This window comes from Microchirus variegatus (assembly GCF_963457635.1).
Source record: "Microchirus variegatus genome assembly, chromosome: 19".
Taxonomy (NCBI): domain Eukaryota; kingdom Metazoa; phylum Chordata; class Actinopteri; order Pleuronectiformes; family Soleidae; genus Microchirus; species Microchirus variegatus.
The window spans coordinates 9748473-10036830 of record NC_139820.1 but is presented as its reverse complement, the minus strand read 5'-3'; the positions used below and the strand labels follow the sequence as shown (position 1 = coordinate 10036830).

Sequence of the window (288358 nt, the reverse complement as noted above, 5' to 3'; positions counted from 1 at the left end):
AAAACAGTTTCGGCCTGACATACATGCAACTACACTCTTAGAAATAAGGGTTCCAAAGAGGTTCTTCTACAAGGGCTGAGGTTCTACCTGGAAACATTTGCTTCTGAAAAACCCTTTCCCGAAGAAACGTTTTTTCAAGGGTTCTTGGTAACACTAATGGTTCCAGTAAGAACCATTTTGATCCAGAGAATCCTTTAAAATCCCTTTCCTGAATAAAGGGTACCAGTTGGAACCTTTATAAAAAGGTTATACCTGGAGCCAAAAAGGGTTCTCCTATGAGGACAAGCCGAAGAACCTTATATGGTTCTACTTAGCACTTTTATTTCTAAGAGTGTATAGGGACCACGCTGTCTTAAGTGAACTATTTATATGATTTCCTGCATATTTTTTGTCATCATTAAATAGCGAAGTGACATATACTTGAATGTTCTCGTCACAAACTATCGATTTGTTGATTATATAACAGTCAAATGTTGTTATGCAGCTTCTCTGAAGCCAGTTTAGAGTATGGTTTCATCAATAATAATCCTTGCCATTTTTAAAAGTACTCTCACAGTCTCTACATCCTGCTTTAAAGGTGCCATATGTAAGAATGTGGCCAAAAACGGTTACTACATTGAAATTCAAAATACCGAGGTCTTTTAGGTTTCGTTTTCTGACGTAACTGGCAACCCGTGGTTGCTCGGGCAGCTGAGACTCTACTGACTGCAATGATTGGTAGACGGCGGTAGGTGGCGCCACATGCCAAAACATGATTTCAAAACATAAACATGATTTGCAGTCTGCAAAATATTTGTTTTAATGCAAATATTTTGGCTGTACTGCTGTTGTTGGTGAGTTCAGTTTGTTATATGAACATTATTCCTGAGTCTCTGTGACATATTAAGAGGATTTTATGGCCAGTTGCTTTAGATTTATTACATAATGCACCTTTAATTAATGTGCATTCCATTTTAAAACAGTACTATGATTACTGTAGTTTCACCAACCTGCAATTATTTTATGGTGAAATTTGCATTGTATCTAATGGAAAAGTCAATTTATTTTCAATAGATTTTTTTGGTAGTAGTTCTAAAACAATACATATTTATTTTCAGAAGCTATCACATGGTTAAAATAATTATATTTAATTTTGTGGTAAAAAAAAAATAAAAAAATAAGGTTATCCTGGTGCCAGGGCCTGCCTGGATGATGCAGAAGAAGAAAGTGTGTGATGTGATGTGGAAAAAAACATGATAAACAAGTTGCATCATACAGAAAGTAGAAAGTATGTGTTTTTTTTAAATCTAATAAAGCGTTTTTTAACTAGTTAGAACAAATTGACCTGCTGTACTTACAGCACGCTGGTGGCCAGCGGGATGTCCGCCGCAGCTGGGGCCCTCTCCAGGCCGACGTTGGAGCAGTTGACGACGCAGGACGACGACGGTGACGACGGCGGCGGCTGCTGCGGTTGTCCTGCCGCCAGCGCGCAGCTGCAGTTAACGGGACAGGGGCTGCAGCTCCTGCCGCCGTCCCCCCGCGGCCCGGAGCCCCATACCTCCAGGCAGCAGAGCGCCACAAGCAGGCCGGAGAAGAAGCTGAACCTCGGTGCGCAGACGCCATGTTTTCGCTTGGATAAAGTCTGTCCATTTCCACAAGGCATAGCTCACTCACATCTCATCGCCCCTGATGGTGTAAGTCCTCTCTGGCTGGGAAGGAAACAAAACAGTGAAGACGCGTCCTTTTTATTCTTTCTTTCTTTCTTTTTTAGACAAAAACAGGAGAAAGGGGGTCGAGGTTTAATGTCCCCCTGCGTTTTCCTCGCTCTTGAGCTCAAATCCCCTTTCTCTGAAAATCTAACGGAGCTTCTCCAAAACTCTTTCAAGGGAGAGAAGAAAAAAAAAAGTTTGGGAGAACTTCCTCTCTCCTCCTCCTTCTCCTACTGCATGCAGTCCCCTGAACCGCCGCTAGGACGTGGCACACAGCTGTATGTCAGTCAATGTCAAAGATGTAGAAGTTTGGGATTAGAGCTGCAACTGAATTTACAATTATTTTCATAATCGATTAATTTCGATTAACCGAGTAATCGTTTGATCCATAAAAAGTAAAAAAAAAAGAAAAAAAAAAAAAGAAGTTGATCAGTGTTTTGTCCACAAACAGAAATTATTCACTTTTAATAATTTTCAAAATTATTCACATTTAAGAAACTGAAAACAAATCTGAAATCTTGTTTTAATAACGAATTTTTTTTTGATCAAAAATAGTTGACGATTCATTTAGTAATCGATTAGTAATGCTTCAGCTCTATTTTGGATTTTACATTGGGTTTTTTTTTTCCGATTGGATTATAGATTAGATATCAGATTATAGAGCGGGTTTGCTAGTTTTTGCATTAGTTGTAATTTTTTTTTGTACATGCTTAGTTTTTTGTGATAGGGAGTATTCGCCCGGTGCAACATTCAAAACGGGCAAAAACAATAAGTATTGTGTCAGAAAAACCCAGCAAAAGATGCCATTTTAAAAGTTAATAGGACAAAATGAACAATCATGGAATCAAATCAAACAGTCTAAACAAGAAAATGTGCATCTTACTGCTAACATTGGATGCAGTTAGTGTGTAAGGTAAAAAGACACATGTGAACATGACAAGATAAATGATAATACTAATACATTTTAATTTCAGTCTGAAACAGCGCGGCTGAAGAGAGCTTCAGTGAGGAGAGATTTTTATCGGCTGGTTTGCAGCAACTAGGAGGTTTTTGACCATAAAAACAAGTTAATGTTAATTTACATATTTTTATTTAAACGTCCAGTGTGTAACATTAAGGTTTATTATCAGAATTTATTTTCAAAAAAAGTCCTGTAAATATGTTTGCAGAAATGGTTTTAAAATGAAAACCTTTTGTTTGTGTCGCCTCAGAAAAAAAAAAGTCTTTCATATGACACTTCACAGAATGCAGCCGTCTTCTGACAAAGCAGCAGAAGAAGCAGAAGCTTATGACTCAAACGCACACAGAGAAAGTTCTTCCTTGTTTGCATAGGCCATCACAGACACTTCTTGATGTGCTTGGCAAAGGAAAGGATGAGAGGAGAAATCCTCAGTCTGGATTGGGTCACCACCACCAGACTCTCATTAAATCGTTTGTACAATCCACGCTGAAAAGACTATGGAAAGCAGAATACTAAGTCCTAAAAAACTGCACTTAAGTAAATGCATTATTGATGTTGTTATTTCTTTGACCGACGATACAAATACATTTAACTTTAAGATATTACATATTGGTAAATATAGGATAAACACACAGATAAATGTATTAAACTTTATAAATAAAGACTTTGAACTGACCTTGACAATGTCAAAACATGTCAACATGCGTCCTTTACGGCATTTAGGGAGTTTATAATGTGATATTGTGCCACATATCAATCCACACAATCCATTTGAGTGAATATAAAATCTAGGCCATCCTTCTTTTCTTCACCAACAAACACCAACAGCAATCATATGCATACATATATATGTATGTATGTATATAGTAATGGTAGCAATTGTCCATCACTTGTTGTCCTTGAAAGACCACAGAGAATTTGTTTTCAAAGGGACAAGTGGAGGAGAAAATAATCTATATTTCTTACATCCTTTGGGGCAAGCAAACATTCTTTTTTTTCTTCTTTTTTACCTCAGTAATGATGAACATTCTTCAGAATTGTAACATGAAATCAATAACTCACACACACACCTCGCCTCACTGTGCAATAATGGAATATTCCACCCCCGTGCTATATTCAGCTCTACTCTATCCTCATTCCATTTGTGAATATATTACACATAGTTTTCTTTCGTGTATATTCTCAAAGGTGCTGAAGAGGATTATGGCCACGCAGGAAAACAATGTTTGAGTTCTGAGTTTTAAAAGAATTCTGATTTTAATCTGAGAACTCTGACTTTAAAACTCAGAATTCTGACTTTATTCTCTGAATTCTGACTAAACTCTGAATTCTGACTTTAAACTCAGAATTCTGACTTTATTCTGAAAATTTTGACTTTAAACCCATAGTTCTGACTTTATTCTCAGAATTCTTAATTTAAACTCTGAATTCTGACTACTAACCTCCTAGTTTCTGTAAACGAGCCGATAGAAATCCTCTTTTCTGACTGTGTTTTTCTGCTGCGAGATTTCAGAGTGAACTTTCACCCCCAGAAGACAGAGTCTTGTGATTGGCCAGTACTATCCAGCACATCCGTTCTCAGAATCGCAGCGCCCCCCTCTGGAACGGCGGATGCACTGCTTCTCATTATCAAAACATTGTTTTAACAGTGTTTAAAAATAGCTTCTTCACGACTCTCCGCCGCAGTCCCTTTTATGACTTTAAACCGGAGTCAGACCCAGAGTCAGAAGACACTGTTCCTCGTGAAACACCTCCACAACGGACGTTATTCTTCTTCTGCGGTTCAATGTACGTAACCGGATGTGCCCGGACTAGTGCCCGGAGCAGGACGATCGGCTGTTCAGGAGAACCGCTGCTTACGTAACTATTACAGGATTTTCAGTGATCTCGTTGAGCCCCGAGATTACAATAAAACACAACGTTCTCAGCAGTGGCTGAACTGTTTGTTTCGAACCGTCAGGGCTTCATAAACAAGGTAATGACGCAGATACACACCAAAAAAACAGCGATAATAGGAACTTCCTGTCTAGTTCCGCTTTAAACTCAGAATTCTGACTTTATTCTCAGAATTCTGACTTTATTCTCTGAATTCTGACTAAACTCTGAATTCTGACTTTAAACTAAGAATTCTGACTTTGAACTAAGAAGAATAAAGTCAGAATTCTGATTTTAAAGTCAGAACTCAAATATTTTTTTCCTGTGCCCTAATCCTCTTTTGTACAAAGGTGATATACTGATATACTAATACAACACTGCTGCTCTAAAGCATACACACTTTTTATGCCTGTTATTGACACTTGGAAATGAACCACGTAAGCCCAGGATAAGGCTTCTCTATCAAGAATATTCATTCTAATATTGGCATATGGATTTTACCTGGCAATATGTTCTCGTATCTGCTCGAACCTTAGTAATTGGGTTTAAAAGTACATTTCTGACTTCTGGGGCTAATATGTTTGCCTGTAATAATGCATTAAATGTAGCGCTGTCTGGCCTGGACTGGTCCAGTCTGGCTGCATGAACATAAAACGAGCTTGGCTTCTGTTTGGTTATGGGGAGGGTCCTCCAGCCCCGGCCAGGAAAACAGCACTTAGTAAGGCCTCTGTCTGTGTTATTGTAGGGCTACAGGAAGAGAGGGAGGTGGGGTGGGGGGAGAGGGGTTGATGAAGGAGGGAGAGGTCTGGACAGAGGTGCAGGAGATGGAAGCACAAGACAAGAGAGTTGTTGTCAAAGACTGAGGGATATGGATTTGTTTGATGGAAAAAAAACAAAGATGAATCCAGAAACCAGGAAAGAGTGAAAGAGGATGGAAACAGGAAATCATCATGGATCATAATATACTGATAATAAAGACATTTGCTGCACACGAGTGAAAGGAGGAGTTCTTGTAGTAATGATCTGCTCTCATTTGAAGACTGTCACCGGTCAGTGACTACAAATGCAATGTATTTATTATGATAAACCACTCATCTGACTGCGCTTTATGTCAGAATTCCAACTCTACACAGACACAAACATTTAGTCACTGGTACCTGGAACTGAAAAATATAGTATTTGACGTATTTGTTTGATTTTTACAAATTCCTCCTGCGGGCCAGATTGGACCCTCTGTTTGACACCCCTGATACCGGCAAATGTACCTAATAATAGATCATTTCAGTCTTATTCAGGATGTAATAAAAGGAAGCTGTCATGTATACACTCTTAGAAATAAAAGTGCCAAGTAGAACATTATATAAGGTTCTTCGGCTTGGCCTCATAGGAGAACCCTTTTTGGTTCCAGGTAGAACCATTTACAAAGGTTCCACCTGGAACCCTTGGTGTTACCAAGAACCCTCTTAAAACCCTTTATTCAGGAAAGGGCTTCCAAAGGTTCATCTGAAACAAAATGGTTCTTACTGGAACCATCAGTGTTACCAAGAACCATTGAAAAACAAATGGTTCCAGGTAGAACCTCAGCCCTCGTAGAAGAACACTTTTGGAGCCCTTATTTTCTAAGAGTGTAGTAGAGCTGCAACTAATAATTAATCGTAATTCATTTTCGATTAATCTGTCGATTATTTTCTCGATTACTTGATTGGTCCATAAAATGTCACAAAACGTTAAAAAACGTTAATCAGTGTTTGTCAAACCTGGAAATGACGCAGTCTCGAATGTCTTGTTTGTCCAGAAACCAAAATTATTCCGTTTTCACATTTAAGAAGCTAAAACAATCAGAAATCTTGTTTTAATCATGAAAAAAGCTTGAAACCTTTTATCAATTATCAAAATGGTTGACAATTAATTTAGTAATCGTTTAATAATCGATTAATTAATTAATTGTTTCAGCCCTAGTTTTTTTTAAATATATACATAGACCACAGTGGAAGAAAATATATTGAGAAAAGGATAGGACCCTGTGAGCTAAACACTACTCACTGGGGTTCAGGAAGGACAACAAGATCGGTTTGAGTGAGTACAGTCCGGTTTATTGCAACAGAAATAATCACACGAACAAAGGAAGCCAGCTGTTGCTGTGGTGTCAACCTCTCTCTTTCTCTGTCTCTTTCTCCGTCTCTTTCTGCGTGCGTGTGGACCCAGCCTACTGCAAGAAGCCCAGAACCAGGTTACAAACATGCTTATATAGCTGACTAATTACCTGATTCTGTCCAGCTGTTTGATCACCGGCTGAGCCACTCCTCCCTTCCCTCCAGCAGCCGCCGCTCTAACCAAGCCCCACTGCCACATACCCCCACCGCCCGACTTAGGCCGGGACCCCGCCGGCCGCAAGCCCACTCCCCCCCCCCTCCGCAGAGCGGGAGAGGAAGTCAGCCACGGCCATGCGGTTCCCCGGCCTATGGATCACCTTGAACCGGAAAGGCTGTAAAGCCAGATACCAGCGAGTGATCCGCGCGTTGGCATCTTTCATGCGGTGGAGCCATTGGAGCGGGGCATGGTCCGACCAGAGGGTGAATGGGCGCCCCAGGAGATAATAGCGGAGGGCACCGACCGCCCACCGTATGGCGAGGCACTCCTTCTCCACCGTACTGTAGCTCACCTCCCGCTGAGCTAGCTTCCGGCTAATGTACAGTACGGGGCGGTCGACCCCCTCCACCTCCTGGGACAAAACGGCCCCCAGCCCGCTGTTCGAGGCGTCGGTCTGCAGGATGAAAGGGAGAGAAAAGTTAGGTGTATACAAAAGTGGCTCCCCACAGAGGGCTTGTTTTACCCTCTCAAACGCCAGCTGACACGGCTCCGTCCACTGGACCGGATCTGAGGCACCTTTTCGGGTCAGGTCGGTTAGGGGGCTGGTCAGCTCCGAGAAGGCCGGAATGAACCTCCTATAGTAACCGGCCAGCCCCAGAAACCTCCTAACCTCTTTTTTGGTCTTGGGTCTTGGGCAGGCTGCAACCGCTGCGGTCTTTTGTATCTGTGGCCGCACCTGCCCTCCACCCAAGTGGTACCCCAAATACCGTACCTCCCTCCGTCCAACTGCACACTTCCCTGGATTGGCCGTGAGCCCCGCCTTCCTCAGGGACTCAAGCACTGCTCCCACCTGCTGCATATGCTGCTCCCAGGTCTCACTATGAATGATTACATCATCCAAGTAGGCCGCAGCATATGCAGAGTGAGGCCGCAGCACCCGGTCCATGAGGCGCTGGAACGTAGCTGGGGCCCCGAACAATCCAAACGGAAGCGTGACGAATTGGTACAAACCATACGGAGTGGAGAAGGCCGTTTTCTCCCTGGACTCTGGCGACAAGGGAATCTGCCAGTAGCCCTTGGTCAAATCCAGTGTCGTAAAAAAGCGAGCCGTGCCCAGCCGATCCAGGAGTTCGTCGACCCGGGGCATTGGATAGGCATCAAATTTGGACACCTCGTTGACGCGACGGTAGTCCACACAGAACCGTATTGACCCATCAGACTTGCGAACCAGTACAATGGGGCAACACCAGTCGCTGTTGGACTCTTCTATTACCCCCATCTCTAACATGGCCTGAAGTTCTGCCTGAACAGTTTTCCTCTTGTGTTCTGGCAGCCGATAGGGTCGTGAACGCACTGTCACACCCGGGGAAGTTTCTATGTGGTGGTGTATGAGGTTTGTGCGCCCTGGCAGGGGAGAGAACACGTCAGCAAACTGCCGCTGCAACGAGGCCACGTCTGCTCTCTGGCCCGGCGAGAGATGGTCGTCCACGGGGACCGGCGGCGACCTGTTTGATTTAGTCACCTCCGGTCCCAGCTCATCTCTCTCAATCACCGTGGTGGCCAGAGAAACAGACGCCACCTCCCTCCAGGCTTTGAGGAGGTTGAGGTGGTAAATCTGTGTTGCTCCGCCCCTGTCAGAACGCACAACCTCATAGTCAACATCCCCCACTCGCCGTGTGACCACAAAGGGCCCTTGCCACTTGGCGAGTAATTTGGAGCTAGACGATGGTAGCAATAGAAGCACTTTATCTCCCGGTGAAAATTGTCTGAGTTTAGCCCCTCTGTTGTACAGCCGCTGTTGACGTTCCTGGGCCTGGAGCAAATTCTCCCGTGATAATTTACCCAGTGAATGGAGCTTTGCTCGCAGGTCCAGTACATGCTGTACCTCGTTTTTACTGGTGCTTGGACCCGCCTCCCAGTTTTCCTTAACCAGGTCCAAGACACCCCGAGGTTTTCTGCCGAACAGGAGTTCAAACGGTGAAAAACCTGTGGAGGCCTGGGGCACCTCCCGTACTGCAAACAACAGAGGGTCCAACCATTTATCCCAATTACGGCTATCCTCGTGCACGAACTTACGAATCATGTTCTTTAGTGTTTTGTTAAACCGCTCCACCAGGCCATCTGTCTGGGGATGGTACACGCTAGTCCGAATTGAGCGGACGCCCAGTAATTCGTATAGTTCGCGTAGTGTACGTGACATAAATGATGTGCCCTGGTCAGTCAGGATCTCTTTCGGGATCCCAACTCGGGAGATGACCTGAAACAGTGCCTGTGCAACACTCTTTGCTGAGATGCTGCGCAGGGGTACTGCCTCGGGATAGCGCGTTGCATAGTCCACTAGAACTAATACAAAGCGATATCCCCGTGCGCTCCGGTCTAATGGCCCGATGAGGTCCATGGCAAGTCTATCAAAAGGGACCTCCATTAATGGTAATGGGCGCAAAGGCGCTTTTGGGGTGGCCGGAGGGTTGACTAATTGACATTCGCGGCAGGATGCACACCACCGACTAACATCCGCCCGAATGCCCGGCCAGTAAAATCGGGCCATGATCCGGTTAAGTGTTTTGTCATATCCTAGGTGACCCGCCATGGGGTTGTGGTGAGCCGCCTGGAAAATCGTTTCTCGGCGGCTTTTTGGGACTAATAACTGGGAGAGCTCTTCCCCTGTTTGAGCGTCACGACTCGCTCTGTATAATCGGTCTTTAACGACTCTAAAGTAGGGGTGAGTGAGTGCTGCGTTAGGGTGAACCGGACAACCATCAATTTCCATCACTTGGTCAAAGGCGTGGCGGAGGGTCTCATCCCGAGACTGTGCGAGCGGAAAATCTTCCATGGGGGCTGTCCATGCCCCCCCCTCAGCAGCGTCGGGATGAGGCACCTCCGCCTCACCACTAAGGACAGCACATAACTCACATTTCCCTGACTTACGTGACCGCACCCTCATAGTTTGCCCCGCTAAGCTCGTAAACCCCGGCCAATTTGTTCCCAAAATTAGAGGGTGCGTGAGGCGAGTACTAACTCCAGCCTTTACTCTATGTTTTTTCCCTTTAAAATAAATTTCCAAAGCCACCACAGGATAATCGTGAATATCCCCATGCACACACCTCACCCTCACCCACGATGCCTCCAACAATGCCCCCGGTCGAACCAAGCGCTGATGGATCATGGTCTGTTCACAACCAGAATCCAGCAGAGCTTGGTGTGTACCCCCTTGTATACATACCGGTATACGGTACGTCACTTCCGAACCGGGGGAGGGGGCCGGCGGGCCAGCAACCCGAACCACTTGTCCCACTTCCATGAGAGGGCAGTCCACCCTGATGTGGCCGGGCTGCCCACACCGCCAGCACACCTGCCCTGGCGTCTGAGGAGCCCCCCGGGGTGCCAGGTGATCAGACACGTAGGCTGGGCCCTGTGAAAAAGACGGCAGAGGGTGATTAGCGGACCGGAGCGATGCATGCTCCGGCGGTGTGTGTGTGTGTGTGTGTGTGGGTGGGTGTGGGTGTGTGTGTGGTGCAGGAGTCGATGCCGCTGCCGCTGGGAACCTCCTCCTTGGGGCTGGGGTAGGACGGCCTGCAGGGATCGTCGCTGGCCTGGACTCCTCCCTCATGCTCCGCCGGGGAAGAGAGAGATGGTCCTCCGCGAGGACGATCGCTGCCTCGATGTTGGCGGGGCGGTGGCACTGGACCCAATTGGCTGTAGCTGACGGCAATCCAGCGATGAACTGCTCCAGCGCCACCTGTCCAACGACGTCCTCAGCGGAGTGTGTCCCCGGCTGGAGCCAGCGCCTCGCTGCGTCCAGGAGCTGCTGCGCGTATGCAAAGGGGCGCCCGGCTTCCTCAAAGGAGAGCCCCCTGAACCGCCGCCGGTGTCCCTCCGACGTACTGCCCAGCCGGTCCAGGATGGCTCTCCTCAGCTGCGTGTAGTCGTGGCGCGCGGCCGCCGGCAGGCTGTGCGCGGCCAGCTGCGCCACGCCGGTGAGCAGGGGAAGAAGCCGAACAGCTCTCTCCTCCTCCGGCCACCCACACGCCTCCGCCGTGCCCTCAAATATGTCCAGGTACGCCTCCGGATCATCTTCCGCGGTCATCCGCTGCAGGGCGACAGGCGGAGATCGGCCCCGACCGGGCTCCGGGTCGGCGCCGTGGGCAGCCGGGCGTTGCAGCAGCTCCCGCAGGAGAGCACGATCGTCCCGCTGTGACGCCGCAATGTCCGCGAGGAGCTGCGACTGCTGCTGCTGCAGCGTGGTGGTGCTCTCCTGCATCGCAGCGAGGTGCTGAAGGGCCAGCGACAGCGGAGATTGTCCTTCCATGAGCGGTCCCTGCTCAGGTGCCAATGTGAGCTAAACACTACTCACTGGGGTTCAGGAAGGACAACAAGATCGGTTTGAGTGAGTACAGTCCGGTTTATTGCAACAGAAATAATCACACGAACAAAGGAAGCCAGCTGTTGCTGTGGTGTCAACCTCTCTCTTTCTCTGTCTCTTTCTCCGTCTCTTTCTGCGTGCGTGTGGACCCAGCCTACTGCAAGAAGCCCAGAACCAGGTTACAAACATGCTTATATAGCTGACTAATTACCTGATTCTGTCCAGCTGTTTGATCACCGGCTGAGCCACTCCTCCCTTCCCTCCAGCAGCCGCCGCTCTAACCAAGCCCCACTGCCACAGACCCCTAGATGGAGCCCTGGGGCACTCCACAGCTAATAATCGAAGAATCGTTTCAGCTCTAGTGTATAGTAATTGTACTACAGCAATAATTATGAAATGAATTTGATCCCCATTGACACCATCTAACAATTTGTCATCAGACTATTTTATTTTACTGTCAAAACGTTGAATTTTACAATAAGGGCATTTATTTCTTAGATAGTGGCAGTGGAATTATTGCCAGTCACTGCTCCACAATAGTGAACGTTACAGAGAGAGGACACTGCAGTTGGAGCTTATTTCCAAACTCAAAAGTCTGTCGTGAACGTACCGAGGCCAAACTGACAAAAATGTTCCCCGTCAGAATTCACTTTACCTCCAATTTTCAGCGACCGTGGGCCGAGTCAGCGACAAACCCCCCCCCCCCCGAGAAATATGGAGACTCAAATGCACAATTAGCTTGAGAGCATTCAGAGAACGCACATGCCTTCTGGACAATCATCTCAATGAGGGACTTTAATAATAAAAAATGATTTAGGGAAATGCATGTGGATCGAGATATCTTTGTCTGAGCGAGGATAAACGGGATAAAAGGTGCATTACAGCACTAAGCTTATCTCCGTATTGAACTTTAATAAAGAAAAAAGGCAGCGCTGAGAGTTTGTAAAGCAGCGCATGTGACCTGGTGGTTTCTCTGACGCATGAACACTTATTCTCTTAGTGTTTGAATGACGACACTTTTCTGTCATTCACTCAATCCTGTCTGAGTCAATGACAGTCAGCGCTCTGTCACCAGATGCTCAGTCACTAATATTTCACACACTAACACCTTTTTAAATATCAGCTCATATAGGCGCAGGGTCGCCTATATATGACAGCACATGTCACGCATGATACCTGCTGCCTGGAAACTGAATTCCTGTTTGAAGCCTCTGGGATTCGCTGTTTGGCTGTTTTTTTTGCAAATAGGGGTTCACAGACAACTCGACTCCTATTGGACAATGTCAGCTGTCAATCACAAATGTACTGTGTTACAACCTACAGGCGATCTGATGAAAACTCTGCATTCTGAGAATAAAGTCAGAATTCTGAGTTTTAAAATGAGAATTCTGTGAATAGTCAGACTTCTGAGTTTAAAATTAGAGTTCTGAGAATAAAGTGAGAATTCTGAATTGAAAGTCAGATTTTCGAGAATAAAGTAAAAATTCTGAATTTAAAGTCAGAATTATGCTAATAAAGTCGGAATTCTGAGTTTAAAGTCAAAATTCTGAGTTTAAAGTCAGAATTCTGTGACTAAAGTCAGAAATTCTGAGTTTAAAGTCAGAATTTCGAGAATTAAGTCAAAATTCTGAATTTAAAGTCAGAATTATACTAATAAAGTTTTTTTGCAAACACCGTCTATTTTTATACTATACATTGTCTATGTTTTTTTTTTTTTTTTTTTCTTTTTAAACAACAACGACGGGTGCCATGCCAATGTCACGGTGGGTTTCCACTTGATTGTAATCCATGCTCTCGGTTCTTTGGGCAGCTCTGTTTCTGTGTTTTCCCTCTAACGCGTCTCGCACGCACATTGCCCACGGAACAATAACTACCTCTGACAGGCGGTAAGGTCAACCCTCAACCTGTGTGAAAGCTTCACACCGGGGTGTTGCGACGGACGTGGACATAGATTATCCTCGCTTTAGCCTTCGCCCTGACGCAGGAATAAAGATCGCTATCTTCGGTCAGAACGCTCGGATACTGTATGCACACGCTACAGTCGCCGTTGCAGTGTGTGCACTACATGGCAGTGTTGTCTCAAACACAGCAGGTGTGCACTCATTGGAAATGATTATATTAACATGTAAACACGAGTGCTGAAAATTCTGCCAGCTGCTTTGTTTATCCGACCTAAAAATAAACGCGCCCGCCTCTAAGTGAAATGGAAATTGGTGCATTTTTTGTCCTCGAGTGTCAAATTTTGTTTGTTTGTTTTGAAGTGAGAGGTACGCCAGTGTGGGTAAATTGACACACAAACACGTACATATTATGTGTGTGTGTTCACTCTCTCTCTCTCTCTGTTTGAGTGTGTGTGTGTGTAAAAAGAAATGAGATAGCGGGGTTGGGTTAACCACATTCCCTGCAGAGAAGAAAGAAGTACACGGAAAAAGAGCTCACGTAAGATTGTTCATGATAAATAAATGTCATTATAATGATCGGGGGAAACATCGTGATTCATCTCACTCTGTTTTACCTCCTTTAACAAGTTCCACATTTGGATATCAGCTCATGCAGATGCAGGACAGTCAAAGTCCTGATGAAACATCCTCATGCAAAGACACTGACTCCACCGACTGCTGCACGGGTTCGAAAAAGAGACCGACATTTTAGTGATGCACGCGGAAAAAATGCACCACATAACAAGAACGGCATCATTTAAATATATAATTCAAAAGCAGAAAACCCTTTTAAAGCGTTTCACAGTTTCACCACTCTCAAGAAGTGATGTCAAATTGTGGGCATCATCTTATAAATAAATAAAACAAGCTCTTATGCGAACTCCTGTGCGCACGTCAATGAATATATAATGCAATTATAGATGAATACATCACAAATAGGAAGTTTTGGAATTTAAAAAAACCACACAATTTAATTACAACGCTGCTTTGTGCTTCTACGCCCGTGCTTGTGGAAGCTATTTCCCTGACAGGCTCGTGCACTGGAAATGTTGTTCATTGCGAGTTAGTTATCATTCAAAGCCATTCAAAGTCCAGCTGCGTGCATTCGATCGCGAAGACAAATTCACATTCTTCATCTTTTGGATGCAGGCAGACAGCGAGAGCGAGAGAGAGAGAGAGAGAGAGAGAGAGAGAGAGAGAGAGAGAGAGAGAGAGAGAGAGAGAGAGAGAGAGAGAGAGAGAGAGAGAGAGATGAAGCTTCTCCAGCTGACAAACGCTAGTCGTCGCGCTGAAGAAACAGAGCGGGACAATGGAAGGTAAAACAAGGGTCATTTCAAATAACTCTCCGTCACGGTGAGCGACTTTGACAAGCGCAAACGAGGGTATTATTGTATCATCAGCAGCAAAGTATCTTCAAGGTGATTCGTAGTCTCTACAGGTTTGAGCATTTTCATTTTCATTTTCCTTTCTTTTCTTTCTTTTTGCTTTAACAAGGACACCCACAGGAGTAATAAAAGGGGTCATATTCTGCAAAATTAACTTTTTAATCATTTTAATACTTATATTTGGGACTCTGGAGGCCCTATGAGTTGGCAAAGTGTGAAAAAAGATGACTCAGTCATGTTTTTGTGGTCCACCTCAGTCTAAGTACAGGAGATAAAACACGCAATGTTGACTTCCACACTCATTGCTACGTCACAATGAGACATTCCTGGAATTGTTGTCTCACAGAGCTCCGCTTTGTCTCTAAAAACACAAGAGTGCAGGCGAGGGCAATAGTATCCGGAAGAGCGGAAGCCTGAGAAGTGTTCTATTCTTGTCTGCACAGTGCAGCACAGAGTTCTACACAAACCTTCAGCCTTTATATTGACGGCAATGTGCCGGCTGGAGTCGTCAAATTTTCCAAATGCTAACTGCTGTTAGCTGCCGGATCCTAAGTGACGTAGTTTCCAGTGTCTCATTTGCATTTAAAGAGACAGGCACTCAAAAGCGAGCGTTCTGAACAGGGCTGTTTTGGGAGAGGGATTGAACTGCTGTGGTGCTTCATCCTTAAGGTATTTTGGCCAAAGCATGTCACAGACATGATCTGCATCCTTCTCACTCACATTGTGGCACACATGTATTGAATGAGTTGAGATTTCCACTTGATTTCAACATATATTTTACAGTGTGTGATGGATTCAATGCTAAAAAAGAAAAAGAAAAATTGAATTACTGCAAGATTACTGTTGCTTCCATCGAAAATGGAAACTGTGTGAGCCCGTCTGTGGACCCTGTAACCAGAAAAATAACTCTTATCTAATCTTTTGTGGACGGCTAATGTCACTCTGTGCTCTTTCACCAGTGCAGCAGCTGCAGAAAGATATTTCCTGAATAGACCAGGCTCTCTCGTGCAGCTAAACACATACAAATGCTCAGCGTCATTTGATCTGATAACATCTCAGTTGTTTTCCACATGTTTCCTCTTGGATGTGCAGATTATTGTGAGTTTTTCCTCACACACCTTTATACCACTGATATATTAAATTGGTATTAATGGCGTGAAATGAATGGTATGACTTCTTCTTCTGAAGGGTCGCCACAGCGGATCATCTGCCTCCCTCTTGTCCACATTGACTGTATTGACGTCTAAATAAATTTTTGACCTCTAACATTCAGACTGATATATAATGCAGCTCTTGAATCATATATGTCACATACAATCTCTTTTCTCAAAGGCTCTCCATCTATAGCGTTCTTTAAAGCACATGCATCCTCTTTGACCGTGTGCTTGAAATACAAATCAATGGAAGTCATCCGGCTCAAGCACAAGATCCAACCTCTTCATATCAACTGTGTATCTGCGCCTCATCGAACCACAACAGTATCGACAACACAGGGCCAGAGTGCTGGATTTTTCATTCCTTAAAGGGAACAGTAAATAATCCTCTGCTTTCAAATTAAAAGAGGGAAAACTGATTTTAAACTGCTTCAAAATGAGGCACTGAGTGAGTACATATATGGTCATCAACTGGTCAAAGAAAGAAATAATCAAAAGAAACTTCCTACAGCTCAGGTTCCATTTGGGGTTCAGGTCACTTAGATGTGGAGTGCCTCAGGGCTCCATCTGGGGGTCCTATCCTTTTCTCAATATATTTGCTTCCATTGGAGTCTATTAAAGAAAAAAAATCTCATCGTTTTGCAAACGATTTACAGCTCAGCTTTGTCTCTGACGTGCAGACATGGATAGTTTAGAGGAATTTCCTAAACCTTAACAAAAAGAAAAAGCGAGGGCGTATAAATATATAGTCATCAACTGGTCAAAAAGTATATCAAAGAGACTATCAAACTATCAAAAGACACTTACAAAAATGTGACTTTTTTCTCACACCATCATTGCCTCTCACACTTCCTGTGGGCAGAAGTGAAAAACTGGCTCTGTGAACATTGCAGTTAACGAATATAGAATAAAGTGTGTCACATTAACTCAAACTGAACTGTGCGGTTAATTAATTAAATGTGTAAAAATGTGAACAAAAGAAATGCTGACACTAGCGAGGAGCTGTAACTGGCTAAAGGATTTCCTTTCTTATTTTTTGCACCTCAGTATTTTCTGATGTGAAATATGGAGACGCCGAAGGCTCTGCTCTTAATCCTGAGTTCCTTTTTTCTTTAAACTTCAATTCCCTAGCATTCATTTCCCATGTAACAGCTCAGAGCAGACGTGTTAAAAGTTAGATGTCTTGAAACATGGCGGTAACAGCTACCATTAACAAAAGTAAAAATATTTCCCGTCTGCGGTTGTGTTGTTGAAATCCGAGTTCATTCATGTGTTATCGTGCATGAAGGAAGGACGCTTTCTCCCACTGGAACTGGTTCCGTGCTGAAACCCGACTGTTTGATTGTGGGCGACCTATTTAAATCAAAACTTTTTAACTCAGTCTTTGATAAATTCAGGCCTGATACCATCTCCCGTCAGCAGGTTCGGTCTCCGTCTCATAGCTATGGTATGGTCCATGTCGTCCTTCCACTGAGATTACTGGGAGCTCCCTGAAACTACTGCAGCTCTCTAATCCGATGTTTGTTTATTCCCTCAAGCGCATGAGTGTCCAGGCTCTTTGCCCATCTTGCTCTCTCTCACTGTCGCTCTCTTCCTTTCTACTCAGGATCCCTGTGCTGGATGATTAGATATACACTTACAGATGCTTTTAGATCTTGATTTACATCTTCTAGAAGTAACAGCCTCCCTCCTCGTCACCCCCGATGTCTCTTTTTCTGAACGATGTGCGTGGATTAGCGTCTTGCGCATCGGTATAATCAGTTCCGTCCTCGTGCTCCCTTAAGTGTAAACACCTGGGTGTTGTGCAGTGTTCCCGGATCAGATGGCAGCACCCCTGCCAACATCTGACAGATCACTCTGGTGGCCTCGGGGGGGGGGGGGCGTCATGTCAAATGTGTGATGGGAGACTGTTAGAAGAGATCTGCATCATATGTGGGAAAATATAATAGTCTTATTCATCTTATTCAGGATGAATTCCCCCCCCCCCCCTTCATGCTTAATCTGTCCTGACAAAAAAATCTATCCTGTAAAATAATTTTATGCCTATTTCACAGCGTTAACTACTAATTATCGAATTATTCACGAATCAAAGGGGGCCCAAAATCCTTCTTTTTGAGGGTCAAAATGGAATCTATACTGGGATCTTCATGAAATATCTTAAAGTAGGCATATTTCTCCAAGTTAACCTAGTTACCTGGTGGCCTAATGAACATGTCTGTGACATGCTTTGGTCTAAATCCCTTAAGGATGAAGCACCACAGCAGTTCAATCAACCTGCCAAAACAGCACTGTTCAGAACGCTCTGTTTCGAGTGCCTGTGTCTTTAAATGCAAATGAGACACAGGAAGCTACATCACTACACTGAGGCTCCGGCAGCTAACAGCAGTTAGCATTTGGAAAAGCCATCATTTGCCGACTCTAGCGGGCACATTGCCGTCATATATAATATGTATCTGGACACATAAATCCTCTGAAGAAGGAAGTTTGTGTAGAACTCTGTGCTGCACTGTGCAACACTTCGCGGACTACCACTCTTCCGGATACTTTTGCCCTCGCCTGCACTCTCAACCTGTTTTTTAAGCTGTTTAACTCTCCAAAACAACACCTGGATCGTGCCCTCACCTTCCCTTAGCGAGAACTTTCTCACATTTTCTTAAAGAGACAAAGTCTCTGCTCTCTCAGGTCGCCACTTTCCACCTCTCCCTCCGTTCCAGACCCGCTATGCCCTGCTGTTTTTAAGGATTTTTGGAGCAGGTGCCTCCCCCCCCGCCTCTCTCATTTGTTACTGAAATAGTTCAGCACTTCTCACTGCCCGCTAGACAGCATCGCTCCAGGATGTTTTTGATACTGATCGGGGCCTTGTGTTGTTGACTTGATAAATTCTTCTCTGGTGTCTGGCTGTGCAGCTGCCTTCAAACATGCTGTGGTACAGAAGAAAAAAATCTTGGATCCAACTGAATTAAATTGCGCCAGCGCATAGACACAGCCCCTTTAAATCATTTTGAATGACCTGCTTTTTAATTGTTGATTCTGGTGTTTTGATGCTCATGCGCCCGACTGCTGCTTTTGATACAGTAGATCATATAATGTTCTTTCATCTCACTTTGAATTGTGTGTGTGTGCATTGCTCTTAACTGGTTCAGGTCTTGTTGAGCTGTGGGGGATCAGGGCTCCATTTTGGGTCCTATCCTTTTCTCAGTATGTCTACTTCCATTGGGATTCTGGGAGGCTAACTGTGCCGCTTCATCTTTGTCTCTGTGTTATTTCTAGTGCAATTTTCAGGGTTTTTGCTAGCTTAGCGTTGGATCTTTTGATTTTATTATTTTGCCTATAAACTCCTTTGGATGTGTTGGCCTGTATTTTTGGACTGCTTCCTGGTGAGCTGATTTTTTTTGGCATTAAAAGCTAGGATTTTATGTTTAGAGCTTAAATGATTAATCGACTATTAATCGACTACTAATTAATTAATTAATTAAAACATTCGATAAACGATTTGAAGCGTTTTTCAAGATTTCTGAACACACCAACAACAACAGTACAGCCAAAATATTTGCATTTCAAAATATATTTTGCAGACTGCAAATCATGTTTATGTTTTGAAATCATGTTTTGGCATGTGGCGCCACCTATCGCCATCTACAAATCATTGCAGTCAGTAGGGTCTCAGCTACCGAGCAACCACGGGTTGCCAGATACGTCAGAAAACGAAACCTATAAGACCTCGGTATTTTGCATTTGAATGTTGTATCCGTTTTTGGCCACATTCTTACATATGGCACCCTTTAAAACTGAATCATTTTGGTTTGTGGACAAAACGAGACATTCAAGAACAACGTCATTTCCAGGTTTGACAAACACCGATCAACGTTTTTTAACATTCATCTATTATCATCTATCGAGAAAATAATCGAAAGATTAATCGATTATGAAAATAATCGATTAATCTGCCAAGGAGGTTTTTTTTTGACAGCAATGTCTGTCTGTTTTGATTGAAGCAGTTTAACCCAAAAAAAAAAGAAAAAAAAGGTAGGTCTCAATTACATTTTTTTTCTAGGGATGAAGATTATGGCTGAAAGAAGAATTGTTTAGGGTTTGGTATTGATCCAGATATGGATTATCTTTTGAGTGGTGAACTGTGCTCTCTCAGTGAGTTCTCTTGGTACGCACATTTCGATCACATAGGAGTATGTAGTTTGTCAGACCTCTGAAGCCGACAGAAGTAAGTAAATATATATAATCCAGCAGCCTGTATTATTAAAGTCGCGATCCTTAATTTCTGCCGTCTGTACCATACATGTCAAGATTAAGTGTCATTTACTCTCTCGCGCTCTCCTTTGCTCGCGCGCGCTCTCGTTCTCTCTGCAGCTCTCTCTTAACAAATCACATCAGAGGAGCAGCGCAACTGTGTGGGCACAAAGTTGAGAGGAGACACCGCTGGAGCCGCTCCCGAAACGCTCAGCACCACGGACAGCGAAGGATTGGGAGCGCGGGCGCAAATGATCCGCGATTATTGGAGAAACGTCTGGAAATAACGGGACCGGGACTGTGTTTTACTGTTTGTGTTCTTAAAAATCAACACATTTTTAAGTCGAACGAGACTCTTCCGCTGCGCTCGCCAAAGTAAGACTGTTCATGATCTTTGAGTATATCATCAGTGTACTAAGTACGTGCTTTTAAAATGTCCTAATGACCTAATAATATACGTTATTAAAAAAAAAACGAAACCATATCGCTGAGCGGAGCGGATCTATCGTGCGTAAAAGCCGTGGCACTATTCCAAACGATACTCTCCTTGTGTATGAGATGAGAAATTTGTGTGCGTACGGTATCCAGGGATAATAAAAGAACATATTTTAGGTCTGTTTATAAACCCACCGACACAAGAGAAGTGACGAAATAATGGTATAACTGTTATAATAACCGTGGGTCGGCGTTCATTCCGTGCGTAATTATGGACGCGATTCATTGCGAAAAGAGTTCTGTTAGAATGCAGTTTGCGTAGCGCATGTCTCTATTTTTTATTTATTTATTTATTTAATTTACTTTGCTTATGAAGCACAGCGCGCAGGAGGACATCAATTATTTCCAGGTAAATGAACTCCCCATGTTCTCAGCCATGGTCAGGGCGCACGGTGCCACGTTATGAGTCACTGTCTCCTACGCAGCAGATCAGATTTGTTGTAATCTGGAAGTTTGGTGACAAGTGACTATCATCTTCAGAGATGTTCCAAAGCGAGCATAGACACTAACAGGTTTGAAACAAAAACTTTCTAAATCAGTGAAAACAATCATTTCCTTTCTGCCATGGAGACCCAGTGGATTCCCCTCTCTCCAGACTTTAATTCCTCTGCCACGGCAGGAACTCCCTCTCCCTTCCTCTCCTCTTACCCCCATCTCTTCAACATCTCCTCCAACCTGTCCACCCAGAGTGTCCCTTTTGAGGGCAGCAGCACTCTGATGACAGCAGTCATCTCCCTGACGGTGTTCATGGTGGGCCTGACCGGCAACACTCTGGCCATCTATGTGGTGCTGCGCTATGCCAAGATGAAGACGGTCACCAACATCTACATCCTGAACCTGGCCGTGGCCGATGAGCTCTACATAATCGGACTCCCCTTCCTCACCACGCAGAATGTGCTCTCCTATTGGCCGTTTGGTTCCTTCCTCTGCCGCGTGGTCATGACCGTAGACTCCATGAACCAATTCACGTCCATTTTCTGCCTGACAGTCATGTCTATAGATCGCTACCTGGCTGTGGTTCATCCAATCCGCAGCACCAAGTGGAGACACCCCCGTGTGGCCAAGGCGGTGAGCGCTGCACTCTGGGCCTTATCCTTTGTGGTGGTCCTGCCCGTGGTCATCTTCTCTGACGTCCAGGTATGAAACCGTCATGTCTTAAATGTGGACTATTAGTCCATGAGACTAGGAGATCGCTCTCCTCGAAATCTGTTTTAAAGGTGCCATATGTAAGAATGTGGCCAAAAACGGTTACTACATTCAAATTGAAAATACCGAGGTCTTTAAGGTTTCGTTTCCTGACGTAACTGGCAACCCATGGAACATTATTCCTGAGTCACTGTGACATATCAGGAGGATTTTATGGCCAGTTGCTTTAGATTTATTACATAATGCACCTTTAATTAATGATCTCATTACTATTCTTTGTAGTCGACATCACCCTCTCATACTAATACTCATTTTCCAAGAAGCTCAGGGAGAAGGAGTCCCAGCCATTTTTCATAGAAGTCTATAATCAACCCCAAGTCCAAACCTGGATTTATATCTTTTGAAAGCCGTCTTTTTAATCCTGATAGTCACGGCTTATCGTCCACCTGCACCTTATTCAGAGTTTCTATCGGAGTTCTCTGAATTCTTATCTGAGTTAGTACTAAAAACAGATAAAATCATAATTGTGGTGACTGTCAACGTCCAAGTAAACCTGCATTTTGGGACCGAAGTGATCTGTTAGGGTGATAAGGCAAAACTAGTTATTTCAGGTTCATGAAGGGGCCTGATCATTGAGTGCTTTGTTCCTGTCAGAACGCGTGCTGCAGCATTTTGGAGGGTTTTAACAGACTTGTTGGAACATCCTGATAATAAGGAGTTACAGCAATCTAAGCAAGAGTAACAAAAGCATGACCTGGTTTTTCAGCATCCTTTAAGGACAGAATGTTTCTTATTTTCGTAATGTTCCGCAGGTGGAAGAAAAAGGCTGTACTTTGCTTTATGTGTGAACCAAATTTCCTGGTCAAAAAATAACTCCAAGGTTCCTCACAGTGGAACTGGAAGCTATAATTAAAGTTGATATCAGTGAACTCCAAATTAAAAAGTCAAAAAATATGATTTTCAAGCTGCAGTGTGCCTTATTAACAGACATGATGTGACAAAAATACTTGTGAGCAAAAGTGTGTTGAATGCCAACATTCGCATCCGATGGCGTCAAATACTATCAGACCTGACTGAGGGAGTGTTTGTGTGCATACAGCGCTAGTGCAGGGACAGGCGGAGACACTTCATTTAAAAGTTATGTGCCACTGTTTTTAATTAAATTAGACATATTGAACCCTATTTTTATGCTTTGGTTTTTTGCTTTGGTCAAAATACCTTAAGGATGAAGCACCATAGTAGTTCATTCAATCACTCTGCCAAAACAGCCCTGTACAGAATGCTCGCTTTTGAGTGCCTGTCTCTTTAAATGCAAATGAGACACAGGAAACTACGTTAGCGTCACTGAGGCTCCGGCAGCTAACAGCAGTTAGCATTTGGAAAATTTGCCGACCTCAGCCGGCACATTGCCGTCATATATAAAATGTATCCACTGGACACGTAAATCCTCTGAGGCTGAACGTTTGTGTAGAACTCTGTGCTGCACTGTGCAGCCAAAAATAGAACACTTTGCAGACTTCTGATCTTCCGGATACTATCGCCCTCGTCTGCACTCTCGCGTTTTTTTTAGGGACAAAGCGGAGCTCCGCGAGACATAAATTCCAGGAATGTCTCATTGTGATGTAGCAATGAGTGCGGAAGTTAACATCGCGTGTTTTATCTCCTGTACTTAGACTGAGGCGGACCACAAAAACATGAGTGAGTCATCTTTTTCACAAATTCTTAGAGCCTCCAGAGTCCCAAATATAAGTGATTAAAAAGTTGATTTTGCATAATATGTCTCCTTTAAGATAGGGAAAAACTAAAAGAAGTAACAGCATGAGAAAAAAAATCCACTGCCCACATGTTTACATGCTAAACGTGAAGCCGGATAGCTTAGCTTAATCCAAGAATAGAAACACAGGAAATAATAAAGATGGTTTGGCTTTGAATAACACATGCAAAATGTTCACAAAAAATGAAGTGTGACTTCAGCTCCAGTTCCCTGGCAACCAACAAGACACGGAAAGGTCAAGAAAAGCACTGGTAGACAATGTTTGTGTTAAACTAAGCTTATCTTCTCCTGCTGGTAAACGTCATATGAAACAAACTCTGAAGAAGAAATCAAATATATAATAAAAGTTTTTCCATTACTTAGATAAGAGTTGGCATTTGGCTATTGAGTATCTCAATCCTATATCATTTCAATAGAGAATATTTATAATAATACATACGCGGAAGAAAAACGTTGCGTAACAGCGAGAGAAGAACATAAAAGCTTTTGAAGAGGACAAGTTTATGACGGGAATGTGTAATTTTTTCATAAAGTTGCCATGATACATGCCAGTTCTGAAGGACATCGGTTTAACAAAAGGACTTAATGACTCCGTCAAGTTTAAAAAAAAGTTACATTCAGTTCTCTGTCCACAGATGTTCTGTATTATGTAAACGTCTCTCACGGTGCAAATATGCTTCTTTAAAACCACCAATCTTCTGGTTTCCTTGGTGAAGTCAAGGATTAAGAATATATTGACTAACCACCAAGGGGGGCTCTGCTGATTTCTAAATGATCCATGGGGAAATTAGACTATTTCTCACTTTTAAAATTTACAACGTGGCTTGGGATTTTTCAAAAGAATGACCCAAGAGGTACCATTTACGTCCCCGTTAATTCAGTCCCACCAAGAACCCCTTAAAAGCCTTTATTCAGGAAAGGGGTTTTAAAGGGTTCTCTGGATCAAAATGGTTCTTACTGGAACCATTAGTGTTACCAAGAACCATTGAAAACCCTTCAGAAGCAAATGTTTCCAGGTAGAACCTCAGCCCTTGTAGAAGGACCCTTTTTGAACCCTTATTTCTTAGTCTGAAGTTTTAGTTTTTTTTCATGTTCAGATTTCACTCACTCAATTTCCTTTCATTTCAGGAAGTATTTAACTCTTGCAACATGATCTGGCCAGAGCCAAAGGCCGTATGGTCAACAGCCTTCATTCTCTACACTGCCACATTGGGTTTCTTTGGACCGCTGCTCATTATTTGCCTCTGCTATTTACTTATCGTCATCAAGGTGTGTCCATGTGTTGCCGATATTTAAAAGTCGCATCGTCATTATCACCCTTATTAATAATAACAATCAAACTGACCTTGTCGCAGGTGAAGTCTTCGAGGGCGCGCGTGGGTTTCGCCAAGCGTCGGCGCTCGGAGCGCAAGGTGACGCGGATGGTGGTGGTGATCGTGGTGGTGTTCGTTCTCTGCTGGCTGCCGTTCTACATCATCAACATGGTCAACCAGGTGGTCATCATCCCGGAGTCCAGCGTCACCGCCGGCATCTACTTCTTCGCGGTCATCCTGTCGTACGCCAACTCCTGCGCCAACCCTGTGCTCTACGGCTTCCTGTCGGACAATTTCAAACAGTGTTTCAAGAAAGTAGGTTGAATTTTTTTCCCGGTATATCGGCTGCGTCTCGGCAAGATATTAAAACGGTAACAGTGTTCAGCTGCAGCGAAGAGGTGGCTAGCTTTGCGTAAAGATTGGCGAATAGAAAAATGATCTGGCCCGACTTTCTCCAATGTATCCTTTTAAAAACCAACTAGCAACTAAATTTTTTTTCCCAAATGTATTTAAATTTAACATTTAGGGGTGGGAATCATTTACTATCTCACGATTGGATTCGATTCCGATTTTTGAGGCTACGATTTGATTCATAACCATACAAAATGATCTGCTTTAATCTATAGGTGTGCAAAGGATGATCTACTCCAGTCTGCTTTTAAACATTTATCCATGCTTAGATGGAATTGTTGCCACCGTCGCTTAAAAGCATAATCACATATTGCACAAGTAACAAAAATAAAAGTGCCTCTTTATTAGAGCTTAACGGCGTCAATGCTAACGCAAGTTAACGCATGGCACGTTTCCATGAGTAGTAACGCTAAACTTTAAAAACAGAGGCACACATACGCAGCACACAGGTAAGCTGGCTATTTGTAGCGCTGCTCTTTTCATTTAATAAACGGACCGCTCCAGTTCAACTGTAGGCACGCTAACGTCGCTAAAGGAGCTAATGGAGCTAAACTGGTAAACGGTGCCTGGACTCCGGTGCCACGGCACGTAAACATGACGCCGTTAACATTAAAAAATTATTCTGGGAATAATACCCATTGTACCCATTGTAGTTCCGGGGGTCAAGGGACATGGTATAGGGGTGAAAATGAGAAATGGAACTGGGCCTTGAACTTGCATGGCCTGATTCACTAAGTTTCCCACTTCTCACGGTATTCCTACCTACTCACTGTATTTAGAAAGCCCTAGTACGACAGGTCAAATAAAGTGCAGGCATGAAAGATTCTCCCTATTCAGCCAGTGAGCTGTCAGGTGTAAAGAAAAAACATCACTGGAGGTGAGGACAGTATTGCGTGACATAATTGCATAGGGCAAACAAAGAATCCTCTACGTGCTGCTGAGAGCAGTCAATTGCATTTCTAAGCTCACAACTCATCTCAGAGTGTTTACAATATTCCGTCTCTCAAAAACACCATCTTAAGGTGAGTGGTAATAAGTAAACATGAGCTAATGCTGAACACATGAGGATAAAGGCAGTTTTAGCTCGGGTCTGTTTTTACTTCATTCTTAGTCTTTCTGCCAGTACGTCTGCCAGTATTGCCTGGATGAGGCATAATTTGCTCTGCTCAAATATTATAAAACAATACTCAAATACTAATTCACGGACATATCCTGCTGGATATTAGTGCAAATAACCATGGAGGAATGTATTTCTTCGTCGAGTATGTAGGCAAACAGTTTGGTTAGCCCTGATGTTTGACAAATCAATCCACCCTGCAACATGGATGTCTGTAATATTAACATCAAGCAGGACTTGTAGGATTCATCGCACATAACAAGCCTTTCCAAATCTCTCCTCACTGAAGCTCTCATCGGCCGCGCTGTTTCAGACTGAAATCTCACCCCCAGAAGACAGGCTGTGTTGTGATTGGCCAGCCAACGAGAGCTTTCTCAACGGTCTTGTGATTGGCCAGGTACCTGGAAGTGAAGTAATTAGCAACGTCTGCTCTCAGAAGCACAGCTCCCCCCTCTGGAACGGTGGATGCACTGCTACTCATTATCAAAACATTGTTTTAACAATGTTTAAAAATAGCTTCTTCACGACTCCCTGCCGCAGTCCCTTTTATGACTTTGACCCGGTGTCAGACCCAGAGTCAGAAGACACTGTTGCAAGTGAAACACCTCCACAACGGACGCTCTTCTTCTTCTGTAGTTCAATGTACGCAACCAGATGTGCCCGGACTAGTGCCCGGAGCAGGATTATCTGCTGTTCAGGAGACTGATCCTTACGTCATGATTCCAGGCTTTTTCAGAGCGCTTGCAGAGCCAGAGAATACAATAAAACCCAGCGTTCTCAGCAGTGGCTGAACTGTTTGTTTCAAAAAATGTAGGGCTTCATAAACGAGGTAATGGCGCAGATACACACCAAAAAACAGCGTTAATTGGAACTTCAGGTCTATGGGAGCTTTAAAAAAATGTTTCTACAGTAAAACGTCTTTAGCCACAATTGATCTCCAAGGGATTCAGCTGTTTACCCTCGTTTGTTTAAACTGAGCGAAAGAGGGAAAACAAAGCATGACTGTCTCACAATCTTGAAAAAAAAAAAATCACGAAAATCAACACTTATATCTTTTATATCCTATTGGCATATAACTTCTTAGCACTGTTGTCTCACAGCAAGAGGGTACTGGGTTCAATTCCCAGTGTGGGACCCTTTCACCGTCAAAACATGTATTTAATGTTAGACACATTCACTCTCCATCTGACCTCGCAATTTTGGTTGTATAATGACAATAAAGATCCTTTCCTTTCCTTAAAATAAGACCACAGCAGGACACAGAACACCAAGGTGTTTGTGCTTTTTCTAGCCTAGGTTATTAGAAACTGTTGTCTCATGACAATATTGTGTTTTTTCTAGTGCTTAATATTTTGCATGACCGCCATTATTTTATACGACAGCAAGATCCGAGATCGACCTCTTTTCAAGCCTGGGTGCCGGATGATGCTCAACTTGTGTTGAAGGTGTTCGATTGGGTTCAGAGCCGGAGACGCTTGGCCACTGAATCACTGTGAATTTTTCTTTGTAATCCTCACCTTTACGACACCATACAGCTGTTGAATTGGTCTCATCACTCCAGAGAATAGAATCCCAGCGGCCGTCATCTTTTTCCACATGGGCGATGGCAAATTCGAGGCAATTTTCCTCTGCATTGTATGACGTGTTTGTAGTTTGGTTCTCTACTTCTTTGGAATGAAACATGAATTTTTCTCTGTTAAGTAACTCCCATATATAATCAACAGTCTGCTGTACACCTGTTTAATGAATATTTAGACTCACCTGTGAGTGCAAATCAACAAATCTTGTTCGTGGGAGTATTTTGTTCTATCGTGCCCCATAGAAAATGTGGATTCTGAAAGGAAAGCAAAGGTTTTCTGTCAAATTCTGTTGTACTCATTTATGCCTCTTTCTCTTGACGCCACTTTAAAAAATCCCAAAAATATGTGTGTGCTGCAGGTGCTGTGCATGAAGAGTATGAGATGCAAGGCCAATGGTGTCGATGATGGCGACCCCAGTGCGCCGCGCACTGAGAGAACGACAGGGCACGATTGCATCCTGCTCTCGCCGCAAAACCAGGTCCGCAATGATACCCAGACCAGCCAGGTACTCTGTGTGTGTGTGTGCCTGTACATGGCCTCTTTAGGAAACTCCATCCATCCATTATCTAATGCTTTATCCTCCACTGGAGGGTCGTGTTTGGGTGCTGTGTCTATCTCAGCTGACATAGGGCGATACACTCTTAGAAATAAAAGTAAAACCATATAAGATTCTTTGGCTTGTCCTCATAGGAGAACCCTTTTTGGCTAAAGGTTCCACCTGGATCCCCTTTGGGTGATTCCACCAAGAACCCTTTTAAAACCCTTTATTCAGGAAAGGGGTTTTAAAGGGTTCTCTGGATCAAAATGGTTCTTACTGGTTAGTGTTACCAAGAACCGGGAAAGGGTTTTTTCCAGAAGCAAATGGTTCCAGGTAGAAGCTCAGCCCTTGTAGAAGGACTCTTTTGGAACCCTTATTTCTAAGAGTGTAGGCGTAGTACACCCTGGACAGTTCGCCAGTCCATCGCAGGGCCAAACATACTCTAACAACCATTCAAACTCACACTCACATTCACACCTACAGTCAATTTAGAGCATCCAATTTAACTCATCCCCAAATCTGCATGTATTTCGACTGTGGAAAGAAGTTGGCGAACCCGGAGAAAACCCACTCACACACCGGGAGAACATCCATGCGGAAAGGCCCTTGTTCCAACTGGAGCTCGAACCCAGGTCTTCTTGCTGCAAAGGCAAGAGTGTGAACCACTACACCAACCGTGTATTTAGGAGCTTTTCTGCCATAAATACTGATCTTGTGAGACCAAAATCTGGTCCTAATGAGGCAGAACCACATTTCTGAGGAAGTGGTTATGTTTGGGCCTAAGATTTAGTCAGATTTAGTCAAATTTAGGTCTAGGTGATAACTGGTAAAGGTTAAGGATTTGTTTACTAAGTCCAAATGAATAAAAGTCAATGCAGTGCACTCAGAAGAATAGCTGCGAAAAAACCTGTGTGTGTGTGTGTGTGTGTGTGTGTGTGGAGAGCAGCCAGTGAATGAAAAATCTTGCTGCTTAATGCAGCGTGGGGCTTCGTAACGTCAGGTTGAATAACTTTTAGAAGCACAGTGAAGTGCATTAGACTGACAAAGCGGCCCTGATGAGACTCTCTAACAGCTTCTTCAGCTGGATCAAGGTTATTAGAAACTACAACTTCCTTGTCAAGTCACAAAGTTAGAGATATGGAAAACTGCTCCATTATTCATGCGCGGATTGACGGTTATATGTTCATGTAATTGAGGGATATGATTTTAGCTCTGGCTTATAACATAAAAACATTCAATCTTGCACACAGGCAACCTGGACTCCAGCAAAGCATTAAAGCTGCTTTATTATATTAAAACGTATAGAGGCTCTAAGAATATATAGAGCGTCTTATGGCCTTCTTATCAGCACAACCTATAGTCAATCTGATGACATGATTTTTGAGCTAAATTCTTTATTTTTATTTAATTTTTTTATTATTATTATTATTATTATTATTATTATCACTACTAACCCCAACACAACAGTAAAGCCTGAAGATGTGACCTATAAAAGCACACCCCTAGGATGCCCATATAAGGAGTTGTGTATTATTTACAGAGGATCCGTGCCGCGTGAGAACTAAGGGTGAAACCTGTTCCGAGTTTCTAGGTTTTAAAGCTGATGATCAAAGTGGAAATGATCCGGTATCAGGTGCTGAAAATCTAAAAGCTTAGTTTAAAGTTCAGCAACATGTTTCCATTTTGATTTCCACTCATTTTGAGACACATAAATAGTTTCTGGTGTTGCTGTTGTCGATGAGATCAAATTGGTTGGATTGCGCAGTGAATGTGTGACAACACGACAGTACTGGAACAATAATTTGGTATTGTTGTGGTTTTTGGAAAAGGGAAGCAGGATTACGGCAATACTGTCTTATTTCTAAGAGAATATTGATTCACAAACATTTTTACGTGACGGTATTACACTTCTCATTACTGAGATATTACCTGGATGGTGTTACTGTAATATTATCAAGTATAAGAGGATATTACCAAAATATTACAAAATTATAATCATACAAAAACAACGTTATAACCACTTTTTGCTTGTATCATATACATGAATTAATGCTCTACTTTTTGTTTCATCATTCTCTTTCTGTTCCCTTCATCATCATCATAACTCCTACTTCCTTTTTACCCCAAATCTGTTGCTTTTGATGCTCCCCCCTGTGCTTGCCTTGATTCTGGCTCTTCCTCTTTGAAGATCTCTCCTCACCTTCCAGCCTCGCCTACCTCACACACAGCAGCAGACCTGCACTGCTCCAGCACTACCTGCCAGTCACCCTACACTTACCCAGCAGAGACCAGACCCACCACCACCACCTGCGCCGCAGTCTCCATGGTAAACGCCGGCGAGCCTCCCACCATCACTGCCCTGACGGCGCCCGCATTCTCTGCCGCCTTAGCCCCGCAGCAACAGTAACTTGTTGACTTTGAGTGTCAGGTGTTTTAGAGGAAAAAATACGACGTGAGGATCATCGACAGGGAATGAGATACATCTGCTTAAGTAATGGCAAATGTAAAACTATGAGCGTAACAGTCATTCTCTGTCAATTTCCGCAACACATTTAGACTCATTCTCAATGCATTGCATTTCAGATAGCCTGTATTTGTGAGAGCGCCTCATGAATATCTTTTTTCCTGGCTTGATTTGTACCCGCACATGCATCACCAAGCTGTTTACCAAGCCCCCAGGTTCCCTTGCATCCAGTCATCTGACATAAGTGCCTTTTCAGCCTCGCTCAGCAATCATCATGACTCCTCGGTGAAGACCTAAACATCGACACCTTCCATCCCCCACTTCCTGTTGCGCTGACACATAACATGTAAGGATGTACTCACTTTTAAGAACCAAAAATGCCATGACAGACCTAACTCAGAAGAGCTTTGTCCTAACATATGTATCTTGTAAGCTCCGACTAACCTTTTATTGGACTGCAGATTATAACTGCAAGACATGCAAGTAAAAGGGAACTATGGTGGCCTTTGCGTATACCGTTTTTCTTTGTTTGCGCTTCAAAATGTGTGCTCTGGCTGGCTCTTGTCCTTTTAGGCTAATGTAGAAACATAATACAGCAAAGATGGCAGCCTCGAGAGGACAACAAACGACAAAATCGAACGCAACAAAACAGACAACAAAGGAGGACACCCAGCAGCTCGTTTTTGTTCCTGCTCAGTTTGTGGCCCCAACAAGACGTCAAGCTGTGTGAGGGAGTTATGTTTTTCTCTCATGGGCGGAGCCAGTCGAGCTCCATCCTGACCATACTGTACCGTTTTAATCTGGGAACTTGCAACGGGAAGGCTGCCAACAATGGAACGGCTGCGGCTGCTTGTTTTGGTAGATTTTCTAATGGAAACGCACGAAAAAATACGTACGGTACCAAACCGGACTTATTCTGTAAGCGATTATACGCTTATACAAACATGCTTGCGGGTAGTATGTCAAAGTAAACCCTCCTTAATGTTACACACATTCAAAAAGAGTATATTGTGATTGTTGATTGATCTTGACCGTGTTTTAGAGCTTTGGTGGAAAAGTCTGCTGTATCGATTTTGTACTGTATTTCCACAGAAATGCTACTCGTGAGCTTTGCAGTCTAAGTAAGTGTGACCCATTTGCCTGTGCACGTCTTTATGCAAATGGAGACACTTCACCCTTTCAGAACACTTAACCTCTGACCTCTCTGTATATACTGTATACTCTGTGTCTTTGTGCACTTGTGTATGTGTGTACATTTGTGGCTGTACTGCACATTACAGGTTCTCTCTACCCCCTGCAGGAGCTGTGACAATGGTAATTACAGGGTTTTTATCAGCATATAATGTATTGTTTGCTTGTGTTAGTACGAGAGTGTTTACTGTACATTCAAAATGGAGGAGCACATTCCCTCTAAGCTTTGACCCTTGAAGTACATGTCTTGCAACCAAGTGCATTTTCCCTCACCACTGTACAAATATGAAACACAAAAGATACTAAAGATACTGGCTGATGCATCGGGTGTTCGCGGTGCAATTTGGAGTGAGAACTAGCACATTAGTGTGGAGGAGTGGAGGAACTCCATGGTGTCAAGGTCCTGCTGACAAACCTACCTAACCAATTATGTTTATCACAGCATCAAGTGACTACTACTGCGATTCAGGCCAAAATTTAGCAAATATCCATGTGTCCAATGAATGACTACAACTGCAGCCACTGTCACCATGGTTTACATTTAGGAATGTTGTCAGTCACTGATTGCAGCCCTTTCTAGCACATACTGGAGATGTTTGGAAACTACTCTTTAAAGGTCACTGTGCAAGGATTGGTGGCTTCTAATGGTGAGGCTGCATGGTGAGTCCAACAAACAACAGACTCCTCCGTTCAGCTCAGGTGACGCCTATGTTTGTGTCAGTAAGCTTAAGCTCTGAGTAGTTTTGTCACTGCACAGTACAAAGACGGTGGTGGGAAGAATGGTGACCTTCATACAGCAACAAAGAAAACCACCTTAGGTTCACACTAGTTAGATAAAAGCACGAACACATTGTCGTAGCGCTGATAATTCTCCAGCCACTTCCTGTGCAAAAATGACAAGGAAGAAAATCGCTCATTATAATAAGTGGAGGTGATGACAGTGAAACTAATGGAAGCTGAAACTGCGAGAATTATGCAAATGCATTGCGGTGTATATTTTACCCCATTATGTATAAAGTTGTGCAGATGATTCAGTGCTCTGTTCGTCAGGAAATAAAAAATGGTGTGATCAGAAACCAAACGTTCCCGTTTACTGTGCTGTCCCACAAACACAACACACTGACTGACTGACAACATGTCTACAAACACAGCTAATTTGCGAGTTGTGAGCCCCAGGTGAAGGATACCTTCCCAAAAAAAGCTGTGGTCGCATGCCGCCCCCTCATGCTTCTATTTACGGTGACATCTGCCGCTGCCAGCTGAAAAAAATCCTCAGAAATCACAGACGGAACACGGATCAGTGCAGTCCGACGTTTTCTACGCTGACGCTTACGTGTTAACGTCGCGTGTCAACAATCCTGTCATGTACGGAGCATGAATACGCAACATGTGTGTGTGTGTGTGACACACTGACAAAGTGTGAACGCTTGACTCACACATGCACGTACACTGTGGGGTTATTATTATGCACGGAAAAACACAACAGATTATTTCGATTAATTATTCCCCCCCCACATGTGAATGTCTGAACCTGCAATGCTGCTTTAAAAGGTCTGAACTGTCATTCATAGTGAAGTGAAGTGGTTTTACTATTATTGCATTTCCCCCCCCCCCCTCTGTGTGCTTACTTAGCTTCAGGTCTATTTTTGTCTCCCTCACCTGTCTCTCTCTCTCTCTCTCTCTCTCTCTCTCTCTCTCTCTCTCTCTCTCTCTCTCTCTCTCTCTCTCTCTCTCTCTCTCTCTCTCTCTCTCTCTCTCTCTCTCTCTCTCTCTCTCTCTCTCTCTCTCTCTCTCTCACACACACACACACAGAAAGAGAGAGAGTGAGAGAGACAGAAGAGAAAAGAAGCAATTCAATAATCAGTCTGATGTTTCTATATGCGTCGCAATATCTGTCTTTTAACATAGTTTTACTACTGCATTGGGAGCTGCGTGGCAAAAGAAACAGCAGAAGCTTGAGCATTTGATTGCCGCTGTTGGAGCATGCATTTTCGACACTGTGCTAATCACATTTGCAAAAACAACAAACTCACAATCGAGATTAAAATATTGTGATTAAAATGAGTGTGCTGCTGGATGAAGGCGTTTGGCTTTACTCGCACTGCGTGCTTCTGCCACCTCCACCTGCTCAGTGGTGAGATAGATAGATAGATAGATAGATAGATAGATAGATAGATAGATAGATAGATAGATAGATAGATAGATAGATAGATAGATAGATAGATAGATAGATAGATAGATAGATAGATAGATAGATCGATAGATCGATAGATAGATAGAAGCCTTTATAGTTAATGTATACTTATACTATACTAAGCTGCAGAGGATCGAAAAAAAGACTGTCAGTGAATGAAAGATGTGATTATTCAAACTATGCACATTTTTTTTTTTTTTAAACCAAATAACTCTCTTAACTCCAGTACTTTATGCCATCGAATATTCTGAACTCAACATAGGTCTATACTGGGCATGCTGCTCTCTTTTTGCCAGAGAGGAAAATCTCTGAGGGCATCTAGATAGTTAGTTAGATAGTTTTTATTATTATTATTTCAATCTTGTCACGTTTGAAATGAAGTAGACAGAAGTATAAACGTATATGTATCTACCGAAAAGTTCTTAATAGTCACAGTAAAACAAGGTGGAAATTTGTGTGGTCTCTATATCCTGCGTTTTTTTTTTATCAATGTAATCGCCCTTTTCTGCATTATATAGCACACTTACTGTACATGTGAGTCCCGTTGGTCACAGGACATGAGTAACAGAACTAGTCAGAACCCTGAGAATCACGGACATGTACCCAACATTAAGAGTGAATTTCCAGTCCTATATCCATCAGTAGCATGTTGCATCACCATTAACTGAACGCATTAATGATTTAACTTTAAGAGAGAGCGAAATGACAGAAATCATATGCTTATGCTGTGTCATGATCTAGTCCTCCGTGCCCTTGTGAGCCGTCTGCTTCCCCCCCTTGAGAGTCTTTGGAGACAGCTCGTCCTGGAAATGACCACAGACTGGAGTCGACTCTGCCTCGCTACGTACGCAGCCTCTGTATAGTGTGAGCACTCTTACAGTAATGGCATGATGTCATAAATCATACATCATCACATGGAATAATTCATATTATCAGTCCAGAATGACTGTAATCATAAACATAATGTATGTGTGTGTGTAGAGAGAGAATCTTTAACACAACATTAGCAAAGTATATTTACATTAATGTTTCTGGACAGTTTTTAAGTCACATTTTGGCGATGTACTGTGTCCAGTGAGGGTAAACTATTTGAAAGTGATGCAGAATGTCTTTCTTTGTTTATGTTCGTGCATGAGGCAACCATTAACCCTTTCACAACTAACCCTCAAAATGTGCATAAAAAGGCCAGGAAATGTCTTAGTGAGTGTTTTTCGCCCATTTTTTCCAGAATAACTTTCAATATCTGACAGTAATTTACAGTTGACTGTATGTTAAAGTAGTTTTTAGAAAAACAAAAGGTTTTATTGAGGAAAAAAACACTGAAGTTGAAAAGTATAAAATGTTGAAAACCAGGGCCAAAAAAAATGAAAATATGTTCACTAACATTCAAAAGTTTGGGGTCACTTAGAAATGTCCTTATTTCTGAAGGAAAAGCACTTTTTTCAATGAATATAACATTAAATGAACCAGAAATACACTCTATACATTGTTAATGTGGTAAACGACTATTCTAGCTGCAAACGTCTGGTTTTTAATGGAATATGTACATAGGTGTATAGAGGCCCATTTCCAGTGTTCTAATGGTACATTGTGTTTGCTAATCGCGTTAGAAGGCTATTTGATGATTAGAAAACCCTTGTGCAATGATGTTAGCACAGCTGAAAACAGTTTTGCTGGTTCTTTGACGAAAGGGCAAAATTATTATTTCTAATCTTGTCAATGTCATGACCATATTTTCTATTCATTTTGCAACTCTTTTGAGGAATAAAAGTGTGACTTTTAATGGAAAACACCAAAAAATTGTATAGGTGACCCCAAACTTTTCAATGGCAGTGCACATAAAGGCGTTTTTCCAACTCTCTCCTCGCTGGTAACAAAGACGCGGATTCGTCCGCTATTCGTCCGTTATTAAGATAATTGAAATTATCTTAATAACCACAACATGTTGGCTTTGACGTGCAACTCTTCAGCTTCCAGAAACTGTTGGAGTTCTCCTGATAGCACAAACTGTTGCGTAATTGCGGTAATGCAAAAATGTGCTCGCACAAAAATGTCTTCGCCGATACGCTCGGTGTTAAAGATGTTAAAGAATAGAACACTTTGCGGACTTCGGCTCTTCCTGATACTATTGCCCTCGCCTGCATGCTCACGTTTTTTAGGGACAAAGTGGAGCTCTGCAAGACAACAATTCCAGGAATGTCTGATTGTGACGCAGAAATGAGTGCGGAAGTCAACATCATATGTTTTATCTCCTGTACTTAGACTGAGGCGGACCACAAAAACATGACTGAGTCATCTTTTTTCACACTTTGCCTACTCATAGGGCCTCCAAAGTCCCAAATATAAGGATTAAAATGATTAAAAAGTTGATTTTGCATAATGTCCACTTTAAAAAATACTGTGTGTATTCCATACTAATCATTGCTGAGAGTAGTTTACGTTTGAACGGACAAAATAGATCACAACGTAGCGCCCACCATGCATTTTCAAGTCGGAATCCTGCATGAACGACGACACCTTAACACACTCACCAGACATTAATTTATGCACATCATTTCCACTGCTTTTTAATGCAAATATAATTAGCAACAGGGCAGCGTCTGGACGCATTCATGCATGTAGATGTTATCGACGACCCACTGATGTTCATCAGAATGATGAAGAAACGCTTGGCGCATTTTAGCATAAATGAATCCGTGTAGGTGAGGATCTTTTGTGTTTCTTCCCGGTTGCTGTACGGCGAATACATGTCTAATAATAACCTTCTTCTGCTTATCACTGACAACATTTACACTTCAGAAGAGATTGTAATTATTATTTTTTTCTTATGTCATCTGCATTAATAAGCGTCTGTCTCGCACACGTGCAAAGAAAAGCATCCGTCATCACATGTTCATATATTTACATCATGGTCAGCGATGATCTGACGATCTCTCTTTTATGTCTTCCTTTCTTCTCCTCAAGACGATGATTGACATTAAAGATATGTCAGTCAAGTGACCATCTGAGCTTGTTATATGCTCCCACGCAGAGAGTGCTCTCGCTGCAATAAGATGTGACGTTGATCACCAGGGGTTTGGCTGTCACTCAGTGTATCTGTCTACAGACTCAGTGGGTGACTGACTGTTTGCCTCGTGGAGGAAAACCTCAATGATGCCCTTTTATCCGTGAGGAGCAGAGGGAAAAGAGTGCGAGGTAAAAGCCCGGGAACAGGAAATGTACGGTATAAAATATGGCAAAAATGCAAATTCAAACTTTAAAGCTCTATAATGCAAAATTAGTAATTTGTCATAACTGTGAGTGCAGTGCAGGCAAAAATACTCATGAATCATAGACCAGCGGTGCAGATAGTAAAGAGATTATATCTACGGATCTAAACATCCGCCATTTCCACCCACCGGTTAATCAGGTGCAATCAGTCAAAGATTACAGAGTGTTGCTTTAGCGTCCTCATAAGTGTAAGTAAATATAGCGGTTGTCACTCGTGGCTGTCCTCCCCTCGTGAGCATAGCAATGAAGGCTGCAGTTGCAGTTATGGCCAGTTATGTCATTAGAGAGCACTGGTTTAGTCCTCTTTAAAATCAGTGCGCGGCCCAATTACAATCACACAAGGCACAATCATTACGTTACATGTCAAGACACGGGACGCGACAGACAGAGGTTGGTGAAGAGAAAGCAGAGATGCTTCAGCGTTTGGCTCAAATTCTCATCCCATCCAACGACCTTGACCTTTGATGAATTAAAAGCCGAGCCTACGCCACTGCATGACCTTCCCCTCACTATCACCTGAGCCATCTTTTTCTGTTTTTTTTCCATTTTTTTCCATTTGTCCATCATACATACAACATATTTTGTATTATCAAATATCACATACATATTTTATTTTATTAAAGATAGATTTCTATATGTGTCACAATATCTGTCTTTTAACATAGTTTTACGACTGCATTGGGAGCTGCGTGGCAAAAGAAACAGCAGCAGCTTGAGCATTTGATTGATTGATTTTCAACATTGTGCTAATCACATTTGCAAAAAACCAAACTCACGAACGGGATTAAAATATTGTGTAAAATCAGTGTGCTGCTGGATGAACTATGAAGCACACTGGTTCCGTAAACAAAATTCAGGAGCTACAATGCAGAGGAAAGAAAATGCAAAGAGGCAGGTTGAGTTATGGCCTTTGAAATTAAAATAGCAGAATTAAATGACTCAGCCATTCTTCTGAGATAAACAGAAATCCTGTTCATGTTTGCAGCTACAGTATGTGTGCACGTATGTTCAGGCTGCATCACCGCCTCTCTCTCCTGTTAAAAGCTGAGGGCCCTCCCAGTGAAACGATGAGACTTTTGAGCCAGACTGTGAGATTTGCCGGGGTACAAAGTGAAGAGCAGGGATGCTGAAATATTAAAAGGCCACGCTGTCGGTGGTCTGCATTTATCACAGCTTCACAGCACCAGGTTTTCTCTTAACACTCTCTGCTGGTCCTTTCTCATCTCCTCACCACATCTCTTTGACTCCTTCTCTACATCCAGCAACAGGCCTTTCCACCCTCCCCCTCCTCTTTTACCAAAACCACGTCATTGTAAAAGCCCAGATTGATACGAGAACGATCACTTTATTTCCATTCATGTTCACTCCATGAACAATAAGAAGCCTTTTTAGTATAGAAAGGTAATGATTAAATCACTGATACTGGTAATGACAAATGAAAAAAAGAAAAAGGTAAAACAAAGTACAAATTATGAGATAAAAAGTCAAACTTATTAGATAAAGTCGAAATTATCATATAGGAAAAGTCGAAATCATTAGATAAAAAGTCATAATTATGAGATAAAAAGTCATAATTATGAGATAAAAGTCGAAATTATGAGATAAAAAAATCTAAATTATGAGATAAAGTCAAAATTATTAGACAAAAGAAGAAATTATGAGATAAAAAGTCAAAATTATGAGATAAAAATTTCAAAATTATGAGATTAAAAAATCTAAATTATGAGATAAAAATGTGAAATTATCAGATGAGAAAAAGTTAAAATTATTACATAAGAAAATGTCGAAATTATGAGATAAAAAGTCAAAATTATGAGATAAAAAAGTCATAATTATGAGAGAAAAAAGTCATAATTATGAGATAAAAAGTAGAAATTATGCAACGTACAATTATGAAACCGCTGTGAAATGAGACTGAAGACCTAATTAAGATAGCGTATTTAAATCTGGCATACGGCGTGGTGAAGCGATTAACACTAATGCTGTAAAAGTACATCTGTAATTAGCTGAGAGCACTCAACAGAGGAAGCCACTCAATCAGCATACATTAAATCTGTAAGAGGCAAATAACAGGTTTCAGGTTTAAGAATGCCAAACAATCAATTCATTTTAGTTTTTTTAAAGACCATCAGCACCTTTTGTTCCTGGGATTTCCATGAAGACACAAGTTCAGGTTTGAGGTAAAAATAACATAAAGCCCTGACAATATCTGCCAAGATTGATGAGGATTGGACAAATCTTGCCTGTTGGCTTTGCCTCGTCTGCTTCTGTCCCTAATAACACGAGAGGTTTCTCACCATCTCAGCTCAACATCTGTGTCACATTCATCAAATAGACTTCCACTGAAGCGGCGCCCGAGGGCCCCGATCTAAAGCCACGACCACTGTTCTCTGTGAAACGCTCTTGTTCTGTCATTTCTACCGCGGTGATTCACACCTTCGCCCCTCACGCTCGCGTATTCCAGAATCCCATAAGCTGCAAATGGTGGGTTTAAAATAGTCTCCTTTGCTGTGCCTGTCTGAAATAGATTCTCATTATCTGTCAACCTCAGTCCCAGATCGCAGCGTCGCTTGTTGTCACACTGCGTCATATCTGCATTCACTGCTGATTACATGGCTTGAATAAAAGCCCTTCGAGCTGGGGGTGCACTTGGCTCCACTTAACCTGTGTGTAGACCTATGTTATATACATGTGTATGTACCTGTCAATTATGTCATATCTATAGCCGGCATTTTTGTTTTCTACTTGAGGGTGCGATGGATGGGAGTGCATCGGTCAGCAGCGGGGAAACAAAGATGAAGGCAATGCCGAAAGAAAGGAATTTGAATGTCAGGCCAAGTGTTACCATAACAATCCGCTCAAGTGCTCTTTCTTTGAGCGCTTAATTACTTTTTACATTATGATAATTCATCACTGATGAGGACTCTTCGTGTATCTCCTGACATTTGGGAGCAATCTCCCATGAGGGGAGAGTCTGTGAGTCTGATTTCTTGACTCTCTGAGGGAACAACTGCTCTGCTTAGGACAGGTGATTTATTAGCCTGCGTGTAGTTCACTGAGAAACAGTTCACACCATTGACTTACGATTATGAAGAGAGGAACACAAGTGCACTTATGCTCTTTTTGACGTAAATCACTGAATGCATGTCAAGCTTATTATTTTATTTATTTTCTTTTACCTTTTTTGTTCTGCAATTATGTTTTTGTCAAACTAATTCAGTGAAGCAGCACAAGAGGAACTCACGGGAGTCAAATAGATGAATACGAAACTTGTTTGTAGGTAAATGAGGTTGAGCGCTTCAAAATTATAATGTAACGATGGCGTATGGGGTGTGTAAGTCCACACTTTTCCATGCGATCCTCTCAGAATTCTAAAAAAAATAGGTAAAACTTAGCCTTTATAATATCCTCAAAGTCAAAATGATGAGATAAAAAGTCAAAATGATGAGATAAAGTCATAATTTTGAGATAAAAAGTCAATATGCCGGCGAGAGTCGCCAAACGATGGCTTTTCCAAATGCTAACTGCTGTTAGCTGCCGGAGGCTCAGCAACGCTGATGTAGTTTCCTGTGTCTCATTTGCATTTAAAGAGCATTTAAACATGCGATGTTGACTTCCATGTTCATTAGGACACCAGGGAACTTGGAGAAATAGGGTATAATATGTCTATTTTAATGATGCAGTCCTGTTTGCCTCATAGGGCTGTGATCTCCAGCTCTCACTGGAGCGATTCGCAGCTGAGTGTGATGCGGCCGGGATGAGAATCAGCACCTCCAAATCCGAGGCCATGGTCCTCAACCGGAAAAGGGTGGAGTGCTCTCTTCCGGTTGGGGATGAGATCCTGCCCCAAGTGGAGGAGTTTAAGTATCTTGGGGTCTTGGGTTCACGAGTGACGGGAAAATGGAGCGAGAGATCGACAGACGGATTGGTGCGGCGTCGGTGAAGATTTACCGGTCGATCTACACTCCTATCCTCACCTATGGTCACGAGCTGTGGGTAGTGACTGAAAGAACCAGATTGCGGATACAAGCGGCCGAAATGGATTTCTTCCGCAGGGTGTCTGGGCTCTCCCTTAGAGATAGGGTGAGAAGCTCGGTCATCTGGGAGAGGCTCAGAGTAGAACTGCTGCTCCTCCGCATTGAGAGAAGCCAGATGAGGTTGCTCGGGCACCTGGTTAGGATGCCTACTGGACGCCTCCATGGTGAGATGTTCCGGGCACGTCCCACTGGGAGGGAGACCCCGGGGAAGATCCAGGACTCTCTGGAGAGACTCTGTCCCTCGTTTGGCCTGGGAACGCCTCGGGATTCCCCCGGAAGAGCTGGACGAAGTGGCCGGGGAGAGGGAAGTCTGGGCTTCTCTGCTCAAGCTACTACCCCCATGACCCAACTTCGGATAAGCGGTAGAAGATGGATGGATGGATGGCGTCTGGGCTCTCCCTTAGAGATAGGGTGAGAAGCTCGGTCATCCTGGAGAGGCTCAGAGTAGAACCGCTGCTCCTCCGCATTGAGAGAAGCCAGATGAGGTGGCTCGGGCACCTGGTTAGGATGCCTACTGGACACCTCCATGGTGAGGTGTTCCAGGCACGTCCCACTGGGAGGATGCCCCGGGGAAGATCCAGGACTCTCTGGAGAGACACTGTCCCTCTGTTGGCCTGGAAACGCCTCGGGATTCCCCCGGACGAAGTGGCCAGGGAGAGGGAAGTCTGGGCTTCTCTGCTCAAGCTACTACCCCCCGCGACCCGACCTCGGATAAGCGGTAGAAGATGTATGGATGGACTTCAAGTTCAACCAAAGTCATTTTCTGGTGAAGATACTTGTACTTTTACTCAAGTCTCCCTTTAAGGTATTTTATACGAGACTGTTACAGCTGTAGCTCTTGATGTGCATCTCCCCATTATCTCTCAGTGGAAGCCAACAGAAGAGGAGGATTTTAACTTGATGTAGGAGGTTTTCTAAGCCTCTCTGATGCTCCTGCCACATGTGAGTGGCAACAGTTGCCATTAAACATACATACATTTCCTCTCATGAGTAACACAAGAAAAGAGCCGTACATAGTATAATCTGTGTCGCTGGGATTAATTAAAACTGAGGGTTTATCTTTGTTGAAACTTGCTCTCCCAACAACTGTTCATGCATAGGTTCAGAGAGGAAACAGAAAATATATTATAATAGAGTTGAGCTCTGCAGCTCTCGGAGAATTTGAGGGAAACCTTTGAAGCTGCGTTACAGCCTCACACACAATAATAATTTAGCCTCACTTTGTAACCAAGCAGCAACGCATCAAGAGGACACGGGAGCCGGGGTAAACATCCACAGTAGTGCAATTTACTCGCAGAAAGAATGACATAAACACAGATTAAACAAAAATAAGAACGCCAGAAAGAACAAAGGCTGTAAAGAGTCCAGGTCAGTCAATAGCTGTCAGACGTGCAAAAAATTTCTGGGTCTTCGTGACTCTCAATCATTCTCAAATGTCCTGCCTCTCATGCACACACACACTAAGCTGCATGGGGACACACAAAAATCAAGATTTCCTACTCGATTTGACTCACATTTCACAGCTGGGCAGAGTCTGCACCGGTCAGCACTGGTTGGAGAACATCGGCATGGCTAGTTGGCACAGAGTTCTGTCGGTGTGTGAGGGGAACAGATTACTGATTACTGACCCAACTGTAAACACGTTTGCCAACGATGAAAAAGAGAAGGTGCACGAGACAGGAAATAGTGTCAGAAGACAACAGGAAGTAGCAGGAATATCAATCATGCACCGGTCAGCACTGGTTGGGGAACGTCGGCATGGCTAGTTGGCACAGAACTCCGTGTGTGGAAGGAACTGATTACTGATTACTGATTACTGATTACTGACCCAACTGCAAATGCATGTTGCCAACGATGAAAGCGAGAAGGTGGGACAAAGGAAATAGTGTCAGAAGACAACAGGAAGTAGCGGGAATATCAAAGCAACGACGGCGACGGAACTGTTAAATGGCGTCCTAAGAATGTTTTGTTGAAACTAGAGCTGAAACAGTTAACAATTAAATTTTTGAAGCTTTTTTCATGATTAAAACAAGATTTCCGGATTGTTTTAGCACAGGGGTGTCAAACTCATTTTCACTGAGGGCCACATCAGCATAATGGTTACCCTCAAAGGACCAGATGTAACTGTCATACAGAATAAATGGAACTAAATGGAACCAAATATAATGCAAAATAAAGGTAACTACTCCGTAACATATTGCTAAATAACTTTCTGTATTTATTACTTATTCAGTTTCACTCGTCGCATGATGCATATACAATGATACACTCCGATCTAGTGGTGGTGCAATTAATCACTCGTGGGCCGCACAAAATGATGTGGCGGGCCACATCAGGCCCCCGGGCCTTGAGTTTGACACATGTGTTTTAGCTTCTTAAATGTGAATATTTTCTGGTTTCTTTCCTCCATATACCAAAGAAATCAGTAAAAACTGAATCATTTTGGACAAAACGTCGTCATTTCCAGGTTTGACAAACACTGATCAACGTTTTTTTTTTTTAGCATTTTCTGAGATTTTATGGACCAAACGATTAATAGTGAAAATTACAGATTAATCCATTATGAAAAGAATTGTTAGTTGCAGCTCTCCACGAAACCAGACCATCAGTGTATTCGTCTTTTTCAAAATCGGTAACAACTGTGAAAGTTGTGTAGTAGCGTTCCACTACATCACATAAGTCAGATAAGTCCTTCAGGAAGTATCCGAGAAAAATAAAAAGCAGATTTATCCACTATATTGCGTGGTTGCCTCATTTTCTGCACTTATACCTGGCGTTACACTGCGTTCATTCACATACACATGCACATGGATACTTGGCACACTGTCTGTCTCATTGGCCCTATTTGGTTAATTTTCTTGCTCGTCAGCCACTGGCTGAGATTAGAAGTGAAAGCGCGTCGCGGAGTCACAGCAAAACAGAGAATTATCACCTGATGAGAGGAGATAACAAGGCCACAATGACGGCCGTGAAAAAAAACAACAATCAGTCAGGAACAATCTCGTCATAATTAAACAAATGCAAGAACGAAACCCAAGCAAGGCACTGAAAACATTTCAAAAATGTTGAGACTGATCTCGACAGCAAAGCTTTGGCACAGGCAGCAGTGTGACACAGCATCGGTGCAGCAACATTGAAAAATGATCCACACGGGCATATCTGTCTTCAACAGACTCGTTGCTTTCAGCCGTCCATGTTTTGTTTTGGCCAAGAAATAGCTCGAGGAGGGTCATGAGGCTTTTCAAGTTTGGTAATGTACTTTTTTTTTTTTTTGATGCATAGCAGCAGCTTCTTGTGTTCAAAGTGATCCGAGTTGGGTGCATGTCCTTAGAGACTCTGATGGAACATCACTTCACATACATGGAGAAGATTTCAAGTATTAAAGGGGACATCTTATGCAAAATCAACTTTTTAATCATTTTAATACTTATATTTGAGGCCCTATGAGTAGGCAACGTGTGAAAAAAGATGACTCTGTCATGTTTTTGTGGTCCACCTCAGTCTAAGTACAGGAGATAAAACACACAATGTTGACTTCCGCACTCATTGCTACGTCACAGTGACACATTCCTGGAATTGTTGTCTCGTGGAGCTCCTTTGTCCCTATAAAACACGAGAGTGCAGGTGAGGGCAATAGTATCCGGAAGAGTGGAAGTCCGCGAAGTGTTCTGTTCTTGGCTGCACAGTGCAGCACAGAGTTCTACACAAACTTCCAGCATCAGAGGATTTACGTGTCCAGTGGATACATTTTATATATCACGGCAAATGATGGCTTTTCCAAATGCTAACTGCTGTTAGCTGCCGGAGCTTCAGTGACGCTGACCTAGTTTCCTGTGTCTCATTTGCATTTAAAGAGACAGGCACTCAAAACAGAGCGTTCTGAACAGGGCTGTTTTGGCAGAGTGATTGAACTGCTGTGGTGCTTCAATCTTAAGGTATTTTGACCAAAGCATGTCACAGACATGTTCATTAAGACACCAGGGAACTAGGTTAACTTGGAAATAGGGTATAATATGTCTCCTTTAAAGGTTTGAGCTTAAATAATAGAGTTTTGACATGTAAATATGAATGATGGGTGTAAATGTTTACTCCTTTTTTTAATGACATTGCCTCTTCCCTGCATTCGTTTTGTTTAGTTTGTGCCATCTCGTATTCTTGTGTATTGTTGTTGCCTCTAACAGGTGTTGCTGATGTTTTGGGATCGCAGTTTACTTCATGTCCCCTTATATAAACCTGCAAAAGTGTAATGACGTCCTCATAAATGCGTCCCTTTCACTGTGAAGTCTTGACATTCGTTGTATTTAGGTCAGTTTCTTTGTCACGCCGTGATGTAACAAGGCCTTTGTCGCTCACTGGCCTTGTGTTCAAAAGCCGATGCCAAATGAAATCACACGGCGACAAGCAGTTCCAACAATGACCTTAGAAATTTCGGTTGAATATGTGAACTACTCTTTGAGTGGTGACGTGAAAACAGTCTCTACTCTCCAGATTTTGTAATATGACAAAAAGCTGCTATCGTCACCGTTGAGGAAGAAACAGAGCGCGGAAAAAAGAAAAAGACACCGTTTATTTTTGTGTAAAAGAACGGAATAGGGTCACCGTCTCCTCTGAGCCATCATCTCCACGTCAGGATGACGAGATACAGATACTGACGGAGGAGAATTGCATCGACTTCACAGAAACGGAAGCCCCCGCAGCTGCTGGTTCACCGTTTGAAGTGGATTCTGTGTCTATTCTCGGCAATAGCGACTCAGTTTTAGTAAAAAAAATAGAACAGAAGAAGTGAACTTTAAAGGACCAGTATGTAAGATTTACATCTCGATGAAAGCCAACATGTAAACACCTTTTGAGTTTAAATGAAAGCTGCCATAGATTCTCCCACACTTTTGGAAGGGAAGGACGAGGTAAGAGAGATGAGTGATTTACCAATAGAGCCAGCGAAACCCCACATGTTGTACCTTTAAATATGTCATTCTTCCTACAGTCTCTTTCATAATATGTATTTGTATGCATACTGTAATAAAAAAAACAACAACTATACGACAAATAAGAGAACAATTAACTACGTGATATATTTATCATTCAATAAGCATTGTCAAGCAAAAGTATACTTATACTTGTACAAAATGTCACTTTGTTGGAAATGTGTTGGGGAAAAACTTACAGTTTCTCCTCGTCAGCATTCCTGGTTGACTGCTTCCACCCAGTGGACACTACGCAGCATTACATGTAAAAAAAAATAAAAATAAAATAAAATATGTGCAATTATAATGACGACCTGACAAGATTTCACAAAAGGTCACTGAACTCTCCGAAATATATTAAAATGAGTTGTTCATCACAGTGTCAACAATTAGTAATTCACTGTGCGCTACCAACATTTTTCAGAACATTCATGTTCCTGTTTGCATGTCGTGTAGAACTGCAAGTCACGATTATTTTTCGTAATCGATTTAATCTTTTGGTCAATAAAATGTCAAGCAAATGCTGATCAGTGTTTGTCAGATGTGGAAATGACGACGTTCTCGAATGTCTAGTTTTGTCTATATTGTTAATATTCACATTTAAGAAGCTCAAACAATCAGAAATGTTGTTTTAATGGTGAAAAAAGCTTCAAACCGATGAATCGATTATCAAAATAGTTGTCTGAGTTGCCGTCATGTGATTGGCCCATTAGATATTTATACTAATATTAGATAGGTTCCAAAAGGATTCCTTCTACAAGGGCTGATGTTTGCTTCTGAAAAACCCTTTCCCGAAAAGGGTTTCAAGGGTTCTTGGTAACACTAATGGTTCCAGTAAGAACCATTTTGATCCAGGGAACCCTTTAAAACCCCTTTCCTGAATAAAGGGTTTTAAAGGGGTTCTTGGTGGAACCCTCCAAAAGGGCCAAAAAGGGTTCTCGTATGAGGACAAGCCGAAGAACCTTATATGGTTCTACTGAGCACTTTTATTTCTAAGGGTGTATTCTCCCTTGCAAAAAAAAGCACATTTATTTACATTTGCAGCATTTCCATACCATAATTCCCACATGAACCCTGACTGAATTTTCACTAGTAAAGTAAATTCATTTCATATCTTCTGCAGGAAAAAGAGCGATGTGTATAAATGCCGGTGACCTACACGTAAGATAACTTTTCACGGTGTTGCTCCACCTCCTCTCTGACACATCACCGTGAATGTTTGTCTTTAAAGGAAAGCAGGTGCAGCCTCTGACAAAAACGACTGCTCCATCTGCAAGGTAAGATGTAATACGCTAGAATTAGAAACAGAAACTTAAGAGTTACTGTCTGTTGATTTTGTTCATTTAAAAAAATAAAGAAAAATAAAAAACTTCTGTACAGAAACTACACAACATTAGAAGAAGGTTGAGGTTCATACGAGCTATTTTTGAAGACTTACTACTGAATGCCAGGAAAGTGTAAAAAAAAAAAAACCTTTGCTCAATGCAAAGTAAAGATGATTAACGTGTATGTTTTGTCTTTTGTGTCAAGGGTGATGCTATAGTGAATCTCACCTGTTGTTGGAATCAACGTGCGTGTTGCTTGGTTTTTCATGTCCCGGATTTCATTACATTTTATTCAATGACATGACGGGAAATCTGAAAGCAAACAGAGGTCATTAATTATGTAAATGAACTCATACAACAGGTTTAACAAGAGCTTCCGCTCATTCTAATCCCATTTTAACTTTTGGTAAACCTGATTCGATGTAACTTGACATTGATATGTAATAATCAAAGTTCATCTTTATTGTCACAATAAAGAAAAAAAAGACACACCTGCAAATGAAGAAAACGTTATTTGGCAACAAAAAAAACAAAAGGCCACAAATAAATTGCAGAACCCTTTAAAACCCCTTTCCTGAATCAAGGGTTTTAAAGGGTTTTTGGGGGAACCCTCAAAAAAGGGTACGGGTTATAAAAGGTGGAACCTGGAATCAAAAAGGGTTCTCCTATGAGGACAAGCCAAAGAACCTTATATGGTTGTAGTTAACACTTTTATTTCTAAGAGTGTAGAAACAACACAAGCCAAAAAAAAAAAAAAGGATCATGCACAAGAAAACTTTGACTTCTTTTGACTGTTTTGGATCTCCTCCTGCTCACTGACCCCTCACAGACACGCAGACAATGGGAGGCGTTATGTCAGAGACACAGACGCTAAGCTGCAACTCAAAAGTGAAACCAGTAAACAACTTGTTTATTATTGTTAAAATGTAATGCCACCAAACCTGCTCGTTTGCAAAGCACACCATCGAATGAAGTGTTGACAATGGACATTAAATACAAGTTTTCATGCTTTGGAAAGAAAGAGAGAGATATTTTAAACATTTCACTCTCTCCATTGTCATTAATTATAAGGAGTTGTGTATTATTTCCTGAAGGTCTTTCCCACTCTGCCACCCAAAAAAAAGTCCATCCCACATTCTTATATCAGTCACAGTGTTGAGTTCTGAAACCATCGTGCAGAGGTTCTTCTGTCCCTTTTTAAACCTGCCCTTACCGGATATTTTCCCCCATTTTAGTCCATCAAACAGACATCATGGGTAAAAAGGATCGTCACAATCCTCCTCCAAGGATGCACACACCAGCACCCCCCGCAAACTACAACATTGGAGTCTACCCGGGATATCCTGCTCAGCCTGGTACATTCATCCGTTTCATTTTATCACTCGATTTTACTGAGATATAGTGTGTGATGTATGTGTTACAGAGGCTGTTAGGCATCATGTGCTGGATTCTGTCCTTTAGACCTTTCTTAAGCTAACTGTGCTCTTCTCATATGCAGCTCAACAGCCCGCTTACAGTGCGCAACAACCTCAGCTCGTACAGACCAGTGAGTGACTCTAACGGCAGTTATTTAAATATTGTATTGTACATGAGTTTATCCAAATTGAAATCATTGATTTGTCTTTTAAATTAAACTCAAGAGGTAAATGTTCTATTTTTTTTTACAATGTTATTCGTGAACAGATTTTTACAGTAGAAAAATGGCATCAATTTTTTTCCCCCAAATTAAAGTCGCAGTGTGTAACATACAACTAAAACAACTACAACCAAAACTACCAGTAAAAGTACTACTAAAACTATTACCACTAAAACAACTACTACTAAAACTAGCACCATTAAAACAACTACTAGTAAACTACTACCAAAACCACAAAACTACCAATAAAAGTACTACTAAAACAAGCACTACTTAACTACTACCGAAACTACCAGTAAAACAACTACTAAAACTACAAAACTAAAATGACTGCTAAAACTACTACCACTAAAACAACTACTGCCAAAACTACCAGTAAAAGTACTACTAAAACTACTACCACTAAAACAAGTACTACTAAAGTACTACCACTAAAACAACTACTAAAACTGCTAAACTACCAGTAAAACTATTACTAAAATTAGTACCATTAAAACAACTACTCGTAAACTACTACTAAAACCACAAACTACCAGTAAAAGTACGACTAAAACTACTACCACTAAAACAACTACTACTAAAGTACTACCAAAACTACCAGTAAAACTACTACTAAAACTAGTACCATTAAACAACTACTAATAAACTGCTACTAAAACCACAAAACCACTTCTAAAACTACTACCAGTAAAACAAGCACTACTACACTACCACCAAAACTACTACTAAAACCACAAAATTAAAAGTCCTACTAAAACTACTACCACTAAACTATTACCAAAACTACCAGTAAAAGTACTATTAAAACAACTACTACTAAAACCATTACCAAAACTAGTAAACTGCAACTAAAGTAACTACTACTATTAAAAAAAACTAAACTATCAGTAAAACAACTTCTGAAACTAGTTTTTTAATTTTCTAGATGCCACAAACGGTGTAGGAGTTACGGTAATGAGAAGTACACATGTCAGATCCTGTCTGTGACCACAGGATGGTAACAGATTCACAGTTATGCCAAAGGCAGGGTTTGTGGGACTATGTGAGTTGTAATTGTCATGGTCAACAACAATAATAAAAGTGTTGTTTCTTCTCACAGTGCAACCGGTAGTGGTCGTACAGCAGATGCCAACTGAGGGTCCTGGACGGTTGACGTGTCCTCGCTGCCAGGTCTCGGTTCTCACTAAAATCAAGTACAGAAATGGTCACCTCAACTGGGCAGTCTGCATGATACTTGGAATGTTCTTGTGAGTGGAACAACACACAAACACATACACAAGTGGTATATACACCAAATAACACTGGTCAGCACCAAATGTATTAAGTTTTTTTTAGCTGACAGAATAATTTTGATGTGCTGAATCAAAATCACATTGGTTTTGCTCAATCAGGTCAACTTTCTGAACAAAGCTACATATTTGTTTACATGTACAGGTATTTTTACATCATATGATGCAAAATGATTTTATGTTTCTTGCTATAAACACATTCTGAAGATTTTGCATGACTAATTGTTTTATTCATATTACAAGTGAATGAAATGGCTTCGACTAGAAGATCTTACAAAAATAAGTCTGACATATTCTGCTACATCTGCGGTGAATAACACCATTGTTCCTAACAAGAATCTAGTCACAAGTTTCATAAAGTGTGCTTACCATGATTATTTTGGTATTAAATGTGGTATAATGTCACAAAAATGTCATCAATTTAGTCAGAAGATCTGATTTTTCAAAATCTAATTAGCATAAAAACCTGACCTGATTGAGAAAAATTGATGATTTTTGGATTCAGCGGTGCAAAATGGTCCTAATTCGGTTGAAAAAACATTCACAATGTGAAAAAACTCACATTGTTTTTTGTTTTGTAACCCAGTGTAATCAAGCATTTTTCCTAACGTTGACACAGGTGCTGGCCTTTCTGTTTTATTCCCTTCTGCGTGAATCGTTGCAAAGATGTGGTGCATTGCTGCCCCATGTGTGACACCATCCTGCACGTCTATCAACGCAAGTGAATCATCACCTTACTATAAATACAATTGTGACAAACAGAAGGATGAAAAAGCAGTCGTGATCAGACATCAGAGGCACCAGCATCAATCCGTTCATTTAACTACAGAGCTATCGTTTCTTCTTTTCTTGTATCTTGTGATTTATAATGAAGTCATGTGACGTGAACGTGTAAAAAAAAAAATAGTTATGCATTATAATGATTTCATTTTAATGGCGTACTGAATGTCTATTTGATATTATATATATAAAATTAAATATTTGAGCATAAGAATATCAATACTATGAAGCACTGATATATTACAATGATTAAAATGAGTATATGGACTAATCACTGAAATATAATTTCTGACATACTAATAACTGCTTGGCAATAAACTGATTATAACTTTCATTCTTCATCAGAATTCATTATAAAGACCTCTCCATACCTTTACAGTCATGAGCCAAATGACAACAGACATTATCCCCACCTGTGGCACAGCAAGTCGACTTGAAACATATCCGAGCTCACAAGCTCGTAAAGCTTTCCTAACGTTAGTTTTTGCTTCCCAGAACGTTACTTTGTTTTTTGACTTCATAAAACTTTTAGAGAGCGTTCTCTAAAGCTTCCCCCTAATCTTACCTTTATGCAACCTTTATACATTAACATGACGGGTCACTTTCATATGTGACGAGATGCAGCTCCACACTACTGTCAATTCAACACACCACAGACAGTCAGGTGGATTTACAGGTCCCCTTTATTGAATTACACTCCTGCAACACAGCACCACAGTGGAATGACGACTGGGAAATAGCATTGGTCTCATAGCTCTGTGTATCATTAAACAAAATCAAACAAAAAAATATACATATAATTTATTATAACTTGGTGTGATCGTATAGTGTATATTATTATCTATTATCCATCCTGATACAAAGTTTTAAGTCGTGTTACTTTCACATTTACATTCACACAATACATATTTGCATGTAATGACCTTAATGCAAGCGGAAATCCTTCTCAGTAATCCATTGTAGAATAATTAAATAGAAACTAAAGTGAAGGACACATTAACACAGTTTTACGAGGGGACCCTGAACGCAACACCGAATGCTGCCTAGCACCCATATCGTCTGCGGGTGCTAGGCTGCGGGCTAATTAAGTTAGCGCGAGCCTCTTGAACGAACAGGCAAAGAAAAAAGTAAAATAAAAAAATAAAAAGTAACCCACACATGCTAACAAATAAACCATAAAACTGACATATGGGGTTCAGAAGTATTACCTGCACTACAGCACCACAGTGGAATGACGCTTGGGAAGTAGCATTGGTCTCAAGATAAACCTGGATTAACACATGGAACAGGTGCAATTAATTATGCTAGCCTAACACCTGCCACCAACGCACATTTTAATCTGTAAAATGTCATATACAAACAAGACAGACATTGACGAGGCTCATAACAATAAGCAAAGTTATTTGAAATACATAGCACGGTAAATAACAAACTATTTTTGAAATAAAACACAAAGTTGGAGAGTTGCTTCACCAGGACCATAATTAAAACACAACTTACCACACTGCATTCCTCTTAGCTCTGTGTGCTGAGGCAGCTTGCACATACCATCATGTGCCAGTAGAGGGTGCTGTTGCGCCACTTTTGCCATAATAATGCTATATTGTACTCTGTTACATAATAACTATAACTCATTTAATTTATTTAAAACTGCGCACATTAGTACACATTCTTGCAGTACTAGATAAATGAATAGGCAAGTGTATACGAAAATTTACACACATATATATATACAGCAAACATTAACTCAATCTTATATTGAATGTCTTTAAAGTGTTTTAACGTCAGTGAATTTTAACGTCTTACAAATCACAACCAGCAAAGAAAGTCTGGTAAACGCTGTATCCAACTTTTCTATTCTAATCTAAAGTAGATACTAATTCATGCTGTGATGCTCTCAACATGAACATATTATACTGTAAGCGACGCCTGTACATTTAAAACTACTTAAACCACAAAACTACCAGTAAAAGTACTATTAAAACAACTACTACTAAAACCACAAAACTGTCAGTAAAAGTACTACTAAAATGACCAAAACTACCAGTAAAAGTACTACTAAAACCACAACACTACCAGTAAAAGTAGTATTAAAACAACTAATACTAACACCACAAAACTACCAGTAAAAGTACTACTAAAAGCACAAAACTACCTGTAAAAGAACTAATAAAACAACTACTATTAACACCACAAAACTACCTGTAAAAGTACAACTAAAACCACAAAACTACCATTAAAATACTTCTAAAACAATTAAAAGCACAAAACTACCAGTAAAAGTACTAATAAAACAGCTACTACTAACACCACAACACTACCTGTAAAAGTACTACTTAAACCAGAAAACTACCAGTTAAAGTACTACTAAATCCACAAAACTACCAGTTAAAGTACTGCTAAAACCACAAAACTACCAGTAAAAGTACAACTAAAACTACTAAAACCACAAAACTACCAGTTAAAGTACTACTAAAACTATTACCAAAACTAGTAAACTACAACTCAAATAACTACTACTATTAAAACCTTTAAAACTACTACCACCAAAATTACGAATCTATTATCAAAAGAGTTGACGATGAATTGAGTCATTGTTTCAGCTCTAATGTGGTTGTCATTTGCAAACTGTCCTGTGTGCTGCTAGCGCTTGTAAGTTGCTGGAACTCTAATTTCCCTGAGGGAGTCATCCCAAGGGATCAATAAAGTCTAGTGTTAAATCTAAGTCATTCTCTGTCTCTCTTGTCTGAGTTGCCGTCATCTGATTGGCCCATTAGATGATTTGCATCAAAGTACCAACGTGGCTGGTGAGCGTATTCTCCCTTGCAAAAGAGCACATGTATTTACATTTGCAGCATTTCCATATCGTATTTCCCACATGATCCCTGAATGAATGTTGAGTGTCAAAGTAAAAACTGTATGTAAATCTATTTCACATCTTCTGCAGGAAATGTTACATTTCATGGTGAGAAACAAAGTGCTGTGGTCAGAGAGCGATGTGTGTAAATGCAGGCGACAGCTTTTCACGGTGTTGCTCCACCTTCTTCTCTGACACATCACCGTGACATTTAGTCATAAAGGAAGCAGGTGCAGCCTCTCACAAAGACTCCGACTCCCCTCAGCAAGGTAAGCAGCAACAGGTCGGCACTCGATTGTCTGAAGGAAACATGATATAGATGTAATACGAGAGAATCAGACAAGCAGAACCGAAAGAGTTACTGTCTGATTGTGTTAATTAAGGATAAAAAAAACTTCCGTACAGTACACAACCTTTTAAGACCATGAAAGAGAAGTTAAAAAATAACCTCTACTGAATGCAAAGTATTAACGTTTATGTTTCGTGTTTGTGTGGAGACCTCACCTGTTGTTGGAATTTATATGTGTGTTGCTTGGTCTTTCCATGTTCCAGGGGCTATTTCATAACGTACCAATGACGTAACAGGAACTCTGAAGGCAAACAGTGGTCATGATGAATGAATGTGAATGAACTCATACAACAGGTCGAACAAGAGCCTCCTTTTATTCATTGACGATTGGTTTCACCGTAAAAATTGATATTGACATGTTAAGTTAATCAAAAGTTCATCTTTATTGTCCCCAGTGTTGAAATGTGTCTAGGGGCATCAGTGCATCATCAGTGCTAGTGGACTGTGTATATGTCGTGACTTGGTGCTTTACAGGGAATTGATCTGAGCTGAATTCAACTCACAGTCACAGATTGGTGTGAGAGGCGAGTGCGGCTTAAGAAAACACGTGCAAATGAAGAAAAATGTCCAACAAACAAATTGCAGTAAGAAACACGCGACGCAAGCAAATGTTCCCGCGAGTAGAAACAACACGAGCGAAGAGAAACACATTTGACTTCTTTCAGATCTCCTCCTGTACACTGACCCCTCACAGACATGCAGACGATGGGAGGCTAGATGCTAAGCTGCAACTCAAAAGTGAAACCAGTAAACAACTCCTTTATTATGGTAAAATTTAATGCCACCAAACCTGTTGGATTGCATAGCATACCATTTGATCAGTGTTGACATAGTGACATGAAATACAAGTTTTCATCTTTTGAAACGGAAGAGAGATACATTTTAAACACTTCACTCTCCCTATTGTTATTAATAGCAATTTAATAACACAACAAAGTAAAATAAAAAACAGATTGTATGTGTAAAATAAGCTGCAGAGGGGTCTTGGTTTTAACCCTGAGAACACAGAGCATTACAATGTTTAAATATACAGTATATACAGAGGCTATAAGAATGTGCAATATAAAGTGTCTCATATCCTTTTTTTCAGCACAACCTAAAGGCAATCTGATGAATTAAAGCGGACCTAGACCGGAAGTTCCAATTAACGCTGTTTTTTTGGTGTGGATCTGCGACATTACCTCGTTTATGAAGCCCTGAAGGTTCGAAACGCACAGTTCAGCCACTGCTGAGAACCCTTTGATGTATTGTAATCTGGGGCTCAGCGAGATCTCTTAAAAAAACCTTCTGATTACGTAAACAGCATTTCTCCTGAACAGCGGATCCTCCTGGTCCGGGCACTAGTCCGGGTACATCCAGGTGGTACATTGAACCACAGAAGAAGAATAACATCCGTTGTGGAGGTGTTATACGAGCAACAGTGTCTTCTGACTCTGGGTCTGACTCCGGGTCAAAGTCACAAAAGGGACTGCGGCGGGGAGTCATTTTTAAACATTGTTAAAACAATGTTTTGATAATGAGGAGCAGTGCATCCACCATTCCAAAGGGGGTAGCTGCGCTTCTGAGAGCTGGTGTGCTGAATATGTCACTTCCGGGTACTGGCGAATCACAAGACAGTTGGGAAGGCTCTAAGCTGGCTGGCCAATCACAACACAATCTGTCTTCTGAGGGTGAGATTTCAGTCTGAAATATCGCGGCTGAGGAGAGTGTCAGTAAGGAGAGATTTCTATCGGCTCATTTACAGCAACTAGGAGACCATGAAAAACAAGTTAATGTGTGTAGACCTCCATAACTCACATATATGTGCAGCAGGACCACTCTATGTGAGCTTTAAAAAAAAATATATATACCTATATAAACGACCTGAGCAAAAAGTACTAAAAATGTTGAAAATTAGATTGAATTTATGAAATTTGGAAACAGGTTCAAGGTTCGCTTAGCTCGTTTTTAATGAACAAAAAACCTCTTTAAACCACTTTGTATTGCGATTAAACATGTGACATAAAATGAATCAAAACTTTGTCTCAACAACACATAAGAAGACCGGAAAAAATACCATGGTTTTTTAAAGCCTGACTATATGACCTATAAACTCACAGCCCCAGGATGTCCTTATAAGGAGTTGTGTATTAATCCCATGGCAATTTACCACGGGTGCACCAGTGGAGTTTCAAATGTGTCTTTCCCCCTCTGCCACCCAGAAAAGTCACAGTGATGACTTCTGACACCATCGCTTGAAATGAAATGAACAGAAGTATCGTACAAAGGTCGAGAGGTTCCTCAGTTCCTTTTTAAACCTGCCCTTACCCTATATTTTCCCCCCTTTTAGTCCATCAAAGAGACATCATGGATAATAAGGGTCAGGAACCTCCTCCTCCAATGATAAACACATCAGCGCCGCCATACCCAGGCCCCCCCGCAAACTACAACACTGGAGTCTACGCTGGATATCCTGCTCAGCCTGGTAACAATTCATTTTACTGAGATATAGTGTGTGATATATGTGTAGGCATCATGTACTGGATTCTGTCCTTTAGACCTTTCTTAAGCAAACTGTGCTCTTCTCATATGCAGCTCAACAGCCCGCTTATGCTTACAGTCCGCAGCAGCCTCAGTTCGTACAGCCCGGTGAGTGACTCTCTACAGCGTCAGCTATATGCTGAACAAACATAAAGCATCTTCATCTCAAAACAGGTCAGCTGACATTGGGGCGAAATGTGGGGTCATACCATGGACAGATCGCCAGGGCCAACATGAAAATTATGTAAAACTGAAATGCAATAAGAGTGTTTTTATTTACAGTGTATACTGTATGTACAAATGAAAATGCTCCATATCATAAAATCCACACAGGACTGAGGCAGAAAAGACTGTCAATCAAAAACCTGCTCTAACTTTTAGACACTTCCTCCTATCATCAAGAAGCCCTGTGTCCACGCCCGCCTACTGCTCTATTGACTCCAAAAACTACTAAACTACCAGTAAAATGACTACTGAACTACTACCATTAAAACAACTACTACTAAAACCACAAAACTACTAGTAAACGTATGACTAAACTACTATCGAAACTACCAGTTAAAGTACTACTAAAAATACTTAGACTAACTACTGAAACTACCAGTAAAAGTACTACTAAAATTACTACCACTAAAACAAATATCACTAAAATTATAAAACTACTAGTACAACTACGATCATTAAAACCACAAAAGTACCAGTAAAAATACTACTAAAACTACTACCACTAAAACAATTATGACTAAACTACTACCGAAAACTACCAGTGAAAGTACTACTAAAACTACTACCACTAAAACAACTAAGACAGTAAATCATATTATATGATCAGTAAAACTACTACCAAAACAACCAGTAAAAGTACTACTAAACTACTACTAAAAACACAAAACTACCAGTAACACTACTACTAAAACTACAACCATTAAAACAGCTACTACTAAAACCACAAAAGTACCAGTAAAATTACTACTAAAACTACAACCAAAACCACTAATAGTAAAACTACGACCACTAAAACAACTATTATTAAAACTAGTAAACTACAACTCAAATAACTACTACTACAACTAATAAACTACCAGTAAAACTACTCCCCCCCCAGACAGATCTCCAGTTCATAGTTTTTGGTCTAGGAGTTACGGTAATGAGATGTACACAGGTCAAATCCGGTCTGCGACTACAGGACGGTAAAAGATTCACATTTATGCCAAAGGCAGGGTTTGTGGGACTATGTGAGTTGTAATTGTCATCGACAACAATAATAAAAAGTGTTGTTGTTGTTTCTTCTCACAGTGCAATCAGTCGTGGTCATACAGCACATGCCAACTGATGGTCCTGGACAGATGACGTGTCCCCGCTGCCAAACCTCAGTTCTCACTAAAACAGAGTACAAAAGTGGTATGCTCACCTGGCTGATCTGTGGCATACTTGCAGTTTTCTTGTGAGTGGAACCACACACACACACACACACATACACAAAAGTGGTATATACACTAAATAATCAAGCATTTTTCCTGACGTTGACACAGGTGCTGGCCTTGCTGTTTTATTCCCTTCTGCGTGGATTCTTGCAAAGATGTGGTGCATTCCTGTCCCATATGTGACACAGTCCTGCACGTCTATAAATGCAGGTGAATCATCACCATACTGTAAATTGAATTGTAACAAACCGATGGATGAAAAAGTAGTCGTGATCAGACATCAGGGGCTCGAGCAGTAATCCGTCAATATGTGTCGCCTTAATTTAACTAAAGAGCTATCATTTCTTTTCTTGTATCTTGTATCTTGTGATTTAAAATGTACAGTCATGTGACGTGAACGTGTAAAAAAAATACAGTTACGATGAACGTATTTTGTGATCTGAGAAATGTCTCCATATAATGTGCACCAATGTTAAATGCCATTATATCTTTTTCTGATTATTTCACGACAAAATTATGTACCTGTTTGTTTTACCTATTTTATACATATACAAATAAAGTATATGTGCAGCTGTGGCCTAGTGGTTAGGGCTTCGAGCTCGAGACCGGAAGGTAGCCGGTTCAATCCCCGACCAATCCGCAGCTGAAGTGCTGTTGAGCAAGGCACCTAACCCCCTCACTGCTCCCCGAGCGCCGCTCACTGGCATGGCTGCTCACTGCGCTGGGTTAGCATGTTCTCCACCTCGCTGTGTGTGTTCACTAACTCACTGCAGAATTGAATTTCCCCTTGCGGGACTTAAAGGGTTCTTAATCTTAATCTTAAAGACCATTTATATAAATAAACATTTGAGCATAATAATATGAATACTATGAAGCACTGACATATTACAATTATTAAAATGAGTATATTGACTAATCACTGAAATGTAATTTCTGACATTCTAATAACTGCTTGGCAATAAACTGATTATGATAACTTTCATTCTTCATCTGAATTCATTATCAAGAGCTCTCCATACCTTTTTCAGTAATTAGCCAAATGACAACAGACATTATTCCGAAGTGTGGCACAGCAAGTCGTTCCCCTAACGTTCGATTCAACACACCACAGACAATCGGGTGGATTACAGGTCCCCTTTATTGAGTTACACTCCTGCAACACAGCATCACAGTGGAATGACGACTTGGAAATAGCATTGGTCTCAAGATAAGACACAGTGCATTCCTCACAGCTCTGTGTCATTAAACAAAATAATTTACATATAAATGATTATAATTATATAATTAAATTATTATTATTATCCCTCCTGATACATTACAAAGCTTTAAGTAACGTTAATTTCACATTTACATTCACACAATACATATTTGCATGTAGTGGCTTTAATGCAAGTGGAAATCCCTCTCAGTTACATTTCATAATAACTAAATAGAAACGAAACTGAAGCACACATTAACGAGGGGACCCTGAACGCAACACTGAATGCTGCGGCGCTAGCGTCCATGGGTGCTAGGCTGCGGGCTAATTAACTTAGCGCGAGCCGGAAAAAACAATAGTACACACATGCTAACAAATAAAATATAAAACTGACATATGGGGTTCAGAAGTATTACCTGCACCACAGCACCACAGTGGAATGACGCGCGGGAAGTAGCATTGGTCTCAAGATAAACCTGGAAAACACATAGAACAGGTGCACGTATTATTAAACACCGGCGACAACGCACATTTTAATCTGTAAAATGTCACATACAAACAAGACAGACATTGACCAGGCTCATAACAATAAGCAAAGTTATTTAAAATACATAACACGGTAAATAACAAACTATTTATGAAATAAAACACAAAGTTGGAGAGTTGCCATGCCGAAAACACAACTTACCACACTGCATTCCTCATAGCTCTGTGTGATGCTGAGGCAGCTTGCACATACCACCCCGTGCCAGTAGGGGGGCGCTGTTGCGCCACTTTTGCCATAATAATGCTATATTGTACTCTGTTACATAATAACTATAATTTAATGTATTGAAAACTGTGCACATTAGTAGACATACTTATGTATTAGATACATGAATAGGCAAGTGTATACAAATACATCCAGCTCAAATATGTGTGTTTGATGTGTCTGTTAGAGTAGGATTTGAGGTGGTATGAAGGTGGGATTATGGGATGGCCCTGTGAGAGTGCAACCAAAGTAAGTACCTGATTATCCAGATTAGGGACTGATGATTTGAGTCAGCACTTCTCTGCTCGATTGTTCCTCCCTGCAGTCTTCCTTTGTCTGTGTCAAACGCACATGGAAAAGCAGAAAACGACACAGCAAACATGAGCTCAATCTTATATTAAAGGTCTTTAATCCTTTAAGGTACTACTCAACCATTTGGTCGACCACACTTTGTCACTATATCTCATTGAAAAATGCATCAAGCTGAACTCACTAACACTTAATACTTAATACGACTTGCTCTGAATGTTGTACTTTATGAAGTATGCAAAGCAGGTTTATTATGAACAGACGTCTCAACCGTTTGGTAGAGGCCTGTATCTGAAATACTGTAGGGTCTAATTTAAAATATACATATATTGATTGTCATTATAGTTATCATAAGTAAATAAAATAAAATAATAAAAAATGCAAAGAAATATTTTTTCCTTTGCTTTTTTCGTGGTGCGTACCTTAAAGGGTTAAAGTGTCTTAACGTCAGTGAATTTAATGTCTTACAAATACAGTACATTTGGTTGTGTATGGGTTGTCTTCAGTGAATCGTGGTGATGCAAATGCAATGGAGTCATAATGTTGTTGTTTTAAAAAAAAAAAAAAAAAAACCCCATTCACCCTTTATTTTTTAAATAAATAGTTAAATTATGTTGTCAAAGGGAAAAAAAATTAAATAAAATGTAATTTTATAATAATGCTTATCATGTCTATGTACTACTAGAAGCCACCTTAGCATCTTATTAGCATAAAGACTGGAAATAACTCGGTGGGCTTGAAACTTCCTGAAGTATCCACTGGTTACCTAGCAACCAGCAGAGAAAGTCTGGTAAACGTTGCATCCAAGTATTCTCATTCCAATTTACTAATCTAAAGTAGATACCATCAATTACTATTTCTATAAGTTAGTTTTTTTAATTTTTAACCCAGGTTTGGGGTTACCCAGGGTGCAACAGTGTTCACCTTGTGTACAGTTTTGGCTTCTGCCAGCATCAGTCATGGACTATTGTTGCTGTGGGTCATGTTTTCTTTGGCTGAATCATCTCTTCAAGGGCATGATGTAACGCCCTCTCGTAGGAAGGACCACGTGGCCCGAAAAGGCTCACCTGTGTTTTGCCGTGACCATCTGCCGCGCTCTGTCTAAATCCCATCTTCATTACACCCCATTCACGAGAGAGGGAACTTCTTCAGCCAGATGTAATCCTCATGACCTATACAGCTCTGGGTGTGAGGAAGACTTTGCATAAGCAGCGCGAGGAAGACGTGGGAGCGTGAAGGCAGGAAGCAACACTGAGATGTGAAAACGGATGTGACTAATATGGGAATATGGGATTTTCAGTGCATTGCTACAATTATATACTCTACCTATTTCCCTTTTTTTTCTTCTCGTTAGACAGGTGACGCCTCCACAGATTGAGCGTGAAGCAGCAGCGAGAGGAACACAGCCATGAAGACAGGATGAATAGAAAGAGGAGGACAGAGGGAGTGAGAGAGGGCAGAGACCAGAGTGAAACAGAGACAGAAGATATATTTGACCATGTGGGTGTGAGAAGTATCATCATTGTGGATTCTTCTCAGAGCAGCAGGACATCACTGGGCTCTTCTCTTAGTGTGTGATGTTTTTCTCTCGTGAGCACAAAGGGCTTTCATATAATTCCGAAGACAAAATGGACTCTGTTTTGTTTCTGCTCTCCGGGGAATTCACTCGCTGGATTAACGACAGCACTTTGACAACTTGAAGTGATGGAGACTGGGAAATGATGCCTCTCTCCTAATAACCCGAAGAATTAAGTTCAAAGAATCTGTGCGAGGTAAGTTTGAAATTGTTGCGTTACACGAATATTTGTGTTTGTGTGAGGACATTTAAAAAAAAATAAAAAAAAAATAAAAAAATTGGGGTCACAGATTCACACACTTACTTGTTTACTTTGCTAATATTAGATTTTGTTCATCTTCGGGCTGGGGGGATAAATGACGTCAATATGTGCGCGTGCATGTGTGCGCGTGCACTCTTGTGTTTGTCTGTGCTCTCGGGGACTGAAACTCGTCTTCTCAAAAGCCCGGTATGCAATGCAGTCGGCCCACGCTGTTTCCCGTTGCCGTGGAAACCGTTGGCCAGTGCTAAAAGCAGTTGTGCTCTGCGCTGTGAGCACATTCGTGCGTGTGTGAGTATTTTTAAAGCGAGAGAAACATTCGAATGTTTGATTCATACATCAGGTTCATTTGATAGTTTTGATATTGTGCATCAAGCACAGCCTGCCTCCCTCCTCTGTGGATGTTTTCACTCCTCCTCTCTACCTTTGCCTCTCTTTATCTGCTTCACTCCTCTCTGAGTCTGTGCGTCTCATGTTTTCCTCTCTTTTTTTTTCCCCTAAGATGGCCGTGACTCCTATAATCATCTGCCTCCTGTCACTGATTGGCGGCGGTTTATCGCATCCTTCTCCTCCTCCTCCTCCTCCTCGGGGATGCAGCGTGGACGTGGACCCTCCGTACAGAGTGCTGTGTGACCTGGAGTCAGTGTGGGGTGTGGTTCTGGAGGCCGTGGCCTGCAGCGGCGGGCTCACCTCTCTGGTCCTCGCTGGGCTCCTGCTCGCCAAGCTTCGCTCCATGTCTGACCCGGCCAGGCGCTCCAGCGTAGGCCCTCTTCTCCTGCTCCTTGGCACGCTCCTCGGCCTTTTCTCCGTTTCCTTGGCTTTCCTGGTAGGGAAGACCCAGGCACTCTGTGTGGTCCGCAGGGCCTTCTGGGGGCCTCTCTTTGCCCTTTGCTTCTCCAGCTTGCTCGTGCAGGGTGTGAGGCTCAGGAGGCTGGTGGCTGGTAAGACGAGCCCATCGGGCAGCTCTCTGGCTGCACTTGGCCTGGCCTTGGCCTTGGTTCAGGGCATCATCTCTGCTGAATGGGTCCTGCTGACTGTGGTCAGGGAGGGTCACCCAGCCTGTGAATATCCACCTTTGGACTTTGCGCTGACTTGCAGCTACACCCTTGGGCTCCTCCTCATAGCCATGGGGCTCTCCCTGGGCGTGGTGCTCTGTGGGGGGGAACTGGTGGCACAAGGAGGAGGAGGAAGTGAGGAAGACAGAGAAGGAGAGAGCGACAAACGGAAATGGAAGTGCAATGCTGTCTGGCTTTTCCTGTCCAGTCTGGCATCGGCGCTGCTGTGGGTGGCCTGGCTCGGGTTTTATCTGTACGGCAGCCAAATGATGAAGGCAAGGGGGAAAGGAGACAGGTTCGGAGGAGACGGAAAGAAGGATCTAAAAGTTTTGGATGAGCCTGCGCTGGCGGTGGCCTTGGTTATTCAGGGCTGGATCCTGCTGCTGTTCCACGCTATTCCAGAGACGCACCTGTGTCTTCGAAACGCTCCGCAGTCCGACAACGCTCAAGATTTCTTCAACTCGAGCCACGCGCCGCCTGCGACGCCGTTTGGGGAGGAGCTCCCTGCACACGCCCACCGACCCTTCCCTGAAAATCAAACCTTTTCTATGGAGGATCACAGCGCAAGTAGGTCTATGTGTTGTGGGTGTTATTAGTTACCTCTTTAGGACCTTTTCTGGCATAAACACTGTCCTCATGGAGACCAAAACCTGGTCTGGATCGTTTCTGAGGAGCTGGTTATGGTTAAAGGTGCATTAAGTAATAAATCTAAAGCAACTGGCCATAAAATCCTCCTAATGTGTCACAGAGACTCAGGAATAATGTTCATATAACAAACTGAACTCACCAACAACAACAGTACAGCCAAAATATTTGCATAAAAATAAATATTTTCCAGACTGCAAATCATGTTTATGTTTTGAAATCATGTTTTGGCATGTGGCGCCACCTACCGCCGTCTACCAATCATTGCAGTCAGTAGAGTCTCAGCTGCAGAGCAACAATGGGTTGCCAGTTACATCAGAAAACGAAACCTAAAAGACCTTGGTGTTTTGAATTTGAATGTAGTAACCGTTTTTGGCCACAGTCTTACATATGGCACCTTTAAGGTGAGGGATAATGCTGTCCAAATGAATGGAAGTCAATGCAGTGTCCTAAATAGAATAGCTGTGTGTGTGTGTGTGGTAGGAAGATATTGTCAGCTCGGAATTAATATTGGTGTTTTGAGTGTTAGAGAAAGTCATAAGAGCAACATTGCTAGGCAACTGACTAAAATGGACGTCACAGTGACTCCTTACTGAAAATCTGTGCATGACTGTGTTGTGTGCACTCAGTGTCAAGCTGCAGGAAGAAAGGAAGGTATAAAGTATAGATGAGAAAATGACAGTATTAGGATTTTCATGGTTTTCACGGTCATTTCAATTTGACTCCAGATGTCCAGATTTACTTGAGGCCAAGATGCTAAACTATGAGCAACTGGGACAAACAAAGAGTAATGGCAGCAAAAAGGGAACATGTATATATAATAACATATCGTACCATCAAAATAAGACGTACTGTGATTTTCATTTTCCTTGAAAGGACTAGTACTATTTCTGTATCGTGCCATCGCCTCAAAATGAGAATGTTTCCTTACCTGGGAAGAAGCTTTTCCGAATCTTAACTGGGAGCAAGGTTTGCAATGCCTCCATAGACGCCATTTAGCTGTAAAAAAAAAAAAAAAATGTAGTAGTCATATTATGGTAACATCATATAATTTCCAGCCTGGTATTAAAATATTAGTATTTTTAAGACATTCATCCTTCCTTTTGTCTCTCTCTCACACACACACACATATATGTTCTGTTGTTATTAACCAGCAGTCTTGTATAACATACCTAAAATGGAAACTATAGTATATACAATATAAAAGTATCTTACCAGAAAATGACTCTGGTAGAAGTTGAAGTCACTTTTTATAATATGAAGTGTCAAATTTTCTGATATGAAATGTAAAAGTAAAAGTATTCTTTATAAAAAAAAAGTGAGAAGTTAGTATTGAGCCATGCTAGCTTAGTGGTAGGGTTGCGGGCTCAATTGCTAGCTCATAGGCTATAAACTATATGCAAATACAGACCATGACCAACTCTTATTATTATTATTATTATTATTTTATTTGGTAGTAACAAAGATAGTTAGCGGAAATGGAAGTGGAGTAAAAGTAAAAGCTAAAAGTACAGATACGTACATTTTGTAAATATAGTAACATTACAACACCGTTACCAAGCTATTACTTGGTGATTACTAAAGTAGTCAGATGGTATAATAACTATAAGTACACTCTATCTACATTCCCAGATATTGATATGTTATTCAGCGACTCATGTTGTGAATTTGTGAATTATTCAGTAGTGTTTCGTGTTAATTCAGGCTGTAGTCATTGTCCAAAGTAATGTGCTTTTGTTCAGTTGGCGAGCTAACGGCGAGCTAACGGCGAGCTAACGAGGACAACCAAGAGTCTAAAGGGGGGGTTGTACCTATGTTCCCCGGGTCCTTTGTTCCCCGTTTTTCCCAAGAAAGGTCCTATGTTCCCCTGTCACATACAAAGTGGGGAACATAGGAACGGCCCCGTCTAAAGGATATCAAAAGTCCAGCAGCAACCCAAAATAAATAAAAAATAAAAATAGACACAAACAACAATTGCAACGGCAGTGAAAAGACACAAATGACTCATTCAGAGCTATAATGGCAGCAACGACAGAAGAATTATTAAGTCTGTTGGTTTCTTCATAAAAAAAATCAAAGGTCAGTTCGTCATCAAGGATGGTATTTATACTAGTGTATGCGCTACTACTTGGTCATTTAAATGATATTTTCCTGGAATATAATCCAATTTCTTTGATACTTTGAAACTCTTCCAGCTCTTCGGACTGGAACGTACCACAGCAGCCAGGGGAGCATGCGTCCAGGCATCGCATTCAGAGGTCACGTCTACCAACCCACTGAGATGGCTCTGGTCATGAATGGTGGCACAGTCAGTGTACCAATAATACTCTTTGTTTGTTTGTTTTTTAATTATCACTCGTTGACAATCCATCGACTAATACTGTACTTCTGTTTCTCTCCCCTGTAGATGCCCACGGCCCCAATTAACTACACCGGACGTCGGTTATGGTAAAATGGGACTAGACTTCAAGAGGTTACATTTGTGATAAAATTGAATTTTAATGTTTTCTAACACAAACAAAGACAGAAATGTTACAATCTGCGAAATCCCTCTGACGGGATTTGACGGTGGTTATATTAAATATATTCAGTGTAAAAGTATGTAACAGTATTATTTTTGCTGACATTTCTTAAATGCCTCTTTATCAACAGACTGGACATGAAATCACAAGCGAGGTGAAGAGAAGGCGATGCACAACCACATTTTGACAGCCTTTAGTGACAGAGAGCGACCGCATTTTGGATCATTTTAATGCGTGTAAATACGCCGGGAACAAGTGTATGAGGAGAGAGCGACAGCAATATATCAATGCTGCCCGATCACCATCACTGATGTTTGTTCTGTATAAACTGAACACTTTCTGTTTGGTATATCAATACACAAGTGAACCCTTCGGCTGTTTATATAAATTACACACCCACAACGCTCGCTTGGCCTCGGTTTTTCTGGCTAAAAAAAGCCCCAGAGGACTCACACGGTGGTGTTTTTCTCTCCACGTCTCATTTCATTATCAATACTATTGCGCTGCCTGGCAGATTCTACTGTGTTTTGATAAATGCAATGTATTTGACAGAGCTTGTGTCCAGTTAAGTACATTAAAACGGCGAGTTTACACGACAATGTTTTTTAAATACGCGTATAATTATAAAAAGCCATTAAATACTACAATAGCGTCTCTGCAGTATGTGGTCTACTGTCGGGGATTGTAATTTTGCACTTTATGATCGCTGGTCTTCATTGTGATATTTGGGGTTTAAAGGTGCAGTGTGTAAGAATTAGTGACAGCAGATGGTTCGTCAGTCTGTCGCCATTTTGCAGCAAGGGTCTGCTTCACAATGCAAAACGCACAATGTGGCTGGTTTAAAGCAGGAGTGCATATCAACGGCTTATTCGAAAAACACTTATATCACTATACACTACCGTGCAAAGGTTTGGGGTCACTGAGAAATGTACTTGTATTTGAAGGAAAAGCACTTTTTTCAATGAATATAACATTATATGAATCAGAAATACTCTCTATACATTGTTAATGTGGTAAACGCTATTCTAGCTGCAAACGTCTGGTTTTTAATAGAATATGTACAAAGGTGTATAGAGGCCCATTTCCAGTGTTCTAATGGTACATTGTGTGTTAGAAGGTTATTGGATGACTAGAAAACCCTTGAAACCCCTTAATTATGTTAGCACAGCTGAAAACAGTTTTGCTGGTTCTTTGACGAAGGGCAAAATTATTATTTTGAATAAAAATGAGTGCTGGGCGTATTAAAGTTAAAGGTGCATTATGTAACAAATCTAAAGCAACTGGCCATAAAATCCTCCTAATATGTCACAGAGACTCAGGAATAATGTTCATATAACAAACTGAACTCACCAACAACAACAGTACAGACAAAATATTTGCCTTAAAAAAAATATTTTAATGTTTTGAATTCATGTTTTGGCATGTGGCGCCACCTACCGCTGTCTACCAATCATTGCAGTCAGTAGAGTCTCAGCTGCCAGGCAACCACGGGTTGCCAGTTACGTCAGAAAAAGAAACCTAACAGATGTCGGTATTTTGAATTTTGATTGTAGTAACCGTTTTTGGCCACAATCTTACATATGGCGCCTTTAACGGTGTCAAACCGGAGTCTGACTGGTAAAAAACGTGCGTGACTTTAACGTATTGTTAAAACGAGTCTCTAAAGTAATGCTAAACTTTGAAAACAGAGGCACACATACGCAGTTACACAGGTACGCTGTACATTTGTAGCGCTGCTCTTTCCATTAAATAAACAGACCGCTCCAGTTCGACTGTAGGCGAGCTAACGGCGCTAAAGGAGCTAATGCAGCTAACAGAGCTAACTGGTAAACGGTGCCTGGTCTCCGGGGTCGCGGCACTGTCAACATGACATCATACGCGTCTTTTTCCGGTCAGTCGTCATGGAAACGCCATGTCAAAGTCTTGACTATATATTTTCTATTCATTTTGCAACTCTTTTGTTGAGTTTTAATGGAAAACACAACAAAATTGTATAGGTTACCCCAAACTTTTGAACGATAATGTGTATATAATATACTTACAATAAGCCCTGCCACATTACACACTGGATCTTTAAGGTGCATGTACAAGTACAGTTTAAAGGCAATATATTTTGTCAAACTATGAATGTTTTTTAAGTGTTTTATAGAATTTTGATACGCACACTGAAGGAAATCAACATTGTGGTGTTGATTCTCGACACTGGAAACAACAAGTTGACAAAACAATCTCCAGCAAATGGCAAATTTGAAGTGACCACATTTACTGGTCATTTTCAGGGATCATTGTTTTAATTTGAGGGATTAAATATAATTTGGACTCCTCAGGTCTTCCTTTTTTCCACAGAGGAAGCTCATGGAACGTGACATGTTCGGTAACATCTATTATATGGACTGAATTAGTGTTTGGTTTAATATGGTGAGTTGTTTTGTCAACCAGAGTGTTTTCATTCATATTTCATTGCTAATATCTCATGTGTTCTGGGATTCAGTTTAAAAAGCTCAATTTAAACATTTCACGTGTGCTGTTTTTCTGATGAACCTGCAAAGTTGCCGTCGTCAAACACCCCTTATATTACTAAATATCTAAGTTGTTGGCATCCTTGTGTACTGTATGTGTACAGGTGTGTTGCTCTGATATTGTACGATAAAAAGATATTTTAGTCACATCATGCTATAAAATCGGATTTTACTCATGTAAATGTGAAGAAGCACTCGCGATTTTCCTTTTTTTTTGAGAGGCTCATTATGATGATGCACTGTCTGTGATGTGATTTGCACAAAGTGGTTAATACATCAGTGCACAAGTTATTGTTATCTATTGTCTGGTCATTGATTTAAGCTTCCTTTTCTTTGTCATGACACAAGTGAACGCACTTATTATTATTATCTTAGGGATTAGGGGTGGGGATCACAGGGTAGCCCACGTTACGATACATGGTCCATGATACCAATAATATCATGATATAACAAAGTCTATGTATTGAAAATGGATGGGGCATCTCTTAATGTAGCCTTTTCCGCCATTATCCCACTATGAAGCCAGGTGACATCCACCAAATGTTCCCTCATTCATTTGAGCAGCGCCACCGCAAGGAGACATGAAGTAACAACACCCGGTGAGTGAAACTGGCAAGGTCTGTTTACGTACTTTGATTTTTTTACATTTATTAATTAAAATAATCCATATTTACCCTTGTGTATCGTTTATCGTATCGCACAAGGGAGGATGACGATGTATCACCGAATTGATATTTCGGGGCCCATCCCTAATAGATATGAGAGAAAATACAAGCAAATGAAGGAAACACTGATATGGTCGTACCTTTGGCAGATATAAAACATGTGCTGCTGTTGAATAAAACAGAGGTAAATTATGACAGACAAAGACAAAACTTAAACTTATAGGGAGCAAAGAACAAATCAGGGAGCACGAAGAACAAGAAACAAGTGAGAGAGTGCCAAGAACAAATCAGGGAGTGTAAATAACAAGTGAGCGAGCGCTAATAACAAATCAGGGAGTGTAAAAAACAAGTGAGGGCGCACAAAGAACAAATCAGGGAGTGCAAAGAACAAATCAGGGAGCGTAAAGAACAAGTGTATTTTTCAAACAATAAAATACAATATTGCCCTGTTTTAAAGAGGAAATGAGTGCTGTATAGAAAATGCCCATCATAGTGATAGAAAGTGATGCTGTGCAGTGAAGGATGTCCCTGTATGACTCTGTATGAGAATGTGGGGAAATGTATAATAGTGGCGCCTGCCCTATCTGTGGGTAGGTGCCCGTTTACTTTTCGCCCCTGCCATTCCAAATGTCTGTGCACGCCACTGTTGAAGATTCAAACCGAGTAAACATAACTGTGGCTACCTGCACGCGCACCGGAAAACGTTCACGAGAACGCGCTTGTTGCTACTGACGCCATGCTCCAGGAACGAACTACTTCCGGGTCGAGATTGTATCACGGTTCCATGTGAGTTATCAAAACGTGCCAAGTTAATAAGCCACCCAATTCTATTACAGTTACATAACAACTGCTGATGCGCTAGGAAATAGTCACATAATGTGGTTCAGTGAGTTATTTGTTTCTTTAACGTGTTAGCTGCTATGTAGCAACTGTTGGCTAGCTAGCTAGTCTTTGCACGCGAGTCGAACGAGTCTCGTTCGGCACTCAAAGTGTAGTTCTCCCCTTTCAGTCGCGTGTATATATATTATTTTTTTAAACACGTCAGCTTTTATTAAATCCCCAAATCACATCACAAATATTAGATATGCTCAAGGCGTTGACTAAATCTCGGCGTGTTTTGATTTAAGTGTCGTGGAAGTGAGCTTACCCATGAGCGCATGTCCATTTAAATTGTACCTGCAGGACACTGTACTCGTTTTATTGTTTCAGGCGTATTCTGACAACTTTTCTGATGCAATAAATGTGAAATATCACCAGTAATGATTGATAGTTTTGTATAAAACATTCAAAACAAATATGCTGCTGTGTTTGCCACTCTTGTCCATACTTGTATTGCACTTTAAAGAAAGGTATTAATATGCAGTAATTGAAACTTCTCTCACCAGAAAAGCCAGCGTTTTGTCGCTGAGGAAAGGCCAGTGAAGATGAAGGAAGATAAGAGTGAGGAGAAACGTGCAAAGAAGAAGAAACTCCAGAAGGGACAAACCTCCGACTCAGACAACCAAAACTGCTCCGTCACACAAACAGAGGTGAAAAAAGTGAAGAAAAACAAGAGATCGATGACATTTGTTGTGGAAGTGGAGTTCGAGGATCAAAGTTGTGAAAAGGAGACGAAGAAAGGAAAAAGTGTCAACGAATCGCCAAAGGATGCTTGTATCTCTGATGCCACAGGGGTCAAACCCAAGAAGAAGAAGAAGCACATTGATGATAGGAAACCAGTGGACTTTTCACAGAGTTCAGTAAAAGAGGACACAGAAAACCAGCAAATAAGAGAAAAGAAAGGAAAGAAAAAGCACAAAGGACAAACTCAAGCTAAAGATGTGACGATAAAAAAAGAAGAGGAAGAAGAACAGCAACCTCAAAAGAAAGGAAAGAAAAGGCACAAAGAAAAAGCTCAAAATGTGATGATAAAAAAAGAAGAGGAAGAAGAACAGCAACCTGAAAAGAAAGGAAAGAAAAGGCACAAAGAACAAGCTGGAAATGTGACGATAAAGAAAGAAGAGGAGGAAGAACAGCAACCTGAAAATAATAAAGTGCCAAAGAAATCCAAGAAAGCAAAAAAACATATTTTATCTGTAAGCACAGAGGAGACTGTGGAGCAAAGTAAAGAAAAGAAAATGTCCGTGGAAGAAACGGCTATCGCTGTTGTTGAACCAAGTAAAAGGAAAAAGAAACCTAAAATGGGAGAACATGAATTTAACTTAGAAATAGTTGCAGGAGAGAGAGAAGAAATAACAAAAACGAAGATAAAGAAAAAGAAAAAAGCCCAAACTCAAGATGATGAGAATGGAGTAGAAACGCCCGACAACAAAGGCAACAACAAAAAGTGCAAAGCAAAAAAGAGAGAAAAAGAAAATGTGCTGGGTGAGAGTGAGACCATCACAGAGGACGGGAAGACGGAGAAAAGGAAAAAAGGGAAGAAGGAAAAGGCCAGAAAAGTGACAGAGGAGGTCAGTGAAGACGAAGAGCTGGAACCAAAGAAAAAGAAGAGGAAAAATGAAAGGTCACGGGATAAAGAGCAACCGTGTGAGGAAAATGAAGAGGATGTGCAGAATGGAGTCACTGATGTCAGCAAGAAAACCAGAAAGAAGAAGCGGAAACAAGTGGAGAATGATGTCGGAGTTAAAACTAGTGTAAAAAAGGAGATAAATGAGGACAGCAACAGAGACGAGGTGAACGAGGGAAAACGGAGGTCACGCTGATGTTTGGTGTTTTCTGTGCATGGAGTGAACCATGTTTGTGTTTCAGGAATCCCAACACGGGGAGGTGGTGTTTCTGTCGGCGAAGAGGGGAAGCGTCGATGAAGTCACCATCAACAAGGTAAAGATAATTATTGATGATATTTCCTTGCAAACGACACAGTAAATTGCACTGTAACACGTTTTGTTTTTTCACAGGAGAGGAGACGGGCACTACAAATGGAGATTGACAAGGCTTCTCAGCCTGAAAAACCAGCTTTGGTCAGTAATTTTCCTTTGAAAATGTACAGAGTGTTATACAGAATTAGTTATAAAAAAAAATAACTGGTCTCTAATGTGTGTCCAGCAGGGTTTGGGTCAGTGGAGCACGGCGGAGTTCGACAGCTCCGAGCAACAGCACAAGTTCCTCCGCCTTATGGGCGGCTTCAAAAAGGGTCTGCAACCGACTGCTGCTGCTGCTGCTGCTGCTGCAGGCACTGGTGGAGCAAATATGGCAATGGGGAGAGACGCGCAGCAGAATTTAAAGCAGGGGCTTCTGGGACAATTTGAGCTCGCTCAATCACGCAGAATGGACTTCAGTGGCAGAGGGGCAGGACTCGGGTTTAGCGCGCCGTCCAATAAGAAGTTCTCCATTGACGTCAATGCGAGTCGATCGGTCCGCTTCGATGACTGATTGTCCATTCATACATCATTCAGACTTTTGTGTGGAAGCTTAAAATGTGTTGATAAACTAAATCAATCACAAAAATGACATTTGTACATGTACATACTGTATATTTAACATCAAAACTGAAAACAAGTCACCTGTTGATAACGTGAAGGAGTATCAGTGGGTTGTTTTGATCAGATTGTGTGAAATGTTCCTTTAACAAAGATATTTTGAGTCATGTTTTGACTTTAAAATTGTATTTTAGTTCATCTTTAATGGTAATATGTGCTGCTGGTTGTGTTTGAGGTGATTTTCCTACTTGTTGCAAAGTAGATGCGTGTACATGTCTTTATTCTAAAACAATGTCTTTGTCTTAATTTCAAGAAAAAAAACACCACTTGCCTTAAGAGTTTCTGATGGTCATTTTATTTCTAGCCTGCACAACATCTTTTGGTAAAGTGAAGAGAAAAATCAGGAAAGAATAAAGTTCACTTTGCTTCAAAGGCAAAGCGGGCTCATAAGTGTGCTGTGAAACAAAATCTGACTATCACGCGGTATATACTTCAGTATTCCATGAACGGTACGTAGCTGCATTGGAAGTCGGTTTGAATCGTAGGCTCTCTCGGACACTTTACAGTGTCCTGTAAAACTACTGAGTGGACGTTTGTCCACCTGAAAATGAAAAGGCTGGAGAAGTGTAAGCACAAAAGTGAGCCTCAGGAGACAAAGATGGCACTGACACTTGTCTATGGTCAAGATATTGAGGCGGGTAAATCGCATCATCATGCCAAAAAGAGTGCAGTGCTCAGTATGCAGCTAGCAAATACAACCTCTGCCTTGTGTAATGATTCCTCTCTTTACAGCTGCACTGTAACACCCTGGGATTATTAAGTCTCATTATTAAGAATACTGTATGTCCTGTATGACAGAGGTCTCATGCTGCTTAACCCGGCACAATCCACTGATGACACAGTGTGCATAGGGAAAGCTATTTAATAACACTTAAGAAAGAAAGACATGAAGCGAGGGAGTAGCCAACAAATCGCACGTTGTTCAGTCTCTTAAATAAACATCTGAACAATATCTTGAAAATTGACTGAAGGAAGAGGGGTTGGGGGGGGGGGAGCTGTGTGTTCCATGTGGGCGGGGGGGGGGGATAAGTTTCAGGACTCATGCCTGTAAATATTCCGGCTGCACACGCGCCACTTTGCGGAACTCTTTGCTGTGCGTCCTTGGGCACTGCATCTCACACCAGCTGATGGGAACCATCTGGACACCTGGGAAACAAAAAAAAAAAGACTTCATTTTGCAACTCTTGTTGAATAAAAGTGTGACTTGATGGAAAACACCAAACAAATTGTACAGGTGAGCCCAAACTTTTGAACGGTAGTGGTTTAAGAGCAGTTTGGACACATCAAGATCATGGAAATGTTCCAGAAAGAGAATGCATAAAGAGATTTGAGTCTAAGAAAACCTGGACTAGAGCTTCTATTGTCACTTTTTACTGATGCATAACTTAAACCAGATGTAAATAAATCCAAGGGCTTACCTGCTTCACTGTGTGCCACTACGACTCCCAACTCATTCTCTGCGGTTGTTAACAGGTAGTTAGACTGAACGTCGCCGAGGGAAATCTGACATCATGTGTCAAGGGTCAACTCGACAAAAATACACACCACACTGCAGGACAACACAACAGATGCATCCCTTTTAGGAAGAAGTCAATGTATGAGCTGAATAGTTTCATGGCTGGTGAATATTTCTTAGGGTCGGTAAAGGATACCACTTTTGCAAGGACAATGTCGCCAGGTCTGAAGCTTTTGTATGTTTCAACCTGGAAAAACAAAAAAGAAAAGATAAGATTCACGTGAAACTTTTTATTTCAGATTTAGGATGTCACGTTTGTTGAGCACATTCATTCAAACGCACCTTGTCTTTTTCTGTTGCGCGTACATCTTCTTTCCTGCAGTCAGAGGAGAGTGAGCTCAGTTTTAAGAGAGCAAAAATAATAATAATTTAAAAAAAAACACCATTTCTGCTGAACGATAGATTCAATTATGATGGTTACCTGATGGTCCCTCTAAAGCGGTCCTTCAGCGGCGTGGAACCTACATAAAGAATATGGACCTTGGCGAATCTGGAGTTGATGCTGGTCACCTGTCCAATCAAATAACAGCAAGGCTCAAGACAAAACACCACTCGTAGACATATTATACCCTATTTCTCAAAGTTAACCTAGTTCCCTTTGGTCAAAATACCTTAAGGATGAAGCACCACAGCAGTTCAATCACCCTACCAAAACAGCCCTGTTCAGAATGCTCGCTTTTGAGTGCCTGTCTCTTTAAATGCAAATGAGACACAGGAAACTACATCAGCGTCACTGAGTCTCCAGCAGCTAACTTCTAGCTGTAAGCATTTGGAAAAAGCCATCATTTGCCGACTCTAGCCGGCACATTGTTGTTATATATAAAATGTATCCACTGGACACGTAAATCCTCTGAGGCTGGAAGTTTGTGTAGAACTCTTCCGCTCTTCCGGGTACTATTGCTCGTCTGCACTCTTGCATGTTTTTTAGGGACAAAGCGACGCACCGCGAGACAACAAATGTCTCATTGTTACGTAGCAATGAGTGTGGAAGTAAACATCGCGTGTTTTACCTCCTGTACTGAGACTGAGGCGGACCACAAAAACATAATTTCTCACTCTTTGCCTACTCATAGGGCCTCCAGAGTCCCAAATATAAGTATTAAAATGATTAAAAAGTAGATTTTGCATAATATGTCTCTGTTAAGACTGTGCAAGAACAGAGCAAACTATGATAGAAATAGTATCTGATTCCAATGCATACCTTACAGGTGACTATTGCTCCTACATCTGGCAGCAGCTGTGTTTCCGTTTCCCTCACGACTGAGATCACAGGTAACTAGACAAAGATAAAAAAAATCACATGCATTAATACAGAAAGCAGTTTTCATTACTCCAGTAAAAAGAAAACACTCAAGAAAAGACACGCCATACTACATGTCATGCATATTTCATTACAGCTGGGTGAACCCACCCATTTCACTACAGTCACATTGGTAGATGTTGTGCAACATCTCTACTTGGACACACCCATCACATGCCTGACTGACTGACTGCTCCCACACCAGCCACCACACCCCTCACCTCCTCTCCTTCGTTTTTCCTCAGCACATAGCCTGCTAGCGAGGAGTATATGTAGCCGTGCCGTAGATACACTCCTGTGCCGGGAATACAGTCTTCTGTGCTGCATAGTTTGTCACCTGGGTGCAAAGAAGAGGAGGAAGACATGGTTAGGGTTAGGGCTGTAAGGATTACTTGATTATTAATCGATTATTAAATTAATCGTCAACTATTTTGAGAATTTCAGTTTGAGTGTTTATGTGATTTTCAGCTTGTTAATATGACTTTTGTCTGTTTTTTCTGCTCCACATAACAAAGAAATCAATAAAACTGAATCATTTTGGTTTGTGGACAAAACAAGACATTCGAGAACATCATCATATCCAGGTTTGACAAACACTGATCGACGTTTTTTAACATTTACTGACATTTTATGGACCAAACGATTCATCAATTAACCGGGAAAATAATCGACAGATTAATCGATTATGAAAACAATGGTTAGTTGCATCCCTAGATCGTGTCAATGCAGGTAACAGACCAATATAGTGTATGTTGATGTGTTCTTGAATTGCAGAAACACATTGATATAATAACGCATAACTAGTTTGCACTTTTTGCCTCAGATGTGTGACAAAGTTCTCTCTTTTCTGTTATTTATATAAAGAACTTTAAAGCCACTTTTTTCCATTCATCACAATATTTGCTCACATTAGGGTTGCATGATGATCTCGGTAAAGGCTGGTATCTCCCAAACATGCTAATACTTCCTTACATAACTAATGACTAAAACACCTCGACTTCCACGCATGGCATCTCTTCAACTTTTGCTTTTAAGTTTCTTTATGTTGCACAAGTGATAAAGAATGAAACCGAAAGTCATTATAAGTTAATGTTATCATACAAGACATTAAAGGGGTTTCCTTCTTAAATAAACTCCTGCAATAACAAACATGCTAACAGTACACAGCACATTTTTGGCCATAACATCCAGCCCAATTCCTATATAAAAAAATACATACAATGCAATGAGAGAAAAGCACCACTCTTTTGAGTTAGTAAAACAATGTAGTAAACACATTTGTGTGTTTTCAGATACAATGATTTCCCACTGAAGGTAAACAAGTGAGACTAGGAATGCTGCCGTGCTGTCCTGAGGCGATGGGCACGGCTGCAGATGAAAACTACCGTGGAAAGTAAAAGTCCTCAACTCGCGGTCCTGCACACGTACAGTGTTTTATCTCATTTACCGTAAAACACCGGGCACAAGAAAACGGTAATAACAGTGTGGCAATGAGAGGAGGTTGATTTTAAGGGAAAGGGAAGGTAGGAAAAGCGGACATGTTAGGAAAGGGAAAGAGGCAGCTTGTGTGGTAGCATTGCGAATACAAAATTGTGTCAAAAACATCTTTGTATCACTCCACCTCCGTTTCAGGTCCAAAAAACTACAGCGAAATAATAAAATAAGTTACGACAACAGCGTGTGTAGCTAGAGCACACACCCCACATACACATGGTGAGAAGTTATTATTACACAGCAGCTAAACTCCACTTGACGCGGCGACACAGCGACAAACACACAAAAAGCCAACATAAAGTGACAACGAATTAACTCGTGTCGTCTCGGAAAGACAACATTTACGGAGCTTACCTGGAACACACAGCTTCATGGGCGACATGTTTTCGAGAAGAGCAGAGTGAGCGGTGATTGGCTGAGGCGTAGGAGCGAGCGTCGACTCTGATTGGCTGCTACGCGGAGAGGGGATTCCTGTTAGTTAGCTGAACAGGTCACATGTTCTTAACCATGCCTCAACAAACATGGCGGAACTGAATAGAGCACACCGCCCCTTTAGTTCCGTTCATTCCTATGGAGCTGCTCACCCAGCGCATATCAACTGCAGACCACAGTTAGACTATTCTCGCACATATGCTTTAAAAATAAAAGTTTCTCACTTCCTGGTTAATTTCCGGGTTGTGGGTACCCCGAGAGCACGCGCAGTAGTGTTACTCCCATAATGCCTCTCGGCTATGTGAACGAGCCTTGTTCGGCGCTTCCAAAGGCATGATGGGAATACGCTACTGACGTGCGCTGGAGGATCCCATGAATACCGATGGCACGTTTGCTTTGGCCTTTAAACCATGGATTTGTAAATAAATTGTAAAATCAACGGTAGTGAATACAGCAAGGTGAAAACCACATTAAAGGTTAAAATTATCAATTGTATGGTTTATTTAATTGACCGTGGCTATTAGTTTACATGTGTTTTTACAGGAATCATGTTGTTTTGCCTGATTTCCCTTATATTCCCTTATTATAATAATTTTGACCTCTTGCCACTCCTTCGCCACCCCATGTAAAATTCTCTAGATCCGCCACTGGATCTGACCCTGACAACATGTGTAACCAGGCAACAGTAAACAAGCAAACATAGCTGCTGAAGACTGTGCATCACCGGTGACACTTTCAGCCTGTTTTAATCAGCTGACTGTCTTTTATATCTCTTTTATTCCTTGTGATTTAATTTGCCCAAAGCATGAGCTCTGAGGTTTTAGTGTCACGGCCACACTGTGACAGCAGAGCTGTGGCGGTGAGGGTCCCGGAGCACAATCCTCCCGTGGAGCCCGAGGTCCCGCAGCTGTCCTCGGGCTCAGCCACCGCCGGGTACCGCTCGGCTAAGTACACCCCGCCCGAGTGGTTCTCCAACTGCCACGCCATCCTCCAACAGGCCGGTGCGGACTGCCGCGAAGCCCAGAGCGTGCAGCGACTGTCCAAGACCCTGCACCGGGACACCGAGGCTGCCACCCAGAAGACGCAGGCGGAGGGGACGCGTCTGCTGGGAGACAGGCTGCAGGACATCCACCACTGGAGGTCTGAGCTGCAGCGGCACATCGAAAGGCTGCAAGCCGACATCGCCTCGCTGTTGGCGCTGAAGACGCGGCTGGAGAAGGCGCTGGACGCCACCGAGACTCCGTATGCAATAAGCGTGGATAATCTGAACTGCAGGACGAGAAGACTGGGACCAGACCTGGTCAGGGATTCTGTGGAGGAGGAGCTGTTAAAGGTGACTGTGTTTTCAAAACTATATCAAAACTATAGTTGGTGTAAAAAAATAAATAAAGCAACACCAACAGAACTCAACATACCTGATTGTTTTGCAGGAAGTGGAATTAATCAGAAATGTCCAGGCTCTTTTGAAGAAAACAAGGGCCGAGGTTGTCACTCAGATCAAGTAAGTTTGTGGTTAACTTATGAAATAAAAATCATCGTTGATCATCGATTAATCGGTTTGAAGCTTTTTTTGATGATTAAAACAAGATTTCTTGTCTTTTTTTCACATTTTCTCACATTATCTGGACCAAACGACTAATCGAGAAAGTAATCGACAGATTAATCGCTTACGAAGATGATAATTAGTTGACACTCTAATGTGTATGTGTGTTCACATCAGGAGGAACAGAGAGGCCAAGCAGACATTAGAGTTGGACTGGTCCGATAAGTACGAGGCCTACAATTTGGACGACCGCTGTGGACGATACAGTAACATGAGTCAAGACACACAGCACCATCCCAGCTCAGCCTCCATGCAAGATCAGTGAGTCTTTCTCTGTGTGCGAATGCTCGAGGACCCAAGTCATAGATATCCAAATGTGTTATTAAAGAGACGGTATGTGATACCTGCCACTATCTCTCAATCAAAAATATAACAAAAGACCTAATTTGATGATGTGGGGAAGCAGCATTGACTACTACAATGAGTAGTCGTGAATCATTAGTGACAAAAATACACACAAAGAGACAAAGTTCACATATCTGCCAATTAACGATCCTAAAATGTTACACACCGGACCTTTGTATGTTTCTGGTCTGCCGCAGAATGTGTAACCCTGCGTCGTGGACAAAGTTCACTCAGGACAACCTGAGCGTGGCTATGCAGGAGGAACAGGCCACCAGCAATCTCAGGTCAGACTTTTCATAATTAAATGCCGCGACAGTCGATGTGAAAATGACATTATTTATCCCTGACTGCCGATGCTGTTTTTGTGTGTCAGAATGCTGGTGGAGCAAGTTCTCCAGGACACCACAGAGGATCTGAGAGCTCAGTGCTCCAGTGTGGACCACGCCTTTAGCCAGCGCTGTGTAGAGCTGATTGAGGCCAAAGCCCAGCTGGAGATGAGGCTCACTGAGGTAGACAGACAGACAGACATAGAGGGAAAATTATCAGCTGGTTGATTGATCCACTGTGTGTGTATGTGCAGGTTCTGGAGCAGATTGGGGCCCAGGAGAGGAACATTGTAGCTCTTCAGCAGGCCATCCACAGTAAAGAGGCTCCACTGAGAGTTGCTCAGTCCAGGCTTTATGTTCGCTCCCTCAGACCCCACATGGAACTCTGCCGGGATGAGCCTCAACTCAGGTGTGCGCACAAACACACACACACACAGGTTCACATACACTACCGTCCAAAAGTTTGGGGTCACCTATACATCGTCACATTTTATTCATCAAAACAATTGCAAAACAAATAGAAAATATGGTCAGTGATGATTTTTATTAAAAATAATAATTTTGCCCTTTCGTCAGCTGTGCTAACATCATTGCATAAGGTTTTTAAAGGGTTTTCTAATCATCCAATAGCCTTCTAACGCGATTAGCAAACACAATGTACCATTAGAACACTGGAAGTGGGCCTCTATACACCTATGTACATATTCTATTAAAAACCAGAATTTTGCAGCTAGATTAGTCGTTTACCACATTAACAATGTATAGAGTGTATTTCTGATTCATTTAATGTTATATTCATTGAGAAAAAGAGCTTTTCCTTTAAAAAAACATTTCTAAGTGACCCCAAACTTTTGAACAGTAGTGTGGCTGTCAACTTGTTTCATATGTAAAATAAGAGCTTCTTCATCCTGTTTATTTGCTGCCCGTGTGTGTCTGCAGTTTGGAAGGGGAGGTGAGGCAGATTGACGCCACTCTGGCGTCTCTGCAGCAGCAGCTGAGTGACGCCAGAGGCTCTTTGTCCCACCTGGAGGAGTCACGCATGGCCCTGGAGAAGGACGTAAACTGTAAGACCCACTCTCTGTTCGTCGACAGAGACAAGTGCATGACTCGCCGTGAACGATTCCCGACAGTCTCTACTCTGTCAGGATACTGAAGACAGCGGTGCTTCAAGTGTTGTTGTGGAAAATCTTAAATTAGATTAGATAGATAGATAAATTAGAATTCTTTGTTGTGCTGTGTTGTGTTAATAAATACTCTGACTTGGAGATGTATTCGTATAATTCTTACCACAGATGTGGAACATCAAAAATGCTATATCAATAGTATAATGCAGAAAACTCAACTCATGTGATGAAAAAACACTAACTTTGTTCTGTATGCTGTAGTTGTTGTTGTTTTAATCAAAATGTAACCAGGTGAAGTATCTCAAAATTCTGACTTTAAACTGAGAATTCTGACTTTAATCTCAAAATTCTGACTTTATTCTCATAATTCTGACTTTAAAACTCAGAATTTTGACTTTAAAAAATTCTGACTTTAAAGGGGAAATAAGTAGTTCATAGTGCCATCTAGAGGAGAGGCTGAAATTTACAACAAAGACCTGCTGCTCTGCTCACCCCCTCCCTTCCCTGAGCGCTACGGTATCCGCAGCTGGTCAAATGTCGTCCTCGTCGTCTTTCTCCGTGTCAGCAGATGAGGTTCGTGAGGTGAGGGAGAGGGCGAACTACCGCGGCTGTAGCAGACGAAGCGGAGAGAGAGGAGGCGGGACTTCCGCTACAAGTAAAGAGACGCTTGTTTTGTTCTCTCGCGTTTGTCCTTACAGGCTCAGGTAGAAACAAGGCGTCTCGCTGCTAACAGTGGCTATGTAACCGCGGTCCGCGGTCATGTTATTTAACATTACTTTTTGAAACACTACGAAAATGAAACAAAAACTATTATACAGCGACTAGACAATGCAGGAGCACATAGTATGTATAAAAAAGTGGATTTTGGGTTATATAAACCCATAAATACTACATATTGTACCTTTAAACTCAAAATTCTGACTTTAAAACTCAGAAATCTGACTTTATTCTAAGAATTTTTACTTTAAACTCTACGAACTAAAGTTAGAATTCTGAGTTTTAAGTCAGAATCATTTTCAACCAGATTATTTTCAACTGTATCAAATTGAAAGGAGGGTTATGAAGAGATCGAACTGCACAAAAACAGTTTATTCCAGCAGTCGCTGTGAAATGAAGCATAAAGCATACATACAGTACGTGCGTGTTCAGTAGTCCAGTGCACATATGAGTGCCACCCCCCGTTTGATCCAGTGTCTCTGACTGTGATCAGTCGGCAGCTCCACTGACATCACATAGTTGGTGGAATGACCGGTGGTGGAGAGTGTCCCTACAAAAGCACACAGGACACTTCACTGACATGAAGGAGACACTTAACACTCTTTTCCATGCAGTCTAATGTGTGTCAGTGGACTCTTTGGGAAATAAACTGGAGTCTATTTTTGGGTAAATAGTAAAACCAGTAATCATGCACAGATACTGTGTGTGTTTACCAGCACGTGTCAGGGTCTTGTAGACGGGACAGACGTAGACCCCAGAGGTCGACGGCTTGTGGTTGGGTTTGGGGATCAGCCTGATGACGGCCATTTTGGTGTGGAGCTCCTTGGGCCTGGACTCTGCGAGCTGAACTGCGCGACTGTCCCAGTGCGCGCCCTCCAGGAACAGACCGTGGATGTAGCAGCCCACGTTTGGTTTCTCTGTTATCTCTGACACAGATGCCACTATTATCTATGGGGTGAGTAATTACAACAGAGACCGTGTGACACTGGTGAAACAATACCAACGTCGACAAAGTGAGACACACAGCTTACTGTCTGACCTCAAAGTCAATACCGATGGTGTCGATGGAGGCGCTGTAGCGGCGGGCGTAATTCTGAAGGGTCCCAGTGAGAAAAGCCTGTGGGAAAAAGAAGCCACTGATCCAGAAGACCGGCGGAATGCCATCAGAGATCCATCTTTGCAGGAAAGTGATCCTCTGAAGCAGGTCTGACACCCAGGAGGCCAAAGGCTTCAGAGAGGGGTAAGCCTGGAGGGAGACAAGGTTGAAGGTAGAAAGCAGGGTAACACTTTATAATAAGTACAACCTATTAGCATTAGTTAAGCATGAATAAATATTGAATTCATCATTTATAAACGTATGAATACTCATTAGTATGCAGTTTATAAACACAGTTATACATGTTTTACTCATGTGCTGAAGTGTTAGCATGTACTGAGCGACTGCTGGACACACAGAGAGAGGTGAGAGAGCAGTGCTTTGTTTGTTGGAGGTGGATGCTGATTGGCTGCTTGAATACAGCAGCTATTAAGTAAAACAACAGACAGGCAACGTCTTGTCATGAGTCGGTGTGTCTTGCCTTGGCTTTCCACGCATCAGGTACTGTGTTGCTGAACAGGCTGTGGGCCATGAGCTCCAGTTCTGATGACATCACCACTAAACCCTTCAGAGCCTTCACAATGTCACCGAGACTCTGAGAGATGACCAGCAGCAACTTGTTATATCTGAAAGACGTCAAACACACAGAGGGCCGGTCAATGACGTACCAATGATGAATGAATGAAGTTACAGCACTTTTGCTGTGTGTGTGATGTTACCTGATGACCTCCTGGATGAGCACGGTGTTCATGGACTCCTCGTAGAGGACTGGGTATTTTTCCATCACTTCGTGGACATTGAAAGGCTGAGGGATCTTTCCAGAGATGCCTGCCACTTTCTCTTCCACGATCTGCCAACACAGGAGATCACAAATGCAACATGACAAGTCTTAGCCACAGTCCAGATACTCAGGAAAGGCCCTGTATCTTGACAAAGGTGTGCTGGAAAACATTTTCCTGAAAATCCAGAGACCACTTCTTGACAAACGGTCAGCAGTCCACCAATAATGAGCAGGTTTTTAACTGCTTTTTATCTTGTTATTAATGATTAAACTATACACCACTACTATTAGTACTCATGAGGGCAACACAGCAAGACAAACAATATATTTACCTCTTCTTGAGTTTTACCCCCAGCGGACATGGCCCGAGGCTGCAGGCGAACCACAGTCTCCAGCAGGGTGAAGGTCTCGTTTTGAGCAAAGCTGATGTTCGCATTGTCATGAAGACCAAAGATCTCTGGTGGATCGTTGATGGGCAAACCACGAATGTACATCAGGTAACCCTAGGATTCAGGATTACCACAACAACACGTCACTCGCCGACTTCATCTGGTCAACATTTGTTTGACATTCAAGATTTTCGAAGCCCGGAATTTGTTTGTGAGACAAGACGTTTTTCAGAAGTTCCACTTCCTGTTGGGAGGTCATCTTTTGCAGAGATGTTCAGAACGGTTCCCTGATTTTGAGTTTATTCTCAAAATTCTGGGCACCTGTAGTTCAGAATTCGGAGAGAATAAAGTCAAAATTCTGAGCTTAAAGTCAGAATTCTGTGTTCAAAGTCAGAAATTCTGAGTTTAAAGTCAAAAATTTAGAGTTTAGAGTCAGAGTTCTGAGAATAAAGTCAGAAATTCTGAGTTTAAAGTCAGAATTATGAGAATAAAGTCAGAATTCTGACTTTATTCTCTGAATTCTGAACTACGGGTGCCCAGAATTTTTAGAATAAACTCCGAATTCTGTGTTCAAAGTCAGAAATTTTAAGTTTAAATTCAGAATTGTGGGTTTAAAGTCAGAATTCTGAGAATAAAGTCAGAATTGCGATTGTAAAGTCAGAATTCTGAGCATAAAGTCAGAACTCAAATATTTTTTACCTGTGTGGCCCTAATCCTCTTCCATACATAATGAACCATGCAGGAGATCAGTTGAGTCGTGATCCAGTGAATTCATCGGTTCAGTACTTTTTTTTTAAACCAGACACCATTATTTATCGATGGCTACCAGAATGTAAAGAATGAGAACCAGAAATCAAATATGAACTGTAGCTCTAAAATCGGTGAGTACAGACTACAGATGTTTATTTGTTGTTGTTCCCAACATGACAATCAGAATACTTACAGTCTCACTCCTTTCACCTCCTTGTTTGCAAATGGTAGCAAGAACAGATAAAATGCTTTCTGTTACTGTGAACTCCTTACAAAAGAAACACACACAAACTCTCAAAAGTTTTTTTTTTTTAACTGAACATTTCTAATGTATTTGTTACCTCTTTAGGACCTTTTCTGGCATTAACACTGACATTGTCAGTACCAGTAGCCGTCATGGAGACCAAAACTGGGTCTTATGAAGCAGAACCTCATTTCTGGGGAACTGGTTAAGTTTAGAGCTAAGATTTGAATCTTGGCTATGTTAAGGTTAGGGTAAGGGTTGGGCACAGACTGGTTATGGTTAAGGCTCAGAATAATGCTTTGCTTCGGCTTTCGAAATAAGTGCTGTTTTCTTTTTCCCGGTGACCAACCTTGATATCCAGATCTGTGTCTATCTGCCGGTAGACTCCAGATGTAGAGTAGACATGATCATCAGAAAGAACTGCAGGACAATAGAAGTCTTTCAGCACACTGAGCAGACATCTTCTGTCCCAATCATCGGTCACACGGCCGCCATAATTGATCTCCCCTGCTGTGTATTTTAGCACCTGGAGACAAATGAACACAAATGTTGACTGAAAAAAACACGATAACCCAAAGAAATATTGAGATCTTGAACAGCAAAACAACAAAGAGCCTCCTCTCCACCACCTTGTACGGGATGTCCTGGTACTCGTCCAGGAACATTTTGAGCTGGCTGATGCAGATGTTCAGGTCTCCGTCTGTGAATTCGTAGGGAATGTTGAAGCCCAAAGGGCCAAACTTCCTTCGCTCCAGAACGATTCCGTGGAAGAGACAGAGAGACAGGAGCAAAGACTTGAAGTTTGTTATCTGTGGAGGAGAAGAGTACAGTGAGCAGAGGAAAAAGTTGAAAATACGGCAACAAAAAATCTGTCCGAAAACAAGACAAGACAAAAACAACATTGATCCAAAGAAGCTGATTTTCTCGTAAAAAGATAGAGAGCATGATTAGACTGAAAGGGAGGGATGAGACAGACCTTGGTGGAGGAGGAGATGAAATCATTATTTAGCCTCAGGTAGGTTTTCTGCAGGTTGGCCTTGATGCCTCTTGGAGGCTCAATGGTCATCTTGGAGCCATTTTGTAGAATGGACACTGGGAACTTGTTGCTGGGGAGACTTGTGAGCCACAGACGGAAATCCCTGTGAACCTGTAAAGAAGGTTAGACATGCAATGACCATGAGGAATAAAAAAGTGTTTGGTTAGTCAGACATGCAGTAGTTTATTCTGTTGTGTGTGTATTTTCTGACCTTTGCTGGACGAATGTTTTCGATGAGTCTCTCCATTGATGGCATCCAGCTGGGGGCCAGGTGACAGTTTTGGAAAAAGACCCACTGACCTCTCTCCATGGCAGCATGCATCATAGTTTCAGCCAAGGGACCCTGAATCACACAAGCAAGAGGAGTAAGTGAGATGTAAGTTGATGGAACAGAACAACACCAGCCTTAATTCTAATATACACTACAAGACCACGATGGTGGCATGGTTCTATAAAAAGATGGCTTGTGGCTTTTTCCCCAAAGTCAAAGACAGTGCACAAAGAGAATACAGAAAGTATCCCACAGGGCCTTACCTGGCCCTGGCCCAGAGAGATAGCATTCATTTTCTTGGAGAACTGCATGACGTCAGCAAACTTGTAGAGGTCTGCAGCGGGGTCAGTGCCAGGGGAAAGGACAAATATAAGGGGAGTGGAAGGGGACGACTCTTTAAATACCACCGACAGGTCTGATGTCTGTAAAAAAAAGACGGAGAGAAAAGGACTCATAAGCCACAAATACCACTGATATATACATGGGAAACGGTCAAATACATGATCAGAACCCAACAGGAAGTTGGCCATTTTAAACAGGAAGTGCCCACTAACTTTGCTGTACATTGACCGATCTGTGTGTGAGATCAGGGACCTCCCAACAGGAAGTGGAACTCCTGAAACAGGAAGTTAAGTATAACATTGTCCCATCTACACAAAACTTGATAAGTGTGACAAGGGAACTTCCATGAACACGTTTACGGATTTTGCCCCAAAAAATCGTCAGCAAGATTCAGGCATGATCGAAATTTCACCACAGAAGTCTTTTCTTTGCTCCTGTCTAATAGCGTTGAATTATTCAAAGGACTCGCTCCAAAAAAGATATGATATATTGTATTTCAAGGGGTTATTCCTAAAGAAATTCATATCCACCTGAGGTTCTATGAAGTGCTGTCCCAGCTGAGCTGAGACAAAGTCCTGCAGGCCTTGAATGACGCAGTCAGGCCTCAGACAGCGCAGGATCAACAGCTTCTGGAAGGAGTCCAGCTCTGTGTCCCACTGCTCTGGAAGCATCTCCCTGGAGGTAAGTGAACATTCATTGCACAAAATGTTAAACACTGACGGCTTCTCCTGCAGGAACGACGTTGTATTTTTCAGTGTGGACAGACCTGTGAGGCTGATTGCTGTCAAACATTCTCTTGAAAGCCTGCAGATGTTCGGTGAAGCTCTCTGCCAGGTTGTGGAAGTTGTCCAGAGCACTGATGCCCACTATGTCCTGCCATGCCCGCTCTGAAAGCCAGCTCACCGCCGGGTTGGTTATCTCGTCGGAAGGCGTTCCTCCAGATAGCAGGAATCGCCACTCCGCCTGACACAGATTCATTAAGTGTATTTATGTTCTCTTGTATGCGCTCCTAGAGAAGATTAGCAACAACGGAAAAGAAACTCACCATGTCAATATTGTTCTCGTTCATCATGATGCGAGTGCAGAGAAGGAAGGCAAACATGAGTTTATGCTTCTCGAACAAACTGCGGCACACGTTGCTGTACAGGCTGAAGGTGAAAAACTCATTGATGTTGTTGATTCTCTCCGTCACTGTATCTGTGAGGAACAGGAGAAAAGGTCAGCTGATCAGGTTTCTGTGTCATAAACCAATTCTTGAGTATATTAATCTGCACATGCATAACAATCTGTATAAAACCAGAGCGAGAGAGCATCATTTACTGTATACATCCCTTCTACCTGCTCTCTCAGAGTTGGCAATGCTTGCCATGAAGATACCAAGGAACCACTCAAGAGAGTACTGGTACATGGGGTCAACGCCAGACAGGTCAGATACACAGAAGAAGAGGATTTGTGCACGGATAGCCACGGTGACATACTCCAGACGGGTGGCATCAATGTCCTGTTCGGTCTTTTCAGCCACCATCACTTTAGCCTAACAATAAAACCCACTGTTATTAGAAAAGAATCTGTGTGTAATGAAGTTGTATATGACATAATAGAGATGGAAGCTCTCCAGTTTCCGACCTTGATCTCTCCAGCTTTGACCTTGGAGGCCTCCAGCACTTGGATGAGCTCCTCATTGTCCACTGGGTTTCCCTCTGTGGAGCTGAGCCTGTACAAGATCTCGTCCTCAATTTCTTTCAGCTCCTGTTTCATCTTGGCGTTGCTGATGATCAGCTGGTTTTTAGCCTCCTCCAGATCTGGACGCTCCTCAGCGACCACCTGGCCCAGCAGCTGATCCTCGAGACCACTGAATGTACACAAATACAGTTGAATACAAATACTAAAAGACTGAGAGCAAATTAGTTATATTTTAATTATTATGGTGCACCCCGCCTATCGCCCTATGTCAGCTGAGATAGGCACATCACCCCACCCGACCCTCCAATGGAGGATAAAGCAGTAGATAATGGATGGATGGATGTATAAGGTGTGTGTTACCTGGGTGACAGGGTGAAGTTGATCAGTGTGACTTTGGTCGAGACCTCAGGAGAATAGTGTGGGTTCGGCAGCTTGGTCGTGATGTACATCCTGAAGTCTTCATGGTAGGGGACGACTGACTCACCCAGTTTCAGCACCGTGGCCCCTTGCTGCTTAAATGTCTAAGAGCCATGAATGCGAGTTCAGGAGAGAGGTGTGTGGCGGATATTTGGCAATACACACAAGTCCTTTTCATGTGTATTAGAATAAATGATGTGTATTCACCTGCTGCAACAGGACAGGCTCCAGAGCAGGATCCAGCTCCTCTCCTACGTTCTCCAAAAGGCAGGGTTTGCCAAAGCGAATGGTGTTCTCAAGACTGCGTAGGAAATCTTGGTCACTGAGCTTCATAACCTCTAACCCATTGTCCCGCTCCTGGATGGCACAAAGAACATTTTCCTCATCGGTTCCCCTTAACAGCATTGATCAGATCAGACCATAAAAGGAAGTGTCCTTGCCTTGTTTTTGATCCACTTGTTGGCTTGTCCCTGTGGATCAATGAAAAGAGCCCAGCGCAGAGAGTACAAGGCAATCACACCATTCTCCACTGAAAGGTTATCCTTGGGCAAACCTGATATCTACGCACATAGAAATGATAAAACATCATGATAATGAAGGGCAGTGAGTTCAATGAAAGTATGCATGAAAAATAAACTCTGCTTTTCTGACAGTAGCAATTAAACGTCCAGTGTGTAATAATTGGTGACATCTGTGACATGTAACGGGGAGACTCCTCCGCTACAGTGGCTTTTGCTCTTTCATATTTCTCTTCACTCCTCCACTTTCTTACTCTATCTATTCCACTACAAAACATGAACAACACACTTCCTTTCTGGCTGCCGTAGAAACATGACAGTATGGGCTTACAACATCTAAAGCTACAAAACAAAATAATTTTTATTTTAGACTGGTGAGCTGCCACCTAAATGTTACACACTGGACCTTTAAGATGTCTTGACGGGTTAGGTCTGACCTGCCAGGAGCGGATCTTGACTGGATCTCCGAGGGTGCTAATGAGGTTGGGTGCATCAGTGTGTGGCACACTTAGCTCTTTGAAACAATTCAGCCATTCATCTGCCATGGCTGTTCTGTATTCTCCCTAAACATAGAAAAACAATGGGTGATTAATGTAAAGAAGAGGATTAGGGCCACACAAGAAAAAAATATTTGAGTTCTGACTTTACTCTCAGAATTCTGAGAGTAAAGTCAGAATCCTGAGAATAAAGTCAGAATTTCTGTGTTTAAAGTCAGAATTTCTGAGTTTAAAGGCAGAAATACAGTTGATAAACTCAGATACAGTTGATTGTCATGGTAGATATGTATGAAATATACACATTAGGGCTAACGTAGCTGTTAATATGCTTTCACATACACACAGAGTCACAAACCCACTTACAGTGAAGGGTCCCAGGTATGCTATGTATGCTGCAGACAGCAGCACGTCGCCCGTTACATTATTAATCATGTAATCCAGTTGTTGTACCGTTTCCTTCCAGCGCACTTTTTCATCTGCCAGTCCGCCTATAAGCTGGAGAAAAGCAATACATTAGCATGAATCAATTGAATCAATCAACCAGCAAATGATTGTTGACTACCGGTGTTACAGCAGCTAAATAAAGCATAATAATACACTACTCGTTTGGACACAGGGTAACATTTGTTTTATGAGCTGCTGTAATGCTAAACGTCTCTCGTCTTCGACTGTGTCTCCTTCGAACCTTGTCTGCTCGGACGAGTCGGGCCTCACACAGTTGATACTTGTGGTCCAGCTCATCTTTCTTGGCTTTACAGTCCAGGTACTTGGCCTGTAAAGTGGCAACTCCACCCTCCACCTCAGCCAACTTTGCTTTGGCAACATCCAGGATACGCTGGGTTTCTGCTAAATCATCCTGAGCCTCCTGGAGAGCTTGCTGTACAGATAAAGTTTGAATTACACTTCTATGTTGAAAGTGGACAAAAATGTGTCTTTAAATTCATTGGTTTCACAATGATATTTTTTCAGTTTACCCTTTTAGGTTCCACACCCTTGGCCACAAAGTGATACACATGCATAGCTCGCACCCACTGGCAAATGGATGTACAAGCCTTGGAGACCTTGGCAATGGAGGCTGGTTGGAACTCCTCATTATCTATGTAGGGCTGGATTAAACTGATCACATTGTCAGGGATATTGTCCTGCAGAAATGATTTGTGTCACAGAAAGCTCTAATACACCAAATCAGCATCGAAAACAGAAACAGAGCGACCTGACTATTCACAAATAAAACTGGAGAGAGGCAATAATATTGTTCTGGAAAAACTATGATAACACATACAGTACATAAGACACTAAATATAATATCACAGCAATAAATTAGATATGTTACCTTATCATAATTGAATAGGCTGTCAATAAACTTGCCAGGATCCTGTAACAGAGCCTTTCCAGAATCCCAGTAGTCATCAATCTTGGTGCCAGGCTTCTCTCCAGGTATCTTTTTGGGTTTGATGCCCTTCATGATACACACTGCTTCAATAACCAGTTTCACTCCCTGAGGAGGACGCTGCATTGCTCGCACCTATGGATATAAAACAAGCCATCAGGAACTTATGTTGTAACACAACACATAACAGTAGTGGAAGATTATCTTGACCAAATCCCTGACCTCAGTGACATCATTCTTATTAAGTGACTTGAGGCTGGTGAGGGCAGCATCCAGGGCTGGAAGAGCCTCATCCAAGTCTCTCTTAGCATCTGCCGCAATGGACCCCGCAAAACTGGCTTTCTCTGACGCTTTGGCTTCTTCTGCTTTCACTGACTTTCGGGTCTCCTCTGCGACCACCGTGTCTTTCTGTCAATGTTAAATATAAAGCTCATTCAAGATAGACATTTCAGTGATCTCAATGTTTCAGTGGGGATTGTAGAGTAAAACCTAGTTATTCACTTTAGTTTACCAAAACAACAAATCAAAACTTTTGTATTTGCACAGAATAATACAACTTTAAAATGATTTCTTTACTTTGATGGTCTCCATGGTGACTTCAGTTTCTTGAGCAGCCTCCTCCAACAGCGGTCGCATTGTTTCCAGTTCCTCTTGCATTTTACTCACATCCTCCGCTGTGCTTAGGAGCTATAGGACAACAAGGACAAGTGCAGTGTTAAAATGTATACATTCATTTATAATTCATTTAAGAGCAAATTATCATCATTCTTGTTTTGGTTTTTTTGTCTGTGGCCTGCCTTGTCCAGGCCAGTCTTCATGCGCTGACGAGCACTGCACAATTCCTTCTTCTTGCGTCCAGTGAGAGCTGAGAATATTTTGAGCAGCTCCAGGTAGCTCTTTGGTGTGACGTAGTTGTGGCGGGAAAGCTCCGCCAGGTACTGTTCACACTTTTTGGCGACCATCTGGTGGATTTTCACACACATCATTGTCTAGAAAATGGGAATAAAATAAGGGAGAATATGTTAAGTTATTTCAGTAATTGTGGTTTTTATTAAGTCTCATTCACATGTATATATCAACTTAGCTACATTTGTCCACATGTATGCTAGCTCACTTCATGTCAGATTTCCAAGCCAGGCGTGGCTTTTAGACCAAAGTTTTATAATAGAAGATAAATTATTGTTTTCATCACTTTTTATAGGTATTTGTATTTTCCTCCTTGGTTTGGTCATTTTATTTTGAGACCTTATCGAACACACACTATTATGGGGAAATTATTTGGCAGAAGAACGTCCGTTGTGGAGGTGTTTCACTTGCTACAGTGTCTTCTGACTCTGGCTCCGACTCAAAGTCGTAAAGGAGTGCGGCGGGGAGTCTTGACAAAGCCATTTTTAAACATTGTTAAAACAATGTTTTGATAATGAGTAGCAGTGCATCTACTGTTCCAGAGGGGGAGCTGCGCTTCTGAGAGCTGATTTGCTAATTACGTCACTTCCAGGTACCTGGCCAATCACAAGACAGTTGGGAAAGCTCTCGTTGGCTGGCCAATCACAGCCAATGAAGAGAGCCTCAGTGAGGAGAGATTTCTATCGGCAACTAGGAGGTTTTTGACCATAAAAACAAGTTCAAGTATGTAAGTAGACCTCCATGATTCACATATACAGTATGTGCGATAGGACCACTCTACGGGAGCTTTAAAAAGTTGGGGACCTGCTAAAAATGTATTCATAACATCAAATGCCCTCACAAGGATGGGTTTGAACTTATATTTGTCCCCACAGACCAGGAAAATGTAACAAATACTGTACAAGTATACACACAAACATTTTCTCACCAGTCCCTCCATGGCTGTGGGGCTGGCTTCAAGCTCAGGCAGTTCATTAAGAAAAGTTGTGGCCACAGCCAGTAGAGCCTCCTCTGGCCAAGCGCTAAACCAGTCAATGGTGCAGCATGTCACCAGTGAGGGAAACTGCCTCAACCGAGCACGAAAAACCTCACCAATGGGACTGCAAGAGTAAAAATGGAGAGACTAATGAGCAAGGTGGAAAGGGGAGAAGGAGGAGGAATGGTATGAAAACACAAGAGTTGCAGAGTTATGAACCTCATGCAGAGCACAGTGTGGATGTTGTTGCGGACCCTCCTGATGTAAGCAGCCATGAGGTTGGCTTTCGTTGGCTGCTGTCCCAGATCCAGCACGACTGGCTTCATTGCTGTCAGGATGCGTTCCTGCTCATCTGCTGCATACAGGTTGGGAACATCCCCAGAGTTCAAAAGGTTGTTGATGTCCTCCAGGAAAGACTCGCTTTTAATCTGGCAGATTAACACAAGATAAGAATGAGTCAAAAGGTACCATGACTTGTAGAGATACAAATACTTAGGTCACATATGTATGATCATGATGCAGTTATTCCCACAAATCCATACTACGGGTGCTAAGAAAGTAATACTGTATACCTGTGTGTCTACAAAGAGGAAGGTGATCTGCTGATTCTGAAGACCAGCTTTCAGCATGATGCTTTTGATATCCTCCCTCCACTCTGTTTGACCATAGTTTTTCGACAGCTCAATCTGGAAACACTCGTATTCTGACCTGAATATAGACAAACGCACTATAAACACCGGGCACATGACATCACTTAATACTCACACACTGAAGTTTGTTGAATATTTTACATCATTTTTCACTCGTATACATTATGGAAGAGGATTAGGGAACTAGGAACTAGGAACTTTAAACTCAGAATTCTGACTTTAAACTCAGAATTCTGACTTTTAGAATTCTGAGAAAAATCTGAATTATGTTTAAAGTCAGATTTCTGTGATTTAAAGTCAGAATTATGAGTTTAAAGTCAGAATTATGATTTTTAAAGTCAAAATTCTGTGTTTTAAAGTCAGAATTATGAGTTTAAAGTCAGAACTCAAATATTTTTTCCTGTGTGGCTTGTGGTTTGACACAAAATACTGACTATAATGAGCATATAATCACATACTAAATGATATTTTCAAAAAAGACACTTTAATACCACTGTCATATGCGCTTCATGGTCTTAAAAGTAGAGGATTGAAGTCTTACATGTGTGACGCGAGCTTGGTGAGCGACTGGCGTCCACTGCCACCCACTCCGAGCAACAGGGCGTTGCCCAGGGGCTGACGCAGGATGCGACTGATGCGGCACACATGCTCAATGGCATCCATGAAGAGCACCAGCTTCATTTTGGTGGTGCTAGTCTGGTTGTAGTCTTCCACATATTCTTCCATCACTTTTAGCACCTAAAAGAGAATTACAATGTAAATGAGGCATACAATACGATATCAACATTTATTTTGTGTACAGGAAAAGTGTAAGTTGAAGCGCCAGTTTGTTAGCTGTTATGGTGCCAATGACAAAACACAACACAGGCCATGGTTCAACTCACCTTTTCCTTGTCTTCTATGATTGTGTAGACTTTGTGGTCAGCTCCGAGAATCATGAAATCCCCATAGAGAACAGGTTGGCAAGACACAACCTCTTCGAACCTGCAATCGAACTCCTGAATGCACTCTGTCAGGAGCCTGTTGAACCAGTCCCTGTCCTCAGCACACACCAAGCGGTCCTGGAAAACTCGGCAGCTCTCGTGGTACCAAAGCCGCAGCAGCAGCAATTTGTCCTAAAAAAAAAACAAAAAAAAAACATAATTTACCCATCCTCCTTTCATTAAAAAACACTTCAAATAGTGATTATTATCACCTCTGTATTATTAGTTTGATTCTTTTGGATTCAGTTACCTGTATCATCCCAGCCTCAGCCATGAGGATGCCCTGGAAGACCTTGGACAAGTCTCTCAGATTGAAGGTGTAATGGGACTTGGACGGCGTTGGTAGAAGTTGGGAGGTAATGGTCGAGTAGACTTGGATAGTGGCAGCTACAAGGGCATCATTCAGCGGCTGGATGGCTGGCACGGGTCCTGATGAAAAACAACAGGATAGATGAGAAAAGTGATTACGAAAATAGTTAGTTGCAGCTCTAGATGCAACTCTTATATAGAGGCCATAAAGTTCTTCAATCCTGCATTTGTCCCACCATTTATATTTGGCCTTACGGTTAAACATCTCAGCAGTACTGACTCACCCATCCAACTGCCGAGGATGGTGGAGAAAATCCTCTTCTTGCTGGCGTCCTCCATTTCAGTGAAGGACAGTAAGTTGAAGTGGCGCGTGAAGCGCCGTGTGATGGGATTTCGGCCTCCACCTGGAGGTCCCATGGCACAAGCAAAACTCATGTCCACCAAGTGCTTGAAAGTACCTTTGGATTTGGGACAGGAACAACAAAACAGAGTCTAATCAAACAGTCATCTCGCAGGAATAGTAGAGCAGATTAGCAAACAAAATCATTCACAACTGGAAAGAAACACCAAAATTTGACTAAATGTACCTCTTGGGTCAGTCTTTTGAAAAATTCCATTAGTACAAAAGAGACAAAATCCTTAACAAATAAACAACATATACTGCAATTTTCTCACCAATCTGCTTCCTGTCATACCAGCCCCCGTGGTCGATGCACTGACGCAGCAGTTCAATAGGAGGCTGGGCACCATAGGTTTCCAACAATGGCATGTTGAGATCATCGATAAAGAAGATAAAGTGCTTTCCAATTGGAGGCCCAAACACACCTTTCCGTCTGGCATGCAGAGACAAGCATCATTCAAATGGTGAGTTACAAATATTGAATATGCACTGTTGCAATCAACGAGCAGGCGAACCTTTTGTCGAGTTTACTGTCGACGTAGTCTTGCGTTTGGTTGGCTGAGGTGCGAGCGGAGAAGACAAGGAAGTGTGTGATGTATTGAGCAGGCATGTTCTTCAGCAGCTTGTCTGACATGGTGAGGGTCTTTCCGGTTCCAGTTGGCCCGATACAGAGCACCTGAATCGCGAACACATTAAACGCATTAAACGACTGGATTCTGAGTGTTGCATCATTTTGCCTGTCAAACTTTGCTTTCTTCAAAGAACCAGTAAAACTGTTTTCAGCTGTGCCAACATCATTGCACAAGGGTTTTCAAGGGTTTTCTAATCATCCAATAGCCTTGTAACGCGATTAGCAAACACAATGTACCATTAGAACACTGGAGAGATGGTTGCTGGAAATGGGCCTCTATACACCTATGTACATATTCCATTAAAAACCAGACGTTTGCAGCTAGAATAGTCGTTTACCACATTAACAATATATAGAGTGTATTTCTGATTTATTTAATGTTATATTCATTGAAAAAAAAGTGCTTTTCCTTAAAAAATAAGGACATTTCTAAGTGAACAGTAGTGTATAGTCCAAACAAATGTTTTTAAGATTTTTAAAAAGTACTCACAGGTTTCTTATTGGTTAAAAGCATATCAATAAGGAAAGACATCCTCACTGTGTCAACAGTGGGAATGAGGATGTCAGCATAATTTGTCTCTGGAGTGATTACAATAGTGTTAGTGTATTTCATCCAGGTGATCCACTGGACCTGGAATGCAGAAAAAAGATGAACGGGTCAGTGGAGCTTATGAAATCCCATAGTGGCATCTGCCTTCCATACATAATCTGTATTTTTAAACCACATCTATTTACTTGTCTTTCCTCATCTTCATCATCATAATCCTCCAAGGTACTAATCCCTGCATCATCAAGTCTGTAGTCATATACTAGGCCTTCATGTGGAAAAGATAATTGAATCTGACGGGGACAAAAAAATACATTTGTGTTATTTGACACAAATAATCCAGTAAAATCTTACATGAAACGAGCTAAAGCAGGAACTTTGATCTGACCTTCTCCTCTGCCATCTTGTTTCTGAGCCAGGCACTGAAGTGATGGCGGCTGGCTGTGTCTCCTGTGGCGCCGACACTCCACACCAGAGAGAAAATGAACCAGGGCTCTATCAGCTCCTTCACATGCTCAAGTTTCTTTTGAGGTGGTGGCCTTTGATCCTATAAGGCAATAAAGAAATGATTAAGTGAGCACAATGAATACAAAATGGTCAAATGCATACTGTACAACAGGAGACAGTGTTGTATTATTGTCAGTATACAACAGAATACCAATTAAGCAAAACTCACACCTGTTTAATATCAAAAGGTTTGAAGAAGCAGTCCAATAGTTTAAGCAGACTACAGGCAAGGTTACTGTCGAGAGATGTGATGACTTCCTTCACTGATGTGTGGACAAATGTGATAGAATCCTGTTTCAAAGAAATACAGAAAAAAAGAAGCAGTAGCAGTGGATTGTTTTTAATATCATGCTCTAAATGGCTTAAGCTTGCTGGTCTTTTTTTATTTTCACTAAGTTCAAAAGTTTGGGGTCACTTATAAATGTCCTTATTTTTGAAGGAAAAGCACTCTGGTTTTTAATGGAATATGTACATAGGTGTATAGAGGCCCATTTCCAGCAACCATCACTCCAGTGTTCTAATGGTACTTTGTGTTTGCTAATCGCGTTAGAAGGCTATTGGATGATTAGAAAACCCTTGTCCAATTATGTTAGCACAGCTAAAAGAGTTTTGCTGGTTCTTTGACGAAAGGGCAAAATTATTATTTTGAATAAAAATCATTATTTCTAATCTTTTCAATGTCTTGACTATGTTTTCTATTCACTTTGCAACTCTTTTGATGAATAAAAGTGTGACTTTTAATGGAAAACACAAAAAAATTGTATAGGTGACCCCAAACGTTTGAACAGTAGTGTATGTCTTCCTTCTCACCTGCAGGAATCGACCAAACAGGGAGTTGAGCTGCTCTGTGTATGGTTTCAAGAGTTTAGGGAGGCGTCTCAGCCAGCATTCTGTAAAAGAGATGAGGCCCAAAATACTGGGTTCCAGGTAAACCATACCACAGCGAGACACCGTGGCTGGGGAAGCCACCGCCAAATCCTGCACCTCAAACATCATGGTCATCTCCTGCGTGAGAGGACATCACAAAATACTTGTACGCACATGGGACAGACAGTAACACATCAACGAACAATGCAAGACTTTGAAAAGTGTTACATCGGTGAGTTTGATGATTTCCCCAGAACTGAGGCACAGTTTTTTGTTATCATCCAGCACAGTGTTCATGTTCTCGATCCACACAGCATCCACCGGTCCATCGAACATGTACCACTTTTTATCTTTGTCTATAGATGCTACCCCTCCACGTATGAGAGATGAAAGGATGCCATCTGTCCTACAAGAGGGGAAAAAAGACAACGTGGATCTGTTCAGTAAGTATAATGTTCATATTGTTAGTTTGTAGAGCAGCAACTAACGATTATAATCGTCCATAAAATGTCATAAAATGTTAAAAAAACGTTGATCAGTGTTTGTCACACCTGGAAATGACGATGTTCTCAAATGTCTTGTTTTGTCCACAAACCAAAATGATTAAATTTTAATGAATTCTTTGTTATGTGGAGCAAAGAAACGAAGAAAATATTCACATTAAGAAGCAAAAACAGTCAAAAATCTTGTTTTAATCATGAAATAAGCTTCAAACTGATTATCGATTATCAAAATAGTTGACAATTAATTTAGTAATCGATTCATAATCGATGAATTGTCTCAGCTCTATTTGTTTGTACTATAATTTTTACAGTTGCAGTATTTCTTACCACTCGTGTGTGAGCAAGTCGTACTCCCCATACAGCTGTCCCATGGTGATAGATTTGGGGTTGAGGACGTACATCTGAACTTGCTCATACGTACCACCACTCACAGAGGGCTGGCCCTTCAAAGCGGTCATTGCTTCAGCCAATATCTTGTAACACTAAAACACACAATAGTATACACATAAAGATAGGACACTACACTGCAAGACAAAAACCATAATGAAGCTGGACATAAAACTGAAGCAACACCTTGGTTTTACCGGATCCAGACGGTCCCACCAACATGAGACCATGTCTCACCACAGTCGTCTCATACAGCTGAATACACTTACTTATAAACCCTGCAATCATCACAATACATCTTTTAATTCCGTTAGAAAAATCAGTAGCATATCTGAAAATAAAAACACTGAACACACTAACCGTCCACATCTTCGAGGTTCCTCTTGGTGCACACATTGCGCATGGATTCTTCAAGTGCACCATAGTTGATTGGCTCCTGTTTTGTGTTGGGGAAAAGATCTGACACTATACCGTTGAAGAGCTTCAGATCATCTTGTAAGAACTTTGGAACATTGACGTCTTGTATGGCTCGCAGGCAGATCAACTCCTGGGACAATGTGTAAAAAGATTTTCTTTATTGCTTGACAGGGAAAGTCGTATTTCATTATAAAGATAGAAAACATTTCTGACCTCGTTCATGTCAGAATTTTCTCTCTTGAGGTTTCCAGCAGCTGAAATCACGGTCTTCACAGCTCTCATACCAAAATCATAATGATCCTTCACACAGTCAAGAACAAATGTTAACACATGCACTATCGTTCAAAAGTTTGGGGTCACCTATACAATTTTGCTGTTTCACTTGTTTCACTAAACTGTTACACTTTTATTCATCAAAAGTTGCAAAATGAATAGAAAATGTAGTCAAGACATTAACAAGATTAGAAATAATGATTTTTATTCAAAATAATCACGTTGCCCTTTGTTACAGTGAACACTAGAAAGATTCTGACCTGACAACAAGGTAAGCTGCTGTTAGCATTAGTTTAGCTTGTTGTCAGGTCAGAATTTTTCTAACTGAATCGTTTTATTTTTAACACTAATTTATGTGTTAAACCCAGAACCAGCAAAACTGTCTTAAGCTGTGCTAACATAATTACATAAGGGTTTAAGGGAGCCTCTATGCACCTATGTACACATCGCATTAAAAACCAGACGTTTCTGATTCATTTAATGTTATATTCATTGAAAAAAGTGATTTTCCTTCAAAAATAAGGACATTTCTAAGTGACCCCAAACTTTTGAACAGTAGTGTTTTAGATTTCATCTTTAATGCCTGGATTTAACCCAAAAATACTGTGGGTGAGAAATGAGTGGGATAAGAGAGATGATGATTAAACACATCATAATTCTGCCAATCTTTAAATCCTCATTGTACCTGAGAGCTGAGCTGTTCAGAAGAGAGCTTGAAAGTGGCGGTGATCTTCTTCGAGAGGACTTTGGCGTCGCTGAAGCCAAACGAGTACAAGGAAATCTCAGCTATCATAGCATAGTCAGGAACCATCATGGCCACAGGACGAAACAGAGCCTGCAAAAGACATCGGCTCTTATTTGCTGAATACTATTTACTTGACTCTTGAGGCATAAAGCAACCAAAAGAAGAAGAAGAATTTTACTTTCGAACCTTGAGATTGTCAGGTAGTTCTGTGCGGCCAGCATATCCAGGATTCATAGTAATGAACACAGCACACGAGGGGACAAGAGGGATCTCTGTCCCCTCAAACTCAAACCGCTCCACCTAAAAATCATGGATATAGTTTTAGTGTGAGAGTGAGAATAAAACATCCTGAATAAATGTGAATATTTTCTTCTTTTCTTTGCTTTACATAACAAAGAAATCATTAAACTGCATCATTTTGGTTTGTGGACAAAACAAGACATTCAAGAACATCGTCATTTCCAAGTTTGACAAACACTGATCAACATTTTCTGATATTTATGGACCAAACGATTAAGTTGCAGCTCTATAATTATGCACAACGCTAAAGTCAAGAAATAGGGGATACATTTTCTCCTCAATAAGCTTCTCACCCTTTGCTGTTGGGCCTTTTGTATCGTGGTGATCTGTTGTGCCACCACAGACAGCACCTCTACATCGATACGATTAAATTCATCAAAGCATGCCCAGGCACCAGAACTGTAGAATGGAAGACACAACATTATTAACATTTTGGGGCATTTAATTGACACGTATTACACTAAACGTTGCTTACCTGGCCAGGCCTTTCAGAAACTTGCCCATAGCAATGAAGTCGAGCTGATCGGAGCAATTGAAAACCACAGTTTGAATGGCAAGAGCCTTTCCGAGGTCTTTGGTGGTTTCTGTCTTTCCTGTTCCTGCTGGGCCTGCAGGAGCTCCTCCAAACTTGAGGTGTAGAGCTCCTGTCAGGGTCAGGTAACATCTGAAAGAGCCAGGAGGAGGTGTGTTCAAAAAGGTGTATTCGTACCCATTTAATCAAGCCCACTTCAAATCTGTGTCTACCTGTCGGTGAGAGGGGTAATGACCAGGCGTCCAGAGTTACCAAGATACTCGTATCCATACAAGAACTCTGCATTCACCGCACGGATGTACAAATTATCTTTTGCCCAGTAATACCTGCAAACAAGCAGCACATTTTCTCACTTCTAAACATATATAATTAACAGGGACAGGAGTAAAAAGACAAAAAAAGAATGAATTTTGTAACCTTAGCTGACTGATCCACTCAAAGTCATTGACACTTGAAACATTTTGCTCCACTAGCTTGGCTGCTACCTCCTTAGCATGGACCTCTATGACGATAAGGGCAGAAAGCACGGCTCGTTGCATCTTCGAGAGACCTCCTCTCACCAACTGCACCAAGTCATCCAGCTTCAAACAAACAAACAGCAAAATGATGAATACGTCAACATACGAGAAAGTAATAAATAGATCAGTGTGATTTTACAAAATAAATGGTTGGTACCGTTGAAAAATTTGGAGTCACCTATACAATTTTTGTGTGTTTTCCATTAAAACTCACACTTTTTTTCATCAAAAGAGTTGCAAAACGAATAGAAAATATAGTCAAGACATTGACAAGATTAGAAATAATGATTTTTATTCAAAATAATAATTTTTATGTACATAGTACATTAAAAACCAGATGTTTGCAGCTAGAATAGTCGTTTACCACATTAACAATGTATAGAGTGTATTTCTGATTCATTTAATGTTATATTCAATGACAAAAGTACTTTTCCTCCAAAACTAAGGAAATTTCTAAGTGACCCCAAACTTTTGAACGGCAGTGTAGATTTGGGATATGTAATTTGTCCACACCTGTCTTTGTAGCTGGGGGTAAAGGCGGTTGGCCATGTCTCCCTTCTCCAAAGCCTCGGACACCTCGGAGGTCCAGAACACCTGACACCCAGCTATCACCACTTGACCAGGCCACGATAACACCCACTCTTCACGCGATTGCTGAGGGGTCAAGAGAACACACAAAAATCCTTACAAGAGCTGGACACGGGGTATCTGCAGGTTTCAGCAAGTCAAATTGAAGACTTTTAAAGGCCTTTTTAATGCCACCTTGAATGAAATTTAAGACAGAAAACATATATAAATATAAATATATAAGAGATAGTTGGGGGAATCCCGCTGTACTGTCTTGGTTGGCAACAGACGTGAGTCAACTTTGGAAAACGGACGTCCAGCCAACTCTCAATAAATTTGCTGTTACCCATAGTTGCAGAATGAAGGAAGAGGATTAGGGCCACACTGAATTTAAACTCAGAATTTCTGACTTCCTGTCCCAAAAAATTTAAGACCTTTGAGTAATATATTTAAGACCAGCATATACATTTTATAAGGAATTTAAGACATTTTAAGGCCCTAATTTTAGAAATGAATATGATGAATACCCTGTGGACAACTTAAAATCAGCCTGACAAAAAGAAAAATAAACTTTGCAAGAGTAATAAATGTCAATATGGAAGACCTCGGGGTAGACTTTGAGTGAGCGTTCGATGTTATCCCTCAGTGTGGCTTTCATGGACTTCTCCACATCCCTCAGCCAGTCTTCCACATTTCCACCAGGCCACACTGGCAGGAACAGCTTGACCTCCTCCCGTTCTCCGGACAACATATGGGTGATCTGTAGCTCGGACTGGAATTTAAGCTGACAGATATAGCAGTATTTTAGTCGTGGAATAAACCTAGTAATCTGTAAGAAGAGTGAGAAAACCACCCAGAGAAAAACAAACCTGAGCAATGTTCTCAAAGCATTTGCGCAGGTGTGGTTGAACAGCAGTGGGATCTTTTGTCTGGGAAAGAATCTCCAGGAGCTCATCGTCAGACAGGAAGTAAAACCTAAGAACACATAGTCACTGTGTATTACATTATACAGTGTGTATGATTCATTCAGTGGAGCGATAAGGACTGATTCACTGTGGCTTGCCTGGGGAAGGAGCGTCGTTTTGTCTCCAAATACTCGGTGAGACCCTTCTGTACTTGTTCCAGAAGTGTGTTGCACTTCTTCAGTTTGTCTAGTAGACGCGCGTCTGGACACAGCACAATCACCTGCAAGTAAACGCAGAGTAGTGTCACTATTATCTGCTCAAAGCCCTGTCCTCTTCTTTTTCATCTTTTGTGTTATGGCAGATGGCGTCTGTGATGCTGCATTACAGCCTCCTTCTCATTCCTTATTCCTTCATCAACACATTAAAATGATGCCCTGTCCCCATGAAGCTCTGACCTTTGGATTATTAAAGGCAGTTTTCATGACTGTTCTCCACATTTGCTCCATTTGCTGGTATCGTTGTCCTTCCACAGGAAGCTGCTGGTTGATGTCGTCAGAGCTAAAGATGGGCTCCAGGTAGAGCCAGGTTCGCTGGCAGATCAGCCACTCCTCGAGTACATCCTGGAAGCAACACAGAAGGGCAGTGGTAACACACTGAACAACAAGAGACATTACATTAGTATGTGTGTGTGTGTGTGTGTACTTGAGTCATTCTGAGCTTGCTCTCCCACGTGGTGATGCGGCCCTCAAAAGCTTTCTTGAAGGGAGAGAAGGACATGCTCTGTGTCATGACAATTTGGTCATCCAGCAACTGGGACACGTCATCTGTACTCTTCAGGATGTAGGTGCCCGTCTCCTTGTAAGGCACAACATCAAAAAGTACTGTCGCCCAATCTTGTTCCATCTTCTCCAGGGCCTGTTGGTGGGAGGAAGGTGTGGGAGAAAAGGTTGCAGCAAAGTGGACATATTATACCCCATTTCTCCAAGTTAACCTAGTTCCCTGGTGTCCTAATGAACATGTCTGTGACATGCTTTGGTCAAAATACCTTAAGGATGAAGCACCACAGCAGTTCAATCACCCTGCTAAAACAGCCCTGTTCAGAACGCTCGCTTTTGAGTGCCTGTCTCTTTAAATGCAAATGAGACACAGGAAACTACGTCAGCGTCACTGAGGCTCCGGCAGCTAACAGCAGTTAGCATTTGGAAAAGCCATCATTTGCCGAGTCTAGCTGTCACATTGCCGTCTAATTTAAAATGTATCCACTGGACACGTAAATCCTCTGCGACTGGATGTTGCCCTCGCCTGCACTATCGAGTTTTTTAGGGACAAAGCGGAGCTCTGTGAGACAACAATTCTAGGAATGTCTCATTGTGACATAGCAATGAGTGCGGAAGTCAACATTGCATGTTTTATCTCCTGTACTTAGACTGAGGTGGACCACAAAAACACGACTGAGTCATCTTTTTTCACACTTTGCCTACTCATAGGGCCTCCAGAGTCCCAAATATAAGTATTATAATGATTAAAAAGTTGATTTTGAACAATATGTCTCCTTTAAAGGTTGAGTTCGTAACTTGTGTCGGAAACAAGTTACTACTACTAGCTACAATGCAACCATTGCTTGAATCCTAGTTGAAAAGTTACAAAATAAAAACTGTAAAACAACAGACAATACACTGGCTCCTCGCTCTGACTCACTCTATGAGGTTTGCCCTGGATGTTGTAGCAGGTAAAATGAATTGACATCATGAATAGGTGACAAAAATTAAACAGTCCATTACTTTGACTAGGCAAAAATGGATTTCCATGGACTTTAAGACAATAACTTGAACAATTTCATTACACGTCACATTAAGTGCATCCCTTTTGGTTGAACGGTACCTGCTCAATGGTGTACTCTTTTGCAGCCACTTCAGCAACGTGAGTTATATCCTCCACGTGGTTCTGCAGGCCAAGCTCCAGGCAGCGGGAGAAAGTCAGGTTGGCTTTCAGCTTGACTGTCATCTTAATGCGTTCAGACAACATCTCCCAGTGGCGGCTTCTCATTCCCGGGTTCCTCAGACCCTGAAGCAGAGGGACATGAGGACGGAAGTCCTCGATCTTGCTGCAGATAGTATTTGCCACCATCTGGCAGTCTGGGGTCATGTAGGAAAAAAGAGGGCAGATTCAGAAAAAGAAACAGGTTCAACCCACAGCACACAAATTTTGAGCAGTGATCACCTACCAGGAATGTCCTTGAACTGTTTAATACACTTTTGCATGGTCCTGTGGGCATCTGAGACATTGCGCTCAAGCTGCTCAGGGTCAATGGAAGACAGTGGGTCATTGAGCCAGCTCTCGTGCCAACGTAGCCAGTCAGAGGTGGTGGTCCAGAGGTCTTTTAAAGGTTGGAAGTCTTTTATCAGCTTCTGTACGTGGTCATACTGTAATACACATTTTAAAGTGTCGGGAAAAACCCATGCTGAATGGATAGTGTATTCTTGTTATTTTTAAAGCCATCTGGAATGACACATTTTTTTCAATTGATTGGCTTTCTTTCACTTACGTTCGTGGCAGGAAGTCCAAACAGACGTTCTCTGGTATTGTAGGTTTGGGCCATTGTCTGGCACTCCATAAGCTGCTTGCTTGTACGCTTCACCTTGTTGGCCATCTCATGAGCATGATCAATGTCTCCATGGCCCGCTAACCCAGCAACCAACATCTGCATACACAGTTGGGATCATTTCTAATAGTTACGCAAACAACTTTTTTTAGAGTAATGCCATACATAACCCAATTCCAGGTGCATCCAAATTCCTGTGCCGTCAGAAATAATTTGAATTATCTAATCAGATTAATCTAAAACTCATGGCAGGCTCGATAAGGCAGTAGTTCTGCCTCATAGAGGGTGCCTAGCCATAGCTAGCATTGTATGTGCTTCAAGCTCCAGTGTGTCGCTTTTGGTGATTTTTGTTGTTGTTTATGATGTTGTTCAGTCTCTGTTTCTGTCTCTGACTCTTTGTGAACAGAACCAATGTAACCTAATTTGGATGCTTCGTCGTTCAACTTGAAAACGGGCTATGTCAAGCAATACTATCAGACATGACAGAGGGATTTGTGTCTCTATTTGTGTTTTAATGATTTCTTTGTTATGTGGAGCAAAGAAACAAACAAACTATTCACATTTAAGAAGGTAAAACAATCAGAAATCTTGTTTTAATCATGAAAAAAACTTCATACCAATGATTATCAAAATAGTTGACGATTAATTTATTAATCGAATAATAATCGATTAATCGTTTCAGCTCTAATCACTGTACAACATGAGGTATAAAGACAGCTGTGCTGTACTGAGAAATGCAGAGTTGGTTTAGCTGACCTGTAGAGAGTATAGGTGTTCCTCAAAGCTGTTCTGATTGACTTGCTGGATCTTTCGAAAGCGTTCCTCATCCTCCATATGCTGGACGGCTACTGCTTCCATCTGTCTGATTATCTTTCGAGGCCATCCGATAGCTGCCCACCTACAAAAATATAAATTCAATATCTCCTCACTCTGCTCATGGCTCTTTATCTCACTTGAGAATAACTTTATACTGACTTTTTATTGGCGTCCTCATTTGAAACAGAGTAGAAAAAGTCTTCTAGTTGCTCATATTCTGACAGGATCTTCCCAATACTTTCCTGAATGAGAGAATAAGAGTTCATGGAAAAGTAAACGTTCATATGATATGAATGGCAGAAATATACACATCACTATTTCAGTCCTGTACCTTATAAGTCCTGAGCTGCTCCGGGATTTGTTCCATCAAGTCCCTCTTCTCAGTCAGCTCCTCAATGCCATTGGGCTTCTCTTGCAACTTCCTGCTCAAAATGTTCCAATCTTCACATGCCTTAAACACAAGATAACAACATCTCCACTTAGAAGTACCTACCTCATTGACACACAGTACATATAATGAAATCATACTTACATCATCGACCTTCTTGCGTAGCTTCAGAGCGAGGTGATCCAGCAGTGCCTTGGCAAAAGCTTTCCTTTTGTTCGAGAGAGCCTGACGTACAGCTTCGACTCGCACAACAAATGGACCAATCACAATGGAAGATGGCAACAAGTGTTCGATCCTTTCTTTTTCTTTGAGCTGTTGTTCCACCACTTTCTTTACTTCCTGGGATGTCTGTTCTGCATTCGTATGGCAACTGGCACAAGACATACGCAAAAAGAAAAAAAAAACACAAATCAGAAATCATTCCGAAAGACAAAAATGCTCTTATAAAAAAGAAAGAAATAAAGAATTCTTCCTCAATCAACCATACACTCCCGATCAAAAGTTTGGGGTCACCTATACAATTTTTTGGTGTTTTCCATTAAAACTCACACTTTTATTAATCAAAAGAGTTGAAAAATGAATAGAAAATATATTTAAAAAAAACCTACTTGAGAAATGTTCCTATGTCCATGTTGTGCAGTTCTACATGGTCCTCATATTGAGCAGCATAAGCCCTGAGAGGTATGGCCGCTTGTATCAGAGCATTGCAGACCTTCTCTCTCAGCTCAGTTACTTCTGGTTCCCACAAATGAACTGACATGAGTAGGTCACCGCCGATGAACAACTTCTGCATCACAAACTTGCACGGACAAGAGAGGAACAGTTAAATGTCTGTTTCGCTTAAATGACGATGGATGCTGATTTCAACATACCTTGTCGAGCAGTGGAACATTGTGCGTGGCCAGGATTCCTTTATCAAACAGGTTAACAGCACATGTCTCAAAATTCTGCAGTGGCGTGCTGTAATGGACCCCGGTCTGGTCCAGAACCATGTCCACCAAGAACAAAGGAGTCCTTTTTGGCCTGGATATGAAAAATTGAGAAATATTATCAACACAACAACCATTATTCTATCAATCTGTCAAACACATCAAAACTGAATTTAGTATAATATCCATAAACAAACGTACACTACCGTTTAAAAGTTTGGGGTCACTTAGAAACACTTTTTTTCAATGAATATTTAATAGAATATGTACATAGGTGTATAGAGGCCCATTTCCAGCAACCATCTCTCCAGTGTTCTAATGCTACATTGTATTAGAAGGCTATTGGATGATTAGAAAACCCTTGAAAACCCTTGTGCAATTATGTTAGCACAGTGGAAAACAGTTTTGCTGGTTATTATTTTGAATAAAAATCATTATTTCTAATGTCTTGGAATGGAAAACACAAAAAAAGTGTATAGGTGACCCCAAACTTTTGGACGGTAGTGTACAAATGCTTAATGATACATGTGCACATGCATGCTGTCCTACTTGTACAGGCTTGTGAGGAGGTCGTTCCCCCAGACCAGGTCCTGAGGACACGCAAGCACACTTTGACAGGCATCCGTCAGAAGGCGAGTCAGGCTGAGCAGTGAATCCTGCACAAGGTACCGCAGCGAGTCCTGCATGTGCAGCTGCACCACCGCCATCAGTTTGTAAAGCTTGGAGGATTTGTAAACGTCCCAGACGCTTTCATTCATGTTGTACGTGCCGCGGCCGACATTCGCCAGGTTGGCGCGGATGCTGTTGCTCAGTGTGGCGATCCACGTTTCCCGAAGATACAAGCTTATCTGAAGAAGGACAGAAAGATGTGGTGTTGGTTTAATGTTACGCTAGCATGGTTTGTTTCTCTAGATTTTCAAGTTTTTATCCACTTTTCAAAGTCTAGTGATCGTAAAAGTAAAGCTACCTGAGTGTGCATACGAGACTGTATGACTTCGAACTCGTCCAGACGCCGCGGTTTGTTTGCGGTGACGTTGAACAGCCTCATGGCCGCCACTTTGTCGCACTCAGACTTCACGCTAGATAATGCACCGATCGCCTCGGCTTTTGTCAAGAGAAATCGAGAGACAAATCGGAAAAAGCTCCTCTTGTAGTCAAAGTGAGGAACTGAAACGCACCCTGTAGGCAGAAACAAACCAGTGTTTAGATTCAAATGTCTATTTATTTCTTTAATCTCCACTTCAAACTAATGTATTCAAGGCTCACCTTTTTGTGGCACATAATCAGTGTCCTTCTTTGGTAAAGTGATGTGTGAAAATTCCGCTTGGTGACTCATCACAACTTTGTCAAAGATCATGCTGTTCATAGTACGGTCATATTCCCGTTTGACTCCTTCCTCCAGGTCTTTTATAGACTTCTCCACTCTACACACAGATTATTAATTTTATTTACACCTTGCAGTTGCCAGTCAACACATTCAACTCTGTAAGCTCTAAATCCAGTAATATGACACTGAGATTACTCACATGTTCAGCCTGAGCCCAGGAGTTGAAAGGACGTGTTTTTTCATAAGCTTTAGACTGTGGGTGTCAAGCGATGGCGTCCCCTGCCAAATGGGCATGCAGTCGAGAGCCAAGTTGTAGAATAGGTCAGACTCTCTTTTCTCCCTCTCGCGCAGAGCAAACTGAAGCCGTTCAATAAAGACCCATGGGTCTTCAGCACTGAATAAGAGTCTGATTCTGGGTACCCAGTATTTAGCACCAGGTAGCAAAGACATCGCTCCTATGCAACAAAGGGAGGAAGAATATAGTCGCTTACCACATTAACAATGTATTTCTGATTCATTTAATCTTATATTCATTGAAAAATATGCTTTTTCTTCAAAAATAAGGCCATTTCTAAGTGACCCCAAACATTTGAACGGTAGTGTATGTCAAGGAAACTATCAGAAAACAGGATTACCATGTTCATCTGTCTGTTCTCTGTTTCGATGAACCTTCTGCACCAGGTACTGGCACTTATCTTCACTATAGTCGAGAACCCCCACTAAATACCAGCTGTAGGTGCTTCTGTTACTCTCTTCAAAAGAGAAAGAAGAAAGGACCAATGAATGATCAGAAAATAGTGCCATATTTCACCTTAAAAGTCTTGTTACCTGTGGGCAGCAAGGCCTTTCCAGGTATAGGTTTTTGATCAGATGATCCTTCAGCTTTGCCCAGGGCAAGCCAGTCATCTGGAGTCCGGCAATCATAGTCCTCGTTGTCAAACATCTAAAGCAGAAGTTAAAAGAATAAGAGTGGCAATGCACACAGTGTAAGATGTAGTGGTAATGAAATATACAGACGGCTCACAGTAACACACTCACCTCCAGTGGGAGATAGGGTGACACAGGGTTGCTTGGCATGACATCGTCACCTTTACTGCTCAGATGTCTTGGCATTATAAGATTAGAGTCTACCTGTTTTTCTTTAAGAAGCTGTTCAAAGTCTAACTTCAAGAATTCCCTTCGGCGTCTGTGAGAAAACAAGACGACAGAACATACACTGGGGTCACTTAGAAGGAAAAGCACTTTTTTCCCAATGAATATAACATTAAATAAATCAGAAATACACTCTATACATTGTTAATGTGGTAAGCGACTATTCTAGCTGCAAAAATCTGGTTTTTAATGGAATAATGTACATAGGTGTATAGAGGCCCATTTCAAGCAACCATCTCTCCAGTGCTCTAATGGTACATTGTGTTTGCTAATGGCTATTGGATGATTAGAAAACCCTTGTGCTATTATGTTAGCACAGCTGAAAACAGTTTTGAAAGCAAAGTTTGAAGGGCAAAATTATTATTTTTAATAAAAATCATTATTTCTAATCTTGTCAATGTCTTCACTGTATTTTCTATCATTTTGCAAGTCTTTTTATGAATAAAAGTGTGGTAGGTGACTCCAAACTTTTGAACGGTGGTGTATCTACTTGATCCAAAATGTCTTACACACTCCTATGTGACTGGTAAAACTTGACCTGCAGCTGTTAAATATGCCAATTTATTCCATTACCTCGTTTATCACAGAATGGTAAACACAAACACAACAACAAACCTCTCTATCGCTAACTTGCGGGGTATCTGGCCAGGAATGGTTTGGTAGGGTATCTGGACTTTGGGTGTATCGCCCCCCAGGCAGAAGTAAGGATTCTGTGTTAGCTGTGAAACTGGTCCATGGTACAGTGCTTCAACCATCTCGCACTGGTCAGACGGAGTCTGGGCAGAAGTTGACACTACACAAAATGCACAGCAAAGGTCCATCAGCACAAAGTTTTTGAGAATTCAAAAGAATCAAAATGTGTAGAAGAGACGTCACGTGTCGGTGTGTCGTACTCACTCGTCTGACGGCTGGATTGTCCCTGTCCTTTGGGTTCTGGAGGTTTGTCGGGAGGACGTGGCAAATATTTGCGCTTCATCTTCTTGGAGAAGAAAAATAATTTAAAGTGAAAACAATGACGCTTTAAAAAATATATATATTTTAGCACATAATAGTGATATTACAGTCGTAATGCTTCAGAGAGAAAGAACTTGAGGCAGATTCCCTGAGATGTGACTGCTTTTAGCTCTGAGCTAGATAAAAAAAAATATATATATATTTTATTATGTTTTCAATTGTCTTCTATGGTCTTAGAAGATTTGTGCTGCTGCCTGTCTTGCCAGGCTTCGCTTACCTCACTGTGGAATTTAACCTGGTTGAATAAAAGTTGGTTTTTTTTTTAAATGCCTCCATGTCAGGTAATAATTTTGTCTCAGTGACTTCAATATTCAGTCATTATTCAGTATATAAATATATATATGTGTATATATACATATACATGTACATATATATATACGTATATATGCATATATGTATATATATTATGTACAACTGCAACTAAGAATACTTAATGACAGAAATAACATCTTGTAAACAGAGAACAGGGTGAACATACAGGACATTAGCAGTAGCATCGCGTCTGATATAGCCTTTATGCTAATTTAAGCTAGAAAAGTTTGCCGAGTCATTTTTATCTGAACTCGTTCCAAATAAAAAACCAAACAACAGCCTTTGTACAGTTTTGGTTTCGTTGAACACAGCCATATATGACACATAATGACGTCTGAAATACCTCGTTTGTGCGCAGTTGCTCCTTTTTAAAAAAAAAAATCCAGTCTGTGGCGTTAGCTGAGATTTAGCTCAGCACAAGTGTTTTAGAGTTAACCCCAGTGCGTGTGTATGTGGGTTGGAGGCGGCAACGGTTGTCATGGAGATAAAGATGAACAAAGTCGCCACCAGCAGAGGGCGCCAGAGGGACACTAGAGAAAGAACGAAGAAGACCTCAGAGCTGATATTTTTGATATCTTATGGTAATTATATGTTTTATTATTTTTTTAACCATTAAAATGTATGGATATTTCTAATGTAATGTGTTACATTTTAATAAATCCCCCCAGGACCCTTTTTTTTTTTTTCAATTTCAATGAGACTTTCCTAAAGGTTCTGATCAGTGAGACAAATTCATAATATAACATTGGTATATTTATGGAGGAAATGGATTTACTTGTTTATTTACCTATTCGTTTGAACCGTGGTGTACATAAATGTTAATTAAGTACTGTACCACAACATTGAAAAGTAAAAGACATGAAATGACTTAATGGTGAATAGATTTATGTATATATTTTCACTTAAAAGTGTAATACTCACTAGGGAGTAAAAGTCATGATATATTTACATCAACACATGCTACATATGCTCTCTATAGCATTTGCTTCTTGTTCATTTGGGCCACGTAATGTGCTTGCTGTCAAATTGTAAATAGTTTTTTGATTGGGTAATAATTTTCAAATTTATAAAAGATTTGGAAAGACATTAATGTAATTTCCAAAGGAAAATGTCAATAAAAGAACTGGATTTCCTCCACTAGGGTGAGCTCTTGAGCCTCCTTTTTTCTTTGCTCCCTTCACATTTCATCAAAATATAAAAACTGCCCATAATATGGGCAGTTTTTTATTACTGTAACTGTGTTATAAAGTTAGTTCTGAAGACCATTATGTCTTCTTGTCCTCAATAATATATTATTATATACATATATTATTATACCATATTAATTATAACATCCACACAATATAAAGTATCACTGTATAGGCATCATTTTCTTAATATTTGGCTTCACAAGCATTAAAAACTAATCTAAAGGGAATATCCTTTGAGCTACCTCTGAGTGATGAGGTGCCACGACTGAACAGGTGAACTTCATGCAAACTCACATCAGCTGCGTTCTTACTGCGAAGCAAGCAAGTGTTTATTTAGAGCGTGGGTTGTGTGTTTTCGAGGTATTACTCCTGTTGTGGGGACACAGTCACATTATGGGCACTTGTCTTTCTTATGGGGACAAAAACTGTCCCCCATAATTCAAATTTCAAGGATGGGACGAGGTTAGGGTTAGGGTTCGCCCAGTGGTAGGTCAGAGTAAGTCGTAATGTCCTCTGAAGTCATGGAAACCAGACTCCAGCTCGCTCTGTGTGTGTGTGTGTGTGTGTGTGTGTGTGTGTGTGTGTGTGTGTGTGTGTGTGTGTGTGTGTGTGTGTGTGTGTGTGTGTGTGTGTGTGTGCATTTGTTACATCTTTAGAACCTTTTCTGAGATCAACCAACCTTATCAGGACCAGTATAGTCCTCATGGAGACCAAAACCTTTACCGGATGATGAGGAACTAGTTGGGTTTAGGACTAAGATTTGAACTGTAGGTTACAATTAAAGGTGCCATATGAAGAATGTGGCCAAAAATGGTTACTACATTCAAATTCAAAATACTGAGGTCTTTTAGGATTCATTTTCTGACATAACTGGCAACCCGTGGTTGCTCGGCAGCTGAGACTCTACTGACTGCAGTGATTGGTAGACGGCGGTAGGTGGCGCCACATGATTTCAAAACATAAACATGATTTACAGTCTGCAAAATATTTTTTTTAATGCAAATATTTTTGTCTGTACTGTTGTTGTTGGTGAGTTCAGTTTGTTATATGAACATTATTCCTGAGTCTCTGTGACATATTAGGAGGGTTTTATGGCCAGTTGCTTTAGATTTATTACATAATGCACCTTTAAGGTGAGGGATAACACTTGATCATGTGACCAGCCTGCAGGAAAGTACAATTCTTTTGCAGACGTGTGTCGATGCATTCTCATGAACAAGTTGGTGCACTATTGAGAGCAAAATAACTTTTGTCTTATTTGTGCCTATTTATTTGATGTCCATGGTTCCAGATTTTGTCTTTTGATGGCTAATGGGTGACGGAGAGGACGAACGTGACCAGATGAAATTGTAAATAAAACATTTTTTAAAAAGGGAGGGAGGGATGGGTAAAGCACCAGATCTGAGGGAGTGACAGAGGAAGAAAGAGGGAGGGAAAAGAGGAGAATAGAGAGACAGCAGGACCAAACATGCTGCCTTCTTTTCGACCCAGCACTTCTTTCTTCCAGTGACTCCAGGCTGAGATCAAGGATAGGTGAGTTCTACTTCAGCATTTTCTTTTCCTCTTTACTTCTTCACTTCCATCCTAATTTTTTTACTATTTGTTTAGGTCTGTCTTATCTCTTAAATCTTATTTCTCCTTCACTAAGATCAATTTGTCTCATTTATTACTTCCATTTATCCATATTTGTTGTAGTAATGTGTGAAACGCAATTTCCCAGTTTATTGACAGTGAATTTACTGTAAATTATTGGTTTTTTGCATCCTTCGTTTTAAAGGACGGACAAAGGATGAATTAATCATTTCCCATTAACCACAACGTGCCTGGCACACACAGACCTGCCGCTTTATTTATGTGTGAGAACAGTTTTATGACTGTGTTTATTTGCTCATGTGTCTGTTGGCTAAATACATGCAGCTAAGTTTGAGGGCTTTGTGGAAAGCCAAAGTTTCCGCTGGCTGGATGGCGAGGCTACTTTTAGCCTCACTTATTACTCCCTTCACCCTGACTGGTTCACACTGTGGGCGCCGCTTTCACAAGTGTTTCTCAAACCTCTGGCAAACATTTAAATCAGTCGCGACTTGTGTAAAAGAATAAAAACATCTATCAATCTTTAATTTTAGCATGAAATGCCCCCATTAAGGTTTGAAGTGACCTATGTAATTATATGTTTCATCTGAATATGGGTTTTGTGTGATTTTTCTTTGTGTGGTAACATCTCTTCTTTCACATGCTGATTTCTGCACTTCTCTTCCACCTCATGTCACACAGCTTCCATTTAGTTCCCATCATCCTCTGTTCGCTCTTTATTCTGTATTCGTTTCCTCTCTCCAGGATGCTGTGCCTCAGCTCCCTGTCCACGCTCCTCCTCCTGCTCCTCCTCTATCCTGCTCCTCTGTCGGCCCAGGAGGTGCTCGTGCGACTCGCAGGTGTAGGTCGACGCAGTGCTAATGAGGGCCGCGTCGAGGTGTTCTATAACGGAGCGTGGGGGACGGTGTGCGATGATGAAGTGGATCTAAACCTAGCCAATGTGCTGTGCCGACAGCTGGGCTTTAAACGCAGCTTTACTTGGGCGCACAGTGCCAAGTTTGGTGAAGGACAAGGTAACGGCACGACTATTTAGTTCACTTCCTCATTAGTAAAAATTAGTTGATTGATTATGTGTTTTGAGATTGAGTTTCTGTTGTGTTTAGGTCTCATCTGGTTGGACAATGTGCGCTGCAAGGGCACAGAAAAATCTGTTGCAGAGTGTCGCTCCAATGGTTGGGGAGTCAACGACTGCACCCATGCCGAGGACCTTGGGGTCGTCTGCAGCCCAGAAAGAAGACCTGGGTCTCCCCCTGTTTCCTTGGAAGAGGCCCCTTCATCCTCCAGGAACCAGCCAAGACAGAGAAACCCACCACCCCCGCCTCACTCTGAGTCCCCTCCAGCTCCACCTGCAGCTCCTACCCACATCTCCTCTTCTTCTAGTCGAGGCCACGTGATCGCGCTCCATCGCAACCCGATGGCGACGCGTCGCAGCAGCGTCTCGCCTCAGGAAAACGGCCACGAGATCCAGATCTTGCAGCGGAACCGAGCCAGCTCCAGGGTGAGCCAGCAAGTGGCCCCGGGCATGCCACAGGGGCACCAGCTCCCTTCACATCTTGCAAACAGCGCCACCTACAGGCAGAGGCAGGAGGCGATGAGGAACAGTCCGCAAGCGGTGAGGCGCGAGGCGGACGGGCAGGTGAACAGGCAGACGTCGCCTCATTCCCAACTCCAGTCTGAGCGCAGGAGTGACAGGAATCGGCAGCAGCTCAGTGGGAACCATGTTGAACCAGACACTGATGTGCATTACACACAGGTAAAAACACACACACACACACACACAGACACTTGCATACACAACTTTACACCAATGAAGAAGCCTACTCTAGTATTATCCAGAGTCCCATACAAAAATGTCACTTGTGGCCATGTATAATTAGAGACTTACTTAAAACCAAACCTTCTACAAATTTGGTTCATATGCAGTGGCAGCGCCTGAAGTATAGTTTAACCACCGATAGCTCATTATGCTTTGCCAGTGGAAATAGCAAGACATTTATCACTTTGTGTTTGGCTTTCTTTGTTTTCAATTTGCAGAGTTTACACATTCTTGACACGTTCGCAGTCATCGAGGCACGTGAAACACAACACAGGGCTCAACCTCGCTGCTTTCTGTTCGTTTCCTTCCTTCTCTGCCCATGCGACTGACGCAGATGATTAGAGAGCGTGATGATTAGAAGCATTGCACCGCACCAACCGTGTGGTGTCGGCAGCTCAAACAAACAATGTCTCGTTTGGGGAAAGATTCGTTTTTGTTTATGAAAGACAAAAAGATTCAGTCAGCTTGATTTGTCGTTTGCGCTTTTATCTTGTGGACAGGGATCAGAAACGGTTCACTTGGAGGAGGCCCGTCTACGGCCTGTGCTGTCCAGTAACCACGGCGGTCTGGTGACGGAGGGAGTGCTGGAAGTGAAGCACGCCGGGAAGTGGCGTCACGTGTGCAACCACGGATGGGACATGAGCAGCAGTCGCGTCGTCTGCGGCATGTTAGGGTTTCCCGCCGCGGAGGCATTTGACCCAATCACCTACAGGTGAGTATGTGAGCAGGAGGGCGTGTGCGCGCACGGAGGCTTATGCTTATGAAAGGGATGGAAAAGAGTGGTTGATTACACATCCTATCATAGATAGAAGGCCTTATTACTTTTCCATCCCCCTGTAGTAGAGGGTAACCACAGCTGCTGTCATTAGCATGACCACACTTGGCACGGCATGTCCACTGTGGCGTTAGCTAAGCCCGGCTGTCCGCCAGGCCTGTCTGAGAGGGCTGAGAGGGCCTTAACATAGGCCTTAAAAATAGTCCAAGAGAGTATGTTATTAATGTCAGAACCAGACTAGACTACAAGATTATCATCATTACCACGGCGTGGGTCATTAAATGAATCATCCCTTACATGGTTTCTAATCTCATATAATTAAGTGACTCGGGACAACTGAGTGCAGCGGCTCGATCTACTGCACAGTGGCACTGAGACAAGTTAAAAAGAAAAAAATAATTGCAGGAATCCAATTCATTAAGTCCTACCGCCGTATCTTCCTCATGAGGGTTGCGTAGCCACTGGAGCCAATCGAGCACACTCTGGATAGGCCAAGGCCACCTTCGCAAGGCCAAAAGTGGACATTTACTCACTCGCACATTCAAGTATCTTACTAGAAAATGACTTTGATAGACATTAAAGTCTTCTTTTAGAATATAACTTGAGTAATAATCTTAAAGTACCTGACAGGAAGCCGGAGAACCCAGGGAGAACATGCAAACTCCATGCAGAAAGGCCCTTGTTCCTCGAACCCAGGTCTTCTTGCTGCAAAAGCAAGAGTGCAAACCTGTACTTAGGTATCAAAAGTAATTTTGTGATATAAAATGTACTTAAGTATTAGAAGTAAAAGTATTGGTTGGCCGCTCAGCTGGGTTTGGGACGGGGGGTAATCCGCTTAGGGTCCCAGTCAGCCCTGCTTCGAACAGACCTTCCGGGCCCCCTCTCTGAGGGTCGCTTTCAATCGGCATTTCTAGATACAGCAAGCAGCAACACATTTAGTTTAGTTTGTGGATATTTTCAGCTATTTTCTTCCAGACAACAGAAATACTGTGAGAAGACATGGAAATTGAGGTGTGTGGGGTTTTTTTTGCTTGTATTTCATTGTCCCATCAACAAATACAAATAATCCACCATGCAAATAGTGTCAGGTATGATTATGTTGACTTTGTCACCATTAATCCAACTCATCTGTCTAACTTTAGCCATAAACACACACTGGAGCACCTACACAAACCTTCAAAGAACCATCCACACTTACCATCAGAACCCAAATTACACAGACACGCTAACACATCCCTGCCTCCACCCTCATCACAGAGCATCTTTAGAAGACCGTACATTACAAATAAACAAGCAAACACACTCACACACACATACACTTGTGCACATGGCAAACACAACCCTCCTTGTGTCTGCCTGTCTGCCCACAGAGGTCTTTTTATGGCTTGGCTAACAGGACGACTGCTCTGACCGCTGGCCTGCCTTTCACCATCTGTCTCTCCATGTCGGCAATAATTACCCCCTGTGTTCTGCCCATGCTCCACAGCAGGACACAGGTTGCTTCTCCTCAGGTGCCCTGTTCACCTCTACAGCTACATCCTCCAAATACCCTACTAACACTCTCTGTCATTACCTATTATGGTTTCCTCAAAGCTATGTGTTACCTGCCAAAGCCTTGGTGACCTCACACTACTACTTGTTATCTTGTCAAAACGCTTCTTGGCGTTTTTTAAGACACACTTGTTTTACCTCGATCAATGTCGCTGTTGTGCTCGTCTCTGTTAGTTTTGACTTAGTTTGGTCTGGAGAAACATCACGCATCCGTGCCAAGAACCCAGCCAGCATCTTGTGTAAAGACCCAGCAGGCCAGAGATTGTTGTTTGTTTTTTTGTTAACCTCCACCCAGCTACATTGGAGATGACTCAAACAGCCATTTTTGTCCCGACGGTAAACAGCTCAGGGTGGGTCGGAAGGGTTTTCTAAAAGGAGAGAACATCTCTGTTGATCTCTGACATCTGCAACTAGGTGTCTAGAGTAAGATGATAATGCCATTTTTGCTTTTCAAAACGAGTCCATTTCAATACAAGGGTACTTCAAAAAGTTCTCAAAAAACGCAAACGTTTGTCGTCACTTACACATGAGGTCCTTCTGTAGGTGAGAGGGAAACCAAATATTGGACATTTTCAGAGCGATGATGATGATGATGTCGTCATCGAGGCTCGAGATGTGACCTTCAGCAAAGGAAAAACAAAGAAAGCTTGAACATTTGTGGACCAACTTTTTCCAATTTTTCTCTTGTGACGTTTTCTGCGCAAGACTTTTGGGGAACTTTTTGAAGTACCCATCCATTCTCGAGTCCACAGAGAGTACAAACTCTCTTCTCACACTATCATGATGCCAATTTGTTGACTAGATGACAAGATGTCGGTACACTCTTAGAAACAAGGGTTCCAAAAGGGTCCTTCTCCAAGGGCTGGGGTTCTACCTGGAACCACTTGCTTCTGAAAAACCCTTTCCTGAAGGATTTCAAGGGTTCTTGGTAACACTAATGGTTCTAGTAAGTACCATTTGATCCAGAGAACCCTTTAAAACCCCTTTCCTGAATAAAGGGTTTTAAAGGGGTTCTTGGTGGAACCCTCCTTAAGGGTTCCTGGTGGAACTGGAGCCAAAAAGGGTTCTCCTATGAGGACAAGCCGAAGAACCTTATATGGTTCTACTTTTATTTCTAAGAGTGTAGATGCCCAATATTCAGGTCAGGTAATTTGAACGATTTGTTGACTTTTGTGTTCAAACTGTAACAATCCTAACCCTATCTCATGCACAATATCAACAAAAGTGAAAGTACAGAGTAGTTTTATCATGACGACGTTCAGTTGCTACCCACTCGGCAGGCAGTGGCCCATGCCCACTCTTCTTTTGGGATTCATGTCCTCTTGAGCAGATGTAATTATGGTCTGAAAGATCCTCTAATCTACAATATTCTTTTGGCTGAACCTGCTGCACCCGCCTTTGCTGTGTCAGCATTTCCCTTTTCTTGCCATGTGGTTGTTTTTCTGGTGTGACTGCCTTTGTCTCTGCCTGTTAAGTTGTTCAGTTTTTTTTTTAACAGATGTTTAAATACTCCCCCACTTTGAAATGCTTACAAAAGGCAAGCGCTAAAACCATTTTCCAGCTCCCTTATTTCATCACATCCACACTCTCTTTGAGGCTCACAGTAACTTCTTAAGCTCTCCTAATTTACTTTCACTCCCTGCTCCTTGCCCCTCCCGTCCTCATTTGCAGCCTTTCTTAATTCCTTTGCAGCAATTATACTAAATCCCATATTTCATGGAAAAGTACATCATTATGACCCCTTTGAGTTTTCTCCCAGTGAGGTTGACGGGACTGTCTAGAGGCGGTTGTGGAGCCCGTGTGGCAACCTGCTGTCTCCTTAGTGAGCCGATTGTTCCAGTCAGGCAGCTTTGCATTCATACCGTATAATAACAGGTTATCTCTGCTGCTTTCCTCACAGTCAGCTCCTCTCTACAGTGCAGCTCAAGGTATTGTGTGGTCAGCACTGAGCGGAGGATCCTGAGAAGTACGAAAGTCTTCTTTGGGTTGAAGTGATTCAGCGGCAGCGCTGTGGTTGCAACCTGTTTGTTGTGTTGAGGCTTGGTGTTGCGGGTTCACTTCCCTTTCTTTAACATTTCATAAGACGGCGAAAGCCACAAAATGAGTTCATGCTGTTTTTTTCCTGAAGGAAAACGTCGCAGCGGGGAGCTTTTAGCTCAACTGAAATGTGTCCGAAAATCATAAAGAACATGTTTTCCGTCTTCCTGTGAAGTTAGGTAATGGTCATAAAAGAAGTCACAGATGTCAGTCTTACATCACTCAGCATGCAGTCATAGTGTCGGTCCTTTAAAGACTTTTGTTTTTACAGAGCTAAGGAAAGTTGATATGTACGTGCATATTTCCATGTCTGGTGTGTGTGTGAACCAACATGCTACTGCTCGACCGCACAGCAGACACTGCCAAGCAGAGCAGGCAATTATATGGGTAGCACTTGTCTCCCCCTAGCAACCCCCTCCCACCACCACCACCACCTCTGTCCTCCGCCCTCCAAACCATGAACTAACACCCCCTTATAGTCTGTCTTTCTCACTTTGATTTACCACCAAGTTATGAAACAGACGCACGCAAGCAAGCAGATAGACTGAGGCAGACACACGCTATCATACACAGCTCACTCACACTTTCATTGCACTGACAAAGTCGGGCAAGATACAGCTACCCTGGAATGTGATTGGCCAAAAGCATTTTGCGTTTCCATGGTTTTGGAACGGTGACTTTTGCTGACTGTTTGCACGGTCTCTTTTCGGCTAATTCCGGTAAGCCGTCGTCAGCCAAGGATGCAGAACAAGGATGTTCTACGGCCACTAGTTGTGTTACAGTTTTACGCAAAAATCAATGCGATATTTCTAAAATTTCGACCAAGTACAATTGCTACTCGCACGTGTTTCCTTTGAAGGTTGTTTTGCGTACTAGCCGCAATTCTAGACTCGCGACATCCCATTTTTATCGTGAAATCTTGTCCCACGAGACTCCACGTTTTGCAATAAACTTATATCGTCTGAAAAACCACTTAATGAGAGCGTACATTTTTTTAGTAATATTTGAGAGGTTTTTCGAAATTTTGTAGGTGCTTCCATTACCACCTTTTTATTGCAATATTTAGGTTTTGCACATTTCTAAGGGTAACAGAAATCCTACTTGTGTCTACAGATGTTGCCAAGAGATGTTGGCGACCGGCAGTTTCAGAGCTGATTTATATTTTAGAAGAAGTTGTGAGATACTACTGGATCACTTCTACAGAGGCCACCATTTTGGAGCGCCATGTTTTTTGCAATAGTCCACAATGGACAATCTAAATACATTTTTGCATATCTATATATCTTGCATATCTAACCACAATGCAGAGATGACTGAGAATTTAGCACTTGTTTGCAAAATGTCACGACTTTGAGTCTGCACATTGTTAAAGACACATTTATCCACTAGAGGAGGCCTGCTGTCTAGACCAGACTGGTTGTTTCATCACTGTGGGACGGCAGTAGAAGTCATAAAATAACAATTTGCGCCAGTTTATAACTTATATGCGAGTGGAAATGTACTACGAGGAAGAAAAAACGTTGGCCTTCCCTGGCCAAGTGTAGGATTATAAATGATTTGCGGTTCACATGTTTCATATATCGTCTCTCACTCTGCCTCAGGTTCAAGCCTCGAGCCCTGGGGTTCTCTTGCAGAGGGAACATCTACCATTTTAAACATTTAATTGCATCATGAATCTGGTACCGACAGTAAACTCACCTCTTGTCTATACTTGGTATCCTGACTCAAATTTATTCAGGCACATTCATGAAGGGCGTCAGTCACACTGCACCTGTCTGTGGTCACACTGGTTGGTCAGCTCGGTGTGTGTGTGTGCGTGTGCGTGTGTGTGAGACACTGCCTGGTTTGTGAATCATTCTCTTTATTGAATTCTCCTTTTATTCTTCCCAGTTTTGTGGTTTTGGCTCAGTGCGTGTGTGTGTGTGTGTGTGTGTGTGTGCACAGTAGTAGGGGGCCTCATGTGTGTATACACAGTTTCCCTTTAGGATTTGACTCAAGTTTAAGTTTAATACCCATGAAACTAGACACAGTTTAGAAACCCCTGTTGAAGTTGGCAGACCTCAATAAGGATTCTTGCATGGATTAATGTATCGTGGTTTATATATATATATATGTATAGGTTGTTTTCCATCCATTCTAGACATATAGACAAATACTAAAAAAAGAAACACCCATAAACATAGGAAGGGAAGAGAGGGGAAAAATGGGGGGACTCAGGGTGAGATCTATTATTTCAATGTATGTCTCTTTGTACTTCCTTGTTAGAAATTAAATGTTCTCTGTCTTTCAGGAAACAGTGGGATTCCAAGTTAGCCGACCCATCATCCAGGTAAGGCTAACATCTGGTCATTGAGTATTTTCTATAATAATAATCACTAACAACACAGTATGTCTCTTACCCAGACTGAGGACCCAGATTACCAAAAAAGCCTACTGGGTGGAGAAAGTGCAGTGTCAGGGTACGGAGGTCTCCCTGTCGCAGTGCCAGTCTCAGCTGTCCCTCCCCAGGACTGATGTCCCATGCAGTGGGGGTATGCATGTGGTGGTCCGCTGTACCCCAGGATACCAGTTTGCACGACAAGGGAGAGCACCTGCACCACCTGCAGTGCCGGTCAGTGTGAGGAACAAGTACTGTGAAAGAAAATAGTTTTTGAGATCTCAGGAAATACATGTTTTTGTTTTAGACTTGTATTACATCTTGTCTTTGTGGTGAAGATGAATCTACAACCACTTAGCTTAGCTATTTGACAGGAAGCATGTGGAGACAGATGTTGGTTGGTTGGTTGGTTGGTGGTGATGGTGATTTACATCAGTTGGTGTCGGTAGTGTTGTATCACTGCCTTCTTCTGTATTTAACCATCCATTACACCCAATCACACAATGGGTGTCCATCTTTTCGTAGCATTGGGTCTGGTTCCCAGCACCTTTGCAATCATAACACAGTGCATCTATAATCTCCACAAAGAGTTTGTTTAGTTTTTAAAAGTTAAAGGTAGGGTTGGTCATTGAGCAGCCTTAATTTTGAATTCAAAAGTCAAAGCGCAACGAACACAGATTCACGAGCGCTGTGCAGCATCGGTAAACTTTGGGTACTTTTCAGGTGATGCTAACATTTTCGGATACTTGTTCAAAAATGACAACGTGATGCCGAAAAACAACAAATACTCTCAAAAGATCACAAAGACATAAAGATGACCCACCTGTCCACTAGAAACAGCGCCACCACAGCAGCATCACTTTGCAGACCTTTCTGGGCTTTCAGTTGTCAGGTTAGGGTTCTGCATCAGTCTTTTTCTTGGCAGTAGCTTTCCCAAAAAACGTCTTTCACTTGTGACAAACACCTGTTGTTGGCACCTTTACTGCCATAGCGTCGTGTCTCATTGAATTTTTAGCAAGCTAGCATAAGCTCTGGTGAAAGGTAAATGTGCATAAGGGTTGCGATCTATGACTGGATGGTGTTTTTTACAGGACTGTCCATTCCTCGGATGACTGACAGTTTAAGTTTTTGTCACATACTTTATTTAATTAGGTACAATCAGGACGTGAAGAGGATTTTAAGCAATACAGTAAAAAATGCTCCCAAACATTTAATCTAGCAACCTCCCTCTGAGTGTTTCATAGTGGGCCTTTAGTAGTTTTATGCTAACATAACCTTAAATGCAGGTTTTTAGGTTAGCTGAAATTTTTTATTAAAATGTACAATATTTGACAAAAGACAGAAATGGTGATGTTTTGATGTAATTGGTTACAATCAGGATGTGAAGAGGATTTTAAGCAATACAGTAAAAAATGCTCCCACCCCACATTTAAGCTAGCAACCTCCCTTCGACTGTTTCATAGTGGGCCTTTAGTAGTTTTATGCTAACATAAACTTGAATGCAGGTTTTTACGTTAGCTGAACTTTTTATTAAAATGTACAATATTTGACAAAAGACAGAAATGATGATGTTGTAATTGGTTGAAATCAAGATGTGAAGAGGATTTTAAGCAATACAGTAAAAAATGCTCCCACCCCACATTTAAGCTAGCAACCTCCCTTCGACTGTTTCATAGTGGGCCTTTAGGAGTTTTATGCTAACATAGTCTTGAATGCAGGTATTTAGGTTAGCTGAGGTTTTTATTAAAATGTAATATATTTGACAAAAGACAGAAATGGTGATGTGATGGTAGTTAAGCCATTATTGCTCACAGCTTCTTCCACTTTTGAGCCCTTCACTATCAGATGTTCAGGATCCGAATGTCTAAAGCAGTCAATGTTAATGTTTTAGATCTTCTTCTTTTTTTTTTTTTTAAGGTTTTAAACAATAAGATCAAACCATTTCTTACCCACACTCCTCTTTTTTTTCCAAACAGCTTGTCGTGCGCCTGAAGGCAGGATCCCGTCTTGGAGAGGGCCGTGTCGAGGTGCTGCAAGAGGGCAAGTGGGGCACCGTGTGTGACCACCTGTGGGACGTGACTGCAGCCAGCGTGGTCTGCAGAGAGCTTGGCTTTGGGACAGCAAAAGAAGCCCTGACTAAGGCTCAACTGGGACAGGGTAGGATAGGACACACATAAACATAGAAACACATATACAGCGTTGTATATAAAGTCTGCATAAGCTGCACTTTGAAGATTTGCTTTATGTGACACGCGAGACGTTTGTGTATGACATCCTTCAACACCGCTATCGCTGAGTCATTATTATGTCTATTGAACAAAATCACAGAGTATGTATGGCTGCTGATCTGATCATCCGATTAAATGTCACTGACTTTGAATCAGCGCCTGGGTTCAAGCATGCACCCTGAGCTTGCTCAGTTTAACTGAGTGATTCAGTCAGACTAAACACTTTTCAGTCTAAATGCGTGTTCCTAAACGCAGCACACCAAGAACTATGGGCCCGGCAGACAAATAAACGCTGAAAACTGTTTACAGCCTCACATCTACTTCTACAAGCTGATTGCTGAGGAACTCTACCCGAGACCAATTATATGAGTGTAAACTATGTTTGGAGGTTCCAACGACCGTGTGTTGTTTTCAAAATAAACCTGTTGTATGTAAAAAGTTAGTAGAGCTTTGAAGGCCAGGATGTCGGGCAATCAGTGCCGAGCACAACCAAACATTCACAAAGGCGTGATTATTTTGGCCCTGCTTTTGTTGCGGCGCGGGAAAATATAGCTGCTAAATTGTCAAGCAATAATAGAGTCAAACATTTTCCTCAGAAATGGCACAGATGCCACTTTTCCTCACACTCAGTTATTGTCCTTTTTTTCTGCAGTAGTTCTGCAATCACGTTTATTTCCTTCCATTATCTTTCTGCTCAAATGAGCACATAGCATGTCATATAATTCCCTCTATTTTTTAATGAAGTACTGATGGAAACCATTTATGTTTATGGCCTTATTAAACTAGGTGCTATGGTGTGTTTCACCCAATAACGAGCTTGGTAAAAATGCGTTCTGCATGTTAACGCCTCAGGTCTGTTGTTTCTACAGTGAGTTGCGTGAACATAGAAGCTGCTGACCGTGCATTGCAGTCTAATGCAATGCATCTAATGACATCTTTAGCTATTTAAGGCCAAATTATAGGGCTTTATTGCGCATTAGCCTCGTGGGCCTAACACACCTACGCAAACATAAATGTGTTCAAAGATTTTCCTCCATTTTGCCATTTCGGTATCTATTTTGGTTTATTATAAAGCATGGCCCTGGTGTTCTCTGGCTAAGCTCAGTCTCAGAGCCACATCACAGGTCCCGGTCATGTCTGGGCTTTCTCTGTGGACCTCTATGGCTGCACAGCCGTCAGGTTCAAGAGCCTTTCATGTAGTGTGTGTGTGTGTGTGTGTGTGTGTGTGTGTGTGTGTGTATGTGTCTTTTCGCATGTGGCCTATGGTTAGTAAAACACACATGAATCATAACACTTTTAGCAAGTACACACTATTAGCATTAGTTTAAATAGCATTAATAAATATTGAATGAATCATTTATAACTAGTGTGACATCATGTTTACGTGCCGCAGCACCGTAATCCAGGCAACTTTACCAGTTAGCTCCGTTAGCTAAGCATTAAGAAATATTGAATTAATCATTTATGACTAGTGCTGGGCACGTTAACGGTTAATGGCGGTTAACGTTAGCGCATGTTAACATACGTGTTTTCTATGACGACTGACCACAGCACCAGAGTCCAGTTTACCAGTTAGCTCCGTTAGCTGCGCTAGCTCCTTTAGCGCCATTAGCGCGCCTACAGTCGAACTGGAGCAGTCTGTTTATTAAACGGAAAGAGCAGCGCTACAAATAACCAGCGTACCTGTGTCCTCCGTATGTGTGCCCCTGTTTTTAAAGTTTAGCGTTACTTTAGAGACTCATTTGAACAATCGGGATTCACGTAAACGTGACGTCGCGTACGTCTTTTTCCGGTCAGGTGCCATGCGTTAACATGCATTAACGTTGACGCTGTTTATAACTGTGTTTATAAACTATATACGAATGAGTATTCATGCATTAAAAAAGATGAATTCAATATTTTTTGATGCTTAACGAATGCTAATAGTGTGTACCCATGAATCAATCTGCGTCCTGTTCTGTAGGTACCGGTCCTATTCACATGAACAGTGTACAGTGCACAGGCCGGGAGAAGTCGATTAAAGAGTGTACCTACAGACAGGTGCCACTTTACAGCTGCAAACATAACCAGGACGTTTCAGTTCGCTGCAACGTACCCTACACTGGCATACAGACTACGGTGAGAATAATAAAAAACAATATATATATATATATATACAGACAGGAATTATACTGCAGCGGTCACACTTTTCCTTTCCCGTCGTCATTAGGTGCGTCTAGCAGGAGGCAGAGAGCCGTCAGAGGGCCGCGTGGAGGTGCTAATAGAGGTCGGAGGAGCGAAGCGTTGGGGCTCCGTCTGCAGCGAGAACTGGGGCATCAACGAAGCCATGGTTGTCTGCCGACAGCTCGGCTTGGGCTTTGCCTCGACGGCTCATCAGGTAACTTGACCAAGAGGCGACCAAGACTCTGAGCCGCTATTTTTAAGCCTCGATGTGGCCAGCACTGTGATGAGCAAGAAGCTCATTTTCCCAGTTGCCCCCTAGTGGCTATTCATTATATTCTAACTTCATGGTTGTCTTCATCCAGACAACTGGAAGACGACGTCCACTTTTTATATACGGTCTATTTAAGTCAGACTGCAGTATGTCTGTAAACTTTGTCTTCTTTGCAAAGCTCTTTACTTTCCTCTTTTCCAAACTTTTGCGCTCCTGTATTTCCTCCTCTTCTCTCTCTCCCTCTCTCCGTCCTGCTGTTTGTGCATCTGTGCTGTGTTATTACCGAGGCCTGAGATAATTACAGGCTTCTCAAGCGTCCACTTCCAGCACAACGAAAATAAAAGAGGGAAAGTGAGGTGAAGAGCGATGGGGAGAAATTCACAGAGCAAACAGTCTGAAAATAGAAGTGTGCATGGAAAGGGCAGTGTGAGTGTGTTTTCAGGGGGGCTGCTTGGAACATTTAACAGGCAGCTGTTTTAAAATAATGTGAAAAAGTGTGGAAAATGTTATAATGTGCACTGATAGTTCCTCTAAAAAAAGTAGCAGGCTGCTATTTGCCTTCAGCTCTAGGACTATTTTTCACTTCTTGCCATCTTTCCAGAGGTGTTTAAAACAACAGCACAATGAGCTCTTGATTGGAAGCTGAACGATTTTGAATGTAAATAATACTCTCCTCGTCCACCTCTGGTGCAGGAGACCTGGTATTGGCCTAGTTCTTTGGATGCAGTGGAGGTGGTTCTGAGTGGCACTCACTGTGCCGGCACTGAGATGTCCATCCAGCAATGTCGCAGAAACACACACGTCTATTGTCCCAGAGGAGGAGACGGCAGAGCCGCAGGAGTGACGTGCGTCGAGGGTGAGTCCCAAAAAAAACCAGCAATTCATATTTGTTATGCGATGACTGTAATGTACACTACTGTTCAAAAGTTTGGGGTCACTTAGAAATGTCCTTATTAAGCACTTTTTTTTCAAACATTGAATGAATCAGAAATACACTCTATACATTGTTAATGTGGTAAAAGACTATTCTAGCTGCAAACGTCTGTTTTTTAATGGAATATGTACATAGATGTATGGAGGCCAATTTCCAGCAACCATCTCTCCAGTGTTCTAATGGTACATTATGTTTGCTATTCGCGTTAGAAGGCTATTGCATTGATTAGAAAACCCTTGAAAACCCTTGTGCTATCATGTTAGCACAGCTGACTAGTCTTTCTTATCTTGTCAATGTCTAGACTATATTTTCTATTCATTTTGCAACTCTTTTGATGAATAAAAGTGTGAGTTTTAATGGAAAAAAACACAAAAAAAATTGTATAGTGGACCCCAAACTTTTCAATGGTAGTAACCTGGGAGTCTTTGACCCCTGCAGCTGCTCCTGACCTCGTCCTGGATGCGCAGCTCGTCCAGGAGACGGCGTACCTGGAGGATCGGCCGCTCCACCTGCTGACCTGTGCTAACGAGGAGAACTGCCTGTCCTCTTCCGCTGCCAGGATGAACTGGCCCTATGGTCACCGACGCCTGCTGCGCTTTTCCTCCCGAATCATGAACCTGGGCCGCGCCGACTTCCGACCCCGTGCCACCAGAGAAAGCTGGGTATGGCACCAGTGCCACAGGTAAGATCTGAAAGAACACCATCCATCCATTATCTACCGCTGTGTCCTCCACCGGAGGGTCGCGGAGGGTGCTGTGCCTATCTCAGCTGATGTAGGGCGATGGCAGGGTCCACCCTGGACTGGAACTTAGGGCCACATATATAGACAACCATTCACTCTAACACCTACGGTTAATTTAGAGTGACCAATTTATCTAATCCCCAAATCTGCATGTTTTTGGGAGGAAGCCGGAGAAAACCCACGCACACACAGGGAGAACATGCAAACACCATGCAGAAAGGCCCTTGTTCCGACCGGGGCTCCAACCCGGGTCTTCTTGCTGCAAAGGCAAGAGCGCTAACCGCTACGCCATCCGTGTGGCCCACCAGAGGGGATTTAAGGTTTTTATTTTGACTAACAGCTGCTCGTTCTATCAACCAGATAGGGAGTAACTATGTGGTGACTTTAGCTGCAGCGGGGGTTTGGTTGGAAAAGAGGAGCTGCCCTATCCTCCCCTGTGGCACAGGAATGGGCATCATTATGAGTTGGCACAAGCAAAGTTAGCCAAAAAAAAAACACTCTTGCTACCAGAGGTCAGAAAAATGAAATGTCTACGGCAAGAAATGAACGGAAATGTAAGAATTGGTGAGTGAAATTTGAACACTGGGTGGAGCGCGCTACAGCGATATTTTAGTTGAGTTGGACTATAAATAACTAAAAATTGTGTTTACAATAAACATCCTCCTCACCGGTCACCCAGTTGTTACAGTCAGAGCCATGACTGCAGTCGCAGCATCCTGGCTTCTTATCTCAGCGGTTGTGGTCCAGTGTCCTTAAACGAGAGGCACAGCGCGTTGTGTCTTTGTGAAGCCACAACCCAATCACTACCTCCCCGAGCAGCAAACACATGGCTCAACCTTCAGTTTTATAAGAGTCTGCATAGGGACTGGCTTTGTCTTGAGAGAAAGAGCAACAATAAACTAATATCTATCTGCTATTATTTTGGCTTTTACAATTGTTGCGTGTTCCAAAACAAAATGCAGCATAATCAATGCAGCTCTTTCCTTTTCTGTTCTTTATTTACATACCTTTTGCAGGCACTACCACAGCATTGAGGTCTTCACCAACTACGATCTGCTCACTCTCAATGGGACCAAGGTGGCTGAAGGTCACAAAGCCAGTTTCTGCCTGGAGGACACGTACTGCCCTGAAGGTGAGACAGACAAGGCAAGGCAAGGCAAGGCAAGGCAAGGCAAGGCAAGGCAAGGCAAGGCAAGGCATATATTTGAGTTCTGAGTTTAAAGTCCGAATTGTGAGAATAAAGAATTCTGAGTTTTAAAGTCAGAATTCTGAGAATAAAGACAGAATTCCGAGTTTTAAAGGCAGAAATTCTGAGAATTAAGTCAGAATTCTGATTCTGGAATAAAGCCAACATTTTGAGAATAAAGTCAGAATTCTGAGAATGAAGCCAGAAATTCTGAGTTTAAAGTCAGATTTCTGATTTTAGTTTAAAGTCAGAATTTTGAGAATAAAGTCAGAATTCTGACAATATAGTCATAAAGTCCGAGTTCTGAGTTTAAAGTCAGAAATTCTGAGTTTAAAGTCAGAATTCGACAATATAGTCATAAAGTCAGAATTTGGAGATCAGTCAGAACTCAAATATTTGTTTCCTGTGTGGCCCTAATCCTCTTCCGTACATCTGTGATGTGATGTGAAGGAAAATCTGGGTGAAAAAAAACAAGTGCTGAATCAAAAATACACAAACGTGCAAAGCTGAAATCCCACAATGAGCATCTAAAGTCAGCTGTAAGATCAGAAGCCAAGCCCAAATTCATCTTGGCTTCAGAGAGCCCAGACAGCTTTATGCTGCTCAGCCTCTCCATTCATTTTAAAGTCCCCAAAAAAGATTGGGTTTTTAAATCATTTTGTCATAATTTCAGCTTGTTGGTGGAAATTGAAATCCACAGAGACCAACACCAAAATTCATTTTACACACCATAGTCATCCCGTTTTATCTCTCCTCTGATGTTTCCCCCCCCCCTAGGACTCCATAAGCGGTATGCCTGCTATAACATGGGACAGCAGGGTATATCAGTCGGCTGCTGGGACACTTACCGCCACGACATTGACTGCCAGTGGGTCGACATCACAGACGTGCGACCTGGTGAATACATCTTTCAGGTCAGGAGGCTCATATTCACATTATTTTAAAAAGCATGTTTTCATTAAAAATATAAGAAGAGAAAAGAAGTAGGGCGGATGTCAGCCACCAGGGGGAGACTGCTTGGTTGCAAAAAGAACCTAATTTATGGAAGTCTCTGGGAATCTGAGGCTACTTCCCGTAAAACACTTTCCTGGGGAGTTAATGGTCTCAATCACTAGTTTCAGGTCTTCTTCAAGCGCACCTGATTCGAAATTTTTTAATTTTGTGTGATTGACAGCCGGTATCATCCACTGGGTGCGTGGTTGTCTTCTGGGTTTCAATAACAGACAACGGCGAGAGTCCAGTCCTCCCAAAATCTTGAGGCTTCACAATGGGAGGAGTTTTAAAGTCCGAGTTTAAACTCTGAGTTTAAAGTCAGCATTCTGAGTTTAAAGTCAGAGTTCTGAGTATAAAGAGTTTTAAAGTCAGAATTCAGAAGTTTAAAGTCAGAATTTTGAGTTTAGAGTTAGTATTATGAGTTTTAAAGTCAGAAATTCTGAGAATTAAGTCAGAATTCTGAGTTTTAAAGTCAGAGTTATGAGAATAAAGTCAGAATTCTGAGAGTAAAGACAGAATTCCAAGCTTTAAAGGCAGAAATCCTGAGAATTAAGTCAGAATTCTGAGAATAAAGTCAGAACTATGTGTTTTAAAGTCTGAGTTTAAACTCAAAATTCTGAGAATAAAGTTAGAATTCTAAGAATAAAGGCAGAATTCTGAGTTCTAAAGTCAGAAATCCTGAGTTTAAAGTCAGAATTCTGAGTTTAAAGTCAGAACTCAAATATTTTTTTTTTCCTGTGTGGCCCTTCCTCTTCCGTAGTTTTGCAACCACAAGACTAAATCCATTTTTATATGTAGTCTATAAACTGAACTCAGGGGAACAAGCACAGGAAAGAAAACACTAGTGTTGGTGTTCCGACATCTGAAGGTGCACATAAGATAAGTGACCATAATTTCAGCTAAATTGTTCTTGGCTGTGCTTCCAACCATTCAGGTGTAGAGTTTGTACGTATGTAGTCTCAAAGGGTGTGTGCGTATTTAAATAGTTGTGAATTTAGTCTGGGTTTATATAGAAAGTAGACCTAGCTATTAGAACACCCTCTCCGGGAGCACGGGCAGTGGAAAAGCTCCCTCAGCACTTTGCATTTGCACAGAGCTGTGAGTTTTTTTGTGTTTTAAAAGCGACGTTTGTTCACAAATGTCGCGTCTGTTTCATCCAATCTGTTGCGGTGACCTTCTCATCTGTCCTTGCTCTGTCATTTGTTCTATTTTTTCCACCCCAGACAGTTTCTAATTATTTTCCCGAGAGTTTACATAAAAAACATGACGCTTAAAAGCTTGAATTGCATTAAAAAAAAAAAAAAAAAACGTGACGCTTAAAAGCTTTGAGCTGTGGACTGGTTAAAGGCTAGAGCCGTACAAGTCCGTGCACATGCGACAAGCCACGTCCTCAGAGATAAAACCACAAACATGTCATAAAGCCCAGGATCCACCGTTGCCATAGACGATGTGAATCAGCAGCACTTTGTGGCCCGCGATTGTGGTTCGTCAGTAGTTGAGCTGCTCGTAAAATTTGCGTCAGGAGCGAGAGATTGGGGGAGGGCGCGAACGCACGTCTTTCATGGCGCTGGGTGTTTCTTTGGAGTGGCAGCCATTTTTAGTACCATACATTTAAACCGATGAGTCATGTTCTCAGTGACTCCTGACTGCACCATCATTTAAAAAAAAATCAGCTGCACTATGTCACAGCCTTTTACATGACAGTGACAGACTTTCATAGTTCACATTATCACAAGAGTATTTAAAGGTCCATTTAAACGACAATGCTGGCGGTATGATACCCTTAAGTGAAAATATCACAGTATCACAGCATTGTGCCCTGAAATATCATCTCCTTCGTGCCATCCATCCATCCATTATGTACCACGTCATACTCCACCGGAGGGTCACGGGGGGTGCTGTGCTCAGCTGACATAGGGTGATAGGCGGGGTACACCCTGGACAGTTCGCCAGTCCATCGCAGGGCCACAATGCAGAGACAAACAACGCAAACAAAGGGGCAAACGACTCTCGTCCGGCTCCCTAATTTAACGGTAAATCGCGCCAAGTTGCGTCCGAGGGCTCTGTATGACGTTGGTCCGAGCGTCCACCCACAAAAATAATACATTTTCCCCCTAAGTGGAGTCTGGCCGCTGCCAAATATGCAACGTCAGGGGGAGAATCTTAGCATTGATTGGCCGTTCACGTCGTCTCACGCTAGCACGTTTTCTTGGCGATGGGCCAAGGTTGTACCTTAGCAGGGCTGTCGTATATATATATAATATATATGGCAGGCAGGCAGGCAGGCAGACAGAGAGGGTGGAAAACAACAAACCATGGCAACCAACCGTGGCTACAGCCTAATGATAGGCTGCAACGTAATCCAAACCCAAAACTGTCATCGCTGAATCCCTTCTTTTTTTCTTCCCCTGCACAGAGATAACAGTGGAAAGTGATGTCATCCATCACTTTCAAACCCCCCAATTTATATACCATGAGCCCTATAGAGAAGGAGAGAACAATAATCCTGTGGTTGTGCGTGGAAAAACTGTTGTTTCCAACGGCCCAAAATAGAGTTTCCTTTACTTTTTTTTTTTTGTCTGGTAATGTTCTTATTCTAGACTTTGAAAAAACGGAGAATCCTCACATCAGCAAAAACAAAACAAAAATGGGCTGGATGGATGTCACATCCTGACATACATATTCTGCACACATGAGAGTCTATTTGTATTATCAGAGTTTTAAAATAAGACTTTCTTTGAAGCCATGAGTTCCAATTCTCAGACTTGCAACCAGGCTCTTGTTGGAAGACACCGGTGAGTTTCCTCTAAAAGTAAATAAATAAATAATTTATAAAATTGACATCGTGCTCTATTGAAGAAGACCTGAAACTGTCAATCGAGAGCATTAGCTACTCTGGGAAATATTTACGGACATTATAAATCAAGTAAGAAGTTGGCTAATTTTCCCATAGACTTCCATTTGCCAACAGTGTATGGACCCAAGAGCATAAAACTAGAGGATAATTATTAGGACAGTCCATTACAACAGATGGAAAACTTCAGGTTACATAGGATGGAATAAACTACAACATAAAATAGGAGAACAAGTTATATACAAGCAATTTAACTAAAAAAAAATAGATCCGCCGATTTAATAGATCCGCTGATTATGAAAAATGACTAAAATAGTCAGCTGAAAAACCTCTTTGACTTCTATGCTAGCGCCCCCTACAGCTGTTATATTTTTGATGCTTATTTATTTTTTCCCACAATAAAGATATTTTATATCCACTTCATATCTGCTGCGACATATGTTCGACCGAAAGAAAAGACGTATAGATACACTACCGTTCAATACCCCGTTTGGGGTCACCTATACAATATTTTGGTGTTTTCCATTAAAAGTCTCACTTTTATACATCAAACGAGTTGTGAAATTAATAGAAAATAGTAGTCAAGACATTGACAAGTTAGAAATTATGATTTTAATGCTGTTTTCAGCCGTGCTAACATAATTACACAAGGGTTTTCAAATCATCCAATAGCGTTAGCAAGCAGCTAAGCTAAACGCGATTAGCAAACGCAATGTAGCATTAGAACACTGGAGAGACCATGTAAAATAAAATAAAATAGTGCATGTCAAACAAACAATAAAAAGATAACTCTACTAAACTATAGAGAACATGACTGTCTTAAGCATCTTCTTATCTTATTTCTTCATTTCCCGCCTTTTACAGGTCGAGGTCAACCCTTCCTTAGACATGGCTGAGTCTGATTTCCAAAACAACATGATGCGTTGTCGCTGCAAGTATGACGGAGCGCGAGTTTACATGTCTGGATGCCACGCAGGTACAGTGCTACCACTTCCCCTTACTGCACGAATGGCCTCCTTTTTTTTCCCCAGCGCGCCGTTCATTTGAATTGTCTTCTGCTTCTGTCAGGTGACGCCTACAGCGCAGAGGTGGAGGACCTGTTCGACCACCAGCGCCACCTTTCCAACAACTTCCTGTGAAAACCAAGGAACACGCAGCTGTAAGGACAGAGCAACTGTACAACTCCTCACAACACCTCAACACGTCAGGGCGAAGCAGGGTTAACGACAATGCCAGTAAACAGAAGGCCGAGGGGAGGGGAGGGAGTTAACGTGGGGTGGCATGAACGGAACTTAACGCTAAACTGACTAATTAGGATCCTGTGACTGAAGAGGGGGAATTGTAGGAAGAGGCCGTCGCAAGTGTCAATGCCACCGTGATAAAACGGAGAGTTCAATTTTTGCCAATTTTTTAACAAATTTAATCCCATTGATCAAAACATAACCACAGTTAACAAGGTAATGACATGAAGGCACACGAGTGCGACACATGCTGTCCTGTCACGCTACGTCACCACGGTGTCATAATAATATCAACACAGGTAACAGAATTACAAAATGCAGTATTTACTGCTACAACTGTGTGGCTTCTTGGTGTTTAATGAGATTTTTCTTATTTTATTTTTTTTGTTTTTTGTTTTTTTTTTTACTTCATGGTGCTATTTTGCCTTTTACGAATAAATTTTGTAATGTATTGCAAATGTATTGTCATGTACAGTTTTATATTACGTCTCTGGAATATTGTTCTTATAAGGTCTCTAATTTATGCAGAATTTTAATGTACTTTTGAGTTGAAAACGTGTCCCTGTGTGGCTGTGTTTGTTATTGTTAATTTTATTTTGATTTCATATTTTTAATATTATGTCTGTGCTTCACTTGTTAAACACCGGTACCATCAGATGAGATTTGCTTGTACCACAGTATTTGCGCCTTTAACAGGATTTGCTAATGGTAGAGAAAGAATAAACGTCAGTGACAAACTTTATGGTTATTTGAGGCATTTTTTTGTTGTTGTTTTTAGAGCAAAAACAATGATAATGGTCTCTTTCAAACCCTGGGGAAATCTGCTAACTTGATTAAAGAGATTCCCATATTTAACCATGTAGTAAAGATTAATAACTAGTGCTGCGCAGTTAACGCATGACGTGTTTCCACGACGACTGACCGGAAAAAGACGTGCACGACGTCATGTTTACGGGCTGCGGCACTTGAGTCCAGTTTAGCAGTTAGCTCCTATAGCGCCGTTAGCGCGCCAACAGTCAAACTGGAGCGGTCTGTTTATTAAACGAAAGGAGCAGCACTACAACCGCTACAAAAGTACACAGGTACTTATGAATGCCTCCGTTTTTAGCGTTTATCGTCTGGCATTAGCTTGACACGTTTCCATGACGACTGACAGGAAAAAGACTCGAGTGATGTCATGTTTACATGCCACGGCACCGGAGTCCAGGCACCGTTTACCACTTAGCTCTGTTAGCTCATTTAGCGTCGTTAGTTCACCTACAGTCGAACTGGAGCCGTCTGTTTATCAAACGAAAAGAGCAGCGCTACAAATAACCAGCGTACCTCTGTACTGCGTATGTGTGCCTCTGTTTTTAAACTTTAGCATTATTTTAGAGACTCATTTTACCATCTGCATTTGCTTGACACGTTTCCATGACGACTGACAGGAAAAAGACGCAAGTGACGTCATGTTTACGTGCCGCGGCACGGGAGTTCAGGCACCATTTACCAGTTAGCTCTGTTAGCTCTTTTAGCGCCGTTAGTTCACCTACAGTCGAACTGGAGCGGTCTGTTTATTAAACGAAAAGAGCAGCGCTACAAATAACCAGCGAACCTGTGCACTGCTTATGAATGCCTCCGTTTTTAAAGTTTAGCATTACTTTAGAGACTCATTTTTACAATTGGTATTAACTTGACACATTTCCATGACAACTAACCTGTAAAAAGACGAGCGTGACGTCATGTTTACGTGCTGCGGCACCGGAGTCCAGGCACCGTTTACCAGTTAGCTCCGTTAGCTCCTTTAGCGCCGTTAGCTCACCTACAGTCAAACTGGAGCAGTTTGTTTATTAAATGAAAAGAGCAGCACTACAAATAAGCAGCGTACCTGTGTAGTACGTATGTGTTTTAAAGCGTTACAGTCGTCATGGAAATGCGTCAAGCTAGTGCCGATGCATTAGTGTGCCCATCACTATGAATAACACAATAACATTTCATTTTGAACAGCAGTTTACGTACACTAAACTCAGCATCTACACTTTTCATCGGCATCTACACTTTTCATCGGCATCTAAAAAAATTATTTAAAAAAACACAGACAATAACATTTCGACAGTGACTGATTTTCCCAGAGAGCTTGAAATATACTTTTTTATGTTGTTTCCAACCTCATTCCCACTGATGAACACATACAAACAATGGAAAGTGTCACAGCTCCCGACCGTCACATTACACAGCGTCTAGAGTGCAACGCAATGCATCTTCACGTTTGGCCATTTTTAGTGCCATTTACGCATTAAAAGTGACAACAAGGTTCAAACTGTTGCTCTAAATGTCTTATTATTAATGATTCCACTTCACACATCAGCTCACATTCCTTTCCAGGATTAATTGTGTTGGGAATAAGATGGACCATGCCTCACATTTCATTCACTCCATGACATAACCGCGCTACTGTGCAGCACGTATAGGGCAACAAACTGGCACGTGGACGCCACCGCTTGCCCAGCAGCGAGCGGTTTGTGTTTGTGTAGTTAATCTAATAATTGTCTGTGAGGCCGTGGCAGTAGGGCTGCTCTGTGGTACTTTGCCTCCTTGCGTAGCCACAGCAAAGCAGAGATTTATAGGCATGGGGCTCAGATCTCACACGATGATGGTGGAGAACAGTTACAGGCTTTTTTATATGGGGCTAAGCTGCAAAAACAACAGTGCACACGGAGGTCCACTACTGTTCTGGCACATCCAGGAAGATTATTTGTCCACATTTTGCGTTTATTCCAAAGTGAAATAAATGCCCCGTGTGAGACCAGCCAGGGTCTGGCAGTGCTTCACTTTATCCTCCACATGTGGGTCACGGAGGGACGCTGGTGCCAATACCAGCTGACATAGAGTGAAAGGTGGGACACCCTGGACAGGTCGCCAGTCCATCACAGGGGACAAATAGAGACAAACGACCATTCACTCTCACAACTAAGGTCAATTTAAAATGTCTGGATTTGCCTGATCCTGAAAAATCGGCATGTTTTTTGACTGTTGCAAACTCCACGCAAAAAAAAACAAAGCATAATGCAGCAAAACTGTTTCCAAACTCGTTTCATTGTTTAAATCAATTGACAATAAACAGCTCAATAAATGGATCCACTTAAACAATTTTTAAGTGTTTATTTAAAGCTCCACTATGTGACTTCTGTCACCAAACTACTGCTCCTAGCTCTAGGAAGGTTCTTGGTGGAGGATGGGTGAATATGGACAAATCACAAGGAGCACAGAGGAGGAGCAGAGCGGTGCATTAAAGATACTAAAGTTGTTATTTTAGTTTCTCAGAAGTCACAATCTAAAGCTCACAAACAAGCATGAAAACAGACATAAACTGAGCAACTGCAGCGATCGATGGAGACTGCGAGGTAGTCGCGTCTTCTTCTGCTGCAACTTTGTTACTCACTCACACACAAAGGCCGTCTTACATGAGTCGGGAATATCAGGAATAGGGGTCCTTCAGGTCCTTTTTCTAACCGTTTGCTGCTGTATCACTGTGTTGCTTTACTAGCGCAGCTGCTGTGCCTCCGCCCTCTCTTGATGTTTTTCCACTATACAGGTCCAGCATGAATCGACTCAACTGTACTCATTTGTACGAGTGATAGTACCTGGCAACTGGTGCTTTTTTTAGTACCTGGTTCCAAGCGAGAATGTGATGTTAACAGACTGCCGGGCCACTGATTGGTCAGTCGCCATGAGCCTGACGTGAAATGGGAAAAAGTGCTTTTCCTTCAAAAATAAGGACATTTCTAAGTGACACCAAACTTTTGAGCGGTAGTGTATGCCACCTCTCAACTGAGAGGGTTCTTCAGTTCTGCACAGGACCAAATATGTCTTCAAGAAAACCGTACATTCAAGAAAGTCCAGTTGCTTTTATGAGGACTCAGATGACCCAAAACCTTCACATATCGCCAGCATTCCCCTAATCAATGCTGGACTCACTCAGTTCTACTGCACAAAGACATCAAGGAGTCTTTGAACTGCATATACAAGTTTGTGCGTGCTCACCGCAAACGACACAAATACTGAACATGTAATAGTTTTTCCTCTGAGGAGCAGCGCTTTAATTAGCCCACAATGAGCCACGTGGCACTGCGTCTCCGTTCAGGCACGGTTAACGTACTGTACATTCTCAGTACTGGAGGAGCCGATTATTTCAGTTTCATTAAGAATTCACACCGTTTTTCCCCCGACCCTGCGTGCACCCAGGCAGTCTGCTTTTAACATACTGTGCGCTAACTCACCCGTTAACAAGTAGGTGCTCGCGAGTCGACGGCAAATCTTCAGAAAAAAAGTTCACCGAGAGCAAATGACACATTTACAGCTCTTTTCTCTAAAGCTGGGATAATGAGATATAATTAGTGGCTGAGGAGGTGAAGGAGACGCAGTGCCACATGGTCTGTGGTCAGCTGGGTGAAGCTGACCAAAAACAGGCTCCTAAGCCTGAAGCTGATCGGGGATTAGGGAACTGAATTAGAGGACGTTGATTAAATCAAATATTATTGCATTCAGGGGAAATCTGTGCACCACATTTATTTCATCTGAGGCAGTTAGAAAGTTGTGGTAAACCGCCGTATGTCATGAAATTTGATGAAAAATGATTTGCACATATACATAATGCATTAAAGACGTAATTTGTGGACACATCAGTTTCATCATTCAAGTTTAGCTGCACCAGGATCAGTGAGCGTGCAGCCCCTTTAACGACACCTGTGCGATCTAGTTCTTTAACACGTTATCTACATGCAGTACATTTCAATAATGATGATGCTGCTTTTCAAAATAATAATAATAATAATAATTAAAAAATAAAGCTCCTAAATGCCTAAAAATAGGATTGGAAATAAGAAAAGGAAGGAAAAACGACATAGCAAATGTGCGATTACTGTTGCTGTGGGTGATAGTGGGTTATACAGTGATACAGTTATAAGAGTATTTACATTAATAATGTGCATTACATATTGTACACCATATTTCCCTGTGACTAGAAATACTTACAGTTTTCTGACCTTCATCATGATCATTTCCCCTTTCTTTAGACAAAGGAATCATCTTACTGAAAATGCACAAAGACAGACACACAAACACTGTTCAAACAACGCAAACTGAGCTGAAAAAGCAAGGTTTAGGTTTAATAAAGCTATCCTTAAACTGTGAGCAACGCATGTCGGAATATAAAAGATAAAAATGTGCAGCACCACAATGACTGGATTTAAATGACAGGAAAACAAACATGATTCTTTAAATCTATACAGAAAAATCATCCCTAAATAAAGTGTTTGAAATATTTGAAGCAACAGTCACTGAACCAAATAAAACAAAGATTAAGGACGGGGAACAGTAGTGGGACATTTTCCTCTGAGGTAACACTGCAGGAGAGAAGGAAAAAAAAATTGATGGCAATCCATTTCTGGGACATGTGGTGGCAGGAAGGAGGAGCCCGTTGACAAAAACAGAGCCCGAAGATGAAACGAAACGTTTTGCTTTTGCTGAATAACAGAAAAAGAAACATACAGGGAAGCATTGTTGTTTTCTTTTTCCAGTCAGTTCCCCTCCCAGGCATCATCCCTCTGTTTGGCCGCCAGTCGCTTTTGTTCTGTAAGATAAATCACAAAACGAACCCTTCAACATATCAATCAGCGAAAGCGGCACCCGACATAAACAACACTGTGGTCATCTGTTGCTCTAAATTTATATCAGCATCTTTTTGGGGAGCGAGGGACTGAGGCAGACTGAAGACGTCAACGGCACATTAATACGTGGCGTCCGCGCCGAGGACACGAAGTTCAGCACGTGACGCACTGACATTTACGGCGAGTGTTGTGATTTTAAATAAAGAGCGCAAAAAGTGCACCCTTGCTAAGAACAAAGGTGCTTTTTTTAGTAGTTTGCTGCACTCAAGGCCCGGACTTCCTTCTCACTGGACGGCCCTTTGTGGTTTCCTGTGCCTATATACTTATGTTCCATCTGTGAAGGGGAAATGGCTGCTGCTGTGCTGATTATAGACCTGTTACGATCTGTGCAGGAACGGACAAAGAGCAACTTCTCTTGACATCAACTTGCAACTGCACTGTCCACTTTTTGGAAATTGTAAGTATGAAAACAGCTCCCCCTTGTGGTGAAAACAGTGTGATGCAAAAACTCAAGTCAAATGAAAACTGTTGATTATGAAGGATTATACACCCGTTTTGTGCTAATTCAAATGTTAGCCAGTCCAGTGACAGCAACTACATTCAGGCATGTAGACATGGTCGGGCCAGCTTTCTAAAACTAAATCTAAATATGTCGTCAACTATTTTGACAATCGTTTTGAAGCTTTTTTTCATGATTAAAACAAGATTTTTGATTGTTTTAGCTTATTAAATGTGAATATTTTCTTAGTTTCTTTGCTGTACTTGCTCCACTTGTTAAATATGTTAAATATGTCTTTCAATGTAGCGTTACTTGTCCAGGCTGCATCCCGGAAACATATTTGGAGCTACACGCTGAAGGTAACAGCAGCAGCTGTGACTGAACATGCAGACATATCTGCTTGAACGTCCGGATTTATTTTTAACAGTAGAGTAGACTCCACCTCTGAAACCTTTCATGGGTGCCGCTCGATGTTTTCAGGAAGGTGTCGAGCTTTACCTGCACGGTGCGCTTCTTCTGTCGTTGTGTCACCACAGACACGAAAAGAGAAAGCAATGCTATACTGAGAAGCACAGAGGTCGTCTTGTGGAGTTCAAAACAAGATCTCTGATTGTTTTAGCTTCTTAAATGTGAATATTTTCTTTGTTTCTTTGCGCCACATAGCAAAGAAATCATCCAAACTGAATAATTTTGGTTGTTTGACGTTCGAGAACATCGCCATTTCCAGGTTTGACAAACACTGATCGATGTTTTTTCTAACCTTTTCTGACATTTTATGGACCAAGCGATAAATACGAAAAGAAACGTTAAATCGCAGTCGATTTAAGTGACTTTGAATGCAGCATGGTTGTCGGTGCCAGACTGGCTGCTTCCAAGTATTTCAGACACTGCTGATCTGCTGGAATTTTAACATACAATCATCTCCAGGGTTTACAGAGAAAATGCCAACTGAGCAGCAGCTGTCTCAGTGAAAATGCCTGAAATAGGAAAGGAATTACCAATCTGGTTTAAAATGATGGATATTATATTCCCCTCCTACATCCACACACACAGCGCATTCAGATAAAGAAGAGTTTCTTCTAATCCCATCATGGCTCTGTGTATTAAAACCCAATCATAAACTGTACATTAGTGTATCCCTGTATAAGTCACCTCTTGCTTCCTGGAGTTTCTTGCGCTCTGCCTCGCGCTGCTCCTTCGTCAGGTTGCTTTTCATGCCGAGGGCACCGATCACAAGCTTTCGCGCCAGCGCTGCACTCGTCTGAGGTCTCTCTTTTGCCGGCAGGAGGTCGTCTGATGACGAGTGGGAAAAAGAGAATGAAGACTGACGCAAATAATGTTTTGTCTTGTGAGTTTTAAAAGAAACTGAGGGAGACGGAGGACTGTATTTGTACCTGAGCAGCTACGGGCTTTGGCTTTTATGGCAGGGGAGGATTTGGAGAGTGGCCGTACCTTCATCAGTTGATGTTTGGATCTTAGAACTTCGCGAGCTGACACAGACAAAGACAGACAGCACATATTTCACACAGATCAGTGCAATTGTTTCAAAGAGAACTGCAGATCATGTATTTCAACATATTTTCCAACCCAAACAACCTCATCAGTGCTTAACTAACCTGCTATAGGGCTTGAAAAGAGGCCCAACGCGTGTTTGTCATCGATCCATTTAATGTCAAAGCCTCTCTGTCTGAAATCACACAGAAGCAATAAAGAATTTGTTTAAAAGAGAGAAAAAGAGAGAGAAACAAACAGTTGAATTCCACTGTATTAGTGGTGCTTCAGTCCCTGAGATATCACATTTAGACTCTTGAGCATAGCTTATCTCCTGTTGTTCTAAATCATGCTCTTGCAGGGACAAACATGCAAAGTTTCAGGCAAAACATACATCATAGTCAAATATTCATATATATTCATATTCATATTCATATGTGCATATTTTTCAAGTCAACTGTATCACTACACTTCTAATATACCTACTGGTAGCATTGAAATAACTTCAGAAGATCCTCCGTCTTAAATTCTGCAGGAAAGTCATAGATCTCTACGATGTGAGAGAGTTCATCCTCTCTTAGATCTACATCTTCGTCGTCATCGTCGTCGTCGTCGTCGTCATCTCGGTCCATGTTATAATAATCGAATCTTGCCTCCTGGATTGACTCTTTTTTTCTACCTTCTTTTATAGCAAGCTGGAGCGGTGGAAGAAGACAAGAGCAGGTGGAAGAAAAATGAATGAACGCTTTTATGTTTTAGCTAAATAAACTGGCAGGTATATGTGGATGTTGGGAAGTGGTACGCTGGTTATCAGATCTTGACTTTGAACCACGCTTACCTCTTCAAGCAGATGTGGATCCAAACAATCCCCATCATCATTAAACAGCGTGTCCCAACTCTCCTCTTCCCCCTTTTCCTCCTGAAGGGATGTAGCTTCCAGCCATGAGCAACCATCTGCCTCCACACCGGAGGTCTGTAGCCGCTCTTCATTCTCATCAGGCTTAGTGTCGCTGTTCTGTGTCTGATCTTCTCCTACAACAGGTGCAGACGTCTCTTCCCCTCCAGCCTTGTCTTTCTTGTTCTTGGCGTTCTTTCGCGCCTTGTCTGTATAGCGAGGCCTGGGTCTCGGCTTGACTTCTCCCTGAGTCTGAGCTTTGTCTTTTGAGCCATGAAGTCGCTGTTTGGGGACGTACAGGGCCTGACTTGGCTTCTTTGACTGAGACTGAGAAGGAGGTGCGGGTGTCGACTGTGTTGGAGCACAGTCGACCTTTGGCTGTTCTGACTCCATTATTAAATAATATTAATAAAACACCTGGATCATTGAAAAAGGGAAATAAAAGAGGCAATGCTAGTTTAAGAAAAGTAATATCAAATACAGATTTACAATCAAGTACGGAGTGAGCTTAGTTGCAGTAATCATTTTCATCCAAACTGCTACAACTATCTTACATTCTGCAGGAGCACTTGGTCAATTTTAGAGGATTTTCTCAACACTATAACAAGTGTTCTTTTTTTTTAATGTTTACATAGTTCTTTTGTAAGCTTTTGACTGGTCAGAGTCAAGATTTTGGTTACATTAACAGTGTATTTTATCTATTTGTACATCTGTCATGTTAAACAAATAATATTTAATAGAAAATAAACCACATGATACATTCACATCATCACAAATAAAACTCGTGAATAGCGAACATAGCAATGCGATTTATATAACTAAACATATTCATATCGGCTGCTATGTAAAAATGTTAAAACGTTTGCATTGGCTTACACACCAGTACTGTATGAAGTATGCTAACCGGTTAAGCTAAATACCTAGCTACACACTCTTGTAATTTACACGGCAATAACTGATAAACAACTATGACATTTATATGTATTCAATTTTAAGCGTAACTTCTCTATTTGGTTTCATTGGGACTATTTTAATTAAATAAGCATAGAAGCTGTTGTAGCTCTTTTAGCTTACCCGCGTTTGGTTTGTTTAGCAACAGCTCCTCGCCGCATTATAGTGACGTCAGCGCTGGACATTAAGCCAAAGCATTCTGGGAGATGGGGTTCGTGTATGGCACTGGGCAACAAAAAAAATAGTTTTCAGCGGATTTTACACCGGTTTAACTGTTTTTTACTTTCGCCCCTGAAAAAAAAAAAGATGAAAGTGAGATGTTTCTGCTTTGGTTGTGATGCGTTTGAACACACAAAGAAAAACTACCAACGGACACAACTTCCGCCTCGAGGAGACAGACAGAGATTGGCCATTGGTCAATATCTTAATTATTCAGCAAGCTCTTCCCTGATTGGCTAACCCTCTGCATGTTACACAAGCTGCTTTGTAAATTCTAAACTGAGAAGTTGTGTAAGGTGGAGGATATTTGTCGATGCAGTAAAAATCCTCACCCATTACAACAATAACGGTGCAGCGAAATCAGATCCTTTGCATCTGCATGCGGTGACACAGCTGTGAGGTAAGACTGGAGTTACTAACTAGAACAGTCTGATCAGACTGTTCTAGACACAAATGCATGCATGGATTTTTTTTTCCTCAAAGATGTTAGCACAGTGAGCATCACTGATTACTTGTGATATATGCACAGGCTTGATTTAAAATGCAAAGGAATTCTTAAATCTGACTGTTGTGTAGCAGATATGGGAGAAATTGTTTTTGATTGTCTTGAAACCTAATAAATTCTCCTAAATAAATACTCATTAATCACTGTTAAGTAGATACTCCTAATCAAGTATGAGGCACACAGTGTCTGCTGTTGTAGGACATCTGCTTCCAGGTGTTCTGAGATGGTCTTCTGCACACCTGGATTGCGTTGACCTCTGACCTCTGGTATCTACAAAAGCATTGTTTAAAGGTGCCATATGTTAGAATGTGGCCAAAAACAGTTACTACATTCAAATTCAAAATACAGAGGTCTTTTAGGTTTTGTTTTCTGACGTAACTGGCAACCTGTGGTTGCCCGGCAGCTGAGACTCTGACTGCAATGATCGTTAGACGGCGGTAGGTGGCGCCACATGCCAAAACATGATTTCAAAACATAAACATGATTTGCAGTCTGCAAAATATTTTTTTTTAATGCAAATATTTTGGCTGTACTGTTGTTGGTGAGTTCAGTTTGTTATATGAACATTATTCCTGAGTCTCTGTGACATATTAGGAGGATTTTATGGCCAGTTGCTTTAGATTGATTACATAATGCACCTTTAATAATCTTAGGATGCTGTCTGGCATATTATTAACTATAAACCTATAAAAAAATCTCAAATTGAAACACACACCACACTTTATCCTGTCAGGTTGACGATGATGATGACGTGGGCTCCAAGTGGACTGCTCCTCCTGTTCGGTTTCTGTCTCCCGGCTCATGCCCAGAGCTCAGAGCCGATGTTCAGGGTTGTAACGCAGTCACTGCTTCCTGCAGACAGCCTGCACAACCCGACACAGCTCAACTATGGAATGGCTGTGACAGACGTGGATGGTGACGGCGACCTTGAAGTGGTGGTGGCAGGGTGAGAGCTTGACTTGACCGTGTGGTTAGTACGGTTATTACGAAAATAATCGGTAGTTGCAGCTCTACAAATCAAATCTATGTGACTACGTTCTCTGTCCCAGGTACAATGGGCCCAACCTGGTGCTAAAGTACGATCACACTCAGAAGAGGCTGGTAAACATTGCTATTGATGACAGTAACTCTCCATACTACGCCCTGAGGGACCGAGCGGGTAACGCTATCGGAGTTACAGCATGCGATGTGGACGGAGACGGACGTGAGGAGATCTATTTCCTCAACACAAACAACGCCTACTCGGGTGAATACGCCACTGTTAAAAATGTCCAAGGTCTTTTAGGTTTCGTTTTCTGACGTAACTGGCAACCCATGGTTGCTCGGCAGCTGAGACTCTACTGACTGCAACGAGTCTTTTGTTTTCTTAGTGTAATGTTATGTTGGTTCCGCGTCCCCTTGTTGTGGTGGGGGACCAGGTAAAGGGACGGACCGGAGAAGAGAGCCCGGCTCCGTGTGAGATCGTTGTTATCAGTTATCAATGTTTCAGTTTCATGTTATCAATAAATTGTGGCGCTGTCCTGCCGAAACGGTGTTTCTTCATTTGAAGTTAGTAGATGAAGCTAACTTACTCTTTGTAATCCGCAAAACCCACGGCCCTGGCACTACCTGTCTAGAAGTCGGGATTACAGGTATACTGTCATCCTGGGTTGCCAGACCAGCAGCACAATAAACTACGAAAAGAGTATGCGTATGATGAATTTTATTATATTTAGTGTTATTTAATGAAAACAACAGTCATCTCTACTCTTAATTTGCAAAAAGAAATTATATGAGTATAATTTCAAAAAAACTAAAAAAACAGAGTGGATACATTACCGTTCAAAAGTTTGGGGTCACCTATACAATTTGTTTGTGTTTTCCATTAAAACTCGCACTTTTATTCATCAAAAGAGTTGCAAAATGCTAAAATAATTGCACAAGGGTTTTCTAATCATCCAATAGCGAGATTAGCAAACACAATGTACCATTAGAACACTGGAGAGATGGTTGCTGGAAATGGGCCTGTATACACTTATGTATATATTCCATTAAAAACCAGACTTTTTCAGCTAGAATAGTCGTTTACCACATTAACAATGTATAGAGTGTATTTCTGATTCATTTAACGTTATATTCATTGAAAAAAGTGCCTTTCCTTCAAAATAAGGACATTTCTGAGTGACCCCAAACTTTTGAATGGTAGTGTACATACTCTCTATTATAAGTCAGAATGTGAGGAATTTTCCACTATTATTCATGACATTTCGTTTGTTCTGTGCAGGACGTGCCACTTATTCAGACAAGCTCTTTAAGTTTCGGAACGGCCGTTTCGAGGACCTTCTGAGCGATGAGCTCAATGTGCGCCGCGGCGTTGCCAATCTCATGGCCGGGCGTTCTGTGGCCTGTGTTGACAGAAAGGTCAGGGATCGTGACCTTTTTCATGAAGTCCCTCAGTTCGATTTCTCGTATTTCAATCTCAAATTCTCAATTCTCTCACCCGTTGTCGCTCCGCAGGGAACAGGCCGTTACTCCGTGTACGTGGCCAATTACGCCAGCGGCAACATCGGCCCCCACGCTCTCTTGGAAATGGACCAGGCTGCCAGCGACGTGAGCAGGGGCATCGTCGCTCTGTCAGACGTGGCTGCGGAGGCAGGAGTCAACAAGCTCACAGGTCAGGAGGCGTAAAAGCAGGACAACTGATGTTAAGTGTGTGATTTTTTGAGGTTGGATTTTTTTTTTTTACCGCGTGCTTGTCTTGTAGGTGGCCGCGGCGTGGTGGTCGGTCCAATCCTAAGCCCGGCCAGGTCAGACATTTTCTGCGACAATGAGAATGGACCCAATTTCTTGTTTAAGAATAATGGAGATGGGACTTTTGTGGACATGGCCAGACGAGCAGGTTAGAAATTTGTTTTTAATTTGTCATATTCACGGCTACAGCAACAAGCATAAGTACTAAAGCACTAAAAAACTATTCCTTTAAATCATTGGTTCTCAAAGTGCGGCCCGCAGAAACATTTCTGGCGGCCCGCAATGAATTACAGTTGATCGTTTTAATCCAAAAGGTACTAAGCTTGTTAAATGTTTATTGGACATTACTGGATAAAGACCAATAAATGTAAACAAAAATACAGGTATCAAAACTTTGAGAACCCCTGCTTTAAATGTTTTGCAAAGAGTCATAGATGGATACTCACAGTGTCCACTAGGTGTCACTAATTACACCCAAAACTATTGATAAGGCATTACAGTATACAGGTACAGTGCAGCTTTTACACCGCTTCCATATCCATAGGCATGGAGGACAGATACCAGCATGGCAGAGGAGTAGCACTCGCTGACTTCAATGGTGATGGAAAGACGGACATCGTCTATGGCAACTGGAACGGCCCACACAGGCTTTTCCTGCAGGGCAGTGACTCTAAATTTCGGGTAAGGATGGGAAAAGATATCGGATACAGATTTTTTTCATACAAACCGGACTTAAAAATGTATATGATCTCTTTTTTTTTTGTAGAACATTGCGACTCAGGCATTTGCCACCTCCTCCCCCGTTCGCACAGTCATCGCCGCTGACTTTGATAACGACAGGGAGTTGGAGGTGTTTTTTAACAATATTGCCTACAGAGGAAATGCCCCCAACAAACTGTTCAGGTAGACTTTCACTACTTATCACGCACATATGTTAAAAGTAGCATGAATGCTTGTTTTTCTTTGTTTTTTTTTTGAGTTATCTTTTGTTTGCAGGGTGTCAAGGAGAACGGCTGCAGACCCATCGATTCAGGAGCTTAACGTGGGAGACGCTGCAGAGCCACAGGGGAGAGGAACAGGTCAGGACAGGATGCTGGACAATACTTTATACATCAGTTTCATTCTAAAATGTGTATATATATGTATATGTATATATATATAAACATATATGTGTATGTGTAGATATATGTACATATATCTACACATACACATATATACATATATGTGTGTGTGTGTATATGTATATATATATATATACACAGTATATATTCCCCTTCACCCCATTCTTGCAACAAGCTTCTGGCGGCCTCTATTGGTCATAATGGCAAGTGCAAGTGTGGAAGCACAAACGCACACTACTGACCGGAAAAAGACGCCCGTGACGTCATGTTTACGTGTCGCGGGACCGGAGTCCAAGCCACGTTTACCAGTTAGTGCCACTAGTGCGCCTACAATCGAACTTCAGCGGTCTGTTTATTAAACGCAAAGAGCAGCGCTACAAATAACCAGCGAAGGAGAAGCCTTCTCTGAAATCTATGAATGGGCTCCAGGTCAGAGAGTGAGATTGTTCTGTGTCTTCATGGACAGGCGGCACTGTGACAGACTTTGATGGGGATGGACAACTGGACCTGCTGCTGGCACATGGAGAGAGCTCCCAGCAGCCGATCTCTGTCTTCAAGGTCACACAGGTACGTGTGTGTGTGTGTGTGTGTGTGTGTGTGTGTGTGTGTGTGTGTGTGTGTGTGTGTGTGTGTGTGTGTGTGTGTGAGAACGCAGGGCTACTGCCTACAGGAAGTAGCTGAACTCGTACCCCAAAGTGTTCCGAGTTGTCAATGAGACCAGTATTGTGGTTAGATTAAGTTTACGGTAAGGCTGTCAAAGTCAAAGCAAGAATAATCTCGCAAATCTGTGCGTCTGTGTACGTTTTTTTCCGATCGTCTCGTCTGAACTGTCTGTCCTTGTGGTCAGGGCTCGACCAATAACTGGCTGCGGGTCATCCCTCGCACCCAGTTTGGCTCTTTTGCCCGCGGTGCCAAAGTGACGGTGTTCACCAATCAGAGCGGAGCTCTCACGCGCGTCATAGACGGCGGCTCCGGGTACTTGTGTGAGATGGAGCCTGTCGCCCACTTTGGTTTAGGTAACTAACACTATGTTTAAAATGCATTATTTAATATTCACACACGGAAGGAAACAGCTAGAAGACGACGGCGTCGCAAACTGTAGAACGCTCACACGATGCTTCCGACTCTCGACTCCCAGGAAACGACGAGGTGAAGGTGCTGGAGGTCTCCTGGCCAGACGGCAGCTCCATGACTCGGACTGTGGAGCCTGGCGAAATGAACACCGTTGTGGAATTAGCCTACCCCAGCGAGGCGGAAATGAACGTACTGGCCAATGACACACAGGTACGCACTTTGGAGCCACATCATGAATTATGAATACAGGTATTGTTAATAAACATAAATCTATGTAGTTAATTTTATTTCCATCATATGCAAATGAACGCATTTTTAGTCCTTGTCTAATTAAAATATTTCTTATTTTCAGTGTGGTCAAGGATTTACTGTAGAGAATGGCCACTGTGCAGGTAGGCAAGTGTTAAATGAATAGATCAGTTTATACTGATAAAATAAAATACAAATGAATGTGTTATCTTTTCAACTATATATTTTTTATGTTTTACAGCTCTGCAAGGAAAATAACATGAAATGCAACATGAAACGCAGTGAACGCTAGAAGAACTCTGACCTGACAACAAGCTAAGCTAATGCTAACAGCAGCTTAGCTAGCTGAATCGTATTATTTTTAACACTTAATTATGTGTTAAAAACTTTAGAGCTTTATTGTTTGTTGTTAATTTAACCATTTGTAATGTTTTGCTAATAATTTCCTAATAGTCGTTTTTTATGTGCTAATACAGACCCTCAAACCCCCAAATGTATTAAATAAATAAATAAACAGTGTTGTCCTGACCTTGTGTCAGCCCTTTCTTCTTCTCCACCATTTTTCTTCTTCTTCTGGCATCCGCTCCACTTCTGCCTCCATGTTTGAAGTTTTACTGCACTCGGTCTTGGTACTCTATGTCCTGGGAAAGGTCAGGGGTCAGTTGTCATGCAACAACAGCCATGTTTAACTTAAATAACTCACATATTCTTACAACCAGACGTGGTGGTCAATATTAACAGCCATAACTAACTTAACATAACTATAAGACACAAACTAGGCACCTTTTCAAGGACCTGATACACTATTTTCAATGATTACTACCGTTCAAAAGTTTGTGGTCACTTAGAAATGTCCTTATTTTTGAAGGAAAAGCACTTTTTTCAATGAATATAACATTAAACGAATCCGATATACACTCGCAAAATAGTAGCATGCTAATGCTAAATAAATATGTGCTAGCGTATTGGTGAACGGACATTGACTTCGTCATTTCAGTATAACACCATGTTCTGCGTTGAACCGTGTGAAAATGTCTCATCCACAGTGAGGACAGCCTCTTCACTCCCCTCTCCCTTGCTCCGGACAGCGCAGCTGCTGATGATGAGCCGCTGCCTGCCTGGTGCAGTGTGATAAATCAGCAAAAATTAAAATTACTCCAAAAAACGTGAAAATCAAGGATGCACACCATCGGGCCATGCTCATCCCATATCCACAATCTTAGGTCGATCTGAATAACGGTCAGCGAGACATGCCTGTCGCAGACACACACACACAACTTGCGTTATAGATGTACATAGGTGTATAGAGGCCCATTTCCACCAATCTCTCCAGTGTTCTAATGGTACATTGTGTTTGCTAATCGCGTTAGAAGGCTATTGGATGATTAGAAAACCCTTGTGCAATGATGTTAGCACAGCTGAAAACAGTTTTGCTGGTTCTTTGACGAAAGGGCAAAATTATTATTTTAACAATGTCTTGACTATATTTTTTATTCAATTTGCAACTCTTTTGATGAATAAAAGTGTGACTTTTAATGGAAAACACAAAAAAAAGTGTATGGGTGACACCAAACCTTTGAACGGTAGTGCAAGTATAGGTCTGTATATCAGCTGCTTACCAGAATCTGCGATGATGCCTCACTGTTCAGATGTCTCGGTTCTCCTTGGATCTGAAGGAAAAAGCTATGGCACACAGTCAAAACTTCTAATAACATCAAATTGATGAGATTTTGTGATATTTTTTGCATTCTATTTAGTCCGTGATGAGTGGCCTACCAACCTTTCCCCGGTTGGATCCCGGATCCTCTGCCACTGGTCTGTTCCTTATATATGCACTGGAGGAGAGAAAAGAAGGCTGCGCTCTCCGTAGCTGTGATGAAACAGTATTTATTTTGACACCAGTCACATACAGTTCAACCTCATTGCTATGTATTAAACAACAAGCGGTACGAAAGTTTGTTCTCGTCACCAAAATAAGAGACACATTCACATTAGTGAACCAGTTGTTTTGGCAGTTATTGTTCTTTGGAAGTTTTCTCAGACGTCGAGGAAGGGTTTGTGTGTTTTAAGACTACACGGGTAAGATTCAGGAAGACATTATGGTTCACACAATCCTTAGTCCACTTACGCGTCGTCTTTGCATAATCAACAGTGAGGAAGAGTCGGTCTCGCTCATGGAAACCGACAAAGTTTAGTACTCGTGTCCAATTACCTTCGTGGGAGAGATGCAATGGAAGATGATGCTACATCATTATTCATGATGATTTGTCATTCGCTACCACAAAGCACCATTTACAGCAGAGGTGATGGAGGAAGAGCTTCTTTGTACAGTTAAAGGCCCAGTGTGTAAAACTTCATTTGGCAAAGATTCAAGGTGCACTAATTCATTTTAAATACACTCACCTGACCGGATTGTAAAGATCTAAATGGACATCAGAGGTGCCGTAAATTTTTGACCCCCATGTTTGTACAATAGCCCAAATTGACAAACTAAACTAAACTAGGTTCTCTGGGGTGAGGGATATTCAGCTGCAACTTGCGCGAACAAAAGTGAAGTTTTAAACACTGCGCCTTTGTGATGCTCTGCTCAAATACTAGTACATCCTTTTCCACATTTGCTACAGCCTGAAATAGAGCTACAAATCACATTTTCAAGAGCCACTGTCCGGTGTGCACGGTCACTGGCGATGTGTTGCAATGGCGTCCTGGTCGGTCCAGTGTGGGCAGGGTGTGCGGCTGAGGACGATCTGGACCTTGCGTTGCAGCTGTAACGGCTGCGGCGTGAGGTTGGTTGAGGCTTGTTGAGGTCGGAACACATCCTCCATTTACACTGGCGTTCAAAAGTTTGGGGTCACTTAGAAATGTCCGTATTTTCTAAGGAAAAGCACTTTTTTTCAATTAATATAATAGTAAATGAATCAGAAATACTCTCTATACATTGTTAATGTGGTAAACGACTATTCTAGCTGCAAACGTCTGCTGTTAGCATTAGCTTAGCTTGTTGTCAGGTCAGAATTCTTCTAGCGTTCACTGTAACAAAGGGCAACATTATTATTTTGTATAAAAAGCATTAGTTCTAATCTTGTCAATGTCTTGACTATACTTTCTATTAATTTTGAAACTCTTTTGATGAATAAAAGCGTGAATTCTGAGAGGAAAATTATATAGGTGACCCCAAACTTTTGAACCTTGTCACTTCCTTCCTGTCCTCCATCACATGTGACAGGAAGGACTGATGGAAGGAAGGAAACATACGATCACACAAATATTCACTATTTGTTTTGGTTCCACGCATAAAGACACTGCATCCAAACATGTCTGACTCAATGTGCATGCAAACAACTTAAGTGCGTGTTCTAAACGCTCACTGTGACAAAAGCACATGACGGATCATAAGCCAGTGAATTCTTTGTGTGAGCATATGTTGAAGGATTATGTGTGTGCAGGCCATGTGTTGGGACAGGAGTGATATCATTTGCCCTAAGTTCTCCAGCTGGGATGTGATTGATCTGGTGGGAAGAACCCGGTCATCGAGCCGTGCTGCCAGACACGGAGCTGCTCCCCGAGCTGGAGCCACTGGAACCCCGATCTTCATAGATGGAAATCTCTATCTAGTGAAAAGTCGTTAGGGGCCAACAAGTCACAACAGTGTAGCATTAAAGTAGACATATTATACCCTATTTCTCCACGTTAACCTAGTTCCCTGGTGTCCGAATGAACATGCTTTGGTCAAAATACCTCAAGGATGAAGCACCACAGCAGTTCAATCACCCTGCCGAAACAGCCCTGTTCAGAACACTCGGTTTTGAGTGCCTGTCTATTTAAATGCAAATGAAACACAGGAAACTACGTCTCCGGCAGCTAACAGTAGTTAGCATTTGGAAAAGCCATCATTTTCCGACTTTAACCATCATTATTGCCGTCATATATAAAATGTAACCACTGGACACATAAATCCTCTGAGGCTGGAAGTTTGTGTAGAACTCTGCTGCACTGTGCAGCCAAGAATAGAACACTTTGCGGACTTCTGCTCTTCCGGAAACTATTGCCCTCACCTGCACTTTCGCGTTTTTTTAAGGGACAAAGCGGAGCTCTCTGAGACTTATTCCAGGAATGTCTCATGCGGAAGTCAACATGGCGTGTTTTATCTCCTGTACTTAGACTGAGGTGGACCACAAAAACATGAGTGAGTCATCTTTTTTCACACTCTCCTTCAATCGAACAAAAAGCTCTTTCACCTTTTTTTGCACATTCACCCATTCACAAAATCCGAGTAAGGATACGACACGCATCCCCCGCTCAATGGGGTCTGTGATGAGCAGACCTCTGGGAGCATAGACCTTCTCATTCTGCTCCTGAATGTACTTGCCTATCTTCTTCAACACCTGACGGACACGGACGAGACAAGAACAACATAGCAATGTTCAACCTCTGCCTTCAAAACACCGCTTTGTTAAATTCCACCGAGTGTGAAGAAACTAGAGCTCCAGAGGAAACCCAGTCTTACCTTCTCATAACGCGTCTCCATGCAGAGGAAGATGAGATATGCCGTCGCGCAGGCCAGGCATCCCTCAAGGTACGACTGTCCTCCTATCTTCTCTGCCTCTGTATAGTAGTTATTCAGAGTCTTCACGGTGTCCTCGAACAGTGTGCGCTCAATCTAGAGACACGTGAAGGACAGAGTCCCATGAGCAGATCACGTTGTCATGAAACGCAACCATAGCAACTGTTAAAAGGCCGAAAGATGAAACCGTGTGAGCACAGATTGTTGCAGCTCTTTTGTTTACATCTTACTTCTGTAAATTTTCTGTTGTACAAAATGTCTTTCAATGTAGCGTTACTTTGTCCAGGCTGCATCCCGGGAACATATTTGGAGCTACACGCTGAAGGAAACAGCAGCAGCCGAGACTGAACATGCAGACATGTCTGCTTGAACGTTCCGGGTTTATTTTTTAACAGCGGAGTCCCCCTCTGAAACCTTTCATGGGTGCCTCTCGATGTTTTCAGGAAGACAGGTGTCGAGCTTTACCTGCACGGTGCGCTTCTTCTGTCGCCGTGTCACCACAGACACGAAAACAGAAAGCAATGCTGTACTGAGAAGCACAGAGGTCGTCTTGTGGAGTTCATCACTAATTTGACAATGGTTTGAAGGCAAAAGTGAGAAGATACGTCTATTCAAGGGCTAATAACTTGAATTAGCAATTAATTAGACCAATATATTTGTTACAAGAGCACAAAACACAATATAGGAGCATGTTGACGTGAACACGTGTCCTCACCCTGCTTTCCAGCTCAGAGGGGAACTTAGTCTGGAACTTGCAGGTGGTTCCTTCGCTGTAGTCTCTCTGGATGAAGACTTTGTTGGCCAGAGATGCACTGTGCCTCAACTCCTGCAGGTTGTGGAACTGTGGGGACAAAATCAGACACACACAAGTAAGGTTTGTGTCAAATTCAGCACAGCTTCTCTTCCGTTGTGTCCTCCGATTCCCACGTCTGCTTTTAACTTTGTAACTATTGTCGTGTTGTTATTATTTAATGAGTCCCTGGAGAGAGATTGGAGCCGTGGCTCTCTGTGTACCTGTTTCCTGGCAGAGTGTACAAACAGAGGCTGAAGTGGAAGTATAGGATGATAGAGCAAATGTGATCAATCACGCTGTGGCTCGGTGTCTGCACTCTTGTTGTCTGTTGGAGCAGAGCCCAGCACTGGACATGCTATCTTTTACACACACACACACACACACAAGGTTTGCACAGTTATTCTCATCAGGACACTGCACTGCACTTCCATACATTTACATAAAGTGTTATCTCTAGCCATAACCAGTTAATGCCTAACCCTAACCTTAATCTAACCACAATTCAAATATTGGCACCAAAAATGAACCAGTATCTCAGAAAAGCACACACACACACAAGGTTTGCACAGTTATTCTTATAAGGACACTGCACTGCACTTCCATACATTTACATAAAGTGTTATCTCTAGCCATAACCAGTTAATGCCTAACCCTAACCTTAATCTAACCACAATTCAAATATTGGCACCTAAAATGAACCAGTATCTCAGAAAAGCACACACACACGCACTGTCTCTCTTTGCTGGTGTAGCACAGGGAAGTATAGCCAACATTTTCACCACGGCTCACAACAGATCGATCTACAGAAACAAGATGAGACTTGACACAGCACTCCTGGCCACTTTATTAGGGACACCTGTTCAACTACTTGTTAGCACAAAGACCGAATCCGCTTGCGTTACGCAATTGAACTCAAACCTATAGCCTCGGGACGGTCAAGGAACGGCGGCTAACCTTCACGTCACCTGCTGCATTGTTCGATCCAGATTCACTTCGGACTCGAGGGTTCACATTCATATCTTGATCGACTCAAATTTAACTGAGGTACACTGAAGGGCATCTATAAACACTGAGCAATGGATGGCTCCATATCACAAACTAGAATTTATACCTATATATCAATCCGATGCAGTCCTTTTACATACCTACGATGTTATTTAGGGCGCACGGGTTGTATCCGATTTTTCACTTTACTCTTTTTTTCCCCTTATACCTGATCCAGACATTTTGACCACCAGTATCAGACGGATGCATAGGGCTAGTCCTATGCACGACACAAGGAGCAGCAGCACAAGGCCACACTGGGTGGGTCCCACTTTGTCTTGCGGTCCTAACAAAGTGGCTGGTGAGTGTATTTTTCCAGAGTGAGTGTTGTGTGGCATCTGTCCATGGTGCTGAAATCTGTGTCAGGACACTGAGCTCATCAGGTCCAGTTGTCATCATGGAGACCAAAGTCTGGTTCTAAAGGGGGGACCAGGAGGACATTACTGAGGTCCTGGGTAAGGTCAGGTCCTAAGTTATCTTTTGTTGTGAGTTTTCCAGCTTTGTGGATGGAGCTTTGTTGACGCTGCCCAAATGAATGGAAGTTAATGCAGTGTCCTAAGAGGAAAATCTGTGTGTGTGCGTGTGAGAGAGAGAGCGGATTAAAGGGCGTCTCAGCAAACACAAAAGCAGATCCGTTTCCACCCAAACAGCTCAACATCACATAGGCTCTTCTTTTTCCTCCCCTCTGAAACAGCAGGGGACAAAAATAGACACCGGTGTGATAATGTAGGACACACACTGTCCTGATTTAAGTCAAGTGAGCCGCCGATCGACGCTCATTCACAGTGAACCCTCATGTCCTCTCTAGTCTGGACAGACACGTCCACTGCACCGGTCTCATCGGAACAACAGGACGGCCACACATCTGTCTGTCTGTGCTGCTGCTGCTGCCCATAATAATGATGACGGAAACATAGGAGCCATACCATGATGTCGCCAGTCTTACCTCTGTCGCCATGTTGCCATCCGCGGCTGACCGTGGGGACGAGTCCCTGTTGCTGCCGCTGCGTGCGCTGAAATCTCTTCACGAGGACACACCGGATGAGCGACGAGGCGGGGAGCGGAGGGCGGGGACGAGAGGACACCGGAGGGGCGGGGCTTACACAAGCACAGGTTGAGATCATGTTATGTGTATATGTATATATGTGTGTATATATATATGTGTGTGTATATATATATATATATATATATGTGTATACATGTGTATATATATATATATACATATACATACACACATATATACACAATATACATATATATACACACATATATACACACACATACATATATATAAACACTCATACATACATATATATATATATATATATATATACAAACACTGACTTCTTCCTACCAACACTAATTGATTAATATGAAAAACATATTACACTTTTTGTCCGTTTAGACAAAAACAAAATAATAACAAAAAATAATTTTTCATTATTTCATTATTCAAACCCTCACAAAGACATGTACCACCCTGACACTTCTAAGTTAATCAAATCGTCTCAGTTTATTTCAACAACAGCGTTTCAACCATAAAATATGGGCCAATATATTACAGAATTCAACATTAGGTGAAATTATAATAGATTGTGGAGATTTAAATTAAATACAATATAGATATAGTAGAACAACTTACATTAAGCATTTTTTTTAAGATATAGGATTACAATAAAAGCAACGCAAACAACTACAATCATCTGTGTCTGAATCGGGATTAAAACAACTTCACCACCAAGATCCACCTTTTCAAGCGAGAAGAATGCCCCCCACTTAAATTCTATTAAGTCCTGCTTGCAAGAGTGAGAGGCTCTGGTGACATTTGCAGACGGTTTCTCAGTGAGTTCAGAATAAAATTTAATCAAACTTGGATGCGGTTAAAATGAGAAACCTGGGCTTTTTTTTCAGGCTGACAGTCAGGTTTGTCCACACAGGAAGTGAAGCAACAGTTGTATCATTACAAGTAGAGACCAACTCGTCCTCATGTAAAGGGATTCATCACTGGTTGCAGAATTCGCATAGAGAAAACCAAAATCACTCATCGCTGTCCTCATTAAAATTAAATAATCCTAGAAATATTCATATGGAGTCATGGAGTGAGCCTGTGAGAAGTGTTTAGTTCCAGGCGTCAAGCCTCCATTTACTTCAGCAACCAAGGCCGAATATGGAGTTCCTTTGGGTTATCCACACATTATTTTGTTCATCCAAGTTTTTGTTTTTTACACTGTCCAGCTCATAACATCACCAATCTAAAAAAGACAAAAAAATCCACCAAAGTCACCCAGTAGTTTTGTTCGTACAGAAAAGTCCTCTCGGGATTGTAGTCGAGCTGAACTACGATACCGATATTCCAGTGGACACAACTTTAAGATGAGGCAAAGCAAATAAAATCAAAAGTCCAACAAACACCCGACACCAGCAGCTTAATCCTGACCTCCATCTTGCATACTTTGTGCTTCCCTCTGCTCAGCAAAGGGAAGACTCCAGGTCCTCTGGTTTTGTACATTTCCTGTTTTAAGTCTCGTCGATTAATAAGATCCCAGTTCTTCATTTTTGAGAGTTTGAACAGGAAATACAGTATTACAGGAAAGTACAGTCTGATAATCATAAGTAGCTAAGGAGAGATTTAAGTGGAACAAGTCTCTGAGTTGAACACAGGAGGTACGTCGACAGAAAAACCACGGCATGTGTGAGGCCCCCAGCTTGGGGACGAACATGAATTACTTCCCACAGGAAGAAAAGAGCGACATGTCGTCTCACTGCATCTTGATGAGAGAAGAATTACAGGCAGCACAAACAAATACGGTCTCTCTCTGGGCCTCTGGAGCTAAAGAGACAAAATAAAGAGTTTCAATCACTTTGGAATCAGTCAGAGAAGAAATAATGAATAACGGTTCCCGTCCTTACCCGTTGCCCCCATGCAAGCTCTCAGCACCTTAAAAGAACAGCATCGGGAGCAGAAGCTGTTGCCACAGTTACTGCAGTTCCTCTGCAATAAGAGACAAGTGAATTGAAGCTTGAACCCACAGAAAAGTGAGGGAAAAAAATCATGACCTGATGTCTAAATATAGCCCAGGTTCTCAGTCTCACCCTTTTCTTTAGCACTGAGAAGACGGCGCTGCAGCTGGAACAGTTGCCTTTGGAGACAAAGAGAGAAAGACAATTAGTATTTAAAATTAAAGCCTGTTGTTGAACGATGTTAGAGGTCTTAAAGTAGACATATTATACCATATTTCTCCAAGTTAACCTAGTTCCCTGGTGTCCTAATGAACATGTCTGTGACATGCTTTGGTCAAAATCCCTTAAGGATGAAGCACCACAGCAGTTCAATCACCCTGCCCAAACAGCCCTGTTCAGAAAGCTCGCTTTTGAGTGCCTGTCTCTTTAAATATGCAAATGAGACACAGGAAACTACGTCACTGAGGCTCCGTCAGCTAACAGCAGTTAGCATTTGGAAAAGCCATCAATTGCCGACTCTAGCTGGCACATTGACGTCATATATAAAATGTATCCACTGGACACGTAAATCCTCTGAAGCTGGAAGTTTGTGTAGAACTCTGTGCTGCACTGTGCAGTCAAGAATAGAACACTTAGCTGACTTCCGCTCTTCCGTATACTATTGCCCTCGCCTGCACTCTCGTGTTTTTAGGGACAAATCGGAGCTCCGCGAGACAACAATTCCAGGAATGTCTCATTGCGACGTAACAATGAGTGCGGAAGTCAACATCGCGTGTTTTATCTCCTCCAGTGTCCCAAATATAAGTATTAAAATGATTAAAAAGTTGATTTTGCATAATATGTCTCCTTTAAAACTTCAAAACAAATCCACCGACAGGATAATGTTATAAAGGTTTCTGCCTTACTATGTACAGTACCTTGAGATAATGTATGTTGTGGTTTGGCACTATAGAGATAAATTGAATTTAATTTGCCTATAAGAGAATAACATCATCATGGCTGAGTGATCGCAGACTGACCTGTGCTGGTGGTAGGGTAACGTTTACGCAGTTTCTCTGTCAGTTTGGACACTTTGCTGCGTATCGGTTCATTGCGGCTCAACAGGCCATTTTCAGAGATGGTGTCGTACTCCGGAGCTCCAAGAGGCACATCATCATCCTCCTGAGCAAGAGGGGGGGAGGGAGGAGGAGGTGGAGAGAGAAAATGCTAATTACATTCTACAGGTGGGACAGTAATCAGAGATCGTCTCTGGAAACTTGGCAAGGAAACCGGGCCAAACTCAGCCGTATGGGTAAGATATGTTAAATGGGAAAACCAGGTAAGTACAAACGAATACACTGAATGGAACACTTGCACTTGAGATGTACAAGAATCTAAGAGGACCAGAGAATAGGATGAAGAAATCCATCCACCCCTAACAGACAGGGTACAGGATATGGGGATAACTACTACTACTACTACGACTACAATCTAGAGCTGCAACCATTATTTGTATCGGCAGAAAATGTTAAAAAACGTCGATCAGTGTTTGTCAAACCGACGATGTTCTCGAATGTCTCGTTTTGTCCACAAACCAAAATGATTCAGTTTTAATTATTTATTTGTTATGTGGAGCAAAGAAACAAAGAAAATATTCACATTTAAGAAGCTAAAACAATCAGAAATCTGGTTTTAATCATGAAATAAGCTTCAAAAAGGATTATCAAATAGTTGACGATTAATTTCGCCATCGATTCATAATCTATTAATTGTTTCAGCTCTACTACAATCAGAAAAATACATGTTTATTTCTCATGCAGCAACACTTCAATCCAACTAAATGCCTCTCTCTAAAGGAAGATGAACAATGCCTTAGGCATGCAGACTAGAAATGAATGACCTGGGATAACTGAGGTACACAATCATGGGCTTGCACTAACTATCATGATCATGCCAATGAAACAAACACATGACGTTAGGAGGGAGGGATGGATGGGGGGGGAGGTGGGTAGTGGGAAAATCCACTTACCACTAAGACCATGGGAGTTTCCTTATCGGGATGCAGAACAACGCACAAAAACAATGTTACTCACAAACACTGACACTTGGTGTGACTTCAACAAAGAGCAGCAAACCCAACCCTTCAAAGAGCAAAGCAAGCTCCTAAACCACAAGGTCACCCTCACACAAGCTTTCACAACACATGACGATGCGCATGTGTCGCAGTATTACAGAGTACAGGGTGGCAGCGCACTAGCCTCCTCTATAACAGAGGGGAGCGACACTCACCTGCAGGGAAAGTGAATGTTCCTGATTTAAGAAGACAGCAGAGGAAAAAAAAAAAAAAAAAAAGAGAACGTGTGATTTGTTTGTGTGAACACTGATGTTTCACATGAGTAAATAGGTCATTATGGACTGTTAAACAACACTCCTGAAACATTCTTCTCCTTCCCAAGAACACATTTTCAGGAATATGCTCATTTGGTTTCATGTTTACTTTAAGAAAATGGATATTGCCCTTATGTACACTACCGTTCAAAAGTTTGGTCACTTAAAAATTTCCTTATTTTTGAAGGAAAAACACTTTTTTTGAATAATATAACATTAATGAATATAACATTAAATGAATCAGAATTACACTGTATACATTGTTAATGTGGTAAACGACTATTCTAGCTGCAAATGTCTGGTTTTTAATGGAATATGTACAAAGGTGTATAGAGGCCCATTTCCAGCAACCATCAACCATCAATCTTGTCAATGTCTTGACTATATTTTCTATTCATTTTGCAACTCTTTTGATGAATAAAAGTTTGACTTTTAATGGAAATCACCAAAAAATTGGATAGGTGACCCCAAACCTTTGAACAGTAGCGTATGTGTTATGAAAAATGAAAACCAGATTTAGCAGTAAAAGTATAACTGAAATGCGGTTGTGAAGGGTTAGAGTCCTTTTTTTTTCTTTTACCTCAATGGCATCTTTAAATTCATCATCAGGTTCTGCTTCCTCAGCCTCTTCCACACTGCCAGGTGACAGGTCCTGTCATCAAACACACACATACACAGTCCCCTATTCAGCAACTTGGACACCAACAAACCATGGCACCATGGATAGAGAGAAAGACCTTCACACATGGATTTGTACATTAGTGAATAAATACATGGACAGCATAGGATAAACTATATCAGAAGGTTATAGTCATGGTTGACTGAAATGAAAAGTACAACCACTTAAGTAGTTCACCACTATGTGCCTTCCTCTCACCTCCAGACTAGTTGGTGTGGGGGTCCTGTCCAGCGAATTGCCTCGTTCATGTTCCTCACACAGCCCCTCAGTGGCCTTGGTTTGGCCCACGGGCAAGAGATTCCTAAAGTCTAATAAAACTGGACCCACAGAGGAAACAACACTGTAGAGCTGGAACTAATCAATGAATCGTTTGGTCCATAAAATGTCAGAAAATGTTAAAAAAACAATGATATATATATATATATATATACACATATAATATATACATGTACATACATACATATATATACACATACATATATATACATTTATATACATACACATACATATATACACATATATATATATACATACCCATACATATATACACATACACATACGTATATGTATACATATAAATATACACATATACATATATGTATATATATTAGGGATGCACCGATTGCAATTTTTGGGGCCGATCCGATTTCCGATTTTTCAAGAAGTTTGACCTGCCGATACCGATTTTAGCCGATTCCGATTTCAATTTTTTAAACCACTTTTCAGCATACAGAAAGATATATATTTTTGCATCTTTTCTCCTTAATAGAACATTTTAACATAGAAATACAATCAGTTCACATCCAATATTCAACTAAAAATACAAAAACTAATCACTATAAAATAGAAGTATATATAAAAATACAAAAACAATTGTCATGATACATTTGAACATGCTGGAACATAATAACTTAAAGTGTGACTTTTTGAACAGATTACCACTATAAAATAGAACTAAATAATAATCTTAAAAGTGCAGTGTGTTATGGAAGCATGTTGTTCACATCCAATATCCAACTAAAAATACAACAACAAAGGTTTTGGCCGATCACGTGAAAATCGGCCGATTCCGATCACTGGCCGATTAATCGGTGCATCCCTAATATATATATATATATACATATATATATATATATATATATATATGTATATATATATATATATGTGTATATATATATACATATATATATATGTATATATATATATATATATGTGTATATATATATACATATATATATATATATATATGTATATATATATACACACACACACACACACACACACACACACATTTATATATATATATATACATATACATAAAAAAGTGATTCAATGCATCTCCTCTGACGTAAGCACTACATGCTTTTGCAGCACTGGGCAGATGTTATCTCACGGACTTCCTGTTTATCCAGACTACTTCCTTTGTGCACTGCCTTGCAAATTCCGATCATGTGGACATACGTCGCACACTAACCATAAACGTCTCCGCAGCTGCACCTAATGCACCTGCCGCCTGCGGTGTCTCACCAAACGTAGACGAGACTTTGAACCTCTTTCAGACGGAATTAACTGACCTCTGTAGAAATCTCTGTTCCACAGGAAGATGGTGCTGTTGAGTAAAGCCAGCACCCAGCCCACAGGAGCAATGTAGAGTAGGCACAACACGATGAACATCCCTCCATAAAACCTGGTGGAGAATATTACAAATGTCAGGTCTCACTCAAATCATCAATCTCAAAAAGTTACATTTAATGCTATAATGTTGTAACTGCTATAAAGTATTTCAAATAAGCTGTTTATATGGGTTTTATAACAGTAAAATAATAGGTTACAATGTATTTAAACAGTTAGAGAATATAATAATTGAGTAATAGCTACCAACTATAGGTGATGTGACACTGCATGTGTGTATGTAAATCCTAACCTTGATGACTTGGTGTGATTATCCCAGTAGAGGAGCTTGTAAATAGTTTCTGCTGACTGGCAGGCAGAGGACAGTATATCGTCGAGGTGTTTCAAACTAGTGAAAAAGACAAAACACAAACCTTACAAAAACAAGCCCTGCTGCACTTAACCCTATCCCCTGTGGCATCTTTCTTACAGGTCTTTGACTTCCAGCATGGCTTCCTGTTTGGTGAGGTGCACCGTCTGCAGGTCTCTGCGGTGCACAGTGTGATAGTGTCGTTTCTGGAGCTCGGCGTCTGTGACTCCTCCTCCACACCTGTCCTGCAGGTAACCGAAGGAAGCAGGCACCAACGCTGCCACCACACCCACTGAGAACCAACCCGCTGACAGCACACAGGCACATACGACAGTACATTCATTATTCAAGTGTACTTTTTTAGAAGAGCGTCCAAAACCTAGATCAATATTAATGCGTTCTCTTACCTTCATTAACAGTGCAGAAGAAGACATTAAGCAATATACACACAAACAGAGAGCACAGAGGCATCCTCCATCTGCGAAACAGAAAGCACATCACACTGAATGCTGCAATATTAATTTGGCTTCTTGCCATTACCACTTAAGGCCGGAGGCATTTCAGTCACATTAAGCTCAAATAGACCACAAACAAAAACATATACACACCCAAGCAGGAAGCGGATCAGCTCCACTGCATCTAGCAGCGGTTCCAGATACTGAGCCATTTTCTTGTACGACACGACCATGTTCAGGAGGTCAAAGTTTGGTGTACATCGCGGGCTCCCGAGCTCAGAGGCATCTGGAGACCCGAGCGTGTCTTTGGATAGCGTGTGTACCAGCTCCCCACGTTCCCCTGGACCCTGTGAAGGTTCGTGGGACACCCCAGTACTGTGCATTTTTGTTCCTGTGAAGATTTAAAAGAAAGGGGTTTTGGTGAATTGACAATAAATGTTATGACAACGTTCTGTTGCTGTGAGACCAGATTTCAAGCAAAAATACGATTTGTAATGCAGGAAGAAAGAAAACACCAATGCTCCAGCCAAATCGACACGATAGACTTTAACAGTTTAACTGTGAAGAAGAAGAGGATTTATTTGGATTTATTTTTCCAAGATGCATTCAATGGCCCTGGTAAACTTCATCACTTTTAAATGTTCAATATGTTGAGGTTAGAAGTAGGGCTGTAAAGTCAAAGTCGACTGGTCGACACGTTCTGGCTCAACCTAAATTGTGATTAGTCGACTAATTATTTTTTTTAATTATAATTTTTTTTTATGGTGAATTTCTTTAGAAGGAAAGTACCAAGTGCTAATGGGGGTGTTTTAGAGCACCCATGTTTCACAGGTAACAGAATGTCTTCAGAGAAACCCCGCAGATGCAAATAATGCAGCTGCGGCAGCGGGTTTATTCAAATTAAGAGCCTCTTTTAATTTGAAATGAATCCCCCCCCCCCCCCCATTAGTCGATTTTTAGTCGAAGTTTCAGGGCTTTAGTCGACCAAGAGTTTCTTTGGTTGATTACAGTCCGAGTTAGAAGAGTGGCTTCAAGATGCATTCAAGAAACCTCACAAATGTCATCACTTCTGCAAACACACATGCAGTTGTTGTTGCCACCTTGTGCTAATTATGCAACATTATTTGGGTAATCACTTGAGAGAAAAAACAGGTGAAATAACAGCTAGAAGTACAGGGAGGTCTGTCTCTCTGACAAAAAAACCCTACAAAACAAAAACATTGAATCGTCCCACAGAAAACATAAAAGAAGGAGAATATAGGTAATAACTTTACAAAAATACTGGACAGATTAATCAACAGCAAACATCAACAACAACATTAGTTGCATGGTCAAAAATTAAATGGCAATATGTATCACAAAATAATTGTCTTCCATCTCACTAATATTAAGATTAAATATAAATATTGATATGTGTAAACATTGAGCAATTACTGTTAATAATACACAGTTGCAAGTAACCTCACTCACAAAATGACAGTGAAATTTACAGAGATAATCATTAATAACGAGTGATTTAAAAACTATTTTTTTTTATCGTAACAAGGTGTTTAGCATTGTCGTCCAGCCCTGGTTGCAGCTCCACCAAAAACAGTGAGGCGGTGTGCTGACAAGGACACTGCAGACATGTCATTGCAACATAAACCCAGAAAGTTCAATCGGCCATCGGATTCGAATGAGACACTCACCCCGAGCTGAGAGTCCAACACTAGGCAGCTTGTGGTGAAGCAGCCGAGGAGCTCAAGCGAAACTAGCAAGTCTCACCGACATCGTCAGCCCGGAGGAAGGAAAAGCCTCCAAATTTACCCAGCCCAGTCAACATGACAGCAGTCTGCCGTCCTGCGTGAGCACGAACCTGTCAAAGAAAGCCGATTTACAGCGCTGTCGAGTAGCTTACGGTTAAAATATCCCAGGACAATAGTTATTTACTTTATAGACGACTCCTAATCACTGCTAGCTTTGTTGTTAGCACGGTGTTGTTCAGGAAACGTCCACTTCCGCATTTCATCCAGACCGAACTGTTGACGGCAGAAAACACGATGCCAAATGGGGGGCGGTGTGTGATGCAGTCGATCACAGAGCAGGACGATCTTGAGCTGAAACATTAGATTAAATATACTGTGTATACATACATACATACACACATACATATATATATATATATATATATATATGTATATGTATATATATAAAAACATTTTTTATTTATTATTATTTTTTTATGTCTCTTCCAAAATGTTGGGAGAATGTTTATTTACTTTTTATTAAAAAGTGCGAATACGGGACGGTTTAATTTGACATTTCTCTAAAAATGTACAGTTTTTTTTCCATTACGCTAGTAGCCATATATGTCCTGAAAACACTGTGGTCAATCTTGTCCAGAACTTGCGGAAAATTTAGTTTTTATTGCACCTGAAATTTGACAATGTTTTCACTTAAAAATTGCTAATGGAGGACTTTCTTCAACATCACAGACAATCCATATGCACAGTATCCTGTCATTGTCTGAGCATAGTTAACTTCTCATTTTACCACTCGAAGTGAGTAAAACCATTTATTTTGTACACAGGAGAACGTTGACCGTGTAGGTTTCTGCATTATTTGGTAAATTCCAGGTTAAATTTGCACCAAATTTGCAAAATTTTCCAGTGACACATTGTATCTGGTGAGCACTCATTCCATATGTGGAAAATGCATTACCTGAAGATTAGTTTTTTCCCCCACTGTAATGCCTTCCTTCAGTTGGAATTTCATATCAATACCACTGATTTACTCAGTTTGTCATACATTGCATGTTATGTTCTCTGTTGCCCCCTACTGGCAATCTAAATGTCTCCCTGCCATCCTAAGATAATCACTTCATATGAACTTCCAGTGTCTGTGATGTTTTTTTTTTTAAATTGCACATACATTTTCCTGTTGTACACTACCGTTCAAAAGTTTGGGGTCACTTGAAATGTCCTTATTTTTTAAGGAAAAGCACCTTTTTTTTTCAACGAATATAACATTAAATGAATCAGAAATACACTCTATACATTGTTAATGTGGTAAACAATCATTCTAGCTGCAAACGTCTTTTTTTTAATGGAATATGTACATAGGTGTATAGATGCCCATTTCCAGTGTTCTAATGGTACATTGTGTTTGCTAATCGCATTAGAAGGCCATGGATGATTAGAAAACCCTTGTACAATTATAACATTATTTCTAATCTTGTCCATGTCTTGATTATATTTTCTATTCATTTTGCAACTCTTTTGATGAATAAAAGTGTAACTTTTAATGGACAACACAAAAAAAAATTGTATAGGTGACCCCAAACTTTTGAACAGCATTATAAATCTTACTTAATCAAATTTCACAATTAGACTGCTGCCTGCAGGCTTCCCACTGTCATATCCACAGAGGTAGAGTACAACAAAAACACCATTAGTCACCACTTTCTGATAAATGTCCATTACATTTTCCACAATGTCAAATTAAGATGCATATTTGGATGAATGAAACTAAACATGTACAGGATGAAGTGAGCGATTAAGTGACTTATAACCACTTAAATGCAACATAATAGACAAAGACCACCAGTATGATGTACTTTTGCTTTCACTGCAACAGCCTTTAAAAATGATTCCTGTAGTCTCAAAGGGAAAAACACATGATGTAGTTGGAGAATGCAGATCAGTTGGTGTGATACCTTATGGAGTACTAGTTGTATAAAATATCTTAACGCATAAATAATAAAGAAAATATAATGAATAATGAGGAAAAATCAGCAGATTATATCCCATGTGCTTTCCACTTTACTGTAGCTGTTTGCTGTGTGAGCGCTGGTGGAATTTGAGCCCCCCACAGTTTCTGAATGACTTTCCACACTGTTCACAGACATAAGGTTTCTCCCCGGTGTGGATACGAAAGTGTCTGGTCAATGCGCCGGAGTGACGGAAACACTTGGAGCACACGGAACAGGTGTACGGTCTCTCTCCCGTGTGTATGCGAAGGTGGGTTTTGAGGTTCTCCATGCGGTTGAACTCTCGGTTGCACACCGTGCAGTGGAAGGGGCTGCAGCCGGGAGGGTAAATCTGTAGTCTGCTTCGCTTGCTTCCGGTTGCAGGAGGCTGAAAATGCTGACGGAGCTTCTGCGGGCACTGGCCGACGTGCCGCCGCAGCAAGCTAGGGAAACGGAAGATCTGACCGCAGAACTTGCAGTTGTAGATGTTGGTGACGGTGTGGCCGTGGTTTTGGCTGGTCCTCATGTGGACTCCATAAATCCCTGGATGGGCTTCTGAGAGGGGGGCTGGTTCTGGCATCGGGATGACGGGGAACTCCAAGAATAGGGGTGGCGAATCTGCGGGTGGCGGGAGGCCTGTTGTCATATTTGGAGAATGAGCTGTGGAAAAGTAAGTAACAAGCATTAGACCTGCACAAGGTCTTATACAGTATAGAGCAGGGGTCTCAAACTGGCGGCCCGGGGACCACATGCAACCCCCCAATCAATTACATGCGGCCCCCCACTTAATATCATGTTATAATGAAAACATGGCCCACGACCTCAGCGTCTTTTAAACAGTGTGTAGCTGAGGCACAGCTGCCAGAGAGGTGATAGAATAGCTAGCAATGTTATTTATAACAGTAATAATAAGACCTTTGGTCATAATTATCCCATTATTAATGTATCATATACAACATTCAGTTACATACTGTATATAAATACACTTGCTAGGGCCCGAGCCACGAAACGGCTCCTGGTACGAATTTTAATTACAGTTGTCCACACTATTATTTATATAATTAAAAATAAATGTCTCCGTTATTGATATTAATACATTCATTTTGCATCATAAATAGTATTATTAGGTATATGTGATATTGTGAACAGTTGTTTCCCCCCCCCCCCACACTTTTTCTTCTCTAGGCCAGCCCCCTCTTGACCACAATAGATGCAGATTGGCCCCCAGGTCATTTGAGTTTGAGACCCCTGGTATAGAGTATATGATGCTACAATTGCAATCAGTAAGAGGTCTGTAGTCTGAGGCTTGGTAGCATATACAAAAATCAGTTTGTATCGATAAAATGTAAGGATATCATTTTGTGTGATTGCTTCAGGCTCTCATTGGTTATTTGATCTTACCCGGAGTCAGCCTGGTGCAGGGAAACTGGGCGTGTTGCTCCGGCAATTCAAGCTCCCACTCCTCCAACATGTTGGACTGTATCTCCAGCACAGACTCCAGGCTGAAATCCTCCACTTTGACAGAGTCGAAACAGCACGACGAACCGTCTCGATCGTCCTCGTCGGGCTTCTCCTGCTTTACTTTCACCTGCTCCGACATGGATTCGGCAGCGTCGCTGAGCAGTGAGGCCTGACATGGTGGTTGAACGTTTTCTGCCTTCATCACATGGACAGCGGGGACTCCAGTGACCTCTGTAAACAAGATCACAAGACATGACTGATATAATGGTGCTGATAATACATACATTATTGTCATTGATGGGGACGGTTAGAATTTTGGCTAAGGGCATTGTGTTTGTGTTCAGAAGGACCAAACCATCGATAGACAGTAACATGCCAACTTGTTGAGGCATCTGCAAAAAGCGATCGAGAAAAAACAACCACGAAAACTGACAAATCGGGTCTTGTTCGATCAGGACAATGAAAAACCACTTGGCTGGGAAGCAGTATCGGAACTGATGATGGACCATCAGGATGAGAGCTTGGTTACCAGGGTCAACCAAGTGCTGCAACACTGAACAAGGGAGACTATGTAGGAAAAACAAATTCGACCATTAGATCATGGTCAGCCTATGTACTTTTCAGGAAAGACTAAATAAATAAAACAGTTGCAGACCTTTTGTACTTGGATGCCTTCGTTGCTCTGAAGGAGCATCACTTTGCGTCTCAGCATCACCAGCAGATGACCGCTCTTCATCTCCGCTCTCATCTTCATCTTGGGCTCCAGCAGGCTGCAGTGCGTCACCTTCGATTCCATTCCTATACAGGTGTGTTTGGCTGTGTTGATCCGAATGCTTTGAAGCGTCGAGCAGTTGCTTTGACAGAGGAGGAGGACTTTCACCTCGGTCCTCGAGTCGAGCCTCAGCTCTCTGTAGTCTTCGTCTGAGGGACTCGTTCTCTCGCCTCACCTCTTCATAAACGTCTCCTCGTGTGTGACCCAGCAGCTTCTTCACGTCTCTGACCGCTATCTGCACAGCCACTTCGAACGCTCCGTATATCGCTGCAACCAGCTCTTCCTGTAAACAAAGCGAAGCCTCATCTTCGGAGGGTTTTGTCACAGACGGGCGGTTCCTGGCCTCGGTCAGCTGCGTCGCCATGCTTCGCTCAAGGGCACTTTAACTCTATATTAATTTTCCTCTTTTTAAAAATTGACAAATTACCTGTTTTAGTACCGCTCTACGACTAGCTTGTCTCAGCTGGTGCGAAATGCGGATGTCAAGTGTTTACAATGTCCTTCGGGTTTAGCCGAAGACTGCCACCCAGTGTTCTGGAGGCTGAACTGCACCAGTTAAAAAAAAAAAAAAAAGACAACTTGAATTGACAAACTTTAGTTTATTTTGTTATCACATTCAGATGACACAACACCACACATGTTGTGTAACACGGTGCTTCCTGCAAGGCCTCGTCATCCATCAGGTGCGGCTTTTGTAATCCTCCAGGTTTGCCAAAACCCAACCAGAAGGCCCAAGGACAGCAAGATTCAGCACAGTCATTGCAAACACCGACTCCTGTGGGATAAAATAAATAAAAATCATACGTTTAGGCAGTTTTATAAAAGGTCTAGTGTGCAAGCATGAATGACAGCTACTCTCCTCCCATGCGTTATCATGGAACTACAGGGATCTGTCAAGATGTTCACTTCAAGATGAGAGAAGCACATTTAAGCTGGGTGGACCATTTAGTACACGTATCAAACTCAAGGCCCGGGGGCCAGATGTGGCCCGCCACGTAATTTTATGTGGCCCGCGGGTGATTCATTGGTCTTGAAAATCTGTGTTAAAATAGGTCTATGCTGCTTTAAGGCATGCGTTGACCATAAACTACATTTCCCACAATGCATGGTGATTGCGTTACCCACAAAGTGATGGCATTCCAAGAGTTACCTTATATTTGGTTACATTTGTTCTGTATGACAATTATGCTGATGTGGCCCCTTTGACACCCCTAATTGAGTTGTCCATGAAAGGTGCCTAAAATCCCTGTAAAAGGCTCATTCTCAACCAAAATATAATTTCATTATGCATTTATACAACCAAACGTACAAATAGTGTATTCAGTCTCAACAACAACTCCTAATGTGTATTTTCTAGTCACTGACAAAAAATAAAACATAAAAAGAAGACCAACAGGCTCCCTTTGTGAACTTACCATCATGCTAACGCTATGTTGTGGTGGTTTGCTGTGGATATATCTTGTTTTTTGTTGACTCCATACACCTGCCCGTGGAACAAAGGCCAGTCGAGGTCTGAGCAAAACAGTCAACAGCCCACACATGGTCAATTTTTGGGGGAAAAACGCCACCTTTAACAGTTCAGCAACAGCCTGAAGAAGAGAAGGAGGCTTTTAGCTTTTAAAATGGCCGCCCAACCTGCACACCTGCTAATTATTTAGTTTTTAATTAGGTTGCCTTCAGGGACCATTGGACAAAGCACCTCAGGAAAAGTAACTACGACCTTAGCAGCAGATATAAAATTCATAAAATAAAATAAAAATACCATTTTAGTACTTGTGTTTTAGTGATATTTCCATTGCTTAGGGTTAGCATTGCTTTGATGTAGGCTAAATATTGTTACCCTGATTAAGAGGACATGAATATCAATCTTCTTTTATTTGTGTATTACTATTCTTTCCATGTCACGTGAGCCCCACTTAATATGATTGCTTTGATTTACTGGGGCAACTTTTATAGCCTGAAACAACAGTAAAAGTACACCCGTTGCATATTCCTGTGTAACCCAGACTCCATTTTTTGCTTGCAGATTAGATCTTAGTTGTGAGGTAAGCACCTGGACCCTGACATCATTAATGGATTACTCTTTGATTATTCACAGGCCCCCAGTCGAATGTGGGTCAGCTTGGCATTAGCGGGTGTGAAGGTTGTGTAGTCTCTGCCTGCTACTGCGCTAATACGGTTGTGTGTCTGTTGGTTTCTTTCAAACAACACAGGTTCAGGTAAGTGTTTGACATCATTCTCGGACATAAAAAACAATTTGTTTATGTAAAAAATTAAATTTATACAGTAGTAGTTGCTTAACGTCGCATATTAATGCTGTCATTTCAGTCATATTGCGTCAGAGCATTATAATATTTGTTCTACTATCAATTAAAAAAGAAAAAATTTGAAGACAAAAAGTCTCCGTAAACAAACAAAATCAGAAACTTTTGTTGAAAATTGTGATGATTGTGTCATTAATTGATTGTCAGTCAGTCAATAAGTTACTTAAAAACCAGATTAAACCTATATCTTCTGTAATTAGTGCAATTTTGTTGACCTCTGAAAACACGTCCACTAGTGATGTTATATTTATATAACCCAAATAAATGTTTTTTAGCTGATTTGTTGGATCCAGGTTCCAATAAAAGTAAACACTACTTGTAAGACTTTTCATGATTAAAATAAAGATTTTAAGCGGTAGAAGATGGATGGATGGATCTTATATGTCACAGCCAAACTGATGGGTGAAACAAAACGAGTAACTCTGTCACCGTGTCACCGTGTCACCTCTCCCTACACTCTTAGAAATAAAAGTGCTAAGTGGAACCATATAAGGTTCTTCGGCTTGTCCTCATAGGAGAACCCTTTTGGAAGGGTTCCACCAAGAACCCTTTTAAAACCGTTCATTCAGGAAAGGGGTTTTAAAGGGTTCTCTGGATCAAAATGCTTCTTCCTGGAACCATTAGTGTTACCAAGAACCCTTGAAAAACCCTTTTGTTCAGGAAAGGGTTTTTCTGAAGCAAATGGTTCCAGGTAGAACCTCAGCCCTTGTAGAAGGACCCATTTGGAACCCTTATTTCAAAGAGTGTATGCACTTAAGACCCATAAATAAGGAGATAAATCTTTGTCACTGCAAATGGATCTAAGTATTTAGGCTGTAGCCATGGAACTGTGTCTGGGGGCTGAAGGTTTAAGCTTCCTCTGTAATCTGTAGCTGTAATCTCTCTCCTTTCTCTTGCCTTTTTTAGCTTTTCTTCCCGTCACCCTTCTTGCCTCATCCCTTGCTATCGTCTCCCTCTTCTATATCACCACATGGACATGGCCGAAGCCCAAGCGTTCACCGAGGAAGCTCTGCCTGTGCAGTGGAAATGTTCCCATGGACGCAGAAGGAAGGCCGGATGCTCTAATATCTTCACGGGGGTCAACTTTCACCAACTGCAGATGCTGTACAGAGCAGCCGGAGACAGAGACGCCAGGCGGCGAGCAAAGCAGGTGTGGCGAGGGATGGACGCAGATATGGACGGAGCAGGGGAGACGGCAGACAAGGAGGCCGAGGAGAGAGAGGATGAGACGAGGCTTGCCCAGGCCTTGGTGGGACTCAGAGTCCGAGCGAGGACGAAAGCAGGGATCAGAGTGGAAGGACGCAGAGATCACAAGGGGCTGAGAGAGCCGGGATGTGTCAGGTAAGTGACAAATGGCAGTGGGGGTCTGAAAAAAAAAAAGTCAAGAAAAGATGTGAAAAGTGATGTGTAGATGAAGAGAACAACATTCTGGATTACTTTGACCTCCTAATGTTCAGGGCCCCCCTGCCTAATGTGGATCCAAATGCCCTGCCTGCATCAGAAAATGTCATGTGCCTAACAAACTCAGCATGACATCACAAGACCGTCCTCCTCTCTCCGCATACCACACACACACTCACACACTCACACAGAGGGTACTTTCAGCATTCCTCATCGAGATGAAATTGAAATTAGATTTGTTGCTGGTCTAACAAAGTGCCACAGAATGGTAAAATGGTGGCATGAGGTCTAAATCTTGGCAGTGTTGGTCCGTCTGCAAAATGTAGTCACTAGGCCTATAATTATTCAACCAAACCAGAGTTGTTTTGTCTCTTTTCCAGGACCGAGGAGCCATTATCAGACCGTACTGTTGAGGATGAGGAGTCTGCCCCAGTGCCAAGTCAGGGAGAATTCATGTTGCCTGCTCCTGCTGAGGAAGACATCCCTGAAAACCAGACGCCATTAAAACCCTCCTCGTGGAGAGCGGGTGTGGCGAGGCAGGACCGAACCAGGCACTGTGAACACTACCTTCACCGCATTCTGCACTGAAATCTGACAGGACTTTGGTATACGCTACCATTCAAAAGTCACTTAGAATATAACATTAAATTAATCAGAAATACACTCTATACATTGTTAATGTGGTAAACGACTATTCTAGCTGCAAATGTCTGGTTTTTAATGGAATACATAGCTGTATAGAGGCCCATTTCCAGCAACCATCTCTCCAGTGTTCCAATGGTACATTGTTAATGTGGTAAACGACTATTCTAGCTGCAAACCATAGCTAGCTACGCTAGCTAACAACTATCTCTCCAGTGTTCTAATGGTACATTGTTAATGTGGTAAACGACTATTCTAGCTGCAAACCATAGCTAGCTATGCTAGCTAGCAACCACCTCTCCAGTGTTCTTATGGTACATTGTGTTTGCTAATCGCATTAGAAGGCTATTGGATGATTAGAAAACCCTTGGGCAATTATGTTAGCACAGCTGAAAACAGGTTATTTTGAATAAAAATCATTATTTCTAATCTTGTCAATGTCTTGAATATATTTTCTATTCATTTTGCAACTCCTTTGATGAATAAAAGTGTGAGTTTAAATGGAAATGTAATTGCGATTGCATCTCGACCTGCAGAAATAAACAACGTTAGCATTGTAGTCATTTTTTGAGCATGCATGCTAATGAGACCTGCGGATGTGAGCGCAAACAAGTGAAATTAGCAAGAGGCTGTGAAACCAACGAGCGGAAAGATGCCGCAGATTATATTTCACCTGTGAGGATTCGAGTGGCACTGTGCACAAACACAAGCAAACCAAGGTATTCTTCTTGGATGGAGGTAAAACATAGCAGCTTAAAAGGTGAGTGATTAGAATCATTATTAATGCACTACAACACCCACAAGGTGGTTTCTGGGTGAAATTCATGAACAACCTTCACATACGTCTTAATTGAGTATGTTTTAATTATAATCTATAATTAAATATTACATACAAATTATACAGTGCATTGTCACAATACATTTCATGTCAGTTTAGTACAGCAGGAAGTTACTTGTTGTTTTTGTTTACCAATGTCCGCCCCAATACGTGCCGTAAAATGAACACAAATCAAGGTGGTCCAGAGAAACCGGAAACTTGTGGACCCTTTGCCGTCCAAGCTGGTCGTCCAGACAATTGTCATCAGTTTGAAGGGACAACAAAAAGTTCATATTTATGTGATCTTAACCTGTTAATGATTCTTTAACCCCAGAGTGTCTCTGCTTTACTGAAGCACACCGGATGACTTGCGGGAGTAAGAGGAGTATTCCCATGATTTTCCTAAATCTTTAAGACTCAACCACAACGAACACTTCCCATGTTTGTTAAAAATTAAAACTCAGAGGTCAGAGAGTAGCGGCTGTGATGCTTTCACCATCTCTGTGATGGGAGCGAACAGGGAAGTGAATATTAAAAAGGTATAATGGGAAACAAACATGGAATGCATCCAAGAAAAAAGGAAAGGCTTCTGACTGGTGTGCATGCATGTGAGCAAATGTTATATGCACGCAAGAGTCCAACAGCAAAGTACGACACCTTGCTTTGTTGCAGGAGGCTACAGATTCTTCATTATTCAGGATTCTTTACTGACTTCCACACAAGGCACTGAGGCAAACAGGGAAGAAATGTTGGGAAATTCTTCCTCCTTTTGGCCTCATCTCTTCACCCATTCACCCTCTGTCTTTAACCGAAACATCCATTACTGAGAGAGGGGGGAGGGTGACGATGATATCCATGTAAGCAAAAAAACCTGTTATCGCTTTTCAATGGCACATCTCCCTCCTTTTTTCCGCCGCTCCGGCTTCCTGCTGTTCCTCCACGTTCTCTTCGCTGCTTCTTTTCTACCACCACGTAAAGAATGGTCTTCTGCTCTGGAAACTCTGTGTGTAGGACTCGCTGTTGGCTCTCTGAGGTGCTCTGGCTGTTTCGACAATTACTGGGGGCATCTGGACCAACTGGAGGGGCGTTTTACCGTCCTTCAGGGCTTGGCACAGGTTCAAGATCTGGGAGATAATAAAAAAAAAAAAGGGAGACAGAAAAAGCGTTTCAAAACAAATATTCCTGTCGTGACTTCACGCTTTTAAAGCAAATCATTAATTTACTTGAAGTTCAAGTGTGTAGCTTCGGTTGCACAGACAATGAAGACACGAAAGAGGTTTTTCAGATAGTTTCTCACAAACAATGTAAAAGCTCAAAAACAAGCTGCGAGAAGTCGATACAGGCATAAACCAAGCTTCTGCAGCGAGTGACAGAGACGCTGCGTTGACGCCATTAACACCGTTAACCAGCGTTAACCGGCGTTAACGTACCCAGCACTATTTTTTATATTTAAAAGTTATGCACCACAGATTTATAACAGGCAGTTTAATGTCAGCTGAGAAATAATTGGTTGGTGATTTTTATTCCACAGGTGTTGTCGTATCTTGACAAATGCTAACAATCAAGAAGCTAAAACTCACCTGTCCTCTCATGACAGCTACTTGTCTGTGAAACTGTCCTCTGTCAAAACCAGGGTCTTTCTGCAGGACACAAGAGACAAGACATGTTTGTTACTCATGGTATTTATAGCCACAAACCTGACTCATCCGCAACTCCATCTGGCATTTCCCTTAATTTGAACACGTCTATTTCACAGTCAGATTCTCAACTTCCTTATGGTTTCCTCACAATTTTACACATGACACTTAGAGAATACTTAATCCCAGTCTTTTCTTCTTACCTTGAATAATTCATAAAGGTCTTCTTCCAAGTCTTTAATGAAATTTGGGTCAGAGAGTTTGGGAAAGACCAACTCTCTGATTTCCTGGGAGAAAGGAACTTTGGCTTGGGGAAGCCACGCCCAGTAAAATGGATCTGGCAATTGGACAATAAAATTGGATTATACATATATAGAAGTTAGAAAGTTGGATAAAGTTAATAGTGGAGGGCAGGAATGGTTAGTAAATCTTGAATTAATATTTAAATGAAGAAAATTGAGTACAGTATAAACATATACAGCAGATAAATTACATTTCACAAAATGTATGTACATGGGTTAGGGTTACACTGCATATGCATAGATCTCCTTGGTCAGATGCTATAAAACACTGTTTCCCAATCCTGCGGAGCCCTGCCCCTCTCAGATGTTTCCCTGCTCCAACACGACTGATTCAAAACAGTCAGCTCATCATCAAGCTCTGCACAAGCCTGACAACAACCCACCTATTTTAAAAGGACTCATATTATACCCTATTTCCTAGTTAACCTAGTTCCCTGGTGTCCTAATGAACATGTCTGTGACATGCTTTGGTCAAAATCCCTTAAGGATGAAGCACCACAGCAGTTCAATCACTCTGCCAAAACAGCCCTGTTCAGAACACTCACTTTTGAGTGCCTGTCTCTTTAAATGCAAATGAGACACAGGAAATTACGTCAGCGTCACTGAGGCTCCGGCAGCTAACAGCAGTTAGCATTTGGAAAAGCCATCAATTGCCGACTCGAGCCGGCACATTGCTGTCATATATAAAATGTATCGACTGCACGCGTAAATCCTCTGAGGCTGGAAGTTTGTGTAGAACTCTGTGCTGCACTGTGCAGCCAATAATAAAACACTTTGCTGTCTTCTGCTCTTCCGGATACTATTGCCCTCGCCTGCACTCTCACGTTTTTTAGGAACAAAGCGTAGCTCCGCGAGACAACAATTCCAGGAATGTCTCATTGTGACATAGCAATGAGTGCGGAAGTCAACATTGCGTGTTTTATCTCCTGTTCTTAGACTGAGGCGGACCACAGTTTGCCCACTCATAGGGCCTCCAGAGTCCCAAATATAAGTATTAAAATTATTAAAAAGTTGATTTCCTTTAATCACATGTGTTGGAGCAAGGATAGGGGTCACCAAGGACCAGGATTGGGGAAGAAGTTTCTCCAAACAGTATGAATTAACACCCGTTGTTGAGTGGTTGACTGGTCAAAAACAATGCCACCGCAAGTGCTTACATGCTCTCCAGGAGTCGGGGTGTTTGAGAGGGAAGGCGAGGCCGTTGTCTATAGCAGCCAATTTAATGATTGGATCCTTTACTACCACCCAGTCTGTGTCCTGCAGAGAAGGTGTGAGGGAACAGGCAATGCGTCAATCTTGGTCCTTCATTCAAACAAACTCATACTGTAGACAGAACATAGCACAACCAGCACAAAGAGAAAGTATATCCTCACCCTGGTCCCAACAGAGTCCATCGGACAGTCGTACTTCAGCAGCCAGTTATCGTTCCCCCTGTCTGCAAACCAAAGTAAAGGATTCAAATGCAGCCCAGAGTAACGCAGTGTGTGGTAAGTATGTACATTTACTTCAACAGGAAGACTCACACAGAGCATATAGCCCTATGTTCATTAGTGGTGAAGGCACTCAAGAGAACAGCAACACGAAACATCAAATCACACATAAATATACTCCTCACTAACTTGAATAACACGATACACATTCTGATTAATCGTTGTCAACAACTGCCAACAACTCTGAACACGTGCCTGTGTTTCTGATGATGTAATCCAGGACGACGAGTCGCTCAAACTGCAGCTGGAGCTGACGGTTGTTGTTTTCAGGCAAAGGCTCTGCTTCGAAACGCCGCAACCAGAAATCTGCGTCCTTGTATCCGTCGACAAAGAGCTGGAAGGAACCGACCTGGAGGAGGTGAAGCAATGGGATCGTTATTGGTTACATCTTTCACGCCATGTCAGTAATCCGCTGAACCGTGTTAAAATTGAAAATCCCCACTGACAACAAAACACATACAGTGCAGTTCCAGTGCCGTTTTCCAATAAAACTCACACTTTTATTCATCAAAAGAGTTTCAAAAGATTGGAAATAATGATTTTTATTCAAAATAATAATTTTGCTCTTCGTCAAAAAACCAGCAAAACTGTTTTCAGCTGTGCTAACATCATTGCACAAGGGTTTTCTAATCATCCAATAGCCTTCTAACGCGATTAGCAAACACAATGTACCATAGCTAGCTATGGTTTGCAGCTAGAATAGTCGTTTACCACATAAACAATGTATAGAGTGTATTTATGATTCATTTAATGTTATATTCATTGAAAAAAAGTGATTTTCCTTCAAAAAAATAAGGACATTTCTTAGCAACAACCAAACGAAATGACTAGCGTAATAATTGTTAGCTTACCTTTGGAGGTAATCCAATTCTGTGAAAGCGCTGTCCCACTTTAGGCACCTTCTCCAGCGCTAGCTTTTTCCCCCGTGACTTAACCCTGTCTATGGCGCTGTAATTAAATGTTTCGCTAGCCAGGTACACCACCTAAACGAGGAGGAGATGCATTAGGAGGGGGGGGGGTGTACATGTTTGAATGTGGCGCCACTGTTGCGCGCGTGCCAATACCTTCGTCCTAGGGACAATGTTGAGCTCCAGTTTCTGATCGACCAGGCTGGCCCCGGCCTCTGAGAGGTAACCCTGGTTCAGGACCAAACAGTCTCGGCCAAAGCAGCAGGGACAACACAGTTTCTGGAGCCACTTAGTCCACTTGGGGTTCAGCTGGCCATAGGGCTCTTCGTTTTTGGGTTTGAACACACCGATGATTTTCTGTGAAAGTGAAAGTGAGAATGGGATACAGGTTAAAAAGGTTCCAAAATCTAGGATTTAGTTGACGATTAATTTAGTAATCGGTTAATCGGTTTGAAGCTTTTTTCATGATTAAAACAAGATTTGTGATTGTTTTAGCTTCTTAAATGTGACTATGTTCTTTGTTTCTTTTCTCCACATAAAGAAATCATTAAAAACTGAATCATTTTGGTTTGTGGACAAAACAACACATTCGAGAACTTCATCATTTCCAAGTTTGACAACATTTTTTAACATTTCATGGATCAAACAATTCACTGATTATGAAAATAACCGTTAGTTGCAGCTCTACTGCAGTGTTTCTTTATAGGCTGTGATCATGGTTCGATCAGCAATGGAAAACACATACAGTGACGACAACATGAAACTCGGTCATTGAAGGAAACTACATCTGCACACACACAGAGCTAGCACATGACTATATAAGCACACTGGTGACTAACTAAGGGAAGGGAAGGGAGGGGAGGCGTCATTGGATTAGAACCTCAAGCAATAAGAATACAATAGCTGTTTCTGTTTTGTGAGCTTTTCATGAATACAGAGAGTAGCACATAAAAAGACTTGGCACACGGGGAAACGTTTTGAGGATCCAGCCACAAAGTCCAAAGACACACTTCTGTTTTTAGCCATGGATTGAACACAGAATTACACACTGTACTGTATGTAAATGAGGGCAGGGACGGGAGGAGATAGTGTCCATGAGTTGCTCAAGACTTTTCTCCTGGAAGACTCTCCAGGACTGCTGATCAATGATTACTGCCAGTCTGACGCGATCATAAAGAAATGGGATTCACTGATTTGTCGTGAGAGTGCTGCACTGAATTGGACGTGCGTTCTGAAATGAAAACGTCAGACTGGAGATGCAATGCACTGAAATAAGAGGCCGAAATGGGGAAAAACTGAGTGAATGAATGAATGAACAAAACAGAATGTGATCGTTGACAACAGTGTGATAGCCTTGTTAGAGATGGTGGTTCTCTAACAGACTTCCTGCCTCAGCAGAAACACCTGGCAGCACAGCAGCCACAATAACATTTAAGCTGAGAGTGACTGAACTGAAAGGTTAAAAGCATAGTATAAATAAATGTAAATTCTGCATATACGGTAACAAGTAAGGTGCATACAATGGGGTCCAAAGGTAAGTTAAAAAAAAGTGGATTCAGACTAATCGACTCCACTGTGTCGGGCAAGCAATCAGGACGAGTGAACTTATCAGTAAGCACCAGAGTGAGGTCAGAGGCCCTTTGAGAACACAAGCTGTTGAGCAGGGAACTGTTGATTACCAAAAAAAGAGGACACATTATAAAACTGCCAAAAAAGATGTTTAAGGACTGACTTATGCTCTCCAGGGGAAAACATTGGTTGATTGAATTCACTTTGGCCACCAAAGTCACTCAGTTGATTCCTATAAGACACTTTGATGCCCACACTTTTGTATATTTTAGACAGCCCAACGACAACAAAGTAAGGATTCCATTTTAAAAGACTGACTTTTGAATTCAACCCTGATCATTGGTTTGTTTACATGTCTAAAAGCATATTTGCCAAGTCATCGCGGTGGAAGAGGCCTTTTGCACTTCGATCAAAAACACTCCAGCATCCTCTCAGTCACAGCAACACAAACACAACGGGCTTGTGATGGTCAGTGAAATGGTCGTTAGCATGACAGCGACTGTTGCTAACTAGTAGAAGTGAGTTAGCAGCTGCTCCTCTTGCTCTTACCCCCTGAGAGTCTTTGACAAAGTAGCTTCCACTGGATCCCTGGTAGATCCTCTCCGGGTAGATCCCTTCCTCTATGGCTCGTTCGGCCTTTCGGATGATCTCTCTGAACTCGGGATCTTCCGGGAACTCGTTCTTGTGCGGCTCCCGCGGTGAGCTCCCGCGATCCCGGTCCAACAGCGGCTGTCTCTCTCGGCTGCGCTCCGGACTGCCCGCAGGGATGCGGACGACAGACCCCGGTGTGCCTCCAAACGCGCCCCGCGGGCTGGTGGGCTCTGTGGGACAGTAGCTGAAGTCGCCGGAGTCCCGGAGCGGAGAGACAAGAGGACTCGTCTCGTCCATGTCTTTGGAAGAGGCTGGACACGGAGTTAATTTAATTCCAGAATAGAGAGAAGCTAGAGAGAGGAGGACGAAAGAGAGGAAGGGGGGAGAGTGGAACAGTTGTTATGTTGGCTAGTACTGACGCTGGCTAACAAGGAAACACTTGGGGAGATGAAAAAGAAATCAGATGACTGTCAGCTTCCGGGAAGAGGCGGGACCATTTGAACGTTGAGATTTTGAACCAATCAACGTTCAACTCCCGCTGTCAACAAACACGCAGTCTCGCGTGGATTGGACACAAACATTACCGCCCACGGAAGACATGTGAATGCACAATTAACCCTTTACAATTACAACCCTTTTAGTTCTAAGGTAGTTTTATTTAGTTGTATATGTAATGTATATACACATATATGTATTTATATACACATATACTTTATATATGTGTGTGTATATATATACATATATGAGAGACAAAAAAAACCTTTTAGTTTTAAGGTAGTTTTATATGTATGTGTGTATATGTAATGTATATATGTGTATATACACATACACTATATATATACATATGTAAACACATATGTATATATATATATATATATATACATATATATATTAGAGACAAAAAACTTTGTTTTAATATGTTAATATAAAAATATTTAATATAGTTTTATATGTGTGTATATATATGCATATACATAATACATATATACAATATACACAGTATATATATATATATATATATACATAAAGTATATATATATATATACTGTATACTGTGTATATATATATATATATTCTTGTCTCTCATATATTATATGAGAGACAAGATAACGTAGTTTTAAGGTAGTTTTGTGTGTATATGTAATATATATTTATACACATATACACAGTATATTTATGTGTGTATATATATATATACATACATGTACTGTATATATACAGTATATACACACACACACACACACAGTTAGGGCCATATGTAAATATACATATACACACATATACATACATTATTATTATATATACATATATGTGCATTCATACATAGGATATATGGGAGAGCAGTATGATCAAGTGGTAGGTGTATGGACGTATTATTGTCTTATTTTACAACATAGAGACATTTCCATCTCCTTTAAAGTCTTTAAACAAATAAATAATATAACATGTGAAAGCCTCAAACACAACCGCAAACTCCTAGGGCGGCACTGTGTGCGGACGTGATGATGTGCGCATCCTCCTGCTTCTCTCCTCCTCCCCTCGCGCACAGCTCGCCTTCTCATTGGTGGAACGCGGCAGCAGGAAGAGCGGAAGAGGGAGCTCGGTCAAGTTCAGGCAGAGCAGTCAAATCTACAAAGCTGCTGCGGTATCTGAGCCGACCCCGGTCCAGACCAGGACAGAAAGAAAAGGAGACAAAAAAAACACTGTTTCCGGTGCTCTGTAGCCGCCTGTGGTGTCAAATCTGCGGACGCTGCTGCTGCCGCCGCCTCACTATATCATCCAAAGTTTCCGGAAATACACCGCAGAGGGCATCGGTGTGAGGATGGCTGCGTACAAACTGGTCCTGATCCGTCACGGAGAGAGCTGCTGGAACCAGGAGAACCGCTTCTGCGGCTGGTTCGACGCGGACCTGAGTGAGACCGGAGAGCGGGAGGCGAAGAGAGGGGGAGAGGCTCTGAGAGGTAGAGTGATATCACAGATTATGTCCCGGGGCCTATTCCGCTCCTCACTCACTCACTGTGGATTAAAGCCGCAGCATGACGGTGCTTATGCAACCGTGAGATCTATACTGTAGAAGCAGCAGGGGCCAACATTGCGGCACAGCATGAAGCAGCAGTAAATCACTCTTTATTTCGTACTTTTTTATTTTTTTAGTACTTTTATAGTACACATTTTCACTGAAATTCTGACAGGAATTGCTTTATATATCATCTTACAAAGTGCTTAGCAACTGAGATAAATACAGTACATCTCTCAAGTGAGGATGGGTATCTGTATCGGTCCGATACTGGTCAAAAATCACAGTCTCAATATAAGTTGAACATGTACGTTCACGTTTAAAATGTACATACAATACAATCCTGATAATCTACGAACTACAAACTGCGGATAAGTTGATTTTAAACTTGGTATCAGAATCTGATTCCCTCGTACCATCTTTTCCTGTCCTCTCCTTAACCTCAGATGCCGGCTACGAATTTGACATTTGCTACACCTCTGTCCTGAAGAGAGCCATCCGCACGCTGTGGTTCGTTCTGGACAATATCGACCAAATGTGGCTGCCCGTCCACCGGACCTGGCGCCTGAACGAGCGCCACTACGGTGGCCTGACTGGGCTGAACAAGGCCGAGACGGCAGCCAAACACGGAGAAGCCCAGGTCAAGATCTGGAGGCGTTCCTTTGACACTCCTCCACCATCCATGGATGAGGACCATGACTTCTATCAGACCATTAGCAAGGTGAGACTGGGAAGCATTATATCAGTCTGATATGTATACGTACACGTATATATATATATATACTTGTACACATATATATGTATACGTATACATACATATACACACACATGTACACAGATATACATACATATACACACATATACATACATGTACACACACATATACATATATACGTACATATACATACATATATATATATATACACACATACATATATAAATACATATACATATATATATATATATATATATATATATATATATATATACATATACATATACATATACATATACATATACATACATATACATACACATAGCAATATTAAAAGATGTAAGTCACAAATGTCCTTGACAACGCGCGGCAACATTAACTCGTGTCTTTGTTGTAGGACCGGCGTTATGCTGACCTGACTGAGGACCAGCTTCCCTCCTGTGAGAGTCTGAAGGACACCATCGCCAGGGCATTGCCTTTCTGGAACGACGAGATTGTGCCGCAGATCAAGGAGGGAAAGAGGGTGCTGATCGCTGCCCATGGCAACAGTCTTCGAGGCATTGTCAAGCATCTTGAAGGTAAGAGAGTGGACACCATAACTGTAAACCCCAGATAATAATCATCAAAACCTGTCCTTTTACTTTTTGATTTCTGCTGCTCACAAACATCCATGGTGGAAATGATGAGCAGAACAGTCGATGACTGACTGATTCAACAAAGTTAAACTCAGCCCTGTGCATTTGCGAAAGCCATCTAGGAAGTTGCAGCTAAACTGTGCTACTTTACTTTTCCTCAGGGATGTCAGAGGAGGCCATCATGGAGCTGAACCTGCCCACGGGCATCCCCATCGTCTATGAGCTGGATAAGAACCTGAAGCCCACTGGACCCATGCAGTTCCTGGGAGACGAGGAGACCGTCAAGAAGGCCATGGCAGCTGTGGCTGCTCAGGGCAAAGTCAAGAAATAGACTTAAATAGACTACAGATCCATCATTTCCGTTTAGTTGTCATGTTAAAAACAAGGTCAATTGATGTGTGTGTGTGTGTGTCTTTACAGACTTGCACAAACACAATGTGCACTTTATTGTACTAATGCCCATCATTCACAAGAACATACAATTTAAATGTAAATTCGGCCTTTATGTCATCACCTACTGAGACACTTATTTCCACGCCGTTAGACGGCAGTTGTTTTAAACACTGATCACATTTTGTAGAGCTGCAACTCACTAATGAATCTGTCAATTATTTTCACCGTTAATTATTTGTTCCATAAAATGTCATATTTCTTCCTATAAACAATCTGTGTAGGTAAAGCTCAGTGGGAATAGTATAATCTATAAAGTAAACACTGGCTGTTGTCAAAAGGGTAAATTCATTTGCTCTGGACTGCTTAAATGCGATTGCTGTAAGAAAATAAATATTGTGAGCCAGTATGTGATGAATCTGTGTCTGGTGTTTTCGTTTCCCAGCAACCACTTAGTGTACAGGTTACAACTGTTGTATTGCCAGGTGTATGTCTATATTAATACGTAGGGGGATGCGATTGCTAAATTATTTGGGATAAAATGTACAATTTTTTTTTATTTGTTTTGACCATTTTTAAATGTAAACTGGCAGATACCATGTCGGCCTTGGTTGAATTGATTGGCCACTTGTCACAGACCACTAAGTGGGGTTTGAATAGACTGGTGGGAATATTGGATTAGAGATTAAACGATCAATTGATTAAAATATACATAGACATACATAATCAGTACCACATTTTTTCCTCACACCAAATTTGATGAAATCATGTTTTTCTAGTTGATGTAATTGTTCTGTTATTCCACAAGGTGGAGCCATTGGGACTTAACTTGTGGGCAGACTGATGCGTTTGTTAAATACATGTTTGGGGAAATGTAACTCTTTGTATATTATACATATATATAGTAAACATTCCTGCCATTAATTCAAGATCTAGTGTTTTCATACTTCCTTTATTAGTCTTTGACCAATTGTGATGTCATTGTTAATTTGTAACCAATTTTTGATGTGTTTTTCTCCATATAAAAATTGCATATTATAATATATTGTTTTATGGAGTGAATCAAGAGGATATGTTCCATAGAATCAAATGCTTGAAGTATTTAAATGACCGGAGCAAGAATGGGAGTGAATAAAACATTCCATTTAAAAATGCTCACAGTTTACTTCTAATAATTGTGACACTGAAATCCGACATCATGGCATCCCTGTTGTGGAGGAAAAATTCTATGAAGACAAACATTGGATATTTATTTAAAAGCTGACACTTGAAGCATTGGTTATATAAATCCCACATCCTTAAGTTCAAATAACTAAGTTAACCATAAAGTTGAGAACATTTTTACTTCATATAAGGAGGGAAACAAATACAGGTTTTCAATGTCAATCATGACAGGCTGAAAGTAGCAGTGTCTGCATTTTAGTGTAGTGATGCGTCACATGTACAAACAAATCAAATAATGAAAATGTTTTTTTAATTGCAGCTGCTCACACCTCCTACAAGAGGGTACTTGCACAACATTCTCAACACTAACAAATTCTGTCTGATTTCCTAAACATGACTCCTGGAATTCAGCCCAGGACATTACGCGCAAAAAGGCTTTATGAACACAAAAAGGTTCAACGCCACTCTTTAGAGGGAAATAAACTGGACAGAGTGAGACAAGTCAACATTAACTCTTTGGCTGCCAGCCATTTTCAGCGCAGAACTGCCAAGTGTTTTACAGCATTTTGACTGATTTTTCAAGACCCACAAAACAGTGTGTTCTATGACTATGTAAACAAAGAAAGAGTAGACACTTCTTTCAGACTTCATTGGCAGTGAACGGTTGCATTTGAATTGACGTCATTGGCAGCCGATATTGGATTCCAGTTTAGTTAGCGACTACAAAGGCTGACGGAAGTGCATAAAGTTTAAGACTTAAATGGATATCAAACGTGTGCCAACAAATGCGGAATTTACAGTATTTCATAACATTATCCATCGGCTGAATAACACCTAAAATATCAATCAAAGTTTAGCTTCATAATCAAATCAAGTAATTACCAGTTGGGAATAAAGGAATACCTGCTCTAGCTTGTCATAATCAATGGTTAGGTATTTTTGAGAGTTATGCGACTGCAACGATGAAAGCAGCCGTGTCTGTATTTTAGTGTTGTGATGCGTCGCATGTGAATGTACAGTGTTTTGTCAAATATGGTTGTGGGTCAGTGGGGGCAGGGAGGGGTTCTGGCTTTAGGTGGTAAAGTCTGGTGGCCATGTTTTGTAGGGCAGAGTGACGTAGCAGCCATTGAGGCATGTGAACAGTTTGCCAAGGTCCAACATCTAAAAATAAATAAACAAAGAGTCAGCACACTTAAGTAAATATGGATAAACGAATTGGGTACCATCTGAAAGAATGCACCTGAAAACATCCCTTGGAAAAGAGGCGTCATCGTAGAAGGGTTGCTTGATCTTGGGGCGAGGTCCTCACTGCAGCCATCCGGGACGAGACTTCCTCAGGGGGCTTCATGTACAAAGGTTGCATACGCACAAAAACGTGGTGTATGTCATTTTCCACGTTTATAAACTGTTAATAATGTGAAAACAAGTAGTCGGAATGATGTGCACATCAGAGACACACTTATGAACAATTAAGACACCCAACAGCAAACTCTAACAGCATGGCTGGCTACAGGCTGGCACAGTGCACGATGGGTGGCTTCTGGGTGAGCAAATAAATTATCCTTTTAATTGTCCCGTATGTAAACGAGCACAATGCACATTTGGGCATGTGCGCATTCAAATATCATGTTTTTGGTTTTCTTTATTTTCTGCTGGTGAAATTGGAGCTACAGAGCTTTCGAACAAGCCCCTGATCGTCTCTCTGTGTTCAGTATTATTCATGTCAGTAAAAAAAAAGGGTTTAATATCCTGGCATCTTTACGCACAAGCAATGTGTATTGTGAGAAGCTAATTGTATGAAGAGTATAATTACAACATTTATTTTTCAGCATATTTACCTTGGGGATGATCCATGTCACCTTCATGGGCTCCCACCACTCCGGTGACAGCTGTCACTCACTAAAGAGGCCACTCTCTTGTCGAAGGGGGAGAGTTCCTCCACTCCTGTCCACCCGCCTGTTGCGGTCACGCATCGGCAGTGGACAGAAACCCTCCGCTTCACCACCTTGAGATCTGACCATTATCTGCGTGTGCGCTGCTCAGATCCCACGCCATTTACAGCCACACACGATCCCACTCGCGTCTTTTTTGTCATATTTATCCCAGTTGACGGGGTACCATGTGAACAGTTTGGCAAAGTCCAACATCTAAAAATAAACAAAGAGTCAGCACATGTTAGTATTAAGTAAATATGGATTAAAAAAAATGGGTACTGGCATCCAGTAAAGTTTTTTTTTTGTTAAATGGGTATATTTCCCAATTGCTTTGCTCAAGTTAAGCAATCATTGAAACCAAATAATTTGAGAAGAATATCATTGGTCCATTTTATAGACCAAAACAATAAACTAACTCACATATTAATGAAAATGAAAAGTAGTTGCAGCCGACAGCTGTAATTGAGCAAATAAAGCTAACCCTAAGCCAAAAGTAAGCTTACAATGGCGCACAGCACAAAAGTTCAAAAGGGAGCTAATGGACCAAATTAAGGCAGAATAGAGCGAACAGTCAGATGCAGTATGAATATTGAGGCAAGGCTAACAATGCGCAAACAATTAAGCTAACTTTAAGCAAAAAAAAATTGACGACACATAGCTTGAAATTGAGCAAACGGCTAAAATTAAGGCAGAATTTAGCAGACAGTGAAAGGCATACAAGTTTGAGCATATAATTCAGCAAACAGAGTGACCACTAAGACGACGTGACAAAAGTTACTTAGTTACCATTCTGGACAGGCCAAACTACCACGTCTGAGCCGTGGTAGTTTTTTTTTCTTCTTCTTCTTTAAAGTTCCCTCCTTCTGTATTTTGAGGATTGTTGCATTACGGTCACAAGTTCCATCCTCCCGGAACAGTTTCTGTAATTAAACAGACTAACTTTTTGCGGCTCTCAGCGACACAATCAGCGGTCATCAGCTGCTTAAAAAACACCTGCGTGAAGATGAGCAGGTGTTTTGAATGCCACCAATTAAGCTTCTTCTTCTTCTTCTTGGTTTTTAAAGGCGGCTGGCCACCAACATCATGGAGCATTACTGCCGCCTACTGACCCGGGGTGTGGGGGCTCCAGGCTCCATTCTCAACTCCTAAGTTTCCTCCTTATTATATACATATACATAATATGTATATTTATATACATATAAACATATATATATATATATATATATATATACACACACACACACACACAGGTGTATACATATATATATACATTTTATGTATATGTATATATATATATATCTGTGTGTGTATACATATTTAAATAATTAGGATATATACATATACACATATATATATATATATATATACTGTATATATACACACACATATATATATACATACCATATCCATGGTGTCTTTTATTCTGAAAAATTGCTGTTTTAGCGTAAACATACAGGAACAGGCACTTCCCCAAAACATCCCCAAACATCAATATCCACATATCAACAGAAACTACTACAGCAAACAATGTAAACAGCATCAGTGATTTACCCCACAGAGCACAAGGAAGGTCATGTCCTTCCATGATACGATGCAATGGCACCATCTTGTGGCCAAAGCAGAGCACACCACAATGGAGACTTCACACATGCATTTAAAATGCAATTCTGTGGTCCATCCCTTCAAACAAAAACACACACATAAACATATCATGCTAAGAAATATACGTAACAAGCCCCCCTCAGTATGAATGCTCATACTAAGCCCCCTCATATATGCCTGCCTGGAACCGGCCCTGCCTCAAAGTATACATTTTTAGACTTTATGGTAGAAAACAAATAGTTCACTAAAGCATCAATAAACCAATGAACAGCATCATCAGTTGTTGGGCAAACTTTTTAAGTGTTAGGGTTGCCATGAAAACACACAAAACTAATGATGATTGGTGACATCATCATCAAGGACATTTACAAAGTGACCCCAAACTTTTGAACCGTAGCGTATCACGTTTATGTGCATCAGTGTCCAGGAAGACAGTTTAATTAAATCATCTGTGTGACCACTGCATTATAAAATACCACTGGTGGTATATGTGGGTAAAAGCATGCGGGTGTGTGTTTTTTTTCCTCCCCCTGAGCTCAGCTATTCCCCGGTCTCCAGCTGACTGCTCAGCTGCGCCTGTCGCATACTGCAGCGCAAACTGTTTCCATATCTCACACTGGGAAGTTTGACATTAAGACCCCCGGTGCAGGGGGGGGATAAGTGTGTCCCGAATTAGCGAGGATGCCAAGGCGAGCTGGGTCGTTGCCAAGGGATGTTGGGTGTTGCTGTTATGGGCTGGGTTTCTGCAATGTAGCATGTTTTGCATGTCAGCGTCTGTGGTTGTCTCAAACTACAACCCTAGAAACAAACACACACGCACATTAGTGGACAGCCTTCTAAATGAGGACATAATGTATTGCCCGGTTAACCATCACAACTAAATACCAAACCCTAACTCTTAACCTAACCTTAACTGATATCTAATTCAAGCCCGAACCCTGAAACCAAGTTGTGACAGAATGCGACGGAATGCACACAATATGTCCTCACTTCCTGTGGTTTGTAAGTTCTGAAGTCCGCCTCACCTTAACCTTAACATCACAACTGAATCCCTAACCCTAACCCCCAAAAAGCCCATTTGAGGGGTGTCCTCACTCCCTTAGGTTTCTGAGCTGTTTGGTCCTCACAAAGCTACAAATACGAGAACACACGCATGTTTGCGCAGCATACATGTAGTAGTGAGGACACTCATAGACATAATGCATTCCCTAGCCCCTTACCAAATACCTAACCCTAACACCAAGTCTTAACCCTCAAAAAAGCCCTTTAAGGGGTGACGGAACGTGAGCACCAGTCAAAAAGACCTCACCTCCCTTAGGTTTCGGAGTTTTTGGTCCTCACAAAGACACCCATACAGGATCACACACAGCTTTCATAGTGAGTACACTCACAGTCATAATAGATTCCCAAGCCTCTTACCTTAACCATAACATCACAGCTGAATCCCTAACCCTAACCCTCAAAAAGCCCCTTTGAGCGGTGTCCTCACTCCCTTAGTTTCTCTGAGTTGTTTGGTCCTCACAAACCCATACAAGAACCTTCCATCTCAGCTAAATGTCTCATGAAGTTTGAAAGATGCAAGGTGCTTTTCTTTGGGATGATTTTGGTCGATGCCAGGGACGAAGAATCAGAACATCACAGTCTCTGTTTTTGACTTTCAGACCAGAGCTTTGCAAACTCCGGACGTTTGTCACCAGAAAATTGTTGCAAAACTTCCAAGGCCCACGCCCAGATTTTCTCTTTGACAAGAGCGGAGTGAAACATTAACGCAAACCAAACCAGTTGACCATGAAGCCCTACGTAGCATTTAGGCTGCTATTTTTCCCATTAATCTGTCGAAGAATGTGCAATATAGAGTGATTTATATCCTTTTTTTAAGCACAACCTAGGCAATTTGATTAAAAATTGTGAAAAAAAAGTAATATAATTTATAATAAATAATAAAAATCCTTCCAAGGATAAACAAAGGAGGGTGTCACATTCAAGTGGAATTCATATACTTTAATTTAAATGTGTTTACTCCACAGTTACTAATATATGGATTTATGGAAAAACAACAGTAAATTCGCTGCTGCCACACATTCTGCATCTGACTCAATGATGGTAGACAGGAATAAAGAATGACTGCTTTCATTTTTGTAACACGGCACACGTGGCTCGTCCCTGCAGAGGGAGGTGTGTGTGTGTGTGTGTGTGTGTGTGTGTGGGAGGGAGGGGGACATTCCTTCCATTCTTGTCCTTCCTGAGGAAAGAGGGAAAGCATCAAGCGCACACGACTGCCGATGGCGGGAGGAGGGTATACACCCGTGTAAGGTTATTCACACATCCGCCTGTTCTTTTCAGCTCTACAGCCATCAAGCCCAAAACAGGCTCAACCAACCATATATATATATATATGTATATATATATTGAAATATTGGGCTAAACAATGGCCCTAACCGTAACCAGCTTTTGACCCGCCAAGACGTTAACTTGTGTCTGATTAAACCTTACCTTCCTTTGTGGGATTTGAAGTGTCGAATGGAATTTCGCGTGGTGGTGTTTGTTGTGGCTCGGTTGCCAGGTTTTAACGTAAGCCTGCAAAAGCAGTGCAATGTAAACTGTCAAGTCATTGTGGCAAACGAGCAACTGAGACCATTAAAGGAGACATATTATGCAAAATCAACTTTTTTAATCATTTGAATACTAATATTTGGGACTGCGGAGGCCCTATGAGTAGGCAAAGTGTGAAAAAAGATGACTCACTTATGTTTTTGTGGTCCGCCTCAGTCTAAGTACAGGAGATAAAACAGGCGATGTTGACTTCCGCACTCATTGCTACGTCACAATGAGACATTCCTGGAATTGTTGTCTCGCAGAGCTCCGCTTTGTCCCTAAAAAACGCGAGAGTGCAGGCGAGGGCAATATTATTCGGAAGTGCTGAAATCCGTGAAGTGTTCTATTCTTGGCTGCACAGTGCAGCACAGAGTTCTACACAAACTTCCAGCCTCAGAGGATTTACATTTTATATATGACGGCAATGTGCCGGCTAGAGTCGGTAAATGATGGCTTTTCCAAATGCTAACTGCTGTTAGCTGCTGGAGCCTCAGTGACGCTTACGTAGCTTCCTGTGTCTCATTTGCATTTAAAGAGACAGGCACTCAAAAGTGAGGGTTCTGAACAGGGCTGTTTTGTGTTTCAAGGTGCTTCATCCTTAAGGTATTTTGACAAAAGTCATGTCACAGACATGTTCATTAGGACACCAGGGAACTAGGTCAACTTGGAGAAATAGGGTATAATATGTCTCCTTTAACTCACCCGGAAAATGTTTTCTTAAATCAAATGAGAAATCGGCTTGTTTCCACTAGTGGAGGCGCCCCCTGGTGGCTACTTGCTGTTTCCGTCGTACTTGATTGGCTTCACTTTTCAAACTGGAGGATTTAAAAAAAATGAAAACAGTCAAAATGAAGCACAGGGCAAAGGACTGTGGTTTATTTTCTGTAAATATAAAGGCCCTTAGAACGCAATAGCAAAACACACACACACACATACACAAAAACTTGGTACATAAAGACTCACAGAGCTGCATAGTGTAACGCTTCTGTCAGAAGACTCCTATTTTTACAGAAAGCTTTTTACAAAGCAAACTTTCATTTCAAGAATGATCACGCAAGCAGTATCGTTATGAGAACAGAAAACGAAGGCACAAATTCAATTTAGCTTCATCATCCATTCTCACACATACACACACACGCATGCACGCACAAAAATTGTTCAAAATGTCTTGTCCGCTGCACGGCAGAAGTAAGTCTGCGGGAGTAGTCTATAGAGACGGAGGCCTCCTCATCTGTGTGACAGATAATGTCGCTCCGTAACCGCACAGTTCCAGCTGTGCTGCGGTCTCTCAGCGTGCGTCTATCTGACACGGGTTTGCGCCGTCTTCCTGTGCTCTGACGTACACATTCAGGAAGTCCTTGTAGCGAGGCGCACAGCCGAGCCAGGCTTCACCGAAATGGACGGAGCCAGTCAGGAGGTACTCGCTCCCGCCGGGATGGACGGCGCACTGCGAGGGAACGTTGACGCGACCGCTCCACGTCCGCCCTCTGGCGCCGCTCCGAGCGAACACGCCGCTCTTCTGGCGAAAGAGTCGACTCAGCGTCACGGCGTTGTTCGTCCCGGACACCACGGCCGGAAAGAAGCCACTTCCGGCTACAGAGGCAGGGAAGGCAAAGGAAAAGCTGCATGAGTACAATCATTAATTAGGCTTAGCAAGTGATCACTCTAGAGCTATTCTCTTGTGTAGTTACCAAAGTCACTGGTGCACACAGCCATGAGGAGCTCTTCGTCCGAGCAGGGTTTACAGGAGACTGTAATGGAAATGGATGATTTTACAGGATTTACCGCATTTAACCACATTCATTCAATGACCTAAACTCATCTCAATCTAATTATTGAGCAGGATTACTAACATTTCCACTGTTCCGAGTATAACACTAGTGATCGTGGCGACAGTGTGGATGCCTCGAAACAAACCATTTTCACATATTCTGGTCCTGTGCATCATTGATACCATTTTGGCAGGAGGTACTATATAACACTTTGCAAACCGTTTTTTAAGACAAATATTCAATTTAAATGTATATCATTTAAAAATATATAATTTATTTGACTTTATATTTGGGTGCCATAGCATCAAAAAATGACATTCTAATGTAAAATACTCACTGTCTGTGTGGACCTGAAAAATAATAATAATAATAAAATAAAAATTAAGCAAACAAAAATTGAGGATCTACAGTGATTATTACAGTGGCCCTGAGGTGCAAAACACAAACCCAAAACGCTAAACGCAAATCACAAAACACAAAACACAAAACACAAAACAAAGAACACAAATGCAAATCACAAAACACAAACAACTATAACGCAAAACAAACAACAAAAACACAAATGCAAATCACAAACCACAAACACAAAACAAAAAACACAAATGCATACCACAAAACGCAAAAAACACATATGCAAAACAAAAAATGCAAAACAAAATGTGTTTTGTGATTTGTGTTTTGCACCTCAGGGCCACCGTACATATACTATGTCATTAAAGTTAAAACTATACACCGGAACAACATCACCACTGCTGAACAAAAAAAAAAAAACCTCCGGGGGAGGCAGCGGTATCGAAACCGACAAAACTCTATATCTTTTCTCTCCACAATCTGTTTCACCTTTCGTCTGCTTCCTGTGTCTGTGAGTGTTTGTGAGACATGAAAAGAACCACAGAGAGTATGTGAGTGAGAGCAGCAGGTGAGGGAAGAGACCTCATCACAGAATTACCCTTTGACCCCGTCAGCTATAAAAACAGCTATAAAACGCCTTTCCTCTGTCTCACACAGCCATCCCTGCTCTCCACCACGCTGCTTTACTCACGCGGGTGGCCTCCCCCCCAAAAAAATCCCCCCCCCCTCTTTCAGCAGGGACCAGGTCGTGATTGACAGCTGAAAGACGATTGGCTGACCCTTTGCGCTTGACCCTGACAAGATCTCTTGATTGGCCTGCTTGTTTTCACAAGACTGTCTGAGACACAGTCGGGTGACAAGGAGAGGAAGTGGGGCGGGGGGGGGGGGGTGGGTGAGGTGTCGAGGGCAGCATGAAGGTGAGATGAAGAAGCAAAGGGTGAGACAACAACGTGGCCTGAGGCACACAAAAGCTTTCTTCTCTTCACACTGCGTCTGTCACATTCACTTTACGTCACACAACACACAGCAGGAAGGTCAACGAGCAGCAGCACCTTATGAATGATAGCAGGGACCATTGAGCCCCTTGAATGTTTAATGAATATAACATTAAATGAATCAGAAATACACTCCATACATTGTTAATGTGGTAAACGACTATTCTAGCTGCAAACGTCTGGTTTAAATGGAATATGTACATAGGTGAATAGAGGCCCATTTCCAGTGTTCTAATGGTACATTGTGTTTGCTAATTGCTATTGGATGATTAGGAAACCCTTGAAAACCCTTGTGCAATGATGTTAGCACACAAAATCTTGTTTTTCGTCATTCTAAATTGTTAATACACTATTTTAACATGCACTAAATTGTAAATCACTGCCAGATAGTTAGAAGTAGTTCCAGAAGTTATTCTGGAAAAATGGGAAAAAAGCACTTTCTCACAGGACATTTTCTGGCTCTTTTATGGTTAAAATAAGCACAGAAAAAAAAAAGTTTAATTAAATGAACAAATTTAAGGCATTTAAGGGAATCCACCTCCAGTAAAGCCATTTGTTTACTTGAAAATAAATAAATAAATTTTTAATTAATTAATTAATTAATTAATTAATTAATTGATTGATTAATTAATTAAACAAACAAACACATAAAAAAATGAATAAATGAATAGATGAATGTGCACACGTTCACTTACCAACAGCAGGTTGCAGGAACGGATGCATGTGAGCCCCGGGCCCCTGACTGGGCACCAGCTCATACTGAAAAGCCGTAATCCTGCGGCTAATGTCAGTCTGTGGGGTGGCCTCCACAAACAGCGCCCCCTCTGCCAGGTTGAAACAGTGCACCGTGCTCAGAGCCTGGTCCCTGTCGGCCACCAGCAGCCTCAGATCCCCAGCACGCTCCATGTACACGTTAGCACCCTGAAATAAGGAGGGGCCAGAGGAAAACAGTCATTTCTGACCGTTATTTTACGGAAGAGGATTAGGGCCACACAGGAAAATTTGAGTTCTGACTTTAAACTTTAAACTTTAAACTCAGAATGCTGACTTCGTTAACGTTAACACGTGTTAATACATGACGCGTTTCCATGACGACTGTGCGGAAAAAGACGCGTGTGACGTAATTTTTACGTGATTCCCTATTGTTAAAATTAGTCTCTAAAGTAACGCTAAACTTATTATTTGTAGTGCTGCTCTTTTCATTTAATAAACAGACCGCTTCAGTTTGACTGTAGGTGTGCTAACGGCGCTACAGGAGCTAACGCAGCTAACTGAGCTAACTGGTAAACAGTGCCTGGACTCCGGTGTCGCGGCACGTAAACGTGACGTCACAAGCATCTTTTTGCGGTCAGTCGTCATGGAAACGCGGCGTGCGTTAACCTAGTGACCAGCATTAACATACATATATATATACACATATATATACACATATATACATACACATGCATATATATATATATATATATATATATATATATATATATATATATATATATATATATATATATATATATATACACACATACGCACACATATACATATATACATACACACAAATATACATACATACATACACACAAATATACATATATATACACACACATATATACATATATATGTATATATACATACATACACACACACATATATATATATATATATATGTACATACATACATACACATACATATATACAAAAACGAAACTGTTGACATTTCATCACTGTTTATACCCAACCTCTTATAAAGTGCAGGGAATGGCTTCCCATATTTCACACACGTTTGTCAAGGCTTTTTTTTTTTCTTTTTGAATATTTATTATTACCTACCTGGGAGTAAGTGCGGGGTTTGATGCACACGTGGAGATCTGCCACGTGTCCCGACGATGACTCAGTGTTTGGCCGCAGGTTGACAATGATCGCCCCGATGGGATAAAGCCACTCCAGAGATCCCTGAGAGCAGCGGAGGTAGACCTGCTCCACATCTCTGCGATGAGTCTCGTGGCTCAGACCACTACAGGCGAGAAGAAGAACAATTGTTGTTTCAGTTTAAGATGCTGCAACATCCACAAAGAGCCTTTCAGTTTGGACTGATGGGGTCCAAGGTCTGACACGCTTCCTCAGCACCGAGAGCTGACTGAGCTGTTAAGTTGTTAAAATTCTACGGTGGGCAAAACTCAACAACACAAAGTGCAAAGTGCAGTCTTTCATTATTTATGACTTCATCAAAGTAAGGGGACTATTTGCCTGGAAACAAGGAGATTCCTGTCATCACAAGTACACTTTGAAATCTTAAAAAGGGAATACATTTAAGAGGCTTTAAGTCAGTGGTTCTCAAACTTTTATATATATTGAGCTCAACGTAACACCATCATCTCCAGGGTTAAAATATAGCGGCGTAAAAAGGTCAAGCAAAGTCAGCTACGGACCTTTGACAGGAGGCAGATTTATCCTCAATAAGATCATTTGCTCTCTTATCATCCTCCTCTTCCTCACATATATAAATATATTCGTAATATTATGAGGAAAAAGTGTAGTATTACGAGATTTTGTACCATTATTTAATTTAATTTGACTATTTAATTGCTCAGTGGCTCTCATCTTGTCGCAGCTCATCGTTTATGCTTGATTAATAATGACTTAATTCTCATTATTATTATGACTTTTTTCACATAATGTGACAGCTTTTTTTTTTTTTTTAATATTACGACTTAATTCTTGAAAGATTAAATCATTTTTTAAATGTTCAGTTTGGCTCATATACTCCGGTGTACATACCCTGGTATATACAATATTTCCACCAGAGAAAGCTTGCGTACCGTGACTTTAAGCAAAAGCTTCTGCCTGAGCCAAAAATGAACATAACTGTCCAAATCATTTCACTTTCTCATGACTCATGGAGCAAAAATAGATTTTACACAGTATTTTCCAAGACATTGTGAGTAATTTAACCAAAACAAAAAAGTTGTTCTTTGTTTCCCTCTTCTCGCATTTGAAGGAAACGATAAAAAAAAAGTTGTAACATTTCAGGTTTGAAAGAGCTTCGCTTTCTTCGACACCCATAACAACATCATCATCAGACCGATCACGACTCCTTTGTTCGGCTTCATCCTCCTCACCTTCCTCGCCAGCTGCACTGGTCACTGGAGTACTGAGCCAGCGCTCGACACAGGAGCACAGCTGCGATCCAGGGCGCAGCCCACGGCCGGAGCATGGTGCAGTCCCAGCCGCAGTCCCAGTCCCAGTCCGCCCGCGGCTGCTGTCACCGTGTCCCGCACTCGCCACGCCACGCCACGCCACGCCAGACCAAAGCAAACTCTGCAGCTGCGGAACCGCAACGATCCGGTCAAACAGTATCCCTCCTCCAGATTTCGCTCCAGCGAGCGCGCGGCTGAACGACTCGGTTCAGCCGAGGAGAAGTCTGTCTGCGCCACAACACATTCTGACAAGGCGCTTGTAAAAGAGTGGTGAGGTGTGACCGTGTGGGTGTGCGTGTGCGTGCGTGTGTGTGTGTGTGTGTGCGCTCTGCAGAGCAGCACACAGACTGTATGGAAAGCCGATAGGGTCAGATATGAGTGGCAGCTATCGCATCTTTCACTTTAGTTTTCATGATTTTTGATAACATTGTCACTAGTAATGAATAGCAGTTTGTTTTTTGCTTTCATTACCTTTTAAAAAAATAGAATAAAACTAATAATAATAATAATAAGAAAGTTTAGATTAAAACTACCTCTGTTGCTAAATAATTAATTAATAAAACATTTTTTTTTTCCCATTTTACTTGTTTTTGTTTTCCCTCCAGAATCTATCATATTAACAAGATGACTTTTTGAATCATATTCTCAAGGTTGTCGATTCGTATTCATGTTGAATGAAAAATATGAACTTATCGGCTTTCCATATTAAGTTAATGTGAGGTGCAGTTCATAACTGCATCAAGTGAATTTTTATATTTAATTTAATTTATTATTTTACTTTTTTAAAATCATTTTTTCAGAACAACTTTTACTGCGTGCGCACTGCGCGTCACATCACTAGAGCAGGGCGCGTGCCAGCAGCTGACCAAGTCTGAGTGACACACGAGCGCTCGCACCAAAACCACTCCCACGTGCTCCCAAGAGAGAGAAAGAAAGAAAGTGAGCACTAAGTTCTTGTTTTCTTTATCATTTAAAACACAATCAACCATTTAAAAGTCCAGTGTGTAACTTTTGGGGTTTATTGGCAAAAACTAAACGGAAGAGTATTAGGGCCACATGTAAAATAAATAAATAAAACAGCATGAATCCTGAGATTCATTCAAGTAAAAAAGCAAATTGAAAACATGCAAAAAATTACTCCTTTGGCTTGTTTATTGGATGAATAGAGACTTAAGGGTGACATGATGATCATTTAAAGGGCCACTTCACCCTAAATTGTTATTTTTTTTTACTAATTTCCAGATAAATGTGTGATGTGATCACCAGACATGTGTCTCATGATGTCTTAATGTGTCATTCCCGAAACAAGAGAGGAAGTTGGGATTGAAAAAAAGATGGATGTCAACGTCACTTCCTTTGAAGAAAATAAATTCGTGAAATTAATTAATTTAAAAAAAATCTAATTTAATTCTGTACTAGAATGTGAATTAAACAAATACAGCAGCATCACAATTTAATCTTATTCTTAACTTGACCAAGTGGGGTAAAAAAAATGGGTGAAACAGCCCTTTAATTGTACTCATATTCCTGCATTATTCTCTCTCTCTCTCACTCCTCCCTCTCCCTGGAAAAGAAAAAGCCCCTGAACACAACACAAAGTCACACATGTGCTCTAAACACCCGGAATGCTTCCAGGGAGGTTTTCCCGTGAGAAAACAGTCAGAACTGTGAGCGTGTTACCGACTCGTCACATTCCTCTGCACTGCCAGAGCAGCGTAACGCATCTCATGAAATACCGAAAAGAGAGTAGGCATCCGACACTGCTCTTCTCGTCCTCTCCTCCCACTGAATAACTCTCTCTCTCGTACTTCCAGTGCCAGGATTGTTTAATGAAGCCTGTTCACTGACAGGCGACGTCCAGGACTCAATCTCACATCTCATCTCAGGACCATTTTAAAACCAAACACTTTGTTGGTTGTCGGGTAACTGACAATATTGTCAAATGATGTACAAATGTACGCTTCATAATAAAAGTAGAACACAATACCTTTATCAGTTGCTTATACAAAACTTAGTAGTACCTAGGTATTAGTCAACTTTTTGGTTGCCAGGTTACGACAAAAGATGAGGGACGACAGAGGATCTGGACCAGAAATCCACTCATCAACAACTTATTAAGCATTTCTTATATAATATTCATTAATTTATCCTGCACATGAGGGTCACAGCGAGCTCTGGGACCAATTCCAGCTGACATATATATACGTATATATATATATGTATATATATATACATATATATATATACATATAAATATACACATATATATATGTATATAGAAATATACACACATATATATGTATATAAATATACATACACATATATATACACACATATATAGTGGCAGCACCCATAAAAAGTTTTAGAAGTGAATACTAATGCTAAGGTGTATATATATACACACACATATATATATACACATATTTATACATATATATACACACATATATATATGTACACACACATATATATACAAATATATATATATATACATATATACACACATACTTATATATAAACACATATATAGTTTTCCCTGCCTGCCCCTGTGCTGCCACTGTATACATATAGACGCTCCCTCAGTCAGGCTTTATACTATCGTGTGAAGAAGCTTGTTTTCAGATGAAGGAAATAACATCACATTGTTTTCTGAAGAGCAAACAAAGGCAGAATAATATCAATATCAAGGTTTAACTCACTCCGTCTCACCTGTTCCATTGTATAATGCACACGTTGCCCTCAAGCTCCTAAATTTAAAACAGGTTCAACTTTTAACCATTAACACAATAGAGGCCCAAAGACCTGTGGGTCACAGAGGCTGCCCGAGGTCACCGCCTGAGCTGCCGATGTGCCTTCTGACCTCATGTGCTCCTTCGCTGTGTATGTGAAGCATTTACAAGGGCAGCAGAGCCTCTTATCCCCCTGAAGTCACCTGGCTCTCCTCAGGCAGCCCGACACGAGGAACCATATTCCCTCACGAAGCTGCACGCACGCCTCGATGTCCTATTTCAACCCTGGCGACCTTTATTCCTCATCACTTCTGAGCAGCAACCTTTTCATTTACACGCGGCGAGCAACCGAGCAGCTGCGGATCTGTTGGGGAGGTTTGAGGGGATAGTTCAGCGCGACCCCTGTTCTAGCTCGACAGTGAGCAACGGTTCTACAGCCGGAACAGAGCCGGAAACAACTGGAGAACGCCAGCGTCTCAACAACGAATCGATAAAAATCGATTACTAAAAGCGGTGGCAACGAATTACGTTATCGATTTGTTGAGTCACGCGATTAATACGCCACTCGTAGGCGCGGAACTGTTTACAGACACCGACCATGGATGTTCACGCCTGTTCATGCGCGCCCACAGCGAGCCTTCCGCGCGTGGACAACAGTGGAGCGAATAAGTGGTGCGGGAAAGCTAGAGTGTGAGCGACCACAGCTTGTATTTTGGACAATGATCCAATCGACCGATTAATCGATTATTAAAATAATTGTTTTTTTGCAGAAATAAAAGTGCTAAGTAGAACCATAAAAGGTTCTTCGGCTTGTCCTCAGAGGAGAACCCTTTTTGTAACCCTTAGTGTTACCATGAACCCTTTCAAAACCATTTATTCAGGAAAGGTTCTCTGGATCAAAATGGTTCTAACTTGAACCATTAGTGTTACCAAGAACCCTTGAAAAACAAAGGGTTCCAGGTAGAACCTCAGCCCTTGTAGAAGGACACTTTTGGAACCCCTGTTTCAGTGTAGTGGACAAACACCAAAACATGAGACGTTGAATCGAAGGAATGCGCTAACGTTCCAGGTGAATGGAAAACGCCTTCAGCTCCTGACCCCGGTGAGCTTTCTTCACCCAAACACACGACACTCTTATCTTTTTGTCATTTATCAGCTGAACTGCCAGAGAACATGCAGCTGTATCTCTGTGTGTGTGTGCATTTCTTCTACACACACACAGGTTTATTTGACCAGCGAGGTCAAGCAGGCACCAGGGTCAGGGTCATTCACTGTGTGTGTGTCATAGCTCCGATGTCTGCAGAGAGATGGAGTGTAAACACCGAGTAAAGCTCTGTTTACTCTCCTTCTGAGTCTCTTTCATAGATTCTCCATTAAGAGTTCACTCCGATCACCGACCAAGTGCTTCATCACGAGGGCTGAGTGGGTAAAGAAGACAGGAAGCATTAGGCTAAGTGTGGTCTCGCGTAAACAACTCAATTTCATACGTTGCATTATAAAATGGGCGGAGCTCGTGCCTTTGTTGGAGATCCATCCGAAGTAAGGATACAACCTGTAGTGACATATAAATAAAATTAAATGGGTTTTTAATAATTTGGTACCTAAGAAATGGTGACAAGCTGTGCCAAAAGAGAGAACGCCTAGACATCTCTTTACTAAAACCTCTGTTATTTCACTCTGCTTCATTTTAGCAGCATCAGACTTTGCACAGCTCATGTCCACATGTTGTTACATGGCCTCCTTGTGTTTTTAAGCTCCTACTGCATATTTTAAAGGTGATATTTGCTTTAAAATGCAATATTTTTTTAGGTGAGAGAAACAAATCCTTCATTTATGCTGTGTTCCATGTACATTTACTCTGACACAGTGGCATCTACAGTGAAACTTACACCTCTGGTGGAATCTCACAAGTGCTATCTGTATTTTGATACCAAGATAATCCAGGGATGAAGTGGTTAAGGCATTTTGACCAAAGCATGTCACAGACATGTTCATTAGGACGCCAGGGAACTAGGTTAGCTCGGAGAAATAAATAAATAAACGAATAAAGGAATAACCACCACACTGACTGAAAAGGAGCCAGTGGATGCAGTCGTACTGTCAAGAAACAAAATCACAATGCTGAGGAAGCCAGGTTTGTGTGCAGAGACACACAGAGGGAACAGAGGTGAAGATGGAGACTCAGTGCTAAATGGATGTGACAGTTTTCTCAGCCCCTACTCAGCACTGTGCTGTGGGAACAAATTTTTTTTAACCTCTGTCCTGACTGAGTCTAAGTCTAATTGGATTCTGTACATAAACACCAGTGTGCAACTGTGTGTTCAGTCTACGATCAAAACAGTAGGGGGAATAAAATAATTTCTCACCCTCTGCTTCTCGACAAACTGGACCAATTTACTGTAAGGCAGACCACCTCTATGACCCAAGAAACACTGGGGGAGATTTTGCGGGTAAAGGTCTGTTTACCTTTGGGCCGAAAAAAAAAATCCATACTCTGTGAGGCAAAATAAACTTTTGTGTGTGTTTACGTATCAGAACTGTGCTCTCCAAAAGAGGTTATTGTTCTTAAGATTTCATAAGAAACCCCCGAGAAAGAAAAACAAATACTTGCCGTATCCATGTTTGTAACATTTATAGCAGATGTGTGCATGTGTCTGATTTGTGCGGTTGCATCACAGAAGACTTTAGAAATCAGTGTGCAAGGATTGTGGTCATAAAACATCCCACCCTTTGTAAGCTGAACCATCTGTGAGGATACACTCGTCAATTCCTTTACCTTCAACACAAGTTTTGATTGTAGAGTTTGTAAAAGACCAATCTTGCTCCAACATGATCGCAAAACACAGCAAAATATTGTTTTTTTCCAGCGGTGGACGCCACTAATCATCATTGGGAAATAAACAGATAGGTAAAATAAAAGGAATCTAAAACCAACAAACATCAGCACACCCCACTATAGGTTTACTCCTATTAGCTTACATCTGCAGTGTGTAATCTTTGGTGATCCTTGATGTTGTCGATGTCATTATTCTGAATCCTTGTATGGCTCGTTCTTTGGTTATTCCGCTTCAAAACCAAATCGGAAAAACAAACAAACTGCATCATTTTTCTGTTTTTAAGCTAGAACAGAAAAACAGGAAAACGGCATTTGTTTGTTTTGCTCGTTTGCTCCATGACCGCGGAAATGTAGGGAAGCAGCGAAGAAGAAATGTTGTTTATCAACCAAGAAGAAGACAACAAGAACAACAAGAACAATCCGGTATGGCAGCACTCCAGCCTTATGCTAGTTTAGTCCGCAAATTGTTTGTAAGTGGAAATACACACGCGGATGTTAGCACGCGTTAGCAAATTTTGGTGCTCCGTGGTGCTCCGTTATGACGGTGAGGAGGTTCTGCATGGAGCAGATGCATGGTGTTTTTCTTTACAGTTTCAGTCGTACTCCGACCATTGCGCGGCCATCTTGCTCAACTAGTGCAATGCTGCTGTTGACGTGCGATAAAGCAAATCATTTCCGATGCGCGGCGTGCTAATGTCAAACACTGCTATACTGAGAAACACACATAGAGAGAGGGAGAGCTCATTGTATCAACTTAACTTACTCCCCTGAACTTGACTGATCAGTCAAGATCAGTTTGATGTTTGAGAGAAAGAAGTTTGAGTGTCCACGTCACTCTTTCAGTTTGTGTATAACAAATCCACCTCTTTGCTTTCTTCTCTCTCTCATCGTCACTCGGCACTCAGTTGAAATGGTAGTAATCTGCTCCTTCCTTCAGGTTCAGAGAGTTAAGATTCTCCTCCAGGACACCTCCGGTCATGTCCTACAGATGAAACGACGTGTGAGCGTTAACAAAGACATATTAGACCTTATTTCTCAAAGTTAAGCTAGTTCCCTGGTGTCCTAATGAACATGTCTGTGACATGCTTTGGTCAAAATACCTTAAGGATGAAGCACCACAGCAGTTCAATCACTCTGCCAAAACAGCCCTGTTCAGAACGCTCGCTTTCGAGTGCCTGTCTCTTTAAATGCAAATGAGACACAGGAAACTATGTCAGCGTCACTGAGGCTCCGGCAGCTAACAGCAGTTAGCATTTGGAAAGGCTATCATTTGCCACATTGCCGTCATATATAAAATGTATCCACTGGACACGTAAATCCTCTGAGGCTGGTAGTTTGTGTAGAACTCTGTGCCGCACTGTGCAGCCAAGAATAGAACACTTCACGGACTTCCGCTCTTCCAGATACTATTGCCCTCACCTGCACTCTCGCATTTTTTAGGGACAAAGTGGAGCTCCGCGATAAAGCAATTTCAGGAATGTCTCCAGGAAAAGTACCAAATATAAGTATTAAAATGATTAAAAAGATGATTTAGCATAACATGTTGGCTAAAATCACCTGTGTGCTTTAACTGTGCTGACAGGCGACAAAGGTTATTTCCAGACTTGAGACTGACCAACATTTAACTCGCTCTAACCCCCGGCAAATGAGATACGTTTAATTGTATCTGTGTGTTGATTATAGTTATTTGACATCTGGGTTTAAAACTCGTGTGATTGAATCCAGGTGTTTGTGTGTGTGTGTTTGAGTGTGTTTCATACAGAATGATTGAGTCCAGGTCTCCTTGTCCTCTGATTACATCTCCTAGTTCCCATAATTGAGCAATTAGTAGCCCCCATAGGTGGGGTCAACATAGATTTGATGCCCCAGTCTGACCGGCTGATAAATAGGCAATTACAGATTTGGCTTCATGAACTGTGTGTGTGTGTGTTACTGTATCATAAAGTTTTTTTTTTGGAGTACGGATTTTTAAGACATAGAATAACACAAAAACATGATGTGAGCAAACAGAATAGTGGAAAAAAAACCATCAGATGTTTGTACAAGCATCACGTGTGTGTGTGTTACGTCCTGTGCGAGGCACACGCCCTGGATTATTATGTCATTAACTTAGATTACAGGCCTGAGGGACGTACGGTCAACATACAACACACAAACGTGCTCTCTGCTCACCAGTTTTACACAGATGATGAAGGGAGTCGAGGCATCTTTGAAGTGCACGACCGGGATTTTTGGTTTAGGGATTTCCTGGAAGGACAGCAACAGAACAACAAATACTCACAACAGTGACAACAGTGACAATGAAGGATTAATCGAGTAAATAATCAACAGATTAATCGATCTCCACGGTGGTTGACCTCACCTTGGATTCTTCATATGTATAGAAGCCTTTCCGGATCTTGCACTCATCCACATCGCAGAAAGCTTTGACCTGATGAAGGAATCGGAGACGGCACACGCTCACCACAAAAGATCCAGCAGACCCACGTAAGATGAGGAACGATAAGATCGGTAACATACTTTCTTCTGATGAGCTGGACTCAGGCATCGGTATAGCTTTCGCCCCTGTTTCCCAGCATTCCATATGGTGAAGGTCTCCCAGCGGCTGAGCACCCTCTCCTGCAGGAAGTCCACGCGCAGCTTCCAAATGGTTTCCCTGGAAACAGAGGATGGGAGGATGAAAGGGACAAATCACAACATACATCATCACTGTACATAGACGACATCATGCAGAGCAGAGAAACCCAACAATTCACACAATGAGCAAATGAGCATCAGTGGAGAGAAAACAGAACCAGACTCAAAGATGTGCAGCCATCTGCCTCGACCGGTTGGGGTGAAAGGAGGAGAAAAGAGGGAGATGAGGTAGAGACAGAGGAAAGATAACAGGAGCATAAACATAAGACTAAGAAAATAATAAGTGCTTCTTTCCACTTCTGAACTGCTCCACTGCTCTACTATACTTACCATTATAACATTCAAGAAAGTAGGAAATAAATGAATTTATGCAAACTGGCAACACGCATAAAGTTACATTCGAAATGTGTGCGACACAAAGAGAAAGCAAGAGGATAAAAAAAGAGAAGATGACGGCTTTATTTAACCGTGGAGAGGAAGTTGGTCAGCCGTTGAAAGGAAAGGGTGACGAGAAGCGGAGGAGTCGTCAAGGCGAGAGCTCGAAATAGGTGTCCAAAAATAGAGAGATGATAGACGAAGACAGAGAGGAAGATGAGCGGTCAACACGGGGCAGATATACGAGCAGTGGACAGATGTAGGGGAGGAAGAGAGGAAAGGAAGGAAGGATAACAGGATAGAGGCAATGAAAGAGAGGGAGAAGTGGGGGGACGGCAGGAAAGACCACCTTCTTCGGTGTGTTTTTTGACACACATTCTGAGTCATATGTGGGGCCATGACTCCAAAAAAACATCATCTGAAAAACTCTACGATGAGGAAAACATGCATGTGTGTGTGTGTAGAAGTGAGCAGCTCTGAGTAGGTGGAGGATTATCTACTCCATGAAGTGGACACGGGGGGGTGACGTGAGACTCACTCAGTTACAGAGAGTGTGGCGGCGTTCTCGTGGTAACGGTAGACCAGCAAGCACTGGTTGACCCTGGACAGACCCCCGCCCTGACGAAGACTCTGGTAGAAGAAGAGCAGATCCTCTGGGACTCCCTGGAGAAGAGAGCGTGCAGAGTCAAAGACAAGGCCAAAGATGTCCAGTGTTCAGAAATGGTAGCCGGACTGAATGCAGGTTAAAACAAAGTGAAGTCTGTACCCAAAGCCTGAGTGAAACCCAGTTTTTTTAAGAATGTTAGTCGTCTGATTATCTGTATGTGACGAGCTGTTTTGTGTCTCCAGAGAGAGAAATCTGATATGGAGACATCAGTTGAGCTGAGGACTAAAATACACAGCCGTTCAAAAGTTTGGGGTTACTTAGAAATGTCCTTATTTTTTTAAGGAAAATGAATATCACATTAAATAAATCAGAAATACACTCTATACATTGTTAATGTGGTAAATGACTATTCTAGCTGCAAACGTCTGGTTTTTAATGGAATATGTACACGTGTATAGAGGCCCATTTCCAGCAACCATCTCTCCAGTATTCTAATGGTACATTGTGTTTGCTAATCAAGTTAGAAGGCTATTAGATGATCAGAAACCCCTTGTGCAATGATGTTAGCACAGCTGAAAACAGTTTTGCTGCTTCTTTGAAGGATGGGCAAAATGAATTGATGAATAAAAGTTTGACTTTTAATGGAAAACACAATACAAAAAATTGTATAGATGACCCCAAACTTTTGAATGGTAGTGTATGATATTGACATTTCGGTCCGTCAATATTACAGAATAATTGTGTATATATATATAATTATAGAGTAATTGTTTGTGTATCAGCTTATACCGATTATTTTTGAGAATTTGGTTACCTGACTGGTTGTTTGGGTAAGACGGTGATGAGCCAACTGTCAAACACATCCACCAGTTGCTACAGCACCGATCGATGATGGGACAGATGTTTGCTGATCTGCGGTCTCATCTGGAAAGACTAAAATGAAAACAAACTTGAAACTCTCACCTTGCCTCCCTCATCAAACGGCCCAACCTTCAGGAACCAGCGCCTGGAGCAGAACCACGTCGGCATGACAACAGAGGGGCCATGAGATGTGTACACCTGAAACACCAGCAGTTCAGAAAGATAATCATGTTATCACTTGTCTTATTGTATATTGTTGTATATATGTATATATATGTATATATATATATGCATATATATACATACATATATAAATATATATGTATATATGTACATACATATATAAACATATATATACATATATGTATATATGTACATGCATAATATATATGTATATACAGTATATATACACATATATATGTACATATATAAACACATGAACATATATATGCATAATATGTGTATAATATATATATATATATATATATACATATATACCTACATATACACATATATACATATATACCTACATATACACATATATATGTATACACTATATATATATTATTGTAATAATTCTTGCAACACACACACACACTGATATAGCTCAGAAAACAGCTTCTCGTTTCACTTCTCAAAGTTACAAAACACAGACGAGCCAGGATTTGGCTGAGGGTTCTGGGAAATTTCCTCTTTGGCTAGAAGGAAGAAACTGTCGACTGAAGAATGACTTCTCCTCCTGCAAACAGAGCAGGTTACAGAGTGCAGCCACATGTGCTGCAGCACACAAGGGCAGGCGTCCTTAAGTGTGCAGAGGAAGGAAACACGCGTCCACAATCTCACATACGATCTTTGTTTCCTTGCTTCGCCCTTTTTTTCTCTCTTTTTTTTTTTTATAGACGCAGCCCCCAACCCATTTGTTCCACTGCTGCCCACCTTCCTCTCCTGACCCTCAATCCTTTCTTAACATTTTTGCATTTCAAATCTGAAGGGCCGTTCCACGGTGGAGCCGTTTCTTCACGCCACTACCTCACTGTGGTTCACATGCTGTGTGTGTGTGTGTGTGTGCGTGTAATCAGATTGTGTATGCGACGCTGTTCTTGGCCGATATAGAATACTACCGCATAACTGAGATGCATCACAGATGAAGAAGTTCATGCAAAACATCTGGATTCAAACAGCTGGACAGAATCATGTGTGTGTGTGTGTGTGTGTGTGTGTGTCCACCTACGTGTTTCCCTCTGTTGTAATATTGCAACATTTTGCAGATGTAAGCTTTGGCTCAGAACATGAATGAGAGGAATAAGAATGAGTTCTGGGAAACAATAGAGAGAGAGATGATGGATGTCGTGGCCAGTGGTTTAGAGGAGATTTAAATACACATATTTAAATATCTGATGCAGGTGAACTCTTAGCTCTGGGTCAAGTTAAACCAGCGCCATTCTAAGCAAATCTCTGGTTAAACTACGGTAGAATCATTCAGCTCCTTTGCCTGGGCGTTGAAAGTAGTGAAGCAAGAGAAGGGAAAATGAGAGTGAGCTGCTTTTAAGCCTGCAGAATCAATGCATGATCTCATTCTCAAGCTCCATGAAACTTAATATCATATAAATATCCAGGAATGTCTGCTAAGGAGTTATGCAGACTGTGTGTGTGTGTGTGCAGAGAGAGAGTCCAGGTTGTCTTTTTGTATCCTTGGAGACTGTGTGTTTTGTTCAGGCATTCAATTGTTTCTACATCTCTGACTCTGACTTTTATTATTATTTTTTATATATATACTGTATATGCGGGATTTCAGCAGTATTTCGCTGTTAAAGTTGCTATATCAATGTTGGGAAGGTAACACCTTCCCTGAATTATTCATTTTGACCATTCCTTGGTCTGGACACTAGCAGATGACCAGTCACGGCTTGTATTATAACATTAGAGCTAAATGTTGCGTGACAGGCTGAAATTGGCCAAGGCCCACCTTCTATAATCTGCCCATAAATCTTTCTATTGCGCTAATATCTGCTACTTTGTCACATTTGGTTATTTAAAGTCAACCCTGTGTAAAGTAAATCAACCGAATCTATTTCCTATAAGTGTGTTTGCATTAGGGCTGAATGATTTGGGACATACGTGGTAATTTGATTTAAAACGAAGAGCATTACATCACGTTGATAGCGTCAACATTATGACCTAATCCGGTTTGCTTGACAGGCTTCAAACTTGGCGGGGGCATACAGTGAGTGCGGTGCCAAATTTGGCGGCGTTCGGATAAGAAATGTGAGATATATTGGTAGAAATGCAACAGCCGTGTCGCCTAACAGACCGCTTCCACCCCGTCTCACAATGAACGCTGATTAAAGTCTTTCCCTCTGATAAAAATAAAGTGTTTTTTAGTGGAATAGGGGTGTAATTCTTACACACTGGACGTTAAAAGCTTTAAGCAAGCAGAGTGTATACGCTGCTTCCATCAACCCATGCCATCTGGGATTTGGCTTACCAGACAATCCTCAAAACCATAAGCAGTAAAGATAATGGACAGTTGGATGTAAGATATCGTATGGGGTAACATGTCACCATACAAAAAGCACAAATAGGTTCAAAACAGGGGTGGGGTCTCGTGTCACCTATGAAGTTTCATGCCGATTGGTCAATGTGTGGCAAAGTTATAGCGCACTTCGCATTTCGCCGCGAGCCATCTAAATTCGTCAAAGTTCCAATGGCTGCCATGGCCACGCCCTTTTAAATCTGCAAAAGCTTCCGATAACTTTTGATCTTGGATGGGTCTAGTACAATTTGACATGTTTTTCATCTTCCTAGGATAAACGCCCTAAGACTAGCGAGTTCAGTTACGAAAAAAGTGTGAAACGCCAAGATATACGCCTAATCCAAGATGGCCGACTGTTGAGTTGAGGCCATGGTGTCAAGAGGATTTTTTGTTTGTCTCGGGCCAGACAATGTTCCCACCAAATTTCATGAAATTCCACATTTCGGCCCGCTCTATAGGAGCCTGACCTGTGGGGGCGCTACTGAGCCATTTCGCATTGGTTTTTCGCAAGTCCATTATTTTATAAAAAAAATAATGGACTGCTATTGATGGTATAATTACACCTATGTTTTCCTTCTATGATAAGTCACAGTATCTGCTGTGAAAAAGCACTCAGGCTGAAACGTTGGGTCAAAGTGACCCGTGCTTGTTTCCTCTTGGCTCTTAGCATTATTGCTCCATTGTGTTTGTTTGGAAGTAGGAGGAGAAGGAAAGGTGACAGAAACAGCCAAGAAAAATCGTTTTTTTATTGCATCAAGTGCAATAGACAGAAAATCTAGGTCCAAAAAATTCCACCTACTCTGAAAAGTCATTTTCTGCTCAGTTTCTGTTATTAAAACCAGTCTGATAGTATGCACACTGAGCTGTTCATTTATGGATTATGACTTTCTTTGTTTGGATTAGCTGCACCACGACAAAGACATCTGAATGATGAGGACAGGTGGACTTCAAGGACAAGTGATCGAAAAGGACAGGACAGTGAATGATGAGGACATGTGAATGATGATGACAGGTGAATAACGAGGACAGGTGAATAATGAGGACAAACAGGTGAACGACGAGGACAGGTGAATAATGAGGACAGACAGGTGAACGACAAGGACAGGTGAATAATGAGGACAGGTGAATGACAAGGACAGGTGAATGATGAGAACAGGTGAATGATGAGGGCAGGTGAACTACGAGGACAGGTGAAAGATGAGGACATGTGAATGATGAGGACAGGTGAACGATGGGGACAGGTGAACGACGAGGACAGGTGAACGATGAGGACAGGTGAAGGATGAGGACAGGTGAACGTTGGGGACAGGTGAACGATGAGGACAGGTGAATGATGATTTGTGTCCTTTTTGCACGACACAAGAAAGAAACCCCAGCCTTGTTTGAAAAGTAACTTTTACTCTGAAAGTCTGCAGAGAGGTTACGGCTATGCTAACCATCTGTCTCTCTATTAGCTTCTGATACAAATTCTGTATTTTATTTTGTATTTTATATGTGTCCACTCTTCCTCACTCACTGTCGGGGTATAAGGACAGAGGGTGTCACTTGCTGTACAGACTGTAAAGCCCTTTATCATAAAGGGCTATATAAATAAAATTGACTTGACTCGACACAGAGCTTTTGTGTATGCAAAACTAACTTTTCCACTGCCGACAGTTTCCACTATTGACCACAGTCGGCAAACAGCTGGCAGTGTGTCCTGCTTCCTCTGGTGGGACTGTGAAGGACAGAGAGGTCAGGACTGACACCGCGTTCTCCGTCTCGTCCTCTGTCCCATTTCCATGGAAACTTTGAGCTGGCAGGTATGTATCCTGTTTCTATCGGACCTGGTTACTGCCTGGCACATGACCCCTGACATACACACATTCATACACACCAAAACACACACACATACACACATGCTGCACCCCCAGATGCAAGTGTTTACCTGTGTCATTAACTGATCCTGAGTGATTGTGTTGATCCAGCGAGTGTAACGCTCCGTAGATCCCTCTGGAAGACGCTGGACTCTGCAGCCAATGAGCTATCAGCATGGAAACACAAACACACGCACTCCTTTGTTAGCATAAAAACTGTTTTTCTTGGGAAAACAAATACAAACATCATCAAACAGACTTTATTGTTAAGCTGCAAAGAAAAAGATAAAATGCATATTTTAGACAACACGATATTCTGAAAATAAGGCACCGCACAGGGGACGCACGTGGCTAGCGATGTTGCCTCGCAGCAAGAAGGTTGCTGGTTTGCACCCCGGTGTAAGTTTTCACCAGGTTCTCCGGTTTCCGCCCCACATGTCCAAAAACATGCAGCTGGACACTATAAATTGCTTGTAGGTGTGAGTGTGTGAGAGAATGGTTGTTCATCTGTATTATGTTGACCCTGCGGTGGAACGGTGACCTGTCCGGCGTTTGCCGCGCCTTTCGCCTCACATGTACACTACCATTCAAAAGTTTGGGGTCACTTAGAAATGTCCTTATTTTTGAAGGAAAAGCACTTTTATTCAATGAATATAACATTAAACGAATCAGAAATACATTGAATGTGGTAAACGACTATTCTAGCTGCAAACATTTTGTTTTTAATGGAATGTTAACATAGGTGTATAGACGCCCGTTTCCAGAAACCATCTCTCCAGTGCTGCAGCATCTACACTGCTAAAGATCAATTCATATATTCATAACTAGTTGTTCAAGTTGTATTTTTTTTTAAACCACAACCATAAATATCGCAGCCGTAACAGAGGAGGGCAGGTTGTTTTTGCAGGGCAGCAAGCCGGCTGTCTCCATGCTGTCTCCCTCACTTCCTTCAGACACACGACCTTTAACCTTTGACCTGGCAGGCCTCAGAGAGCGTCAACACCGGATACTCGCGCTGCTCTGCATGCCAACCCCGTGGAAGCACGGGGAGGGGCTTCAGGGAGGGAGGGAGGGATGGGAAAGAGAGAGAGAGGGAGAAGGAAAGAAAGAAAGAAAGAAAGAAAGAGAAAAAGGAAAGAAGGAAAGGAGGGAGGGAAAACGGAGAGTGAAGGAAGCTACTGAGCAAACACTGGAGGGAGAACTCACAGAGAGTGGTTGAAGGAGAGACATCTCATACTGCAGACGCACCCTTCCAGGCAACATGACGTCATCCTGGAAAACAAACAAAAAAAACAGCTTGATTGGAAGTATTTAAACAATGCATAGTGATGTACTTTTTTTTGGTTGATCTAATATTGTTCTCATTTATATTCAATAGAATCTAAATTGCAGTTTTAACAGCTGCTGCGTGACTTAAATCACAAAAAAAGCACATAAGGATGAGCGGAAAAAATGTTTCTTATGAACTGTAGAAACAGACAGCTGTTTTACTCGGACGACTAGGTCTGAAGTTTGTCATGTTGGGATTCCGGTGTTTGGCAGATCACCCACACCCAAAAGCAGTCAGAGCTGCAAATCATGTGAACATATTACGCACACACGCTCGAAACAACACATAGAGTGTATATCAAACACTGTACTGGTGTCATTAATCACGCGTTCTGACAGGCGTGTCAAACAGTCACTGAGCCCCTGAGGTCTCACTGTTTACGTGTACAGCGCATACGTTTGGACAAACCACCCAGATCTAATTCTTTCTGAGTGACTCCTGTATGTGTTATGAAAAAACGTTTGAAGGATGACATAAAACATGCTCTGTTTGACACACACACACACACACAAACATACTTACTGCATCCTGAAAGCACAAGTATTTCCCACCGCTCTGAGATATTGCCTTATTCTTTGCAAATCCCACTGAAAGACAAAGTCACAGGTTTATTTAACTGTTTGGGGATCTCAATCGAAAATACGGTATGATGCTGTCTTCTAATAATAATGATAATAATAATCATTTCCGCCAGGTTATGCACTCAGAGGTGCAATGCTGCCCTCCACAGTTCAAAGTTCTTTATCACAGTTCTTTTCATCCCCTCATTTAATCTGATCTCATCCACCATCACAGCTCTAATTTAAATTTCATTTGACTTTTAATGTGATGAATTAAGTAGCATACTAGCCCTTTAAGCATGTATTAACACCTTATTCTACATAACCTTATTCTACCTCTATTACGACATGATTTAAGATTGTTCCTACATAAGGTGTTAATAGGGCTAGTATGCGATTTATAAGCACCCAGTTAATGGTGGATGTGTTCCCTAATGTGTTGAGGAAGTACACTGATGGTCTGACCTATGACCTTCTGATTCGATGTTGTCATTATGTCAAAATAAGCACATATATATTATTTTGTTTGGTTTGAGCTTAGCGCTACACTTTCATTCTGTGACTCTGGGTTTACACACAGGTCCACTGACCTCCTCTTGGCTGGGCAGAGTTGTGATGAGACATCAACAGGGAGACGCCCCTCGCCTCCAACTTCCCCCTCCAACCCTCCACCACTTTCCTGGAGTCATCCTGAGAGACAATCACAGGAGAAATACACACAATGAGTCTGACACTCGTAGATATTTATATTTGTGAAACTACGTAAAACACACACGCACGTACGGTGCTTGCATCATCGAAGACAGACAGCTCCATGGATCCAGTGAAGTCTTGCTCTAATATGGCCTGCAGACATTCATCCAGCCAGCAGGAGGCATTGTACACCGGCATGATGATACTCTGATGATGGAAACAGATGTGGAAAGTCATGATCAACATCAGGAATCTCTGTAGACCTTCGCATATTCATTGATATGATTTGGCTGTTTATCTGGGTGCATTTCATCCTCTGTATAGCTGCAATGTACGTCCTTTTATTTCTACACTTTCTTGTAAAATGTTAAATTTTATTCTAATATTTTTAAGTGGAAAAAAAACTAAATTTTCCTAGTCATAACCCCTTGTATTGATGTTGATTCACTGTCAGCCATGCAGCAATATGGGCCCCATAAAGGTTATATTCCAGGTGACAATATGGGTTCCAAGTGGGTTATTTTCCATGGGGGCTCCACCTGTGTTTGCCCACTTAAATCTCTTTTAAGCCTACTTAGGTATTAAGTGGGCATAAGCTAAAGTGGACAAAATATGCAGGTACAATATGGTTTCAGTAACATTGACCCCATGCAGATGGGAAGCCCCAGGAGGGAGAGAAACGCACCCTTAATATAACCCTAACATTGAGATGCTGGCTGGGCTATGGTGTTAAATATCACATTTCCTTATCACACGGAAGATGTACAGTGAGAGGCAGTTCTCTGTGTGTGATAATGCCTTTGTGTCAGTGTCGTCCATCACCCACCACGTCCACTGCTGCTGCCTCCTCCTCCTCCCGTTGCTGCTGCTCTCCTGTCGGTGTCACTGCTTCACCACCCGAGATGACGCGGAGCCTCTTCGGTGGATTCATGTCCCGCAGTCGCTGCTCTCTCACACACACACACACACACACACACACACACACACACACACACACACACACACACACACACACACACACACACACACACATACACACACACAGGTTAAGTTACAATTTGGGACACTAAACAATAATATAATAAACGGAAGTGCGTGGACGTAAATAATTTAAGGGGGAAATAATCACTTTATGTAAAAGCGTGTCACACGGACGTGCAGGAGACTGCGGCTTCACCACTTCCGCAAATAACGGATCTCACGCGCTGTTTGGCTCTTGCAAAAAAACGCAGATTCTCCTCCTCTTCTTCTTCAGTGGAGTTTTTATTATTTATTTCTAACAGTTCGTTGTCTCCTGACTCTACCAACTGACGGACGAGCATTACCCTTGCTCAATGGGTCTTTATTCAACAGTATGAACGGACGAGAAAGTCTGAATCTGCGACTTTCACTTCCAGTCCGTCACTTAAGACGTCCGTGCACAACAAGAACATTGACAAACAATTCCCAATGACAACATTTGCATTTCCCCTCATAATTATAACGTTGTATCGGATAATTTCGACTATATATCTCATAATTTCGACTTTGTATCTCATGATTATGACTTTTAATCTCATCTTTTAGACTTTTTATCTCTTTTAGCTCATTACCTCTTTTTTTCTGGTGGAAATGGGCTTCCATAAAGATGGGTACAGTACAGGGAGAGCAGGACAGGGTCCACTTTGATATGAAATGTCACTTTATACAGAAAATAAAAATATAGTAGTAGTAGTCTATTTCAAACATGCAAATTACACAATATAAATGAAATAAGCAACAAAAAAGAACAATACAAAAGTGGATAAACAAAGACAATCTGAGAAAAGAAAACAACAAAATGTTTTCATTCGCATACATCTGCACATTATAGCATATAATAATTGTTTTGTTCATCAGGGTGCAATAACCAGAGATCCCTCTATAAAATATACAAACTATTAAGTGAAATGCCATTCTAAAGATAAAGAGATGTTTGTTTGTTTTTTCATCATCTCTGCTTTATTCTTACCTTCAGGTCCTCTTTGTTCTGCCTGCTCATGTATCTATGAGTTTTGTAATGAGGTTGTGATCCTGTTTGTTGATGATAACCTTGGGTTGAAGTCCTTTTGATGAGGGTCTTGGTCTCAAGCTCCCCCTTCAGGACACACAGAAGGAAGAGAGACAACAATCGGTCAAGCCTGCACATGATAAAAAGTTATGGTCACTTACCTGTAACAATGTTGAGAGAAATTACTGGGACTCCATAAGGAGTTTAAGAGCTGTGGGAATCAATATTCCTTTAGCTGTACAAAAAGTTTGTGCAATCAAATTTCCCCGTCTATAACACATCTGCATATAAGTGCACCACCCACACAGAAATACACTAGAATGACATGTACATCCCATGGGCACTAGAAATATGAATGCAAACACAGTTCATTTATTGTTATATTTCATAAGACTTTATATCATTCTTTTAAATACATATGTACTGAGCCCGTGTGTTATAGAAACAGGCATTTCACATTCAAGTCCAGGTTCAGTGCGGGGTGGCGAAACATCTCGTCTCTTCGCAGATTCTCTTGCTCCTAAAACAGAGGTGAACGAGGAGCAGGAGAGAGGAGACGCTTCAATGCATCTGTTTTTTATCATTTGTATTTGTCTTCATATCATTTACCCCCCCCCCCCCCCATCTGTTCATCTTATGTCGCATTCCTATGCCCCACATCTTAAATAGTCAATCCCTGTCATTGTTTTCTCCGTAAATAAATGCCTTTCGCTTCATTAAGGATTAATGGGGGAAGGACAGAGCAGTCTCCCTGAGATCCTCCTCAATGGTGCCTATATGAACCAGCTGGGAATGCATTGTGGATCAGCTGTAGAAACAGGCACATGGGTATTAGTGATCAGTTAAGGTCCAGATTGGGATGATAGGGTGTCGTTTAGGCTGGTTTTGTCTTTTGTTGAAGCCTCTGGCCTTTAAAAGGACCAATGACCAAAGGATCAGATGCTAATGAGCTTGCAAGGTCACAAGGCAACACAGAGAGGATTACCTGAGTCAATTAGTTCTTGAACAGTGTTGTGTGTTTTCATGAATCATACCTATAACACTATTTTAGGGTTATCTCCATTGATTCAATTGTGCCAAAACAAATCTCAAGATACTATTTGACTCATCATCATCATCATCAGAAGAAGAAGAAGAAGAGGATTTATTCGCAGATCTCGTCTCAGGCGCTCAGCAGAATAGAATAGTCTGAAAAAAGTCTCTAAGGTTGGGATGCATTCATGCTTTTGTCGGTGAAGCAGCAGCGGTGAGGATCCTGGTGAAACTCGGTGGACAATCGGTGTGAAGCTTCCTCCCTTTCAGGTTGTAACACAATAGGTGTGCGTCTGTGGTGAGAAGGTGAGCGGTATTGTCACTGTTAAAGCTCCCATAGTTCAGATTAACGTTGTTTTTTTTTTTGGTATGTATCTGCGCCATTACCTCGTTTATGAAGCGTCTCGAAACAAAGAGTTCAGCCGCTGCTGCTGAGAACGCTGGGTTTTATTGTATTCTCGGGCTCTGCAAGAGGTCTGAAAAAGCCTGGAATCATGACGTAAGGATCCCGTCTCCTGAACAGCAGATCCTCTTGCTCCGGGCACTAGTCCGGGCACATCCGGTTGCGTAGATTGAACCGCAGGAGAAGAAGAACGTCCGTTGTGGAGGTGTTTTATTTGCGACAGTGTCTTCTGACTCTGGGTCCGATGAAGCCATTTTTAAACATTGTTAAAACAATGTTTTGATAATGAGTAGCAGTGCATCCACCGTTCCAGAGGGGGGAGCTGCGCTTCTGAGAGCTGACGTTGCTAATTACATCACTTCCAGGTACCTGGCCAATCACAAGACAGTTGGGAAAGCTCTCGTTGGCTGGCCAATCACAACACAGTTCTGTCTTCTGGGGGTGAGATTTCAGTCTGAAACAGCGCGGCTGACGAGAGCTTCAGTGAGGAGAGATTTCTATCGGCTCGTTTGCAGCAACTAGGAGGTTTTTGACCATAAAAACAAGTTAATGTATGTAAGTAGACCTCCATATAGGACCGCTCTATGGGAGCTTTAAAACCAGGAGTGGGGGGGGGGCATTGAAGGGACTGTAGAGATGCACCCTGTTTGTATCTGTGCATAACGTGTGTGTCTGTGCACCCTGAAGTACGCCTGAGTGTGTGACTGTGTGTGTGCGCGAGTCTAAGCTTTTCTTCATGAGTTATCAAGAGTAATATAGCAGCTGACACGGATACGTCCAATCCGAGTTTATATCTGCTTCGCGTGTGCATAATGGCATCATACTCGAAACTAGTCTCACTGTCGTCGGCACAAACCGACCCGAAATGAGTCCACGCCGTTTGTCCTAACCTCTGCGGACCAGAGGCTGAAGGGTGCAGATGGAGCCTCAGAGGAAGGGGTTGTGGCTGTGAGTCTGTGTCTGTGATTGAGTGCGCGCTGCCGGTCGCGGAGACAGAGGAAGCAGTGGTTGGGGGAGGTTAGAGGGGAGGTCCAGGAGTCCTGCAGGAGGCTGTGTGAGAGACGAGGGGATGATGGGGGGCTGGTGGTGAAGAGGCAGAGGCAGGGACGGGCTGTAGGAAAGCATGTGAGGGGGCAGTGGGGAGGTGGAGCACGGTCGCATTTGATTAAGGGTGAGGCGAGGCTGGTCGCAGAGGAAGGGGTTAGTGGGAGACGGGGCACTCAGACCTGGAAAACAAAACAAATTGGAGGATTTGTGAGGTGGACAAATTTAGTATTAGAGCATATTTCTGTAATTAGTACATTATTACCTGAGAGGAAGGGATTATTGTGCATTTTGCCTGGAGGGTTGGAGGTTATCAGAGCGTCTAAGTTGACCAGCGAGGCCCCTGTAGGTCCCAGAAAGGTCTCTGGGGTCCGACACACGCGCGTCGGTGGTGCACTGAGCGGAGGGGCGAGCCGGGACAGGTCAAACATCTCTGGGCTGGCAGACTCCCGTCCATTTACCTGCGGTTTCCCAGGAGGCTCGGCCGCAAACACATCGGGGTTAGAATCTGCTCCAGAAAACGGAACCGAGTCTGGTTTCATTCCAAACACTTCAGCATCTGCATCAGGAAGAGAAACATGAAAATGCAGACGTTTGCAGCTAGAATAGTCGTTTACCACATGAGCAATGTATAGAGTGTATTTCTGATTCATTTAATGTTCATTGAAAAAAAATGTGTTTCCTTCAAAAACAAGGGCATTTCTCAGTGACCTTAAACTTTTGAATGGGAGTCTATATTGTTTATTTCTAGAAATGATGATGATAATGAATAATAATGTCAACTCTTCATCTCCAAAATAAGTTGGGCATCTCCATGGGTGCTTTTTATTAGATCAGTCACAAATATCCTGTTAAAGATCCCCGTTAACAGGTTCTCTGCTGTCTGGCAGAAAAATACCTGTGGGACTTGCAGGTTGCGGAGAGGGCACTTCCTGTTTAGGTTTTTCCTCCGCATGTGCAAACGGATCAGTCCCATCAACACCTGCACAGAACAACAACAACAAAAAAACAAATAATCCAGACAAACAAATAATCATAGACATCAGAGATCAGTGCTTGCATGAAGTGGGTCAGTGTAAAATACCGTCTTCTGCTGGAGTGTCGCTTGCATGATTTACAGGACTGGAGGAGATCGGTGCTCCTTCCCAGGGGTCTGTGTGTGAGTTGGCACATGGGGCCCAGGGATTGGACGCACTAGAGGAAGAGGGAGGAAGAGCAGTCCACGGGCTACCAACTACAGGAGTGCTGGAGTGAACTGCTGCGAAGATGCAGACAATGAAGTGTGATACATTAAAACACAAGGCATCTAAAAGTGGCCTGAAGACTGAGTGAACATGTTAGTGAGTCTGCGATGACCAACACACCTACAGAGTCCCAGGGGTCAGAGGTGATGTCACAGGTGGGTTGAGCGGAGTTCCAAGGGTCACCGGGAGGAGGCGGGGGCTCAGATGACAGGCCAAATATGTCCACGAGGTCCAACATGGCTGACTACAGAAGGAGGAAAAACGTCTTAGAATCTGACATTCTCCAAGTAATGGGACTTTTATTAAGAGCCACAGAAAAATACAGCTTCATCAATTGAATGTGAGCGTGTGAATTTAAAGTAGACATATTATACCCTATTTCTCCAAGTTAACCTAGTTCCCTGGTGTCCTAATGAACATGTCTGTGACATGCTTTGGTCAAAATACCTTAAGGATGAAGCACCACAGCAGTTCAATCACTCTGCCAAAACAGCCCTGTTCAGAACGCTCTGTTTCGGGTGCCTGTCTCTTTAAATGCAAATGAGACACAGGAAACTACGTCACTGAGGCTCCGGCAGCTAACAGCAGTTAGCATCTGGAAAAGCCACCCCAGCCGGCACATTGCCGTCATATATAAAATGTATCCACTGGACACGTAAATCCTCTGAGACTGAAAGTTTGTGTAGAACTCTGTGCTGCACTGTGCAGCCAAGAATAGAACACTTCACAGACTTCCCCTCTTCCAGATACTATTGCCCTCGCCTGCAATCTCGCGTTTTTTTAGGGACAAAGCGGAGCTCCACGAGACAACAATTCCAGGAATGTCTCATTGTGACGTAGCAATGAGTGCGGAAGTCAACATTGTGTGTTTTATCTCCTGTACTTAGACTGAGGCGGACAACACTTTGCCTACTCATAGGGCCTTCAGAGTCTCAAATATAAGTATTAAAATGATTTAAAAAGTTGATTTTGCATAATATGTCTCCTTTAAACATATTGTAGGAAGTTTTGTCCATGATTTTCTGGGATAAGGAATCGTGATAAAGTAGGGAACACATGATCTTTTGAAGATGCGTAGCTTCCATTGATGCCAATGGCATCTTTATTTGTTGACCAAGAAACAATGAGCTCACTGAGTTGATATATATAAAGCAGTGAAAAGGTGCCTGAGGTAAGTCAGCAAACACTGGCCGTTGTTTCATAAATCTGTCGGGCAGCATCTGGATTCTAGGGTCTACAGACGATTACTCAGCAGGGCCTGAGATCGCAGAGCAGCACCTCACTGCAGTGCAGTCTGTGATGAGCTTCTTCTTTTTCTCCTTCCTTTTTTTTATACCGTTTGAACTAAAATAACCTGCACACATGGTGCAAGAGCAACAGCCGATTCTAACTTTTCAACGGTCACGTAAGAAGTGAGAATTTCATCCTGGAGTGTCTAATTCATGTCATGTATGATATTAATCAGGTATTTAGGAGCTTAATGACACTGATACAGACTACAGTATTACTTCTAATCTATGCAACACCTGGAAGCACCAGATAATAAGGATAACAACATAAAATCACCAGTTGTAAGCAGATGTGGACTTTTACATAAGATACGAGGGAGCTTGTGCGCTACAAGATAAGGAGTGTGCTTTGAGAGAAATGTCAAGGTGAGCTCAAGGTTAGACGAGACAAACTCATTATCATTCAGCACCTTTCGCCTCCCTTCGCTCTCTCTCCTGCTTCCCTTTCAGTCCCTGCCTCATTATGCTGATCGATGTTTTTATTCCCTCCCTAACACAGAGGTCCTCACCGTAAACTCCACTTCATTCTGTGAACGCCTGCCAACAGCCGCCTACAAATGCGTCCAACCCAAATACACACACGGCTCTCACAGCACATGCTCACCTCATGCGTCTCCGACTGGCTCTCTCTCCGGCTCTCATCCAGGGCCTTCTGTAACTGAGACTCGTCTCCTTGGCGACAGCGCTGTTCCTGCAGGGGGCGGCACCAACATTAACGCAATGGCAATAAGCACAAGCACACACACACACATTGCTGTTTCGTTAATAAAAAAACAATCAAGCAAATTAAAATTAGTAAGGTCGATTCAAAACGAACGCAGACAGAAAGTGCAGCACACACCTGTAGTGGTCCAGGAAAGGAGAGGAAAAACAGTAAAGCTACATGATATGTTTAAAAAAATGAATAAATGTTGTGATTGCTTCATAATTACATTAGATTATATTTATGAGATTAAAAGTAGCAAATCTACGAGAAAAAAGTCGCCGATTAATGAGATTAAAAGTAGCAAATCTACGAGAAAGAAGTCGCAGATTTATGAGATTAAAAGTAGCAAATCTACGACAAATTAAAGTTGCAGATTTATGAGATTAAAGGTAGCAAATCTACGACAAAATATAGTTGAAGATTTATAAGATTAAAAGTAGCAAATCTACGAGAAGAAAGTCTCAGATTTCTGAGATTAAAAATACCAAATCTACAAGAAAAAAGTCCCAGATTTATGACGCTCTCATCCAGAGCCTGTAACAGAGCCTCATCTTGCGATATGTGTAAAAAATAAAAATAAAAATAAATAAACGTTGTGATTATAATTAGTATGACTGAGCATTTTTGCGTATCTCAATCACAGACAAAATATATTCAAATCATCATGATTTGACAATTTTTGTGCACACATTTTTATCTCAATCAAATAATTGCAGTGTATTTTGCTCAGGTACTGCACGTGTTTATAAGCTTCATCACATACACAGAAAGACGCCAAATTGAAAAGATGAAAATGTTGTCAGAGAGCTGGAAGGAGTAGCTGCTCATGCTCCTTTTGGCTCAGGCTCAAAGTAATCTGTAGCTGTGTGTCTTCATCTATCTCTATGGTAACAGGAGAAGGAAGGGCTAGCTCAGAAGGTGGGCGACTCGTCACAATGTTTGGCACAAACTTTTGATTATTGGAATCGTCATGGGGCCTTGAGACACGTGCAGCTCATAAAATGAGACGAAGTGTGTGTGTGTGTGTGGGTATATTTGTGTGGAACAGATTACAATGTGTGTGTGCGGTTGTACCTTCTGACTCTCCTCCCTGCTCATGGCTAAGGCCAACTGGAGCTGCAGCTCCTCCTCGCCGCTTGTCTGAGGTCGAGCCTGCTCCAGGTCTGAGGCGGCGCGGGGAGACGACGACGAGGCTGCAGAGGGGGCGGCAAGTGAAGGAGTTTGAATTTGGACAGAGTGTGTGTGTGTGTGTGTGTGTGTGTGTGTGTGTGTGTGTTGAGAAATAGTCAGATTGATGTGGAACACATTGTGAACATTTTATTGACAATCCATCCATGCTGGGCTTCAGCACAAATCACATTTCACCAAAGATGTGATGATTAGCCTTAATCATTGGTTCTCAAGTTGCGGCCCGGGGGCCAATGGCGGCCCGCAGAAACATTTCTGGCGGCCCGCAATGAATTACAGTTGATAGTTTTAATCCAGGAGCTACTAAGATTGTTAAATGTTTATTGGACATTACTGGATACAGAGTGTAAACAAAAATACTGGGTATTTACCTGGTTTCTATATGGTGAATTTTAGTGTATTATTGGGTAATAAGCAGGTAGCTACAGCCCCCAATTACTAGCTTTTTACCCAGTAAATATATGGTAACAGAAATGTGTTACGTGGTATTAACCTGTAATTAGAAAGTAGGAACAATGGCCAAAATACTGGGTAATTACCCAGTAAATTATAAAGCGTTATTATATTAACGCTTAAATTACATCAATGCTTATATTAAAAACGCTTAACTGTAGAACTGCAATCTGGTCATTAAAAAGTTTACAAATGGGATTTCTTTCTGTTTTTTTTCTGTTTTTTTTTCCTTTGGTGGCCCTCAGTCAAATATTGGGTTCCTAAATTGGCCCTCAGGTATCAAACCTTTGAGAACCCCTGGCCTAAATAAAAGTGTGTATTTGTCTATTCTATTATAAATTGAGCTGTCCAAAATTAGTTCCACCTTTAAAAGCCAAGGGCCCAATCTGGAAGCTTCTAATCTGGGGTGAACAGAGAAATCCTCCATTTGTTACAATCTACAGTCTCAACATTAGATGTCACTTTTATACACTCACAGTTAAAGGAGGAGGGGGAGCCTCTGGAGCGGCTCAGCTCCTCTCCGTACAGCACAGCCATGCTGGGCTGGCTCGTCCGCCTGCCCGGGTGGTAAGACGGAGGTATGCCTCCGTACACGCCTCCGCTTCCTCCACCGCTGCCTCCTCCGGCCATTCGCTCCTTGGTCTTCAGGGCTTGACTCCTCTCCTGGCGGAGCCGCTCCTCGTCCCGCAGGAGACACACGAGCTGGCGGGCTTTTTCCCTCACGTTGGCCCCCTGGTCCCTGCCATCACGGTCCATGTACTGGAAGTCACGCAGCGTCTGAGATGAATGACATAGACAAACTTTAATTTCATCTCCATAAATGTTAACGATGTTCACTGTTGTTTAGAAGTTCATAGGGCAAATCTTTTTTTTTTCCTCTATGCAAGATTTACTGTATTTACGACGCCGTATAAGGGTCAAGTAAAAAAAATTCAATTCTGGATCCGGGGTGGGGGGTAATATTTTTTTTAAAAAGTCTCAGATTTATGAGGTTAAAAGTAGCAAATCTATGATAAAATAAAGTTGCTGATTTATGAGAATAAAAATAGCAAATATACGAGAAAAAAGTTGCAGATTTATGAGATTCAAAGTAGCAAATCTTCGATAAAATAAAGTCGCAGATTTGTGAGATTAAAAGTAGCAAATCTACGAGAAAAAGTCGCAGATTTATGAGATTAAAAGTAGCAAATCTACGAGAAAAAATTGCAGATTTGATTTATGGGATTAAAAATAACAAATCTACGACAAAATAGTCACAGATTTATGAGATAAAAAGTAGCAAATCTACAAGAATAAATCTATGAGAAAAAAGTCGCAAATCTACAAGAATAATGTCGCAGATTTATGAGATAGGTGAACATCCCCAGATCTCAAACAATATGAAACACAAAGGTGAAACACTGAGATGGAGAGCTTGCGTAGCACAGTTTGAGAACCATGGATGAAAAATAAACCGTAACCAGCTCCATACCTGAAGAGCCACCACTGCTAATGCTCCCCTGAGTAGTTAGAGTCCAGTACCTGAATAGTGAATGCGTTCTCACGGCACTGCTGGGCCACTCTCTCTGATCCCGTCTTCAACAGGTAATCCAACAGAGTCAGGGCCTGGAGGAAAATACTGGTTAAACTCAACACTACACAACTGCAACTGACTCCACCAAGCAGTGCTTTTGTAATGAACAATATTATAAAAAAAAGTTCTAAGTCACCTTGTAAACGTGTCTCCAGTTCTTGCCGCTGTCGTTGAGACGTTTCCAGACCATGCCCATGACCTCGGCAAACGCCACCACGTTGAAAGTCAGGTCTGCAATCTCGGACATGAGAGATGACGACGGGCCCCATGGGTCGTTGGAGGTGGCCTCACGAACCTGCACATGCGCACGGAAATCACAGCGTCTATTATGCTCTCACATCTATACTACCGTTCAAAAGGTTTGGGGTCACTCAGAAATGGGGAAAAAGGAAAAAATTGGTTCATGAGAAGCACGGACACATCGGTGTACTCCGCTAAAACACATTCTGTGCTTGCGAAAAGGCAGAAATCCACATGTGAACATTCATGCTATCCATATCTGAGAGGTCTGAAAGGGGCCATTTGTGTAACTGTGTGTTATGACACCTTTTGTAATACCTTTATCTCCGCTTCGGAGTAGTTGTGCACAATATTCTTCACCTGCCGGCGCAGGGCTGAGGTTGTCATGGTGATCGATGATGGAGGATACGGAGAGATCGAGAGTGATATGTAAAACAGGTGGTGGCGGGAGGGACGTGGACGTTTGCTATGGCAAAGACGACTCCTCTTCTCTGTCAGGACTTACAGGATGCCCCTGTACAAAAGAGATGAAGGCAGACAGTGAGTTTGAATTAACTCTAATGTAAATGTTTCACACCATAGGCTCCTCCTCTTGCTGCTCCTCAGACGAAAATTGCTATTCATTCAGTAATACTATAGGGCTCAAATAAATGTTATGGTTGTCTCTGTCTCCTGCTTTGACAGATGGAGGATTATATACGTGCAGCGCAGGTCAAACTGTGACTGAAAGGACTAACAGCTCATGCTTTGAATGGGAAAAATGGGACTTTGGCCTCGGGAACCTGAACCGAACCACATTTCAAACGAGAGCTGAAAGAATTACTCGATTATTAATCGATTACTAAATGAATCGTCAACTGTTTTGATCATCGATTCATCGGTTTGAAGCTTTTTTTTTAATGATTAAAACAACATTTCTGATTGTTTCAGCTTCTTAAATGTGAATATTTTCTTTGTTTCTTTGTTCCACTAGGAGAGAAAGTCGCAGATTTATGAGATTAAAAGCAGCGAATTTATGACAAAATAAAGTCACAGATTTATGAGATTAAAAGTAGCAAATCTATGAGAAAAAAGTTGCAGATTTATGAGATTAAAAGTCGCGAATCTACAAGAATAAAGTCGCAGATTTATGAGATTAAAAGTTGCAAATCTACGAGAAAAAAGTTGCAGATTTATGAGATTAAAAGTAGCAAATTTACGAAAAAATTAAATCACAGATTCATGAGATTAAAAGTCGCAAATCTACGACAAAATAAAGTCACAAATCTACAAGAATAAAGTCACAGATTTATGAGATTAAAAGTCACAAATCTACAAGAATAAAGTTGCAGATTTATTGAGATTGAAAGCAGCAAATCTACGAGATAAAAGACCCAGATGTATGAGATTAAAAGTAGCAAATCTACGAGAAGAAAGTTTTGCTTTTAACGTTTTCTAACATTTTATGGACCGAACGATTACTCGATTTAACGTGAAAATAATCTACAGATGAATCTGATTATGAAAACAGACGTGAGTTGCAGCTCTAATTCAAACCTTTAATCCCTTTTAACTTAACCATTTCTGCCGCATGTTTTCATCGTCTTGAGAACTACACTGGTCCTGACAATAGTGCTACAAACACACAAACACTGCTTTCCATGACCTCAGAGGACATTGCATTGATTTTCATTCATTTCCTGGAGACCAACTTAAACTTTAACCATAATTACTCTCGGCCTAATCCGAACCCTAACCTCATCCTATCTTTAAAACACGTCACCTCGCTTCACAATGTGGTCATTTACGCTCTGGGGACTTGATTTTTGTCTCCATAATGTGACTGTGTGAATGGATTAAGGGTCCCCACAACATAAGGAACGCCAGGTACACACACAGGTGATATGACTCATGTAATAGACAGCACCTGGCTTAAGTAACCTGTGTGTGTGCATGTGTGTGTGTGTGTGTGCGCGTGCCTTTGTCTAAGCTGCCGATGATTGAGCAGAAAGGTGATATTGGTTCAAGCTGCTGAGCTTCACTTTCTTCTTCATGCCCTTCATTATCATCCTCTCTCTCTCTCTCTCTCTCTGTGTGTCTGACTCACACACACACACACACACACACACACACACACACACACACACACACACACACACACACACACACACACACACACACACACACACACACACACACACACACACACACACACACACACACACACACACACACACACACACACACGTCTCTTCCTGTCTGTGTCCCTGCTGTGAGCATCTCAGGTCCTCTGTGCTTCTGCTGACGCTTGCGTTTTCAGCAGGACGGGTCATCCTGTGACTTCCTTCATCGCGGCATCCTTTATGGACTATTGTGGGGGGCAGCACAGCAGCGAGCAGTCACATTAAAGGAACAAAAAAACACACTAACCTTGCAACATACTACCCAGCCAGAATAATTTAGCAGAATTGCTAAATATAGTTATTATACTCGTGTTTGTAGCAGAAATAACTCATTCATAATGTTGTTGTTTTCAAAGTGAAAGGCAGTGATGTAGGTCATGGTCACACAGCACCTGCTGGGCACAAGCTCTGTGATCATAAATCAGAGTCTCGGAACGGCGTAACAATTATTATGTAATACCACTGATTCGCTGAGGACCTCGTGGAGACAACCCCAGCTCACATTGGTGAGGACAGAGGTGAGATACATCCTGGACAGGCCACAGAGCCACTCAACCACAATTCACCATCTCCATTTAACCTGACCCCATTCTGCATATCAACCGGGTCGAGCTGTTAGTGGGTTAATTCAGTGAAGTCACAAGAAGAAGGGGAAAACAATGTCACAGGGAACCCTAACGATCAATTTCCCCCCGAGACCTCTCTGAAATATGAGTTTGGAAGTAAAAAATGGGTTGCCTGTGTGTGTGTGTGTTGGCCTAGATATGATAAAACACAATGAAGCTTCATGAGACTCCTGAGTTCCACTTGTGTCTGGCCTACTTTCTTCTGAGGAGGGGGGGGGGGGTCTAGGATTTCAGTATAGCCACATAAAAAATGGACATTCATACATACACTACCATTCAAAAGTTTGGGGTCACATAGAAATGTCCTTATTTTTTAAGGAAAAGCTCTTTTTTTTTTCAATGAATATAACATTAAATGAATCAGAAATACACTCTGCACATTGTTTATGTGGTAAACGACTATACTAGCTGCAAACGTCTGGTTTTTAATGGAATATGTACATAGGTGTATAGAGGCCCATTTCCAGCAACCATCTCTCCAGTGTTCTAATGGTACATTTTGTTTGCTAATCGCGTTAGAAGGCTATTGGATGATAAGAAAACCCTTGAAAACCCTTGTGCAATGATGTTAGCACAGTTGAAAACAGTTTTGCTGGTTCTTTGACGAAAGCAAAATGAACATTTTGAATAAAAATCATTATTTCTAATCTTGTCAATGTCTTGACTATATTTTCTATTCATTTTGCAACTCTTTTGATGAATAAAAGTGCGAGTTTTAATGGAAAACACAAACAAATTGTATAGGTGACCCCAAACTTTTGAACGGTACTCTATCAACTCTGTTTTTTGACAGAACTTATACTCATGTAATTTGTTTTTGCAAATAACACTAAATATAATACAAATCATCATGCGCATACTCTTTTCGTAGTTTATTGTGCTGTTGGTCTGGCAACCCAGGCTGAACACCTGTAAACCCGACTTCTAGACAGTTAGCGCCAGGGCCGTGGGTTTTGCGGGTAACAAAGAGGAAGTTAATTCTTCAAATGAAGAGACACCGTTTCCAAATGACAGCGAGAATTTATTTTTCTCTATTCACAGGTAACGGAAAACAATGATCTCACGCGGAGCCGGGCTCTCTTCTCCGGTCCGTCCCTTTACCTGGTCCCCCACCACAACAAGGGGACGCGGAACCAACACATCATTACACTAAGAAAACAAAAGATACAACGTAAACACTACACCACTGCTTAAATACCAATAATTTTACGACAGAATCCTTGGGTTTTCTTTATCAAAGCAGCCAACGTCTCATATTTGCAAGTACATTATGGTGAATGGGGGAAAAACAAGGGTAATTTGTGTTGTGGACAGGAAGAATGTCATGGTGAACACCTGAAATGGCCATTCACACGCTGCCCTCTTGTGAATTCACGTCTCTTTTCATAAACCTTTAGTCCGATGCGTCAAAACTCCCCAAACGCGCGCGCGTCACAGCGTCGTCCACGGTTGTTTGTTTGTGCGCAGGTGTGCGCTGACATTTTACAGGTAGCGATGGACGGGGGGGGGGGGGCGTTGTGTGTGGTGGAGGGTGGGCTGATCTGCATAATGCATAATAACCCAACCTCCACGCATACCCAACCCACGCCCCCTCCTGCTGCGGCGTATGATGCCATGTGTAGCAGAGGCCACAACTACAACTGGAGTTGTGTTACACACGTCTTTGGTCACACACATGCGGACTCATTTCAACAACATGCAGCTCCCTTACCTGTCCCACCATCTCTCTCCCTCCTCCTCCTCCTCCTCTCCAAATCCTCGCCGTCGATAATATCTCCTCCGCTGGGTTCTGCTAAATAGGGCAGCCGCTATATTCTCCAATCTGCCGCTCCAGCTGAGCAGTAAAATGCGTCTCAGAAACCCTTCCGTCCGTCAGCGCCCAAATCCCCCCCCCCCCCGGCCTGTACCCTGGATGATGCGGTCCAGTCAGTGATGAAATCCGCATAGGACAAGGAGGATGAAGCCACAGCACACGGCTCTCTCTCTCTCCTCTCTCTCACTGAACAGCCCACTTCCACGCGCGCAGTCACACAACACCGGCAGGAACCAGGCAGGCCAGGCGCGCGCAAGCAACGCTCACGGGCAGCGTGAAAGCATCGAGGCGGGGGGTGGGCGCACGGGGGACGCATGGGTGGGGGGCGCGCGTCAACTGCAGAGTCAGCGGTTCTCTTTTCAGCTACTATCATCCGCCGGTGTGTGTGTGTGTGTGTGTGTGTGTGTGTGTGTGTGATGATGTGATGCCCACATCACCACTGTGTCACACAGTCGAGCCTCCAGTGAGTCAAATCTGAAACCAGAGTCCTCAAGATTAGACCAGAAATGGTCCCAGTGCTCCAATAATAATATATACCGTAAAATATAAATTTCTTTAAAGCGTTCAAAAGTTTGGGGTCACTTAGAAATGTCCTTATTTTTGAAGGAAAAGCACTTTTTTTCAATGAATATAACATTAAAGGTGCATTATGTAATAAATCTAAAGCAACTGAACATAAAATCCTCCTAATATGTCACAGAGCCTCAGGAATAATGTTCATATAACAAACTGAACTCACCACCAACAACAGTACAGACAAAATATTTGCATTAAAAAAAATATTTTGCAGACTGCAAATCATGTTTATGTTTTTAAATCATGTTTTGACATAAAACGAAAACGAAACCTAAAAGACCTCGGTATTTTGAATTTGAATGTAGTAACCGTTTTTGGCCACATTCTTACGTATGGCACCTTTAAATGAATCAGAAATGTCCACGGTTGGTGTTGTGGTTAGCACTCGACCCGGGTTCCTGGGTTCGAGCCCCATTTGGAACAACTTCGGAACAAGGGCCTTTCTACAAGGAGTTTGCATGTTCTCCCCGTGTGTCCGTGGGTTTTTTCCGGGTTCTCCGGCTTCCTCCCACAGTTCAAAAACATGCAATATGGGGATTAGGTGAATTGGTCACTCTAAATTGACCGTATGTGTGAGAGTGTGAGTTTAATGGTTTGTCTTTATATATGGCCCTGTGATAGACTGGCGAACTGTCCAGGGTGTACCCAGGACTATCGCCCAATGTCAGTCAGCTGAGATAGGCACAGCACCCCCCGTTACCCTCCGGTGGAGGATAAAGCGGTAGATGATGGATGGATGAATCAGAAATACACTCTATACATTGTTAATGTGGTAAACGACTATTCTAGCTGCAAACGTCTGGTTTTTAATGGAATATGTACATAGGTGTATAGAGGCCCATTTCCAGCAACCATCTCTAATGGTACATCATGTGAAGCTTGAGTCCAAGTCATCGGTGCTCGGGCAATCAAGTATAATAAGTCCTGTCCGAGAAATCAGGACTGCGGTCAGACTTGGGTAACACTGGCAGACAATCACGTGCAGAAACATAACCTCACTGCGTCAGAGTAATAAGACGTGACAACAAAAGAGAGGCAGAGACACAGGGGTCAGGGATCATAGTTTTAATGAAATAAATTTGGTTGGAGTTGGTTGATAATATTCAGTCGAGCTTCTGCGTGTTCTCCTCGAGGGTCCTCCTCATCTAGCTCATTCATCAGGTCACACAGCGTGTCCACCAGGTCTTCCATCAAAGCATACACCTGTAAGACGGATTCATGTAAGGATAGGATATAGGCCACACACTGGAAATCTATAACCGGTGCTTTTATATGACATCTTACAGAGCAACATTCTACAATACATTAAATTAAGAGCTTGATGTTTTAAAGGCGCCATATGCAATAATTTGGCCAAAAATGGTTAATACACACATTCAATTTGTTTTCTCCGCCATTGTAGTTCAGACGTAACTGGCAACCCGTGGTTGCTCGGCAGCTGAGACTCTACTGACTGCAATGATTGGTAGACGGCGGTAGGTGGCGCCACATGCCAAAACATGATTTCAAAACATAAATATGATTTGCAGTCTGCAAAATATATTTTTTAATGCAAATATTTTGGCTGTACTGTTGTTGTTGGTGAGTTCAGTTTGTTATATGAACATTATTCCTGAGTCTCTGTGACATATTAGGAGGATTTTATGGCCAGTTGCTTTAGATTTATTACATAATGCACCTTTAACTGCAGTTGTCCGTGTTATTATTGACGTCACCGACTTATTTTGTTTTTCTAGTGAAGTAATTCCGTATCAAAACAAGCACTTTTACTTTGAAAGGTAACACTTTATAAGCATGAACAAATATTGAATTCCTCATTTCTAACGCATGAATACTCATTAGTATGTAGTTTATTAACACAGTTATATATGTTTTACTCCTCTCATCAGCTGAGGAACAGTGTCCAAATAGCTGCCAATCAGCATCCACCTCCAACAGTGGAAAGATAATTAAAGGACTCACCTTTTTGTGCAGGAGCCTTGCGTAGATGTCCTTCTTATTTGGCTCCACATTTTGGTCATCGGGAAGTCGCCGATCGACTCTCTCCGGATCGCTCGGCGACACCGACTCTTTCCTTTGCTTGTCCTTGGCGAGCCTCCCCGCTTCGTCTCGTCTTTTGCCCTTCTTTTTGCCCTCCTTTGTGCACAAGAAGACAGAGCCATCGAGAACATGTTGACGACGGATCAAATGATGGTGGGTGGGTGAGTGAGTGCTTGTGGAATGACTGCCTCCTGCACACTTGATGGGTATGATAGTATTTCATGTTCTGCACTGTTTGAGTCAACATATAGGTGTGTGTGTCGCACAGATGGCTTAGATGAGTCCAGGTCCTTTAAATTCACACCCTGGCCAGGGCACACATTTGGACATTTGGAGAGCAGGTGCACATTTTCACACCATGTTCTGTTACCATGGTACTCTGTGAGTAATAGTCTGTACCTGACCTATGATTCACGCCGAACACGGAGGAGAAAATCACTCAGGAAAAATATACACTAACACACTTACTCTTAATGGCTCAAAATGATTACACGGACCATGTTCGAGTGCCAAATTTACACCTACAACATTGGTTATGTGGCAGACGACAACGTCGCATCAGCTACGTCTGAATAACACTTTTGAACCAATAGCTAATATGCAAATTCTCAACCCGGAAGTACCTAAATAAAAACTTGAGGTGGTGAGGCTGTGTTTATAGAATCAAATAATGAATTAAAACCCCCTTAGCGGGAGAAATAAACTTGAATTCTACATTCATACTGAATTAAAAATGCTTGTGCTGCCACTCAGTGGCCAAACATTTAACTCATCTCTAACCTCCACTGATTTTTCAGCTGTTGGTGACTTGGCCTCTTCTTTGTCATCAGCTTTCATTTTGGATCTCGACACACTCCTCGCTGTTTTGGCGGCTGCTCCTCCCTTTTCCTCATGCTTCTCGCCTTTGCTTGCGTCTCCGGGCAAATCTGTTGTGACTCAGTAACATCAGGATTTACATGCTCGACCTCAATCTGCACTAACGTTCAAAAGTGTAGGGTCACGTATACGCGTATAAGTTTTCCATTCGTCAAAGAACCAGCAAAAGTGTTTTCAAAAAAGTGCTTTTCCTTCAGAAATAAGGACATTTCTAAGTGACCCCAAACTTTTGAACGGTAGTGTAAGTCTGAGTAAAAGTGTGTGCATCTCACCGGCATCAGAGATCAAGGATTCATCCTTTTTATCTGTCCCCGTTTCTCTTTCAGGGAGGCCCAGCAGGTTCCTGAGCCACACAGCTTCATCTGCCATCCTGTCCAGGAGTCCCACCCACAGCTGCTGCCTGCAGGGGGCACCAAACACCACCACAACAACAACAAGGGTTCGAGCATCACTGCACACACTGCTACATGAATGTGACCCGTGCTTGTTTATGCCTCACCCGATAACTGCCGCCGATAAATGGCTGCATTTCAGCTCTGAGGGTTCGGAAAGCTCGAGGGGCAGAGAGTTGAGCTGGGCCAAGCCCTTTTCTCTGGTGAGGGAGTCCTGAGGTGACTCTTCAGGCAGAGACAGCACAACCTTCGGGGAATATGGGAATGTGTTACCATCTTTGTGTGAAATGGAATAAAAAAAAAAATACTTCACTCTGGACTCAACCGGTAACCATGTGTTATTATAGACCACATTATTTGCCTTTCTACCTGCTGGAGAGAATCAACAGAAAGGTCCCAGGTGAGCTCTGGGTTAACTTTTTGCCACAGTCTCTTCAGGTCCTCCACTGGCTGATAACGGTATTGCAACTAAAAAGAAAAAAAGAAAAAAGGGCACAAACTGTCAGCTTGTTTAAATCAGGGTTGTAAACATTAGTGACCTCCACCAGTAGGTGGAGTATGTATTCTAGTTGTTTACTGCAGCTTTCTGATATTGCCAATTACAACTTTCCTGTTTAATAATTTTAAAATAATGATTTTAAATACATTCCAATGTTTGGTTAATTTCTGCTTGATTTTAAATTGTTTTCATTTCTATAATTGTTTTTGTTATAATTTCCAATGTATTTCCTTGCCTGTAAAGTACTATGAATTGCCAACTACCATTCAAAAGTTTGGGGTCACTTCCTTATTTTTGAAGGAAAAGCACTTTTTTTTTCAATGACTATAACATTAAATGAATCAGAAATACACTATACATTGTTAATGTGTTAAACGACTATTCTAGCTACAAACGTCTGGTTTTTAATGGAATATGTACATAGGTGTATAGAGGCCCATTTCCAGCAACCATCTCTCCAGTGTTCTAATGGTACATTGTGTTTGCTAATCGCATTAGAAGGCTATTGGATGATTAGAAAACCCTTGTGCAGTGATGTTAGCACAGCTCAAAATATGTTCTTTTGAATGAAAATCATTATTTCTAATCTTGTCAATGTCTTGACTATATTTTCTATTCATTTTGCAATGAATAAAAGTGTGACTTTTAATGGAAAACACAACAAAAATTGTATAGGTGACCCCAAAGTTAACCCATTTAAATCACACTGCTGTGCAAACAAACTCATTAAGAGTATGTTGACAATATATGATTAGTTAATGACCTACCAAGAATAATGATACTAAAAAATATCATTTTGGAGTTTTAAATGAATGGGGGCTAAGATAAACAATAATTGAGGGTTAGAGAGGGGCAGCCATACAATGATGTTCATACTCCCAACTACACAACAGCACGATGAATGGGTAATTTCACAGTAAAATATACCAGGACAAAGGGACCACACAAAAGCAAATGATCATGAAATTGGACACAATTATGGACGATGGATCAGACCATGTGCCGTGGGAAAAACAACACAAGGAAAGTAAAGGAGACCAAGGAGTTACCTTGGGGTTTTCGCGAAGAAACCGTTCCTCTTCAGTGAGGTAGAGCTCTGCAGGAGAGCTGGGTCTCTCAGGTGTTCGGACGCCGCGCAGCACCTCGGACACGATCGACTTACACACTGTGACCCTTGCTGTCTTTTCCAGCTTGGTCTGCACATGGACAAAAACAGACACACAGGTGTCAGAAAAAGAAAAAAAAACACTGTTTCTGTCCGTCTGTAAAAACTACCTTGATAAAAAGCCTTTCATCTGCAGTTTTGTCCTGGTACAGAGACACTCCTCTCAACGTGACCCGCATTGAGGCTCCTTGAAGCAGCACAGGGTGAGTGTTGAGCTGCCATATTTCAGTTTCTATTCCTGGCTTCTCAGACTTGAATATAAAGGTCACGCGTCGGGTGTCACCAGGAAGAATCACACCTTGGTGGGAACAGAGACAACAGGAAACAGAACTGGGTCAAAGCAACGACGGATTGACACTCCTGCAAATAATTTGTGATGTAAGAGACTTGGCAGCAGGTGAGTGTGTGTGTGTATACCAGAGGAGGAATCGAAGAAGAAGTGCGGCTGCTTTGTTTTGGATTGGAGGAAATGAAAGCTGCAGCGCCTGGGAAGCTGCTGCCAGCTATAGAAGACGGCCGTGGAGCCTTCGTTGTGCATCTCCAGATGCGACGTGACGACTTCTCCGGACGCCGCCTCAAAGAGTATCGTGGCGCCGATTCCTACTTCTCCCTGATCGACGAAAGGGGAACAAGGAGATGAAGCTGAATAGAAGAGAGTCAACGTACATTTTCGTGCTGAACAATGTATAGAGTGTATTTCTGATTATTTAAAGGTGCCATGTGTAAGAATGTGGCCAAACAAGTCTTTTAGGTTTCGTTTTCTGACGTAACTGGCAACCCGTGGTTGCTCGGCAGCTGAGACTCTACTGTCTGCAAGGATTGGTAGGTGGCGCCACATGCCAAAACATGATTTCCAAACATAAACATGATTTGCAGTATGCAAAAGATTTTTTTTAATGCAAATATTTTTGGCTATACTGTTGTTGTTGGTGAGTTCAGTTTGTTATATGAGCATTATTCCTGAGTCTCTGTGACATATTAGGATGATTTTATGACCAGTTGCTTGAGATTTATTACATAATGCACCTTTAATGTTATATTCATTGAAAAAAAAAAAAAAGAAGCAATTTCTGCAAAATGCATCAACTCACTGTGCAAAGGCCAGTCCGTACCTGTCTAGTGGCAGAGTTTCCAGTCCAGGGAGCAAGATGACCGCAGAACCTCAAAGCAGGAATGCGCCCAACTGACTGAGCCTCATCATTCTCTGGATCACTGCGATGGAAAAGGGAGAGAAAAACCACTCTGAATAAACTGTTTATTTAGAAGATGCTGTCTTGAGTGAAAACATCCAAAAAACAGAAAAAATCTCCCTGGTTGTGATGTGGTCGTCACAAAATCAGCATAAAGTCATGAATGTTAGCTGTTCTTTTAAAATCCTGATCTCGACGAGGCACAAAATGTCGTCTTATTACATCAACTGGATGTAATTTAATGTATCTGTATACAAAATACAGTTTTTTAAAATGATTTCCCAAGATAAATGTATTATTTGATCATCAGACAGGGGATCCCAGTCACACATCTCATTCCCACACCAACAGAGGGAGTTGGGACTGAAAAAAAGTCTAGTATAATAAGAATATAAGCAAAAAGTTGACCTCCAAGTCACTTCCTGAGAAAATAAAAGCTCTGCACTGCTCTTCACTGTGCTTCTATCAAGTTGTACGAGTACAAGATCTGACAAAAAATGTAATAAATTAAAAAAACCTGGTCAAATTTAATCCAAAAGTGTGATTTAAACAAACCCAACAGCATCATAATGATCTTAAATGTATTCTTCATTTTACCAAGTGAAAAAAAAAAAGAAGGGTGAAATAGCCCTTTAAAGCAAGGGTCTCAAACTCAAATGACCCTGGGGACCACATGAGGTTCAACTCTGATCAGTAGGGGGCAGTCAAGTAAAGAAAAGCCCAACTAAGGTGTTTGTTTTAATATGTAAAGACATTATTCACAATAAAAACACCAGATGATCTGCTGTATTCAAATAATAAAAAAAAGCTATTCTTCTTACGGGTCGTCTTCCTTCTCCTTCACCTCCTCCTCTTGCTCCATCTCCTTCCCTTCTTCCTTCTCCACTAAAGGACTGCGGCACACTGCGACCGACGTGAACGTCTTGCCAGAGCCTGTCACCTCCAGCGCGCTGATGTCCTGAAACGAGAGCGACACACGGAGAGAGTCGGGCATGCTCTTCAGTCGAGTGTCAATAGATTTGTGTCTCCTCTCACATGCAGAAGGTACAGACACAGAAGACAATGTCAGGTGTCTGAGGACAGGACAAGGTGTTGGGGGGACACATTGTTCCAGCTTACAAAAGGTACATGGAACTCTGTTTGAGTGGCACATTTACATTATTGTGATTCTGTGAGCAGAGCTCGACCACAATATCAGCGAAAAGGCATTGTTCACAGAGGCGTATTGACTATATATATAGGAACACACCAGTCCAATCAACTGTCCTCACACCTACGGTGCAATTCAAGCTCCTCGAACACTGAACGACTGAAACCAAAACTGAAAGAGCTTATTGTTTACAGACGATATTCGACGACAAGGACCAGCCAGGAAGTAAGTATGAGTAATTGCATCATCAACGGAGCAAGCAACCTTTATCATCTTCTCTCTAGACTGCTTTAAAACACCCGAGCAGTGAAGTTTTTAGGCAGATTATATGCACCGTTAGTATTAGAGTAGTATAAATGATCTGATTCTCAATGCTTTCTCTTCTCCCTCCCTTTTGAGAGCCCCACTCTGAGCCCATCGCACCTTTTCTCTCTTTTTGCACATAATATGTCACAAAGCCAGTGACTGACAGGACGATCTGTCTCTGTCCGTGTGTTTGTCAGGAGGTACTTCCAAAACTCCAAAATTGCCCGATCACATTAACCACCGACACGACAGAGCGTGCCACAACGAAGTTCTCTTATGTCACCGGCTTAGGTGTGTGTGTGTTTGTTACGTCTTTGGGATATTTTTTGGCAGAAATGCCGACTTTGTCAGGACCAATCATCCTCATGGGGACCCAAACTTTTTAATTTTTTCAATCATTTTAATACTTATATTTGGGACCCTGGAGGCACTATGAGTAGGCAAAGTGTTAAAAAAAGATGACTCACTCATGTTTTTGTGTCCCGCCTCAGTCTTATGGTGCGTTCCAGAGCCCATCCAAACCAGTTGGATGTGGGACTTATCCTAACTCCAACTACAAAAAGTGCACTGGAATGCCTGTCGAAGTGGGACCTCCAACCAGCGAAGTCGGGGCTGGTCGACCTATCCCCACTTCACCAAAATGAAGTCGGAGAATAATGGCGGCTGAAATTATGTCGTCGTCGTTATTTGTTAGATATGTAGGGCTACGGTAAAAGTATGCGAATTACGTTATATGTATCTCTGTTACATATACGGCTCGCTTGTGTATGCAAGTAGACTGAATTGCCGAAAGCGCCGCGATCGTCCATGTTTTCTAACATTCGACTTCAATTGCTGGAACGCTTTGAAGTAAGAGCTAAAATTCAGCTAGAATAAGTCCCACATCCCGTTTGTTTGGATGGGCTCTGGAATGCAACATAAGTACAGGAAATAAAACACGCGATGTTGACTTCCGCACTCATTGTTACGTCAAAATGAGACAGTCCTGGAATTGTTGCCTTGCGGAGCTCCGCTTTGTCCGTTAAAAAACGCGAGAGTGCAGGCGAGGGAGCAGAGGAGCCGAAGTCCGGGAAGTGTTCTATTCTTGGCTGCACAGTGCAGCACAGAGTCCTACACAAACTTCCAGCATCAGAGGATTTACGTGTCCAGTGGATACATTTTATATATGATGGCAATGTGCCGGCTAGAGTCGGCAAACGATGGCTTTTCCATATGCTAACTGCTGTTAGCTGCCGGAGACATAGTTTCCTGTGTCTCATTTGCATTTAAAGAGACAGGCACTCAAAAGCGAGCGTTCTGAACAGGGCTGTTTTGTCACGGTGATTGAACTGCTGTGGTGCTTCATCCTTAAATAATTTTGACACCAGGGAACTAGGTTAACTTGGAGAAATAGGGTATAATATGTCGACTTTAAAGCTAAGATTTGAAAAATGGTTAGGTTATGGTTGGGGATCACGCTTTTATTTAGGTTGTCCAGATACATGAAAATCAGTGTAGTGTCCTCAGAGCTGCACAAATGTGTGGCAGAGATAAAAGTCATTTGAATACACCTTTTCATCGCCAAAACATCAATTATTTAGGCTGTTATTGGGACCAAATGGGAACTGGCTGTGCAAAGGAAATGCACATCTGTGCTTATTTTTGTTTATTCCTTGTACCTCTGCTAATGTAGTCATTGTAATTCAGAGACAACATAAAGGCAGGTTGTGTGCCTTCTCTCGATTTTCTTAATTGTACCTCCTCCGTGTCAGCATGCATCGTTCATTCATCTCATTACACTTGCATGCACTGAACGCACATTTTGCAGGCGATAAAATACGAGCATAAGAACCCGCTTTGAATTTATACCATGAATATACATGCCCACATGTGTTTGTGCAGTGTACGTGAGATTGTCCGCCCTGCTCGTGTTCTGCAGTATGTTCCCTGTAGAGCAGACCTAGGACAGCTTGCCCAGAGCTGGATGATCACAGGCTGTGAGTGATTATGAGCAGCGCCAGCAGCTACAGCAGCAAGAGACAGAGTGTCCTGTGGGTGTGAGCGGCTTCACTGGGGCTCAGAGGTTTGGACGAACGAGTCACGAAGCTGTGCGCGTGCTAAAACCAAAACGGGCCGCAACATTTCATCGAGATCTGTCTAAATGATTCCAAAGAAAGAGGCAGGGAAGCAGGGACTGCTTATTGTAAACAATGGCTAATTATTCAAAAGACGCATGTTTAAGTTCTATTTGTAATGTATAGTAGCATAAACTTGGCTGCTACTGTAAATCCGATACCGATATCACAAACTCTAGCATCTACCCACACAGATATTAGTCCGATATGGTCATTTTAGACCATATACTGTATGAATCTATGAAGCTGTTAACACACATTTGTGCTGAGTCATTTCAAAGACACGATTCTCCATCTGGGGAACAAATACTGTTCTCTCTAGCTATGATGCTATTGCTAATTTTTACTTGCATTATTACAGTCTGTGCACAGTGAAGCATGCAATATGTAGGATTTTTTACTTGTGAGGTAATTCTGATATTAAAGGAATACTTCACTGATTAGCATTTAGCTTTGTATTACTAGAATGGGGTAGTATTTTTGACAAATTGTGCTTCCCAACCTCAGCTTACCCTGAGTTGAGAAATATCTTAATTCTTTTTTTTGTTACGTGCCCACCAGTGACACTTGGTCCTGTTAGCGTAGCTGTTAGCAAAGATGGCGGTTAGCAAAGACACTGTTTACATGCTGGGAATGAGGCCCCGCCTCCCTACGAGTGGGTCTAAAAAGTGCGGAATCAGCGTTTTTTATTAGCCTCGTACCAAGTCAGTGTCACTGGATAGCAAAAAAAAGAATGAAGATATTTCTCAACTCAGGGGAAACTGAGGTTGGGAAGCACAATTTTTCATAAATACTACCCCTATTCTCGTAATACAAAGCTAGATGAAAAAAGTATCCTTTAACATTTGACCATAGAAAGTTAAATTAAATATGCATTACAGGCTTTTTCATGTCCGCGTCCTGTAGAAACTCCCTCAGCTCCTGGTACTGTTGCAGAAGGTAAGATCCCTGGCCCCAAGTGTGAGAGCCTGGACGCAGAGTACCAGCTCCTACAAGGATGAAAGTGTTCACACAGAAAGGATACGGTCAGTCTTACAGCCTAAATGCAAGTGTGTTTATTTGATTATGACCTCAATGTGACTACTAGTACAATTAAAGTAAAAACATTTCTTTACTTTCATTTTTTTTTTAAACCATACCCACAAAGAGGTTGCAGTGTTTACTTCTGATCAATAAAGTTATCATGATTGCTGAGACTGAAAACAGGGACACGGTGTCGGCGACTCTGTGTATTCTACCTGACTCCCGGCAGATGCTGCTTGGTTGTCCTACATGTGTGACAGGCTCACGTCTGCCCTGCTCTGTCTGAGTCAGAGTGGCCGAGATGCCGCTCATTTCATCCCCATAGCGCTGGGGTAGACTCCAAAACTCACTGCCCACACGGTAACCCTAAGACATTCACACAAAGACAATGGTACTTAGTAAATTGGAGAATTACAGCGTAATGTGAGTCTGACAGATGGATCATGGTCTTACATATCCAGAGTGGATGAAAGGCTTGACTTGGTGCAGAAACTCTCTCTGCTCTTGAATTTCTCTGTAGTGGTTTGTTTGGTTCATCATTAAAGTCTCGACTGGTTTGTTGAGCAAACCTTGAAAGAAAGAAAGAAAGAAAGAAAGAGCACCACATGAACAGCGATGACAGTGATGTAGACTTTGAATTTTGCGATCTCTTCCTGTTGCAGGTTGCTGTACTCGGCTCACCCGATAAGTAGCCCTGCTGTCGTCGCCGCTGCACCATGTGTGCATGCCAGTTCTGCAGGGCGTTGCTCTGCCTGTTTCTCTGCTCTGAAGAGACCTCACACCCACTCTCCACAGCCTCCCAGCTATGACTCCTACATGGAGGATCTCTCCGAGAATTTGGTATGCGCTTTAAAAACTGCATGGTGGAGAGAGCGAGAGGAAACAGTTGTAAATAAATAATCAAACTAATGATTGCTGAGTTCCATTCAGCTTCCCCAGATGAACTGTTAATGTGATCAGTGACGTTTGGTGCTTTAGTCATAAATGGCTGCTGTGCAATACGTTTTTATAAACGTACCTCTGAGTCCCCTTTGGCCTCCACATAACTCCTGAAATCGTCTAAACTGCCGAGGATGCTGTGTGAAAGAACCATTCCTTTGTCATCGAACCGAACACCTTCCCGGGGTACAAAGAAACACATGATTTAAGATTAAGATTAAAGTTATGACAAGCATGACAGCTATTTTGATAGCTGACATTTCGGTGGGGATTACAAAGCAAATTCATACAACTTACCCGAGTAGCCCAGAGGCTGAGAGTCATGGTCCACGTTCGGCTGATGAATCCTATCCTCACACGCCATAACCACTGGGTTTGATGGTCTTTCAATGGCTATGGGACATCAAAAACTTCAATATATCAATATGAAAAATATCAAATGTCACTCGCTATATATTTATACATATATATTTATCTATATATGTGTTCATATATAGATATATATATATATCTATATATATACATACATATACATATATAAATATATATACACACACATATACAAACATACATATACATATATACACATATAAATATATATACATACACACACACATACATTTGTGTATATACACATACAGATTTATACACATGCATATACATACACAAACATATATATACAAACCCATATATATATATACACACACACATATTTACACACACATACATATATATACACACCCATATATATACACACAGATACATACATACACATATATATATATATACACACACACAAACATATATACACACATATATACATATTTACACACTGGTACTGGTAGAGCGGCAAGAAAATGATACCAGTGTAGGAATGATATGCCAAAATCTCTACACCCCCCCCCCCCCCCCACACACACACTATATAATGAGTCATGTGGCATGTTCGTGATTCACTAAATTCAAAAGAGGTTACATCTCAACGTCCAGAGAGTGTGTGTCAGTAATCGAATACACGCATAGACAAAGCCATTAGCCTGGAACACTGACGTGGTTATGTAACTTTCTTCATTTGTTTTCATCCCGACCTGATGCCTGATCATCGTTTCCATGGCCACGGACGACAGCAAGTACTAGTCCTTTTACTTATGTAAATGTTTCTTCCTTCACAAAGGCAATAAATACCCTTGACCTTGATCAATCAAAATCAAAAGATACTGACTTGCAGTACTTTCATTTCCATTCCATGCTGTTGGATAAAATGACAGTCATCAGATGACAATTTACTTTAATATAATCGTGTAGGTTATGATCCCATAGGGCTTAATGTATCATCTGTGACCTTTCCATGCTCTGCATAAAGTTGCACACACACACACACACACACACACACACACACACACACACACACACACACACACACACACACACACACACACACACACACACACACACACACACACACACACACACACACACACACACACACACACACACACACACACACACACGTTGCAACTGACCTTATTCTCTTAACTCTCTTCTCGCTCATTGGGTTTATGAAGTCAAGGGTGTTGAGTTAGCAATGCTAATCAAGCTAGCCTACAGCCACAGTCTCCTTGTGTTTCGTCTGACGCGTAACCATGGCAACGGACCAAAACACGGCAGCGGACCAAACCACCCCCCTGCCTGCCTTCTGCGCATTAATCAGCAGGGCTGCAACGGTAATTCGATTATTAATCGTTACTAATTTAATCAGTTTGAGTGTTTTTTCTTAATCAAAACAAGCTTTTTTAATTGTTCAGCTTCTTAAATGTGAATATTTTGATCCGTTTGACAAAGAAATAATTTAAACTGAATAATTGTTCAGTTTTTTCAACCCTTTCACCAAACAAGTACTAGATTAATCCAGAAAATAATTGGCAGATTAATATATAGTGACAAGAATCGTTAGCTGCAGCCGTATTAATCTAATCTACCTTTATTAGTAACTAAAAAAGGTAGTAGTATTTGTTTGTTTGTTTATTTTTTAAACTATGAAATAAACAAACAAAAATCTATAAAAATACATACATAAGAATAAATGTATATATTATTTTGATACTTATTTATTAATCAAATATTAAAAAGAAAGTATTATATTATTATTATTATTACGCAAAATGGCAGTCATGCTTATTTGTGGCTTAAGTTTCCACGAAACACTGTGTTCTCTCAAGGGACACAACAACCTCCTCTGTCGGTTAGAATGACGCGGGTGTTCGGGTGGAGTTGGATAACCTGTATAAAAGGCAGCTGACAGCAGCCTCCGCGCCAAACACAAGCTCCGCAAAACCTCAGCCCACGGACTCTGCCTCTGCCCACAGTGCGCGCGTCACCACAGGCGAACACCATGGAAATGGGCAGCCTCTCCACCGGCGCACAGACCGCCCCGACCCCTGTTACGCACCAGCTCAGCTGCTCCGCGTATTCCCAGTTTCATGTAAACGTGGACGGTCAGAGCGCCGGGTCCTCATCCAAAATCTTAATGGCTTACAAAAACGCATCGCAACACCTGAATTCGTCCGGGATTAAAGCTGGTTTGGGGATAATCAAAGCGGCCACGTCTCAGTGGAAACAAGACAAGAAGACGCGTTCAGGACCAGCCGTGAGGCAACTGTCTGCTGCCAGCAGCGGCCACCACCACAAAAGATCTCCACTGGATCACTTGGCGGCACTGGTTCTACATGGTCAGAGTCGCCAGATGGGACAAGAGCACAGACAAGACGCTGTTTACTCCACCAAGCCCCAGAACAGTAAGCGCATTGTGGTTCTTGGTGCGCCCCGGGTCGGCAAGACCTCCATCCTGAGACGGTATCTCCGGGATGGATTTGTGGAGGAGTACTCCCCCACCACTGAGGATTTCCTCAGAAAACTGTTTCGTATCCGCGGCGAGACTTACCAAATCGACGTCCTGGACGCGTCCAGAGAAAGGGACTTCCCAGCCAAGCGACGGTTGTCAATCCTCACTGGTGCGTATTCGCCTCTGTCCTTCAAAATCTATGCATTTTCAGTCAAGAGGTGTTAGACCTGTGCGTAAAGGCGCGTTTGGAGAATGTATGCATGCACATAAGTCCTGATGAAATAACTGATTTGTGTCTTTGCACTGTTTTTCTGCAGGGGATATTTTTCTTCTGGTGTTCAGTCTTGATGACCGCAGCTCTTTCGAGGAGGTGTGCGTCCTACGGCGGGAGATCCTGGCTGCGAAATCCAAACTCACCAAAACAACTGGGCCAGAGACGTGTCCACAGCCACAGGTTCCACTGTTGGTCTGTGCCAACAAGGTGGACCTCCCGGAGTCTGAGAGACAAATATCCAAAGCAGAGGTGCTCCAAGCCCTCGGTGATGACTGTGCCTATTTTGAAACGTCTGCAAAGGACAGCATTAATCTAGAGACAGTATTCGAGGCTTTGGCAAAGCGAGGCGGACTTCCGACAGAAACTGGTCCGTCTCAGCACAGGAAAGTGTCCCTCCGTTCGTACCAGGCAATGCGCAGCGGCCGTGTGGCGGGGAGGGGGAGCCAGGCACCCGATCCGGCGTGCGGCGTCCTGTACCCGCTTGCGCGCCGGCCGAGTTTCAGCACCGATCTGCGACAAGTGATTGGGCCACACACGGCAAGGAAGCCGGCCAAAGCTCTGGACAGGTGTCCGATTCAGTGAGAGGAAAACACGGGAAAGCAGCAACGTTCAATGTGTGTTGGTTACAAATGTATAATAATGTCCTCATGAGTTTATTTAAAAAAATAAAAACTTAAGAGTAATTGCCTAGTGCGTTATCTATCTATCTATCTATCTATCTATCTATCTATCTATCTATCTATCTATCTATCTATCTATCTATCTATCTATCTATCTATCTATCTATCTATCTATCTATCTATCTATCTATCTTCTATCTATCTATCTATCTACCCACACTCTTAGAAATAAGGGTTCCAAAAGGGTCCTTCTAGGGCTGAGGTTCTACCTGGAACCATTTGCTTCTGAAAAACCCTTTACCAAAGAAAGGGTTTTCAAGGGTTCTTGGTAACACTAATGGTTACAGTGAGAACCATTTTGATCCTGAGAACCCTTTAAAACCCCTTTCCTGAATAAAGGGTTTTAAAGTGTTCTTGGTGGAACCTTTTTAGAAAGGTTCTACCTGGAGCCAAAAGCAGTTCTCCTATGAGGACAAGCTGAAGAACCTTATATGGTTCTACTTAGCACTTTTATTTCTAAGTGTATCTATCTATCTATCTATCTATCTATCTATCTATCTATCTATCTATCTATCTATCTATCTATCTATCTATCTATCTATCTATCTATCTATCTATCTATCTATCTATCTATCTATCTATCAAAAACGTAAAGGTGGGAGGCTGTTGAGTCAGAAAACTGAGTATTGGCTCACAGTTTCCATACTACAGTATATTCTTCTAAAACAGCGCTCTGTCACCCACCTTCCTGTGTGTACACTGGAGTCATGATGATAGCCAGGACTCCCCAGCCTGAAGCCCACACATCCTAAATAACCACATTAAAGCATGTGGCTTCCCTTTATACTTAGACAGGCAGGCCCATGACTCAGTGGGATCTTCATGCCCTTGTTCTTTGGCACAGACACAGATATATATCACACCACTCAAGCCTCACATTTATAATATATCCCATATGATCCACAAGTACTTTCTTGTGCTCCGAGCATTAAGCAAACATGAAATCCAACTGCTTCTCATCATGCAGCGATCGATGAATTGACAACACACCTCCCACATGCTCACCAAAAATAGTGTTCACAGTGCATAACATCTCTAATCCCTTCTTTATGTATCGTGCTTGTTATTTACACATGTCACTTCACAGATCGCATGTGTATTTTTCTCGGGGGGGGGGGGGAGAAAAAAAAAACGCTCTAATTGGGTACCATTGTAAAGACGTGTGGTGAGTCATAATGCCCCTGCAGCCTCACAACAATGTCCCCATGTCACGGTCACACTGAGACCGTGTAGAGCGACAGACAGAAACCAAAAACCTGGATAAAAAGAACTAAAAATAATCCTTTTTCCTCTTTCTGTGTTCAACGCGAACATGAAAAGCAACCTGTCTTCACCTCCAGCTCCTCGTTAGTCTTTAGGAATCAGCGGCGGAAAGGCTTTCAAACATCAGCTCACTATAGGTTCAACCACAACACAGTTGGAATATTCAGTTTGGGGTCACCTATACAATTTTTTGGTGTTTTTTCCATTAAAAGTCACACTTTTATTCATCCAAAGAGTTGCAAAATGAATAGAAAATATAGTCAAGACATTGACAAGATTACAAATAATGACACGATTAGCAAACACAATGTACCATTAGAATACTGGAAATGCGCCTCTATACACCTATGTACATATTCCATTAAAAACCAGACGTTTGCAGCTAGAATAGTCGTTTACCACATTAACAATGTATAGAATGTATTTCTGATTCATTAAATGTTATATTCATTGAAAAAAGTGCTTTTCTTTCAAAAATAAGGTAGTGTATCTATCTACCTACCAACCTACCTACCTACATGCTTAGCAAAGGGGTTCCAAAAGAGTTCTTCTACAAGGGCTGAGGTTCTACCTGGAACCACTTGCTTCTGAAAAACCCTTTCCTGGATAAAGGTTGCTTTTCAAGGGTTCTTGGTGGAACCCTCCAAAAGGGTTCCAGGTGGAACCTTTTAAAAAGGTTCTACCAGGTGCCAAAAAAGGTTCTTCTCGTATATGGTTCTACTTAGCACTTTGATTTCTAATAGTGTACCTACCTGCCTACCTACCAACCTATCTACCTACCAACCTACCTACCTACCTACCTACCTACCTACCTACCTACCTACCTACCTACCTACCTACCTACCTACCTACCTACCTATCTACCTATCTATCTATCTATCTATCTATCTATCTATCTATCTATCTATCTATCTATCACAACAATGGACGAGGGCTCCAAAAGGGCTCCACCCTTTTGGAGGGTTCCACCAAGAACCCTTTTCAAACCCTTTATTCAGGAAAGGGTTCTCTGGATCGAAATGGTTCTTACTGGAACCATTAGTGTTACCAAGAACCATTGAAAAACCCTTTCTTCAGGAAAGGGTTTTTCAGTAGCAAATGTTCCAGGTAGAACCCCAGCCTTTGTAGAAGGACCCCTTTGGAACCCTTATTTCTAAAAGTGTATAAAAAGATGTTAAAAAGCGCTATACTGTATTGCCCCCAGCACTAATTGGCTGAAGTCCTTCAAAACAAGATATGGCTGTCCCTCAATCTGGCACAACACTTCTGCTAGGACTTGCTAGCGTGTCTAAACCTAGTGGTGCATCGTAGCAGACATGTCCGTTTGTCAACAGTCCAATCAGTCGCTATAGTTCGCGGCAACCGAGCCGAGATCGCGCCACAGATGTCAGGGCGGAGGGAGGGAGCCAACTTGTCACGCAATTACAGGACATGACAGACAAATGGAATGGAGAAAAACTGCACCAACACCCACAGAAGCACCTGGCCTCCACCTGTTACCTCTGTTTTCCTCAGAAAAGAAACTCAGACGAGAAGTGAAACTTTAAACCAAACTATCACGAATTGTCATTGGTTAGGTGTGAGATGTGTGTGACACTATAAAAGACTCTTCACCTGTCAACACACGACACAGCTGAAGTAACACTCGTGCAGGTGGGTCAAATATAAACATACGACATGTCAGTGTTTCAAACTTTTAACATTTCCAAACTTAATCTTTCAATTTTTTACAGAGCTCATACCATGTCAGAGATGCCACGTGGAAAACCTTGGATCCCAGGTTGCACCCTGCTCCTGTTGTTCGTGTTATGCAGCCAATTCCCCTCTGCAAAAAGTCAAGGTAAATTATGATTATGATGCAGCTCATGCTTGAAGATTATTGCGTTTGTATGGTGCCATATAATGTACCATTAGAACACTGGAGAGATGATTGCTGGAAATGGGCCTCTATACACCTATGTACATATTCCATTAAAAACCAGACGTTTGCAGCTAGAATAGTCGTTTACCACATTAACAATGTATAGAGTGTATTTCTGATTCATTTAATGTTATATTCATTGAAAAAAAGGGCTTTTCCTTAAAAAATAAGGACATTTCTAAGTGACCCCAAACTTTTGAATGGTAGTGTAACACTGTAAAAGAAAGGCAAGCAGTGGAGATTAGGATGTCATGCTCCTTTATGTCCACTAGAGGGAAGCAAGGATACACATTTTTTTTTAAGTAAGTGGAAATGTTTTCACCCTATTTATAGTGGACTGGAACACTTGGATGAAAGAGAAGATATTGCAGTGGAAGAAACCACACTTTCTTGGTGGTTGGATGGTCGGAAATCTTGGGAACAATTTTTGTGATTCAGTGAGACCTTGGTGCACGACAATTGATATTGATATCACTTCCCCTAATTGGATTTATTATGGATCCCCTCCAGTCTCCCATATATCCCATTTGTCTGCAGTATGTGCTACATATGAGTCATTGTGCTCTCAAGAGTGATGTATGGCTGTTGGGACTTGGGGGAAATTGGTAAAATGTACTTGATTGTATGTCATAAAATGTCTTGTCCCTGATCATTTGTTTATAAAATGAAATTGTGGGTAATATATAATACGTTTAATTGTTTCTTGTGGATTGTGTCATTCATGCACATTGTCAGGATTGAGGATGGCAGGTCACCCTCAGCCTCACACTTTGACTAATGTAGACGTTTATCTGTTTTATTAAATCTGCTGAGCTTGTATTTACCCTGATAAAGAATCCGTGATCTACACGTGTTTCTGTGATTCTCATTACGTTGCTTGCTGTATCATATTGAACAAATGGCATCTTTGCAAAGGATAGCACAGAGAAAGTGCTAACGAGGAAAAAAAGCTGAAGGTTGAGGGGACGCAAGCATCTTGGGCACTGTGCGAAATACAGAGGGGTCTGGAGGGGCTAGACCCCCCGATTAACATTCGAGACCCCCTGAAAGTCTCAAATGCAACATTTGAGGGGGGTCTAAATACGTTGCAGTGTAATTGGAAAACACGTTTTTTCCCGAAAAGAGTTTGTAATTTCAGTTTTACATACAGTATATGATCTACATATACACTTTGCATGCTTTCTTATCCCTCAAAACCAGACAAAATGTAAATTATTTTATTTGTAATTATGTATTTTAAATGTTTTAATGAATTGCTTTCCAAATGGCGCTGTGGAAAAGGCCCACACAAGCCCACATCTGACAGGGAAAAAAGCCAATAATGCAGGGTGGCACCTGGGGTGGTGAAACAGTATTGCACAACAAATGGGAGATGGGAGATGGGAGATGGGACCCCCCCCCCCCCGATTATGAATGGGTATTTCGCACACTGATCTTGGGAGGATGTTGAAGTATGGAAGAGAAAAGTCCGAGAGGGAGTAGATGAGAGATTTAACACCCAGATTTGCACACTCGTGCTCAAACTTGCCAGCAAACACGCATCTGTTCATTTTTAGCTCGCGTTAAAGTGGATCACCTTCACCATCTCCATCATCACCCCTTCACCCCCAGTCTGAGTGAGCTGAAGCTTCACCCATGGCTCCAAATAAACCCCACCTCACCATTGTATCCCCCCTGTTATTTGAAATTCAAAAACAATTACATGGATCAGATCATAATGTATTGGAATGGACCTGAAATAAGGGATACTCCGGGGGAAATTGAGTCAAAATGCCTTGGTTTAAATGGGAGGAGACATCAACAATAGAAGGATGTGACACACACCAGAGGTTTTCTTGCTTCCTTCCTTTAAAGAAACTTCATAGTGGAATAAATTGAAGTTTATCACTAAAAGAGCTTGAATGCTGTTCGCGTGTTGAAATTCAACTCTTTGTTTTTTTAAATAAAAAAAACATACCAAACGTGTGCAAATCGGTGTAGCACGCTAAGAGAGCTGCGGACAGTCCCTCTGGAGATGCACATTTTCGACGTGAACTAAAGACAATACTAGGAAATAGGAAGCCCCCCGTCCATAAGCCAGGTTGAAGAGGTTTCTCAGAAAGAGCAGCGACAGACGTTGTCAAAAGTTCACAACGCGGGCCTGGTACAACACAGCTAGTCACCTGGGAAGTGGAAGAGCTCGATCCAACGCGATGGCTGAAGGTAAGACAACTTGACCTGACCTATGATGATTGAAAATATAACAGCAGCGATCCTTTTGAGTTTCAAAAGAAGTGACATTTACAGTGATATTGGAAACAGCACAAGAGAGACAGCCGCAGACATAATGAAGACCTTAATAATAATAATGATAATAATAATAATAATAATGTCTTTTTGGCATCATTTCACAGCAATACCACTACGGGAAAAGAAGCAGAGAACTCTACCTCGATCTGATGGGTGTGGTCTCAATAACTTTGACGGTAGGCCCATTCATTGTCTCTCTCTCTCAGTTAATGGCTTCATTGGATTTTCTGGTTAACTGGTAACTTTAATAGTTCCATTCCCCCGATGTTTGTTATCCTCCAGCACTTGGTCTGTCTTTGACAGTGTGAACAGAGAGAATTGTGAATGTGAATTAAAAAACGGTTTAAAGTGTAAACATAAACCTGACTAAATGCTGTAGTGTCATATTTACGATATGGACCAAGACTCATTCCTCGATATTTTTAGGCTGAATATCGATATCCGATATATATACACACCGGAACACAGGTTTCTTCACCTGGTTCATGAATAAATCCTCGTTCAAATAATCAATAATAACTAGTACATTTTGAAATCAAAGCTCCGTACTATACAGGCGAACAAGGAACTATATCGACATATGCGATATGGTCTAATTCCATATCCCATTGAAAAATATATTGATTTATTTTTTCTATATAGTGGAATATTATTGCGTGAATGTGAATCAATACTCACAAGACGACGTTTAGGACCACGACATCACACTGTGAGAAAGGGTAAAACCATCCACAGAGGCTTTTCACAACCTCATTACCAAAGTTGTAGCCATCAAACTAAGGCTGCAACTAACGATTATTTTAATAAGAGATGAACCGATCGATTATTTTTTCAATGAATCGGTTTTAAAAATAGAAACATTTCTATTTTCCGCATCTTTATTCAAAAACTGAAAATTACTTCAAATTCAAATTGGAAGATTTCGGTCGAACCGTTTTCCCTCTGCTATGTTTCATGTCCAAAATACAAGCTGTGGTCGCTCACACTATAGCTTTTTCCGCACATCTTATTAAGATTAAGATTAAGAACCCTTAGCTCTATTAGCTCGCTGTGGGCGTGCATGGACCGCCATGAACGTAAACAGTTCCGCGGCTACGAGTGACGTATTAATCGCGTGACTCAACGAATCGATAACGCAATTCGTTGCCAACGCTTTAGTAATCGATTTCATCGATTCGTTGTTGCAGCCCTACGTCAAACGCTTGTTTCATTGCGAACGGTGATGATTTGCTTCTTCTGTTATAGCCCTGGATTTGTCTGGTGGCGGTTTGAGGATCGTCCTGGTGGGAAAAACTGGATCGGGGAAGAGCGCAACGGGGAACACCATCCTCGGCAGAGCTGCCTTCAAAGAGGACCCGAGCCCCGTGTCTGTGACCAAACACTGCGAGACTGCGAGCGGCAAAATAGACGGCACCGCGGTCCAGGTGATTGACACTCCAGGTCTGTTTGATACAGGCATCACGGTGGAAGAATTAAAAACCAGAATAGAGGAATGTGTGAAGATGTCGGTGCCCGGCCCTCACGCCTTCTTGCTGGTGATCAGGCTTGGGGTGAGGTTCACAGAGGAGGAAAGAAACGCCGTGAAGTGGATCCAGGACAACTTTGGGGACGATGCGTCCATGTACACGATCATGTTGTTCACGTGTAAAGATCAGGCGAAAGCTGACAATGCTCTGAAGGAGTGCAAAGAGCTACGGAGACTCTCGATCACGTTCGGACGCAGATACCACGCCTTCAACAACAACGACGCGGACGACCGCGTGCAGGTCACAGAGCTCATCGCGATGGTCAAGGAAATGGTACAGGATAACGGCGGGAAACACTACACGAATGAGATGTATGAGCGAGCCCAGAGGAAGCTGAGGGAGGAGGAGGAGCAGAGGAAACAGGAGGAGGAGGAGAAGAAAGCGGAGGAGAAGAAAATCTGGGACGCGGAGAGGGAGCAGAAGGAGAAGGAGAGAGAAAAGGAGAAGAGAGTGAAAAGGAAGAATATACGAGTGTCCACAGCTGCAGCCGTGGTGCTGGTGTTTGCAGGTATGGTTATAGCAGTGGGGGCTAACACCACGGTGGCTCTGGCTCTCGGAGCTCCTGTGCTCGTCCTGGGAGTGTTGTGTGGGTTAGCAGCCATCTGCATGTGGAAGGGCATGAGATGTAAACCTAAAGCAAATGCTCCAGTATAACTTCAACAAGGACACGTCCATCGGTATGCAACACTGACTGCATTATTAGCATACACACTTCTATTGTATTTACTGTTGAGAGCATCAGTGAATGATTTTGTTAACCCGTTTTTTTGACACATTACATTAAAAGAAATGAATTGAATGGTGTTGGAGCGAGTTGTACTTGATCAGGTCAATAAGAAACTTTATGCTACAAAATATTCACATTCAATTGTACCATTGTACCCTGTCTAGTTAGTTATGCTGTTGAGAGATTCATTACTGCCCATTATTTCAACTGTGGCCTGCTGTTTGCTTCACTTTATTTTGAGAAACGTTATGAGCTCACCCTTCCCTAAAGGAAATGAGACAATGGAAGACTTCCGCTGTCCGATTACATTTAAGTGAGGAAACAGACTTTACTGCCGTTGCACGACTGCCAGCACATACTCAATATCTAACCAAGGAAAGGCCACCAATTTGAGATGTGTGACCTGTGTTGGGGTCACACATTTAGAGCAAAATGGCAAATTTCTTGACAAACTGTTCCTTTTGTTCGACTCTAGCATTCAGTCGGTTCCTCCTCGCCTGCTCAGTGCACAAATGTCACCACAGGCAAGAAAACAAAAGGAATCCTATAGCAAGAAACTGAGAAACTGAGAGTAACTGGTAAGCTTAATCAGCACTGTGTCAATGTAACTTTGACCTAATCTTAACCATCACAACTAAATATCTAACCCTAAGCCTGACCTAAACCCAAGTCTAACTCCAACCCAACCCTAACCTTGACCCAAGTCTAACCCTAACCTAAACCCAAGTCTAACTCAAACCTCAACCCTAACCTAAACCCAAGTCTAACCCTGACGAAAAACCCAAGTCGAACCCTAACCATGACCTAAACCCAAGTCTAACCATGACCTGAACACAAGTCTAACCCTAACCCTGATGTAAAGCCGTCTAACCCTAACCATGACCTGAACCCATGTCTAACCCTGATGTAACCCCAAGTCTAACCATAACCATGACCTAAATCCAAGTCACCCTGACCATGACCTAAACCCAAGTTTAACCCTGACGTAACCCCCCAAGTTTAACCATAACCATGACCTAAGTCGAAGTCTAACACTGACCTTAACCCAAGTCTAACCCTGACGATAACCCAAGTCTAACCCTAACCATGACCTAAATCTTAGCTTATATGGACTTTTTTGTTTGATAGAAACCACAGATTAATAGTATGAATTAGTGCGTTGGGTTCATGAGCTTGAACACACAATAGGGATTAAGTGGTAGCGACTGCACGGGATCAGCAGAGACTTAGGAACAGGTTTATTTCAAGATGTTGGAAGCGCTTGTGGAGACAGAGAGTGCCCAGGTACTTCACCTATTCATGTAACACAATTAATAAGCCTAAGAGTTACTGATTTGGCTGCCATGTTTGCAGTTCTACAGTTTCACTGCCAATTTGTGATTCAGTTCTGAAGGAAACATGTTGTACGTCACTTTTTGATTTTATTTACAATGCAGTGACATAAATAACTTATGTAACTTATTGACGTTAATACTAGCTAATATATAAACTAATACAATTAAATTTTAAAGGAGTAATACGCCATAAGTTACACTCCCTAAGTGACTTTGCCCCATGTTAATTGTGAGTATTCATGAAATGAAACTAACATAATAAATACATAAACAAGTGTGACCAGTCTGACTGCATTGCAGCAATCAAAGACGAGGGTATGTTTTTATCTTTAACTCTCTGCCGCCAGACAAAGCCTTCTGGTAGTAGCCTAAAGCAGTTAGTTCTCAAGACGCCTCCTGTGATGAGCGGCATCTGGAGTGAGAACACTGACCCAACCTATCACTGTATGTGCAAAATGGTTCATATGGTGGCAGACGCTCTAACACCACCTAGTGGAGACAGACCCTCATTCATTGTTTTTGAAAGAGTCTGGAGCCAATGCTCAGTGTCAAAGTGTCATTTTTAAAAGCATAAAAGCACAAAACAGATTTGACCCATATTTAATATCCATGCTCCTAATATATGTTGAGAATAATTGTGCTACTTTTTCTTGCTGTGAGACAACTTGTTAGTCCACTGCTGCCCAATTCAGTTTTCACCATTAACTATGTGCTTACCAACATATAGAAGTAGCATACTAGCCTTTTATTAGTAATCATAATAAAACACCTCCATAAGGTGTAATACGTGCCTAATATTTACTAATAAAGGGCTAGTACGCTACTTATATGCATGTTAGTGAGCACCTAATGGTGAATATGTGTTCCTTAATCAAAAGTGTTTTTTTGTCATCACAATCAAAACTTGGGCTGTAAACATGATTGACGCCATTTTGAAAATCCATACTACATCAGCAGTTCACACCGAATTAAGCTAGCTCAGAACAGAACTGCAGTGTTGTGGTAATTAGTCAGACGTTTAAAGCTCTGATTAAAGTTTTTACTGGAACTTAAATGTAGGCATATATTTTATTTTCGGTACGTGGCTAAAATCAGTTTTTCCTCCCCGAACAGAACGGTCAACACCGCAGACAAGCACACTTCAAAACACTTCAAAAACAAACAAACCCAGAACTACTCCTTTAATGCTTTTGGCTAAATTCGTCCCGTCAAATACCAACGAATGACAACATGGTCACAGTCAACAGTGTCCGAAACAAAGTGTCCTTGTGCTGTCATTTTCTGCTTTGTGTGTATAGTATGCAGCCTTACACACTGCAGCCCTCCCACACGCCTGCATATGAAAATCCACAGAGACAAGCTGGTCAGTCACATTAGAAGGACGACACCAAAAAGCCACATTACATGGTCATACCACCAGGAAAGCACACAAAGGATTATTGACACTCCCAACAGTGGACATCTGTTGGCCATGTAAGTTTTGCTTGAGCTCTGGATTTAGAGGACTTTTCATTTATGTTATTATGTCGCTAAGACATTGAAAATCTGTACAGTAAATTTTGTGTTTAAGTGTCGCTTGAGACTGTATTAGATAATTACTTTTTATTTATGTTTCTTTCATAGTTCTTTTTCTGATTGTATTAGACATATTGGTGGAACTTATTTTTATATATTTAGGTATTTGATGTCTTTTAGTGGACAATTCTTTTTAATCATCTTGATCTTTTTTTGTTTACATTTGATTCTATAAAATAAGTGCGCTAAAAACACATTTGGGTCTCTTGCAGAAGAAGAGAAGGGGAACAAATCTCAACAAGTATACACTGAATGACTGAGAGAAGACTTGGTCAAGAAGAGTTGGTCAAGAAGACTTGGTCAAGAAGACTCGGTCAAGAAGACTCGGTCAAGAAGACTCGGTCAAGAAGACTCGGTCAAGAAGACTTGGTCAAGAAGACTTGGTCAAGAAGACTCGGTCAAGAAGACTTGATCTCAGGATTTTGTACGGGACAGTGACCTAAAGTGATCATGGCATCAACCGGTCTACAGGTGGTGGGCTTGATTTTAGCTGGGCTGGGTTGGGTGTGCGGCGCCTTGGTGTGCGCCGCTCCACTGTGGCGCGTGTCGGCCTTCGTAGGCGGGGAGCTCGTGATCGCCCAGGTGTTGTGGGAGGGGCTGTGGATGAACTGCCTGTCACAGACCACAGGTCATATCCAATGCAAGACCTACGACTCCACCTTGGCCCTGCCCAAGTCTGCTCAGGCCGCCCGGGGCCTCATTGTCATGTCCTTACTCCTTTGCCTTCTGGCACTCATAATTGGGGTGGCAGGGGCCAAGTGCACTCACTGCATGGGTAGCGGAAACCAGGCCCCCAAGGCTCGGCTGGGTAGGATAGCAGGGGTACTGTTCCTTGTGGCTGGCCTTGCTTACTTAATACCCATCTGTTGGACGGCCTATGCAATCATCAGGGACTTCTATGATCCAAATGTTGCAGCGCCCCTTAAGAGAGAGCTGGGGCCAGCGCTGTACCTCGGCTGGGGCGCCAGTCTTCTGCTCCTGGTCGGGGGATCGCTGCTGCATGTCGGCTCTTCTCCACCCGGAGGGAGATCGCTGCCAGTTTTTGGAAGAGCGGCGAAAGACAACCCGCAGACGGGAGGAGGAGACGCGAAGCAACAGGAAAAATCCTTTGTATGAGGTCGTTTAAATGGACATGCGAGGTGTGAGCAACCACGTCAGGAAAGCCTCTGGAAACTACAAAATAAGGATATGTGGTGTTTATTATCAGCCTGCACTGTATTGTGGATACGCTATCTAATCTAACCGAGTTTGTTGAAGTATAACAGAGATAGATGTGGATTTATAAATTAACTTGAAGCTTTGTGATCACGTGGGAGGAGCTGTTGAAGCTGTTGAAGGATGACAGATGTTTACTAATTGCATTTCTTAAATGCCACTCTGCCTCTGCTTGCTTGTGTGTGTGTGTGTGTGTGTGTGTGTGTGTGGGGGGGGGTGATATGTGTACAGAAGGCCAGTGTTCATAGTAGTTCTGTGCATGCTGATGTTTTCACTGAACATGTGTGGGCAGTGACAGTGGTGCATGACTTTGTTTTTGACGCACTTTTTCCCGAAAATAATTCACTCTGCAAATTCACTCCTTGAAATACAGGGGTTTTCATTTGAATGATTATTTATTATTTTATGCTGATCTTTGTTGTGTTACATTTCACACCTTATGTTCTCTAGTGTAATATTCTAAGAGTATTAACGGCAATTTCCAGCTTTGGCTACAGTTGACTTGATAAAAGACTATAGTAAAGTATAGTTTGATGCATTATCACTTACTAAGCACAACAATTATGTACCTGCTGGCTTCAAAACACAGGATAATAACCCCTATTCTAACTTTTTTAAACTTTTCATATTCCATATTTAAAGATTCATGTGCTTTGACTTATTTAATCCTTGATTATTAATCAATTAATAGTGTTTTTTTTTTATTCTTTATGATTAAAACAAGTTTGCCTGTGAATATTTTCTGGATTCTTTGCTCCATATAACAAATACAATCATTTAAACTTTGTCGACAAAACAACGGCATCATCATCATAAAGCACAGAGATCAATCACGGTACTATAGATCTTGTAAATCTGGAATTTTATGCAAAAGATTTCCAGTCAGAAAACAAACAAAATGTGTGTTGTGACAGCAGTCATACACTTGGGGGCAGTAAACACAGAAACTGTGTGCAATGATGGAGTAAAATGACAACTCATTATTTGAGGGAATCATACGGAAGAGGCTTAGGAGGATTAAGGAAAAACTTAGAATTCTGATTTTATTTTCATTCTGAGTTTAAATACAGAATTCTGAATTTTAAAGTCAGAATTCTGAGTTTCAAGTCAGGGTTCTGTGTTTTGAAGACAGAATTCTGAGTTCTAAAGTCAGAATTCTGAGTATAAAGTCAGAATTCTGAGTTTTAAGACATAATTCTGAGAATAAAGTCAGAATTCTGAGTTTAAAGTCAGGATTCTGAGTTTTAAAGACATCATTCTGAGAATAAAGTCAGAATTCTGAGTTTAAAGTCAGGATTCTGAGTTTTAAAGAGGGAATTCTGAGAATAAAGTCAGAATTCTGAGTTTAAAGTCAGGATTCTGACAATAAAGTCAGAATTCTGAGTTTAAAATAAGAATTCTGAGTTTTAAGAATCACTAGCAAGCATTTAAGAGCTTTTTAAGGTAAATTTAGTCGAATAAATTCAGTTTAAAAGCAAATTACTGCAGCTTCTTCCTCTATATAGACTATACTTCTACTCTACTTTGTATTTTTGATAGTGGCTGCCTTCTTTTCTTTTCTGTTTTTTTAGTTTAAAATTACTTTGATCTCACTTATTCAAATGATAGCTCTGTGGTTTGTCGCGTTATTTCAAAAACTGAGGCTTATGTATAATCTTAATGATCACGTTTGCAAAACCCCCGTAATAAAAACTTGCCAGAACACGTCCAAATGTGTCAAGCTGAGCTGCGTTCGTTTCGCTCGCTCTGTGAATATTCTCTCTTTGCCCAACATTCCACAGTCAGAGTTGACAGAAAGTGAACATAGAAGGTCCAATGAAGACGTGAGCCTTCGATCAGCTTATCACATAAATCATGTCTTTTTTGTAAAACTGAAAGAAAATATAAAGAACTAAGTCTAGACAGACGTTCAAGTGTGGGCTGGTAGGTTTTCTTTTTTCACTGACAAAATAAAGCGCATTTCACAAGATGCAAGACACAGATTTACAAAGCTAGAAACTAATTTACGTTTCAGAAAATACACCATAAACTCAGAGAGGGCTTCAGGATTTCAAGATTCTGCAAAAGTAAGTTAAGGATATCAAAATGCACATATTGTGGAATTAAATAACATACATTATGATTCAATTCTCAAAGAAACGATTAAAAAACCATAGATTTACATCATCTTACTATTATGACGACAACAAAACACAACAAACTGGTAGTGGTAATACTTACAGACAGGGTTATATTCCCTAAAACTCTCCTGCGCAGCGTGCTGCAACATTTAGTGAAATTGCCTGCCGTTGCACAAATGTCCACTAGGGGGTGTGCAACTTAAAGGTATGACAATCTGAATGAATCTCAGTGAATTACCAGCACAAATGACTTAGGATTCGATCATTCTGCCATAGATCATAGATTGATTTGCAGTCTGCAAAATATTTTTTTTGAATGCAAATATTTTGTCTGTACTGTTGTTGTTGGTGAGTTCAGTTTGTTATATGAACATTATTCCTGAGTCTCTGTGACATATTAGGAGGATTTTATGGCCAGTTGCTTTAAGTTTATGATTTATTTATATATATATATAAATAATGCACATTTAAAGGCGTCATATGTAACAATGTGGTCAAAAAAACGGTTTCTACGCTCAAATTCAAAATACAGAGGTCTTTTAAGTTTCGCTGTCTCCGTGGTAGCTCAGACGTAAAAAAATGTTTTTAATGCAAATAGTTTGGCTGCGCTGTTGTTGTTGGTGAGTTCAGTTTGTTATATGAACATTATTCCTGACTGTATGCACCTTTAAACATCATCAGTGTTTTTCCACATGTAAATGCTATTTTAGTAGGTAAACACAGTTGTAATCTTTGCCAAGCATTTTTGTTTTCATTTTGGAGAAGAAGCGCTGAGAATGTGGGCCACTGTTCCTCTTAAAGCGACACGGTCAATATTTGCCTGTGCGCTACCGCTGGTTGCGGTGTGTATCGCTTTAAATGCTGACATGACAGTAACTAGTGAGGAAAGTAGGCTAACGCCAGTTTGTTGCAGGAGTCTCTGTCTCTCTCTCTCTCTCTCTCTCTCTCTCTCTCTCTCTCTCTCTCTCTCTCTCTGTCTCTCTCTCTCTCTCTCTCTCTCTCTCTGTCTCTCACATCCTCGCGTCAACCTTTGACTCCCCGGGTGAAGGAGGGCGAGTAGGCCGCTCCAGCGTCCACGGAGGCAATTGGCTGCGTTGTGTCCTTGCGTGTTTACAGCTGCTGCTTCCTTCTGTCACGCACACTGGACAGCGCGCGCATACGCACTTAACACACACACACACACACAGACAGACACGCGCGCGCATCATGTGTCGCGAGTGTGTGCGCTATCCTGCTGGAGCCCAAAGTCCTCCAAGTGAGTCTCTTGTCGGCGTGTGTGAAGATTAAAACGAGGCTGTGTGTGTGTGTGTGTGTGTGTGCACGCCGCGCAAGACAGCACACATAGCAGCCGGACACAGCGCGTCGAGGACGGAAAACGAAGGACGGAAGGAAGGAAGGAAGGGTTACCGCTGTAGCTGCGTCTGCGATCATGGCCGAGAGAAGGGTCTCTCGCTGGTACTTCGGTGGGCTTGCGTCCTGCGGGGCTGCGTGCTGCACGCATCCTCTGGATCTGATCAAGGTGAGTGAGTGCTCGCAGGCCTGAGCACCAGCAGCTGCAGCAGCCTTTTGACAAGAGTCAGGCTGGACAGCTGAGGTGGTGTGCTGTTAACTGCATAGTGTCTGTGAGCCGACCCAACATGACCGTATGATGATCTGGTGTCACTGACACTGTGTGTGTTCTAAAGCGTCTCGTGCTTCCTTGCATTGGTACAGGCCTGTCACTAAACACAGGTCAAGATGAGACCTTTCTATTTATGACTGTTTATAAAACATGATAAATACTTTTTTTTTTTTAGTCTTCATGTAGATAACATTAATGTTGTAATGGTTTGTTGGACATAATGTGGTAATTGTAAGACAACACCAAGTGGGGGTTTCCTTTCCCCTCCAAACATAGGCAGCCTGACAGCAGGTGTCTGTCTGTGTGTGTGTGTGTAAATCTTCAAGAGGACCAAAAAAAACCAAAACATAAACCACAGGAGGACATTTTGTGTAATACAGGACACTTTGTCTGGTTTAGGGATACAGGCCAAGGTTAGTGTTAGGGAATGTATTATGTCTATGCGTGTCCTTACAAAGAATGCTGTGTGTACTTGTATTAGTTACCTCTTTAGGACCTCTTCTGGCATGAACACTGACCTTGTCAGGAGCAGCTAGTCCTCATGGAGACCAAAACCTGGTCCTAATGAGGCAGGACCTCATTTTCTGAAAAAACAAATAAACAAAAAACCCAAGGTTTGGAATTAAATTGAGTAGGGTTAAACTATTACTCTGACCTGTCAACTACTGAGTTAATCATCAACTGTTATGATAATGGTTTCATTGCTTTGAGTATATTTTTTAATAATCAAAACAAGCCTAGTTTTTCTACTTCTTAAATGTGAATATTTTCTGACTTTGCTAGATATATATGTATTTGTAGGCAAAACAAGACATTTGAGAACATCATCATTTAAAGTGACAGCTACACTCAACAAAAATATAAACGCACAAAGACCAACTTGTAGTTATTGTTATGTGACAAAACAGAGTAACTATCCAACAATAACAGTACAACTTTATCAATAAAGTGGCTTTAATTAGCGAGCATTAGGATCAATTTCAAAACAAAAGTCCTGGAGTAATGGCAGGAAGAACACAATGGGGGGGTCGATGATCCAAGTTCACAAACTTCAATAACGTGTGCGTCCAGGCTGTACACCAGTGACACATGGATATCACCAGGTTGCCGATCGTAGAACGATGCACATTCAGTTGTGTTGCCACAGCTGTAACGCTCAACCCAGCACTCAGCATGCCAATGGCACTCTCCCTCATGATTTGTGACATCTGTGGCATATTGACAAGTGACAAAAGTCCACATTTTGGTGTGCCCTTTTATTGACCAGATCATAAGGAGTGTCTGTGTTACTGGTCGCGCGTATTGACCACCACTCTGCCATGCTCCATGACTCTCGTGAGTTGAAATACTCAATCTGAGATTGTAGTCAATAGGAGTGGCCAAGTGACACTGGACTACTGGGTTTGAGCAAAACAAATCATTCTGTAAACAAATGCATCAAGAATTCTATTTTTGTTCACCATTTCAAGTATATAATATAATCAAGCCTGCAGCCTGACTTTACTCATGCCTGACATGACTTAATAACACACAGGAAGTCATGTGCTGTGTAAGTGTGCAGACGATGTTACTAATCAGCACTTGCTTGCAAGGATGTCTCGAGGAGTTCTGGTTCGCTGGTGACTGCTTTTATGAAATTGCAACGTTGTAGGTCTGAAGCATAAACTTATATGTTATATGGATTATTCAGTGTTTGGCTTCACGGCTGCAGCGTTTTGTGTGCAGCTGTGTTAGGTCTGTGCTAATAAAACCTTTCTGTGACAAAAGCACTAGTTACTGAAGTATTAGGGTGGAAATCTAGAAAACATAGTCAAGACATTGACAAGATGAGAAATAATCATTTTTTTTTTCAAAATGATATTTTTACCCTTTCGTCGAAGAACCAGCAAAGCTGTTTTCAGCTGTGCTAACATCATTGCACAAGGGTTTTCTAATCATCCAATAGCCTTCTAGCACGATTAGCAAACACAATGTACCATTAGAACACAGGAAATGGGCCTCTATACACCTATGTACATATTACATTAAAAACCAGAGGTTTGCAGCTAGAATAGTAGTTTACCACATTAACAATGATTAGTGTATTTCTGATTCATCTATCCATCCATCCATTATCTACCGCTTCATCCTCCACCAGAGGGTCGCGGGCGGTGCCGCGCCCATCTCAGCAGACATTGGGCACACCCTGGACAGTATTTCTGATTCATTTAATGTTATATTCATTGAAAAAAAAGTGCCTTTCCTTCATAAATAAGGACATTTCTAAGTGACCCCAAACTCTTGAACGGTAGAGACGTAAGGGCTTGACTAAACACATCGTCTTGATTTATTGAGTTCCTCCATTGTTTTAAGGAAGATTCTCAGATAGGTGAATCTGTTTGCCCTAAATGGATAACAGCAAAGTTGCTAAACAAGACCTCATAAAAAGAGGATTGTTTAGCTCGACACTTATCAACTAACCTGAGTGTAATGTTTCACCACTGTGTGTGTGTGCGTGTGTATAAGCTCTATTGACACATTGTCCTTCCTGTGGCTCAACTGGACTTTCGTCTTACAACATTTTATGGTCTGATTTACCAGAGATTAATGGAAAACCACCGCAAGAAAACACTTGTGCCAATGTCCAAGTTTTTCCAAGTTCACTTGAGGTAATTTGACTTAATAAAACCTCCATCTGGGGTTTAAAAATGTGTCCATAATTGCTATCAAATGTCTCAATATCTACTTCATTCAGAAATGTCCTTATTTTTTAAAGATTATTCAATGACTATAACATTAAATGGATCAGAAATACACTATACATTGATAATATGGTAAACGACTATTCTAGCTGCAAACGTCTGGTTTTTAATGGAATATGTACATAGGTGTATAGATGCCCATTTCCAGTGTTCTAATGGTACATTGTGTTTGCTAATCGTGTTGGAAGGCTATTGGATGATTAGAAAACCTTTGAAAACCTTTGTGCAATGATGTTAGCACAGCTGAAAACAGTTTTGCTGGTTCTTTGACAAAAGGGCCAAATTATTATTTGGAATAAAAATCATTATTTCTAATCTTGTCTTGACCATATTTTCTATTAATTTTGCAACTATTTTGATGAATAAAAGTGTCTTTTAATTGAAAACACCAAAAAATTGTATAGGCGACCCAAAACTTTTGAACGGTAGCGTGTTTTCACAGATCAGTCGCTGAATTTCCTCGTTGATAACATTCCTAATTTCCTCAGCTATATATAAAAAACAACTTAATTATTATGTGTAAACTCTGCGATTGTGACGCTAACGTCCTAGCACTCTCTCTCTCGTGCTGCCATTCATTGTCTTGTGTTTGGAGATTGTTTGACAGAGTTGCCAACTACTGTCAATGAAAAGTCACTAAAGCCAGTCTGAAAAGACCGCAGTGAGGAGGAAACAAGACCTGTTTTTACTTGACTAAACAAAACAGGTCAGCGATTGTTCCCCCGGTTCCTCTACTAAGATAGTTTATGTTTCACGCCGTTTCCGTCTGGACGTGGCCTTAGTCATTTCATCTCATCTCTGGCATGTAACGTACTCCATAGAAGGAACAGACAACAGAGTCATCATGAACAGGATCGTGCATTGTGTGTCGCTCCGTGTTGAACGTGACATCAATCCTCTGCATGCTCGTCTTTCCAGGTTCACCTGCAGACACAGCAGGAGGTGAAGAGGAGGATGGTGGGGATGGCCATTCATGTGGTTAAGAATGATGGATTTCTGGCTCTGTACAGTGGCCTCTCTGCCTCTCTGTGTAGACAGGTCTGTATGTGGCTAATCACACTTTTCTCTCTCTTTTAAGCAAAGCAAGATACATCTATTTGTATAGTTGGTGGGACCAGGTTGTCAACTGGGTTCTTTTTTGCAACAGTGCAAGCCACTACTCACTGCCGTGTGACCCACATACTGTATATGAATGGACAATGCCCAAAATATCATTACAGTATTACAATGTATAAGGACAATAGGTAAAAGAAAGGCTCATGACTGATTCCCAAAGGGAGGTATTGTGCTGCTGATCGTCTTAAATACTGCATACATCATGAAAACCTATTTACAATAACAATAATTGACTACAATAATTACTCTACATCCATCCATTGTTATTTAAACATATGAGTCAGTGAAAAAAAGAGATTATGACCTTTAACAGATGTCCTGTAACTGCTGTATTCTAATGAGATGTATTGTTCTGGCCTCCTATGGCCACTTTGTTGTTGCTAGTGGCTCCCCCTAGTGGAGAGACAAAGAAAATGTTGAACCATCTGCCTGACTCATCCTCTCCTCTCCTCTCCTCTCCTCAGATGTCTTATTCCCTCACCAGATTTGCAATCTATGAAACCGTCAGGGACATGATGGGAACAACAAGCAAGGGCCCAATGCCCTTCTACCAGAAGGTCCTGCTGGGAGCCTTTGGAGGTGGAAACACACACACACACACACACCTTCTATTGTTTATGCATTATATATACTGTATACTGTATATTGTATGTATAAGTACACATGCATGTAGTATCACTCATGCTGGGTTGTGTGCTCGCAGGTTTCACTGGTGGGTTTGTTGGGACGCCAGCAGACATGGTGAATGTCAGGTAAGACACCGTGACGAGATTTACCATGGAAGTAATATTTAAATACACTACCATTCAAAAGTTTGGGGTCACCTATACAATTTTGTTGTGTTTTTTCCATTAAAACTCACACTTTTATACATTCATCAAAATAGTTGCAAAATGAATAGAAAATATAGTCAAGACATTGTCAAGATTAGAAATAATGTTTTTTATTAGGGTTTTCTAATCATACAATAGCCTTCTAACGCGATTAGCAAACACAATGTACCATTAGAACCCTGGAGAGATGGTTGCTGGAAATGGTCCTCTATACACCTATGTACATATTCCATTAAAAACAGACTAGTCGTTTAGTGCTTTTGCTTCAAAAATAAGTACATTTCTAAGTGACCCCAAACTTTTGAACGGTAGTGTATATTGGATTTTTCATTTTGCCTATTTGGATAAATGGTTAAAAACGGAAAATTGTGCATTAAAGAGCTGATCTCTTGGTTTCCAGGATGCAGAATGACATGAAGCTACCACCAGAACTGAGGAGGAAGTGAGTGTTGTCATTTTTTTTTGACATGATAGACGTTCATCGAGTCTTTTCCTGCTTTTAATGGTGCTGGTTTTCTCGTAGCTACAAACACGCCATTGATGGGCTCTTCAGAGTCTTTAGAGAAGGTAAATCTGAAGCCGTGTCTGCGTGTAATGTCATATGTACCACACTGTGGCATCAAGTCTGAACTCTGACACTTTTCCTGTCCCACAGAGGGTGTAAGGAGACTTTTCTCAGGGGCCACCATGGCATCCAGCAGAGGTGCGATGGTCACTGTTGGACAGGCAAGTCACATTGCTCGGTGCCTTTTTTTCTCATGGTATAGGAAGATCGAGCCAATGAGTCATTTCCGCATATGACTGCAGTGTTTCAGATGTGTATAAAGGGTGTCAAAGCTAACGCACGTTAACGCATGATGTATTTCCATGCCGACTGGACGGAAAAATACGCGTGTGACGTCATGTTTATGTGCTGCGCCACCGGAGTCCAGGCACCGTTTACCAGTTAGCTCCGTTAGCTCCTTTAGCGTGCCTACATTTGAACTGGAGCGGTCTGTTTATTAAACGAAAAGTGCAGCGATACAAATAACCAGCGTACCCGTGTACTGCGTATTTGTGCCCTAAAGTTTAGCGTTACTTTAGCAATCGTGAGTCACATCGTAAACATGACGTCACTCACGTCTTTTTCCAGTCAGTCGTCATGGAAACGCACCATGTGTTGACGTGCGTTAAGTTGACGCCATTAACATGACCAGCACTAATTAAAAAATGTTTTTTCCCTTCTCTATTGTTGTTGCATCTTCAGCTAGCGTGTTATGACCAGGCCAAACAGCTTGTGTTGGGAACAGGGATAATGGGAGATACCATCGTCACACACTTTCTTTCTAGCTTCATTGCTGTAAGTATCCAAGTTTTCGTTTGTGTTGCGGAGGTTAAAACATGACTCGTTCAGTGTGTTGTGTTTACTCTGCTCTTTTTTTTGTCAACTCACCCTGGTGTTTTCACGTGCAGGGCGGCTGTGCTACGTTCTTGTGTCAACCTCTGGATGTACTAAAGACGAGACTGATGAGCTCAAAGGGAGAGTACACGGTGAGCTGATCCCTCCTCATCCCCGTTCATTGTCTCCTCTAATCCTTTCACTCCTCTCTGGGGCTGCTAATCCTGCTTGCTCTTATGACAGTGTTCATTTCCACCCATCTCTCTCTCTCTCTTCAGGGGGTGACACACTGCATACGAGAAACTGCCAAGCTGGGTCCGCTAGCGTTTTACAAGGTAAACAAAAGCAAAGCATCAATTAACACAGTTAGTTATAATCAGGAGGGCTTTACAGGTTTCTTAGCGGTGTTATTTCAGTTGTCTGATACCCGACCCTGCAATTTGATTCACACTGACCACACCCTGTTGCACAGCAGTGAAAAACATGACCTCTACTTCAGAGTCCAAGGTAGTACATGAGGCTGTAAATCTGGAGTGACATTATAAATTATATACACGTCAAATAGTGAGACTGCAGATTGTAACAAACAGAGGAGGCTGTCGGGGAACTCAGGTGTCATTCTTTGTTAGCATAGTGAAGCCCAATTTATACTCCTGTGTGAAGTGCTCTACGTAGGTTATGCAGAGCCCTCTGTGTCGAAGGAGAGCCTCTCTCCAAGTGTCCGTCACTCCGTCAAGGGACAACGGAGACAGCAAGGGCTGCGATTGGTCCTCAGGACAGGCCGAGCTAACGCTGCTCTGTGCCGGCTCACAGTGCGCGCAGAGCGTCCACAGAGGCGGAGCTGATCACCGCCAACAACATCGCTGCCAAACTATAAATACGTCATTTCTTAATACACAAACCACATGTTTAGACTCTGAACGTATTTCTGCTCCCTCAGTTGTGGGTGTATGGAAGTAACACTATTCATGAATCAAACAACACCTCTAATTCCATATCGGGGGAGCGGAGACGAATCTGAGACTCGTTGCATTTACACTTCTGTTCAATATGGTCACAATGCGTCTCCGACCACCTCCTGAAGTGGTTTTGCAGATGGGATCTCAGAAAATCAGATATAAATTCACTATTCTACAGACATGTATTTCAGTAGTTGTCTTGGGTTGACAATTGTTATGGGACAGATTTACACGTAACATAATACTGTGTTTTGTCGCAGGGTCTCGTTCCAGCTGGGATCCGCTTGATCCCTCACACGGTGCTCACCTTCATGTTCCTGGAGCAGCTCAAAAAATACTTTGGCATTCGCATCATCTCCTGAGCACACCCTGCAGGGCGCCATCAGTGTGCGTGTGCTTCACCTTCTCATTTTGCTCTACCTCTGTCTCAAGATTAGACGCTCAATGATTTCGGCTACAGAGAAGCACCGACTGTTGGATGGGATGAATACTGGAATAACAAATGATTCCCAGGGCTAGGATTTTAACTTACTTACTTACTAGAGAGGTAACCCAAACCCTTCCAAATTAAGAGAGGATTTAGCCGATGTTAAAGTAGTATTCTGTTCTAATTTCAGTCAGAGTATTGTGTTAATGTTGAGTTGGGGAGACCACAGCTGTTCATCAACCTTGATCGTAGATGGCAGACTAATAGCTGGTCATTTATGTTTGTGATTTATGTTTTAATCTCAGCACCCAGTGCTTTAATCCCTGTCCACCATTGGTGTACAGCACCTTCAGGTCCTAACCAGCGGAACAAAAATTGTAGACCATGTCTTAGAAAGTGTATCCAGTGCTCATCTACAACACTTGATCAGGCCAAGGCATTGTTTGAGATTTTAGTTTTAGTAAAAGTCGTAAAACACAGTGAGGTTTGTCATCAACGCTGCACGTACCAATGGATAATATTTCCCCAAAGGCCATTATGAAAACATGACTGATCGAGCTATTGCGTAGGTGCATAGTCATCATTCCCAACAGTGCTGACCAAATGTGGTGCACCCTGAATTTGACAGAATTATTGCTTTGCCTTCTTATGACCTAATGACTATTTTTTGAAGTGTAAATCAGCCAGTCGTGCGATCAAGTCGTCACTAACACTTGCCAGGTTCTCCTTTACTTCATTCCACCACTGTCAAACGATCTCATTTTATTCTTAAATCTGTCAGAGAAGTGGACCAAGTTTGTTTTCCAGTAAGGAGAGGGTTAGTGGGGGAAACTGTGAAGTGGGCCTGAAGGTCCATCTGTTAGTGGCTCTTTTATTTTCCGCTCCCCGTGAAATTGCGAATGACCACTTGATATATATATGTTGTTAGTTCTAGCTATTTAAATAGAGATGCCTGTAGAGAAGCTTGTAGAGATCTGCTGTGCACTACAAGTTTACATGTAGCGTGTAAGACTTAATGACTCAGGATGCTCCTCTTTTAAAAAAAAAAAAAAAAAAAAGGCACTTTACTGAAAATCACTGGACGCCTCAAACCTAACCTGCTGCATAGAAACCCCTGCCATAGACTTTAAACGGTATTATAAAAAAAAAAGGTCAGATTTTCATTTATTTTGATTTTAAAACATTATCGGTTCCATTTGTGGCTGTTTTTGTGGCTCTCAACATTTGTTGTCCATGATAACTTTGACTTAGGTTTCATGCTGACTCTGTTTACAGAGACCATGTCAAATAATATTGCCTTACAGCATCTATCCTGCAGGGGGCAGTGTAGTAACGTGTAATTTACTTTCTCTGATTCATCCTAATAAGTCCTGTATCTTCATCAGTGCCATTAGGTCACCCTGTTTGCCTGCATGTTCTGACCTTGATAGCGTGAGGTCCTCTGCTGTAGATGAGCCAAAAGTTTCGATCATTGTAACCCCCGTCTTTATTCACGTGCATAGTAATGGAACTGGAGGGACCCATAATTCTGGGTGTGTTGAATTTACATCATGTAGATCATTAACAATAGAATTTTTGAATAAAAATACAGAGAATACCTGTGGAGTGTTTGTGGCTTTCTTTGCATTATGTGCCTTTTGCATTTGTGAGACCAATCGCAACTATCTCGGTAGTGATTAAGATTGTTTTCATCTTCATTATAATATCTTTCATTTGATAGATCTGCTGCAGGCCATCTGGATTGTGTACAGTCGACGTCTACCGTTGTGTTTGTGGTCCCAGCAGAAACTGACTCATTGGTGTTGCCGACTGTGACTGGATTTGTATGGAAACCCATTTAGAGAAATAGTTGAAATTAAGAGATAAAAAAAATTAAATTATGAGTAAAAAAAAAAAAATCATAATTATGAGAAAAAAGTTGAGATTATGAGATAGTCATAATTATGAGATAAAGTCATAATTATTAAAAAAAAGTAATAATCTTCAAATAAAAGTCATAATTATGAGATTAAAAAAAATCTAAATTATGAAATACAAATTGAAATTATGAGATACAAAAGTCGAATTATGAGATAGTCATAATTATGAAATTTAAAGTAATAATTATGAGAAAAAGTCATAATTATGAGATAAAAGTTAAAATTATGAGATAAAAAATGAAATTATGAGATAATTGTCATAATTATGAAATCAAAAGTTGAAATTATGAGATAAAAGTCATCACTATGAGAGAAAAAGTCGAAATTATGACAGAAAACGTCTTCTAGTCTGTCTCATAATTTCTACTTTTTATCTCATAATTATGACATTTTGCCTCTTAATTATGACTTATTTTTTTTTATAAGTTTTACCTCTTTTTTTACTGGTGAAAATGGGCTTCCATAGATTTGCCCTACAGCGCAAGGACAAACATTTTTGCAGAATAATTTGCCCGCTAGTCTGCGTCACGGATGACTTTAGATATTCACCTGTAACATCATCAGGTATCAGGTATACAACATTAAATCAATACAAATAGGAGTAAAGTGGTAACATAACAGAATAGTAAAATGGTAAAAACCACTAAGTGAAGGCCAAGGAGAAGAGGTGGGTCTTTAAAAGCCATTTCGAATGTTTAGTAATGGTGGAGGTACATTTAATTTCCATGGGTAACTTGTTTCAAAGTTCAGGGGCAGCTACAGAAAAGGCTACGATCGCCCTGAGTTTTAAGTCATGATTTTGGCACTAAAACCTAAAGCAGCCAGTTATTAGACCTCAGAGCTCGGGATGGAGCGTGAAGAAGAAGAAGTTCTGAGAGGTAAGATGGTGCCAAAAAAAATAAAAAAAATAGGAGGCCAGCAAGGAGATATGAAACTGGTAGTTAAAGCTGCTATGTGTTTAGATTTATCTGTCAGTAACATGGTTTCTTGTCAGGATGTTGGTGAAGCCTTTTTTTTTTTTTTTTTTACAGGAGCCAAATATATAATTAGCAGTTCACAGTTTGTACACTATGTGGCACTATAACATAAGGGTTCCTTAGGTTTAAAGGTGAGCTTGTATTCCGTTTCTTCATTTGGTTGGCAGGTTTATGGTCGCTGTGCTGACCGATAGTATCGTTTGGAACTGGGGGTTTTAGATTTTTTTTTTTGGGGGGGGGGGGGGAGGGGGTTACCGAACTGATTGTGTGCACTTTAGAGCAATAAATCATTGTTTCTAAAAGATGGTCAAGGTCTTAGATTTTGTGAGGAAACAAACCAAAGCGTGTCAGCCGAGTGACTCCGCAGTAAGGACCAAAAAACAACAGACAGCGTTTTGACAGGAAGTCGTGCCGTCCATAGACGTACGTACATGCCAAGCAACATTCTGGCAACTCATTTCTTTGCCCGCTGTGTTCATAGGAAGTCAATGTTTTCTGAATGGATTGCTGTTGAGTGCAGGGATAACAAAACAGTCAACGACATAAAGCATTTTGGCGAATTCCCAATGATCCCGAGAGATGGCCGCAGTGGATTATTGCCATAAAACGTGCTTGAAACACGTGTTGTGATCACTTCATATCTGTTACAGAATCCATTAGCATTAATATCATATATAACGTAATATATAAGATGTAGGCATACTGAAGGGCTGAAGTTTTTCCATACGTGAAAAGCACCATCGTTGACATCCGTTGAGTTTAGTCAGTGAAGTTCAGCAGTACATCGTTTGAACTCTGTATAAATTTAAAGTGGGCGATGCACTCTTATGGCTTGAAACCAGCATTGGTGCCGTTCATTTTTGCAGAGGCTTTTCCTGCCAAATGAGTCGCGTGACGCCCAAGGCTCTATTATCGATGGGCAGCAGCAATCAAGTGTGGTTTCTGTCTGTTTTTCCCATGTGGCGCCTCTTTTACGTTTTCTACTGCTTTACCGTCTTTCAGAGAACTGAAAAACATAATTTTGCACATTTGTTCAAAATTTGACGATGCAAAGCTAGCTAACAGATCATTGGCCCTGAGCTTGCAAGTTCGCAAATGAGGTTGAAAGATATAGTGTCAAATCAATAATAACTTTGATGTAACAACCATTGGAAGTCATTTGTCATGGCTGTTCTCATTTGGTTGCACAAACTCCAGCTATAAATCTCACTGTTTATGAGAAAAAAATAATGGAGGAATAATTTACATTCACTCCGCTTTGTCTATTTCACGGTTGACTTGTTTCCACTCAACAAAACAGCTACTTGTGGAGAGGCTTTGGGAAGACTGTGAGTGTGAATAATAATAAAGTAACCCCCCCCCCCTTCATTGGCCAGTGTATGAGTCTAAAAAGCCAACTGCAGTTCACCTAATCTGACCATGGTCAAGAGCTCAGAGAAAAGTGATTGTTGGCTTTGCACTGAGGCTGATGGAGACAGCAGGAACTCAAAGATCACAACTAAACCCTGGAAATCAGATTAAGGCGGCTGGAAAGAATGAAGGTAACTTTCTGCCTGATGCTCGGCGGGAAAACACATGTGGTAAGATTTAGGAATTGAGTGATTACTTAAACAGGTTCCATAATCTCCCTTTGTCATGATTTGGTCACGTCAGTGCACACACTAATTGCGGCGTGACAGCATTTGCTCATCAAGACAAACGGAGATCCCTGTCTCTGTCAGTTCTGCACATCCTCAAATTTCAACAAGCAGTCACTTTGACTTTTGTTTTGATTAGCTGTCACTCGTCTCAAAGTCTAGAGACATACACAGACGAGACGCAAAATGAATGTTGATACGACTTTGTCTGTTGGATTTGTCAACTTGCACCGGTTGCCTAGCGTGCACACAAAATAAACTAAGGCTTCAATGTGGTGTGTCTACCCATTATGTGATGCACTTTATTGTTTATTTTCCTCTAAATGAAATCAAAATGTACAGAGTTGACATCGTGCTTGATTGAAAAAGGTCTGAATGTAGCAGTTGATGGCAAACCACCACACAGAAAGGCCCTCTGTCGAACCAGGCCTCGTGCTAGCCACTATACCGCCGCGTGGGCCCAGAATGGTTTATAAATCAGTCACTCCCTGGTTGCTAGAGACAACCACCCACTCTCACTCTCACACCTATGGTCAATTTAGAGTGTCCAATTTACCTAATCCCCCTATTGCATGTTTTTGGACTGTGGGAGGAAACCGGAGAACCCGGAGAAAACCCCCCCCCCACACACGGGGAGAACATGCAAACACCATACAAACACCATGCAGAAAGGCCTTCACTTTTCATGTTTTTATTTATGTATTTATTTTAATTGATTGCTTTGTATTCTTGTTGCAGAACAAGATGAGTTACACGTTTGGTTGGATTTTATTATCACATCAGTGAGATGCTTGAGGAGGAGGCTTTGCACACGCAGGCGAGCAGACTGTGAAATCATCACGTCCGCGTGGTTGCAGGCAGGTCAGCGGCATGTCCGGGTCCTTGTGAGCCAATAGCATATTCTACTTTTGTGTTTGCATTTTGTTATTATTATATTATTATTTTGTTACTTAAATGAATAAATACATATGGTACATATATGTACGTATATGTATATATGTGTGTATATATGTATACATATATATACACATACATTTGTGTACATGTGTATATATATACAGTACAGACCAAAAGTTTGGACACACTTCCTCATTCAAGTAAATGGAAAGGTGTGTCCAAACTTTTGGTCTGTACTGTATATATATATATATATATATATACACACATATGTATATATACGTATATATGTACATATATACATATACACATATGCACATATATGTATTTATGTATACACATACATATATATGTATATACATATACGTATATAAAGACATACATATGTATATACACATTTATATAAATATAAACATACATATATGCATATACATACACATATATACATACATATATATATACAGATACATGTATACACATATATATATGTACACATATATATGTACACATATATACATATATATACGGGGGTATATAAGGGTTCTTAATTTAATACATATGTATATATATATATACATATAACCTTGAACATGCTGTATCCTGGATAAATGATTAATGTTGTGTGCTTGAGAAATAAACCCTAAGGTGAGAGTGTTATATCAAATGTGAAAACTGTGAACGGTGTTTTTTTTTTTTGATCAGTTAAATTATTTAGTGTTTTGATATAACACTTTAGTACTACAGGAGACCTTGAAGAGTGAATTACATGTTGAGTGGGTAAAGAATTGCACAGAAGAGGTGGAAGATACGAGTATTAAAGAGGTTCTTGACACCAGAGAGTGACAGCTCTGCTCTGACAGAATGCGATATCTTGTTTACCTTGGTATTTACATCTTAATCCCCTGCATGTTCCTGCTGTAACACAAATGCAGAGGGTTATGCTAATTAAAGTTAGAATTCTATGAATTCAAATGCTACAATAAAGAAGCGAGACATAGAATAAAAACAAATTAAAAACAAACCAAAATAATACTGTGGAAAGTGGACATTTTGGACCTCCGCCAGGATGTTTTCGCCGGAGTTTGTTTGTCTGTCTGTCTTTTAGCAACATAACTCATCAAAAGTCATGGACGGATTTGGATGAAATTGTCCGCAATGGGACCAGGAACAACTGATTTTTGGCGTGATCCGTTGACACTATCACTATTTTTATCGCTATTTTGTGGGGGGCTGAGCTCTCCGAGTGCTTTTCTGGTTTTCAGTTTGTCTTAGTTCTGCCCAGTGAATGAAACAATGAAAACATTTTAGCTGATCATTTTAGATCCAAAAATTGTTAAATGCGAGACGTCGAAACAAATAGTCCCAGTGTGATTAGGAGAGATTCATGTGCAGAAGAATTAAACACTAATTTGGAAGAAACACATCTGCTTTGGAGGTATATAAACATTAAGCCCTGATAAAAACCAGGATGAGAAAAGTAAAGAGCAAGCATATTGCAGGGTTTCCTCTTCGTTTCCCACCGCACACACAAAGCAGAACACGTACATCATGCGTACAAATGCGCTCGTGGAACCCAGGTCTTCAAAAGGCCTTTGGCTGATACACATCATAAAGCAATATCAATATCAATCACATGTATTTTTAATATCGAGCATCAACCTTGAGGCTTTTCGATAGATTACAGGCAGACACGACGGTAATAATATATGCCTTATTTCTCTAATGTATAAATTGTGTTTTCTTCACAGCTGCCCTGTAAATAATGCCTCTCCAGGCAGCTTACGCTCACACCCTGAATGTTCTCCTGTCACCAAATTAAATACAGCTGTCAAGGCCCCAGAGACTAATGGAGACTCTGCCTGTGTGTATGTGTGTGTGTGTAATGAATTAGTGTGATGTAGGTGTGGGTGAGTGAAGACATCAGAAGGAATAAGAGGAATTGGAAGTAAAGATAAGGAAAGCACGTTTATCACTTAGTGGGTGTGCTGAACATAGGGTTGAATTTTCCATGGGAATTTATGGGAATTAACGGGAATAAACTGGATATTTTCAAACTTGAAGGTGTGGAAATATAGTTGGTGAAACAAAAATGTTGTAGCATACTCTTGGCTAAAACAATCAGATATGATGTGAATACAGTTGAGTATAATATGCTATTCCTCAGTCAGAGGGACGTAGCACTAACCATTGTGCATTCCTCCATCACATGTACAATGATTTTGAGAATTTTTTTAATTTAACAGTTAACTGTTTAACTGTTCTTCCACCCCATATGTATATATATGTATGTAAATACGTATATATACATATGTATGTATGTATGTATGTATATGTATATACGTGTAAATATACATATGTATGTATCAATCAATCAATCTTTATGTATGTATATGTGTGTATGTATGTATATGTATACATATATATATATATATACATATATATATGTATATATACGTATTTACATATACATACATATGTGTATATATATATATATATACATACATACATACATACATACATATACATATGTATATATGTACATACATACATATGTATTTATATATACATACACATATATGTATTTATGTTACTATATAACTATATGATTCTTTAATTTATCCAAAATTCCCAGTTAATTCCAATTAATTCCCATGGAAAGTTTCCAATTTGTAATATTTCAAAATTCCAGAACGGAAGTTTCCATGGAAAGTTTCTAGAAATTTACCAGGAAATTTCCGCCCTTTTGCAACGACTATGAATGTCTTTTATACACAAACACTTTAAATACACTGACAATTGCTTTATGCTCAGAACTAACCTAGAAACGCTGCCGCTGCTTTGTACGTACACATGCACACAACCTTGGATAAACACTGAGATAGACGGATAGAAAGACATGGGGGACATTATCTGAAACAACCGCCCACGCGACAGTAAGCATGCATGCTCACAACACCAAATAACATTTAAGATTGAACTTCATTTGTTTCAACCTAACAGCTCACACTGCAAATATTTCATCAATAAGCAAATAATATATATAATGAAAAAAGACCTGAACAATGTTGCTTTGAATAGAAAGTATCACTTTCAAACAACCACTATTTATATATTTCTTTCATTTGCAAACAAACTTGAACACAGTGGAGCCAAGCCATCGGAATACGGGTACTTTCTTTCAGAAACACAAAGTTATGTAAGGAGTTGTTGGGTAAACAAAAGTCTTAAAAGTCACATGTCAGCCACAAGGAGGATTGTGCCAGTCTGCAAATCCCTATTAAACCACGAGTGTAAGATGCTGCAACTAACAATTGTTTTCATAATCCGTTAATTTGTCTAATATTTTCTTGATCAATCGATTAATCGTTTGGCCCATAAAGTGTCTTGAATGTCTTGTTTTGTCCACAAACCAAAATGATTCAGTTTTATTGATTTATTTGTTATGTGGAGCAAAGAAACTAAGGAGATATTCACATTTAAGAAGCTAAAACTATCAGAAATCTTGTTTTAATCAAAAAAAAGGCTTCAAACCAATTAATGAATTATCAAAATAGTTTGAAAACCTTTGATAAATAAAGATTGACAACTATGACAGATGCAATCTAATGAGCAGGAGTAAATTAAAAACGAGCCCATGTTCACATGTGCAATTACTGTTCATGTTAAAACAGCAGCTCTGATGTCTGTGGACATGTAAATGTGAGTCATATAATCATAATAATATCTTGAGCAACAACTTTTAAAACCATTAATAAGCCATTTAAACTGCGTTTTGTGTGCGTGCGTGGAGAAGAAGGAAAGCGAGAATGAAAAATGTGTCTGAATAAAATGTCATCATTGTTCATTCATCAGAATTCTCTCAGCTGAACGGGAGGGGAGAGCAAAAAACAAAAAAAATGAGATGACTGAAGACAGTTTCAGATGTCATTCAGTCAACGATCAATCTGATTTCACCGCTTCAGTGTCTGTGCATCAATCATGGTTTGCAGGGAAATTGCACGGAGCTGAACACAAGGTCTCAACAAATGTCTATTGGTGTTTGCTTATATATATATATATAGTAGATGCATATTAAAATGATGTTGTAATACTTTATATGCCGGAGGGGAATTATCCAATAACAGAGGTGGCTTTAGATGAGGCTGTGACAGCTCAAGGTCACAAGGGCCCTTGGATATTAAATTGTGTTTTGTTAATGACCACCTGCAAGGAGGAGGAAGACTGAGAGAGTCATACACTGAGGCCATACAGCATCTGACCTGAAATCAGATTAATCCGAGAGCACCGAGTCAGACTTCAGGTTAATGGACGACTATTTCCAGCTCCTCGTCAGAGGGAAAAAGATAAAACACGGAATAGTTTGACGGACCTTTGAGGCACTTTTGATTTGTCATTGTGTGGCAGTCGAGATGAACACGTCTTCATCAGGTCAGCGCACAGGAAGTGATTCATTTCAGGTTCAAAAGTTTGGGGTCACTTAGAAACTTTTGAAGGAAAAGCACTTTTTTTTTCAATGAATATAACATTAAATGAATCAGAAATACAGTCTATACATTGTTAATGTGGTAAATGAACTATTCTAGCTGCAAATGTCTGGTTTTTAATGGAATATGTACATAGGTGTATAGAGGCCCATTTCCAGCAACCATCTCTCCAGTGTTCTAATGGTACATTGTGTTTGCTAATCGCGTTAGAAGGCTACTGGATGATTAGAAAACCCTTTATTATTATATAAGCACAGCTGACAACTTATTATTTTGAATAAAAATCATTATTTCTAATCTTGTCAATGTCTTGAGTATATTTTCTATTCATTTTGCAACTCTTTTGATGAATAAAAATGTGACTTTTAATGGTAAACTATTTTAAATAGCCACCATTTGAATGAGTAGAACTCTTCAATGGAAGTCAATGAGCCTACTTCTCATTTTAATGCCAGTAAACACTTTACTAAGGCGTTAACAGTGTCCTTCACCAGTCTCGCCTTCACACCTGCATGTCCTCGGGCAGCTGCCACGCCCCCCTCCACAATAGTGGCGGTTGCTGCATGGTCATTGAAAACGGGGAAAGCTCATTTCAGGCCCAGTTATTTATACATCATTTCTTACCTAAAATGAACAACTAGAACAAAGAAAAGCAAACATTTTGTCTGCAGATTTCCAAACAGGACCAAGCAGGGGAAGAATAATTACATCATTTCAAAAAAAGTTACGCACTGCAGCTTTAAACCAAATCATATGTTTACTTCTGGTATCTGAAATACTTCTGGTGAACACAGTTTAACAATCGCCATCATTGTGAGAGCGGAGATAAAGGGTGATTTCTGTACAGCGGAGTAGGTCACACTGAACTATCTGTGAGCTCAAGAGGAAAACAAAAGGAAACCTTGGGTTCAAACTCCTCAAATGAATCATGTAGACTAATTCATTCACTGTCCCCGTATTGCCTCATTCATCACTCTGGTCGCGTCAGGCCCCGTGGGTCCATTTATTTTTTTCCCCCTGTATCCATTCATCAGTTCTAAATCCACATGATAACTCCTCGCTGATTAGCAATATTAATGCAAACACCCAGCCACAGAACAGCGCTCTGACCCTGCCTTATACAATATCTTATTTGTCTGGCTGCAGCATCGCCATGCATCTTTTCTATTAAGGCAGAGGAGTTGGATAAAATGAAAATGACAAGGGTCAGGGTGTGTGAGAATGAAAAGAAAATGAAAAACTGTTTAACAGGACAGTTAAAAGTGACACTAGCTTTTACATACATGGAATAAATAAATAAATTGCAGTCTGTTTACATTGTTTTCAATGTCATACTTCAGTATGTCGTCCAAAATTTGACAAAAAAGTCATAGGTTCGTATGTCATACATTTGACAAAAAAGTAATATTTTTAAAAAGTCAGTATAGTATGTCATCCAAAATTTTACCAAAAAGTCATACTTTAGTATGTCGTCCAAAATTTTACTAAAATAATCATATTTTTGTATGTTGTCCAAAATTTGACAAAAAACTCATACTATAGTACGTCGTCCAATATTTGACAGAAAACTCATACTTTAGTATCTCCTCCACATATTGACAAAACAAGTCATAGTATAGTATGTCATCCAAAATTTGACAGAAATGTCATTCTATAGTATGTCGTCCAAATTTTGAGACAAAAGTCATAGCATAGCATCTCGTCCAAAATTTGACCAAAAAAGAGCATTCTACACCACTCACAAGAGAGGATTTTGTAAAATATTACATGATCACTCAAATCATCAAATCAAAGTCTATACAAAAAAGAAGCACACGCAAAAGAAGAGATATAATTGACATTGACTCTGTTAAGTGTACTAATGTGTGCAATCACAGGGCCCTGGCCTCAGAACTCCTTAATGGCATGCAGCCACAATCAGTGCGCTGATTGAAGATTTTCACTGACTGGTGCATCTCAGCAAATAAGGTAGCATCAAATTCTAATACTAATGATGACGTGTACTTTGCTTTTATTCCTTTGTATTTATTTTTTTAAATAAATATATTGTACAAGCCTAACAATAGCCCCATTAACATCCTGCTTTCCCCAAACTCAACACACCGTCCATTTTACATACTGAACTTCAATTAGATGCATTTGCATCATGACATCATCACCCTCTTTTTTTCTGCGTTTAAAATAAATAAACACATTATCTTCTACTTCTACCAGGTCAAATTTCAAAACTACAAACGGCGACATCCGGTGTGAGCTTTATTTTGAAACTCCATGCCAGAAGCCGGCCTCCTCCACAGTCAGCTGTGATTGTCGCAAGCTTGACAGGAGGGAGCGCGGAGCACGAACAGCGGAGGCATTCAGACGCTTCTGCCCATCACTCGTGCAGCAGGAGCGACTTTCCCTCCAGTGATTTAGAGAAACAAGAAGAGAGGAAAAAGTGAATCTGAGCGTAGGTGGAAAAAGAGCAGATTAAAGAAGTTACTTGTCAAGACTTTCTTTCTTTCTTTGGCACGGTCATGCGCTCTGGCTGCGCGCTCTGGACTCTACCTGTGGTGATGGGTCGTGTCGGGAGATGAGGATCGGACCGCGTGGGGAGCAGGGGCGCAGAAAGAAGTCTGGACACGAAGGTAAAAAAAAAACCTTCACTTTTCTGATCTTTTGCTCCGGACAGCGCAGAGCTGTGGGGAGTTCCGTCTCCCCATGACCATGTTTCCAAATGAAATAACTATAACTTTATTATAATATGTCATTAAAACTCACCTAAGTGTGAATGTGTCCTGTCATTTAATGTGCGCGCGCGCGCCTGTAAGCTGACCGTAAATATAAACACTGTTGCGTGGATCTCCGTCCACGCGCGTCCACAACAACAAAAACAAGAAGTGACCTGTTTATGTTTGTCAAGCACGTTGAACTCAAGGGCAGATGCAATTGTTCTGTTTTGGGTAGAATGAGATGATGGGAACAGTAAATATGAATGAAAGCATCATCTGATACACGTGCATGTCATGCGCATCTGAGGTGCACATGATCACTTAATTTTGTGTGTGCATAACAGTAAATATCCTATTTCTGCCTCTTTCTTCCCCCTATGTGACTTTCCCTGGAATTCTACATCTCATTTGGTATATTTTTGGTTTGGTGCCATTATACTATAGATTGTTAATAGTGGCTTAAAGAAGTTGTGGTTGCAGTGACAAGAAGCTTTGCACTTGAATGTGTCTTTTGCATCACCTCGTCAAACAAGGTAATTCCTGTCTTTGTCTCATATCTGCAGTGAAGAGCTACAGTGTCGTCAAAAGCAGCTGTTATGAGTCCCTGTATATCTTTCTTTAGGGGCTGAGGGTGCAGCTGTGTTCAGTTTGCTGTGGCCTGCAGTGGTAACATAACTTATACAACAGTATACATTACTTTTATTATTATTATGATGATAAGGGATTAAAATGAGCATATGCTCTGCCTTCTCAGGTAATGGCCAATATTTGCATAGGCTATCTAAATTTAAAAACACACATGGACATTTGGATCCTGTGCAGATAATAATCATGAGTGTGATGAGTTTACAAAGTGAACTCCTGTTATCACATCACATCAGGCTGTGGGGAATTGTACATTTCACAATATATACATACATATATACACACATATGTATGTATATACACACACACACTTACTGACATTTGTCTCTGCCTGCATGCGTGTCCATCCAGTTTATTCACAATCAAGCTGCTTCTCTCCTCTTCTGCATTTTCTTTCATTCCCCTAAGAAGTAATAACCTAAGTTGTCTTGCCTGAGGGTGTGTTGGATTCCGGAGACATCAGGCCACTATTTTGTAACGGCATGATAGCCTCAGATTTGATTTGCCTGGTCAGTGTGGGCCAACGTTCACATTCACAGAGGACAGATATTGATTCACAGATGCTGGTCTTCAAACCTGAAAGTAGACAAAGTAAGCTAATGTATGTCTTTCATTAACTTCTTTTCCCCGACACGATCGCTGCGGTCAATCAATACGCGGACAAAGACGGAGGTTTGTTGTGTAGGTGGAGCCTGACATGGGCCATTATTGGAAGACATTTAAATTTATTTGGTGACTTTGTGTCAATTAATATACTGGACTTTTTCACTTCTGGAGGAAACCAGAAACAATTCTCTCCTGTTGTTTCTGATACTAAAGGAGACATATGATGCAAAATCGACTTTTCAATAATTTTAATACTTATATTTGGGAATCTGGAGGCCCTATGAGTAGGCGAAGTGTGAAAAAAGATGACTCAGTCATGTTTTCGTAGTCTAAGTACAGGAGATAATACATGCTATGTTGACTTTCGCACTCATTGTTACGTCAGAATGAGACATTCCTGGAATTGTTGTCTCGTGGAGCTCCGCTTTGTCCCCTAAAAAACGGGAGCGTGCAGGCGAGGGCAATAGTATCTGGAAGAGCGGAAGTCCGCAAAGTGTTCTATTATTGGCTGCAAAGTGCAGCACAGAGTTCTACACAAACTTCCGGCCTCAGAGGATTTACGTGTCCAGTGGATACACTTGGCAAATGATGGCTTTTCCAAAAATGACGCTGACGTAGTTTCCTGTGTCTCATTTGCATTTAAAGAGACAGGCAATCAAAACCGACCGTTCTGAACAGGGCTGTTTTGGCAGGGTGATTGAACTGCTGTGGTGCTTCATCCTGAAGGTATTTTGACCAAACCATGTTACAGACATGTTCATTAATGCACCAGGGAACTAGGTTAACTTTGAGAAATAGGGTATAATATGTCTACTTTAAGGGGTGATGGATAAAGTAAGGTGCTAGCAGAGCTGGGAGATATGGAAAATCATCTTATCACGATATATCATGATGTAAATCACATCAATATTTTTGTAAAGTTTCCTCTTTTCTCTGAAAATGAAATGTAAAGATAAAGGAAAAAGGTACTGTAGCACGTTCTGCAGATGCATTTAGATGAATAAAACCGGTAAATATGAACTAAAATATTAATACTCACAGGTTTAAAGCTTCAGGTTTTACAGGA

General features: G+C 41.6%; 23 protein-coding genes across 26 annotated transcripts in view; 11 read left to right on the top strand and 12 right to left on the bottom strand.

Moving 5' to 3' along the window:
- The window catches only part of pkd1a (polycystic kidney disease 1a), a gene marked incomplete at its 5' end in the record, with an annotated part of 84456 nt that extends 82814 nt beyond the window's left edge, over positions 1-1642 (bottom strand). The window contains one exon of the mRNA XM_083906043.1: positions 1338-1642. Coding sequence (XP_083762169.1) covers positions 1338-1642 — 305 coding nt within the window. The remainder of the gene's footprint in view (positions 1-1337) is intronic.
- A 19338-nt stretch (positions 1643-20980) lies between these two features.
- LOC310940970 (somatostatin-like receptor.1) lies at positions 20981-30702 on the top strand (the record flags this gene model as incomplete). Its single annotated transcript, XM_083906041.1, has 5 exons — positions 20981-21553; positions 24465-24605; positions 24692-24964; positions 28116-28262; positions 30484-30702. The coding sequence occupies 5 exons, from the start codon at positions 20981-20983 to the stop codon at positions 30700-30702; spliced, it is 1353 nt and encodes a 450-aa protein (XP_083762167.1).
- Positions 30703-63190: 32488 nt separating this feature from the next.
- On the top strand, positions 63191-66840 carry gprc5bb (G protein-coupled receptor, class C, group 5, member Bb; the record flags this gene model as incomplete). Its single annotated transcript, XM_083905787.1, has 3 exons — positions 63191-64310; positions 66584-66696; positions 66796-66840. The coding sequence occupies 3 exons, from the start codon at positions 63191-63193 to the stop codon at positions 66838-66840; spliced, it is 1278 nt and encodes a 425-aa protein (XP_083761913.1).
- A 4678-nt stretch (positions 66841-71518) lies between these two features.
- knop1 (lysine-rich nucleolar protein 1) lies at positions 71519-73466 on the top strand (the record flags this gene model as incomplete). The annotated part of the gene is made up of 4 exons (XM_083906040.1): positions 71519-72766; positions 72843-72914; positions 72992-73054; positions 73143-73466. 4 exons carry the CDS (start codon positions 71519-71521, stop codon positions 73464-73466), a joined length of 1707 nt encoding a protein of 568 aa, XP_083762166.1.
- A 396-nt stretch (positions 73467-73862) lies between these two features.
- exosc1 (exosome component 1) lies at positions 73863-78325 on the bottom strand. Its single transcript, XM_083905793.1, has 8 exons — positions 78238-78325; positions 76611-76726; positions 76291-76365; positions 75511-75599; positions 75372-75405; positions 75226-75276; positions 74992-75076; positions 73863-74719 (listed from the first exon to the last, which is right to left on the bottom strand). Exons 1-8 carry the CDS (start codon positions 78263-78265, stop codon positions 74613-74615), a joined length of 585 nt encoding a protein of 194 aa, XP_083761919.1. The 5' UTR covers positions 78266-78325; the 3' UTR covers positions 73863-74612.
- A 795-nt stretch (positions 78326-79120) lies between these two features.
- On the top strand, positions 79121-81742 carry tekt4 (tektin 4; the record flags this gene model as incomplete). The annotated part of the gene is made up of 7 exons (XM_083905789.1): positions 79121-79648; positions 79746-79816; positions 80036-80179; positions 80461-80547; positions 80637-80772; positions 80844-80998; positions 81529-81742. 7 exons carry the CDS (start codon positions 79121-79123, stop codon positions 81740-81742), a joined length of 1335 nt encoding a protein of 444 aa, XP_083761915.1.
- Positions 81743-82858: 1116 nt separating this feature from the next.
- On the bottom strand, positions 82859-111957 carry dnah1 (dynein, axonemal, heavy chain 1; the record flags this gene model as incomplete). Its single annotated transcript, XM_083906039.1, is given in 76 exon segments — positions 82859-82980; positions 83144-83378; positions 83470-83676; positions 84008-84152; positions 84246-84376; positions 84640-84810; positions 86040-86216; positions 86320-86499; positions 86667-86837; positions 86938-87069; positions 87261-87419; positions 87870-88014; positions 88106-88302; positions 88385-88536; positions 88678-88873; positions 88966-89191; positions 89383-89543; positions 89647-89796; positions 89880-89999; positions 90395-90520; positions 90818-90949; positions 91140-91331; positions 91429-91596; positions 91788-91979; positions 92067-92252; positions 92421-92531; positions 92642-92833; positions 93679-93850; positions 93946-94154; positions 94299-94434; positions 94918-95114; positions 95261-95491; positions 95610-95788; positions 95953-96126; positions 96344-96501; positions 96584-96744; positions 97190-97330; positions 97435-97539; positions 97635-97793; positions 97925-98044; positions 98564-98758; positions 98849-99026; positions 99451-99605; positions 99697-99788; positions 99871-100057; positions 100141-100227; positions 100886-101035; positions 101132-101245; positions 101539-101644; positions 101721-101909; positions 101990-102103; positions 102195-102358; positions 102809-102949; positions 103467-103646; positions 103732-103837; positions 103926-104047; positions 104223-104387; positions 104470-104682; positions 105649-105902; positions 105992-106190; positions 106313-106468; positions 107126-107267; positions 107345-107427; positions 107517-107636; positions 107718-107943; positions 108182-108372; positions 108446-108596; positions 109052-109350; positions 109470-109681; positions 109769-109926; positions 110029-110284; positions 110465-110622; positions 110624-110772; positions 110868-111015; positions 111597-111774; positions 111879-111957. Coding segments are annotated over 76 exon segments (12435 nt in total).
- A 3875-nt stretch (positions 111958-115832) lies between these two features.
- Positions 115833-136153, top strand: LOC310940778 (lysyl oxidase homolog 4-like; the record flags this gene model as incomplete). The annotated part of the gene is made up of 14 exons (XM_083905782.1): positions 115833-116100; positions 116191-116840; positions 117404-117615; positions 123557-123595; positions 123670-123877; positions 125620-125800; positions 127835-127989; positions 128081-128248; positions 128999-129161; positions 129678-129921; positions 130998-131113; positions 131945-132081; positions 135879-135990; positions 136083-136153. The coding sequence occupies 14 exons, from the start codon at positions 115833-115835 to the stop codon at positions 136151-136153; spliced, it is 2724 nt and encodes a 907-aa protein (XP_083761908.1).
- Positions 136154-141444: 5291 nt separating this feature from the next.
- Positions 141445-145892, bottom strand: r3hcc1l (R3H domain and coiled-coil containing 1-like). The gene is made up of 7 exons (XM_083905709.1): positions 145863-145892; positions 144732-145205; positions 144380-144588; positions 144019-144089; positions 143797-143892; positions 143555-143695; positions 141445-141866 (listed from the first exon to the last, which is right to left on the bottom strand). The coding sequence occupies exons 2-7, from the start codon at positions 145179-145181 to the stop codon at positions 141814-141816; spliced, it is 1020 nt and encodes a 339-aa protein (XP_083761835.1). The 5' UTR covers positions 145182-145205; positions 145863-145892; the 3' UTR covers positions 141445-141813.
- Positions 145893-146231: 339 nt separating this feature from the next.
- crtac1a (cartilage acidic protein 1a) lies at positions 146232-152016 on the top strand. Its single transcript, XM_083905725.1, has 14 exons — positions 146232-146358; positions 147197-147409; positions 147513-147709; positions 148727-148863; positions 148960-149116; positions 149207-149341; positions 149738-149874; positions 149960-150096; positions 150190-150272; positions 150781-150881; positions 151162-151330; positions 151453-151598; positions 151741-151780; positions 151879-152016. The coding sequence occupies exons 2-14, from the start codon at positions 147204-147206 to the stop codon at positions 151893-151895; spliced, it is 1662 nt and encodes a 553-aa protein (XP_083761851.1). The 5' UTR covers positions 146232-146358; positions 147197-147203; the 3' UTR covers positions 151896-152016.
- A 3148-nt stretch (positions 152017-155164) lies between these two features.
- On the bottom strand, positions 155165-159510 carry golga7ba (golgin A7 family, member Ba; the record flags this gene model as incomplete). The annotated part of the gene is made up of 6 exons (XM_083906037.1): positions 155165-155248; positions 155921-156022; positions 156145-156297; positions 156917-157042; positions 158985-159060; positions 159503-159510. 6 exons carry the CDS (start codon positions 159508-159510, stop codon positions 155165-155167), a joined length of 549 nt encoding a protein of 182 aa, XP_083762163.1.
- Positions 159511-159620: 110 nt separating this feature from the next.
- zfyve27 (zinc finger, FYVE domain containing 27) lies at positions 159621-168491 on the bottom strand. 2 transcript variants are annotated; one of them, XM_083905771.1, is made up of 14 exons: positions 168411-168491; positions 168170-168336; positions 166635-166872; positions 166434-166504; positions 166147-166333; positions 165970-166065; positions 165620-165732; positions 164244-164362; positions 163947-164018; positions 163268-163288; positions 162019-162160; positions 161132-161178; positions 160949-161030; positions 159621-160868 (listed from the first exon to the last, which is right to left on the bottom strand). In XM_083905771.1, exons 3-14 carry the CDS (start codon positions 166862-166864, stop codon positions 160798-160800), a joined length of 1251 nt encoding a protein of 416 aa, XP_083761897.1. In that variant the 5' UTR covers positions 166865-166872; positions 168170-168336; positions 168411-168491; the 3' UTR covers positions 159621-160797. The 2 variants fall into 2 exon arrangements, with proteins under 2 accessions (XP_083761897.1, XP_083761898.1); XM_083905772.1 differs by lacking the exon at positions 168411-168491 and having other exon boundaries at positions 168170-168346.
- A 1314-nt stretch (positions 168492-169805) lies between these two features.
- On the bottom strand, positions 169806-172889 carry LOC310940965 (uncharacterized protein). Its single transcript, XM_083906036.1, has 4 exons — positions 172325-172889; positions 172103-172222; positions 171610-171975; positions 169806-170868 (listed from the first exon to the last, which is right to left on the bottom strand). Exons 1-4 carry the CDS (start codon positions 172803-172805, stop codon positions 170282-170284), a joined length of 1554 nt encoding a protein of 517 aa, XP_083762162.1. The 5' UTR covers positions 172806-172889; the 3' UTR covers positions 169806-170281.
- A 4866-nt stretch (positions 172890-177755) lies between these two features.
- pi4k2a (phosphatidylinositol 4-kinase type 2 alpha) lies at positions 177756-184533 on the bottom strand. The gene is made up of 9 exons (XM_083905721.1): positions 184081-184533; positions 182119-182319; positions 181906-182037; positions 181246-181403; positions 180938-180995; positions 180722-180821; positions 179466-179599; positions 179206-179265; positions 177756-178749 (listed from the first exon to the last, which is right to left on the bottom strand). Exons 1-9 carry the CDS (start codon positions 184417-184419, stop codon positions 178588-178590), a joined length of 1344 nt encoding a protein of 447 aa, XP_083761847.1. The 5' UTR covers positions 184420-184533; the 3' UTR covers positions 177756-178587.
- A 1175-nt stretch (positions 184534-185708) lies between these two features.
- Positions 185709-188278, top strand: LOC310941251 (phosphoglycerate mutase 1). The gene is made up of 4 exons (XM_083906385.1): positions 185709-186083; positions 186586-186860; positions 187252-187432; positions 187651-188278. Exons 1-4 carry the CDS (start codon positions 185945-185947, stop codon positions 187818-187820), a joined length of 765 nt encoding a protein of 254 aa, XP_083762511.1. The 5' UTR covers positions 185709-185944; the 3' UTR covers positions 187821-188278.
- Positions 188279-196038: 7760 nt separating this feature from the next.
- On the bottom strand, positions 196039-201825 carry metrnlb (meteorin like, glial cell differentiation regulator b). Its single transcript, XM_083906008.1, has 5 exons — positions 201409-201825; positions 200120-200303; positions 198988-199213; positions 196866-196925; positions 196039-196767 (listed from the first exon to the last, which is right to left on the bottom strand). Exons 1-5 carry the CDS (start codon positions 201501-201503, stop codon positions 196463-196465), a joined length of 870 nt encoding a protein of 289 aa, XP_083762134.1. The 5' UTR covers positions 201504-201825; the 3' UTR covers positions 196039-196462.
- Positions 201826-207952: 6127 nt separating this feature from the next.
- On the bottom strand, positions 207953-219395 carry b3gntl1 (UDP-GlcNAc:betaGal beta-1,3-N-acetylglucosaminyltransferase-like 1; the record flags this gene model as incomplete). The annotated part of the gene is made up of 12 exons (XM_083906322.1): positions 219330-219395; positions 218594-218710; positions 218401-218500; positions 217773-217837; positions 217127-217192; positions 215992-216087; positions 211634-211729; positions 210602-210726; positions 209572-209707; positions 209414-209482; positions 209224-209298; positions 207953-208033 (listed from the first exon to the last, which is right to left on the bottom strand). Exons 2-12 carry the CDS (start codon positions 218699-218701, stop codon positions 207953-207955), a joined length of 1017 nt encoding a protein of 338 aa, XP_083762448.1. The 5' UTR covers positions 218702-218710; positions 219330-219395.
- Positions 219396-222894: 3499 nt separating this feature from the next.
- epn3b (epsin 3b) lies at positions 222895-230137 on the bottom strand (the record flags this gene model as incomplete). Its single annotated transcript, XM_083906348.1, has 11 exons — positions 230023-230137; positions 229601-229759; positions 229413-229496; positions 228368-228668; positions 227325-227443; positions 226149-226235; positions 224376-224499; positions 224096-224269; positions 223910-223993; positions 223277-223570; positions 222895-223193 (listed from the first exon to the last, which is right to left on the bottom strand). The coding sequence occupies exons 1-11, from the start codon at positions 230089-230091 to the stop codon at positions 222895-222897; spliced, it is 1794 nt and encodes a 597-aa protein (XP_083762474.1). The 5' UTR covers positions 230092-230137.
- Positions 230052-264493, bottom strand: LOC310941217 (MYCBP-associated protein-like). 3 transcript variants are annotated; one of them, XM_083906345.1, is made up of 19 exons: positions 264442-264493; positions 253377-253459; positions 246873-246968; positions 246655-246752; positions 246318-246492; positions 246090-246205; positions 245852-246002; positions 245493-245602; positions 241865-242001; positions 240966-241065; positions 240271-240463; positions 239964-240151; positions 239738-239884; positions 238559-238657; positions 238297-238436; positions 238070-238197; positions 237702-237847; positions 236844-237017; positions 235941-236084 (listed from the first exon to the last, which is right to left on the bottom strand). In XM_083906345.1, exons 3-19 carry the CDS (start codon positions 246937-246939, stop codon positions 235947-235949), a joined length of 2307 nt encoding a protein of 768 aa, XP_083762471.1. In that variant the 5' UTR covers positions 246940-246968; positions 253377-253459; positions 264442-264493; the 3' UTR covers positions 235941-235946. The 3 variants fall into 3 exon arrangements, with proteins under 3 accessions (XP_083762473.1, XP_083762471.1, XP_083762472.1); XM_083906347.1 differs by lacking the exons at positions 235941-236084; positions 236844-237017 and adding an exon at positions 230052-230218; XM_083906346.1 differs by lacking the exon at positions 236844-237017.
- rasd2b (RASD family member 2b) lies at positions 248968-250273 on the top strand (the record flags this gene model as incomplete). The annotated part of the gene is made up of 2 exons (XM_083906487.1): positions 248968-249586; positions 249735-250273. The coding sequence occupies 2 exons, from the start codon at positions 248968-248970 to the stop codon at positions 250271-250273; spliced, it is 1158 nt and encodes a 385-aa protein (XP_083762613.1).
- LOC310940964 (GTPase IMAP family member 9-like) lies at positions 255748-258025 on the top strand (the record flags this gene model as incomplete). Its single annotated transcript, XM_083906035.1, has 3 exons — positions 255748-255757; positions 255949-256020; positions 257090-258025. The coding sequence occupies 3 exons, from the start codon at positions 255748-255750 to the stop codon at positions 258022-258024; spliced, it is 1017 nt and encodes a 338-aa protein (XP_083762161.1). The 3' UTR covers position 258025.
- On the top strand, positions 260820-262951 carry LOC310941169 (claudin-4-like). Its single transcript, XM_083906291.1, has 2 exons — positions 260820-260904; positions 261219-262951. Exon 2 carries the CDS (start codon positions 261457-261459, stop codon positions 262120-262122), a length of 666 nt encoding a protein of 221 aa, XP_083762417.1. The 5' UTR covers positions 260820-260904; positions 261219-261456; the 3' UTR covers positions 262123-262951.
- Positions 264494-265402: 909 nt separating the features above from the next.
- On the top strand, positions 265403-274933 carry slc25a10b (solute carrier family 25 member 10b). Its single transcript, XM_083906315.1, has 11 exons — positions 265403-265860; positions 269622-269741; positions 270284-270398; positions 270523-270571; positions 271053-271094; positions 271176-271219; positions 271308-271378; positions 271899-271991; positions 272105-272182; positions 272309-272365; positions 273250-274933. The coding sequence occupies exons 1-11, from the start codon at positions 265771-265773 to the stop codon at positions 273349-273351; spliced, it is 861 nt and encodes a 286-aa protein (XP_083762441.1). The 5' UTR covers positions 265403-265770; the 3' UTR covers positions 273352-274933.
- Positions 274934-288358: the final 13425 nt, after the last annotated feature.

Coding starts and splice junctions, on each gene's coding strand:
- slc25a10b (XM_083906315.1), top strand. CDS start 265,771: ATGGCCGAGAGAAGGGTCTCTCGCTGGTACTTCGGTGGGCTTGCGTCC. Junction 270,399..270,522: donor CCTGCTGGGAGCCTTTGGAG/GTGGAAACACAC, acceptor GTGTGCTCGCAG/GTTTCACTGGTGGGTTTGTT. Junction 271,095..271,175: donor CCACCAGAACTGAGGAGGAA/GTGAGTGTTGTC, acceptor GTTTTCTCGTAG/CTACAAACACGCCATTGATG.
- zfyve27 (XM_083905771.1), bottom strand. CDS start 166,864: ATGCACAGTACTGGGGTGTCCCACGAACCTTCACAGGGTCCAGGGGAA. Junction 164,363..165,619: donor GAACAGAGATTTCTACAGAG/GTCAGTTAATTC, acceptor CTGTGGGTCCAG/TTTTATTAGACTTTAGGAAT. Junction 161,179..162,018: donor TTACCCTACCACCAGCACAG/GTCAGTCTGCGA, acceptor TTGTCTCCAAAG/GCAACTGTTCCAGCTGCAGC.
- crtac1a (XM_083905725.1), top strand. CDS start 147,204: ATGATGATGACGTGGGCTCCAAGTGGACTGCTCCTCCTGTTCGGTTTC. Junction 147,710..148,726: donor CACAAACAACGCCTACTCGG/GTGAATACGCCA, acceptor TGTTCTGTGCAG/GACGTGCCACTTATTCAGAC. Junction 149,342..149,737: donor GGACATGGCCAGACGAGCAG/GTTAGAAATTTG, acceptor CCATATCCATAG/GCATGGAGGACAGATACCAG.
- metrnlb (XM_083906008.1), bottom strand. CDS start 201,503: ATGCTCCGGCCGTGGGCTGCGCCCTGGATCGCAGCTGTGCTCCTGTGT. Junction 196,926..198,987: donor GTTCCTGCAACCTGCTGTTG/GTAAGTGAACGT, acceptor TTTCCATTACAG/TCTCCTGTAAACCCTGCTCG. Junction 196,768..196,865: donor TGTGTGCACCAGTGACTTTG/GTAACTACACAA, acceptor CTGCCTCTGTAG/CCGGAAGTGGCTTCTTTCCG.
- pi4k2a (XM_083905721.1), bottom strand. CDS start 184,419: ATGGACGAGACGAGTCCTCTTGTCTCTCCGCTCCGGGACTCCGGCGAC. Junction 182,038..182,118: donor ACATTGTCCCTAGGACGAAG/GTATTGGCACGC, acceptor CTCCTCGTTTAG/GTGGTGTACCTGGCTAGCGA. Junction 180,822..180,937: donor TGGACTCTGTTGGGACCAGG/GTGAGGATATAC, acceptor CCTTCTCTGCAG/GACACAGACTGGGTGGTAGT.
- exosc1 (XM_083905793.1), bottom strand. CDS start 78,265: ATGTCGCCCATGAAGCTGTGTGTTCCAG. Junction 75,600..76,290: donor GAGCAATAGTCACCTGTAAG/GTATGCATTGGA, acceptor TTGATTGGACAG/GTGACCAGCATCAACTCCAG. Junction 75,277..75,371: donor GCGCAACAGAAAAAGACAAG/GTGCGTTTGAAT, acceptor TTGTTTTTCCAG/GTTGAAACATACAAAAGCTT.
- LOC310941217 (XM_083906345.1), bottom strand. CDS start 246,939: ATGGCGTGTGAGGATAGGATTCATCAGCCGAACGTGGACCATGACTCT. Junction 238,198..238,296: donor TTATCGGCGGCAGTTATCGG/GTGAGGCATAAA, acceptor TGCCCCCTGCAG/GCAGCAGCTGTGGGTGGGAC. Junction 237,018..237,701: donor CAGCTGAAAAATCAGTGGAG/GTTAGAGATGAG, acceptor TTGTGCACAAAG/GAGGGCAAAAAGAAGGGCAA.
- LOC310941169 (XM_083906291.1), top strand. CDS start 261,457: ATGGCATCAACCGGTCTACAGGTGGTGGGCTTGATTTTAGCTGGGCTG.
- r3hcc1l (XM_083905709.1), bottom strand. CDS start 145,181: ATGGAGTCAGAACAGCCAAAGGTCGACTGTGCTCCAACACAGTCGACA. Junction 143,893..144,018: donor CTTTTCAAGCCCTATAGCAG/GTTAGTTAAGCA, acceptor TGTCTGTGTCAG/CTCGCGAAGTTCTAAGATCC. Junction 143,696..143,796: donor CAAAGCCCGTAGCTGCTCAG/GTACAAATACAG, acceptor ACTCGTCATCAG/ACGACCTCCTGCCGGCAAAA.
- LOC310941251 (XM_083906385.1), top strand. CDS start 185,945: ATGGCTGCGTACAAACTGGTCCTGATCCGTCACGGAGAGAGCTGCTGG. Junction 186,084..186,585: donor AGGGGGAGAGGCTCTGAGAG/GTAGAGTGATAT, acceptor CCTTAACCTCAG/ATGCCGGCTACGAATTTGAC. Junction 187,433..187,650: donor CATTGTCAAGCATCTTGAAG/GTAAGAGAGTGG, acceptor ACTTTTCCTCAG/GGATGTCAGAGGAGGCCATC.
- LOC310940965 (XM_083906036.1), bottom strand. CDS start 172,805: ATGGCGACGCAGCTGACCGAGGCCAGGAACCGCCCGTCTGTGACAAAA. Junction 172,223..172,324: donor AAGGCATCCAAGTACAAAAG/GTCTGCAACTGT, acceptor TCCCTTGTTCAG/TGTTGCAGCACTTGGTTGAC. Junction 170,869..171,609: donor CTGCACCAGGCTGACTCCGG/GTAAGATCAAAT, acceptor ACTTTTCCACAG/CTCATTCTCCAAATATGACA.